General features: G+C 52.6%; 2 protein-coding genes across 2 annotated transcripts in view; both read right to left on the bottom strand.

Moving 5' to 3' along the window:
• Positions 1 to 54,002: 54,002 nt before the first annotated feature.
• Positions 54,003 to 196,518, bottom strand: LOC125428010 (nascent polypeptide-associated complex subunit alpha, muscle-specific form-like). The gene is made up of 4 exons (XM_048487585.1): positions 196,413 to 196,518; positions 190,543 to 190,953; positions 189,581 to 189,695; positions 54,003 to 54,069 (listed from the first exon to the last, which is right to left on the bottom strand). The coding sequence occupies exons 1-4, from the start codon at positions 196,516 to 196,518 to the stop codon at positions 54,018 to 54,020; spliced, it is 684 nt and encodes a 227-aa protein (XP_048343542.1). The 3' UTR covers positions 54,003 to 54,017.
• Positions 196,519 to 250,277: 53,759 nt separating this feature from the next.
• NCKAP1L (NCK associated protein 1 like) overlaps positions 250,278 to 275,198 on the bottom strand; it is a 640,546-nt gene continuing 615,625 nt past the window's right edge. The window contains exons 28-30 of the mRNA XM_048487583.1: positions 272,308 to 272,417; positions 263,059 to 263,148; positions 250,278 to 251,824 (exon numbers count right to left, since the gene is read on the bottom strand). Coding sequence (XP_048343540.1) covers positions 251,699 to 251,824; positions 263,059 to 263,148; positions 272,308 to 272,417 — 326 coding nt within the window. The 3' untranslated portion in view covers positions 250,278 to 251,698. The remainder of the gene's footprint in view (positions 251,825 to 263,058; positions 263,149 to 272,307; positions 272,418 to 275,198) is intronic.

The following is a 275,198-nucleotide window of genomic DNA, read 5'->3' as shown; positions in this document are numbered from 1 at the left end:
GTTAGTCTTCGCTGCTTTTATAAGTTTTAGTCAATTTATGATGGTTTTATGATTATATTTATTATATGCTGTACACCGCCCAGAGCCCTTCGGGGACGGGGCGGTATAGAAGCCCAAAGTATAAATAAATAAATACAGGTGGCACCCCTTCACCACTGCAGAGCAGAATCTATAGTGGAAAAGGAATGGGCTTTGGTTGATGCCAGGCTAGCTGCTTTTTGAGAAAGAACAGCCAGTAGATGGCAGCCGGAGAAGTATAGTTGATGCATGGGGACATCTGAGAGGAGAGGGTCTCTCAGATAGATGGCTCCAAGGCTGCGAAGGGCTTTGAAGGTCACAACTGGCACCTTGACTTGGACTCGAAAACAACCTGGAAGCCAATGTAGATGGTCAAGTTAGGACAAGATATGGCCAAGACGGGCAGGGTGTTTTTCCATCGGCCAGTCCCTGTCAATAATAGGGCAGCCACATTCTGAACCAGCTGCAGTTTCCAACCTGTCTTCAGAGACAGCCCAACATATAATTCACTACAAGAATATGACTGCAAGGTTACAAAAGCACTGATCAACATGGCCATGCTAGCTAAGTCTAAGAAAGGAGAGAGTTGGTGAGCGCTCTTAGCTACTGCGTCAACCTGCTTTTCAGACAGCAAGACTCAATCCATGAGCACCACCTTCTAGCTCTGCAAAAGTCAATGTTATTCCATCCAAGACAAGTAGAAACAACCCCTCTAAAACTGGGATCCCATCTGACACCCTCTGACACCTTTTGCTGGCATTCATCAAGTTTTTAAGAAGTGGGTGGGGCCAGGTAGGGCTTTTGCCCAGCAAGACTTTTGATTGACTGTTGGAGATTTGATTGGTTGTACAGATTTTTTTAAAAAATGTGACTTTGGCAGTAGTTGCCACCAAAGCACAAGGATCAGAACTGTGTTACTGAAGTTCAGCTGCGGCAATCATTTTGTGACTGGCTCTGCCTCCTGTGGCAGACATTTTCTGGCAGCCATTTTGTTGCTGCATCCATCAGGCCATGTCAGAATTCCAAACATGCCTGCACACTCAGAGGGGCTGGGGACCCCTGCTCTCAAATATCCGCCTTGCAAAATGCCACGCCGCTCCATTCAAGATAAGTGGAAACAATTCCTCTAAACAGCATCATCCTTCCTGACTGGCATCACTGACTCGTCTGAATTCAACTTCTCAAAGCCCTGGTTCAGAGCCAAGACAGACATATATGGAGACTTCAATAATGAAACACAGAGCTGAATGTCAACTGAACACTGATGACATTCAACACTGAAGGACCAAACGATCTCATTCAGCAGGTTTATGTAGATATTGGAGAGCATAAGCGAAAAAGCAGAACACTGTGGCTTTCTACAGGACATATCCCACCATGCTGATCTTGCTCAGTCTGTAGAAAATCTTTCTATCTCATCAGACAAAAAAGACTGAAGCCACTAAACAGTTACTTCCTGAGCAATAATGCCATATTCCAACCGATGGATAAGAATGGAGGGGCATACTGACAGCTCCAATATTATCAACAGAGATGACTACTACACACACTCTCACGGCATTCATTGAAAATGCTGGGGGGAAGAATTAGGACTAATAAAAGTCCCCCACCCCCCCCCCCCCCCACCCCCCCCCCCCCCCACCCCCCCCCCCCCCCACCCCCCCCCCCCCCCACCCCCCCCCCCCCCCACCCCCCCCCCCCCCCACCCCCCCCCCCCCCCACCCCCCCCCCCCCCCACCCCCCCCCCCCCCCACCCCCCCCCCCCCCCACCCCCCCCCCCCCCCACCCCCCCCCCCCCCCACCCCCCCCCCCCCCCACCCCCCCCCCCCCCCACCCCCCCCCCCCCCCACCCCCCCCCCCCCCCACCCCCCCCCCCCCCCACCCCCCCCCCCCCCCACCCCCCCCCCCCCCCACCCCCCCCCCCCCCCACCCCCCCCCCCCCCCACCCCCCCCCCCCCCCACCCCCCCCCCCCCCCACCCCCCCCCCCCCCCACCCCCCCCCCCCCCCACCCCCCCCCCCCCCCACCCCCCCCCCCCCCCACCCCCCCCCCCCCCCACCCCCCCCCCCCCCCACCCCCCCCCCCCCCCACCCCCCCCCCCCCCCACCCCCCCCCCCCCCCACCCCCCCCCCCCCCCACCCCCCCCCCCCCCCACCCCCCCCCCCCCCCACCCCCCCCCCCCCCCACCCCCCCCCCCCCCCACCCCCCCCCCCCCCCACCCCCCCCCCCCCCCACCCCCCCCCCCCCCCACCCCCCCCCCCCCCCACCCCCCCCCCCCCCCACCCCCCCCCCCCCCCACCCCCCCCCCCCCCCACCCCCCCCCCCCCCCACCCCCCCCCCCCCCCACCCCCCCCCCCCCCCACCCCCCCCCCCCCCCACCCCCCCCCCCCCCCACCCCCCCCCCCCCCCACCCCCCCCCCCCCCCACCCCCCCCCCCCCCCACCCCCCCCCCCCCCCACCCCCCCCCCCCCCCACCCCCCCCCCCCCCCACCCCCCCCCCCCCCCACCCCCCCCCCCCCCCACCCCCCCCCCCCCCCACCCCCCCCCCCCCCCACCCCCCCCCCCCCCCACCCCCCCCCCCCCCCACCCCCCCCCCCCCCCACCCCCCCCCCCCCCCACCCCCCCCCCCCCCCACCCCCCCCCCCCCCCACCCCCCCCCCCCCCCACCCCCCCCCCCCCCCACCCCCCCCCCCCCCCACCCCCCCCCCCCCCCACCCCCCCCCCCCCCCACCCCCCCCCCCCCCCACCCCCCCCCCCCCCCACCCCCCCCCCCCCCCACCCCCCCCCCCCCCCACCCCCCCCCCCCCCCACCCCCCCCCCCCCCCACCCCCCCCCCCCCCCACCCCCCCCCCCCCCCACCCCCCCCCCCCCCCACCCCCCCCCCCCCCCACCCCCCCCCCCCCCCACCCCCCCCCCCCCCCACCCCCCCCCCCCCCCACCCCCCCCCCCCCCCACCCCCCCCCCCCCCCACCCCCCCCCCCCCCCACCCCCCCCCCCCCCCACCCCCCCCCCCCCCCACCCCCCCCCCCCCCCACCCCCCCCCCCCCCCACCCCCCCCCCCCCCCACCCCCCCCCCCCCCCACCCCCCCCCCCCCCCACCCCCCCCCCCCCCCACCCCCCCCCCCCCCCACCCCCCCCCCCCCCCACCCCCCCCCCCCCCCACCCCCCCCCCCCCCCACCCCCCCCCCCCCCCACCCCCCCCCCCCCCCACCCCCCCCCCCCCCCACCCCCCCCCCCCCCCACCCCCCCCCCCCCCCACCCCCCCCCCCCCCCACCCCCCCCCCCCCCCACCCCCCCCCCCCCCCACCCCCCCCCCCCCCCACCCCCCCCCCCCCCCACCCCCCCCCCCCCCCACCCCCCCCCCCCCCCACCCCCCCCCCCCCCCACCCCCCCCCCCCCCCACCCCCCCCCCCCCCCACCCCCCCCCCCCCCCACCCCCCCCCCCCCCCACCCCCCCCCCCCCCCACCCCCCCCCCCCCCCACCCCCCCCCCCCCCCACCCCCCCCCCCCCCCACCCCCCCCCCCCCCCACCCCCCCCCCCCCCCACCCCCCCCCCCCCCCACCCCCCCCCCCCCCCACCCCCCCCCCCCCCCACCCCCCCCCCCCCCCACCCCCCCCCCCCCCCACCCCCCCCCCCCCCCACCCCCCCCCCCCCCCACCCCCCCCCCCCCCCACCCCCCCCCCCCCCCACCCCCCCCCCCCCCCACCCCCCCCCCCCCCCACCCCCCCCCCCCCCCACCCCCCCCCCCCCCCACCCCCCCCCCCCCCCACCCCCCCCCCCCCCCACCCCCCCCCCCCCCCACCCCCCCCCCCCCCCACCCCCCCCCCCCCCCACCCCCCCCCCCCCCCACCCCCCCCCCCCCCCACCCCCCCCCCCCCCCACCCCCCCCCCCCCCCACCCCCCCCCCCCCCCACCCCCCCCCCCCCCCACCCCCCCCCCCCCCCACCCCCCCCCCCCCCCACCCCCCCCCCCCCCCACCCCCCCCCCCCCCCACCCCCCCCCCCCCCCACCCCCCCCCCCCCCCACCCCCCCCCCCCCCCACCCCCCCCCCCCCCCACCCCCCCCCCCCCCCACCCCCCCCCCCCCCCACCCCCCCCCCCCCCCACCCCCCCCCCCCCCCACCCCCCCCCCCCCCCACCCCCCCCCCCCCCCACCCCCCCCCCCCCCCACCCCCCCCCCCCCCCACCCCCCCCCCCCCCCACCCCCCCCCCCCCCCACCCCCCCCCCCCCCCACCCCCCCCCCCCCCCACCCCCCCCCCCCCCCACCCCCCCCCCCCCCCACCCCCCCCCCCCCCCACCCCCCCCCCCCCCCACCCCCCCCCCCCCCCACCCCCCCCCCCCCCCACCCCCCCCCCCCCCCACCCCCCCCCCCCCCCACCCCCCCCCCCCCCCACCCCCCCCCCCCCCCACCCCCCCCCCCCCCCACCCCCCCCCCCCCCCACCCCCCCCCCCCCCCACCCCCCCCCCCCCCCACCCCCCCCCCCCCCCACCCCCCCCCCCCCCCACCCCCCCCCCCCCCCACCCCCCCCCCCCCCCACCCCCCCCCCCCCCCACCCCCCCCCCCCCCCACCCCCCCCCCCCCCCACCCCCCCCCCCCCCCACCCCCCCCCCCCCCCACCCCCCCCCCCCCCCACCCCCCCCCCCCCCCACCCCCCCCCCCCCCCACCCCCCCCCCCCCCCACCCCCCCCCCCCCCCACCCCCCCCCCCCCCCACCCCCCCCCCCCCCCACCCCCCCCCCCCCCCACCCCCCCCCCCCCCCACCCCCCCCCCCCCCCACCCCCCCCCCCCCCCACCCCCCCCCCCCCCCACCCCCCCCCCCCCCCACCCCCCCCCCCCCCCACCCCCCCCCCCCCCCACCCCCCCCCCCCCCCACCCCCCCCCCCCCCCACCCCCCCCCCCCCCCACCCCCCCCCCCCCCCACCCCCCCCCCCCCCCACCCCCCCCCCCCCCCACCCCCCCCCCCCCCCACCCCCCCCCCCCCCCACCCCCCCCCCCCCCCACCCCCCCCCCCCCCCACCCCCCCCCCCCCCCACCCCCCCCCCCCCCCACCCCCCCCCCCCCCCACCCCCCCCCCCCCCCACCCCCCCCCCCCCCCACCCCCCCCCCCCCCCACCCCCCCCCCCCCCCACCCCCCCCCCCCCCCACCCCCCCCCCCCCCCACCCCCCCCCCCCCCCACCCCCCCCCCCCCCCACCCCCCCCCCCCCCCACCCCCCCCCCCCCCCACCCCCCCCCCCCCCCACCCCCCCCCCCCCCCACCCCCCCCCCCCCCCACCCCCCCCCCCCCCCACCCCCCCCCCCCCCCACCCCCCCCCCCCCCCACCCCCCCCCCCCCCCACCCCCCCCCCCCCCCACCCCCCCCCCCCCCCACCCCCCCCCCCCCCCACCCCCCCCCCCCCCCACCCCCCCCCCCCCCCACCCCCCCCCCCCCCCACCCCCCCCCCCCCCCACCCCCCCCCCCCCCCACCCCCCCCCCCCCCCACCCCCCCCCCCCCCCACCCCCCCCCCCCCCCACCCCCCCCCCCCCCCACCCCCCCCCCCCCCCACCCCCCCCCCCCCCCACCCCCCCCCCCCCCCACCCCCCCCCCCCCCCACCCCCCCCCCCCCCCACCCCCCCCCCCCCCCACCCCCCCCCCCCCCCACCCCCCCCCCCCCCCACCCCCCCCCCCCCCCACCCCCCCCCCCCCCCACCCCCCCCCCCCCCCACCCCCCCCCCCCCCCACCCCCCCCCCCCCCCACCCCCCCCCCCCCCCACCCCCCCCCCCCCCCACCCCCCCCCCCCCCCACCCCCCCCCCCCCCCACCCCCCCCCCCCCCCACCCCCCCCCCCCCCCACCCCCCCCCCCCCCCACCCCCCCCCCCCCCCACCCCCCCCCCCCCCCACCCCCCCCCCCCCCCACCCCCCCCCCCCCCCACCCCCCCCCCCCCCCACCCCCCCCCCCCCCCACCCCCCCCCCCCCCCACCCCCCCCCCCCCCCACCCCCCCCCCCCCCCACCCCCCCCCCCCCCCACCCCCCCCCCCCCCCACCCCCCCCCCCCCCCACCCCCCCCCCCCCCCACCCCCCCCCCCCCCCACCCCCCCCCCCCCCCACCCCCCCCCCCCCCCACCCCCCCCCCCCCCCACCCCCCCCCCCCCCCACCCCCCCCCCCCCCCACCCCCCCCCCCCCCCACCCCCCCCCCCCCCCACCCCCCCCCCCCCCCACCCCCCCCCCCCCCCACCCCCCCCCCCCCCCACCCCCCCCCCCCCCCACCCCCCCCCCCCCCCACCCCCCCCCCCCCCCACCCCCCCCCCCCCCCACCCCCCCCCCCCCCCACCCCCCCCCCCCCCCACCCCCCCCCCCCCCCACCCCCCCCCCCCCCCACCCCCCCCCCCCCCCACCCCCCCCCCCCCCCACCCCCCCCCCCCCCCACCCCCCCCCCCCCCCACCCCCCCCCCCCCCCACCCCCCCCCCCCCCCACCCCCCCCCCCCCCCACCCCCCCCCCCCCCCACCCCCCCCCCCCCCCACCCCCCCCCCCCCCCACCCCCCCCCCCCCCCACCCCCCCCCCCCCCCACCCCCCCCCCCCCCCACCCCCCCCCCCCCCCACCCCCCCCCCCCCCCACCCCCCCCCCCCCCCACCCCCCCCCCCCCCCACCCCCCCCCCCCCCCACCCCCCCCCCCCCCCACCCCCCCCCCCCCCCACCCCCCCCCCCCCCCACCCCCCCCCCCCCCCACCCCCCCCCCCCCCCACCCCCCCCCCCCCCCACCCCCCCCCCCCCCCACCCCCCCCCCCCCCCACCCCCCCCCCCCCCCACCCCCCCCCCCCCCCACCCCCCCCCCCCCCCACCCCCCCCCCCCCCCACCCCCCCCCCCCCCCACCCCCCCCCCCCCCCACCCCCCCCCCCCCCCACCCCCCCCCCCCCCCACCCCCCCCCCCCCCCACCCCCCCCCCCCCCCACCCCCCCCCCCCCCCACCCCCCCCCCCCCCCACCCCCCCCCCCCCCCACCCCCCCCCCCCCCCACCCCCCCCCCCCCCCACCCCCCCCCCCCCCCACCCCCCCCCCCCCCCACCCCCCCCCCCCCCCACCCCCCCCCCCCCCCACCCCCCCCCCCCCCCACCCCCCCCCCCCCCCACCCCCCCCCCCCCCCACCCCCCCCCCCCCCCACCCCCCCCCCCCCCCACCCCCCCCCCCCCCCACCCCCCCCCCCCCCCACCCCCCCCCCCCCCCACCCCCCCCCCCCCCCACCCCCCCCCCCCCCCACCCCCCCCCCCCCCCACCCCCCCCCCCCCCCACCCCCCCCCCCCCCCACCCCCCCCCCCCCCCACCCCCCCCCCCCCCCACCCCCCCCCCCCCCCACCCCCCCCCCCCCCCACCCCCCCCCCCCCCCACCCCCCCCCCCCCCCACCCCCCCCCCCCCCCACCCCCCCCCCCCCCCACCCCCCCCCCCCCCCACCCCCCCCCCCCCCCACCCCCCCCCCCCCCCACCCCCCCCCCCCCCCACCCCCCCCCCCCCCCACCCCCCCCCCCCCCCACCCCCCCCCCCCCCCACCCCCCCCCCCCCCCACCCCCCCCCCCCCCCACCCCCCCCCCCCCCCACCCCCCCCCCCCCCCACCCCCCCCCCCCCCCACCCCCCCCCCCCCCCACCCCCCCCCCCCCCCACCCCCCCCCCCCCCCACCCCCCCCCCCCCCCACCCCCCCCCCCCCCCACCCCCCCCCCCCCCCACCCCCCCCCCCCCCCACCCCCCCCCCCCCCCACCCCCCCCCCCCCCCACCCCCCCCCCCCCCCACCCCCCCCCCCCCCCACCCCCCCCCCCCCCCACCCCCCCCCCCCCCCACCCCCCCCCCCCCCCACCCCCCCCCCCCCCCACCCCCCCCCCCCCCCACCCCCCCCCCCCCCCACCCCCCCCCCCCCCCACCCCCCCCCCCCCCCACCCCCCCCCCCCCCCACCCCCCCCCCCCCCCACCCCCCCCCCCCCCCACCCCCCCCCCCCCCCACCCCCCCCCCCCCCCACCCCCCCCCCCCCCCACCCCCCCCCCCCCCCACCCCCCCCCCCCCCCACCCCCCCCCCCCCCCACCCCCCCCCCCCCCCACCCCCCCCCCCCCCCACCCCCCCCCCCCCCCACCCCCCCCCCCCCCCACCCCCCCCCCCCCCCACCCCCCCCCCCCCCCACCCCCCCCCCCCCCCACCCCCCCCCCCCCCCACCCCCCCCCCCCCCCACCCCCCCCCCCCCCCACCCCCCCCCCCCCCCACCCCCCCCCCCCCCCACCCCCCCCCCCCCCCACCCCCCCCCCCCCCCACCCCCCCCCCCCCCCACCCCCCCCCCCCCCCACCCCCCCCCCCCCCCACCCCCCCCCCCCCCCACCCCCCCCCCCCCCCACCCCCCCCCCCCCCCACCCCCCCCCCCCCCCACCCCCCCCCCCCCCCACCCCCCCCCCCCCCCACCCCCCCCCCCCCCCACCCCCCCCCCCCCCCACCCCCCCCCCCCCCCACCCCCCCCCCCCCCCACCCCCCCCCCCCCCCACCCCCCCCCCCCCCCACCCCCCCCCCCCCCCACCCCCCCCCCCCCCCACCCCCCCCCCCCCCCACCCCCCCCCCCCCCCACCCCCCCCCCCCCCCACCCCCCCCCCCCCCCACCCCCCCCCCCCCCCACCCCCCCCCCCCCCCACCCCCCCCCCCCCCCACCCCCCCCCCCCCCCACCCCCCCCCCCCCCCACCCCCCCCCCCCCCCACCCCCCCCCCCCCCCACCCCCCCCCCCCCCCACCCCCCCCCCCCCCCACCCCCCCCCCCCCCCACCCCCCCCCCCCCCCACCCCCCCCCCCCCCCACCCCCCCCCCCCCCCACCCCCCCCCCCCCCCACCCCCCCCCCCCCCCACCCCCCCCCCCCCCCACCCCCCCCCCCCCCCACCCCCCCCCCCCCCCACCCCCCCCCCCCCCCACCCCCCCCCCCCCCCACCCCCCCCCCCCCCCACCCCCCCCCCCCCCCACCCCCCCCCCCCCCCACCCCCCCCCCCCCCCACCCCCCCCCCCCCCCACCCCCCCCCCCCCCCACCCCCCCCCCCCCCCACCCCCCCCCCCCCCCACCCCCCCCCCCCCCCACCCCCCCCCCCCCCCACCCCCCCCCCCCCCCACCCCCCCCCCCCCCCACCCCCCCCCCCCCCCACCCCCCCCCCCCCCCACCCCCCCCCCCCCCCACCCCCCCCCCCCCCCACCCCCCCCCCCCCCCACCCCCCCCCCCCCCCACCCCCCCCCCCCCCCACCCCCCCCCCCCCCCACCCCCCCCCCCCCCCACCCCCCCCCCCCCCCACCCCCCCCCCCCCCCACCCCCCCCCCCCCCCACCCCCCCCCCCCCCCACCCCCCCCCCCCCCCACCCCCCCCCCCCCCCACCCCCCCCCCCCCCCACCCCCCCCCCCCCCCACCCCCCCCCCCCCCCACCCCCCCCCCCCCCCACCCCCCCCCCCCCCCACCCCCCCCCCCCCCCACCCCCCCCCCCCCCCACCCCCCCCCCCCCCCACCCCCCCCCCCCCCCACCCCCCCCCCCCCCCACCCCCCCCCCCCCCCACCCCCCCCCCCCCCCACCCCCCCCCCCCCCCACCCCCCCCCCCCCCCACCCCCCCCCCCCCCCACCCCCCCCCCCCCCCACCCCCCCCCCCCCCCACCCCCCCCCCCCCCCACCCCCCCCCCCCCCCACCCCCCCCCCCCCCCACCCCCCCCCCCCCCCACCCCCCCCCCCCCCCACCCCCCCCCCCCCCCACCCCCCCCCCCCCCCACCCCCCCCCCCCCCCACCCCCCCCCCCCCCCACCCCCCCCCCCCCCCACCCCCCCCCCCCCCCACCCCCCCCCCCCCCCACCCCCCCCCCCCCCCACCCCCCCCCCCCCCCACCCCCCCCCCCCCCCACCCCCCCCCCCCCCCACCCCCCCCCCCCCCCACCCCCCCCCCCCCCCACCCCCCCCCCCCCCCACCCCCCCCCCCCCCCACCCCCCCCCCCCCCCACCCCCCCCCCCCCCCACCCCCCCCCCCCCCCACCCCCCCCCCCCCCCACCCCCCCCCCCCCCCACCCCCCCCCCCCCCCACCCCCCCCCCCCCCCACCCCCCCCCCCCCCCACCCCCCCCCCCCCCCACCCCCCCCCCCCCCCACCCCCCCCCCCCCCCACCCCCCCCCCCCCCCACCCCCCCCCCCCCCCACCCCCCCCCCCCCCCACCCCCCCCCCCCCCCACCCCCCCCCCCCCCCACCCCCCCCCCCCCCCACCCCCCCCCCCCCCCACCCCCCCCCCCCCCCACCCCCCCCCCCCCCCACCCCCCCCCCCCCCCACCCCCCCCCCCCCCCACCCCCCCCCCCCCCCACCCCCCCCCCCCCCCACCCCCCCCCCCCCCCACCCCCCCCCCCCCCCACCCCCCCCCCCCCCCACCCCCCCCCCCCCCCACCCCCCCCCCCCCCCACCCCCCCCCCCCCCCACCCCCCCCCCCCCCCACCCCCCCCCCCCCCCACCCCCCCCCCCCCCCACCCCCCCCCCCCCCCACCCCCCCCCCCCCCCACCCCCCCCCCCCCCCACCCCCCCCCCCCCCCACCCCCCCCCCCCCCCACCCCCCCCCCCCCCCACCCCCCCCCCCCCCCACCCCCCCCCCCCCCCACCCCCCCCCCCCCCCACCCCCCCCCCCCCCCACCCCCCCCCCCCCCCACCCCCCCCCCCCCCCACCCCCCCCCCCCCCCACCCCCCCCCCCCCCCACCCCCCCCCCCCCCCACCCCCCCCCCCCCCCACCCCCCCCCCCCCCCACCCCCCCCCCCCCCCACCCCCCCCCCCCCCCACCCCCCCCCCCCCCCACCCCCCCCCCCCCCCACCCCCCCCCCCCCCCACCCCCCCCCCCCCCCACCCCCCCCCCCCCCCACCCCCCCCCCCCCCCACCCCCCCCCCCCCCCACCCCCCCCCCCCCCCACCCCCCCCCCCCCCCACCCCCCCCCCCCCCCACCCCCCCCCCCCCCCACCCCCCCCCCCCCCCACCCCCCCCCCCCCCCACCCCCCCCCCCCCCCACCCCCCCCCCCCCCCACCCCCCCCCCCCCCCACCCCCCCCCCCCCCCACCCCCCCCCCCCCCCACCCCCCCCCCCCCCCACCCCCCCCCCCCCCCACCCCCCCCCCCCCCCACCCCCCCCCCCCCCCACCCCCCCCCCCCCCCACCCCCCCCCCCCCCCACCCCCCCCCCCCCCCACCCCCCCCCCCCCCCACCCCCCCCCCCCCCCACCCCCCCCCCCCCCCACCCCCCCCCCCCCCCACCCCCCCCCCCCCCCACCCCCCCCCCCCCCCACCCCCCCCCCCCCCCACCCCCCCCCCCCCCCACCCCCCCCCCCCCCCACCCCCCCCCCCCCCCACCCCCCCCCCCCCCCACCCCCCCCCCCCCCCACCCCCCCCCCCCCCCACCCCCCCCCCCCCCCACCCCCCCCCCCCCCCACCCCCCCCCCCCCCCACCCCCCCCCCCCCCCACCCCCCCCCCCCCCCACCCCCCCCCCCCCCCACCCCCCCCCCCCCCCACCCCCCCCCCCCCCCACCCCCCCCCCCCCCCACCCCCCCCCCCCCCCACCCCCCCCCCCCCCCACCCCCCCCCCCCCCCACCCCCCCCCCCCCCCACCCCCCCCCCCCCCCACCCCCCCCCCCCCCCACCCCCCCCCCCCCCCACCCCCCCCCCCCCCCACCCCCCCCCCCCCCCACCCCCCCCCCCCCCCACCCCCCCCCCCCCCCACCCCCCCCCCCCCCCACCCCCCCCCCCCCCCACCCCCCCCCCCCCCCACCCCCCCCCCCCCCCACCCCCCCCCCCCCCCACCCCCCCCCCCCCCCACCCCCCCCCCCCCCCACCCCCCCCCCCCCCCACCCCCCCCCCCCCCCACCCCCCCCCCCCCCCACCCCCCCCCCCCCCCACCCCCCCCCCCCCCCACCCCCCCCCCCCCCCACCCCCCCCCCCCCCCACCCCCCCCCCCCCCCACCCCCCCCCCCCCCCACCCCCCCCCCCCCCCACCCCCCCCCCCCCCCACCCCCCCCCCCCCCCACCCCCCCCCCCCCCCACCCCCCCCCCCCCCCACCCCCCCCCCCCCCCACCCCCCCCCCCCCCCACCCCCCCCCCCCCCCACCCCCCCCCCCCCCCACCCCCCCCCCCCCCCACCCCCCCCCCCCCCCACCCCCCCCCCCCCCCACCCCCCCCCCCCCCCACCCCCCCCCCCCCCCACCCCCCCCCCCCCCCACCCCCCCCCCCCCCCACCCCCCCCCCCCCCCACCCCCCCCCCCCCCCACCCCCCCCCCCCCCCACCCCCCCCCCCCCCCACCCCCCCCCCCCCCCACCCCCCCCCCCCCCCACCCCCCCCCCCCCCCACCCCCCCCCCCCCCCACCCCCCCCCCCCCCCACCCCCCCCCCCCCCCACCCCCCCCCCCCCCCACCCCCCCCCCCCCCCACCCCCCCCCCCCCCCACCCCCCCCCCCCCCCACCCCCCCCCCCCCCCACCCCCCCCCCCCCCCACCCCCCCCCCCCCCCACCCCCCCCCCCCCCCACCCCCCCCCCCCCCCACCCCCCCCCCCCCCCACCCCCCCCCCCCCCCACCCCCCCCCCCCCCCACCCCCCCCCCCCCCCACCCCCCCCCCCCCCCACCCCCCCCCCCCCCCACCCCCCCCCCCCCCCACCCCCCCCCCCCCCCACCCCCCCCCCCCCCCACCCCCCCCCCCCCCCACCCCCCCCCCCCCCCACCCCCCCCCCCCCCCACCCCCCCCCCCCCCCACCCCCCCCCCCCCCCACCCCCCCCCCCCCCCACCCCCCCCCCCCCCCACCCCCCCCCCCCCCCACCCCCCCCCCCCCCCACCCCCCCCCCCCCCCACCCCCCCCCCCCCCCACCCCCCCCCCCCCCCACCCCCCCCCCCCCCCACCCCCCCCCCCCCCCACCCCCCCCCCCCCCCACCCCCCCCCCCCCCCACCCCCCCCCCCCCCCACCCCCCCCCCCCCCCACCCCCCCCCCCCCCCACCCCCCCCCCCCCCCACCCCCCCCCCCCCCCACCCCCCCCCCCCCCCACCCCCCCCCCCCCCCACCCCCCCCCCCCCCCACCCCCCCCCCCCCCCACCCCCCCCCCCCCCCACCCCCCCCCCCCCCCACCCCCCCCCCCCCCCACCCCCCCCCCCCCCCACCCCCCCCCCCCCCCACCCCCCCCCCCCCCCACCCCCCCCCCCCCCCACCCCCCCCCCCCCCCACCCCCCCCCCCCCCCACCCCCCCCCCCCCCCACCCCCCCCCCCCCCCACCCCCCCCCCCCCCCACCCCCCCCCCCCCCCACCCCCCCCCCCCCCCACCCCCCCCCCCCCCCACCCCCCCCCCCCCCCACCCCCCCCCCCCCCCACCCCCCCCCCCCCCCACCCCCCCCCCCCCCCACCCCCCCCCCCCCCCACCCCCCCCCCCCCCCACCCCCCCCCCCCCCCACCCCCCCCCCCCCCCACCCCCCCCCCCCCCCACCCCCCCCCCCCCCCACCCCCCCCCCCCCCCACCCCCCCCCCCCCCCACCCCCCCCCCCCCCCACCCCCCCCCCCCCCCACCCCCCCCCCCCCCCACCCCCCCCCCCCCCCACCCCCCCCCCCCCCCACCCCCCCCCCCCCCCACCCCCCCCCCCCCCCACCCCCCCCCCCCCCCACCCCCCCCCCCCCCCACCCCCCCCCCCCCCCACCCCCCCCCCCCCCCACCCCCCCCCCCCCCCACCCCCCCCCCCCCCCACCCCCCCCCCCCCCCACCCCCCCCCCCCCCCACCCCCCCCCCCCCCCACCCCCCCCCCCCCCCACCCCCCCCCCCCCCCACCCCCCCCCCCCCCCACCCCCCCCCCCCCCCACCCCCCCCCCCCCCCACCCCCCCCCCCCCCCACCCCCCCCCCCCCCCACCCCCCCCCCCCCCCACCCCCCCCCCCCCCCACCCCCCCCCCCCCCCACCCCCCCCCCCCCCCACCCCCCCCCCCCCCCACCCCCCCCCCCCCCCACCCCCCCCCCCCCCCACCCCCCCCCCCCCCCACCCCCCCCCCCCCCCACCCCCCCCCCCCCCCACCCCCCCCCCCCCCCACCCCCCCCCCCCCCCACCCCCCCCCCCCCCCACCCCCCCCCCCCCCCACCCCCCCCCCCCCCCACCCCCCCCCCCCCCCACCCCCCCCCCCCCCCACCCCCCCCCCCCCCCACCCCCCCCCCCCCCCACCCCCCCCCCCCCCCACCCCCCCCCCCCCCCACCCCCCCCCCCCCCCACCCCCCCCCCCCCCCACCCCCCCCCCCCCCCACCCCCCCCCCCCCCCACCCCCCCCCCCCCCCACCCCCCCCCCCCCCCACCCCCCCCCCCCCCCACCCCCCCCCCCCCCCACCCCCCCCCCCCCCCACCCCCCCCCCCCCCCACCCCCCCCCCCCCCCACCCCCCCCCCCCCCCACCCCCCCCCCCCCCCACCCCCCCCCCCCCCCACCCCCCCCCCCCCCCACCCCCCCCCCCCCCCACCCCCCCCCCCCCCCACCCCCCCCCCCCCCCACCCCCCCCCCCCCCCACCCCCCCCCCCCCCCACCCCCCCCCCCCCCCACCCCCCCCCCCCCCCACCCCCCCCCCCCCCCACCCCCCCCCCCCCCCACCCCCCCCCCCCCCCACCCCCCCCCCCCCCCACCCCCCCCCCCCCCCACCCCCCCCCCCCCCCACCCCCCCCCCCCCCCACCCCCCCCCCCCCCCACCCCCCCCCCCCCCCACCCCCCCCCCCCCCCACCCCCCCCCCCCCCCACCCCCCCCCCCCCCCACCCCCCCCCCCCCCCACCCCCCCCCCCCCCCACCCCCCCCCCCCCCCACCCCCCCCCCCCCCCACCCCCCCCCCCCCCCACCCCCCCCCCCCCCCACCCCCCCCCCCCCCCACCCCCCCCCCCCCCCACCCCCCCCCCCCCCCACCCCCCCCCCCCCCCACCCCCCCCCCCCCCCACCCCCCCCCCCCCCCACCCCCCCCCCCCCCCACCCCCCCCCCCCCCCACCCCCCCCCCCCCCCACCCCCCCCCCCCCCCACCCCCCCCCCCCCCCACCCCCCCCCCCCCCCACCCCCCCCCCCCCCCACCCCCCCCCCCCCCCACCCCCCCCCCCCCCCACCCCCCCCCCCCCCCACCCCCCCCCCCCCCCACCCCCCCCCCCCCCCACCCCCCCCCCCCCCCACCCCCCCCCCCCCCCACCCCCCCCCCCCCCCACCCCCCCCCCCCCCCACCCCCCCCCCCCCCCACCCCCCCCCCCCCCCACCCCCCCCCCCCCCCACCCCCCCCCCCCCCCACCCCCCCCCCCCCCCACCCCCCCCCCCCCCCACCCCCCCCCCCCCCCACCCCCCCCCCCCCCCACCCCCCCCCCCCCCCACCCCCCCCCCCCCCCACCCCCCCCCCCCCCCACCCCCCCCCCCCCCCACCCCCCCCCCCCCCCACCCCCCCCCCCCCCCACCCCCCCCCCCCCCCACCCCCCCCCCCCCCCACCCCCCCCCCCCCCCACCCCCCCCCCCCCCCACCCCCCCCCCCCCCCACCCCCCCCCCCCCCCACCCCCCCCCCCCCCCACCCCCCCCCCCCCCCACCCCCCCCCCCCCCCACCCCCCCCCCCCCCCACCCCCCCCCCCCCCCACCCCCCCCCCCCCCCACCCCCCCCCCCCCCCACCCCCCCCCCCCCCCACCCCCCCCCCCCCCCACCCCCCCCCCCCCCCACCCCCCCCCCCCCCCACCCCCCCCCCCCCCCACCCCCCCCCCCCCCCACCCCCCCCCCCCCCCACCCCCCCCCCCCCCCACCCCCCCCCCCCCCCACCCCCCCCCCCCCCCACCCCCCCCCCCCCCCACCCCCCCCCCCCCCCACCCCCCCCCCCCCCCACCCCCCCCCCCCCCCACCCCCCCCCCCCCCCACCCCCCCCCCCCCCCACCCCCCCCCCCCCCCACCCCCCCCCCCCCCCACCCCCCCCCCCCCCCACCCCCCCCCCCCCCCACCCCCCCCCCCCCCCACCCCCCCCCCCCCCCACCCCCCCCCCCCCCCACCCCCCCCCCCCCCCACCCCCCCCCCCCCCCACCCCCCCCCCCCCCCACCCCCCCCCCCCCCCACCCCCCCCCCCCCCCACCCCCCCCCCCCCCCACCCCCCCCCCCCCCCACCCCCCCCCCCCCCCACCCCCCCCCCCCCCCACCCCCCCCCCCCCCCACCCCCCCCCCCCCCCACCCCCCCCCCCCCCCACCCCCCCCCCCCCCCACCCCCCCCCCCCCCCACCCCCCCCCCCCCCCACCCCCCCCCCCCCCCACCCCCCCCCCCCCCCACCCCCCCCCCCCCCCACCCCCCCCCCCCCCCACCCCCCCCCCCCCCCACCCCCCCCCCCCCCCACCCCCCCCCCCCCCCACCCCCCCCCCCCCCCACCCCCCCCCCCCCCCACCCCCCCCCCCCCCCACCCCCCCCCCCCCCCACCCCCCCCCCCCCCCACCCCCCCCCCCCCCCACCCCCCCCCCCCCCCACCCCCCCCCCCCCCCACCCCCCCCCCCCCCCACCCCCCCCCCCCCCCACCCCCCCCCCCCCCCACCCCCCCCCCCCCCCACCCCCCCCCCCCCCCACCCCCCCCCCCCCCCACCCCCCCCCCCCCCCACCCCCCCCCCCCCCCACCCCCCCCCCCCCCCACCCCCCCCCCCCCCCACCCCCCCCCCCCCCCACCCCCCCCCCCCCCCACCCCCCCCCCCCCCCACCCCCCCCCCCCCCCACCCCCCCCCCCCCCCACCCCCCCCCCCCCCCACCCCCCCCCCCCCCCACCCCCCCCCCCCCCCACCCCCCCCCCCCCCCACCCCCCCCCCCCCCCACCCCCCCCCCCCCCCACCCCCCCCCCCCCCCACCCCCCCCCCCCCCCACCCCCCCCCCCCCCCACCCCCCCCCCCCCCCACCCCCCCCCCCCCCCACCCCCCCCCCCCCCCACCCCCCCCCCCCCCCACCCCCCCCCCCCCCCACCCCCCCCCCCCCCCACCCCCCCCCCCCCCCACCCCCCCCCCCCCCCACCCCCCCCCCCCCCCACCCCCCCCCCCCCCCACCCCCCCCCCCCCCCACCCCCCCCCCCCCCCACCCCCCCCCCCCCCCACCCCCCCCCCCCCCCACCCCCCCCCCCCCCCACCCCCCCCCCCCCCCACCCCCCCCCCCCCCCACCCCCCCCCCCCCCCACCCCCCCCCCCCCCCACCCCCCCCCCCCCCCACCCCCCCCCCCCCCCACCCCCCCCCCCCCCCACCCCCCCCCCCCCCCACCCCCCCCCCCCCCCACCCCCCCCCCCCCCCACCCCCCCCCCCCCCCACCCCCCCCCCCCCCCACCCCCCCCCCCCCCCACCCCCCCCCCCCCCCACCCCCCCCCCCCCCCACCCCCCCCCCCCCCCACCCCCCCCCCCCCCCACCCCCCCCCCCCCCCACCCCCCCCCCCCCCCACCCCCCCCCCCCCCCACCCCCCCCCCCCCCCACCCCCCCCCCCCCCCACCCCCCCCCCCCCCCACCCCCCCCCCCCCCCACCCCCCCCCCCCCCCACCCCCCCCCCCCCCCACCCCCCCCCCCCCCCACCCCCCCCCCCCCCCACCCCCCCCCCCCCCCACCCCCCCCCCCCCCCACCCCCCCCCCCCCCCACCCCCCCCCCCCCCCACCCCCCCCCCCCCCCACCCCCCCCCCCCCCCACCCCCCCCCCCCCCCACCCCCCCCCCCCCCCACCCCCCCCCCCCCCCACCCCCCCCCCCCCCCACCCCCCCCCCCCCCCACCCCCCCCCCCCCCCACCCCCCCCCCCCCCCACCCCCCCCCCCCCCCACCCCCCCCCCCCCCCACCCCCCCCCCCCCCCACCCCCCCCCCCCCCCACCCCCCCCCCCCCCCACCCCCCCCCCCCCCCACCCCCCCCCCCCCCCACCCCCCCCCCCCCCCACCCCCCCCCCCCCCCACCCCCCCCCCCCCCCACCCCCCCCCCCCCCCACCCCCCCCCCCCCCCACCCCCCCCCCCCCCCACCCCCCCCCCCCCCCACCCCCCCCCCCCCCCACCCCCCCCCCCCCCCACCCCCCCCCCCCCCCACCCCCCCCCCCCCCCACCCCCCCCCCCCCCCACCCCCCCCCCCCCCCACCCCCCCCCCCCCCCACCCCCCCCCCCCCCCACCCCCCCCCCCCCCCACCCCCCCCCCCCCCCACCCCCCCCCCCCCCCACCCCCCCCCCCCCCCACCCCCCCCCCCCCCCACCCCCCCCCCCCCCCACCCCCCCCCCCCCCCACCCCCCCCCCCCCCCACCCCCCCCCCCCCCCACCCCCCCCCCCCCCCACCCCCCCCCCCCCCCACCCCCCCCCCCCCCCACCCCCCCCCCCCCCCACCCCCCCCCCCCCCCACCCCCCCCCCCCCCCACCCCCCCCCCCCCCCACCCCCCCCCCCCCCCACCCCCCCCCCCCCCCACCCCCCCCCCCCCCCACCCCCCCCCCCCCCCACCCCCCCCCCCCCCCACCCCCCCCCCCCCCCACCCCCCCCCCCCCCCACCCCCCCCCCCCCCCACCCCCCCCCCCCCCCACCCCCCCCCCCCCCCACCCCCCCCCCCCCCCACCCCCCCCCCCCCCCACCCCCCCCCCCCCCCACCCCCCCCCCCCCCCACCCCCCCCCCCCCCCACCCCCCCCCCCCCCCACCCCCCCCCCCCCCCACCCCCCCCCCCCCCCACCCCCCCCCCCCCCCACCCCCCCCCCCCCCCACCCCCCCCCCCCCCCACCCCCCCCCCCCCCCACCCCCCCCCCCCCCCACCCCCCCCCCCCCCCACCCCCCCCCCCCCCCACCCCCCCCCCCCCCCACCCCCCCCCCCCCCCACCCCCCCCCCCCCCCACCCCCCCCCCCCCCCACCCCCCCCCCCCCCCACCCCCCCCCCCCCCCACCCCCCCCCCCCCCCACCCCCCCCCCCCCCCACCCCCCCCCCCCCCCACCCCCCCCCCCCCCCACCCCCCCCCCCCCCCACCCCCCCCCCCCCCCACCCCCCCCCCCCCCCACCCCCCCCCCCCCCCACCCCCCCCCCCCCCCACCCCCCCCCCCCCCCACCCCCCCCCCCCCCCACCCCCCCCCCCCCCCACCCCCCCCCCCCCCCACCCCCCCCCCCCCCCACCCCCCCCCCCCCCCACCCCCCCCCCCCCCCACCCCCCCCCCCCCCCACCCCCCCCCCCCCCCACCCCCCCCCCCCCCCACCCCCCCCCCCCCCCACCCCCCCCCCCCCCCACCCCCCCCCCCCCCCACCCCCCCCCCCCCCCACCCCCCCCCCCCCCCACCCCCCCCCCCCCCCACCCCCCCCCCCCCCCACCCCCCCCCCCCCCCACCCCCCCCCCCCCCCACCCCCCCCCCCCCCCACCCCCCCCCCCCCCCACCCCCCCCCCCCCCCACCCCCCCCCCCCCCCACCCCCCCCCCCCCCCACCCCCCCCCCCCCCCACCCCCCCCCCCCCCCACCCCCCCCCCCCCCCACCCCCCCCCCCCCCCACCCCCCCCCCCCCCCACCCCCCCCCCCCCCCACCCCCCCCCCCCCCCACCCCCCCCCCCCCCCACCCCCCCCCCCCCCCACCCCCCCCCCCCCCCACCCCCCCCCCCCCCCACCCCCCCCCCCCCCCACCCCCCCCCCCCCCCACCCCCCCCCCCCCCCACCCCCCCCCCCCCCCACCCCCCCCCCCCCCCACCCCCCCCCCCCCCCACCCCCCCCCCCCCCCACCCCCCCCCCCCCCCACCCCCCCCCCCCCCCACCCCCCCCCCCCCCCACCCCCCCCCCCCCCCACCCCCCCCCCCCCCCACCCCCCCCCCCCCCCACCCCCCCCCCCCCCCACCCCCCCCCCCCCCCACCCCCCCCCCCCCCCACCCCCCCCCCCCCCCACCCCCCCCCCCCCCCACCCCCCCCCCCCCCCACCCCCCCCCCCCCCCACCCCCCCCCCCCCCCACCCCCCCCCCCCCCCACCCCCCCCCCCCCCCACCCCCCCCCCCCCCCACCCCCCCCCCCCCCCACCCCCCCCCCCCCCCACCCCCCCCCCCCCCCACCCCCCCCCCCCCCCACCCCCCCCCCCCCCCACCCCCCCCCCCCCCCACCCCCCCCCCCCCCCACCCCCCCCCCCCCCCACCCCCCCCCCCCCCCACCCCCCCCCCCCCCCACCCCCCCCCCCCCCCACCCCCCCCCCCCCCCACCCCCCCCCCCCCCCACCCCCCCCCCCCCCCACCCCCCCCCCCCCCCACCCCCCCCCCCCCCCACCCCCCCCCCCCCCCACCCCCCCCCCCCCCCACCCCCCCCCCCCCCCACCCCCCCCCCCCCCCACCCCCCCCCCCCCCCACCCCCCCCCCCCCCCACCCCCCCCCCCCCCCACCCCCCCCCCCCCCCACCCCCCCCCCCCCCCACCCCCCCCCCCCCCCACCCCCCCCCCCCCCCACCCCCCCCCCCCCCCACCCCCCCCCCCCCCCACCCCCCCCCCCCCCCACCCCCCCCCCCCCCCACCCCCCCCCCCCCCCACCCCCCCCCCCCCCCACCCCCCCCCCCCCCCACCCCCCCCCCCCCCCACCCCCCCCCCCCCCCACCCCCCCCCCCCCCCACCCCCCCCCCCCCCCACCCCCCCCCCCCCCCACCCCCCCCCCCCCCCACCCCCCCCCCCCCCCACCCCCCCCCCCCCCCACCCCCCCCCCCCCCCACCCCCCCCCCCCCCCACCCCCCCCCCCCCCCACCCCCCCCCCCCCCCACCCCCCCCCCCCCCCACCCCCCCCCCCCCCCACCCCCCCCCCCCCCCACCCCCCCCCCCCCCCACCCCCCCCCCCCCCCACCCCCCCCCCCCCCCACCCCCCCCCCCCCCCACCCCCCCCCCCCCCCACCCCCCCCCCCCCCCACCCCCCCCCCCCCCCACCCCCCCCCCCCCCCACCCCCCCCCCCCCCCACCCCCCCCCCCCCCCACCCCCCCCCCCCCCCACCCCCCCCCCCCCCCACCCCCCCCCCCCCCCACCCCCCCCCCCCCCCACCCCCCCCCCCCCCCACCCCCCCCCCCCCCCACCCCCCCCCCCCCCCACCCCCCCCCCCCCCCACCCCCCCCCCCCCCCACCCCCCCCCCCCCCCACCCCCCCCCCCCCCCACCCCCCCCCCCCCCCACCCCCCCCCCCCCCCACCCCCCCCCCCCCCCACCCCCCCCCCCCCCCACCCCCCCCCCCCCCCACCCCCCCCCCCCCCCACCCCCCCCCCCCCCCACCCCCCCCCCCCCCCACCCCCCCCCCCCCCCACCCCCCCCCCCCCCCACCCCCCCCCCCCCCCACCCCCCCCCCCCCCCACCCCCCCCCCCCCCCACCCCCCCCCCCCCCCACCCCCCCCCCCCCCCACCCCCCCCCCCCCCCACCCCCCCCCCCCCCCACCCCCCCCCCCCCCCACCCCCCCCCCCCCCCACCCCCCCCCCCCCCCACCCCCCCCCCCCCCCACCCCCCCCCCCCCCCACCCCCCCCCCCCCCCACCCCCCCCCCCCCCCACCCCCCCCCCCCCCCACCCCCCCCCCCCCCCACCCCCCCCCCCCCCCACCCCCCCCCCCCCCCACCCCCCCCCCCCCCCACCCCCCCCCCCCCCCACCCCCCCCCCCCCCCACCCCCCCCCCCCCCCACCCCCCCCCCCCCCCACCCCCCCCCCCCCCCACCCCCCCCCCCCCCCACCCCCCCCCCCCCCCACCCCCCCCCCCCCCCACCCCCCCCCCCCCCCACCCCCCCCCCCCCCCACCCCCCCCCCCCCCCACCCCCCCCCCCCCCCACCCCCCCCCCCCCCCACCCCCCCCCCCCCCCACCCCCCCCCCCCCCCACCCCCCCCCCCCCCCACCCCCCCCCCCCCCCACCCCCCCCCCCCCCCACCCCCCCCCCCCCCCACCCCCCCCCCCCCCCACCCCCCCCCCCCCCCACCCCCCCCCCCCCCCACCCCCCCCCCCCCCCACCCCCCCCCCCCCCCACCCCCCCCCCCCCCCACCCCCCCCCCCCCCCACCCCCCCCCCCCCCCACCCCCCCCCCCCCCCACCCCCCCCCCCCCCCACCCCCCCCCCCCCCCACCCCCCCCCCCCCCCACCCCCCCCCCCCCCCACCCCCCCCCCCCCCCACCCCCCCCCCCCCCCACCCCCCCCCCCCCCCACCCCCCCCCCCCCCCACCCCCCCCCCCCCCCACCCCCCCCCCCCCCCACCCCCCCCCCCCCCCACCCCCCCCCCCCCCCACCCCCCCCCCCCCCCACCCCCCCCCCCCCCCACCCCCCCCCCCCCCCACCCCCCCCCCCCCCCACCCCCCCCCCCCCCCACCCCCCCCCCCCCCCACCCCCCCCCCCCCCCACCCCCCCCCCCCCCCACCCCCCCCCCCCCCCACCCCCCCCCCCCCCCACCCCCCCCCCCCCCCACCCCCCCCCCCCCCCACCCCCCCCCCCCCCCACCCCCCCCCCCCCCCACCCCCCCCCCCCCCCACCCCCCCCCCCCCCCACCCCCCCCCCCCCCCACCCCCCCCCCCCCCCACCCCCCCCCCCCCCCACCCCCCCCCCCCCCCACCCCCCCCCCCCCCCACCCCCCCCCCCCCCCACCCCCCCCCCCCCCCACCCCCCCCCCCCCCCACCCCCCCCCCCCCCCACCCCCCCCCCCCCCCACCCCCCCCCCCCCCCACCCCCCCCCCCCCCCACCCCCCCCCCCCCCCACCCCCCCCCCCCCCCACCCCCCCCCCCCCCCACCCCCCCCCCCCCCCACCCCCCCCCCCCCCCACCCCCCCCCCCCCCCACCCCCCCCCCCCCCCACCCCCCCCCCCCCCCACCCCCCCCCCCCCCCACCCCCCCCCCCCCCCACCCCCCCCCCCCCCCACCCCCCCCCCCCCCCACCCCCCCCCCCCCCCACCCCCCCCCCCCCCCACCCCCCCCCCCCCCCACCCCCCCCCCCCCCCACCCCCCCCCCCCCCCACCCCCCCCCCCCCCCACCCCCCCCCCCCCCCACCCCCCCCCCCCCCCACCCCCCCCCCCCCCCACCCCCCCCCCCCCCCACCCCCCCCCCCCCCCACCCCCCCCCCCCCCCACCCCCCCCCCCCCCCACCCCCCCCCCCCCCCACCCCCCCCCCCCCCCACCCCCCCCCCCCCCCACCCCCCCCCCCCCCCACCCCCCCCCCCCCCCACCCCCCCCCCCCCCCACCCCCCCCCCCCCCCACCCCCCCCCCCCCCCACCCCCCCCCCCCCCCACCCCCCCCCCCCCCCACCCCCCCCCCCCCCCACCCCCCCCCCCCCCCACCCCCCCCCCCCCCCACCCCCCCCCCCCCCCACCCCCCCCCCCCCCCACCCCCCCCCCCCCCCACCCCCCCCCCCCCCCACCCCCCCCCCCCCCCACCCCCCCCCCCCCCCACCCCCCCCCCCCCCCACCCCCCCCCCCCCCCACCCCCCCCCCCCCCCACCCCCCCCCCCCCCCACCCCCCCCCCCCCCCACCCCCCCCCCCCCCCACCCCCCCCCCCCCCCACCCCCCCCCCCCCCCACCCCCCCCCCCCCCCACCCCCCCCCCCCCCCACCCCCCCCCCCCCCCACCCCCCCCCCCCCCCACCCCCCCCCCCCCCCACCCCCCCCCCCCCCCACCCCCCCCCCCCCCCACCCCCCCCCCCCCCCACCCCCCCCCCCCCCCACCCCCCCCCCCCCCCACCCCCCCCCCCCCCCACCCCCCCCCCCCCCCACCCCCCCCCCCCCCCACCCCCCCCCCCCCCCACCCCCCCCCCCCCCCACCCCCCCCCCCCCCCACCCCCCCCCCCCCCCACCCCCCCCCCCCCCCACCCCCCCCCCCCCCCACCCCCCCCCCCCCCCACCCCCCCCCCCCCCCACCCCCCCCCCCCCCCACCCCCCCCCCCCCCCACCCCCCCCCCCCCCCACCCCCCCCCCCCCCCACCCCCCCCCCCCCCCACCCCCCCCCCCCCCCACCCCCCCCCCCCCCCACCCCCCCCCCCCCCCACCCCCCCCCCCCCCCACCCCCCCCCCCCCCCACCCCCCCCCCCCCCCACCCCCCCCCCCCCCCACCCCCCCCCCCCCCCACCCCCCCCCCCCCCCACCCCCCCCCCCCCCCACCCCCCCCCCCCCCCACCCCCCCCCCCCCCCACCCCCCCCCCCCCCCACCCCCCCCCCCCCCCACCCCCCCCCCCCCCCACCCCCCCCCCCCCCCACCCCCCCCCCCCCCCACCCCCCCCCCCCCCCACCCCCCCCCCCCCCCACCCCCCCCCCCCCCCACCCCCCCCCCCCCCCACCCCCCCCCCCCCCCACCCCCCCCCCCCCCCACCCCCCCCCCCCCCCACCCCCCCCCCCCCCCACCCCCCCCCCCCCCCACCCCCCCCCCCCCCCACCCCCCCCCCCCCCCACCCCCCCCCCCCCCCACCCCCCCCCCCCCCCACCCCCCCCCCCCCCCACCCCCCCCCCCCCCCACCCCCCCCCCCCCCCACCCCCCCCCCCCCCCACCCCCCCCCCCCCCCACCCCCCCCCCCCCCCACCCCCCCCCCCCCCCACCCCCCCCCCCCCCCACCCCCCCCCCCCCCCACCCCCCCCCCCCCCCACCCCCCCCCCCCCCCACCCCCCCCCCCCCCCACCCCCCCCCCCCCCCACCCCCCCCCCCCCCCACCCCCCCCCCCCCCCACCCCCCCCCCCCCCCACCCCCCCCCCCCCCCACCCCCCCCCCCCCCCACCCCCCCCCCCCCCCACCCCCCCCCCCCCCCACCCCCCCCCCCCCCCACCCCCCCCCCCCCCCACCCCCCCCCCCCCCCACCCCCCCCCCCCCCCACCCCCCCCCCCCCCCACCCCCCCCCCCCCCCACCCCCCCCCCCCCCCACCCCCCCCCCCCCCCACCCCCCCCCCCCCCCACCCCCCCCCCCCCCCACCCCCCCCCCCCCCCACCCCCCCCCCCCCCCACCCCCCCCCCCCCCCACCCCCCCCCCCCCCCACCCCCCCCCCCCCCCACCCCCCCCCCCCCCCACCCCCCCCCCCCCCCACCCCCCCCCCCCCCCACCCCCCCCCCCCCCCACCCCCCCCCCCCCCCACCCCCCCCCCCCCCCACCCCCCCCCCCCCCCACCCCCCCCCCCCCCCACCCCCCCCCCCCCCCACCCCCCCCCCCCCCCACCCCCCCCCCCCCCCACCCCCCCCCCCCCCCACCCCCCCCCCCCCCCACCCCCCCCCCCCCCCACCCCCCCCCCCCCCCACCCCCCCCCCCCCCCACCCCCCCCCCCCCCCACCCCCCCCCCCCCCCACCCCCCCCCCCCCCCACCCCCCCCCCCCCCCACCCCCCCCCCCCCCCACCCCCCCCCCCCCCCACCCCCCCCCCCCCCCACCCCCCCCCCCCCCCACCCCCCCCCCCCCCCACCCCCCCCCCCCCCCACCCCCCCCCCCCCCCACCCCCCCCCCCCCCCACCCCCCCCCCCCCCCACCCCCCCCCCCCCCCACCCCCCCCCCCCCCCACCCCCCCCCCCCCCCACCCCCCCCCCCCCCCACCCCCCCCCCCCCCCACCCCCCCCCCCCCCCACCCCCCCCCCCCCCCACCCCCCCCCCCCCCCACCCCCCCCCCCCCCCACCCCCCCCCCCCCCCACCCCCCCCCCCCCCCACCCCCCCCCCCCCCCACCCCCCCCCCCCCCCACCCCCCCCCCCCCCCACCCCCCCCCCCCCCCACCCCCCCCCCCCCCCACCCCCCCCCCCCCCCACCCCCCCCCCCCCCCACCCCCCCCCCCCCCCACCCCCCCCCCCCCCCACCCCCCCCCCCCCCCACCCCCCCCCCCCCCCACCCCCCCCCCCCCCCACCCCCCCCCCCCCCCACCCCCCCCCCCCCCCACCCCCCCCCCCCCCCACCCCCCCCCCCCCCCACCCCCCCCCCCCCCCACCCCCCCCCCCCCCCACCCCCCCCCCCCCCCACCCCCCCCCCCCCCCACCCCCCCCCCCCCCCACCCCCCCCCCCCCCCACCCCCCCCCCCCCCCACCCCCCCCCCCCCCCACCCCCCCCCCCCCCCACCCCCCCCCCCCCCCACCCCCCCCCCCCCCCACCCCCCCCCCCCCCCACCCCCCCCCCCCCCCACCCCCCCCCCCCCCCACCCCCCCCCCCCCCCACCCCCCCCCCCCCCCACCCCCCCCCCCCCCCACCCCCCCCCCCCCCCACCCCCCCCCCCCCCCACCCCCCCCCCCCCCCACCCCCCCCCCCCCCCACCCCCCCCCCCCCCCACCCCCCCCCCCCCCCACCCCCCCCCCCCCCCACCCCCCCCCCCCCCCACCCCCCCCCCCCCCCACCCCCCCCCCCCCCCACCCCCCCCCCCCCCCACCCCCCCCCCCCCCCACCCCCCCCCCCCCCCACCCCCCCCCCCCCCCACCCCCCCCCCCCCCCACCCCCCCCCCCCCCCACCCCCCCCCCCCCCCACCCCCCCCCCCCCCCACCCCCCCCCCCCCCCACCCCCCCCCCCCCCCACCCCCCCCCCCCCCCACCCCCCCCCCCCCCCACCCCCCCCCCCCCCCACCCCCCCCCCCCCCCACCCCCCCCCCCCCCCACCCCCCCCCCCCCCCACCCCCCCCCCCCCCCACCCCCCCCCCCCCCCACCCCCCCCCCCCCCCACCCCCCCCCCCCCCCACCCCCCCCCCCCCCCACCCCCCCCCCCCCCCACCCCCCCCCCCCCCCACCCCCCCCCCCCCCCACCCCCCCCCCCCCCCACCCCCCCCCCCCCCCACCCCCCCCCCCCCCCACCCCCCCCCCCCCCCACCCCCCCCCCCCCCCACCCCCCCCCCCCCCCACCCCCCCCCCCCCCCACCCCCCCCCCCCCCCACCCCCCCCCCCCCCCACCCCCCCCCCCCCCCACCCCCCCCCCCCCCCACCCCCCCCCCCCCCCACCCCCCCCCCCCCCCACCCCCCCCCCCCCCCACCCCCCCCCCCCCCCACCCCCCCCCCCCCCCACCCCCCCCCCCCCCCACCCCCCCCCCCCCCCACCCCCCCCCCCCCCCACCCCCCCCCCCCCCCACCCCCCCCCCCCCCCACCCCCCCCCCCCCCCACCCCCCCCCCCCCCCACCCCCCCCCCCCCCCACCCCCCCCCCCCCCCACCCCCCCCCCCCCCCACCCCCCCCCCCCCCCACCCCCCCCCCCCCCCACCCCCCCCCCCCCCCACCCCCCCCCCCCCCCACCCCCCCCCCCCCCCACCCCCCCCCCCCCCCACCCCCCCCCCCCCCCACCCCCCCCCCCCCCCACCCCCCCCCCCCCCCACCCCCCCCCCCCCCCACCCCCCCCCCCCCCCACCCCCCCCCCCCCCCACCCCCCCCCCCCCCCACCCCCCCCCCCCCCCACCCCCCCCCCCCCCCACCCCCCCCCCCCCCCACCCCCCCCCCCCCCCACCCCCCCCCCCCCCCACCCCCCCCCCCCCCCACCCCCCCCCCCCCCCACCCCCCCCCCCCCCCACCCCCCCCCCCCCCCACCCCCCCCCCCCCCCACCCCCCCCCCCCCCCACCCCCCCCCCCCCCCACCCCCCCCCCCCCCCACCCCCCCCCCCCCCCACCCCCCCCCCCCCCCACCCCCCCCCCCCCCCACCCCCCCCCCCCCCCACCCCCCCCCCCCCCCACCCCCCCCCCCCCCCACCCCCCCCCCCCCCCACCCCCCCCCCCCCCCACCCCCCCCCCCCCCCACCCCCCCCCCCCCCCACCCCCCCCCCCCCCCACCCCCCCCCCCCCCCACCCCCCCCCCCCCCCACCCCCCCCCCCCCCCACCCCCCCCCCCCCCCACCCCCCCCCCCCCCCACCCCCCCCCCCCCCCACCCCCCCCCCCCCCCACCCCCCCCCCCCCCCACCCCCCCCCCCCCCCACCCCCCCCCCCCCCCACCCCCCCCCCCCCCCACCCCCCCCCCCCCCCACCCCCCCCCCCCCCCACCCCCCCCCCCCCCCACCCCCCCCCCCCCCCACCCCCCCCCCCCCCCACCCCCCCCCCCCCCCACCCCCCCCCCCCCCCACCCCCCCCCCCCCCCACCCCCCCCCCCCCCCACCCCCCCCCCCCCCCACCCCCCCCCCCCCCCACCCCCCCCCCCCCCCACCCCCCCCCCCCCCCACCCCCCCCCCCCCCCACCCCCCCCCCCCCCCACCCCCCCCCCCCCCCACCCCCCCCCCCCCCCACCCCCCCCCCCCCCCACCCCCCCCCCCCCCCACCCCCCCCCCCCCCCACCCCCCCCCCCCCCCACCCCCCCCCCCCCCCACCCCCCCCCCCCCCCACCCCCCCCCCCCCCCACCCCCCCCCCCCCCCACCCCCCCCCCCCCCCACCCCCCCCCCCCCCCACCCCCCCCCCCCCCCACCCCCCCCCCCCCCCACCCCCCCCCCCCCCCACCCCCCCCCCCCCCCACCCCCCCCCCCCCCCACCCCCCCCCCCCCCCACCCCCCCCCCCCCCCACCCCCCCCCCCCCCCACCCCCCCCCCCCCCCACCCCCCCCCCCCCCCACCCCCCCCCCCCCCCACCCCCCCCCCCCCCCACCCCCCCCCCCCCCCACCCCCCCCCCCCCCCACCCCCCCCCCCCCCCACCCCCCCCCCCCCCCACCCCCCCCCCCCCCCACCCCCCCCCCCCCCCACCCCCCCCCCCCCCCACCCCCCCCCCCCCCCACCCCCCCCCCCCCCCACCCCCCCCCCCCCCCACCCCCCCCCCCCCCCACCCCCCCCCCCCCCCACCCCCCCCCCCCCCCACCCCCCCCCCCCCCCACCCCCCCCCCCCCCCACCCCCCCCCCCCCCCACCCCCCCCCCCCCCCACCCCCCCCCCCCCCCACCCCCCCCCCCCCCCACCCCCCCCCCCCCCCACCCCCCCCCCCCCCCACCCCCCCCCCCCCCCACCCCCCCCCCCCCCCACCCCCCCCCCCCCCCACCCCCCCCCCCCCCCACCCCCCCCCCCCCCCACCCCCCCCCCCCCCCACCCCCCCCCCCCCCCACCCCCCCCCCCCCCCACCCCCCCCCCCCCCCACCCCCCCCCCCCCCCACCCCCCCCCCCCCCCACCCCCCCCCCCCCCCACCCCCCCCCCCCCCCACCCCCCCCCCCCCCCACCCCCCCCCCCCCCCACCCCCCCCCCCCCCCACCCCCCCCCCCCCCCACCCCCCCCCCCCCCCACCCCCCCCCCCCCCCACCCCCCCCCCCCCCCACCCCCCCCCCCCCCCACCCCCCCCCCCCCCCACCCCCCCCCCCCCCCACCCCCCCCCCCCCCCACCCCCCCCCCCCCCCACCCCCCCCCCCCCCCACCCCCCCCCCCCCCCACCCCCCCCCCCCCCCACCCCCCCCCCCCCCCACCCCCCCCCCCCCCCACCCCCCCCCCCCCCCACCCCCCCCCCCCCCCACCCCCCCCCCCCCCCACCCCCCCCCCCCCCCACCCCCCCCCCCCCCCACCCCCCCCCCCCCCCACCCCCCCCCCCCCCCACCCCCCCCCCCCCCCACCCCCCCCCCCCCCCACCCCCCCCCCCCCCCACCCCCCCCCCCCCCCACCCCCCCCCCCCCCCACCCCCCCCCCCCCCCACCCCCCCCCCCCCCCACCCCCCCCCCCCCCCACCCCCCCCCCCCCCCACCCCCCCCCCCCCCCACCCCCCCCCCCCCCCACCCCCCCCCCCCCCCACCCCCCCCCCCCCCCACCCCCCCCCCCCCCCACCCCCCCCCCCCCCCACCCCCCCCCCCCCCCACCCCCCCCCCCCCCCACCCCCCCCCCCCCCCACCCCCCCCCCCCCCCACCCCCCCCCCCCCCCACCCCCCCCCCCCCCCACCCCCCCCCCCCCCCACCCCCCCCCCCCCCCACCCCCCCCCCCCCCCACCCCCCCCCCCCCCCACCCCCCCCCCCCCCCACCCCCCCCCCCCCCCACCCCCCCCCCCCCCCACCCCCCCCCCCCCCCACCCCCCCCCCCCCCCACCCCCCCCCCCCCCCACCCCCCCCCCCCCCCACCCCCCCCCCCCCCCACCCCCCCCCCCCCCCACCCCCCCCCCCCCCCACCCCCCCCCCCCCCCACCCCCCCCCCCCCCCACCCCCCCCCCCCCCCACCCCCCCCCCCCCCCACCCCCCCCCCCCCCCACCCCCCCCCCCCCCCACCCCCCCCCCCCCCCACCCCCCCCCCCCCCCACCCCCCCCCCCCCCCACCCCCCCCCCCCCCCACCCCCCCCCCCCCCCACCCCCCCCCCCCCCCACCCCCCCCCCCCCCCACCCCCCCCCCCCCCCACCCCCCCCCCCCCCCACCCCCCCCCCCCCCCACCCCCCCCCCCCCCCACCCCCCCCCCCCCCCACCCCCCCCCCCCCCCACCCCCCCCCCCCCCCACCCCCCCCCCCCCCCACCCCCCCCCCCCCCCACCCCCCCCCCCCCCCACCCCCCCCCCCCCCCACCCCCCCCCCCCCCCACCCCCCCCCCCCCCCACCCCCCCCCCCCCCCACCCCCCCCCCCCCCCACCCCCCCCCCCCCCCACCCCCCCCCCCCCCCACCCCCCCCCCCCCCCACCCCCCCCCCCCCCCACCCCCCCCCCCCCCCACCCCCCCCCCCCCCCACCCCCCCCCCCCCCCACCCCCCCCCCCCCCCACCCCCCCCCCCCCCCACCCCCCCCCCCCCCCACCCCCCCCCCCCCCCACCCCCCCCCCCCCCCACCCCCCCCCCCCCCCACCCCCCCCCCCCCCCACCCCCCCCCCCCCCCACCCCCCCCCCCCCCCACCCCCCCCCCCCCCCACCCCCCCCCCCCCCCACCCCCCCCCCCCCCCACCCCCCCCCCCCCCCACCCCCCCCCCCCCCCACCCCCCCCCCCCCCCACCCCCCCCCCCCCCCACCCCCCCCCCCCCCCACCCCCCCCCCCCCCCACCCCCCCCCCCCCCCACCCCCCCCCCCCCCCACCCCCCCCCCCCCCCACCCCCCCCCCCCCCCACCCCCCCCCCCCCCCACCCCCCCCCCCCCCCACCCCCCCCCCCCCCCACCCCCCCCCCCCCCCACCCCCCCCCCCCCCCACCCCCCCCCCCCCCCACCCCCCCCCCCCCCCACCCCCCCCCCCCCCCACCCCCCCCCCCCCCCACCCCCCCCCCCCCCCACCCCCCCCCCCCCCCACCCCCCCCCCCCCCCACCCCCCCCCCCCCCCACCCCCCCCCCCCCCCACCCCCCCCCCCCCCCACCCCCCCCCCCCCCCACCCCCCCCCCCCCCCACCCCCCCCCCCCCCCACCCCCCCCCCCCCCCACCCCCCCCCCCCCCCACCCCCCCCCCCCCCCACCCCCCCCCCCCCCCACCCCCCCCCCCCCCCACCCCCCCCCCCCCCCACCCCCCCCCCCCCCCACCCCCCCCCCCCCCCACCCCCCCCCCCCCCCACCCCCCCCCCCCCCCACCCCCCCCCCCCCCCACCCCCCCCCCCCCCCACCCCCCCCCCCCCCCACCCCCCCCCCCCCCCACCCCCCCCCCCCCCCACCCCCCCCCCCCCCCACCCCCCCCCCCCCCCACCCCCCCCCCCCCCCACCCCCCCCCCCCCCCACCCCCCCCCCCCCCCACCCCCCCCCCCCCCCACCCCCCCCCCCCCCCACCCCCCCCCCCCCCCACCCCCCCCCCCCCCCACCCCCCCCCCCCCCCACCCCCCCCCCCCCCCACCCCCCCCCCCCCCCACCCCCCCCCCCCCCCACCCCCCCCCCCCCCCACCCCCCCCCCCCCCCACCCCCCCCCCCCCCCACCCCCCCCCCCCCCCACCCCCCCCCCCCCCCACCCCCCCCCCCCCCCACCCCCCCCCCCCCCCACCCCCCCCCCCCCCCACCCCCCCCCCCCCCCACCCCCCCCCCCCCCCACCCCCCCCCCCCCCCACCCCCCCCCCCCCCCACCCCCCCCCCCCCCCACCCCCCCCCCCCCCCACCCCCCCCCCCCCCCACCCCCCCCCCCCCCCACCCCCCCCCCCCCCCACCCCCCCCCCCCCCCACCCCCCCCCCCCCCCACCCCCCCCCCCCCCCACCCCCCCCCCCCCCCACCCCCCCCCCCCCCCACCCCCCCCCCCCCCCACCCCCCCCCCCCCCCACCCCCCCCCCCCCCCACCCCCCCCCCCCCCCACCCCCCCCCCCCCCCACCCCCCCCCCCCCCCACCCCCCCCCCCCCCCACCCCCCCCCCCCCCCACCCCCCCCCCCCCCCACCCCCCCCCCCCCCCACCCCCCCCCCCCCCCACCCCCCCCCCCCCCCACCCCCCCCCCCCCCCACCCCCCCCCCCCCCCACCCCCCCCCCCCCCCACCCCCCCCCCCCCCCACCCCCCCCCCCCCCCACCCCCCCCCCCCCCCACCCCCCCCCCCCCCCACCCCCCCCCCCCCCCACCCCCCCCCCCCCCCACCCCCCCCCCCCCCCACCCCCCCCCCCCCCCACCCCCCCCCCCCCCCACCCCCCCCCCCCCCCACCCCCCCCCCCCCCCACCCCCCCCCCCCCCCACCCCCCCCCCCCCCCACCCCCCCCCCCCCCCACCCCCCCCCCCCCCCACCCCCCCCCCCCCCCACCCCCCCCCCCCCCCACCCCCCCCCCCCCCCACCCCCCCCCCCCCCCACCCCCCCCCCCCCCCACCCCCCCCCCCCCCCACCCCCCCCCCCCCCCACCCCCCCCCCCCCCCACCCCCCCCCCCCCCCACCCCCCCCCCCCCCCACCCCCCCCCCCCCCCACCCCCCCCCCCCCCCACCCCCCCCCCCCCCCACCCCCCCCCCCCCCCACCCCCCCCCCCCCCCACCCCCCCCCCCCCCCACCCCCCCCCCCCCCCACCCCCCCCCCCCCCCACCCCCCCCCCCCCCCACCCCCCCCCCCCCCCACCCCCCCCCCCCCCCACCCCCCCCCCCCCCCACCCCCCCCCCCCCCCACCCCCCCCCCCCCCCACCCCCCCCCCCCCCCACCCCCCCCCCCCCCCACCCCCCCCCCCCCCCACCCCCCCCCCCCCCCACCCCCCCCCCCCCCCACCCCCCCCCCCCCCCACCCCCCCCCCCCCCCACCCCCCCCCCCCCCCACCCCCCCCCCCCCCCACCCCCCCCCCCCCCCACCCCCCCCCCCCCCCACCCCCCCCCCCCCCCACCCCCCCCCCCCCCCACCCCCCCCCCCCCCCACCCCCCCCCCCCCCCACCCCCCCCCCCCCCCACCCCCCCCCCCCCCCACCCCCCCCCCCCCCCACCCCCCCCCCCCCCCACCCCCCCCCCCCCCCACCCCCCCCCCCCCCCACCCCCCCCCCCCCCCACCCCCCCCCCCCCCCACCCCCCCCCCCCCCCACCCCCCCCCCCCCCCACCCCCCCCCCCCCCCACCCCCCCCCCCCCCCACCCCCCCCCCCCCCCACCCCCCCCCCCCCCCACCCCCCCCCCCCCCCACCCCCCCCCCCCCCCACCCCCCCCCCCCCCCACCCCCCCCCCCCCCCACCCCCCCCCCCCCCCACCCCCCCCCCCCCCCACCCCCCCCCCCCCCCACCCCCCCCCCCCCCCACCCCCCCCCCCCCCCACCCCCCCCCCCCCCCACCCCCCCCCCCCCCCACCCCCCCCCCCCCCCACCCCCCCCCCCCCCCACCCCCCCCCCCCCCCACCCCCCCCCCCCCCCACCCCCCCCCCCCCCCACCCCCCCCCCCCCCCACCCCCCCCCCCCCCCACCCCCCCCCCCCCCCACCCCCCCCCCCCCCCACCCCCCCCCCCCCCCACCCCCCCCCCCCCCCACCCCCCCCCCCCCCCACCCCCCCCCCCCCCCACCCCCCCCCCCCCCCACCCCCCCCCCCCCCCACCCCCCCCCCCCCCCACCCCCCCCCCCCCCCACCCCCCCCCCCCCCCACCCCCCCCCCCCCCCACCCCCCCCCCCCCCCACCCCCCCCCCCCCCCACCCCCCCCCCCCCCCACCCCCCCCCCCCCCCACCCCCCCCCCCCCCCACCCCCCCCCCCCCCCACCCCCCCCCCCCCCCACCCCCCCCCCCCCCCACCCCCCCCCCCCCCCACCCCCCCCCCCCCCCACCCCCCCCCCCCCCCACCCCCCCCCCCCCCCACCCCCCCCCCCCCCCACCCCCCCCCCCCCCCACCCCCCCCCCCCCCCACCCCCCCCCCCCCCCACCCCCCCCCCCCCCCACCCCCCCCCCCCCCCACCCCCCCCCCCCCCCACCCCCCCCCCCCCCCACCCCCCCCCCCCCCCACCCCCCCCCCCCCCCACCCCCCCCCCCCCCCACCCCCCCCCCCCCCCACCCCCCCCCCCCCCCACCCCCCCCCCCCCCCACCCCCCCCCCCCCCCACCCCCCCCCCCCCCCACCCCCCCCCCCCCCCACCCCCCCCCCCCCCCACCCCCCCCCCCCCCCACCCCCCCCCCCCCCCACCCCCCCCCCCCCCCACCCCCCCCCCCCCCCACCCCCCCCCCCCCCCACCCCCCCCCCCCCCCACCCCCCCCCCCCCCCACCCCCCCCCCCCCCCACCCCCCCCCCCCCCCACCCCCCCCCCCCCCCACCCCCCCCCCCCCCCACCCCCCCCCCCCCCCACCCCCCCCCCCCCCCACCCCCCCCCCCCCCCACCCCCCCCCCCCCCCACCCCCCCCCCCCCCCACCCCCCCCCCCCCCCACCCCCCCCCCCCCCCACCCCCCCCCCCCCCCACCCCCCCCCCCCCCCACCCCCCCCCCCCCCCACCCCCCCCCCCCCCCACCCCCCCCCCCCCCCACCCCCCCCCCCCCCCACCCCCCCCCCCCCCCACCCCCCCCCCCCCCCACCCCCCCCCCCCCCCACCCCCCCCCCCCCCCACCCCCCCCCCCCCCCACCCCCCCCCCCCCCCACCCCCCCCCCCCCCCACCCCCCCCCCCCCCCACCCCCCCCCCCCCCCACCCCCCCCCCCCCCCACCCCCCCCCCCCCCCACCCCCCCCCCCCCCCACCCCCCCCCCCCCCCACCCCCCCCCCCCCCCACCCCCCCCCCCCCCCACCCCCCCCCCCCCCCACCCCCCCCCCCCCCCACCCCCCCCCCCCCCCACCCCCCCCCCCCCCCACCCCCCCCCCCCCCCACCCCCCCCCCCCCCCACCCCCCCCCCCCCCCACCCCCCCCCCCCCCCACCCCCCCCCCCCCCCACCCCCCCCCCCCCCCACCCCCCCCCCCCCCCACCCCCCCCCCCCCCCACCCCCCCCCCCCCCCACCCCCCCCCCCCCCCACCCCCCCCCCCCCCCACCCCCCCCCCCCCCCACCCCCCCCCCCCCCCACCCCCCCCCCCCCCCACCCCCCCCCCCCCCCACCCCCCCCCCCCCCCACCCCCCCCCCCCCCCACCCCCCCCCCCCCCCACCCCCCCCCCCCCCCACCCCCCCCCCCCCCCACCCCCCCCCCCCCCCACCCCCCCCCCCCCCCACCCCCCCCCCCCCCCACCCCCCCCCCCCCCCACCCCCCCCCCCCCCCACCCCCCCCCCCCCCCACCCCCCCCCCCCCCCACCCCCCCCCCCCCCCACCCCCCCCCCCCCCCACCCCCCCCCCCCCCCACCCCCCCCCCCCCCCACCCCCCCCCCCCCCCACCCCCCCCCCCCCCCACCCCCCCCCCCCCCCACCCCCCCCCCCCCCCACCCCCCCCCCCCCCCACCCCCCCCCCCCCCCACCCCCCCCCCCCCCCACCCCCCCCCCCCCCCACCCCCCCCCCCCCCCACCCCCCCCCCCCCCCACCCCCCCCCCCCCCCACCCCCCCCCCCCCCCACCCCCCCCCCCCCCCACCCCCCCCCCCCCCCACCCCCCCCCCCCCCCACCCCCCCCCCCCCCCACCCCCCCCCCCCCCCACCCCCCCCCCCCCCCACCCCCCCCCCCCCCCACCCCCCCCCCCCCCCACCCCCCCCCCCCCCCACCCCCCCCCCCCCCCACCCCCCCCCCCCCCCACCCCCCCCCCCCCCCACCCCCCCCCCCCCCCACCCCCCCCCCCCCCCACCCCCCCCCCCCCCCACCCCCCCCCCCCCCCACCCCCCCCCCCCCCCACCCCCCCCCCCCCCCACCCCCCCCCCCCCCCACCCCCCCCCCCCCCCACCCCCCCCCCCCCCCACCCCCCCCCCCCCCCACCCCCCCCCCCCCCCACCCCCCCCCCCCCCCACCCCCCCCCCCCCCCACCCCCCCCCCCCCCCACCCCCCCCCCCCCCCACCCCCCCCCCCCCCCACCCCCCCCCCCCCCCACCCCCCCCCCCCCCCACCCCCCCCCCCCCCCACCCCCCCCCCCCCCCACCCCCCCCCCCCCCCACCCCCCCCCCCCCCCACCCCCCCCCCCCCCCACCCCCCCCCCCCCCCACCCCCCCCCCCCCCCACCCCCCCCCCCCCCCACCCCCCCCCCCCCCCACCCCCCCCCCCCCCCACCCCCCCCCCCCCCCACCCCCCCCCCCCCCCACCCCCCCCCCCCCCCACCCCCCCCCCCCCCCACCCCCCCCCCCCCCCACCCCCCCCCCCCCCCACCCCCCCCCCCCCCCACCCCCCCCCCCCCCCACCCCCCCCCCCCCCCACCCCCCCCCCCACCCACCCCCCACCCCCCCCCACCCCCCACCCCCCCCACCCCCCACCCCCACCCCCCCCCCCCCCCCCACACCCCTCCCCCCACCCCCCCCCCCACCCACCCCCCCCCCCCCCAACCCCCCACACAACCCCCCCCCCCCCCCACCCCCCCCCCCCCCCCCCCCCCACACCCCCCACCCCCCCCCCCCCCCACCCCCCCCCCACCCCACAGCAAAAATAGAAGAGCCCAACAGAATATGCAAAAGCCTGCAGTGGATCAAATATCGGTCTAACACCAGAAAAGAGCAGATGTGACTTACCATGTCTGCCATTGCCTGCCGGGGAAGGGCGGCAGCATGTGACTCTCCCCCTTCCCTTCCCTTCCCTTCCCTTCCCTTCCCTTCATCCAGGTGGGCAGGGAGGGCTTCAGGGGCCCTGGGGAGCATGCACGGTGGTGCACTCCTCGTTGGTGGGAGGTGGGGGTCAGGGCGAGTCGCCCTGACGTCACTGACCCAGGACTTATAAGGCAGAGCGGGTCAGAGCGAGGCCCTCTTGCTTCGCTGCTCCCAATTCGTTCCCCCCCCCCCCCCCCCCCCGCTCCCTGTTTGTCATGTTTAAGTACTGCATTGTCATAGTTAGATGGCAGGTTGCGCATGGGGAACTGATCCTTGGGTAGGGTAAGCAGTGTGCTAACTCTTTGGCGGAACCTTCTTAAGAGGTTTGGGGTGCAGCAAGCCTTCGGTCGGGACACCTAGGCATGGGCTGAGCAGGCTTGCGCCCCCAGCAGTGAGGAATCATCAGGCAGTGGCCCTCCGCCCATCTGGAACCCTCCTATGCTGCTGCAGTGATTTATGGTTTTTTCCTCAAACTGGTGGGTTTGAGGAAAGGGAGGCTGGGGGACAGCCTTCGGGCTGCCCAGCGCAAAGATCAGACCCCCATGCTGCACCTTACGTTAGATTTTTTGGTATCTGATAACAGTATTTTAACCTTTTCTTTCTTAGCCAAAGGAATGTTTGTCTGGTCAAAGGACAGAAGCATCCAACGTATCTCATCATAGTATGAGCATTCAAATAATATGTGTTCCGAGTTTTCAACACCTCCTATTTGACAACTGCAAATTCTGCCCTCAGTTGGTACTTTGTTATAAATCCCGTTGGTATAATTAGACGAAAGGGCGTTGTAACGGAGTAGGCTATAGGCTCTTCGATAGTTAACGTTAAACAAAGAAGTAAGATAAGGCATTATTAAAAGTTTATTCAGCATTATTTTGCTGAAAATTGGGTGTTTGAGCTGCACCTTACATTTTGTGTTCCTTGGGCCAACAATAAACCTAACTGCTATGGCCAAATTTTATACCACAGTTTTCATTCTCAATTGCTTAAGTTTTCCTCTTTATGGTGCTGCATTCCCTTCCATCTGCGGCAATATAAAATACCATCAAAGGCTCAGAATGAGGGCATAGGGAAACATGACATCCACTATGTTAACCATCCTGGCAATCACTTGCAAATAACTATCCAACGTTTCTCAAATTATAGACACCCCGAGGGTTCCACCTATAAAACTTTTAGCCATCCTCCTTTTAAGAGAGAAGAGGAATCAGAATTACAAGGGCCCTCAATACACTAAAGTGGTAGACCAAGGAAGGAACAGATCTGTCACACAACTCACCAGGGCTGCCAACCTCCAGATGGGGCCTACAGATCCCCAGAATTACAACAGATCTCCAGATGACAGCAATCAGTTCTCGTGGAGGAAATGGCAGCTTTGGATGGCGGCCTGTGTGGCATTATACCCTGTTGAAGTCCCTCCCACCCAGTGGTGGGATCCAAAAGTTTTAATAACAGGTTACGATGGTGGTGGGATTCAAACAGTGGCAGCGCCGCACACACGCACCTCCAGTCCCTATTGGGCAGGAAGGTTGCTTTAGTAACCCCTTCTCGGCACTCAGAAAAAAATTAGTAACCACTTCTCTAGAACTGGTTGGATCCCAACTCTGCTCCCACCTCCAAATGCTGCCCCCAAATTGCCAGGAATTTTCCAAGATGGAGCTGGCAACCCTACCACTGAGCCAAAATTGGGGGGGGGGAGTGGGAAAGAGTTAAAAGGCAGTGAAAATGTCAGCAGCGGAGTTACAGGGCCAGCCCCAACAACTGTCCAGGCCAACTGTTGAGCTTCTCATCTCAACCCCATCCAGCCTTCAGACTCTGGGCTATACAAAGGGGAAAACATTGCACATTCTAAATTAGCTGGAGCTCAATGATATCGTATAGAGACAAATGTGAATGCCACTATTCCCACAAGAGGATTCTGAGATGGAAAAAGAAATTAGAGAGGCCAACAAAAGCAAAAATGTCGTGGTAATGGGCGATTTTAACTATCCCCACATAAACTGGAAAAATGCATGTTCAGGTCATAGTAAGGAGAGAACATTCCTGGATATGCTAAATGACTGTGGCTTAGAGCAGATGGTTGTGGAACCAACCAGGGGAGAGGTGATCCTAGATCTAATTCTATGTGGGACCCAGGACCTGGTGCGGGAAGTCAGTGTTGTTGAGCCGATAGGGAACAGCGACCACAATGCTGTCAGATTCAGTATCTCTGCATGCGAACAAGTGACAACTACTAATGTAGTTACATTTGCCTTCAGAAAGGGAAATTTCTCAAAGATGAGGGGGATAGTGCGCAGGGAGCTGAAAGGGAAAATCAAGAGAGTCAAAACTGTCCAGGATGCTTGGAGGTTATTTAAAAACACAGTAATAAAAGCTCAGCTGGAATGTGTTCCACAGGTTAGAAAAGGCAGCACCCAGTCCAAAAGAAAGCCACCATGGTTAACAAGAGAGGTTGAGGAAATTATCAGAAAAAAGAAAATGTCTTTTAGAAAATGGAAGTCCAGTTTGACTGATGAAGAATATGAGAGGGAACACAAATGGTGGCAAAAGAGAAGCAAGTTAGCTGTAAGGGAGGCAAAAAAGGATTATGAGGAACGCATGGCTGCGAACATCAAGACCAGCAACAAACAGTTCTTCAAGTATATCAAAAGTAGGAAGCCAGCTAGGGAAGCGGTAGGCCCATTAGATGACAAAGGAACAAAAGGTGTGCTAAAAGATGACAGGGAGATTGCAGAGAAGCTGAATGAATTCTTTGCATCTGTCTTCACCCAAGAGGAGGTGAGGAAAATTCCTGCACCTGAACCAAGCTTCTTAGGAGGTGAATCCGAGGAACTAGCGAAGATAGTGGTAGACAAGGAAGAAGTTCTGGCAGCCATTGATAAACTAAATGCTACCAAATCCCCTGGCCCAGATTGCATTCATCCAAGAGTTCTTAAAGAGCTCAAGCATGAAATTGTTGATGTTCTCACATTAATATGCAACTTATCCCTGAAATCTGCCTCCATCCCTGAAGACTGGAAGATGGCCAATGTCACACCAATCTTTAAGAAAGGGTCTAGGGGGGACCCGGGAAATTACAGGCCAGTCAGTTTGACATCTGTTCCTGGTAAATTAGTAGAATCTATCATTAAAGATACAATTATAAAACATGTAGAAAAGCAAGAACTGCTGAGGAAGAGTCAGCATGGCTTTTGTAGAGGCAAGTCCTGTCTTACAAACTTACTAGAGTTCTTTGAGGGTGTAAACAGACATGTGGATAAGGGGGAACCAGTGGACATTGTCTACTTGGATTTCCAAAAGGCTTTTGACAAAGTTCCTCACCAGAGACTGTTGAGAAAACTCAGCAATGAAGGAATAAGAGGGGAAGTCCTCCTATGGATTAAAAACTGGTTGAGGAACAGGAAACAAAGGGTGGGTATAAATGGGAAGTTCTCACAATGGAGAGATGTAGGGAGTGGTGTCCCCCAAGGATCCGTATTGGGACCAGTGCTCTTTAACTTATTCATAAATGACCTGGAAGTAGGGGTGGGTAGCGTGGTGGCCAAGTTTGCAGATGATACCAAATTATGTAGGGTGGTGAGAACCACAAAGGATTGTGAAGAGCTCCAAGCGGACCTTGATAAATTAGGTGAGTGGGCTAAGAAATGGCAAATGCAGTTCAATGTAGCAAAATGTAAAGTGATGCACATAGGGGCAAAAAATCCAAACTTCACATACACGCTACAGGGGTCAGTGCTATCAGTCACAGACTAGGAAAGGTATTTGGGTGTCTTAGTTGATAGTTCCATGGGAATGTCAACTCAATGCATGGCAGCTGTGAAAAAGGCAAACTCTATGCTGGGGATAATTAGGAAAGGAGTTGATAATAAAACTGCAAGGATTGTCATGCCCTTATATAAAGCCGTGGTGCGACCGCACTTGGAGTACTGTGTTCAGTTCTGGTCGCCACATCTCAAAAAGGATATCGAAGAGATAGAAAAAGTGCAGAGAAGGGCAACGAGGATGATTGAAGGATTGGAGCACCTTCCTTATGAGGAGAGGCTGCAGCGTTTGGGACTCTTTAGTTTGGAGAGGAGACGTTTGAGGGGGGATATGATTGAAGTCTATAAAACTATGCATGGGGTAGAAAATGTTGACAGAGAGAAATTTTTCTCTCTTTCTCACAATACTAGAACCAGGGGGCATTCATTGAAAATGCTGGGGGGAAGAATTAGGACTAATAAAAGGAAACACTTCTTCACACAACGTGTGATTGGTGTTTGGAATATGCTGCCACAGGAGGTGGTTATGGCCACTAACCTGGATAGCTTTAAAAAGGGCTTGGACAGATTTATGGAGGAGAAGTCAATCTATGGCTACCAATCTTGATCCTCCTTGATCTGAGATTACAAATGCCTTAGTAGACCAGGTGCTCAGGAGCAGCAGCAGCAGCAGAAGGCCCTTGCTTTCACATCCTGCATGTGAGCTCCCAAAGGCACCTGGTAGGCCACTGCGAGAAGCAGAATGCTGGACTAGATGGACTCTGGTCTGATCCAGCAGGCCAGTTCTTATGTTCTTATGTTCTTATATATTAAAAAATAAAGAACAACAAAAGAAACAAGACAGCAAACCAGAATGGATAGGATGGCTGTTCACTTCCAAGTCAAAAGTTTTCACTCCCAATTATATGGTACAGTCTTTCCCACTCTACCCTTCAGCGATCAAACATCAGGAAAATAAAGCCTCAGGTGAATTCTTGGGTGTTCTAAGATGCTTTCTTTGGAAGAGCAAATGTTGTTTTATTTAATAGCCATATTGTTCAATTGATCAGGTTGACAGAACAAATAAAATAAATGAACGGCATAGCACCAGACAATTATTAAGGACTCGCAGAGCACCCATGCTTCGCTACGCATACTTCATCACAGCCTATGAATTTCGGGGCAACATTCAGCATACTTTTTTACAGCCTATTTGTGAACTTTGGGGTGACATGCAGCATATTTCCTCACAGCCTGTCTGTGGACTGACAGGTTTGTTTTCACATATTTTGCAGCAGCTTCCTGTAGTTGTCTTTTTCTAATGCAATGTGTTATTGCTCTCTTTCACCTGGTGGGCTCCAAAAGATGTCATTTGGAAGCAGCCGTTGTATTTTCAGGATGCAGAAAGGAAGTGTTCTGCCATTGGATGCTGATGAGTGAGAAGGCTGTGAAGAGGTTCAGGGTAGGGTTGAAGGGCAGGGAGCTGGACTGTACCGCCACTGCAGCACATTCCTGGGGACTCATCCCGCCACTTCAGAGCACGACACCAAGCACAGGGTGATCAGAGGCCGAGAGCAATAAACTTGTCTCCACAGTAATCAATCTGATGTCCATATGCAAAACCCAACAAATGTTTAGTAGTCCAAGGTGATAGTGTGGTTTGTAATCTATTTTGATAGTATTTGGCTGTAGCGGTGTTGTTAACGTGAGGGTGGGTGGAGGAGTACTTTTTCACAGCCTTTCTGTTAACTTCGGGGTGACATTCAGCATACTTCTTTGCAGCCTGTTTGTGAACTTTGGGGTGACATGCAGCATATTTCCTCACAGCCTGTCTGTGGACTGAGGGGTTGGTTTGCGCATATGTTGCAGCAGCTTCCTGTAGTTGTCTTTTTCTAATGCAGTGTGTAAAGCGCTTTCTGCGTTTAATTCCTCTTCTCCCTGTAGCGGTTTCAGCAGAAGGGATAGGTTCGCATGCGTTGTGGAGGGCGGTGTTAGAGTGCAGTTGGCGCACCATGGTGAAGGACATGAAGCTGGTGGTGTTTAACTGTCACCCTTAGAATGTTCGTGCAGCATGTCTGTGGACTGAGGGGTTGGTTTGCCCTTAGAATGTTCGCGCAGATGGCCAGAGATGAGCAGTGAAAACAGTAAATAGGTAATAAATCGAGTGGAAGTGAATATTTTGGGAAATCCTTTCTTAGTGAGCACCTGGAGTATGTAAGGAACAGGTGTGCCAAATTTCATGTGTGTGGCTTCGGTGGTTTTTGAGTTCTGTGGATGAGTCAGTCAGTGAGTGGTATTTCGCATTTATAGATATAGATCAGTGGTTCTCAACCTTCCTAATGTCGCAACCCTTTAATACAATTCCTCATGTTGTGGTGACCCCCAACTCTAACATTTATCCATTTTACAGATGGAGAACACTGATGAAGAGTCTTAGGCGACCCTTGTGAAAGGGTTGTTCGACCCCCAAAGGGGTCCCGACCCACAGGTTGAGAACTACTGATATAGATGATGCCTTCATCCCTTCTTACCCTCCCATTGCACCCCACGTCCCCTCCTCCCTCAATTAACCCAAATTCAAGTCTTCACTGCTTCTGGAAAACTTTTAGATAGATGATTCTTCTGCTGACGGTCACTCTGCAATTCAAAAGAAACAACTGAGGATCGGTCTCTACAACCTGTCACACACTGCAAAACACACCTATTTCTTGGGGCCTTACAACCTGTAACACAGGCTCTGTGGTATACAATTTCAGACTGCAGATAGAATGTTCAAATATACCAGGGGCAGAGGTGGGATCCAGCAGGTTCTCACAGGTTCCCGAGAGTAGGTTATTAATTATTTGTGTGTGCCGAGAGGGGGTTACTAATTGGTGATTTTGCCACGTGATCTTTGCCTTAGTTACGCCCCTCCTCTCAGCAGTAGTGCGCAGAACTTGAAGCAGTCTAGCAGGAGGTGCACCAGCGTGCGTGGCAGCCTGCGCTTGCGTGCATTCGTTTCCCGCCCAAGGACCGGCACAGCGGCTGCGTCCTTGCCACAGCCCCGCCCAGGAATGCCCCACCCCTGGAATGCCCGGCCACGCCCCCGTCGTGCCCCGCCCAGCCCCATTGGCACTACGCCACAGTTTGAATCCCACCACCATGGGAACCTGTTACTAAAAGTTTTGGCTCCCACCACTGACCAGGGGTTCCTGCCATGGTGCTCACAGGTGCCAAGGTACCCACTGACACCTTTCCTGGCACCTGCCATCTATTTTTAGAATATGGGCAGGGCCAGGTGAAGCTTTTGCTGACCAAGGGTTCTGGTTGGCCATCAGCTGTTTGATTGACTTTACAAATTTCTAAAAACATTGTCTTGGCAAAGACTGCCACCAGAGCACAAGGATCTTTGCTGGGTGAGTGAAGATAACCTATGGCGGCCATTTTATGGCTGGCTCTGCCACTTGGAGCCATTTTATAGCAGTCGCTCTGTGGCCACACCCACCATGCTGTGTCAAAATTGCCCGCAGGCTTAAAAATGGGATTGCCAACCTCCAGGTGGTGGCTGGAGATCACCTCCTATTACAACTGATTTCTAGGTGACAAAGATCCATTCATCTGGAGAAAATGGTCGCTTTGGAGGATGACTCTATGGCAGGGGTAGGGAACCTGCGGCTCTCCAGATGTTCAGGAACTACAATTCCCATCAGCCCCTACCAGCATGGCCAATTGGCCATGCTGACAGAGGCTGATGGGAATTGTAGTTCCTGAACATCTGGAGAGCCGCAGGTTCCCTACCCCTGAGTTAGACTATTTATGCAGATAAAATCTGTAGAGGTGGAGCACTGGACTGGACCACTTCAGAATGCAAGCAGAGAATCAGCGATGATCACATTTCAAAATATTCCTCTATGTTCAAAACCCCCTGCAAATAGAAAAAAGGAGTCCCTGCTGAGCTAGCTTTCCATTTGTGTGGATCAAAGCAAAACAAACATTCAGAACCAGAATCCTCCCCCTTACAGTGTTCATTCCATCTTCTTAACACTCTTGTCATATGTGTTCCTCACTTAAGAGGGAAGGGGGGAAACAGCTAGAGAGGAAGAAGAACCAATTGGCCTGCTTGAGTTTACAGTCCTGAAGGAAAAGATTTGAGACACAGTAGTGGAAGAGCATTTTCCCGATATATCTATTTCCCTCCCTTTCAATTCCTTGCAAACCCCAAGCTTATAACAAGGCCATGGGCCTTATTTCATTGATTTCTCCAACCCTACTTGTACATGCAAAGCACAACGACATTCGTGACATGAAATCACACATCCACCCATTCGTATTTGATGCAAATAACCACTTTGTCCAAACTTGGTCAGGTGGCCGGTGCAGGAGCTTGTCAAGGGCTGCACTTCCCAGCTTTGTGACGGATTCATTGGCTTGAGCGTCTCCCTCGCTCCGGCTGTCAAGACAACCTCCCAGCCCCAAGCAATTTACACAGCAAGGCTGTAATCTGGGCCTGCTATCTTTTCAATTAGCCAGAAAGGTGGCGAGCGAGCAGCAGCGCCATTGAGGAGGAGAGAAAAACCCGAATGAGTGGTTAAAGTGCTTCGGAGTCGACAGCAAGGGCAAAGTCAAGGAGATGTCTGTCACAGGTGCACAGTTCTGCCCTGCCGAACCACAGCCCACCCAATTCTGACCAGCAGATCGCTGCTGACATACAGGGATGCCAGCCTGAAGGAGAGACCTGGGGATTCTCTGGAATTGCAGCTCAATCTCCAGACTACAGAGATCAGTTTCCCTGGAGAAAATGGATGCTTTGGAGAGCAGGATCAAAGCAAAACAAACATTCAGAACCAGAATCCTCCCCCTTACAGTGTTCATTCCATCTTCTTAACACTCTGTCATATGTGTTCCTCACTAATTTATGCCTAATAAAGGTTTACTGTACTGTACTGTACTGTGTTCCTCACTTAAGAGGGAAGGGGGGAAACAGCTAGAGAGGAAGAAGAACCAATTGGCCTGCTTGAGTTTGGCCCTCTGAGGTTCCTGTCCTCCCGGCTCCATCCCCAAATCTCCAGAAATTTCTTAACCAGGATCTAGCAACCCTACACCCTCCCCCCCCCTCCTCACATCTCCCATAGGAGACTGGGGAGGACCTGGCAACCCGAACCCACACAATAGGTGGCTCTTGATCAGGACCATATTCAGCCATCAGTCACTCTGATTCAGTCTACAAGCTGACCTGCAAAGTAAACTGCAGAACAGTAGGCCTTAGGCCGCATCCGCACAGCAACTGTACAACAGGTTGCAGTCGGGATCTTCTTCTTTATCTTTATTAACCTTTAATAGGCATAGATAGATCAAGATTTACACAGACACATTCTGCAGTCTCAAGTATAGTTCGGTAGCAAGGAAATAGTCCACATAACTTGACGGTTGGCTTCGAGGGGTTCAAATCACTTCAGATTTTAAAAAAAGAAAAGAAATAGCCAAAGCAAATGACAGTAAATACCCCTACACATCAATGTAAAAATACAATCTAATATAAAATTGCAATAAAAATAGATCTGTTTAGCTAGTTAAAAGCAAAATAATCCAGCAACAGGTATCCTACCATGCCGAACACCAGACAGATTGGAGAAGATACCTATCCTCCACAAGAAGTTCTACGTTTGTTTTATGTGTCACATTTGATATTTAAAAATTTGATATATATATATATATATATATATATATATATATATATATATTTTAAAATTCAGTTAAAAGTAATAAAATGGGAATAAATTAGCACTTTAAAATGGTTTGTCAAAGTATAAAAGCTACCTATACGTGTTGTATAGAAGCATTGTAATCTCCAAGAAGAAAAAAGAAGCGTCATATGGCAACAACAGGGTTAGAAATTTTCCTACTTCACTAATAAAGGGTGCAGAATTAATCTGAGACGCCAAGCATCTGCATTTCTATATTTGGCACCTCCTAGGAGGGACATGGGTAAGAGAGTCAATGGAAGCCACAGTGACGAGGTGTTCCTTTGTTGTTTTGGAATTTGGTGATACCTTCCATTGGTAGAGGCTGAAGGAAGACTGTTGAATCTGGCTAACATAAATGCCCGATGGTGGGCAACCGGTAAAGTAGCTGCTAGGTAATTGGCTATAACTCCGTACTTGGGAAGGATGCCCAAAGCTCGAGGAGAATGGACTGGAATTTTTGATGAATAGAAAGCCTGGCGTTCATGGTCTTTCAGTCTGCCTTTGATTTGGCAGAAGATAAAGGAACCCATTTTCCTGTTTTCGTCCCTCCACAAACTTTGCCCCGTAGGCTCCACCCACAAATCTCAGAAATGTCCCAGCCCACTGTTGGCAACCTTAGCCAACATGTAGACTCCCCAGGAGCCAGATTCTTTAGTTGATCTAAGTTTTTTTTTAAAAAAAACTGGAAAAGGAATGCTACCCAAATTTCTCTCCCAAACCCAGATCAGAACAGGAGTTGTGCACACCAGCGGAAAATAGCACGACAAGGTGTAAGGATTTGCAGGGTAGGGATGCCTGCACAGAAAGTGAGTTATGTATATGTTACACCCCAATCAGGGAGAAAGGCAAGGATGTGAAGAAAAGGGGTGGTTTTTATTTCTTAAGGAAGAAGAAGAAGAGTTTGGATTTATATCCCCCCTTTCTCTCCTGCAGGAGAAAGGGGGGATATAAATCCAAACTCCTCCTCCTCCTCCTCCTCCTCAAGAAATAAAAACCACCCCTTTTCTTCACATCCTTGCCTTTCTCCCTGATTGGGGTGTAACAACAAACATTTAAAAACTTTCATAACCAAATCGCTTCAGCACTGCTAACTGCCATCTTAATTGCTCCCAGAAAAGTTTCAGCCTTAGAGGGGCAGTAGCATATATGATAAACAATCAAATATAAAACTTACATCAACTGTTACTCCCTGCCACACATACCTCCCTCTCAGTCTTCACATCTACCAGCTACCTGGAAAGAAGGAGAGGGGGGTCTGAATTTGGGATTACAAGATGGCATACCCTCTGGAATGTACACCCTTGGAGGTCAGATCCTTCTCCTACCCCACAAAGATCCTTTTTGAGAGAGGATGAACATCCTTTCATCACTGAAATATTAGAGGGAAGAGGGTTGGGCTTCAAGGTGCCCCTTCTACTCTATTCCTCCGGTTTTCGGAGCCCCCCTGTCATCTAGGGAACCCACTTTTGTTACTGTCTTGTTCCCCCTTTTTGGGGAGGGTTTAATCTGGGGTATTGCTGACGCCATTTTACTGAATTACTGCTGCGTTTTAAATATTTAAACTTTTAAACTTACATTTTAATTTAATGGGGTTTTGTTTATATACTGTATATGGAATCCATGTTGTACACCGCCCAGAGCCCTTTGGGGTTGGGAGGTATAGAAATCCCATAAATAAATAAATAAATAATAAGGGCTCAGCTTCAGGTATCTTTCAATTCGTCAGGAGCACAGGTATGGAAAAGAGAAGGTCACCCCAACATAGCTCAAGGTCCCAAGCTTGAATCGTTGCTATGACAATTTGAAATTCCCTCCCCACAGTGTTACTAGGTAACCAAGAAAGCTGGCTTTCAGCTTAGTCCAACAAACATATTTTGCAAATGGCAGAGAGAGTTCTCTTTTGTGTATGAAATGAGGTATTTGTTCCTCCCCGCGCCCACCAGGGTCTCTGTACTTGTTACACTTGGGTGGCAGTCACCTTGTGTGGGCGTCAGCCACAAACACCACCAGCTATCTTGTTCTTGAAATGCTAAGGAAACTTCTGTGAGCTGCTGCCTCTCCAACTCCTCTGACTGCAGAGAAGAAATCAGTATTGGCATCCCATTCAGATTTCCACAGGAGAAGATTGAAGTTTCCAAACAAGAATTCTCATCCAGATCCACCCTAACTATCTGGTCAAAATCTCTATTGCCTCCTGGGCCCACACACACTGTGTTGGTATGGACAACTTCACAACAGTACACTAACCAAGCAAGAGATTGTAGTCGTCGTGTTGGTCCATAGCTACATCTAGAGCAGTGTTTTCCAACCTTTTCAACATCACGGTACCCTTGACCTCACTCTTCATACCTCACAGTACCCCTGCCTTCCCCCCCTCCTTCCCCTGCCAGGGTGAAGGGAAGCACTTGGGCGGGGCAGGGGGGGGAATTGGCTGCGGGAATTGGCTGCTGACCTTGCGGCAGGCCCTGCCTCCTGGGCAGGCCCTGCCTCCATGTCCTTGCTGGCGCTGGCTGTGAGCATGTCCCAGGGCTACCGCGGCAATGCCACAAAAGTGAGGGGGGGGCAGTAGCGTTGCCGCGGTAGCCCTGGGACATGCTCATGACACCCCAGGGTACCATGGAACCCTGGTTGGGAATCACTGATCTAGAGACAAAAGCCATGTAATAATCTTTAAAACAAACCGAAATGACAAAAAATAGCACACGAGCTTTCAAGTTATTCAGAACCCTTCATTTTATTGCATTCATTTACAGTGTTTTTAATTGTTCTTATGATATTCATTGTATTTTTATTGTAAACCGAAAGGCATTTTATTCATTTTTGTTAGCTACTCTGAGCCCCACTTCGGGGTGGGAAGATGGGATATAAACAAACAAAAACATGAACAAAAGGAAAGGGCAAGAGAAAAAAGATTGCCTGAGTTGCCAAGCTCAAGGCCCCTTGTCTGCAGCCTGGGTAAAATATCAGGTAAGTCTGAAGTGATAAAATAGTGCTGGGTGGAGCTGATATCAGGCTGTCCCTTTTGACTTCAGGAAAAAAAGAAGCAAAAATAGAAGAGCCCAACAGAATATGCAAAAGCCTGCAGTGGATTTATTTTATTTATTTTATTTTATTTTATTAAACTTATAGGCCGCCTTATCCCCGAAGGCGGATCAAATATCTGTCTAACACCAGAAAAGAGCAGATGTGACTTACCATGTCTGCCATTGCCTGCCGGGGAAGGGCGGCAGCGTGTGACTCTCCCCCTTCCCTTCCCTTCATCCAGGTGGGCAGGGAGGGCTTCAGGGGCCCTGGGGAGCATGCACAGTGGTGCACTCCTCATTGGTGGGAGGTGGGGGTCAGGGCGAGTCGCCCTCACGTCACTGACCCAGGACTTATAAGGCAGAGCCGGTCAGAGCGAGGCCCTCTTGCCTCGCTGCTCCCAGTTCGTTCCTCACACACACACACACACACACACCCCCGCTCCCTGCATTGTCATAGTTAGATGGCGGGTTGCGCATGGGGAACTGATCCTTGGGTAGGGTAAGTGTAACCTCAGCTTGTGGGTTCTGTGGGGCAGTACTTGGAATGAGTTGCAACAACAATTTTTAAACAACAATATGGTTTACTTCTCTTTACAATTAACATTAAACATCAACATTTAACGTTACAATTCAAGGTCCTGTTCAGGTTGCATTTCAAGTCCTTCTATTTACAGTCTACTGATATTGCCAAGTCCAATTTCTTCTTTGCAAGTTGGCTGGCTCCTGAAGACTCCAAGGGCTTGATGAACAGGTTGCAACATGATGAAGGTTTCCAGGAGAACTCTCACCCATTACAACCACAAAAGAAACCCTGAAACAATAAACTCCAACATTTACAACATAGCAAAAACAACAACTACCTTCCCAGTAGTTCCCAACAATATTGCGAATTACCTTGTAACAAGGAATTGATTTAAGGAGAAACGCTATATAGAAATCAAGGTCCGAGTCCTGAAGTAGCCTTGCGCTTTACTTCTGCAAAAGAGCTCTTGCAGCCTCTCTGCTGCTCCGAGTCTCCACCCCCTTACTGGGTCAACCCATTCTGGGCCAACCCATTCTGGGCATGGGGGTTACATAAGCAGTGTGCTAACTCTTTGGCGGAACCTTCTTAAGAGGTTTGGGGTGCAGCAAGCCTTCGGTCGGGACACCTAGGCATGGGCTGAGCAGGCTTGCGCCCCCAGCAGTGAGGAATCATCAGGCAGTGGCCCTCCGCCCATCGGGAACCCTCCTATGCTGCTGCAGTGATTTATGGTTTTTTTCCTCAAACTGGCGGGTTTGAGGAAAGGGAGGCTGGGGGACAGCCTTCGGGCTGCCCGGCGCAAAGATCAGACCCCCATTCTGCACCTTACATTTTGTGTTCCTCGGGCCAACAATAAACCTAACTGCTATGGCCAAATTTTATACCAGAGTTTTCTTTCTCAATTGCATAAGTTATCTTCTTTATGGTGCTGCATTCCCTTCCATCTGCGGCAATATAAAATACCATCAAAGGCTCAGAATGAGGGCATAGGGAAACATGACATCCACTACATTAACCATCCTGGCAATTACTTGCAAATAACTATCTAACATTTCTCAAATTACAGACACCCCGAGGGTTCCACCTATAAAACTTTTAGCCATCCTCCTTTTAAGAGAGAAGAGGAATCAGAATGACAAGGGCCCTCAATACACTAAAGTGGTAGACCAAGGAAGGAACAGATCTGTAACACAACTCACCAGGGCTGCCAACCTCCAGATGGGGCCTGCAGATCCCCAGAATTACCACAGATCTCCAGATGACAGCAATCAGTTCTCGTGGAGGAAATGGCAGCTTTGGATGGCGGCCTGTGTGGCATTATACCCTGCTGAAGTCCCTCCCACCCAGTGGTGGGATCCAAAAATTTTAATAACAGGTTCCGATGGTGGTGGGATTCAAACAGTGGCGCCACCGCACACACCTCCAGTCCCTATTGGGCAGGGAGGTTGCTTTAGTAACCCCTTCTCGGCACTCAGAAAAAATTAGTAACCACTTCTAGAGAAGTGGTGAGAACTGGTTGGATCCCACCTCTGCTCCCACCTCCAAATGCCGCCACCAAATTGCCAGGAATTTTCCAAGATGGAGCTGGCAACCCTACCACTGAGCCAAAATGGGGGGGGGGGGGGAAGAGTTGAAAGGCAGTGAAAATGTCAGCAGCAGAGTTACAGGGCCAGCCCCAACAACTATCCAGGCAACTGTTGAGCTTCTTATCCCAACTCCATCCAGCCTTCAGACTCTGGGCTATACAAGGGGGGGGGGGGGGTTTGCACATTCTAAATTAGCTGGAGCTCAATGATATCGTATAGAGACAAATGTGAATGTCACTATTCCCAGGAAGAAGAAATATATTAAAAAATAAAGAACAACAAAAGAAACAAAAGACAAAAGAAACAAGACAGCAAACCAGACGATACGGTGTATGTCCGCAATTATGGAGCAGGTCCGTGTTGGGTCCCAGCAGTTGTGAGGCAGCCAACAGGGCCCTTGTCTTATAGGGTGGAAACTGAAGAGGGGCGGGTGATCCGCAGACATGTTGACCAAGTAAGAAAGAGAGTGCCAGGTCCAATAGTAGCTCAGGAACCCCAGGTCCTCGAGGAATCTAGGGCGTTAAGGGCGCAGATGGAGCTGCAGGATGAGGAAGCAGTAAATAGTCCAATTGTCCCCGAGGAATCTGGGGCGTTAAGGGCGCAGATGGAGATGCAGGATAAGGAAACAGCAAATGGTCCAATTGTTTTGCAGAACCAGGAACAAACACAGACTCAGCAGCCAGAGCGGGAGCTGAGACGATCTCAGCGGAAGAGAATCCCACCAGATTATTACAGGAGTTAGGGGGAAGGGGTGTAATGTATTGTATTGATTGTGAGGTACTGTAATGTTTTAAGAGTCTGCAGCTGTTGCACTGGAATTGGTAATCAGTAGGTGTGTTATATTGAGCACAGCTGCAGAGTGATTTTAGGCTTTGTGTGTGGAGCAGCTATGAAATAAAGTACCATGTTTTGTTCCTCCGACTCCTGATTCCTGAGACATAACATATAGGATGGCTGTTCACTTCCAAGTCAAATGTATTCACTCCCAATTATATGGTACAGTCTTTCCCACTCTACCCTTCAGCGATCAAACATCAGGAAAATGAAGCCTCGGGTGAATTCTTGGGTGTTCTAAGATGCTTTCTTTGGAAGAGCAGATGTTGTTTTATTTAATAGCCATATTGTTCAATTGATCAGGTTTACAGAACAAATGAAATAAATGAACTTGCGAGGCATAGCACCAGACAATTATTAAGGACTAGCAGGGTACCCTGAATGAATGAATTTTGGGGCGACATTCAGCTACCTTTTTACAGCCTGTTTGTGAACTTTGGGGTGACATGCAGCATATTTCCTCACAGCCTGTCTGTGGACTGACGGGTTTGTTTTCGCATATTTTGCAGCAGCTTCCTGTAGTTGTCTTTTTCTAATGCAATGTGTTATCGCTCTTTCACCTGGTGGGCTCCAAAAGACGTCATTTGGAAGCAGCCGTTGTATTTTCAGGGTGCAGAAAGGAAGTGTTCTGCCATTGGATGCTGATGAGTAGAGAAAGGCTGTGTGAAGAGAGTTCAGGAGTAGGGGTTTGAAGGAGACGGGGAGCTTCAGACTGAAGCACATTCCTGGGGACTCATCCCGCCACTTCAGAGCAGGACACCAAGCACAGGGTGATCAGAGGCCAAGAGCAACAAACTTGTCTCCACAGCAATCAATCTGATGTCCATATGCAAGCCCGACAAATTTTTAGTAGTCCAAGGTGATGGTGTGGTTTGTAATCTATTTTGATAGTATTTGGCTGTAGCAGTGTTGTTAACGTGAGGGTGGGTGGAGGAGTACTTTTTCACAGCCGTTCTGTTAACTTCGGGGTGACATTCAGCGTAATTTTTTGCAGCCTGTTTGTGAATATTGGGGTGACATGCAGCATATTTCCTCACAGCCTGTCTGTGGACTGAGGGGTTGGTTTGCGCATATGTTGCAGCAACATCCTGTAGTTGTCTTTTTCTAATGCAGTGTGTAAAGCGCTTTCTGAGTTTAATTCCTCTTCTCCCTGTAGCGGTTTCAGCAGAAGGGATAGGTTCGCATGCGTTGTGGAGAAGCGGTGTTAGAGTGCAGTTGGCGCACCATGAGGTGGCAAGGACCTTGTATGAAGCTGGTGGTGTTTAACTGTCACCCTTAGAATGTTCATGCAGCATATCTGTGGACGGAGGGATTGGTTTGCCCTTAGAATCGATACAGCGCAGATGGCCAGAAGATGAGAAGTAGAAAACAGTAAATGGAGGTAATAAATGTCAAGTGGAAAGTGAATATTTTTGGGAAATCCTTTCTTAGTGAGCACCTGGAGTACGTAAGGAACAGGTGTGCCAAATTTCATGTGTGTGGCTTCGGTTTTTGAGTTCTGTTGATGAGTCAGTCAGTGAGTGAAATTTCGCGTTTATAGATATAGATCAGTGGTTCTCAACCTTCCTAATGTTGTGACCCTTTAATACAGTTCCTCATGTTGGGGTGATCCCCAACTCTAACATTTATCCATTTTACAGATGGAGAACACTGATGAAGAGTCTTAGGCGACCCCTGTGAAAGGGTCATTCGACCCCCAAAGGGGTCCCGACCCACAGGTTGAGAACCACTGATATAGATGATGCCTTCATCCCTTCTTACCCTCCCATTGCACCCCACGTCCCCTCCCCCCTCAATTAACCCAAATTCAAGACTTCACTGCTTCTGGAAAACTTTCAGATAGATGATTCTTCTGCTGACGGTCACTCTGCAATTCAAAAGAAACAACTGAGGATTGGTCTCTACAACCTGTTACACACTGCAAAACACACCTATTTCTTGTGGCCTTACAACCTGTAACACAGGCTCTGTGGTATACAATTTCAGACTGCAGATAGAATGTTCAAATATACCAGGGGCAGAGGTGGGATCCAGCAGGTTCTCACAGGTTCCCGAGAGTAGGTTACTAATTATTTGTGTGTGCCGAGAGCGGGTTACTAATTGGTGATTTTGCCACGTGATTTTTGCCTTAGTTACGCCCCTCCTCTCAGCAGTAGCGCACAGAACTTGAAGCAGACTAGCAGGAGGTGCACCGGCATGCGTGGCAGCCTGCAGCTGTGTGCATTCCTTTCCCGCCCAAGGACCGGCACAGCGGCTGCGTCCTTGCCACAGCCCCGCCCAGGAATGCCCCACCCCTGGAATGCCCCCCCACGCCCCAGTCGTGCCCCGCCCAGCCCCATTGGCGCTACGCCACAGTTTGAATCCCACCACCATGGGAACCTGTTACTAAAATTTGTGGATCCCACACTGACCAGGGGTTCCTGACGTGGTGCTCACAGGTGCCAAGGTACCCACTGACACCTTTCCTGGCACCTGCCATCTATTTTTAGAATATGGGCAAGGCCAGGTGAGGCTTTTGCTGACCAAGGGTTCTGGTTGGCCATCAACTGTTTGATTGACTTTACACATTTCTAAAAACATTGTCTTGGCACAGACTGCCACCAGAGCACAAGGATCTTTGCTGGGTGAGTGAAGATAACCCATGGCAGCCATTTTATGGCTGGCTCTGCCACTTGGAGCCATTTTATAGCAGTCGCTCTGTGGCCACACCCACCATGCTGTGTCAAAATTGCCCGCAGGCTTAAAAATGGGATTGCCAACCTCCAGGTGGTGGCTGGAGATCACCTGCTATTACAACTGATTTCTAGGTGACAAAGATCAATTCATCTGGAGAAAATGGTCGCTTTGGAGGATGACTCTATGGGATTATACCCCACTGAAGTCCCTCCTCTCCTCAAACTCCACCCTCCTCAGACTCCACCCCCAAAATCTCCAGATATTTCTTAACCTAGAGCTGGTAACCTTACTGGAAAACATTGGACTCATAAAATAAACTCCTAACATTTTCTGGCATATAAAACTAGTCTGTAGGGGGAAAATCACCCAGAATCTCCTTGAATCTAGCTTACTAAGTACAGTACTCTCTGTTTTTTTAAACATGGAAGAGCATCCCATTATGTAGAACACCACCTGCAGTCTGACCTAGAATAGTCCTGTTGCCCTTCTGATTACATGATTTGCTGGTTGTGTTAAACTAGCCCCAAGGTTGCTTCACTGTCTCAATCTTAACTAGGCACACAGAGGTTAACAGGGCACCCTCAGTCAAAACTAAGAGCCTGCAATGGGGCATAGATGTGAAAGCCAGTCTCATGGACATCGAGGACATTACAGATCACAACTGAGCTATATAGACCAAAGTGGAGTGCGAGATAATATGATCCTGGCAACTCATCTCCGCCTATCAAGAGACTTAACTACACTGCAAAGGACAGACGACACAGTAAATAATTTGCTCTCCATAACGTAATCATAATCTTTGCTGAATGCCTCAGAATCACAATCAAATTAATTAAATTCCAGTTCAGTGGCTGTCTCTCACCAGCTAATATATTTTTATCATATCCTTCTTCCAAGGAGCTCAGAGTGGTGTGCACAGTTCTCCCTTCATCATTTTCTCCTTACAATAGCCCTGTGAGGTAGATGAGACAGATCAGTCCAAAGGCACCACACAAGCTCCAAAGCAGAGTGGGAATTTGAACCCAGGGTGATTAAAACTGTGATTAAAACTGAGATGGTCATATTTTGGTCACAGAATGAGAAGACAAGGCTCACTGGAAAAGACAATAATGCTAGGAAAAGTTGATGACAGCAGGAAAAGGGGAAGACTTAACATGAGATGGATTGACTCCATAAAGGAAGCCCCATTTTGCAAGATCTGAGCAAGGCTGTAAATGATAGGACATTTTTGAGGACACTGATTCATAGGGCCACTATGAGTTGGAAGTGACCCAAGAGCACTTTAACAGACACACCCACACTACCATATCCTAGTCCAGTACTCTAACCACTAGACTCTGGGTCTCCATGTAAATCCTCCAGTTGCAAGCTGTTCTTTGATAACACTAAATATAGCATTATTATCACCCCTTCTAATAGCAAACTGGATGGTTCCTCAGCAAGCAGCAGGGAATAGACACAGGGCTGTCTGGAGACTGGTTAAGATGTTCCACATGCTCAGGGGAGACCCCAGTCTTGGATATTAGTTTGCAATTGAGAAAGAGTTTCCCTCCAGAAACGGCCCCAGAAATATTGAGCAAGACTTTGAATGTGAACAGCAGTTGAGAATTAGTTTAATGAGATAAGTAAACCAACACAAGCCTCTAAAAGCTTCGAGTCCTGGAGAGGAAGGTTTTGGTCAGAAAAGGGATTTCTTAATTGTTCATCTCCCCCACCCCAATTCCTTGCAGGACCTCATTTTGTGCCTTCTAATAGCAAACTCCATGGTTGACTCCTGAAAGCAAAAGAGTCTAACTATCAGAAGAGGTCAGGGTTTTCATCAAACCGCTTACATTCAAAACAATCCTGAATGGTGTGGATTGCTATTGGAAATATCATCCATAGATTGTAGCGAGCTTTTAAGACCTTAATATGTTGAAGATAAGAGGCCAATGGAGGGGGGATTAATTAGGGTCAAGGAAAGTGTTTCCTACGGTTAATTACCTGCCTAAGAACTCTTTTCGATGCCAAAGGCTAAAGTTCTACCATTTGAAAACATTCTGGAACCGGGGAGGAAAATACCATTGCCTCAACCCCAGCTCTTCTCTACTTCCAAATACTCCCATACCACATAGAAGGAACTGAAACTTCCTGCTTAAGCTCAGAGCTAGAGAAGCGGCTTCCCCTTTCCTAGCCCAAGACTCAGCACCAAGCTCTAAAATAGGACAGATAAGACAGAAGGCAGATTACTTCCAATTACTAGGAAGAAGAAAAAGAAATCAAACTAAACATTAGTGCGTGGTTGAGAATGTTCACACAAACATGTGTCTTGAGATCTATATGGAATGTCCAGGTCCTATGAAATTTGAGGCCAGTCCAATTCGCTGCATTCTCAAGGGATCTAACTGCACAATCCATTGTCTCTGGTTTTTACCACCGCAGTCTGGAGACTGTTAAGCAAACCTTCCCCCAGGGATTTATAACATGGAAATTGATTCCCAGGGTTATGTGTTGTTTTCCCAACTTGAAGAAACATATGCGTAACCCATTGTTACTCATATTAGCAAGGGGGGGGGCACTTGAAGTCCTTCTCCCCACATGCTGGACTCTTAGTGCAAATTGGGGCCCATGCTCAGTGGTGGGATTCAGCAGGTTCGCACCACTTCGGCAGAACCGGTTGTTAAAATGGCGCTTGTATAAAACCAGTTGTTAAATTATGTGAATCCTCCCACTGGAACCGGTTGTTAAATTATTTGAATCCCACCACTGCCCATGCTCCTAAGAATCAAGTTTCACCCAGAAATTCTCATATCTGATTGTTTGCAGAGTCGACTGAGGAACAACATATCATGTCCTTAGTCCTCAGTCAGACACATTTTGGAATTCATGTTGTTCATGCCCTCATTCAGCATCCTCCAGTATTCTGGTAGCGTGGGAATGTGCTACTGAAGTAGTGTGCGTACAAGCGCAAATGGAAACACTAAACGAATATGCCAGCTCAGGTTCATACCTTTTGCTGGCTGCGTTGCGGCAGTTTGTCCAAGGACTGATCATAGAAACAAGGCTCTACAAGCCAGAGGCCTCTTTCTTGAATTAATGTCTGTCCTCATGTCTATCATAAAAGAACTAGAACAATTTTGAGATCAATGACCCAAATCCTACAGGAAGCAAGCCTTGCGGAGGAAATAGAAGAATGTTGGCACAATCACCACAGAAGAAAGGTAAAAAACAGAACTCTTCAGCGCTGCTAAATACTAATTCTGTTCTAGCCAGTTGCATAGAGAATTCACATTTGGAGGATTTATTGATAAGATTCACACCTTTAAAAAAAAACTCCGCTCCTTTCTTTTTTACACAGAGAATTTACTTTTGAAGGGCTTCTGCCAGGTTTGTTTGGATTATACAAGCAAGAGTTAACTGATAAAGTCTCATGCCTAGAATCACACGAGCTTCTGGAAAGACCTCTCCTTTCTTCTTCCAGAAAAAGAAGAGAGGCAGACCCAAGTACGGATATAGACAGAACAGACACCCAGACTTGCATAAATAGAGTTTGCTGTTCCTATATTTACTGTAAATTCATTTGTTATCTAATAAAGTTCTACAAAACAACTCATGTGCATCTCTCTGCCCTATTATTTACTCGGCTAATTCACTGCAATAGAACAAGATTTCCCACCAACCCTAGTGCTGATTGGAGAGGCCTAGCAGATGATTAACAAGGCTGGATCCTTTTTGTACCACCATGGCTATATGCCCGCTACCTTTTGGTAAGTGAGGGCCAGGACATGCGCACCATCATCTGACCATAAACTCTTTCCACTCCATCAGCCCAGGTTCAGATGCTGTACGACTCTGAGGACTGATCCCTTTGAAGCAAAGGGATTCTGACAGAAGAATTAAGTACAATCAGAGGAAACATACTTCCTCTGCTTTTAATCACATATACCCACTCTCCAGAACTCTTTATTCTGTGAAATGGGCAGAGTGTGTAACAGATGATAATATCCTCCAATTAGGGGGCAGGTGAAATTAGTGTTTGGATATATACCATGAGGTATGTGAATTCCCCAACTGCAATCTCTCCCCCATTCTCCAACACCTCTTTCTTACAGCTCACTGATGTCCCACTCACAAGCATTAACCACCCATGCAATCGTATCACACTGCTAAACTGCCAAGGGTCACGGCTACCCACAGAGCAAAATCTTCTCACTCTATGGTGTAAGAGGAAAAGGAGCTGACTGACAGGTTATCCCCACTTTCTATGATTCCTTGCAGACAAACAGCTTGCACTCATATCAGAGGTAACAAATTATACAGTAAGCCATGCAATGCTATTGTTTCACATATAACTTAATGAGCGTAACCATGTAGTTTACTTGACGATTCTCTATAATGGATCATCCAACGACTTCCATTTATTCTGGGTTTTCTTGTTTATTTAAATATGCCTTCCCTATTAGTGTTGCCAGCCCTGTGGCTGCAACCCTTGAGAGTTTAGTGTTGCAAAGATTAGACCACAGAGATTGGGGGTAAAAACCATAGCGACCTAGGGATCTCCAAGCACACTGCAGACACGGTGATGTCACTTCTGCATCAAAGCCCAGAAGTGATGTCACAGCATTTGCTACTGTCCCCCCGTCTCATTTTTTTCCTGCTGTTCAATACATCAAGCACAGGTGATAAGGAATGGGGAAGGGAGGTTGCTTCCATAGACAACCGAGTGGCAAGCCTACCACCTATTCTTAACACTTTATAATATATATTTTAAGTGTACTTTAGAAAAATTATACAGCATAGCAATTTGTATGTCATCTATTAATAAAAGGCTCTCATCATAAATTTCATCACAAATTGGCAGCAACGTCTGTCAATTCTCTAGAGATGCTAGAGACCATCTGGCAACCAATGGAGATGGGGAGGGGAGTCTTACAAGGAGCAAAATGAGGCCAAGGCCTTGATGTCATAATGACAACCCTTTCAGAAATGATGTCATCGTGTTAGCAATGTCAAGCTCTAGGGCTCATTTTGTGACTGGTAAGATGGCCACTGGCTAGCTGAACAGCACTGGGAGGAGGGGACCCAAAGTGGGGAGAGTTTGGCAGGGTCTGGCAACTCTACAATCCCACCCTCATGCTCTCCTGCTTGTTGCTTCTGAGGAGTTTCCTTTTTTCCAAGGAGCAGTATTCAGGAGATTATTTTGGGCTGCCGCACCAAAAGACACACAAAGGAAGTCTTGTTCCACTGTTAGGAATCTCTTCCATCAGCAGAGATTGATTGCAGGTTTCAAGCCAATGTACAATTTCACACAATATACAATTTCACAACTTTGACAATACTGTTTCTCCATAACACTTCCCCTTCCAATATTCCAGATATTTTATTTCAGTTCTACAGTAAAGTAACATCCACCAAACAGATTGCATTACTAATACCAACAACGAATAGTCTGCACTTGATTCACAAGCAATTTCTGTCTCCTAGAATAATGCCCAACAATGCATTTTTAAGAATTGAGAACAGTTCATCTACGGATGAATGAAGCTGACATTCCAGGCCTAGGTTCTGCCACGAGTGCTGCTAAGATACAATACTCAGGAATGTCCACATTAACACTGCCCCCAGTAAAGTCCGCACAGCGGTACAGCAAAGTGCCATCAAGTTGCAGCTGACTCATGGCAACCCCATAGAGAAGAGGTGTCCAACTCCGGTCCTCCAGATGTTCATGAACTAGGATTCCCGTCAGCCCCTGCCAGTTTAGTCCAGGAACATCTGGAGGACCAGAGTAGGACACCCCTACCATTGAGTTTTCAAGGCAAGAGGAATTCAGAGGTGGCTTGCCACTGTCTATCTCTGGACTTCCTGGCTGGTCTCCTATCCAAGTACTAACCAGGGATGCTGTTGCTTAACTTCTGAGATCTGATGAGCTCAGATTAGGCTGGCCTATACGCTGACTGTACCCTTATCCACCAAAAGATCTAAGCGCGGTCAGTCATGGTGGAAGTATAAGTTTCCACAGGTGAAAATAGTCCTGAATCTCTATGAGCCTTAAATAGTCATTTTTAAGCACAGCCTTCATCAAAACCACCATTCTGTGCCCTATTAAACATGGTAGTTTGATGAAGAGTATTTATATTGCTTCCAACGACTGTTGGCAAAACTTGCCTTTTTCAAACTGAGACATTTATCTCCGTTGAAAACAATGGTGCAGCAGTGGGCTTTTCTAATTCTGCAGAGAACTCTCCTTGCTGTTATTTCAAATGGAATTGTTTCGTGTGCCTCTGCCTGGCCTAATCCTCAATCTCCTACCAAGTGGTAAGGGTGGTTTTTTTTTAATTGACACAGTAAAGGGGGGGGGGGGAACAAGGCAGGCACTAGGACCCCCACAGAGCATTTTGCTACAAATAAGATCTAGGAAGAAGTGGCAGATCAATTTACAATTCTACTTAGATCTTTTGGTGGAAAGGAGTAAAGTAAATTCCTCCCCAGCGGGAGAGCTGCAGCTGCTACCACAAGGTAACGCTTGCGTTCACTGTAGCTGCCAATGCCAAGGCATACACGCTGATGATGCAGCTTCCCCATGTAGACCTTTTTTGAACTCTTTCTACACCTTTTCTCCATCTTTCCTCAACCTCTAAGATCCACACTGGCTGTCAGGAAGTGGCCATCATGGCTACCATGGCAGCACATGACACTTTTTTGTTCCTTTCTCATACATGCAATATAGCAACTGTAAAATTTCAAATGGGTAACCACGATGGATGAAGATAGCAATTACTTCTTTTTTAAATACTCTCAAAGGCCTTCTGCTGGTCTGGAAGGAAAAAGGAGCTGAGAAAATGGCACCTGTGAGGAACTGGCAATGTGAAAATCCACACCTAGGTGGCATAAAGCAAGGTTGAAGAAGAATGCAGGGACAATTACAGCACAATGTTGTGGTGGCGAACAGCACAAACATACACAACAACCCCAGTTTGAAGAAGAAGAGTTTGGATTTATATCCCACCTTTCTCTTCTGTAAAGAGACTCAAGGTGGCTTCCAAGCTCCTTTTCCTTTCCTCTCCCCACAACAGACACCTTGTGAGGTAGGTGGGGCTGAGAAAGTTCCGAAGAACTGTGACTAGCCCAAGGTCACCCAGCAGGAATTAGGTTCACCAGATAAGCCTCTGCCACTCAAGTGGAGGAGTGGGGAATCAAACCCGGTTCTCCGGATCAGAATCCACCTGCTCTTAACCACTACACCACGCTGGAAGTCCAGGTGGAGAAAAACCTCACGTGGAAGCAGCCTGTGTTGGCCCTAGTCTACACATACAACAGGATGAGATGGCAGTGGGAAGTCACTGTGGTGAGATGGGAAAATGGACTGGGCCACTGTAGACTGCAGGGAATGAGTTGTGTTTTTCGAAGCTTCCGAACATTAGAACATCATGCAAAGAGCCAGGCTACCATCTCTCTCCCTGATGTGCTTTAAAAAAATAAAAGTTGCAAGGAGTTTTTACATGGGAGAACTACAGGAGGATTATGGGGAGAAACAATGTCCCTGTGAATCTGGACAATAAAAACAATAGAATATGTGTCTCTCCAATGTCAGTATTATAAAAGCACGCATATTAGTTTTATTTTGCCACCGCTGCACAGATTTCCAGGTCACACAGGACAATATTTTACTCCCTTGCTGTTTACAGATATCAATCCTGACATAACATATGGTGTTGCCAGGTTTTGTGCAACAGCACTTGAAATACTTCATATGATGGTCTTGTGCTATAAATCAGGCTTTAAGAATATTAACACTGCCTTAGTAGAGCATACTGGGATTTGATTGTTATAGTCTTTTATCTGCCAATTTCATTGTTCTGTCTATCCCCCTTTTTTAGTTTTTAAGCTTTTTGTTTCCTTTTAATATTTACATTCTTATCCCACTTCCTTTCTTGCATTCCCACTTTTTTCCCCAGTAGATTCTTTTAGACATATATTTATTGTTTTAATATATATCTTTTTAATTGTTCATAGCTTATGTACTTATGCTGGCCTATAACTGTAATAAAGATTGACGGATTGACTGATACATGAGAGATTCTAACACTTTGTTCTATCTGTATACACTATTCCCTGGGCTGTTTGAAACATGGGACTTTGAAACTTTTCATGGCATGGAGATAAAATAACATCACGTTACCATTAAGTTCAAATTTGGTCTCATTTCCTTACTTCATTTATACTTCACGTTTCTTCCCGGTGGGGACCCCAAAGCAGTTTGCATTGTTCTCATCTCAATTTTATCCACACCACTACCCTGTGAGGTATGTTTGGCTGAGAGTATTTGACTGGCCCAGGGCAGAGGCGGGATTTGAACTTGGGTCTTCTAGATCCAAGTCCAGTGCTTTAACCACTAGAACACACTAGCTCTCTTCTTAGCCCCAAGATTCCAACTGATTTATGGCAGCATAAAGCTTCTGTGAATTATTAGTAACATGGACACCTGTGGTTTATTTCATTTAACACCTTCACATATTAAAAACTTTGAAAGTAACAGTTTAAAATGTTTGAACTGACTCCCACAGAGATAAGAGAATTTGTGATGTTACCGCAGAATATTCTCTCAGTCTCCTTGGAACATGCCGCTCGTCAGTTAAGGGGGTCTGAAATCATCCTGGCCAAGGGCCTTTCCATTGGGATATCAGATGATGTAATGATCACCACTTCCCTCACACCTGAAACGTCTGGCATACTGACATATATGCATCAAATTGCCTATGTCAAAACTGATTACGTGATTGGCACTCTGAAGGGCTCTGGGTGTTTTAACACGTCAAGGCATATTGTGTGTTCCGGTGACACTCTAAATAAGCTCTGTCATGTTACCATTTACTACATTTCTTGTGTCTCATTTCTGCTCAGTAAACATGAACCTCTTCAGGGTTCCCCCTACTACCTTTTTCTCCACAATAAATCAATTTCTGCTACAAGACTTCTGCTGTTCTATTCTGTTAAAATGAGCAAATAAGCCTTGGACATACTTGCTGTGCTTTCTCATCTCTTTAGGCAGTTCTGCTATAAACTACATGTATTCCTTCAGATACTCTCCTCCACACAGAAGTAGTTGTCCATTAGATTACCTTTCTTTATGATCAGATCCTGATCTGATGATCAGATCCTCTGAAGATGCCAGCCACAGATGCAGGCGAAACGTCAGGAGAGAATGCTGCTAGAACATGGCCATACAGCCCGGAAACCACACAGCACCCCAGTGATCCTGGCCGTGAAAGCCTTCGACGGTTCTTTAAATGTGTGTGCGTGCGTGTGTATGTACGCACAAGCATGTATGTTAAGTGCTGTCAAGTCACTTCTGAATCCAGACACCCTGAATGAATTAATGTCGCCCAAACCATCCTATCAATAACAGCCTTGCTCAGGTTTTGCAAATCATGGCTTCCTTGGCTGAGTCAATCCATCTCCTCTTGGGTCTTCCTCTTTTCCTGGTACCTGCAAGTTTTCCTAGCATTATTGTCTTTTCCACTGGTCTTACATATATATTTTTCTTTGTGACCTATAAATTTGCTAAATTCCTGAGCATTCCTTTTTTGTCAACATATACATGGCTGTGAAGCTCTGCCCCTGATAGGATTTCAGTTTCAGCATTCCTTTTCCAACTCTGTAATAACACATTCAGGGAGCCCACCGACCTCATCTAACAAGACTGCATCAAACCCCATACCCCACTGTGAAATGGGAACATGCATGAATGTAAATACTGGGAATGTGTGAACGCAAACCCTGAAAAATCCACACATACTGAAGCTGTACAAAAATTGCACATACATGCATGGTCCCCTTTCACACAAGGAAACTGCTCAGCTCAAGAAGACCGCTGACAACACATGCTTTCGTTACTTATGGGCTTCTGGTATGTGGGATTTTAACTTCTGAGAAGGTCTATTCATATCCTTCATTTCTGCTAAAGTTCCTACAATTTATTTACTAGCTTTAAACAACTGCTCCTCTCAAAATGTTGACATCTTATCTACGGTTTTCTGTCAGGAGCTTTATTTTCCTCCTTTTTCACTTTCACCTCAGAGCACATCCATTTTCATCCTTTTTGTATGAAAAAAATTGTCCCCTCTTTTTCTCTGCTTGCCTTTTTTAGCTTTCCCAATAGATTAACTGGTGACCTTTTGGTTTAGTTTATAACCCCTATTTCCCTCACAAAGTCTCAAATAGCTCAATGAGTTTCCTGCAGTTTTTCACGCCAACTGTCATTCTCAGCTGTAACCGACTACCTCCCAACGGCCAATTCTGCAACCACACACCTTCCTTTTGTTACTGTCAGGACTTTCCAGCATCTCTAAAAATCCAGTGGTGATGAGGTAAATTTTCAGACGATAACCTTAATGCTCTTTCGATCACAATGCATGCTTCAAATACAAAGCAATAGCCTGCTTTTGCAGAATATGTGCCCTAAAAGTTCACCGCAAAGTCCACCCCTGATGGGATCAAAGCTAAAAATCATGTTAATAACAAGGCTTGGAAGGAAGGGTCCCTTCTGCCGCCCCTCCCCCAAAAAAACCCTACATGGAATAGTCATTTTTCTGCATGTCTTAGAAGTTCTCCCAAGTAGGTAGAAACCCCTACTATAGGGATGTTCTTCTTCTACAGTCCCAAGTTTACTGTTAGAGGGGATAATATTTCGCAGTTGTATATGTACAATGGCATGTACCAATTGGGGCTTCTTTGTGGTGTATCCACTGATCCGAAGTACCAGCACCGAGGGAGGTTCTGCAAACTCCTGAATGGGAATTCGTTGAAACTGGCCTAACCTTATATATGAATACTGACACCTCCTTTTTGACAAAAAAGCACTGCATCCAACCATACAGTTCTATGATGGAACATTTTTGTTTGCAGAAGAGGGGGTGGCGATTTCCACCAATTCTCTTCTCTCGTTGCAGACCCCAATTTGCCCCTATACTGTCCCTGAGGGCCTACTGAACCCCAGATACAAGATTTTGATGAACAGTGGGCTTCAGCAGGATGGGGAAGCTGGAAAATTTCAGTCCATCAAGTCTACGACGACTGGATACATGCTATTATTCTGCTGTTACCTATTCAACAACCCTTTAAGGTAGGCCAGTGGGGTGTAGTGGTTAAGAGTGGTGGTCTCTAATCTAGAGAACCAGGTTTGAGTCCCCACTCTTCCACACGGATCCTGGTGGATGACCTTGGGCTGGTCACAGTTTTTTCCCAAACTCTCTGAGCCCCATCTACCTCACAAAGTATCTGCTGTGGGTGGGTAAGGAAGGCAATAGTAAGAGCCCAATCTGGAGGGGGTGGGGGTGGACCCAATCTGGAGGGGGTGGGGGTAAAGTCCACAGGTGCGTACCTCACTGGCGCAAGGGGCAAATGCACCAGTGAAGAGGCCAGGAACTGTCCTCACCCTGGAAAGCTGTCACCATTTCCTGGCCCGTTGGCGCAAGATGAGGCACCAGTGTGGCTGGGAGTGTTCCAGAGGCATGGCCTCTGTGGACTTTAGAGGCCATGCTTCTGGAATCTGGCACTGCCATCCAGAATGCTGCACCTGGGGCATGAGCTCCAATAGAGGGCTTTTTTGGCAGCAGGGAGAGGTTTTTGTATTCTGCCTACCTGCCCACTGAAAAGGCCTCTGTAGGCAGCGGGGTGTTGTGCAGTAGAGCCATTCCTGACTGCTTCAGGTCTCTGGATTGGGCTGTTAGACTCCTTAAAGGCAGACAGCCCTTGAAGATAGAGAAAAGCTGCCTAGAATGACCAACTCTTATTCTTCAGTATTATCATTTCCCATATTGCAGATAGGGAAGGGGGAACAGAGATTAAGAAAACAGCATCTAGGGCTCCTGGCAGAGCCAAGACCCAAACCAGAGACTGATATATAGCCGAGTCTCTTCATTGAAAGCACTACAAGAAACATGAACAATTACTTTAAAGAGTGATTGATAATTACCACTGGTTAAAAAAAAGTCAGATACTGACATAAGAAGCTGACATAAGAAGTTTAGGCACTCTCAATGAAAGCATACTCCCAGCATAATCTGTCGTGGGAGAAAAAACACATAAAACACACATAAAAAAACATAAAAACACATAAAACACACAAGCCTGGCCTGAAATCAAACCTAGATATAGAAACCATGGGGGGTATAAAACCAGGTCGAAAGATGTGGTTTCACCAGGCTGAGCAAGGAAATGAGAAACTTGGAAGTTGGAATCTTACCTTACAATGGGCTCACACATGTGAGCCCTCTGGACTTGAAGTACTTCTGCCATGAGCAGAGAGGCATGGGAGGAGTTCAGTGTCCACAGAACGCATCAGGATTCATCTCTGAGTCCACAAAGGGTCCAGAGCCATTAGCCACGGCCTAATCGACCAGTCTTCTAGCGACATGGCTGTTTCTTTTTGACAGCAGCAAAGAAGTTTCACTTCTTCAAAAGTTCTCCGCAGAGCATTTGCAGCAGCAGGCTCTATCAGCTTTCGAGCAGTCGTGGGAACGGAAGAGAAAGACCCACAGCAGCCAGATCGGAAGGGGGGAACCCACAGGTATCACGAAAAGGACTGCTGAGGGGAAAGATAGGAGCTTCAAAAAAACAGAGGCAGCCACCAACTGCCAACACTGCAGCCCCACCAGACGCACTGCCGTGGGCAACTTTCGTTTGTAAAAGGCAATTGACTGTTTATTTCTCGGAAGTTATTTACTGGTGTCACGCAAGAGGCCAAGGGGATTGGACAAACAGGTCTCGGGGGAAGAGACAGAGAGGAGTTCTTAGAAATGGCCTGTTTGTTTTGGACAGGAGAAAGGGAAAATGTTTCAAAAAGCCTTGTATAAAATGACTTGAGAAAGCCAGCCTCCCTTTAAAACATGATGAAATGAGAGTGGATTCCCGTCACATTGCACGGCAGCCTTACTATATTGCGAAAACTGAAAATAAGGAGTCTGGAGATAAGATGTCTTTGGTGCTTTTATGGTTACTTCTGAATTTTGTCATGAGGCATTTTTTAAAGGTTCAAGGGAAAGACATGATCACAGGGGAACACTTCTTGAATAGCACCTAGTTTCTTTCCCAAAGGAAAAATACTCTGAACCATGCTCACTGTGCTCTGAGGTTGTTTTATGTATTGTTATTATTTGTTTTATTTACTTCATTCATGTCCTACCTTTCTCCCCAATGAGGATCCAAAGAGGCTTTAATTCTCTCTTCCTTTTATCCTCACAATGGCCCTGTGAGGTAGGTTTGGCTGAGAATGTATGACTGGCCCAAGGTCACCCAGTGAGTTTCCATGGCAGAGTAAGGATTCGAACTTGGGTCTCCCAGATCTTAGTATGACACTCTAACCACTACAAGACAGTGAATTTCGGAACAGAACCCGGAGAATCCCTTGCAATCCGGTGCAGCTGAGCCTAGGGCGAGCAAGCTGCACCAAGCCCCTTGCTGCTGAGACTCTAAACTATCTAAAAACTGCTTTATTAATTGGAAAAAACCTAAACTGGCTGCAAGCCAGTGAAAGACCTGCTCTCTCTGCGTAGGCAGGAAAACTTCTGGGAAACAAAGATGGAGGCCAGTGACGTAACAGTAAGTGGAAAAAATCAACATCCTGCCTCTCTGGAGAAGGGTTGGAAATCACCCATCCAAGATGCCCTTAGTCGCCTCCAGGAGAATAGGGTGGGAATGAGGAAATATAACCATGACATTGTAGAACAGACAACCACTTTAGACTACAAAGAGAGAATCAAAGTTAGGAATCCCCCTCAGAATTATAAACTCCATACAAAGAGGGAATCAGCACTGCATGCAACAAGAACAGGGAGAAAATGCCCCACTGGGCCATTTGCAAAGACAGTCTGCACATGATCACAGGGGAACACTTCTTGCTTTTCAGCACAAGGGAACATTCAAAAATGGAATTTACTACCTGAAGTCTAGAGTAGCCTGGTCATATCCTGAAAACCCCAGCAGCATTTCAGGGGCAGGGTCAAGGACACCAGTAGGATGCCAACGCACTTCTGGCAAAAATCATAAGTAACATCCTGATAGTTCAGGAGACGCTCAGTCCTAGTCCAAAGCTCTAATCAGTATTATGTTATGTTATGTGAACATCAGCTGTTATGTGAAAATCAGCAAGAATTCACTGAAGAGGTTATTCTAGCCCAGGGGTAGGGAACCTGCGGCTCGAGAGCCGCATGCAGCTCTTCTGCCCTTGCACTGCAGCTCCACGAGCCGAGCTGCTGGCCCCATCCTTGCCTGCCCTGCAGGCAGGCACCAACTGTCCGCAGCCGGCTGGGCTGCACCGTGGGCTTCCCCTCTCGCCTGCCCAGTTAGAGCGGGGCGGGCGCTTTCCTGGCGGCCGGTGAGGCCGAGCCGCTGGCCCCATCCTTGCCCACCCTGCAGGCAGCAGGGCGGACGCATCCATGTGCTTCTCAGAATGAGCAGAGTAAAAGGTAAAAAAACCCAATATATACAGTGTTATCTTTATTTTAAATGTCAAAAATTATTTGCGGCTCCAAGTGTTTTCTTTTCCCATGGAAAACGGGTCCAAATGGCTCTTTGAGTGTTAAAGGTTCCCTACCCCTGTTCTAGCCTCTTGCCTTTCTTGCCATCCTTTCTCTATGCAACTTTCAATTATGGAGCATCACATCACCAATCAGCAAGCAAGATAGACCTTCCTTTCATTGATAGGACGGAGAACCCCAGGTTGAGAAACATCTAGAGATTTTGGGGGTGGGGCCTGAGGAGGGTGGGGTAGGACCTCAGTGTCACAGAGTCCACCTTCAAAAGCAGCCATTGGCTCCTGGTGAACTGATCTCTGTTGTCTGGAGCTCAGTTGTAATACCAAGAGATATCCAGCTCTCACCTGAAGGTTGGCAACGGCCAGTGGTGGTGAACCTTTGGCACTCCAGATGTTATGGACTACAATTCCCATCAGCCCCTGCCAGCACGGCCAATTGATCATGCTGGCAGGGGCTGATGGGGAGGTTCGCCACCACGGGACTAGGCTGTGTGAAACTGGCTGACAGATCTCCATATGACACATGAATTTGAACCTACAGCTTAAGCCTCAATACATCCGACCATGCCCTGTATAGAAGGCTTGAGACATGGATGCTGGGAACCAAATGCACCAGCGCTAAGCAACATGAGGGAATTCCCAACAGATTCCAGTTTCTCTTTCTTGGGAAATATTGAGATGCAGAAGCCGCAATGCTTGTGAGTCAATGAAGAGGTCAGTGAAGCCGCCTTTACCCTATCGCTGCATTTTCCCAGGAGCAGAAGAATCAAGCTCTGTTTCAGATCCATTCAAGGACAGACTTACCGTAATGCACAACATGCAGACACTGTCAACGTATGCGAATCCCGAAAGGAAGTACCCCGTATAAGGAGCCTGATATAACAGGGTTCTCATACATATTTTTAAAAGAATTAAAACAATAATGTGATGCCAAGGAGGCAACTCTTCAACCTGAATATGCAAACTGAGAAAATGTGCACAACTCTGTATTTTTAGGCCAGCCACAGATAAGCGCAAGGAGTTAGCCAGAGTGATGAAACATTCCCTCTATGCCCCATACCATTCAGTTCGGCTACCAACATCCAAATGGGACTTGGAGTTCTCCCAGAATTACAACTGATCTCCAGACTACAGAAATCAGTTCCGCTGGAGGAAACGGCAACTTCAGAGAGAGAAACAGAAATCCTAAGGTGATATTTTATTCCCACTGAGCTCCCTTCCCATCTCTAAATTCCACCCTCCCAGAGCACTGCCACAAAATCTATTATTATTATTATAAAACAGTTATACACAGCAAACAAGATCAATATGCTGGATTTTGTATTACATCACACGTCGGACACTTCCCAAGCATCTAGGACTGTGTGATGTATCGACGAATACTGCGTGCAGAGCCGAGTAGGGTGGCCTTTTGCTACTGACATATGGTGATTTTGTCAGCGCCAATTGTTTTTAAATGCCGTCCAAGATCTTTAGGCACTGCACCCAGTGTGCCGATCACCACTGGGACCACCTGTACTGGTTTGTGCCAGAGTCTTTGTAGTTCAATCCTTAAATCCTCGTATCGTGTAAGTTTTTCCAGTTGCTTCTCATCAATCCTGCTATCACCAGGAATTGCAACATCAACTATCCACACTTTCTTTTTTTCCACAATCGTGAGGTCAGGAGTATTGTGTTCCAAAACTTTGTCAGTCTGAATTCGGAAGTCCCAGAGTAGTTTTACGTGTTCATTTTCAGTGACCTTTTCAGGTTTGTGATTCCACCAGTTCTTTGTCACAGGCAGATGGTAGTTGTGGCACAAGTTCCAGTGAATCATCTGAGCAACAGTATTATGCCTCTGCTTGTAGTCCGTCTGCGCGATCTTCTTGCAGCAGCTAAGTATGTGATCTATTGTTGTTGTTGTTGTTGTTGTTGTTATTATTATTATTATTATTATTATTATTATTATTATTATTATTATTATTATTATTATTACTACTACTACTACTATTATTTATTTATTTATTTATTTAATTTATTATACCGCCCTATCCCCGAAGGGCTCAGGGCGGTGAACAATATAATACCATATATAAAACATACAGTTGAATTAAAATAAGCATATTCTAAAAACAGTATCCCACAAAAACCCGCATACAATCCGGCCAGAAATCACAGTGGGTCCCAAAGATGTTAGGGGCCCCTATATGGCAGGCGGGGAGGGGGGGTCTCAGCGGCTGGTCTCTCCAAAGGCCCGGTGGAACAATTCAGTCTGGCAAGCCCTGCGGAACTCTCCAAGGTCCCGCAGGGCCCGGACAGCTGGTGGTAAAGTGTTCCACCAGGCTGGGGCAAGAGCCATAAAGGCCCTGGCCTGAGTGGAGGCCAGCCGCATCATGGAGGGGCCAGGGATCTCCAGTAGATTGGCCTCTGCAGAACGCAGAGGTCGATTTGGGACATATGGGGTAATGCGGTCCCGAAGGTACGAGGGTCCCAGGCCGCGTAAGGCCTTAAAGGTCAATACCCACACCTTGAAGATGATTCGGAATTCTACCGGTAACCAGTGCAGGCGGCGCAACACAGGGTAGATATGTTCTCGGAAGGCGCCCCCTGTGAGCAAATGAGCCGCCGCATGCTGGACCAGCTTCTACAAGAAATTTCTCAAGCCAGAGTTGCTGAAAAGCTTCATTCAACCCCACCCTGGCATGTAAGATTTTGTCAGATGTGTATGTTTATTATTTCATTTTTACACTGCTTCTTTTCATCTCATCTTAAAGAAGTTTTACCACAATTAAAAATATACAACAATTAAATTACAACAATTAAAACATGTATCAATTATATTGATTCAAATAAAGATAAAATAGATTGAATATCCAATAATATAGAGTCCTATACAATCATATTATTATATCCATAAAACCAATCTTATCCCCAACCTAAAAGCACGAATCCCTGCAAACACCATCAAAAATTACCCATGTCAACTATATTTCACAATAAGGAGGTATTATGAAAAAGTACGTTAAATTAATTCCGCCTTGCAGAATCTCCAAAACTTCATCAAGTCCTATTGCACTTGGATGTCTTCTGACAGTGTATTCCAGAGGGAGGGTGCTACAATCGTGAAGGCCCTTCCCCACTGAAAGAAGGTAATGTTGGCCTGGGACCATCAGGAAACTCCATGAAGATGGATGAAGAGAGTGAAAGGGAACAAAACAAGATAGGGAGTCCCATAGGTATGAGGGCCCCAGATCATTAAGGGCTTTAAAGGTAAGTACGAACACCTGAAATTGGCTCTGGAAACTAACTGGTTGCCAGTGCAGCTGCTTCAAGATTGGTGTTATATGAACCGACCGCAGGGGCGTAACGAGGCAAACTGTAGCCCTGGGCAAAACCTGAGTTGGATGCCCCGCCCCCCCCTGGGCGGCCACTCCACTACGACCAATTTTTTTTTGGCACCAGGACATTGGTGCCTGCAGGGGGTGAATGTTTAGACATATCAGCACCAGACTTTCAGCGTATCATCAGGAGACTGTCCTTATGCTACCCCCCAGGTTTGGTGAGGTTTGGTTCAAGGAGTCCAAAGTTATGGACTCCCAAAGGGGGTGCCCCATCCCCCATTGTTTCCAATGGGAGCTAATAGGAGATGGGGGCTACAGTTTTGAGGGTCGATAACTTTGGCCCCCCTGAACCAAACTACACCAAACCTGGGGGGTAGCATAAGGATAGTCTCCTGATGACACTCTGAAATTTTGGTGCCACTAGCCTAAAAACTGCACCCCCTGTAGGCCAAAAATGGAAAACCACTAAAATACCCAAAAACGAACCCTGCATTTTGATGCCCCCATCAAGGTGGTGCCCTGGGCAGCTACCCACCTTACCCAATGGGCATTACGCCCCTGACCGACCGTGATGACTCTGGTCAGCAACTTAGTAGCTGTGACAAGCCTTGTGTTGAAACACAGGAAAAACAACACTTCATTTAAGGCTGAATTCATTGAACTTGCTTTGAAACGACTGGTGAATTTTAGCACAATTTATCCTGCTTGCTCCGTCTGAGTTTCTCCCACATGCAAGGTTGAGTTTTCTTCTGAAGTGAAAACCAGTATCCCGTAACATCGAATGCAGAAGTCAGGCGCGTAACTTCAGCTGTGTCTCACCATGCTGCAATTAGCAGAATGGAGGAAGACATTTATTCTGCCTGTGCTTCTATAACATGGTGCTTCAAGCAGCTGAGGGCCCAGCTGTCCCAACTGAAAACAGGCAGAAATAATCCCAAAGATGGACAGATTTATGCTTTTTGCTCTCAGTTTAATGAAGAATACTGGGTATTTACAGGGAGATTGTTAAACAACATACGTAAGCAGCATTTAAGCATAATGCAAGTAAAGCTCAAATGTGTTTTCCCCCTAAGGAGTAAAGATTGCTGGAACTGAGTAGGTGGCATTCCTGGACACCAATCAACTTCTGAAAAATGTTGCATGAAAATAGCTATTTCCCTTCACATGGGAACGTTCTCCCACACCAAGTGAAAAAAGAAGCAGCAACATTTTTTTCAGGCATGCTGGAGAAAGCAGTTTTCAAACTGGGACACATCCATCTAATTTAAGCCAGGGCTCAAGTTAGGTTGCCAACTCTGGGTTGGAAATTTCCTGGAGAAGTTGGGGGAGGAGCTTGGGAAAAGCAGGGTTTGCAGAGGAGGAGGAACCTCAGCAGGGAGTAATGCCATAGAGCCCACCCTCCAAAGTAGCCATACACTCCGGAGATCCAGACTGTGTAGTCTGGAGATCAGTTGTAATCCCAGGAGATCTCCAGGTCCTTTTTGGAGGCTGGCAACTCTAGTTTAACTACAAAACCTACCCAAAGCCATTGTCAGTGCCCCTGATTAACCTTTGACTGCTCCCACTCCCCAACCTCAAATCAATACGTTCAAATACAAAATTGACAGGATAAAACTATGCCTTCAGCCCAGTTTTATGCAGATAAATTTCACTCGTCCTCACCCTTTCTTATGCAAGACTATAAACTAGGGGTCTCCAACATGTAGGCCGTGGGTGGGAAAAATGGCACCTGTCAAGTATTTTTTGACAGACCTTTTGCCCAGCAAGGATATTGACTTCCTGGAGATTTGATTGTCAGTGCAGATGTTTTTATTTGTTGCTTTGGCAGCAGCTCCCAAAACAGAACAAGGACCTGCACTGTATTATTACAGTTAAGCTGTCCAAAGATTTTGTGGCATGTTCTGTTTCCTGTGGTAGTTATCTTGTGGCAGCCATTTCGTTGCTGCACCCACCACGGCAGGTCAGAATTCCAAATGTGCCCACAGGCTCAAGAAGATTGGGAAGACCTGCTGTAAACCAAGGAAGCAGAAGTTCTAGCAGCGAAGCTCTGGTGCTGAGCCCCTCCCACACTCACAAGACTTTCTGGTCTTCTCTCCACATCAATTGCTTTTCCATCCAGCCAAAACATCCAGACTCACATTTCCTTTCTTCTAGAACTTGAAAAGTGACAGTGGGGTGGGGAGTGAGACAGCCATTGGGGAAACTGCAAAGCAAGACCAGCAGGCAAGGAAGAAGTTACACTCTATGAGGAGTTGCCCTTGAAGGTGGTTTGGAAAATCCAATTCACTCAAAATACAGGAAAAAGTTTAAGGGGGTCAGGACACCTGCGACAGAGCACATAGAATCGGGGGTAAATCCTAGAGCATCATCCCATGATGACATCAATTCCACTTTTGTGCCAGAACAGACGTTGTGCAGCAGCACAATGTAGAAATCATTGTCTCTGTCCCGTTAGTGCTTCTGCTGGCAAGAATATTAGATGGGGTAGATGAAAGGCAGCTCATTACCAATAGTTCACTGCTTGGGTGCTGTGTGGTTTCCGGGCTGTATGGCCGTGTTCTAGCAGCATTCTCTCCTGACGTTTCGCCTGCATCTGTGGCTGGCATCTTCAGAGGATCATCCGGGGATCGGGCGGTATAAAAGCCGAAATAATAAATAAAATAAAAAAATAAATAGAACACGGCCATACAGCCCGGAAACCACACAGCACCCAAGTGATTCCGGCCGTGAAAGCCTTCGACAATACAGTTCACTGCTTGCTTGTTCTTTTCTAGCCCCAAATCCAGGTGTTGTTTTTTAATATATCTGTAAAGTCTTACACCCCCTACAAACATGCTATTTGTTCTCTTGCATTGCAAGTTACATGAGGGTGAAAGGAAGCTGTTGATCCAACCATTGTTAACTCGTCATGTATATCCATTCATAGATAACTCAGATACGAATTCTGTAAGAATATTATTAGAAGATCGTGTTTCTGCCATTTCACAGAAGGTAGCTAAATTTTGTATACTGGTGCACAACAAGTGTAGTTCCTTATTAAAACAAAGAGCCGCACTGTGTGATGAGGACTGTAATAATGCCTGAAGCTAATGTTATTTATTAATAGATTTTATAATGGATTTTAATTTATATTATATTTTTGTATAAGTGGAGTGCTATGTATTCACATGTACTCTGATTTTAAACTATTGGCTGGCCAAAAGGCCGTAAGAATAAATATCTATCATGCTATTTGTTCTCATCTGCCTCTGCCAGAGTGTAATATTCTGAAATCTATTCCGTGCTTCATTCCAGTGTACAGGAATATGAAGCCACTTCTGACTAGGTTTCATCTGTGGTGGCTCTGGATATACTGGATCTAGGCAAGCTGCTATAAAAGGCCTTTGATTGGCCTCATTCTCCATTCTTTGTTTTACACTGTTTATTCTAAAATTCTTACCCTATATAATTGCCTAACGTTGCAATGACAAACTCTCAGCCAATGGGTGTGCAGGCGAGTCTGAGGGTGCATGATCGCGTTCAAAAGGGTCTGGTGGAAAAACGGTCACCCTCCTGCCGGGCCTCCCGCCCACCTCCCCATTCTTTCCCTCCACCAGGCCATCCTGGCTGGTGGAGAAGGGGCGCCTTGGCCCAGCAAGGCCATCCCGCCTGCCCCCACCCCAAGCATCCCCACCAGTGGCTGGGGGACCTGACAACGACAGAATTGTTGCACAACAGTAAGGGTGGCAAGAACCGTATGCGACACCCTGAGCTTCTTGGAATAAGGGGGCAGGATAAAAATGGACAGATTCCCCACTGAATAAACCCTAAATGTACCAAACTGCATTTGTTTACATCCATTCTTTTTTTACCATTCCCCTCTTTCTCCCTTCCCAGTGTCTAAAATTAGATTTTAAGCTCCTGGGGAAAGGAACTAATTTAATGTTGCTTCCACTGCTGCAGAGAGGGCACACAGATGCTGGATAAAAAGAGTAAAAGAGCCTTCAGTGCCACTGTCCTCCACTCATTATATGGCTCCTATAGCTCTCACTCCCTCCCACAACTGGGTTTTGGGGATCTCCACAGTCGGTCATTTCATGGTCTCTGCCAAGCACAGGAGGTTTCTAGGGCATATTTGTACAGTTGCTGTGCTGCTGGAATTTAAACAGGCAGCCTCCTTATGTCTGTTTTATGAGGGCAGCAACCCTCTTGCACCAGAGGGCAATTTAATTGCATCTTGTCAATCACTCACTTCCCATCCGCAGCTGGCACGGAAAGGAACCAGATACAAATAAAAGGGTTGGTGAAATTAAGGGAAGGAAGGATGATTTCTCTCAGATACAGCTGGTTTGTTATAGGGAGTTAGAACAGAGATCCCCAGCACGGTACCCCCGGGCGTCATGATGCCCACCAGCACCTTTCCTGTTTTTAGAAACTGAGTGAGCTGAAGCACTTGTTGGTTGGTTTTATTCGCTCTCTTGGGCTTCTTCTTTGTGTGTGTCTCTGCCACCTTCAGTGGCCATTTTGTGGTTGCACCCACTAGTCCAGTGGTGGCGAACCTTTGGCACTCCAGATGTTATGGACTACAATTCCCATCAGCCCCTGCCAGCATGGCCAATTGCCCAGCAAGGCCATCCCGTTCTGTCAGCTAAATCTCTCTCAAAGGGATGTTATGAGGGGAAAATGTAAGGAAGGAGGAAGAAACTGTAGATTGAACTGAGAAACGTGGAAGAAAGGAAGCATAAAATCAGAACAGCTTCTGAGGAACATATACCATTCTCCACAGAGTTACCAATATAGTTAATTTAAACCAGCCTCCAAGAAAGTGATGAGTAGCCCAACTGGGGGCGGGGGGGCGAATCCCCCTCTGGAGCCAACATGACCCCTGTGCCAGTGTGAGTGCCCATTCCACAGGGGCAGGGGCAAATGCACTGGCAGAGGGGACTGACCAGGAAGCTGCCTCTGTTGCCCAAACCCACTGATACAAAACACTGCACTGGTGTGGCTGGGGGCGGGCTCAACCTTAGTTGGCTTCCAGTGCCCAGCCGGTCTCCACGTGGAGCCGCCAGTGGAGATACACCATGATTTTTGTGTCGTATCTCTGCTCTCCCTTATGGGAGAGTTCTGGGGATATTTGTTTGTTCTTTTTAACATTCTTGGGCTTCCCACACTGTGGGAAAGCCCTTTGTCGGGGGCAGGATGGCACCGGAGCAGCACTGTCCTCGCCCTCCAGCCCATTTTGGATTGGGCTGTTAGACACAGACAAAACCCTGAAGTGGTAGGGGAAGAGAGAAGACGAATTGGAGAAAAAGTTTAAGCCACATCCTTCTGCCCAAAGTTTCTAAACTAGAAACCAGATGTATCACTTTATATGATTCTATATTATTAGATATTTATATATTGCTTTTGTATTTATTTTAATTGATATAACTGATCTACTTATTTTAATTGATGTAACTGTTCACAGTTGTAAACCACTCTGAGCCCACTTTGAGAAGAGAAGCAGCAAATAAATAAATCTTCCCAGGCCAGCATCAACCAGAAGAAACAACAGGCAAGCTTTTAAGGTGAAAGACTGAACTGATACAAGTCACTCCCGCCCTAAAGCAACGAAGTGGTGGAAAGTACTGTCAAGTGACAGCTGAGTTATGATGACCTTGCAGAGTTTTCAAGGCAAGAGACTTACAGAGATGGTCTGATATTGCCTGCCTCTGTGAAGTAACCCTGGACTTATTTGGCGAAGTAACCCTGGACCATCCAAATACAAACCACAGTTGACCCTGCTTCGCTTCTGAGATGGGATGAGACTGAGCTAGCCTGGGTCATCCAGGTCAGCACAAGCAATGAAGAACCATGCAGTTTCTATGTTCTGGTACATGGTAGATTCCCCCTTTCTTTGTAAAACAAAAAACACTACCCATGCTCACAAGTTACCCATACCCATTTTTTTCCCTCACACATGGGGGTGAGTAATTTCCACATTACGTTCAATGCCTGGAGAGCTGATTCTGTGATTTAAGTCCCCCATTTCTCTCAGAACTGGTCCCTGGTTTCATTTGTAAAGTTAATAAAGGTTGGCTCTGTTGTGAATGAGACCAAGGGAAACCACCTGCATCTTCGAAAGGGCTGACATTTACAGCCATGAACTGATGGGACAGAGATGGTTAAACTGGGAAAATCTAATCGGCCCTGAATCAATATGTTTTCACAACACAGGTTGAAAAATAATTGAATCCTGCTGGTGTGAGTAGCATCAGTCCACAGGCTGCTATGTTCTATCTTCTCTCTGCCACACCCCCTCCATGTGTATGACAGGCAGGTAGGCAGGCAGGCAGGCAGATCGGGAGTTTCTGCCAGCCCATGGTGTGGTGATGGGGGGCAGGGAAGCAAATGCCAAATATTTCCAGTTTTCAAGATAAGTTAGAAATTTCTGTTTTACTTTATTTCTTTAAATGTTCCCCCTAATACTGTAGCCTTATACCTTCAGAGATGGTCATGGTAGAATGACACCTTGTCTTGTTTATAGAATTTTTTAAAAACTGTCTTGATTCCTACCCACAAGCCATGCCATGATCACATTACCAAAAAGCAGTTTGATTTTCCTCTTGGCATCAGGTTGGTGAGGGGGGAGTGAATCAGGGAGAACTGCTGGAGAACAGGGTATCCTACAGCTCCTAAGAGCATTGGGGAGAAGTGAGGGATTCTCACAGGGAAAGTTACGTTTCCCTCAGACAAAACAAATCCTCTCTAGCCTCTGGGGGGATTGCCTGTTTGCTGGCTAGTGGCAAGTGCGCGCACATACACACAGAGTGAGTGAGTGAGTGAGTGAGTGAGTGAGTGAGTGAGTGAGTGAGTGAGTGAGTGAGTGAGTGAGTGAGTGAGAGAGAGAGAGAGAGAGAGAGAGAGAGAGAGAGAGAGAGAGAGAGAGAGAGGCTCATTCCGCACATGCAGAATAATGCACTTTCAAACTGCTTTCAGTGCTCTTTGAAGCTGTGTGGAATGGCAAAATCCACTTGCAAACAGTTGTGAAAGTGGTTTAAAAACGCATTATTTTGCGTGTGCGGAAGGGGCCAGAGAGAGAGAGAGAGACTGGTGTGGGATTGTTACAGCTATACTGTACATTACGGTTGCTAACCTCTAAGTGGGGCCTGGAGATCTCCTGGAATTACAACAGATCTCCAGACTACAGAGATCAGTTCTTCTGGAGAAAATGGCTGCCTTCCCCAGGCTCTGCTTCTGCTTCTGCTTCCAAATCCCCCATCCTGGAGTTGGTAATCCTAAATGCATGCAGGCTGTATGTGCTTTCACTGTAACATGTGAACAGGACTACTGTAAATCAGGAGAGGGAACACAAAGGTGGCCATCTGAAATTATACACAGACATGGGGTGAAAATTACAAATGCAAAAATTAAGACATCTACAAATTGAGATCGGCATGCAAGCAAGCCTTGATTGGCATAATACATAAAAAGAAAAAGAAAAGTATACAAAACCAGCAGCAAATCTTAATATCTTAATATATCAAAAAAGTGACAAGAAAGAGTATATTATTTAGACATTATCTCTAACAAAACGTTTGCTAACGTTTCATTAAACAGAGCATCAGAGTGGAATTACAAATAAAAGATCTCTATCAGTTTGTAACAGTGGAATGCTCATGAAAAAATTTTTAAATTTAGATGACATGAATAATTCTTTCCCTTGGTGCCCTTAATTGGCCCCTTTAATCTAGAAGTGGGGGGGGGCATTCTTGGATCTTCCATTTAACAGTATGGGGGCACTAGGCTCTTTGCTCACCAAGGGACCCCAGCCTAATCCTCACCTTGCAGTTCTCAGCCAGCCCTGGATACAGCTATGTGTTTGGCTTCTTTAAGTCTCCAGAGAAGAACAGAAAAAACGAAATGAAATGGCTTCTTGGTGTCGGGTCATTAGCCCCACCTATGCTCTGCTCAAAGGTTCCAGATTCAAACGCCAGCATCTCCAATTACAAATTTACTTCAGGCACAGAGTTAGGAATAGAAATGCAAGTGGGGAGGGGGAATCCTCTCCTCCTTTAGTCACAAGAGTTTAGTGTCGCATCCCTCCCTGGTTTGGACATGTGTCTTCTGTAAACAGAAAGGCAATTCAGTTCGCTCACTATTTAGTCGGCCACTCCAAGACAGAGACAAAATAGTACCCAAGGGGGAAAAAGCCACTTTTTGTGAAACCTTTAAACCTCATGGCCGTACATCTGATGTCAATACTGCATACTTTTGTTCCACGTTACTTTCATGGCTGGCTGGGGGAATCTCAGAGATCTGCTGAAAGCCAGAGTCCACATAACTGGGCTAAACAGATCCACTGCCTGACAACTCATATGACATCGCCTTATATTCTTCTCTTCAGTCCTTATCAGTACATTGTTTAAAAATGGGCATATACAAGCGGCTCAAACCAACTACATATCAATGAAAATCTTAAAGTATATGGCAACATTTCTGTACAAGGTGGGGAACTGCTATATACTCAGGCGATTATCCAAGGTATGAAAGAATATATGATTTTAAAAAATAAACCCCACCCCCAATTAAAACAAGGGCTGATAATGCTCCAAGAAGCACAGACGGCTGGCGGCAGTTAAGAGTGGGTTCAAGAAAACAGGAAGATGAGGAAAATAGTCTGCTCAAGTTTGCAGTAGCCCGAAGTGGGAGATTTCAGTAAGGATGAAGGGATTACAAATCTTTTATCATCCCACAAACACCCTGGGGATGTCTCACGGTCCCCAAACTTGTTTCTTCTAAATAGCAAACTTTGTGTTCAAGTGTTTACCTCAAAGGCAGCAAAGGCAGTGGTGGGATTCAGCAGATTTGCACCACTTCGGCAGAACCAGTTGTTAAAATGGTGCTTGTAAACAACCAATTGTTAAATTATTTGAATCCCACCACCGGAACCGGTTGTTAAATTATTTGAATCTCACCACTGAGCAAAGGGGTTTCCTCACAGACAAGGCCAGGGTCAGCGGAGCATCAATTTAGAGAAAAATGAAGAAAATGGAATGGAATGGGGAAATTGGCCTGCATAGGCCTTTATCAGTTTACACTGTCCAGGAAGGGGGAGATTTCTTAATGTCTCCTTGGAGGCCTTCACAATATTTATATGAATCAAGATGTGCAAGTAGCCCTCGATGATAGACCATAAACAAGCTAGGAGCTGCCAAGTGAAAATTGTCAACACCAAGTCTTCCCACTCCAATTTCCCCCCAAAACTGCAAAATCTTTATCATACACTGATTTACGGATATAAATATTTATATCCTTCTCACTGACTCTGAAAAGAGCAAAAATTTGCTTCCTCCAAATATTTACCACTCTCGATGAAGTACAGAACACAGATACCATAACTTAGTTGAGTCTGTGGGAACGTCTGGAAGTCTTAGAACGATAGGGGTGCCACCACAAAATGGCTGCCATGGAAAGCAAGAGTAATCACAAATCATAGGTAGGATCCATGGCATGTACCTTTCTACAGTGAAAGCAACAAGTTCCAAGCAGACCCTCCCCGAATATACAAAAATGATACTGGGGAGGAGGGGGGGGTCACCATTCCATTTTCCAACAAATGGAGAGCGCTTGTTGCCGAGCCCAGAGAATCAGTGCCTATGTAGTAGGTAGGTAGGTAGGTAGGTAGGTAGGTAGGTAGGTAGGTAGGTAGGTAGGTAGGTAGGTAGGTAGGTAGGTAGGTAGGTAGGTAGGTAGGTAGGTAGGTAGGTAGGTAGGTAGGTAGGTAGGTAGGTAGGTAGGTAGGTAGGTAGGTAGGTAGGTAGGTAGGTAGGTAGGTAGATAGATAGATAGATAGATAGATAGATAGATAGATAGATAGATAGATAGATAGATAGATAGATAGATAGATAGATAGATAGATAGATAGATAGATAGATAGATAGATAGATAGATAGATAGATAGATAGATAGATAGATAGATAGATAGATAGATAAACCTTTATTAGGCATAGAATCCATATAACATTGTCCAAACAAGTATCCCATACATGAGAACCATCGCAGGTAATCATTTCAAAGTTTCTATAAGGAACCTAGCTACAAAAGTTAAAATCTCAGAGGCAGAATTGTTTAGTAGAAACATAATCTTCCTAGATCCCTCGTATTTGGGGCAGTCAAGCAATATATGTTCCATAGTTTGTATGGCTGTGATACAATGAGGACATTTCCGCTCTTGCAGGTCGATTTTTCGGAACCTTCCTTGTAGCATAGAGCAAGGGAAGGAGTTACAACGAGCCCTAGTGATTATCCATCTATGCTTGGGTTCCTGAAGTAGACTCAAATAATCTGCCATGAGATTGATTTTAAATTTGATGTTAAAAAAGAGGCGGGAGCAATTGCTTCTTGCCTTGTCCTGCAGAACTTGAAACTCTTGATCTAGCAGTCGCCTTTTTAATTGAGAGAAGACTTCAGAAGCTGGCAGCATTTGCAAGGCTTCCCAGGAAAATCCCAGGGAAAGTATTTTAGTTTCCACTGTCCGCTACCACTTGGATTCATGAAGCGCCTATGTAGTAGCCAAAGGTTCGTAAGTGTGATGCATCTGCTCAGGATGAGCTTTTAGTCAGCCAGCTAGCAGGGAGCAGCCAAAAGCCTCCTAGTTTTGTTTGGGGGGTGAGGGGGTTCTGTTCTGTTCTTATGACATTTCAGATTTTATCCTAAAGACTCAAGAAACATGGCTGCACCAGGACAAACCCTGACAAATGCCATATTGGGAAATATTAGGTTAGAAAGCCTTAAGTGCAGAAGTATAAAATGAGGCAACTTGCTACTCAACATTTTCAAACAAGACTTAAATAGCTTTAAAATATAAATTGGGGGTGGGGCCTGACAGAATACGGCATTGGTTGGCTTATTGGATTCTTTTACTAGTTGCCTAACAGAACATGGCCCCACTGGCCAGCATTGTAAAATACTAGTGGGGTAGCATTTGTACCAAGGATGGGGGAATTGTAAGACTCCTCAGACTCCCCGCACCCACACCACTCTAATACCATGGATCATGTCATGTAATCAGACTATTTCTGAGCACAAGCAGAATGCCTTCCCATCATGCATAACCACAGATCACACATACAGTGAGATGTGGGATGTTTCCAGGGCATAGGAAGGAAGGAAGGAAGGAAGGAAGGAAGGAAGGAAGGAAGGAAGGAAGGAAGGAAGGAAGGAAGGAAGGAAGGAAGGAAGGAAGGAAGGAAGGAAGGAAGGAAGGAAGGAAGGAAGGAAGGAAGGAAGGAAGGAAGGAAGGAAGGAAGGAAGGAAGGAAGGAAGGAAGGAAGGAAGGAAGGAAGGAAGGATCTGCAGTGCCTCTTGCTTTAGAAACTGGAGTTTGGCGCATCCCAGTAACATTGGGGTTACAGTCCACAGAACTGGGTAACTGAATGCCCCTCAGCAGTATCTGGCTCATCTGCACCAGGAAAGTGAGAAGGGCTTTTGTTGCTGTTCAGTAATGCAGACTCCGCAATTAAAATCAAGCCTTCTTGTCCCACAGGAACAGATTCCAGCTGTCGGAAGTAGGCCAAAGGGGACTCGTCCATCAGGATGTTTCACTGCTCGGATCTGGGCTCCAGCGGCTGGTGCTTCCGCATCATAACAGCTGTGCAGAGAAGTCTGTGCCAGACCCTCCCTGTTGCTGAGCATTCAAGGCAGTTCTCACGGACTGGGGTGACTTTGATACCCAGAGAAAAGGAATCAAGACTACTAGACTGGGAAGCAGGATGCAGAAGTGAAAACCAGGGGCGGTGGGATGATTCTGCTGAGCCCGACACAGGAGAAAGTTGCTTGCAATGCCATGCCAAGCATATTGAGAAGAAGAAAAAGCAACTCCTCCCCCCAAGTGCTGTGGTTTTCAGACTCACAACTGCTTTTTAAAATCAGCGCTTTGTTGCTTAAGCGCATGCATTTCTGTAGATGCAGCAAGATTTTAACAAAAAGAAGGTGCACATCTCAAATCCATGAAAGCACAGAAAGGGCTTGGACCATTACACTGGGCACAAGACCTGGCATTCTGTGTCCCTTACCTTTCACTTACATTATTTCTATTCCTTGTGGTTGTGCTGATTGTCCCCATACTTGCAAGTCTATGGCTTGGGAACTCGTAGAAGCCAGAGCGGCCACTGGATGAGAGTTCCAAGGGACCAAAGACCCTTCAGTTCCCTGCACTGTACATTGCCCATATTTACTATATTTTTATCCTACTCTTCCACCCAGGTGCTCAGGGAGATGTGCTTGGTTTTCTCCAGCACCCCCTTATGGCCAAGCGGGGAATCTGAACCTTGTTCTCCTGGGCTCAGTCCAACATCCTGACCATTACACGGCACTGGCTCTCTCAATAACTAAGAGGAAACCAATGATGGAAATTAGGAATAAAATACAGACTTCTGTCCAATATCAGAAATCATTAAAATTGATTTAACAGACATTATTTATACACATCACAGAATCTGGATTACTTGGATGTATTTTTAAAGGGTTTTTTCCTTTTTACAATTTTACATATTTAGACATCTATACCCCACTTTTGTGCCCAGGGGGGACCAGAGATGGTTTACTACAACACTCTCCCCTCCTATCTTTTATCTTCACAACAAGCCTGTGAGGTAGGTTAGGCTGACAGAGAGAAAAGTATAAACAGATTTCTTCAGCCCTGTGGCGAAGAACCTTCTTACACCTTGCGTTCCCACCTATGGCCAGACGTATTGTTTGTTACTGCCCACCTACGGGTCTGAAGCAGCCTTAAATATGTCTTTTTGAATTCACAGCTGTATCAAGGCATGATTTTGTATCTAACTCCATCAGGGCTGGCCAAAAGGTTTCCCCACACCTAGAAGTGATACGATCAAATTGGGCTGACATTCTATGATCCCACTAAAACAGAACCATAGAGTTTTAGTAGAATCCTACATGGAGACTCCACACAATGATGTCACTTCTGGATCCACACCAGAAGTGATGACACAACATCAGGGTGATGGAAATGGGCATTTTCCTGACTCCCACCCCCAGCAGCCACTTGTTCAGATCTGTTCTGGATGGTGTTCCACCCCTCAAAGGTGCCATGGATGCAGAGGTGGTATCCATTAACCAAAGTGTCTGGGGTTTCACGTCAACATTGATCCACATTCCAACTTTGATTACCAGATCTATTTTTCCTTCCTGGAGAGAAATGCTTTTGCCATGGTTATTGATTCTCTGGTAATATCTGACAGTTGATTAATGGCAGTGTCAGAGACGGGAGTGGAGGGGTTTTCCTCAAAAGAGCATTTGGAAAACTAACTGGTGCTGTGTTGACTACTACCAGTTGCCCACACATTTAAAGTGTGGCCATAAAGTTCAGAGGTGGTTTGTCATTGCCGACTGCTGCATGGCGACCCTGGACTTCTGCGATGGTCTCCCATCCAAGCACTAACCAGGGCTAACCTCGCTTAGCTTCTGAGTTCTGAGCCAGGTCAGAGCATAAAGGTCCATTATTGAAGTGCTGGCTTAAAATGCTAGTTTGAACTTCCAAATGGCGTAGAACATATGCCTCACAGACCACTTCCTTCCACAACAAATGACTCTTTGTTTCAGACATTCTTCAAGGTCATCTCTTGGGTACCCCCACTTTTGCGGCTACCAAAGAGAGCACTTCTTCAGGGGAGGGGACACCAACTATGGAACTCTCACCCTAGATCTGTTTGTCTGGTGCCATCTGGTGCCATTCAGAACCTCTGTTGCAATTGCTTTTTAATTTTTTTAAAAAGGTATTGATTTTTAAATTGTTTTGTATTGATGCTGTAAACTGCCTTAAGAAAATTTCAAAATGGAAAGGCCACAACTTGCTGTGCTTTTTTAAAAAAACTGTTATTCCGGAACTGCCAGCTAGTAATTATCTAGCCCAAAGCAATTCCATTTAGATAAAGCCAAGAATTTAAAGCAGAGAGTTCCTTTCTGGTCTGAGCTCAGACACTGATATCAGGAATAAGAGGTCAGAGCTTAAGAAGCAGCCTGCAGTTCAGCTTTCCTGCACAGAATGTGGGCGAGGAATTGCATCTTTGAATCCTTCCCTGCCCTCTGTGTTTTAAAACTCTACACTTACAGTGAAATCCAATGCAGTTACTTCATTCTAGGAACACTGGTTTCAAAGTTCTTGCTGTGGAGTAATTCTGCATACGAAGAAGAGTTGTGGTTTCTAACCTTGCATCTACCATAGTCTCAACGGGACTTATAATTACCTCCTCCTCCCTCAACAGGCACCTTAATGGGGCTAAGAGAATTCTGAGAGAACTGTGATTGGCCCAAGATCACCCAGCAGACTTCATGTGGAGGAGTGAGGAATTGGACCAAGGAGCTGGATTTGTTTTTCCACTCCTCAACATGAAGCCTGCTGGGTAACCTTCAGCTAATCAGAGTTCTCTCAGAACTCTCTCAGCCCCACAAGGTGTCTGATGTGAGGAGAGGAAGGGAAGGATTTTGTACGCTGCTTCGAGACTCCTAACAGGAGGAGAAGGTGGGGTATAAATCCAAACTCTTCTCTTCTTCTGCTCCAGACCAAAGTCCGCTGTTCATGTGCAGGAGTGGGGGATCAAACCTGGTCCTCCAAATTACAAGTCCACGACTCATGTGGAAGAGTGGGTTCTCCAGATCAGAATCTGCCACTCTTAACCACTATATCACAGTGGATTTCAAATAGGACTGCCTTGTTGTCAAAACGAGCTTGTGAGAACACATCTGTATATATATGGGCAGGAAATGTTTTCATTAGGAGAGCATTCATGCCTCTCCCCCCTCCCCCCACACACCATCACAAAACTGAAATCCAAAAACAGTCACATGACATGATGTTTCCGAGCACACAAGTTAGCTTTTTCCATGAAGTCCTTACTGGGTACACATAAGTGGACTGTGTATCCTGCTTTGAGGCCAGATGCTTGTCATCTATGCGTCTGGAAGGAAATAATTCAGAAGCATTTTCCTTTTCGGCCAAAGCCCCCGGCAGACATACCCTGTTGCTCATCAGCAACACCGTTACACAGAAACATTTCAATCCTAATGAAGAGGTTTTTAGAAAATAAAGAGCGTTTTTTTTCTGAAGGCAACTTCCTGCCAGCTCTTCTGGGCTACCGCTCCCTGGCACGGCTCCTCCCTATTAGCACTAATCAGAATTGTCAGTCGCATGCAATAAACTTCCCAATGCTATTTAGTTAACTGCATCTCGGGCCCAACTGAGAGTTAACAGCATAACGCAGCGGAAAACAAGCACGGCGCCAGAGCCAGATGTGTGATTCAGTTGAACACGCTCGACTTCAGCAGCTGGAGTTCTTCAGGGCACAAGTCTGATCAGAAGAAGAAGAAGAAGAAGAAGAAGAAGAAGAAGAAGAAGAAGAAGAAGAAGAAGAAGAAGAAGAAGAAGAAGAAGAAGAAGAAGAAGAAGAAGAAGAAGAAGAAGAAGAAGAAGAAGAAGAAGGAGGAGGAGGAGAAAAAGAAAAAGAAAAAGAAGAAGGAGGAGGAGGAGGAGGAGGAGGAGGAGGAGTTTGGATTTATATCCCCCTTTCTCTCCTGCAGGAGACTCAAAGGGGCTGACAATCTCCTTGCCCTTCCCCCCTCACAACAAACACCCTGTGAGGTAGGTGGGGCTGAGAGAGCTCCGAGAAGCTGTGACTAGCCCAAGGTCACCCAGCTGGCATGTGTGGGAGTGCACAGGCTAATCTGAATTCCCCAGATAAGCCTCCACAGCTCAGGCGGCAGAGCTGGGAATCAAACCCCGTTCCTCCAGATTAGATACACAAGCTCTTAACTTCCTACGCCACTGCTGTTCACAATTATGCACCAATGGACCCCTAGTCCTGTACTGTACTGCAGCAAACAGAATTCTGCTGGATCATGCGTCCATTGTTCAAATTCTGCAAATTTGCCATGAGTTCAATAATACATTGGGTTTCAGCCAACCCTGTTCAGAGGGTCAAACCGCTGTGAAAGTCTTGTTCCTGAGCACCAAATATCCTACTCAACTTGAACACAGACATGAACACATGGAACTGCCCAGAGGTGGGATCCAGCAGGTTCTCACCAGTTCCCGAGAGTGGGTTACTAATTATTTGTGTGTGCCGAGAGGGGGTTACTAATTGGGTCTGCTTTTCCGTTAGAAATTCCATTAGGTCCAAAAATCATAAAGTCCTGTTGTTTCCTATGTGGCTGGTTGGCGAAGGTAGAAAACAGGATAATTCTCCCTGTTGGGCTGTTTTAAAAACCTGTTTTAGAAATATGGTAAAGTTCCTTGTTTAAGGAAAGTATCCTTCTTTTGATTTCTAGAAACAAAATTAAGTATTTGAAAGTATTACGTATTTGACAGGCAGTCAATTAGAGGAGAAGTAGTTGTTTCTGTTGGCAGTAGACGATAGGACTTGCTATAATGAGTTTAAATTATGCACAGAAAGATACCAGCTGGAAATTAGGAACTTTTTTTTTACAGTGAGAATTTTTTTCAGTAACAGAGAAAGTATTAATGCCCCGCCCCTGGAATGCCCGGCCACGCCTCCGTTGTGCCCCCCCCCAGCCCCATTGGCGCTACGCCACTGTTTGAATCCCACCACCATGGGAACCTGTTACTAACATTTTTGGATCCCACCACTGGAACTGCCTTACACACCACTGGCCCATCAAGGTCAGTATTTACTTCAACTGGCAGCGGCTGACCAGGATCACAGGTAGAAGTTTTTTACATCTCCTGATACGTGATCCTTTCCACTAGAGGTGCCAAGGATTGAGCCTGCGACTTTCTGCATCCCAAGCAGGTGCCTCTGCTAATGAGCCACAGCCCCTCGACCTCTATCCATCCAGACAGTTCCAGAGGGTAGCCAGGTTGGCCTGCACTAGAACAGCCAGAGGAGTCCAGTAGGACCTTGGGGACCAACAAGATTTTTGAAGTATAAGCTTTCAAGAGCTCATGCGTCAGAAATCTTGTTGGTCTCTAAGGTGCTACCAGTGGTGTATCTAGGGGGGGAAGGGGGGTCATTTCACCCAGGCGCCATTCGCCTGAGTCACGTGGGGGTGCATTTTGGCCCCCTCTGCCCCACCCACCTCAGGCAAGGCCCAGTGGGACGAGGCAGCCCAAACATCTGGTAAGTCAGGGAGAAAGTGAGGGGGAGGCCGTGCCTCTTGCTTGCCTGTTCTACAGAGTGCAGCCTCGGGCCTGGGAGCAGTGGCAGGAGGAAGTTGGGGGGAGGCTGCCCCACACCACTTGCTTGACTTGTGCTTCAGAGCACTGCCCAGAGGGCAGCAGAAGGAAGCTGGTGAGAAAGCTGGGAGGAGGCTGTGCCGCACTGAGCCGCTTGCTCGCCCGCCCACCCTGCAGAGCGCAACCTTGGACCCTGGGGCAGTGGCAGGAGGATGCCGGGAAGGAAGTGGGGGGAGGCAGCACTGCACCACCTGCTCATCCATGCACCCGCCCTGAAGAGTGCAGTGTCAAACCCGGGGGGCGGCAATGGGGCTGTGGGGGGAGGGGGGAGCAGGGGAAAATTCAGTTGGGGTCTGGGCACCTACCTGGCGCTTGCCTTGGGGGCTGTTTTGTGGAAATGGGTGCCACTGGACTCAAATTTAGCTGTTTGATTCATCTGATTTCTAAGTTTCCACCAGGTATTGCCATACACTTAAAAGTCTAAGAAATGTAAGCACCAGAACAGAGATGTGTGACCTGTGGCTCAGTACAAAAATCAAACATTGCTCCTTAAAAAGAGAAACTTAAATCTTAACGTTAGGGTGTGTTGGACGGGTAGGTGGAAAGATAACAGAAACATGGGATCACAGAAACTTGGCAAGCCAAGTTTTTCATGGACTGGAGAGCTTCTTAAAGAAGCTTTACAGAGGAGGGAGATGATAGAGGAGAATCCTTTCCCGGAATCTAAGTGTAAGCCATGAGTTGTTTTATGGCAATGCACTAAAATAATCCAACGTAGTGCTCTTTCTGCATCTTTATTACTCAATCGTTATTCTTCAATGTGCCACGTCCTCATAAAGGATTCGCAAAACCACCGTTTGAGCTTGTAAAATGTCTTGGGTTATCAATCAATAAGTCAGTCATCATTAATGTTAAGTTGTACTGTTTTCAGCAACGCAAACAGACTCTCACGTACAGGCTCTTTGTTGATACGTTGCTGTGCATCTGTATCGTTTGGCTCTTTAATTATAAAAGCTTGCTGACTCCAGGCTAGAAACACGCAAACATAAATGTTTAGACTATCAATATTTTGAGTTCTGCTGCCATTACTAATTCTTCTGACTAACGTACAGTGATGCACAGAACCGTGATGTACATAAGGCTACGCAGCCAGTGATCAGTCCAAGCCGGGGGTAAGCATTGGAACTGAGATGCCGATACCTAGGTTCAAACTTAGAATTTAAGAAACCCTACCGTATAGGTTCCAGAAAACTCCAGCCTTTAAAGTCTTGCATGGCCAGACCCAGAAAGCCAGCATAGTATAGTGGTTAAAAACAGTAGGTTTTAATCTGGAGGACCAGATGTGATTCCCCACTCCCACCCATGATGCCTGCTGGGTGACTTTGGGCCTGTCACAGTTCTCTCAGAACTCTCTCTAACTCACCTACCTCACAAGACATCTGTTGTGGGAGGAGGAAGGGATTGTGAAAATAAGCTGCTTTGAGACTCCCTTAAGGTAAAGAAAAGTGGGCTATAAAAACCAACTCATCTTCTTTCTCCTCACTAGAATCCTCCAGGGCATAGGTATCAAACTCACGGCCCTCCAGATGTTATGGACGACAGTTCCCATCATCCCCTGCCAGCATCATGCTGGCAGGGGATGATGGGAACTGTAGTCCATAACATCTGGAGGGCTGCAAGTTTGACACCTGTGCTCTAAGCCAAGTACGCTCAAGAATGTGAAAGGACTAGCCAGGTCTCCTGCAATTATCCTGTTCTAATGCTTGCACATCACTTTATCAGAGGCATTGTTCAGTCCCTAAACTATTAGCCAGTTCAACCCCAGAACATGAGTGGTAGCAATGAACTGTAGTAACAGAACACCACATTTCCCCAAACGTTTATCCAGGCTTTTTATTGCCCAACTCATAAACTGTTCAGACTGGGATTCTGTGCTGAAGTAGATCCCCAGTTCTTTCAGGCTATGATTCCAGCTGAATCAGGAGAAGCAGTACTACCATCTGGCCACCTGCAGCGGTGGTGCTACAGAGCAGCAGGAAGTAGGTCCCCAGATCCTACTTCCAGCAAGCCAATTCAAAATGTATGACGCCAAAGTAAAAACAGCAGCTGTTAAAATCTATTTGTCCTGTTCAATAGTCTGGTGAAAGGCAGAAGATGTCCTGAACTGGCATCCCAAGGCAGAAAAGGGCGGATTAAAGACCAATAAACACATGTTAGAAAAGACTGAGATGTTGTCAATAACAGAGCTAACTAGGGAATGAAAAGAAAGCCTTTGAAGTTGAGAACTTCTCCCTTGGGATGATGGAGCTCTGAAAAAATCCTATTATATTTTCTCTTTTTGTTTTTAATGAGAAAATCCTCATATTACCTTACAAAACATTTCACCCAAGTGTACAAGTCTGAGGACTTCCCCCCAATGGGAAAAATTTGGAGTGCCAAACCCCTCCCCCATTCTACTGTAGTTGTGTTAGTCTGTTATAACAAAATAAAACAAAACTCCAGGAGCACCTGAAAGACACAACAATTATTTGAACAGGAACTTTCATGAGTCACAGCTGACATCAGAGGAAGTAAGCAGTGACTCACAATAGCTTATATTAAATTTTGTTAGTCGTTAAGGTGCCACTGGACTTTTATTTCCCTTAGCAGAGCCAGAGTAAATAGAGATGGGAGAGTTTACATGTCACTAAGAGCAACAAGCAGATTTCAGTTTCTGGAACAATTCCACTTCCACAAGCCCAGCTGAAACAAATGACATCTTGCAATAGAGAAGTATAGGTCCATCAGGACAGCTAAAGGAACCTCCATTGTTAGAGAGTCTGAACCTGTGAATGCAAACAGTACAAGGTACCTCCATGCCCTGGGTTGACACCCCAGGACAACTGGTTAATCACCATATGAAACAGAATGGTGGTCTCAATAAACCATTGGTCCGACAGAACAATGCTCTTTTGATGTTCTTGTTAGCACCACAGTGATGCTCTTCCACAAGCACTTTGTTCATCTGCACAAGCGGAAGTCACTGTGGAATAGGTTCCCGTGTTCATTAGCAAGGAGTTGTTATTTGGGATTTGGACGATGTACTAAAGGTGTTGCAGTTAATCTAGGGCTGCCAACTTCAATTTGAGAAATTCCAGGAAAGTGTAGGGGTGAAGCCTGGGGAGGACTGGATTTGGGAAGGGGATGGAGCTCAGCAGGGTATTGCCATAGACTGTGACTCTAAAGCAGCCATTTTCTCCAGGGAAACTGATCTATGTAGTTTGAAGGTATATTGAACTAGCAGGCCCGGCCACGCGTTGCTGTGGCTCAGTCTGGTGAAGTGGAAAAGAAAGAAAAGGGGAAGCGAACGGTTCAAACATGTGTCATTGCACAATGCTTGCAAGGGAGGGGAGGGGCAAGGGGCCCCTCGCTCCCCTCCCTCTCTCCCATTCCTTTGCATGGCACCCCGCCCCGTCCCTCCCTAACATTCCCCTTCCTCCGCTAGGGTGGGTGGGCCATGTCCAGATGGCGGACCCAATCCCTTTCATTCCAGATGGCAGTGGTTTACAAGGAAGGCATGGTTGTTTCTCTTGTATCAGAGGGTGTTGCTTTGACGGCCAGCAGATGGCGCTGTTGTGGAACAGAACTGTGGTTCCAACTGTCACAGTTGTGGCCTGTACACAATAACTGTATGTAAAAACCAAGAATCGCGTCACACACCTTGCTGTATTGTTCTATGTACACAATAACTGTCACAGTTGTGACATGTACACAACAGGAGGTGTGGAAACAGTATGGAAACCTGGCCACACGCGAATGCGACGTTGTGTGAAAATTTCAAAGCAATCGGTCCAGTAGTTTGGGAGATTACCTGTCAGCAGAAAAACGCACCAATAGATTTTTATATATATAGATTCCAGGAGATCTCCAGAGCAACCAGGATGTTGGTAACCCTCTCAACCCTATATGAGGCTGACCGGTCACCAGACCCTCTTTCAAAGCACCTTCCTGACTGGCAGGGGCGGAGCGAGGGGGAACTGCGCCTGGGGCATGTGTGCTCCCTGCGCCCCTGCCACACACACACCTGCCCCATAACGCCCCTGCCATGCCCCCGCACAGGCACATGCCCAGAGCGACTCCGCCGCACCCCATTGGCGCTACGCCACTGCTGACTGGTCACCAGACTCTCTTTCAAAGCAGCTTCCTGACAAGGCTTCTGCACAGTACAAAATAGATACTCCAGACGAACACAGAAGGCAGTGCAATCGCTTTCCTACAGAGATCTGGGGGGGGCTGACTTTGCTTTCACAAAGATTTTCATTCAGATTTATGGGCCATCCTCTTACTCAAGACAGGTCACAATTCTTTAGCCATCACAGATGTCAGAAAGTCCCCTGCAGATTGGGCCACTGTTATTCCCATGACTCAGTGAAAACCAAGCCTGTTAAAAAGAGCACCCTCAATGACCTACTATAGAGTCAAGCCAGGCAAAGTGAGGGGAGTTCTACAAGTGACACACCAAGCACTTTTTTAAAATTAATAGGCACAGGGGGAGGGGGACACTCCAATTCTGATTAGGACTGTACCACGAAGGATGGAGGAAATTAAGCCCTGACTCCTGTGCTGATTTGAACTGCCCGCCAGGAAGCTGTTGTTGATTTCCAGCAGAAATCATAAGACTGTTTGTATTCATAGACATACATTTCCCAACTTGGCAAACTAGCAGGCCACTTCAGGTCAAGAAAAAAGCACGAAGGAGCAAGGCTTAGCCCCGCCCCCTCCATTAACCATGGTCCCCCATGCACCTAATATCATTTTTTTAAAAGTCTGGGAGGTCAAAGCATAGAATATTAGGATGACTATCTCTCTCTCTCACACACACACACACACACACACACACACACACAGAGAGAGAGAGAGAGAGAGAGAGAGAGAGCAGATAGGATGAACCTGTTATAATACTCCCTGCACCCAACAGGAGCATCCCTGATTCAGGAGTTTCAGGGCAAGAAGCAACCTGAAACTTTTCACAAAGCACAATAAGGAGGCCTGCTCCCTTGGCTCAGAGGCTACCAAAGCCCATAAGAGGAGGTGATAAAGTGATTCTGACGCTCAGGAGTCGAACACAACCTGTTTTATAGGAAGAAGGACTGTGATTGAACGTCAAAGCGGAAGCATCAACTGTAAAACTGTCCTTGTATATTTTTTCCATTCAAGAGGTAGAAGGACCAGCTGTGTCAGGGATATAATTATGTCTCCAAAATGGGGCTGGGGTGGGGGGGGAGAATGCACCAGCAAGACATTAAGCGCTGGACCATGCGCACATGCTCATTGCCCAATAACTGAGGCATCAGCCACACTCATGTTTTATGAATGAACAAATTAAAGCACCACAGAAGCAATTTGAATATTCTTCATTGCCGCTTCTTTCAGTGTGGTTTCCAGTGGGGTCAGCATGTGGAGACCAATCCTAAGTGGGATCAGGAAGAGTGTGCCCCCCTCAGCAACCGCTAGAACCTTCCCAGTACAGACTGTCTCATTCTTGGAAATCAGTTGCTGCATCACTTTTTAGACACGCTCAGAACCATTCCCATTTGTCTCACTAAAACCACCAATGATGCATGAGACTTTCACAGGCGACACTAATTTGTTACTTAATTTTTACCCCACTCTTCCTCCCAAGAGTTCAGGGGCCCTCTCCTTTTATCCTCACAACAACCATGCAGGGTAGACTGCACTAAGAAGATATGACTGGCTCAAGGCTCACAGCTGCGGGGGATGGAGCTGCCACAGCACAGCCACGTCGCTTTCAAAGGGGTTTCAGGCAGTGTGGGGAACAAAAACTACAGAGAAATCCCCAGCCTCCCCAAAAACACCATAGAGCCCAATGGGCTATGATGCCATACTTTTTGGTGCATAAGTCAGTGGCCAGTGGTAGGGGCTGAAAGCTCTTTCAAAGATGTCTAAAGTTGGTTCCAACCACAGGAACACCCCCGGACCACCCACACCCCATACGGGCTCCTGTGTCAGAGGAGCAGGGGCGGAGTGACAGGAAAGTGCGCCTGGGGCGTGGGCGTTCACTGCGCCCCTGCCACAGCACTGCCCACCCAGCCCCAAAACGCCCCTGAAATGACCCAGCCATGTCTGCACCACAGCTCTGCCCAGGGCGTTGTACTCCCCATTCCCTTTGGTGCTACGCCACTGCAGAGGAGTGCCGGCACAGCAACAGCTTCCAGTCGGGTGCCGCAGAGCTGCGCAGTGCCCTGCCACCAACATATTCACCCTCCTCACCCCTTGCCAGCATATTTGACCCTAATGCCAGCAGGAGGGGCATCAGCATACCCTCAAACTGTTTCCAGAAGTCCATTCACTATCACCACTGTCTCTGATGTTCCATTTTTACAACCTTGTGGCCACAGTTAAAGGCAGCGTGTAGGAAACGCCACTTTAAATTTGGTGAACCAGATTCGGGTCCAGCAGCAATTTAGGAACAAACAAGACCTTCAGGGTATACACTTTTTAAGATTGAAAGCTCCCTTCACCAGCTCCCTTCATGCTCTACCTTCAGCTACGCGGGCCCTGCGGGATCTTAACGAATTTCGCAGGGCCTGCAAGACGGAGCTGTTCCACCGGGCTTTTGGGGAGTCCGGCCGCTGATGCCCCCCCCCTCCTCTCTCCTCTCTTATAACATCTGTGGACCCTGCCGTTCCCCCCTCCCTTCTCCTCCCCTTTTTCTTTTTAGGGGATTGCTAGTAGGTCGCCATCGTTAATTTTTGATATTAGGATGCTGCATTTTAATGGGGTTAATTTTAGCATATAGAGCTATATTTAACTTTGATTTTATTTGTGCTCTATTTGTTTGTCCTGTTCGCCGCCCTGAGCCCTTTGGGGGAGGGCGGTTTATAAATACAATTAATAATAATAATAATAATAATAATAATAATAATAATAATAATAATAATAATAAGAAGAAGAAGAAGAAGAAGAAGAAGAAGAAGAAGAAGAAGAAGAAGAAGGAGAAGAAGAAGAAGAAGAAGAAGAAGAAGAAGAAGAAGAAGAAGAAGAAGAAGAAGAAGAAGAAGAAGAAGAAGAAGAAGAAGAAGAAGAAGAAGAAGAAGAAGAAGAAGAAGAAGAAGAAGAAGAAGAAGGAGAAGAAGGAGAAGAAGAAGAAGAAGAAGAAGAAGAAGAAGAAGAAGAAGAAGAAGAAGAAGAAGAAGAAGAAGAAGAAGAAGAAGAAGAAGAAGAAGAAGAAGAAGAAGAAGAAGAAGAAGAAGAAGAAGAAGAAGAAGAAGAAGGAGGAGGAGGAGGAGGAGAAGGAGGAGGAGGAGGAGGAGGAGGAGGAGGAGGAGGAGGAGGAGGAGGAGGAGAAGAAGAAGAAGAAGAAGAAGAAGAAGAAGAAGAAGAAGAAGAAGAAGAAGAAGAAGAAGAAGAAGAAGAAGAAGAAGAAGAAGAAGAAGAAGAAGAAGAAGAAGAAGAAGAAGAAGAAGAAGATCTGAAAAGGGAGCTTTTACTCTCAAAAGTTTGAACCCCCCCAAATCTTGCTCATCTCTTCAGGTGCTACTGGACTTGAATCTAGTTCTCCTCTCACAGACCCTCTATAATCATCTTTAAATTTGGTCTTGCCTGAGAAATGTGATGTTTAGTTAAAACAGATGCTGTTCTAAAGATGGGACTTACCAGGAGCCGTCGCCATCAAGAACCGAACCATCTGCCTGCTTGAAGGCATGGCCTTATTTTGTACCGTGGTTGTGGTTTGCAACGGCACCAAACACGTTGCATGAGTAACACAGACCACTGTGATGTCACTGTGACATTGGTGGACACACGGTCAGAAACAGTCCCTTGCAAAAGCCAGCTGAAAATCACATCTCTGCCCACTGCAGTAAAACTGGCACTGTGGTCCAAAGAGGTAGAGGAAGGATGGAGAGGAACAGTTGGCAGAGCAGATGGCAGCAACGATCGGATCCTCCCTGTCCCAGCTGGTTCTTGAGAGAGACACATGAAACTCATAGGAAAAGACGACAGGGAGATTATTCAGATTAGTAACCGAGACACGGGTTGCTGTGCAAGATGCAAACCTGCGCTACATCATAGTTTCATGAGCAGCGATTCCACCTTAACTGGACCAGGGGCAAAGGGCATGCTCTCGTGAATTCTCGTGGCAAGTTTCTTAGAACTTCCTATGGTGCCTCCTCCATTGGCCTTTTCCTCATCCATCAACAGCAGTTTTCTCTCCCCCATTCTCACTGACTTCGCATTCAGGGTTGATTCAGATTCTGGCCTGGAAATACCAAAGCCTCAAAAGGCTTATCTGAAACTTGCCCCATAATTAGGACAGCTGCCCTCCAGATAAGGCCTGGCAATTTCCCAGAACCACAACTGGTTTCCAGATGATAGAGATCAGTTCCTCCAGGGCATAGGTGTCAAACTTGCGCCCCTCCAGATGTTATGGACTACAGTTCCCATCATCCCCTGCCAGCATGATGCTGGCAGGGGGTGATGGGAACTGTAGTCCATAACATCTGGAAGGCCGCAAGTTTGACACCTGTGTTCCAGGGGAAATGGCTGCTCTGGAGGCACTTTATGACCCAGCTGAGGTCCCTCCCCTTCCCAAATCCCAACCTCCCCAGGCTTCCCCCCCCCACCCCAATCTCCAGGGATTTCCCAACCCTATCCATAATTAAGGGATAAATATTGGAAGGGAATTCGAAAGTATTCCTAAGGCCACAAGAGGCAGGGAGGAAGTGGCAGTATGTACTGGGCTTGCAACATTGGGGAAAGGGAAGTTAAATCTTACCCTAACACCATTTCCTTGATAAGAAAATAGCTCCTCTCCCTGGTTGCTTTTCAACCAGGCACCACATTGGGGACCGTTGGATTAGATGCATTTGTGAAAAGGTAAATGTATCAAAGGTTATTAGAACTGTGCAAGGTACATAGAACCTCCAAGCAGTGTACCAGTGAACACTAAGAGCTACTGACATACAATAGGAAGGCAGCATCTTGCTTTTATGAGCTTTCCAGAGGCTGGTAGCTAGTAGTCACTAAGATGCTGAAGCAAATGGACCCTCAGTCTGACTCTGTAGCCTCTTCTTACATTTCCGTCTGCAATTCTGACTCCTCCTTTCCATCACTGGCTCCAACCGAACTACATCCTTACTACTGCATAAAAACCTCCTGATCCCTTCTGGACTTGCATTTATCTCCTTGATCCTGCAGTCAAAGTAGCTGCTTATCTCATGACAGACGTATCACTCTCGCCGCCTATGCGTTTTTCCCCTCACGTGCCCACGCTGGCACTGCCTGTCCTAGTCCACAGTCTGCACACCTGTCTGCAGAAAACGATTTGCAGTGAAACCCACTCAGTCGGAGAACAAATAAATAATGGCCTGCCTAGGCCAATTTCTTAAGCTATTTGATTTACTGATATGTATCACATGCGAGGGGGGATGTTAAAGGTGGCCAAAAAATGGTGGGGGACATAATCCATCCTCTGTGTGTGTGTGTGTGTGTGTGTGTGTGTGTGTGTGTGTGTGTGTGTGTGTGTGTGTGTGTGTGTGTGTGTGTGTGTGTGTGTGTGTGTGTGTGTTGATGATCAAAGTTGATGATCAACAAGCAAAGAACATTCATTAAAAAATCCATTCGAATCTAGGGATTGCTCAAATTCGTGGCATGAACATTTTTTTCATTTAGGACAACTACACACCATTAGATAATATAAGAATACTTTCAGCAACAATTAGTATGCTAACATGTTTGATGATTAATACATTATTAGAGTTTTCAGTTTTATAAAAGGTTTAACAGAACATCCAAATATCCAGCTGGTCCTACTATGACAATGAATATTTCGTGTTTACTGGATTTAGAAGGGTGTAACTCAGTTTCAGATGGCACTATTCTCTAATTTCAGCATTTGTTATTCTTACCTGTCAGGTGTCAAAAATTAAGGTTCATGTGCAAAAGTAGCAAAGGATTGAGCAATTTGCAACCCCCTCTAAAATACATGGTGAAGTTGTAATTTTGCTTGTAGAAAACTAAGGCATTCAGATTTTTAAATTCCATAAATATTCTAGTTGTTACAAATGATGCATTTTTATGTTACCAAAGCAGTAAAACAAGTTTAGGTTTGTTAAGGGAGAAAATATTGCATATCTTTCCATTATTCCCCAAATTTCCATTTTTCTGAGGGAGGGGGAACTGAAGGGGAACTGGGAACACATTCTTTTATCCCCAACTTTCCAAAAATGTTGTTTCTCTAGGAAGAAGTGGTTTGGTTCCACTCATACTCAAGTCAAATCTTCGCTGTGGGTTCTCTAGAGTCTCTAGACCATATATAATCAGACAGATTTGGGTTGAAAACTTACGTTCTCCAACATTTATAATGGACTGGCTGTATTTGTTCATTGGATAAACAGTTATTCTGACATCTCTGCATAAGGATCACAGTTCCCTCATTCTACTTCATCCATTGTATCTGGAGCCCAGAAATAAGGCTGATCTTGCTATTTAATGCCTAACTACATACAATAGGTTCTATAGGTCTGTGACCATGACGTGCTTTCTCAGCTCCCCATAGACCCCATCACAACTTCCACTAACAGTGACCAAGTTGATTTTAGCAATTTCATGGGTTGCCAGTTAAACAATTTTAACAAATCTGTGCTGAATTATGCATTGCTAGGCCAATTTCTGTCGAGGAAGCCTGGGGAGGTAGAACAGGAATCTGAGGTAATTTCTACTACTTCTCCCATCCTGGAGTAATTCTTATCCACATCTTTTCACAACACAAATAAGTTTTCTCTTCTTTGGTTTTTCTTTTTTAGAAGGGCAGTTTGTTTTATATAGCAAGGAACGTAGTGAGTTTTAAATTATTCACAGCACCGGACAGCAGAACTCTGCTTTAAACCAGTTCAATCTTCACACAACCAGTTTTGCTAAACAGGGTGTTTCTGTCAGAGCCAAAGACAGGATGATTTCATTTGGAATTCCTTCTTAAACCCAAGAATCTCAGCCTATTTGAACAGGGTTACCTTAGAATATTTCCTTCAATCCCCTCACGAGTCCCTTATCAACTATTTCCTTAATGTAATCCCCCCCCCCCCCGCTGCAGCTGACAGCTCCTCTGAAAAAAGCCCCTGCTGCAGCTGATAGCTCGCCTGAGAAAGGGTTAATGGAGCCTTGCAAAGAGAAGCCAGCTGAACCGGTAGAGCCTGAACCCACTGGCTCAGAACTAATCAGTAGGGCTAAAGACGATGCTAGCAGCTCTGAGTCTCCAGATGCAAGCCTGAGGTGCAGGGAGAGATGCCGCTCAGCAAGACTACAGGCTTGGCATCACCCAGAGCCTTTGCAGGAGCAGTCCCAGGCAAGTAGCTCTGAGGAATGAAAAGACTTGGGCAGGAACTACAATCGTGGCTGCAAAGTGGATTCTACCTGGCCTTGTCTGCACACCATTGCTGTCTTCAGACATAACTGACAACAGACCAGCTTTTGTCCTTGATTCTTAGATTCTCCTGGTTGTGGTATGCATTCCTGGCATTTGACTCCTGGCCTGGTTATCTTTGGTGCCACGGACTTGGTAACCTTGGATTTTATCCTTTGCTAAACTGCCAGCAGCCCAGGCCCAGCTCTGAGCCTCTTCAGTACTGTGTGCTGTTGTGGCAGCACACCAGCCCTGCCCAGACTGCCCTTAAGTAACAGAGGAAACCTGTTCTATTCCTGTCTCTTCACTGGCCCCTGATTCCTATATGTATATATTACAGATTTCTGAGTTATTTTCCATCACCGGGCAAAGCTTAACCACCTAACAAATCTCTTTATAGTTTTCCCTGTTTCTCTGTGGCTTCCCCAAGCCCTTTCTGAGGTGACAACAGACCTTCCCTCCACTTGACCCTCCTCCCTCTTTCCAAGAGGTTGCATTTTCCAACATCCACAGCTTAGTATCTGCCTATTCCCCTGTAGGCATGGATTTGCTGGATGCCAGGAGGACAGAACTAGAGACCATCTGTCATAGGGTCCACTCTAGGTCCCATCAAGCAGGCATGCTCTGAGTGTTCGCAGCTGAAACTCAGACTGTCAGGCAGTAGCAGGCAATTTTGACTGAGAGGGCTTCAGCCTTCCCCTGTGCTGCTGTCTTGACCTGATTCCCCACTCCTCCACATGAGCAGAAGAGTCTTATCTGATGAACTGGATTTGTTTCCTCTCAGCTACACATGCGGCCTGCTGGGTGGCCTTGGGCTAGCCGCAGTTCTTTCAGAACTCTTTCAGCCCCACCTGCCTCACAAGTTGTCTATTGTGGGGAGAGGAAGGAAGGAGTTAGTAAGCCACTTTGAGCCTCCTTACAGTTGAGAAAAGGGGGGAATAATTCCAAACTCTTCTTCTACCTCCGGGTAGTGATGTAACCACACTGAGTAATGCTCCCTCTGTCTCTAACCCTCTTCCCCCAAAAACCTCCTGGGATTAACTAATATATATATAACATGGATGCACTCCCACAGAGAACCGTTCCTTTAGTTACAATAACTGTAAAGGCACTCCAGTACTTGAATGATGCCCGTCGGCCTATATAGCTTACAACTATGGAAGGCGTCGGTGGAAGTAAAATCATTCTAATTTTACCACATAATTTCACTATATCTTATTTCTAAACATTCACCTTTCCATCTAGAAGAGTTATTTACATGTGTTCATATACATTTCACAAACATCCACTGGCGTAATGCCCATTGGGCAAGGTGGGCAGCTGCCCAGGGCATCACCTGGGGGGGGGGCATCAAAATGCTGGGTTCGTTTTTGGGTATTTTAGTGGTTTTCCATTTTTGGCCTGCAGGGGGCGCAGTTTTTAGGCTAGCGGCACCACAATTTCAGCGTATCATCAGGAGACTGTCCTTATGCTACCTCCCAAGTTTGGTGAGGTTTGGTTCAGGGAGTCCAAAGTTATGGACTCCCAAAGGGGGTGCCCCTATCCCCCATTGTTTCCAATGGGAGCTAATAGGAGATGGGGGCTACAGTTTTGAGGGTCCATAACTTTGGCCCCCCTGTACCAAAGCGCACCAAACTTGGGGGGTATCATTAGGGCAGTCTCCTGATGAGACCCTGAAAGTTTTGAGACTGTGCCTTCAGAAATGTGCCCCCCACAGCCTGCAACCCCCATTGACAGCAATGCAGAAAACTCAATGCAGAACAAAGATTCTTGGGCAAATTTCTAGGATGTTCCTGCAGGGGGTGCATTTTTGGATGTATCAGCACCAAAATTTCAGGGTATCATCTGGAGATGATGGCACCCCCCAAGTTTGGTGCAGTTTGGTTCAGGGGGGGCCAAAGTTATGGACCCTCAAAACTGGAGCCCCCATCTCCTATTAGCTCCCATTGGAAACAATGGGGGATGGGGCACCCCCTTTGGGAGTCCATAACTTTGGACTCCTTTAACCAAACCTCACCAAACTTGGAGAGTAGCATAAGGACAGTCCCCTGATGATATGCTGAAGTTTTGGTGCTGATATGTCTAATAATGCACCCCCTGCAGGCACCGATGTCCTGGTGCAAAAAAAAATTTGGTCATGGTGGAGTGGCTGCCCATGGGGGGGGGGGGGGGCATCCAACTCAGGTTTTGCCCAGGGCTACAGTTTTCCCAGGGCTCGTTACGCCCCTGCAAACATCACACAGGATTTTAGGGCTGTCTTATTGTGGACTCTGCCCTTTGCAGAAACAACCACTGCAACTGCTCAACAACCTTTCTGGCTAGCCTGACAGTGTGTTGCTGAAGAATGTGAAAATGTTCACCCTCTTTCCTCCACAAATTCTGTCGAGAAAAGATTTCATCTTTTTTCTTTCTTTCTGGCTCTAACTCTGCAACAACTCTATCTCCTTATTCTCTACAGCATTTACAACATCCTGCTGTTCTCTTTTAGGCCTATATTAGATATTCAGCACTCATTCTCCCTGCAAGCTTGTGGCTGATTGTAGCACTAATAGGTTTATAATATCATAGACATCAGGGAAAGTGATCCAATTAAGAGAGAAAATAAGCATGCTTTTATTTAGGCGACTGCAACCCTCTCACGGGTTCAGTCTCCGATTTCATGTTTTTCTACCTTGGTTGACTTAATTTCCCTGTGTTTTGTTTTTTTAAAACACTACCCCCAAGGGCTGACAAACATTTCAGAAGATAACACCATCACTGTTAAAAACGTGTCACCAAGCTGTTAAAGCAGGAGAAACTCTACTTTAACTCCAAACCTGCACTGAATACATGAAATCGCTTTATACAGAGTCAGATCTTTAGAAGAAGAAGAAGAGTTTGGATTTCTATCCCCCTTTTCTCTCCTGCAGGAGACTCAAAGGGGCTGACAATCTCCTTGCCCTTCCCCCCTCACAACAAACACCCTGTGAGGTGGGTGGGGCTGAGAGAGCTCCGAGAAGCTGTGACGAGCCCAAGGTCACCCAGCTGGCGTGTGTGGGAGTGTACAGGCTAATCTGAATTCCCCAGATAAGCCTCCACAGCTCAGGCGGCAGAGCTGGGAATCAAACCCGGTTCCTCCAGATTAGATACATAAGCTCTTAACCTCCTCCGCCACTGCTGCTCCTTTACTCTATCAAGCGCAGTATTATCTACTCTGACTGGCTCTCCAGGGGCTCAAGTGGAGGTTTTTCCCATTATCTACCTGATCCTTTCAACTGGAGATGCTGGGGGTTGAATCTGAGACCTTCTGCCTGCAAAACAGATTGTACTACCATTAAACCATGGCCCCACGCTTTCTGTTTGCCCTCTTTTTCGTATCCAGACCTTGACTCCTACCCCCATCTGTGCCAGATAAATTATTGTAAACCTTTCAGTATTCTGGCCTTTTCTCTCCAAAAAAAAAGTCACAACAGACCTTGCTGGGTGCATTAGAAAAACAGGGTGCATTAGAAAAACACCCCCACTTCCGAAGGGAATGGTATTCCAGCCCAGAGTTCAACAACTCTCAAAATTCCTCACTATACCTAGTGGGGTTGCCAGCCCCGGCTTGGAACCACTGGGACACAGAGAGAGGCAGGGATATGAGGGGCAGCAATCAGCAACAATATGACATAACTTCCTGGAAAACCTGAAAATGACACCATGTCTCACTAGGAATCACCAGAAACTCTATGGTAAAATGGTTTTTCTGGAAGTGATATCACACCATCACCAATGGAGATTTCAAAAGATATTTTTCCCCACCAGCAACTCTATTATCTAACTAACTTCATTTTTATTCTGCCCTCCCTTTTAAGGAGCTCAGGTACTACCGATGATACTCTGTGACTTCGTTGTACCTTCCTAACACCGCTGTACAGTAGTTCAGGCTAAGAGGAAATGACTGGCCATGGGCACACAGTGAGTCTCCTGGCTAAGCAGAGACTTGAACCTGCATTTCCCAGATTATCTTCTAACACTGCACCACGCCAGCTCACCATGCAACAGCAAGTCCACTGAATCTGGAGGTTAAGATATAGGTAAAAGGAACGTGGAAGAAGCATACTGTGGAGAAGAATAAAAAGGGCTTCCAGGTGACATCTCTGGAGCTAATACCTTCCCAGCATGCTAACCCAAAGGGGAGCAGGTTCTTTTGCCAGTCCTCAACACGTGCCTAATTCTGTCAAAATCATTGGTTTCCTGCAACTTTTTCATTTTGTTTCAGTTCAGTTTTCACCAATGCCCTTGGTAGCTGAACAATATTCCACAAGCCTGTTTAGAAGCTGTCTCCTTTCAACTGGAAGTCTACCCCCTAAACCCCAAGATCACTGGAGACAATGCCAAGATCATGATAATAGACTTTGCATACAGTCTAAGGAACTCTCCTATGTATTGTCAAAGGCTTTCACGGCCGGAATCACTTGGGTGCTGTGTGGTTTCCTTGAAAAAACAGAAATTCTGGACCACTCTGAAAGCCACTACGTCAGACTACACAGAGAAGCAATTGAAATCCATAAGCACATGGACAATTTTAACAGGAAGGAAGAAACTATGAAAATGAACAGAACTTGGCTGCCAGTGTTGAAAAATACTAGAGCTTCAAGGACAGTGCTCTAACCAGCTCCACTAACAAACACAGGATGACCTTCATATATGCATCGTAAACAAAAAAAGAAACAAAAGGCCAGGATACTTCTATTCAGATGCTCCCACCAGTGACCTTGCTATCTCCAGTGTTACGCCCAGGCTATAGTCTTCATTGTTACTCATACTTCTATTCAGATGCCCTTTTCAACTATTGACCTGGTTGCAGCTTCTCTTTTGTTACTCACAGACAAGGTTTCTCCACCCACCCTGGACACTCCAACAGATATATACTCCACTTGCTTTCCCAACATCAGATCCTCTGAAGATGCCAGCCACAGATGCAGGCGAAACGTCAGGAGAGAATGCTGCTAGAACACGGCCATACAGCCCGGAAACCACACAGCACCCGAACTCTCCTATGTTAATCTGCTTGTTCTGGGGCTGAGTCCCAGCCCTGAAACAGTTCCTGGGACTGTGAGCCTTGAAGCCCTTCCTATTCTGTTTTTTACCCAGCTGCAGATGCCCCTTCCATTGTCTCAAGGCAATGCAGAATTGCTTGCACCCCAGACAATGGAGCAAGCCCCTGTCCACCAACCAGAGGCGTATCCAGGGAAAATGTGGCCTGGTGCAAAATCTGAGTTTTCCACCCCCTGCCCATAAAGGCAGCCACCCTACCCCAGCCCGACCAAACAACTTTTTTTGCACCAGGTCTTGAAGTCAGTGTATGGACCCAGGGGGAAGGAGGAGGGGTGTGGGGGTGATTTTCCACCTCCCATGTGACTAAATGGCTGCAGACCAGGGACATTTGACCCCATGTGTCCCGCTGGGCGGTACACCCCTGCCACCAACTCCACTACCAGCAGCCTGGACATAAGCAGCAAGTCCCTTTGTCTGAGCAAAGCAAGCAAGCACCGGCTGTCATGCTAAGTCACCTGGCAACACTGTCCTGCTGATAGGCATCGATTAAAGAGCATCTGAAGTTAGTCGGGCAGCTATTTGGAAATAGCAATTGATCAAAAAGGTTAAGGGTGACTTGGCGCAGAGGCAGCCGCAGATCAAAATGGTATGAAAAAAGTATTCTTGAAAGAAACCTTGCAGATTTCTACTGTTGCCCCCCCCCCCCCCCCATTGGGAACATTCCAAACAAGGGGTGCAAGAAGCCAAGTGGGCATACTGAGATTTGGGTAAGTAATCATCATCATCTTATATTCTAATAGCAAAGTCTGCCAAAGCTGAGAATATTTAGATCTGGTGATTGGAGCTGTGAACGGGCAAGACAGATCTTTCTACAAACCTGAACAATGCCCCCAAATGCTGCAAAAACCTCTGAAATCTTTTTTAAAATCACACGGTGCACCTGTAAGATTAAAAATTTGTTTCCCGGAGTGGCTGTTGCTAGGCAACTACAGTATTCCAAAGCTTGGCTTCTGTGACTAAAAGGCAGGGGAGGGGGCAGTTTCTTTCCAGGACAGTTTTAGTCTTTGACAGAAGAATCCTCAGACCCAGGTCTGAAATCACCCACTGGGTGAGTAGATACCACCCAATTTGCATGACTCACCTACATCTGGCTGCTTACCACCCTATGAAAACCCAGTGTGGTGCAGTGGTTCAGAGCTTCACAGTAGGGTCTGCACAGACTCACTGGATGATTTGGGGCCAGTAACATACTTTCAGCCTAACTCACCTTGAAAGGGTTAATGAGAAGAGAAAAAAAGGAGAGGAACATAAGAACATAAGAAAGAGCCTGCTGGATCAGACCAGAGTCCATCTAGTCCAGCATTCTGCTACTCGCAGTGGCCCACCAGGTGCCTTTGGGAGCTCACATACAGGATGTGAAAGCAATGGCCTTCTGCTGCTGCTGCTCCCGATCACCTGGTCTGCTAAGGCATTTGCAATCTGAGATCAAGGAGGATCAAGATTGGGAGCCATAGATCGACTTCTCCTCCATAAATCTGTCCAAGCTCCTTTTAAAGCTATCCAGGTGAGTGGCCATCACCACCTCCTGTGGCAGTATATTCCAAACACCAATCACACGTTGCGTGAAGAAGTGTTTCCTTTTATTAGTCCTAATTCTTCCCCCCAGCATTTTCAATGAATGCCCCCTGGTTCTAGTATTGTGAGAAAGAGAGAAAAATTCCTCTTTGTCAACATTTTCTACCCCATGCATAATTTTATAGACTTCAATCATATCCCCCAGTCAAGGAGAATAATACAAGCAGCTTTGGTCACACTGTAGAAAAAAAAATGAGGTCTAAAGGAAGTAATTAAATGATAAATATAGGTGAAAATGGGAGGCCAATAAAAGGTAGGTTGTTGAATGGCTGAAAAAGGTAAGAAAGAAGCATGGAAAGAGAAGACATGGAAGTTGACAGGAGGAGAGAAAGAGAAAATAGTGTGAGGAGGAGGATACCTGGAAAAGTGAGGCGTCCGCCCTGAGAGTTTCCTACCATGCCATTTGTCAGGACTAAGTTTCCTTTCTCCGAATCCCCTGGCTCCCACTGCTACAAAGGACTGCCCAATCGCACACCCCATATATACTGGAACTGAGGGCAAGAACCCTCAGTTCCAGCGCCTGTAGCTAGGGCGACACAGTTCAATAAAGTTTGTTCCTTTTTTACAAAGTCGACTTCGTTTTGAGTGTGTTCAGCCTTACACATTTGGGCATGGCCCAGTGGCCAGCACCGCACAACTGAGCCATAGTTTTCCTAGGTAGAAAGTACAGGGCAGGAGCAGGAAACCTGAAGACTGAAGGGCAGATAAAGGTAGGTCTGATGTTGAGTGGGAAGGTAAGAATGAAGCAGGAGAAGGGGAGAGGTTATGGGGATTTCAAATAATGGAAAGAGGAGATAGCAGGAGAGCAGGAAATGAGATGCCTTTCGCAAGTCCTTGTGGGTTTCCGCTTGTCTGAATACACTTTCAAAAGCATATCAACATAGGAAGTCATTTTATACAGTCCAGACTGCTGGGCAATCTAGCATAGAACTGCCCACTTTGACAGTCAAGGATTCTTGAACCAAAGGGCTTTTTAAGCCCTGTTATGCGAGATCTTTTCAGCTAGAGATGTCACTGATGGGATTTGGGACCTCATGCGTGCAAAGCTTTTCCCTGTTCCATGGATGCATAATTTGTTTATCATTCAGCACATTTCTACCTGACCATTTCTCCAAGGAGCTGAAAGTAATATCCATTAGTCTTCCCTCCTCTATTTATCCTCAGAACAGCCCTGCAAGGTAGGTTAAGCTGAGTGAGAGTGTGACTGGCCCAAGATCACCCAGCCAGCTTCACAGTAAAATGCAGATTTGAATTTGTGTCTGCCAGATCCAAGTCTGACACTCTAACTCAGGGGTCCCCAAACTACGGCCCGGGGGCCAAATCAGGCCCCCGGAAGACATTTATCCGGCCCGCTGGGCAGAAGCGGATCTCCCCCTTCTCTATCTCCTTTTCCCCAGGTTTACATGCAAGCAGCATTGGCATGCGACTCGCTGCTCATTCCAAGCCGCTTGGAGTGGACCGTGCTAATGCAGCAAGGGGGGAGAGAGAAAGCGTTAGGCAGAGCTGCCTTTCTCCTCCCTCCCCCGCTGCGCGTCAAGATAGAATGGCTACCACGAGTTGTAAACCGCTTGAGGTTGAATGTGGGGCCCAAACTCAAACTCCAGGCGCCCCCCTGGAGCTTGGCACCCCGATTCCCAGGTTTACAAACAGTCTGCTGGGCTTTAATTCACCTCCCGATTCCCAGGTTTACAAACAGCCGCCGGACATTGGCCACGGCTGCGATTCCAAAGGCCGAGGGAGAAGAGAAAGCCCGAGAGCTTCAGGGCCGGATTGAAGGACATCGCTGGGCGCGGAGCGGCTTTCGGCCTGATTGGAATGGTCGAGGGCAGCCCTGGATGGCGTGAAGTCGTGAGGGCAGATGGATTTGAAACCCTCCCGTGGCTGACACTTCTGGTCCGGGGCCCCCCCGGCTGGGCTCTGGCCATGCGTGAACTGGCCCCCTGTTTAAAAAGTTTGGGGACCCCTGCTCTAACTGCTGCATCTATTTGATGACATCCAACTGCTCATTCTTAGGCCTGTTGTGGCTTCCAATACAGAGCAATAGCAAAGGGTTTTCCCCCATGGCTGGTTTCCCTGCAAGTTTCCTGCCCCAATCCTTGAACAGTAGCTAGCTACACTGCACTTGATGGATGGCCATTCTCCCAAACTTGGTTCATGTACTATTCCTTTACTATTGTATGTGGATGATCCTGGTCTCCTCTCACACACACTAAAAAGCCTTCAATGCCTTCTTCACCAATTTCTATCTTTGCAAATGTACGGTAATCAGTTACAGTAAACTTTGAGAAATGTAAGATTGTAGGTTTTTGGAGGATATCAGAACATCTTAAATGGTGCATTAAAGGAAATAACATTGATCAAGTTAGACAGTTAAAATATATGGGAGTTTATTTCCAATACAATGCAGGTTGGGTAACACAGTGAAATCAAATCATTCAATTAGCTAATTGGAGCATGTTGGCAATCTCATGGGTTTTTTTTACTCCAAGGGGAACCAGTACCAGCAGTGATTTAGGTCTGTAATGCCAAATTAGTTTCCCAGCTACTTTATGCCATTCCTATAAGGATTAACTCACCTAACAATAGTCCAGGGACTATTTCTTCGACGGATTCCAGGAGAGCCCAATTGCGTGCCCTACACGCTTTATACCTTGAGACAAACCAAACACTGCTAGACAACAGAGCTTGGTTAATAACCTTCAAGTTCTGGTCAAGTCTGCATTTTACATCTGATGCTATCTGCTATGTGACTCTTATACTTTCCAAGGAGTCAGTTTCTGCCTACGCTTGACTGACCATAAAATTAAATCAATAGGCATTTCTTACGATTCCCTTTTAATGGTATCAGAGTCGTATGCCTTTGAGACCTAAAAACACAGACTTCTAGATATAGGAATACAGAACCTCTGCTCTGCAACTAGGAAATCCTATTTGCTACTAAATTTTGGAATTATCCCAAGGCAGGAGTTTATAGCTTCGTATTTATATCACTTAACTTCTCCACAGTTCGGACGTGTCTTTTTGTTGGCTAGACTTACAGTACAATCCTAAGCTTTTCGCAAAGTTACTCCAGTTACTCAATGGGCTTAGACTGGTGTAACTCTGTTTTGGATTGTGCTGTTGATGTGTTCCCCACAGCTGTCTTTCAGGAAGATTCCAGAAAGTCCCCTACCAGGAAAGATGTTATTCTTGTAATAACAGGAACAATCGTATTGATTCTATTTCTCATGTTTTCTTTAAATGTGTTTTTACACTAATTTTCTTGATTCCTTTATCAGCCCCTTTTCCTTCATAAACTGAGAGGGCTCCCTACTGAAAAATGAGTATCTTTTTTTTTGTCTGACCAGAATCCACATATAACCAGTTGCTAGATTTCTCCTCATAGCCATGAGGCTCCCAGGCCATAGGTCAGAAAATTTTTATGAATGTTATCTGGCATATTAGCATGTCTCTCATGCAAACTCTATGCTGGGGATAATTAGGAAAGGGGTTGATAATAAAACTGCAAGGATTGTCATGCCCTTATATAAAGCTGTGGTGTGACCACACTTGGAGTACTGTGTTCAGTTCTGGTCGCCACATCTCAAAAAGGATATCGAAGAGATAGAAAAAGTGCAGAGAAGGGCAACGAGGATGATTGAAGGATTGGAGCACCTTCCTTATGAGGAGAGGCTGCAGCGTTTGGGACTCTTTAGTTTGGAGAGGAGACGGCTGAAGGGGGATATGATTGAAGTCTATAAAATTATGCATGGAGTAGAAAATGTTGACAGAGAGAAATTTTTCTCTCTTTCTCACAATACTAGGACCTAGGCATTCATTGAAAATGCTGGGGAGAATTAGGGACTAATAAAAAAAGGAAACACTTCTTCACACAACGTGTGATTGGTGTTTGGAATATGCTGCCACAGGAGGTGGTGATGGCCACTAACCTGGATAGCTTTAAAAAGGGCTTGGACAGATTTATGGAGGAGAAGTCGATCTATGGCTCCCGATCTTGATCCTCCTTGATCTCAGATTGCAAATGCCTTATGCAGACCAGGTGCTCTCAGGAGCAGGAGCAGCAGAAGGCCATTGCTTTCACATCCTGCATGTGAGCTCCCAAAGGCACCTGGTGGGCCACTGCGAGTAGCAAAGTGCTGGACTAAATGGACTCTGGTCTGATCCAGCAGGCTAGTTCTTATGTTCTTATGTCTCTTAATTCTTTGCACTTGATTTATGCCAATAATGATTGTCTGACTAACTGACAATGGCTACATCTCAGCCACTGGGGCTTTTGCAATCTTTTTTTTTTAACTCAACAGTAGAATATATTTATATTGCTATATCAATGTAACAACAGATGCAAGCAGCTTTATGAATTTCCAGCTTCCAATTTTAAAAAATCTTACACTGCTTCTGATGAGAAGATATGCCTTTCCCTTATATCTCCACAAGGAATTGGGTTACAGGCATTTTTAAAAAATGAAAACTAGCAACAGAGATTCTGGTACACTCAATATAATGATAATTTTAAAAGCCCCTCAGTGGGACGGAGAGGAAATGGCCATTGTGTGAACCAAGTCAGGGAAAATGGCTGCTACGTAGCTGGGGAAACCTGAACTTCTCCACCCACAAAGCAGCTTTACTGCAATCTTCCCTAACATTTTGCAGCAACACAGGATTGAACATGATGCTGCAGGTAAGCAAAAGGGGGAACCCTACTTTCTAAAAGCATCAAATCTGGGGCAAATAATCCACATGGAAGTGACCTTGTAGGTTTGCCCACTTCCGGTTGAGAAATTTCTGGAGATTTGAGTGTGGAGACGGATCAGAATGTCTATAATTTGTATTTGATTAAGAAATATGGAAATTCAAAGGAGATTTAGAATAAAAGATGATTGTATAATAATTCAATGGTTAAAACTCCACGAAACATCACAAGGGAAAATTATAGGAGCAGTATAGCTGCAAGCATTATGTGAAATTTAGAGGGATAAAAGAATTTATGCTTAGAACTTTAAATCAAAAATGGGAGAAAGAAAATATCTTAGCTGTTGAAAAAATAGAAAGAATCATGGAGAGCATGAAGAAGGTAAAGATAGAAAAATATGTAGAACTAGAAAGAAAGATTTTACTTAAATGGTAAAGAACCCCAATACAACTAGCCTATATGATAAAAGGACTAAGCCCAAAATGTTGGCATTGTGGAGAAAAAGGAGCATATTATACTCATATGTGGATAGAATGTAAACTGGTGAAAAAGTTTTGGGAAAATATAATGAAATATGTAGAACAGTTAGTAAAAGTAAAAATTGACATAAATAATGAATTATTAATTGTGGGGATAATGGATGATAAAAGAGTGAATAGAAGTTTTGAACCAATGTATAAAATAATGATAAGAGCAGCACACGCAGTGTTGGCGTTGGGCTGGAAAGATGATAAAAAATGGACAGTGTCAAAATGGTTGGAATACATATGGGAACAAATACAGTTAGAGATTTTTGAGAAACTGACAAAAAATAAACTATGGGAAGAAAAGATGGAAGATATAATGAAATTATGGACAGTGTATGAAACATGGATGGAAGAAGCCGGATTTAACAAAGAACTATGGAATAAGAGAATAAGAAGAATGAATCTCCTACTGCTTGCATAAAACAATTAATAGAAAGGGGGGGAGGGGGGGGGAATGAAAAAAATGAAGAGATGAAATGAAGAGATTGAATGTAACAAATGCATAACTATTCTATACAATAAAAATCTATTTAAAAAAAGAAATATGGAAATTCAAATGAACCAAAGATCCTAAGAATCAAAATGGGTGCTTCTGTATAAGTGACTAGAAGCCTGTATGTTTTGCAGCAGGTCAAAGGAATGTTACAAACTTGCTAGTGACTATGCAGGCAAGCAAAGATAACATCTTTAGGATCTTGTCACTGAGGGTCAACGTGACAGCAGACATATGCATTTTATGACTTTGTTTTCAGAACTAGCTATAGAATGTGATTAGTTGAATAAGGAAAAAGTGTTTTTCTATATAGTTCAGGGGTAGGGAACCTGCGGCTCTCCAGATGTTCAGGAACTACAATTCCCATCAGCCTCTGTCAGCATGGCCAATTGGCCATGCTGGTAGGGGCTGATGGGAATTGTAGTTCCTGAACATCTGGAGAGCCGCAGGTTCCCTACCCCTGATATAGTTAAATGAATACAGAAATGATAATGAGAGTGGTTCACATTTACTTGTATTTGATCATAATTCTATTGTCTTAGAATCGAAGGTATAATTGTTGTTAGAATCAATATTTGCAAAATCATTTGAAGTTAAATCATTTCTAACTGGTAAAGAAAAGTTTTATGATCCTAAAGTATGTCAAGCCTGCATTGCCTGAAGGGGAAATATCTCTCTGGGAGCAAACGTAGAAAACTAAGAAAACAAGTTTTTCTTGGAGACAACAAGCTAGTTTTATTGCAGCCCTTTGCATATGGGCAGAGAGGGCACGCGCTAATAGCATGAGCTAAGGAATGTAACACTTAGAATAAGAGGCTGTCTTACTGTGACCAGGAGACATCTATCCAATGGGATTTTTTAAGGTACATGCTTATAGCACGTGAAAGAGGTATGGATTATGTACGTAAATCTTATGATGATGATTGTGACACGTCTGTATTTTGTGTCTATAAAAATTGGTCCCTTTGTATGAAGGGGGTGTGCCTCTTACCCTTAAGAGGACACCCTGGTCAGATACTTATGCTGTCCAGTAAATTTATCTTCTGTTTCAAAACTGTTTCTTGGGTGTTTTCTAACTTTAAGTTTTTCTTAAACTAATTCAGCTGTGTAGCACCAGAGACGCGGTCCTGGCCCCACATGAGGATAGAGTCGGGGGGGGGGGGTGTGTCAGGACCTCAGCAAAGGTATAGTACCGTAGAGTTCGCCCTCTAGTACTGCCATTTTCTTCAGGAGAACTAATATCTGCAAATCAGTTTCAATTCTGGTAGATTTCCAGGCCCCCCTGGAAGTTGGCAACCCTAGTACAGAAAGGAGTTCTTAGAAAAATAAACAAAGCTTTTTAAAGCAGACAACACTAAACCTGCATTCAGGCATCCTAATGTGGTGTCAAGAGGCAGAAAGACTAATGGGCACAAAGTAGATTTATCGACAAGCAGATTTCCAAAATTCCTGCTCTTCCTCAAAGGAAGACCACTCACTGCAAATTATTAGGTGAATATCCTGATCCAGCCCTTTTCTCCAGCTTACTTCAAACTGACACATTTGTCCATCCATTATACAGATGTAGGAAAGGGGTGAGGGAGAGAATCCAACTTCCTATCCAAGGTTTTTTGACGCTGAAGAGACTGTTCTCGCTCAGCTAGGCAAAGAGGCTGCATTAGAGTCTCAGCCTGTTCGCACAATTTAATTGCCAAGCTGTTTCCCCCCAAGGAAGAACATCTATGTTCGAAATGCACTGGGAAATTTGGAAAATAATGCCGCTATAAATCTTTACATGTGGATGTTTTTCAACCACCCTTCTGCCTTATGTTGCCATCGTCCATCTGGCTGCGATGTTAAGCTAGTAAATATAAACCACAGAAAGCATGGATGTCTTTCTGAGACCTACGCCGAATACTTTCACCATCTAAGAAATAGTTAAGACATGATTTTAAAGGATGTATTGAAAAGTGAAACACGTACTGCAGCAAGTCAATAGCCAGTACAATGGAGTGGATCAAGTGTTGGATTCAGGACCCAGGAAATTCAGGTGTGAATCCCCCCTCTGACTTGGAAGCTGGCTGGGTGACTTTGGACCAGCTGCACACACTCAGCCTAACCTACCTCAGAGGGTTGTTGTGAAAATAAAATGGAGAGAGCAAGATAAGCTGCTAAGGGTTCCCTCCAGGGAGAAAGACGGCATATTAACGAAGCAAACAAACAAATGAAGATTCATGCCCTGGCCCTCTAACTTTTTCATTTATGCAACCACCAAAATGTACTTGGGAGTATACTAGATCTCTGTCAGCCACTGATCTACACCTTTAGAAAGAAAATAAGCATAAGCATAAGATAAGCATAAGCATAAGCATTTTATTGTCATTGTGCACGCACAACAAAATTTACAGCAGCATTCCTCGATGCACACAATTTCAGACTCATACATCATACTCATACAATTTCATACAATACATCATACTCATACACTTTCAGACTCATACATCATCCTCACTTCCCCCTTCCTCCGCCCATCCCTACACAGCCCCAAACACATCAAATGTTTAATAAAGATAACGTGTCAAAGGCTGACGAGTAGCATTTTACAGAACTGTGTTTTTTATTATTGTAACGCAGGGTATATGTTTCACTCGATCCTTCTATTATAGAGCTCAGGATGGCCTTCTCTTCCGTTTCATTCTCACAACAACCCAGTAACATAGACTAAGATGAGAAAGTATGACTGGCCAAAGATGAATGTCAGGGTAGAGAGGGTTATTTGAATGCATCCCTAGACCTTGTGTCCAGTGTTCTAACCACTATACCACATTTTTTTAATCATTTGGCCAAGCATCATTTATCATTTGGACAAGAAGTCGGTCTATGGCTACCAATCCTGATCCTCCTTGATCTCAGATTGCAAATGCCTTAGCAGACCAGGTGCTCAGGAGCAGCAGCAGCAGCAGGCCATTGCTTTCACATCCTGCCTGTGAGCTCCCAAAGGCACCTGGTGGGCCACTGCAAGTAGCAGAATGCTGGACTAGATGGACTCTGGTCTGATCCAGAAGGCTCTTTCTTATATTCTTATGTTCTTAAGATGACTGAAATTTAATCTCCCAACTGCTACTCGCACTTTGGAAATTTCTGAAGTAATTCCCTGCATTTTCAAGCTTCTCTTTGCATCCATCAGAACTAGGAACTTGTTCATTCATTTTTTAAACAAGGGCATGGGTGTGAATCCCCCCTTTTAAGTTTTGGCTGCGTCTTTGTTTCTGCACTGACCCTAACAGTTTGTCCCAGTTAGAAATGAGAGAGCTTCAGCTTTCGAAATGGTGGCTACATATTGAAAAAAAGATCTTTTCTTTGGGCTTCTCTTGGGAGGCCCTACAAATGCTCACCGCTCTGGAGATTTACCATCGCTTGAAGACTAGATTATTTGATCAAGAGTACCAATTTCTCCTCAGCAAAGCGCAAAGCTCTTGCTCTCCAACATTCTTTGGGATTATCCCTCAGAAATCTAACCCTGCTATATACCTGCAACAACTTATTAATTACAATTGCAGATGGGACATGACTAGAGCAAGGTGTAACTCTTTTCCATCAGTACATCTTCAAGGTCGCTTCTCTGGTATTCCACAAAATGAGCGTCGCTGTCGATTTTGTCCTGATACAACTGATACACTTTCTCATATTCTGCTTCATTGTCCAAAGTACAACAACATCAGAACTGATTTGAGAACTGTGTTACCAACAGGATTTATGCTCCTTTCTTATAAAACAAAAATGGCTAAGCTTCTAAATAACTCTAATGTTGAAATCTCTGAAGCTGTTGCTATGTTTTTGCTCTGTGTACTGCAAGTTGAGCGATAATGATCGTTTTATTGTATTTGAAATTCTTGGCACTGGTTTTATGCCTAATAAAGGTTTTGGATTTGGATTTGAGTCCAACCCATCATTTTTTAAAACTGGAGAGACTGTCATAAAATTGAATCAGGGATAGATGGGAGGTGAGGCAGAAAGTATTCAGGGTCCCTCTCTTCATTGTCACCCCCAATGTCACCTCTTCCCACAGACCTGATCATCCACCTGTGTGGCTTTTCACCACTGCCCAACTACATGTGCCCATCTCTACCTACCACCTGTACCCCCAAATACATGCATCACCTGCATGCCCTTTCCTCAGTGGTGCTGGGAAACATGTGCAGCCAGGTGACAAGGAAGGTGGTAGCTGCCAACCTTCAGGTGGTCACTTGAGATCTCCTGGGATTATGACTGATATCCAGGCAACAGAGATCAGTTCACCTGGACCAATTGGCCATGCTGGCAGAGGCTGATGGGAATTGTAGTCCGTGAGCATCTGGAGAGCCGCAGGTTGCAGACCCCTGACCTGGACAAAACGGCTGCTTTGGAAGGTGAACGCCACAGCATTATACCCCATTGAAGTCCCTCCCCTCCCCAAACTCTGCTCTCCTCAAGCTCCATCCCAAAAACCTCCAACTGTTAGGTCAGGGCCTTGGCAGCCCTGAGCTGAATGTTTCATCCAGGCCCACATTGCGTGAGCTGTCTGCCCTGCATAATCCAAGCAGATTCATAGGCCCATGATGCACCAGGTGTCTGCTGAGCAGCAGGGGCAAATGCCCATTGCAGCAAGATTTCTTGTACTGTATTTCCCCAAGCCCCACTTTCAATTTCCATTCTCCCTGAGCCAAGCAACACTAAGCAAATTTTAAACATGATTTTTTTTCCTTTGTTGCCAGGAGCAGGGGAGATTTGCCAGTCGGCCCAGCTTCACCTTGGACATCTTCCCTCCGCCCACTGCCAGCCCCTCCCACTCCCTCGCATTTCCATGCACAGATGTATTTCCTTTCCGCTCTTCAGATTTGTCATTACTTCAATGTTTCTTATTTATTATATTGATACATCAGTGTAAATAGAGACACACTGCAAAATCACTGTCTTATTGCATCTGAAGACCAGGAAATATGTGTGTGTGTGTGTGTGTGTGGAGTGGGGGAGACATATCAGTTCTCGGACTTGTTTCCCTTCTTCAGCCACATGCGGTTCAGGAAATTGCTTTGCCTATTTCTTCTGTGGGGGTTATTTTTGGAACAGGGCTACAATATCGATATAACTGCAATCACAGGGATACAACTGCAACTTAAAGGGCTTAAACCAGCGGTTCTCAACCTGTGGGTCGCGACCCCTTTGGGGGTCGAAAGACCCTTTCACAGGGTTTGCCTAAGACCATCGGAAAACACATATTTCCGATGGTCTTAGGAACCGAGACACAAATAACTTTATGCTTGGGGGTCACCACAACATGAGGAACTGGATTAAAGGGTCACGGCATTAGGAAGGTTGAGAACCACTGGCTTAAACAAAGCCCGTCACCATGCAACTACCAGGTGTGATGTGAACTGTGCCTTTAATAAAGAGCAGATGGGGGGAGTTCAGAAAACCAGGGAAAGCAGAGGCCCACGGAGACTTCAGCAAGCAGCTGTGGGGCAGGCCATGAATGCCTCCTCATGTATAAACAGAGAAACATGAAGAGACCCTACTACAGCCTCATTGCACAGCTAAGAGCCCTGAGGTAAGAGTTCCATACATAATGGGCCACAGCTCAGCATATACATCAGATCGAAATAAAATATTCATCAATATTTTGGGCTGGCAGAAAACTGGCGCAGCCATGCAGCTGCAAGCAATTAACAACTGTGTGCCAGCCCAACAAAGGAGGCGAGGAGACTGATGAATAAGGAATCACATCTACACTTTAATTTCTGCCCCAGCTTTTCAAGCACAGGTGCTCTCAGCTGAGCCAAGGCCTTGACCGGGAAGTCAGTTCGGTCGCTTTGACATTAGCAAGCAGGCCTTATCTCCTGCCTCAGCCAGAGCGACAGCAAATCCAAAGGGAAGAGCCGCTGTCAGAATACAAGTCAGGCAGAGGAACGCGTGGAGCCGCATGCATCTTGGCACCCACAGGAGCCCTTCCGCTGGGCGCATTCCTTTTTAATTACTTGGCCAGAGCCTTGTGATTAAAGAACTGTTCCGCTATGGCTGGAGCAGCCAGGGGCCGCCTGTTCTCTTAACTAGAGATAAGAAGCTCTGCCAAGCTATTCTGCTCCCCTTTTGACATAGATGCAGCTCCTGAAAGTGTACAGAGAAGCCAGCTGAAGTGCAGTGCCACCGGAAGGAAGGAGATGAGGAGCTTGCACAGAGGTGATGTAATTGTGCCTCTCTGTTCTGCATTGGTTAGACCTCACCTGGAATATTGTGTACAGTTCTGGGCACTGCAATTCAAGAAGGATATTGACAAGCTGGAACGGGTCCAGAGGAGGGCAACCAAAATGGTAAAAGGTCTGGAATCCATGCCCTATGAAGAGAGACTTTGGGAGCTGGGTATGTTAAGTTTGGTGAAGAGAAGGTTAAGAGGTGACATGATAGCCATGTTTGGATATTTGAAGTGATGTCATGTTGGTGAGGGAGCAAGCTTGCTTTCTGCAGTTCCAGAGACTAGGACCAGGAGTAATGGCTTCAAGGTGAAGGAAAACAGATTCCACCTAAACATCAGGAAAATTTTCCTGACAGTAAGGGCTGTTGGACAGTGGAATGCACTACCTCGGAGTGTAGCGGAGTCTCCTTCTTTGGAGGTTTTTAAAGAGAGGCTGGATGAACATATGTCAGGAGTGCTTTGATTGTGTGTTCTTGCATTGCAGGGGGTTGGACTTGATGGCCCTTGGGGTCTCTTCCAACTGTATGATCCTATGATTCCTCTTCATGAGACTACCACTTCCTTAGGAAGGGGGAATTCTAGCTGTCTGCTCCCTGCTTTTGTACCTGTATGCATTTTCAGAATAGTTGCAAATAGTTCAATACTTATTGTCCAATAAAAGTGAGTGGTTTGCAGCCTCGTTCAGCATTCCTGCTTTTCCACACAATACCATGGTATCATCAGTGGTCATGCCAACAAAACAAATCTGCAAAATTTAACACTCAACCTGATATAAACAGCTCTGGTGGACTTCAGGTCTTCAGTTTGTCTAAATGGGAAATTCTAGCTAAGCAGTGAGTTTGGAAAGATTTTCACTTCTCTGCCCCACCCACACCATGCAACACACACACATGAGTTTTCTGACTCCCCACTCATGTTGCTCCTACATTGTCCCTGTCCCCAAAGAACATTTGAAGGGTCATTTTGAGCTGCAAAAGGAGGGGGATGTGATGAATTCATGTTCCACTGACAGGAATTCCTTCTGTCAGAACTGAAGGGCCAAACTAGATATGATTTCTGCCTCAAGTCACAGCAGATTTTTGCCATGAGTTTGACTCAAAGGTGCTTTCCGCACGGGCCAAATACAGCGTCCCGGGGACACTAAAAACAACTAAAAACCTGAGCTAGGTTTTTTGGACACAGCGGCTTCCAACCGCTGCCATGCGAACGGCAGCGGCTGGAAGGCGCCATTCCCCCCCCCTTTCCCGAATGCCGTACCATCCCTCCGGCCTTCCGGAGCTTCGCACAGGCCAGGGGACACACACCCCGCCCTGCGATGCGCCAGAAGGCCAGAGGGACAGTACAGTGTTCAGGGAACAGTGCAGCCTCTGCGCAGGCAGCGCCGTCTTCCCCACCCCTACCGGGACCGTCTGTGCGAACGGTCCCAGGGGGGTGCGTCGGCGTCGTTTACGCCGACACTCCCCCACAGCGTGGCCGTGCAGAAACGGCCACAGATAGGTGATCTGGACTGCAGTTTGGCTCAGGGGCACAGCATGAGGAGGAATCATAGAACCATAGAGTTGGAAGAGACCTCAAGGGCCATCAAGTTCAACCCCCTGCAATGCTGGAACACATAATCAAAGCACTCCTGTCAGATGGCCATTTAGCCTCTCTTTAAAAACCTCCAAAGAAGGAGACTCCGCTACACTCCGAGGTAGTGCATTCCACTGTCCAACAGCCCTTACTGTCAGGAAGTTTTTCCTGATGCTTAGGTGGAATCTCTTTTCCTTCACCTTGAACCCATTACTCCTGGTCCCAGTCTCTGGAGCAGCAGAAAGCAAGCTTGCTCCCTCACCAACATGACATCCCTTCAAATATCTAAACATGGCTATCATGTCACCTCTTAACCTTCTCTTCACCAAACTAAACATACCCAGCTCCCTAAGCCTCCTGCCCACCCCCTCCATGCCACTGTCTCAAGTTCAATGTCCATGGGGGCCCCATTTGTCCTGTTGTGGGGCTCCATATGCTACAAGTAATGAACATGCAGTGCCACGTCAGAGCAAAGAAGACTCCCTCTGTTGCTCTTTTAGCTCACAGAAACAGAATGGGGGAAAGGCTGAAGCCCCTTCACCCCCACCATGCCAAACTTCTGAGATGACCTGCATACCCAAGTGCATGGGAATGTGGAAGACATCACATTTTGTGTAGCTCTTAATATAGGTGAGTCCCTTACCTCTTTCAATACCCCTATATCAAAACAGGATGGCTCCCTATTTGTATTTTTTGACTAACCCAATGCAGAGAAGAGCCCTCACACTTGCTCGCTTCAATGTTTTCCCCTCCGCTTTATTGCGTGGTAGATTTAACAACTTGGAAATGAGCGAAAGGGTATGCTCTTGTGGTGAACAACAAATTGAAACATTGGCACATCAACTACTTTGCTGCCCTAAATCTGCTAATATCAGATCAAAATATTCCAATATTCTTTCTAGGATACCTAGTGAAATGGGAGAATCAGGTAGACTTCCTTTCCTTCTGGACAATTCTGACAATGAACTTGCGAATTAGTAGCACGATTTTTACTGGAGGTGATGCACAATCAATAATTTATATTCTTTGCTGTAGATGGTGAGACTCCCTCGCTCAATAAGTACACCACAACGACAGGCTGGAAAGGAATGGGCCGCAGCCCATTTATTAAACAACAAACATATAAACAAGAACTATATACATCAGAGCTGGGCGGCAAACGGGTCGCACATCACATCCCAATGAATGGGAAACTGGTGGGAAGGGAAGCCCAGAGATCATACTCCTGAATGCTTCCACACTTCCCGCCCCTGCTGAGGAGACGGGCACCGGCTGAGCCCCAAGGCCGCCCCCAGCCCGTCTTCCTCCCGTGCTTGCTGGGGTGTCGGGCACCGGCTAAGCCCATGGCCGCCTAACGGCCCAACCCAACCCCACTCCCTGGGGTGTCGGGCAGCGGCCCGGCCTGCCGGCCTGCCAGCCTGCCCGCCCCACCCCCCGGCCCTCAGAGGGCGCAAGCCTGGGAGCCCCAGCCGGAAGGCTCGTTCTCTCCCCAGATGTGCGACACCGTTGCAAACCCGCCACGAGCTGCCCACCCTTGCAGCTCACCGCCCAAGCTCCTCAAGCCTGAGCCTGTCTCTATCTAACCACCGACGAAGGGTAAACTGAACTGACTGAAGCCACAAGTCCATGCCCCATTGGGACAGGCAGACGCCATCCGGCTGAAAAAGGTCCATGACGTCCCGGGTGATTTCGGAGTGTTCTGCCACCGCTCCCCCGAGGGAAAGCACCACCTTGGCGGGCGTCGCCGCCTTATTGACTTTTCTGCAGGCCCTGTCCACTGCAGGAGGGATCCAACGCTCCGCTCCAATGAGCCCGCTGCACCATCTCCGGACCAAACCAAGGTCATATTAGGCTGGTGCCTGCAGCAAAGCTCCTGATGCGTGGCGGCCACCGCAAGAAAAGCGCCAGGTCAAAGGCCCGACCTGGCAGGGAGATCTTCACTCCCCAAAGGTGGATGACCAGGAGGTCCGGTGTAGCCGAAGCTGAAAAAAATGTATTCCAATGACAGCTTTGGGCTCCTAGCTCATGCCAAAGAGCATGTGCCCCTGCCCCAACCAGGAAATTCCCATTACGATGCGCCCGAGTCCGAGGATGTCGGCCCCATTCCTCGACTTTGGCAGGCGATAGTCCCCGACTCTGTCGACGAGGCTGTGCCCCATCGCACTCCATTAATTCCTGCGATAGAATAGTCTCGCGCGCGTCCCTGGAGGCACTGAGAGTGGAAATCAAAAAAAACAAGTCAGGTTATTGAGGCCAGAGATGTACGCCCGAAAGGCCCCCGACCGCCACCTGCCCAACAACTCGCGGATATCCTCCGGGGCCCTGCCTTCTGCTGCAGCGGCCGTGGCGGCCCCTATTCCTGAACGAGTGCAGGCCGAACTCTCGCAGGCGGTAGCCCGGCTTGAGCCAAGCTAACGTGCCCTGGAACACCGCCAGCATTTGGAACCTGGTGAGGGGGGACCCATCCTCGTGCACCAAGAGCATGCCACCCACCCGAGGCCTGTGCCAGTAGCCACTCAATAAGGGGGGGGAGGGGGCAGGTGGCAGTCGCCCGGTAGAAATGCCGGCAACATGGTGACCCAAGCCCCACGGCCCTCTTGGTCGGTTTTTGAATGGAGCCAGCCGAAGGCGGTAGACCATGTCCCCGACAGGACGAGGGTGTTCCCGCTTTGCAGCCAGCCGGTGGTGGAAAGAGTCGTATCCCTGGTAGGGGCGACCAGTTCCCCAGGCCAGAAAGCCACGTGGTGTGCCAGGTGGAAATGGCGTGGCTGAAAAGCAAAGCTCATAGCTGGCGAAGCTTAATAATTCCTGCCCTAGAACCCCAGTGACCGCCCTCAGCACTTCAGCTTTGGTGACTGGTAGCCTAAAGGTCCCTCTGTCTGAAGATTTGCCCACCACGCCAGCCACCCAGCCACTTAAGGCGGCGGACTACAAACGCCTTTGGTGACGCTTTCAGGAGAACCAGGAAACCTTTGCAGTAAAGCGATGCTCGCCATGGAATTTTGCACCCCCATGGTGCGGCGGGTGCATCCCCTGCCCAGTGGAGCTGGACCAAATACTTTCGAGGAGGAGGCCGGTGTCCACCCCACCGCAGGACCGAGGCCCGTGAGGGCCGCCTTGAAATGGCTCAGAAGAAATCAGCGCCTTTTCGCTCCGTCAGGTATTGCCTGCACGTGGTCGGGTGCCAACGGAAGTTCACCAAAACACCTGTGATGACGTCTCGTTGCCAAGGCTCCAGAGGAACGCCCGGCATATCTGTCGCCGGGAACGGCTCGCCCCGGGGGCCAGGCGCCGGAAGCGATCCACCTGCTAGCGCGAGGATAAAAGCATCAGCAATCTCATTCTGCAAACCTGGAACGAAAGCAGCTTTGGAAAGAGATGTTATGGCGGAGTGAGGCAGGTAAGAACTAAATTACCCAGAATCCAGAAGCGCATGACTCCGAGCCGATTTGCTTTCGACTGTCTGTTTACTTCACCACGCACCACTGCCTGGTTGTGCGCACCAGGAAAAGCACCCGTTTGTTTTGCCAGAGAGTGCCGTGCCAAATGTGCACCGCCACCAGGATGGGGAACAGCTCCAGAAGAAGTGAGATCCCTGGTGATGCCCTGCGGCCGTGCCACTCTGCAGGAATAAAGGCCCTGCCCCACTGACTCTTCGGAAGAACAACACCGGAGAACCAAAAGCCCCAGAGGCATCAGAGTGCGGCCTGCAGCTCCAGGCCAAGTTCCAAAGCTGATCGCTGCCACAGAGAGATGCCGTTGAAAGTTTCGGATGAAGAGGACAACCAGATCTACAGGTCTTCTTTTCATGCCCGGGGAGACCCTGATGTGATGGTCAGGACCGGACTTACAGCCCAACAAGGACCTGCCGCCAGTCGGGAGCAGAAAGCTCTGCTCCGAGGCCACCAATTCCCTGCAAGCGTAAATTAAGGTGGCCGAGTAATGCGACTGGACCAAGTGCGACCCTGCATTTTGCCGGAGGAGAAAAACGGACTGGAGCAGGGGCTGAAAGGGCTGTAAAGCTTGTCAGCAGCGGGAGTATGACGACGATGCCTAGAACCCGTGTCCAGGTGAATTTCACCAGGAGTAGCTGAGGAGCAGTGGCGGGCCCCTCCGGCATCTTGTTGGGAGCCAAAGGGGACCCCAGCTTCGGGCGTTGGTGTGACCTGCATATAAGCCTGAAGGACCGTAAAAGCTCCACACTCCCGGGTGCCCTGCCTGCCGATAAACAAAGGAAATCATCAAGGTAATGGGACACCAGACACGGAGGGGCACCCGCTGCCTGAAAAGCCCATTCAAGAGAGAAAGTGCTGAAAGTCTCAAAGGCGGCGCAGGCAAAAGAGCAGCCCATGGGCCAGCGCCTTGTCCAGACATACCATAATTCGCTCAGGAAGTGGATGCCAGCAGCTCGAAGTCCAAGGGGGAAATGCCGCGGCGGAAGCCGGTAGGACTGAATGTCAACACTTTGCCAGGGATGCCCCCAGACCCCGGCCTCGCTCTTTTGATGCAGAGGGATACCGGCTTCGTCCAGGGTGGTAACGGACCGAACAAACCTCTGGGTCAATGAAGAAAAATGATTCTGCGGAGTCGCCCCGGGGGTAGGAGAGGTGTTGAATTGAAAAAAAAAACTTCCCCGGGGCTTTCTTAGACGCGACGCCAATTCGGGAGACTCCTGAAGGTTGGGGAAGAGAGGAGGGTGACTGAAAGCGGAGGCCAGCAATGCGCCGGCCTGGATTTCCTTGTTGAGCTAATATCAGCCACCACTCCAGGGAGATGCAGGCTGGACAGAATTTTTGGTAGATTGCTGGCATGGTAGAAAGCCCTCCTGGGGAGCCTGTGGTATGGGATGCGGAAGCCAGAAGAGAAAACCATCCTGTTATCCCCAGCAGGCGCGCAGCCCCTCTGTCTGGATAAAGAAGCTGCAGTCACTCCAACGCTTTTATAGCAGGCCCACTTGAACGGGGGTAGGAGCAGAGACTGCAGCCGCAGCAAGTATCTCAGGGGTTTGCGGGGCCGGGAAGCACTTTCACCTGGCCAATCGGGCAACTTTAGAGGGCCCGGCGCCAGGCCAATCGGCCTGCCGAAAGGGGAGAGGGCGTCCCATGGCTTGGGACAGCCTGATCCTGCTGTTAAAGCTGCGGAACAAAAGGAGCAAGTAGTGCTCCAGATCTACATTTTCGCCGCTGTGCAAGCACCTTTGTTGAATTCCCAACACAAACTCAGTTGGCCCCCACCCGCCCCGGGTAGGCTCTGCCGAGGTTTTGTAAGAACAGGAGGATCCGGGCCGCTCCCATGGCGGGCTGGACCACCACCATCCTCAGGTTTACAGTCGCGTGGATGAGGTCCCCAACGGAAAAGAGCACTTTGTCGCGAAGCGTTCTTCGCGGATGGCCTCGTCGTAAGCGATGGCGTCAGCAGTTTCCCCAGCCAAGCGCCCGAGCCATTCGCAGCACATGGGCCATGTACGCGAGCTGCCATAGAGATGCCAGGCTTCGCCCAGGGGTTACGCAGCTGCGATGAGGAGCCAGGGAATTACGGTCGAAGCCCTGCAGCCAGTTGCAGCAAAATTCCCACTCGGCGGCGCCTGCCGGGTCCTTTTTTCCGTTTTTTGTCCGCCTTCCGCTTCCGACAAACCCAACTCCCCCTCCCGCCAGTAGGAATCCTTAAAGATGTCCCGCGTAATGGGTCACCCCATCCAGCGCCCGGCTCCCGGAGCTTCCTGGGAGGTGGGACCCGAGCGAAGCGTTGCATGATGTCGCTCCTGAGCGGGCCAGCATTTGGATGGCGCCGCTTCGCCGCCCGAAACGCTTCTGCGCTATAAACTGCAAAACCACGGTGGGAGAGCAGGCACCCTCTCCCCCCGCATCTAAAATTCCCCAGTAGCCTGCATCACGCTATCATCCCTCCGTGGAACTCACCCGAATACCTAAGGAGCTGGGGGTGGATCGCCTGGAGCAACGGGAACGCCCTCGACGACCGCTTTGCCTCCTCACGCCCTCTCAGCGAGGTGTGAATCGGACGCATCCCACCCGATGTGGCAGCGCTAACCGGTGAAAGGTGCAGCCTCATCCACGTATCGCTTCAGCCTTCGAGGCCCCATGCCAGCGCCGCGCCGGCTTACGCCATCGGCAGCGGTGGAGAAATCAGGGAACTTGACCTCCGAATTGGGGCCCGGACTTCATGCCAGCCGCTTCCGCCGGAGGACTTTGTAGAAAGATGCAACAGGGAATTGTCCGCCAGGTTGCGGACCAAGAGCAGAGATCGGTGCCCATATGGTCGGCATTTGTTCGGGCCGGGAAGATGCGCCGGGTCCGGCGCCCCCCGGGACCGCGGGGAGGCCCCTTTCCTAAGGAGACTGTACGCCATGCTCGACCGGCCGTCCCCTGCCGATGGGAGATTAAGCCTCGAGCCAGCGGCCGCCTTCGCCGCTGCTCCGATATCGCCTTCAACCTTTCACCGAGACGTCAGTCCAGCGTCCCCGGCTTGCCAGTCTGGGGTTCCCGGACCCTGTTCACAGCAGAGCACGCAGCTCTGCCCTCGATGGCACCGCCGCCTCTGGCAGCAGGCTGCCTGCTCTTGTCCGCCTATTTCCGGCCCCTATATGGCGTACGCGAGACCGGCCCAGAAGAGTGTGAAAAGAAAGAAAGAGGTTGAAAGCGAGAGAAGCGAAGGGAGGGGCCAGGAAGGAAGAAGGCTGGTAAAATCAGCTAAGAAAGTAGGAAAAGGAAAAGAGGTAAGGCCAGTCTCCTTTCCAGGCCTTACGCGAGACGCCAACACACGACCACGCCTTGCTGGTTCTCGCCGCCGGGAAGGGCACGGACCGGGGAAGGCGTCTAGATATACCCAGGCTCCTCCCGCCTTTTTCGGGGGGAGCCAATCATTGCACCCGGTTCTGCAGCTTGCCACCAGGCCATGCATGCCCCTTATCTTGCTGCGTTGCTCCCCACGGCAGCAATGGCTGCCCCTGGTTATTCAGGTGCATCTTATATCTTAAACCTTTGTATTTGTATACCTTTTATCTCAGGTTTTTTATTGTGTTATGATTATTGTTATGCCAAATAAAGGCTTATAATTATAATATAGGTGAGTAATTAGAGACATGGTCATCTTTCAGACCCATTAACAGGTATAGGTGTACTGTCAAGTCACAACTGACTTCTGGTGACCCCTTAAGGTTTTCAAGTTAAGAGACATTTGGAGGAGGTTTTGCCGCTGATTGCCTTCACTCGGGCTGAGAGAGTCCGGAAGGAACTGTGACTGGTCCAAGGTCTCCCAGAAGGCTTTGTGTGGAAGAGCGGGGAAGAGAACTCAGTTCTCCAGATTAGAGTAAGTTGTTCTTAGCCACTCCACCACACTGGCTCTTTCAACAGGCATAACTGTGGGGAAAGTTGGACCGCCATATTGGTCCACACAAAATTCAATAAAACAAGAACAAAATCTGCATAATACCTTTTGTGTTAGGACCAACCAAGCTGAAGGATGGAAAGCCGTTTGCAATTAATGAATCTCCCACTCTTATGGATGGAGCGAGACAGCGTCTGGGTCTCAAAAATTAAGATTTAAGGCACCATCTGTTAGTTTAGTTAGTTCTTACTACCACTGCGATGAACAGAATCACAAAGTTGAATCTACAACTCTTTGCCCCCACAAGTCTAAAAAAGAGAGGGATGGAGGTGTCAATACAGACTGTACCTCTGCAATCTGGAATGGTGTTGCACAGGAAACCCAGCACTAATCATGCTCCTAGCAGAACAAAAGCTGTGACTACACTGGTGTGGGCTTGCAAATTGCAACCGGTCTAATGTTTCACAATGGAATACATTCCATGCACATCAGCGTACATTCCCGGCACAAGCAAGTCCAAGTTCAGTGCTAGGCCTGACAGATCTGAGGCTGGAACAGCATAATAACGTTGGTGCGCAGCTGCCTAAATCAACAACCCTATGTCTTCTGTTCCTGCTGTCTCCCTGTGACTTTTAATAATGCAGAATGTCAATGTGATGTTATTATCGCATTATGAATGTCCCCCTGCCTCTGCTGCACTGGAAGCCACTTGCAAGTGTGTGTAAATGTGTGGCATAATGACTTCATGCCATTAGTAAGAACGGGTGGTGGATTGGAAGAGGACATGGGGGCTGATGCTTTTACTGCTAGCCACCCATCAGACAAAAAATGTCTAGTGCAGAGTCAGGCAAGACACAAAGAACGTCACACTGTTTTCCTTCACTTAAAGGGACCAGTTATCCCACCTAACAAACCAGGCAAGTCCCTGAGGGTCTGGGCAGCATGGGAGAACCCAACTGACGCGGCTTATGCCCATCACCACAACCTCCCAGATATGTGCATTCACAAACCAGGTCCAATATGAACCCCAGAAGTAAGCAAGTGTTACTGGAACTCAGCTTGCCCGCAAGTTTCTGGTCAAGTACATTCCTCTCTCTTGCCCCACACCTCTGTCTGATAGCACAGAAACATGTTCAATGACAGAGAAAGCAATTGGGAGGGACTCAGACCAAATAGGATGCCAGGTGCTCGATGTTCATTTCAATAAAGGCTTTTGACTGATGAAATCCAGAGTCTTGTTGCTGAGTGGGGTCCTAGACCTGATGTTGACCAATTGGCTGCCCCTGCTGGGTCTTCTCATTTCTTTGCCTGCTGGGCATTGCTAATCCCAACAAATACAGCTTACTGGATCTTTGCGGACTATGCACTGACACTACTTGTGAGTTCTGGAAGTGAAGAAGAAACCACTCATCTCCCCCAAGCCCTGTTCCCATGATGCTCGTGGCCGTCACCCATTCCGCCATGCAGAGGGGGTTCTCCGGTCACGCCAGCTGCTGTTCTTCCAGCATCTCAGGCAGCAGTTTGGCTAGTCTGAGCACACAGCAAGTGCCTCTAATAGACTCTGGCTTGTTTCCCCTGCACTCTTCTCAGGCGCTCAGCAGGTGACTGCTCAGCATGTATTAAATTACAGCCAAGAAGAGCTGTTTTCTTGAAAGGAAATTAGACTCGAGAAAGAGAGAGCGATGCTCATAGAACCATACTCAAAAGAATAGGTGCTGGGGGAAGGGGACGGAGCAAAGAAAGCCAATAGTCCACTGGAGTCCTGTGGAATTAAAACACGTGATACGTGAAAAGATCATGTTTTTCAGGGAAAGGAAGGAAGACCATGTATTTCCCTTCCTGTCCAGTATTATTTAGTAAGACGTTTTTATAAAATCTCACTCACAGAATGCAGGCTTTGTTTGCTTCCGTTGCATTCCTTTACTCTGCTAAAATATGATTATGATGATTAATATTGCATATTTGGTCACTGACTGTAAATAAAGTCTTCTTCTATTAATATTGCTTCTGTGTAAAAGGTCTTCAGAGAGGCATCAATCTCTTTGCTTTAGCCTGACACCATGGAAGCAAGAATGGAAATCCTGAAGCCCTAGGTCCTTCTGGACAGTTCACACAGAGCCCCGGGAACCCAGCTGCCTCTGCCATTGCGAGAAAACCATATCAGTAGGAATCTCAGACCCAGAATGTCAGTGTCATGAGAATGACAAAGTTTGTTCCAACATGCATGACCCACAGATTTGACAGCCTGCTGAACATGTGAAATGATTCCGTTAAAAAACAACAACACTGCACTGGAGCTGGTGCAAAGAGATTAAAAGTTCAACATGGAGTAGTTAGAGCAGAGGTGGGTCCATCCACATATGCAAATCAAGAAGGGCTTGACCACTGCGTGAAAACGAATGCTCTCCCTCCATTTTGAGGCACATGATGAAGACCAACCCAAAAGCACAGATAATGCACTTGAAGAGCTCAGCTGATGTAGTGGTTAAAAATGGTGGGCACTAACCTGGAGAACAAGGTTCGATTCCCCACTCCTCCACACACAGCCTGCTGGGTGACCTTGGGCCAATTATAGTCCTCTCAGACCTCTCTCAGCCCCATCTTCCTCACAAGGAACCTATTGTGTGTGTGTGTGTGTGTGTGTGCGCGCGCGTGCGCGCGCGGAGGGGGAAGGCAATTTTATTTATTTTATTTATTTATTTTATTTGATATACCGCCCCATCCCCAGAGGGCTCTGGGTGGTGTACAACACAAAACGGTATACATAAAATCATTAAAACATAATTATCATAAATGTCATTTAAAAACAGCGAATATTTCCTAACCTAGGCATCCCACGAAAGCCAGTGCTTATCCATAAACTAAATCTCTCCCAGGAAAAGAGGAGAGAGGGGAGATGGTAAAAAACCCTCGATGAGTTATAGAGCAGATAAATAGGGAATCCACCTCATCAGTTTGCCGCGTGGCTAATTGGCTACATGCTAGAAATAGATGGGAATTGTGTCTCGAACATCTGAGAGCCGCGAGGTTCTACCCCTGTATTAGGGCAGGGGTAGAGACCTGCGCGGCTCTCCAGATGTTCAGGAGCTGATTCCCATCTTAGCCTCTGTCAGCATAGCCCATTGGCCATGCTGGTAGAAACTGATAGAGGAATGCTATTCGGCAGCCTGGGTCCCCCCTGTCAAGACTCACATGGAACAAAGACCCATATGGAATGGGGGGGGGGGCAATTGTCAGCCACTTTGAAACTCCATATGGTAGAGGAAAGTGGGGTATAAAAACCAGCTCTTCTTCAGTCAAGCAATATGTGGTGGGGTGCTGAAGAAATGGAAAACTCCTTCAGGAACACATAAAGTCCTTTTTCTTCAGCAGACACTGGGGCCACCACACAGAACCACCAGCCACCCAGTTCTTGCTAAATATTCGGGGCAGGGGGGCGGATATAAGTAGGAAGAGAAGAAGGCTAAAGAGCAAAAAAGATATGGATACTCTTTTAACATTGCATAAACACCACCCAAGTGATGGATGGCGGCTCTCTAGCAATACAAAAGGAGATCAAAAAAGCTGTCTTCAGCATCCCCTACAAGGGACCAGGCACCTACAGACCCAGCTGGATCCAGACCAGAACCTCTAATTTGCTCTAAGCTGTAACTCATTATGATGAATCTCTGCTAATGGCCACTCGATGCATTTAACCTCCTGGCCTCAATTACCGCCACACACACACACACACCCCCAACAGCTGCAACCTTTTAACAGTAAAACCCTGCTCGGCCTGAAACCTTCTTGATGCTCATTGGCAAGCCGTGGTCATTCATCTCGACTTCTTTTTTAAAAAATCTAGCACCATCTTCATTGAGCCAAATGTCACTTTTTAGGTTTTAACGCTGTTCAGTTACAAAAAATTAGCCCTTTAAAAAAGATTTATTAGGCAATTAGCAAGCTTGAGGAGATAATCATTGATCATCAAAAGCAAGATTGACTTCCCTCTTTTGGAAAACAAGCAATGTTGGGTCAGGGATGCTACAGTTGAAAAACTCTCCTCTCCTTTTCTGTCTCCGGGCAAATTAGAAAGGTTTTTGCAAGCTGTGTGTTGCATCGTTAAAATAAAAAAAAATAGTAATTATCTCCGGGGTGCTTCCCACGTTGAGTTTTTTTTTCTTCCTGCACAAGTATGAACACTGGCTCACTGCTACATTAGACATTCATACTCACAACTCCCAGTGGCGTATCTGCCTAGGGATAAGGGGTACCCCTTGTCCCCGGGCACCACTCTTCTGGTCACATGGGGGGCACAAAATCGGCCCCCCACGTGACCAGGAAGTCCTGCTGTCTCGTCGTTTTCGTGTGCCTCGACCCCCTCCAAGTCACGCAAAAATTACGAGACAGCAGGACTTCCTGCTGCCTTCAAGCGCCCTCAACCCTGCCCTGGACTCCTCCCTCCCTTCCCCCCCTGCCGGCTGGGCTCCCAGCTGGCAGTCGGCAGTCTCTTCTGACCTCCACTCTGGGCCAGAAGAGACTGCAGTTCTGGCCTCGGAGACCTTCTTTTATAAGCACTGAGGGTGGGGCTTGGGGAGCAGGAAGGGGTGGGACTGCCAAAGGGGAGGTCAGAAGAGACTGCCAGCTGGGAGCCCAGCCGGCAGGGGAGTCTGGGGGGGGGGGAGGTGGGCACCCTAAACCTTGCCCATGTCCATGGTGACATGGGTGGGGTCGAGGGCAGTGGAGGTGGAGCCGGGGTGGGCGGGGTGGGGGCAGAGCCTGGGGGGCGTCCTGGAGACAATTTGTCTCCGGGCGCCATTTACCCTGTTACGCCTCTGACAGCTCCCCTCTGGTCAGCTCTTCCGCCCTTCTGATTACAAAACCCTGAAGAATGCAACCCAAGAGCAGTCCAGAGCCCAAGCTTTGCTGAGACCCCCTGTCTTCCTAGCTCCATCCTTGACGCTTGGGCTCCAGGAGCAGCTAAGGCCCCAGAAGAAACGCATTTCCAAATCTGTCACACACATACCAGGATTTCCTGTCTCTTCAACAACCCTGGGTGAGTTTTGACCGTGGGAGTGGTGCATGATGGCCCTGGGGTGAGAAAGCAGAGGCTTAGTGGATACGTGCAGATGGAGGTAGATTTGCTCCACATGCATGCGAGGTATCTTGCAGGTATTTTGACAGACATTAAAGGGACAGATGAGAACAAAGTTAATTATCTTCTGGCGGATGTGTTCCGATAGTCACGCTAGAAGTGGCCACCTTCATCTTTTTATCACTGTTAATAAAGAAGAAAACGGCCCTAATGACTCTGAACAAAGCCAAATTGTAGCCCATTCCCCTTTGGTGTTCAAATATATCAGGCTATGTCAACTGCATTGCTTGTCGTATTTTGTGTTGGGATATTTCACTTTGTGCTTTTACATTCCCCATTGATACGTTGACATAGGCAATTGGCAGTGGCGTATTTGCCTAGGAACATGGGGTACCCTATGTCCCCAGGCGCTCCCAGTGGAGGGCGCAAAAATTTCAGGTTCGTTTGTGTGTTCTTTGTATTTTTAAGTGTTTTTTTTTCAGTTTTCGGCCTGCAGGGGCACAGTTTTTAGCAGCACCACAATTTCAGGGATTTTTCAGGAGACCCTCCTGATGATACCACCCAGGTTTGGTGAGGTTTGGTTGAGGGGGTCCAAAGTTATGGACTCCCAAAAGGGGTGCCCCATCCCCCATTGTTTCCAATGGGAGCTAACAGAAGACGGGAGCTACACCTTTGAGGGTCCATAACTTTGGACCCCCTGAACCAAACTTCACCAAACCTGGGTGGTATCATCAGGAGAGTCTCCTAAAGATACCCTAAAAGTTTGGGGCTACTTGCATAACAATTGCACCCCTGACAGCAAGCACCCTCCAAATTTCCCCAGATTTTCCTTTTAAATCCACCCCCTTCGGTATGGCCTTAAAAGGGAGAATGTGAGGTCCCCAGTTTAAACATTGAAAGTGATGCTGTTTCAGGGTGGGGGAGAATCCACCCCAAAACAGCATCATTTTCAATGTTGTTTTAACTGGGGACCCCAGATTCTCCCTTTAAGGTGGATTTAAAAGAATAATCTGGGCTCCCTAGTTTAAACACCATTGAAAGTGATGCTGTTTGGGGGTGGATTCCAGCAGAGGTGTTTTGTGAGAGATGATGCTGACATTTGTTTGGTAAATGTTTTGCTGGGGGTGATTTGTGAGAGGTTTACATGCTTAATACCCACTTGCACTGGCTTGGAGCTGTTTCTCAGGCTAACAACCTACCTCATAGGGTTGGTGTGAGGACAAAATTAGGAAACAGACTTGGTGGGAAGAAAGCCAAGTATGTTTTGCTGGGGATGGGAGGTGTTTTTTGTGAGCTGGTGCAAAAAATCATTGTTTGGTCGTGGTGGGGTATGGCTGCCCATATGGGGGGGGTGGGGTGCGTCAAACTCAGGTTTTATCTCCGGGCTCCAGTTTGCATAGATACGCCTCTGGCATTGGTAATGCGATATGCTTATTGTATCACACAATATTAACCAGAAATAATAGTTTCGGTTTCATTCTGGACAATTTTAATTCAGAAGATTTTATCCTTGATATGTAGTTTATTTGTAGTTACGGTACATGTCTTTATATATTGATTGTGACGATCTATGGCTAATGCAATAACTACTACTACTACTACTACATGCATGCATGCATGCATCAGGCTATGATAGTCAGCTAATGACGGTTGTCACTTCCATCTATATATATGCTTCTGTGCTGTTGAGTTGGGGGGAAAGAAGTTGACATTGTGTATGAGAGCCTTTTGGTTTAGTTTTTGGGTGCCAGTGGTCAAAGAGAAAGGCCACTTGGCTGAAACTCATCTGGTTGGCCAAGATCAAAAATTGTCTAGCTGTACCTATTTGTGCTATATGTGTGAGCAAATATTTATAATGTAGGCTATTGTGGACCTTTAACAGATATTGACGGTTTTAATTTGTAAGAAATATGTTTTTCGACAATTTTATAATTTTGTAATTAGTCGCCCTTCAATTGTATTGTCTTGACATTCAGGTACTTAGTTCATTATTGAGTGCCAGAGCTGATTTTGGGCATTGAAAAGTCTTCAAGCACTAATTCTGGCAAAAATCCCAGCCTGCTTCAATACCATTAAGAAAATGTTTATTGTGAAACTCAGCTATGGCAGAATCCACAACATGATCAAAGAGGGCCTCTGAAGTAATATTCTTCAGGGGAGCTAATTAAAGAGACTTTCTCTCAGCTGCATGCTCAGGATCATCCTGGACAACAGGAAGTAATTAACACAATATTTAATAGCATGGTGATTAAGAATTTTGTGAGTGTCCTTGGAAAATCACTCACTGCAGTCCCTCAATATTTTCCATCTGAGCAAGGGGACAAGATGCTCAGTAGATCCATGTATCCTGTAATCTCAGTGTGTCAATTGTGCTTATAAAATGGGGGCAATAGTGCATGAACAAAGTACTGTTACTTCAAGGCATATTCCAGGAATGGAATCAACAGAGTGGCCTTGGACTGTAAATCCAGACAGATGTCCTCCAAAATACACTAACTATATATGGCTGTTGTGGGCTTTACAGGTTGTGTGGTTGAAGACTGGTAATTTTTGCTCCTAACATTTCACCTGCATCTTTGAGGCATGTCACAGTAAGACGTACTTCTCTTTGTGAGCCTATATAGGGAGGAGCGGTATACAGAACTAATAGATCCATGAAACTTATGCTTTGGATTCCCACTGGAGAGAAAGGGAAAGTATACATGAAGTAGATCAATAAACTTTAAATAGGGAAGTCATGTCTCAGAAATGGGCTGATGCAGGTACCCTCCAGTTTCCTCTGAAAACATCATTCATTGAGCATAAGCACTGGCCAAAAGAGAGAAAACAGATCCAGGACTGGAAGTGGTGAGTCTAATAGATAAGAAGGAAGGATAGTTTGAAGTCTGCGGACAGTTTCACACCAGAAAAGACAACCTTTCAGACTTGAGGACCCAAGTTTGTATAAGGCTTTAAAAGTCATAAAAAGCACCTTGAATGTGATTTGGAAGGGCACAGGTAATCAACAGAAAGGAGCCTTAGAAGCAGAGTGCTGTGCTTGTACATGCAGGTGCTGTATGACAGACATACGACTGTACTCTGTACCAACTGCAGGTTCCAGCAAGGGCAGACCAGAGGCAGAGAGATTTGTTTGTTTGTTTGTTTGTTTGCATACTGCCCTCCCCCGAAGGGCTCAGGGTGGTGTACAGAAGGAACATAGAAGCAGAGAAGTTAAAACTAATACAAATATAATATAAGCTCTGTAATTACTAAAACCATTAAAACAGCATTACAACATTACAATATACAAGCCCAGAATCTGAGAATTAAAACTAAACCCTCCTAGGGAACCTAAAAAGGCCCCTCACTAGAATGGGCCACGTAATTAAAAGACAAAAAACAGGGGGAAGGGGGTAGGAGGCAGGGGGCACCCTCAGCAGCTGGCCCCCTCAAAAGCCCAGCGGAACAGTTCAGTCTTACAGGCCTTGCGAAACTCACCAAGGTCCCACAGGGCCAGGACTGATGGAGAAAGGCTGTTCCACCAGGCAGGGGCCAGGGTCATAAAAGCCCTGGCCCTAGTGGAGGCCAGCTGCATCATAGAGGGGCCAGGGACAACCAGTAGATTGGCCTCTGCCGAGCGAGAGACCGAGCTGGGACATGCGGGGTAAGGCGGTCCCGGAAGTATGAAGGTCCCAAGCCACGTAAAGCCTTGAAGGTTAGCACCAACACCTTGAAGATGACTCGGAACTCAACTGGAAGCCAATGCAAGCTACGCAACACAGGCAAGATATGGTCTCTGAAGGCACCTCCTGTGAGCAAACGAGCTGCCGCGTTTTGGACCAGTTTCAATTTCCGAATCAGGCGCAAGGGAAGGCCCACGTACAGCGAGATGCTACCATATTGCACACATTTTGGCTCCTAGGACATTTTTTAAAATGTTGAATCCTCTCCTGAGGCTGCCAAAGAGAACCAACCATTTAAGGGGCTTTTGGGGTACTATTGGACAATAGCATTATAGCCAAGAATGAATAGTGTGGGTTTTCTTTAATATAGTGGAAACAGAAGAACCAATGGAAGACTTATTACTATAAGCTTGAAAGAACAAGAACTATTCAAAGTACAGAGAACAGTTAGCAAGAAGGAGAACATGTACCCCTTAAGGAAAGGAATAGGGCCAAAAGGCGGGGGGGGGGGATGATTGGAGAGGAAGAGAGAACTGTGCAGAGAAAAGGGGGATATTATAAGAAAGAAAGGTGAGGTTTTGGAAAGAGTCTGCATTGGCATGAATCAAGAGAATATGGGAGGAGGGGGAAGTTATCCAGCAGGCTTCATGTGGAGGAGTGGGAGATCTAACCTGGTTTTCTAGATTAGAGTGCACAGCTCATGAGGAGGAGCCAGGAATCAAACCCACTTCTCCAGATTGCAGTCCACCACTACACATGCTAGCATTTTACCATACTGGCTGTCTTAAGAAAAGGGTCCATTGAATACTTACTGTGAAGGGTCTTTCTACTGTAGGTAAGGGGGACATCTCAGATGGGTGTCTTCTCCACCAATAGCAAGGAGGCAGGAAATCGTCATCAAATTAGCCGTGTCACTTCCTGTCTTCCAAGGCCATATTTGTTCAGTATCCTTATGACCTAGCAGTCCGTGTAACCATTTCGAAGTGACCTGACTATGACATTACTAAACAATCCAAAAAGTTGACTGGATAAATGAAATAAGTATCAGAGGCTCCCCCGTGTGCTAATCAACAATCAAACTATGTACAAGGCATCGGGGTTTAATAAGGACCAGGGGGGGTCGAGATGTCCCCCTTACCTACAGTAGAAAGACCCTTCACAGTAAGTATTCAATGGACCCTTCTACTGTAGGTGGGGGACATCTCAGATGGGACCTCCCCAAGCAGTGTCCCCTATTAGGGTGGGTCCATCAATCCCCGATGATATGTTCTAGCACTCTGCGGCCAAAGGCCATCTCAGTTGCTGCCAGAGAATTCATTTTATAATGTCTGATAAAGGATGAGCTGGATGACCATGTGGCAGTCTTGCAGATCTGCTCCACTGATGCTTTATTGCGGAAGGCCGCATTGGTTGTCGCGCTGCATATGGAGTGCGCAGTCACCAGAGGTATTGGTAACGAGGCCGATTTAAATGCTTCGATGATTGTAGCTTTCAGAGTTGTGCTAAAGGCCGCTGTTGACATTGGAGCGCCCACATTGGGGCTAACATTAATGGATAGAGCTTCCGTTTTGCGGATATATTCTGTCCTGATTATGAAGGCTTTTAGCCTTCTGGACGCCCAGAGTATGCCAGGCCCGCTCTTGGGGTGAGAGGGATTAGGCATGAATTTTGGCACTATGATTTCTTGTTGAAGATGGAATTTGGAATATACCTTTAGGAGGATGAATGACGGGTCCAAGAGTAATCCTCGACTCTGTCTTTAAAGACTGTGGATGAACTTGGCATTGGACTGGGATAACGCTTTTAATACCCGGTGACCCTGGGCGTGCCGGATGTGATAGCAAGTAGGAATAGAGTTTTCATATTGCACCATCGCAATGGGATGGTTTTAGGATCAGTTCAAATGACGTGATTTGGTTAGTGATGTTAATAATGCCGTGCAGCCGCCATATGTGGGGAACCCGGTGTATTACTGGCGGTTGGGAGAGTTTACTCCTCTCAAAAAGAATTTGTCTTTTAAGTGTGGCACATCGAAGTCCCCTATCCAAAACCCTTTGGAAAGTAGTAAAATCTAGGATGTTACCTATAGAGAGGGAGCTTCCGGGCCCATTCCTCGTGCTTGACAATTCATCTAACTAATGTCCTCCAGGATGCATTATAGATGTTGCACTCGGTGGAGCATCTGTGTGCTGCCATAATGGTCCTCGTAATACTCATTGAGTAAGCCTCTTTTGTTCTCAGTTTTCTCCGTTCCCACTCCACGCCTTGGTCAAACCTGAGCCATCCTGGGTCTGATGATGGGCTTAAGGGGCCCTGTGTTAATAGGTCTGGAACTATCGGGCGGAGTCATGGGTTGACGGGTGGACATTTCTGAAGTAAAATTCACTGGAGGTACCACGGACTTCGGGGCTATTGTGGCGCTTGATAAGAATTGACCTTGGAAAACTTTCTCCACTCCGATGGTAAGAGGTAAGCGGAATCAGCGTGAGATTATAGTGAAGGCGTGAAGCAGTTGGCGTGGGCCAAGGCGCTGTGATGGCAACCTCCTTGTGTTATTTGTGAATTTTGGGTAGCTGAGTGTTGTCCACCTGAGGCTAACAGATCCCCTTTTAAATGGGCTGAAGCTGAATTGTAGGCAGATGTCCTGGAAAAGCTATTGCCAGTTGGATTGAGTCTCCATTCAACCGAAGTTGTATCGTTGCTGGGTTCTGCTCAATCCAGTCCGCTTCTTGTCGCTTGTTTATTCCCCTAATGTACTGGGCTTGGGGACGCCACAATAGGTGTATTTTCGACCAGTTGAGAACTTTTAGGGCTTCTTTGTGTAATCTTGGGGATCTTGAACCCCCCCTGATTTCGTTTATATATGGGCCATCTTAATGGTTTGAGATGTTGTCTGTCCCAGGATTATCAGGGTGTTGATGTTTGCACTTCTGTGTGGAAGTGTTGTAAGGCCAGGAACACTCGCCCGCTTAAGCCTGCACATTACTGACGGGAAGTAAGGTTTCTTTCTTTCTTTCTTTCTTTCTTTCTTTTTTTTTTTTTTTTTGTCCAGGTGCCTTGGACGCAATTCTTCTGCTTTAAACGCCCAGCGCCCCCAACCTGAGCAGACTTGTTTCGTGAAGATCTGAGTAAGGTCTGTTGCTCAGTAGCATTTTCTCCTTCTTTAGGTTGTTTATGTTAGTCCACCATTTGGAGGCTTTCTCTGACCTAAGGGTTAGGTAAAGCTTTTCGTCTTTTTTTCAGAATGATACTCTATGCTGGAACGGGTCCATTAAGAACAATGCTCGTAGTGGTCTGGCTATGTAGTCAGTGCCCATTGGTTGAGGTCTTATGACTGGAGATGAGCAGGCCTGGAGAGGCCTCACCAACTGTAAATAGAGTTACCGGGCGGTGACTAGATTCTTTGCCTTGACAGTGTTTGTATTTTGAGAATTTTTACCAGTGGAAATTGGATAGGCAATTTTACTGGTGGTGTGACCTATAATCGCCTCCTAGATGTTCTAGTCTCTGAGTTGGATGTATTTGGGAGCTTCTTCTCCCAATGTGTTAAGAGCCCGTAGGTTCAGCAAGTATCTTTGTTGTACTCTGACAACGCCTTTCGGAGATCCTTGGTTCCATCCTGGAGACCTGATTAGCAGGTCAGCTAAGCTAAGGTGATGTATCTGGGTCCCTTCCTCCTGAGTTGGATAATGGGGCCCAGGAGTACCTTTGAGATTGTTCTGTGGGCCGTGGCTAGTCCGAACAGCAAGGTTCCCTGTGCACTGGTAGTGGGCATTCCCTACTGTGGAAACCTCGAGGAATTTCAAAAAATGCCGGACGATGGGGATGCGCAGGTAGGCTTCAGGTCCAACGAAGTGAGGAACTCCTCTGTGTCTCGAGGAAGCTATCGTGATGGACCGAGGGAGTCCTCATTTTGGAATTTTGGTAGCCGGATAAACTTTGTTGACAAACCGGAGGTTTAAATACACTGCTCGGATTCCCTCATTTCCCGCTTTGGGAGTCAGTAAAAGAAAAGTGAGAATAGGGTCCCTATATGATTTTCCTGGGGAGGAACCGCTCTTACCGCCTGGATCTCCAGAAGATGTGAAAACTGCTTCTAATGAGTTTTTGGCTTTTAAAGGGTTTATGAGGATAGCTGTGAGGGAACAAACAGTGGACGGGAATTCTAAAGAATTCTATTACGTGAATCTCCAATCTCTATCGTACAACTCTTCTTTGTCCACCTGATCTATGTGGACTCCTTGCCAGGCTGCTGCAAAATTTTGGTAAGCGTTGCCTTCCACCGGGAGTCGCCGGTAGTCATTGTTTAGCTTTGTCGGGCTTAGGGCCCTTCCCTTGTTTTGAAAGGTGCGGAATGAGCTTCCTTTGGTCATGAAAGGAAGACTGGTTCTGCCATGACATTGCAGTTGTTATCCCTAGTATAAATTCAGAGCGCGTATTTACGTGTGTTCCCTGAATGTGGCTGCGTGAGCCCACCTTGCCGGTTGACGCATCGATCTTGCCTTAACCGGATTTTGGCATTGCTTTCCTGATCTCTGGTTTGGATGAGATACCTGTTCTTGGAAATTTGCACGGAGGCTTGGTCTCCATAATAAGAATAGGCTGCCATGCCGCAATCTTGGCTTCGGGGTCAAAATCCGCCAGCCATGGGCGGAGAGCCAGGTGTTGCTGGCTGAAGATAGCATATTTTCGGGACCTTTTTTCATGGTTCTAGCTGTCATGGCAATTGCATCAAGTGTGGATGTCCAATCGAAGGCGTTAGCAATGAGCACCCGCTTTAATGCCTTCTCTTTACATTGTGCAGTGTTCTCTACCGGATCGCATGTACCTTCAAATTCTCCTTAGTCCAGGCTATAGTGGCCTCCGGCCACCGTAGATGCTGGGAAAGTGGTGCCTTTAATCGCCATGGCCAGCCAATCGTGGGACTCCGTGAAGAAGAGCCGCCTCAGATCTCCCTGGGTTCAGCGGTTCCTTAATAATATTTTCCCCTTCTTTGCTACCACCGCTCCAGAGTGAGTAATCTGCGTAAATAGGGGCTTCCACCAAGGGGATCTTTCAACATAGTATAGCGGAATCGCTGTGGCAAAGGTAAACTTTTTGTAAGTTGTGGGAAGTCCTTTCCTACCCGCGGTGCCATCTCGCTGCTGAATGGCGCTTTGACAAAGTATTTTGGGAACTGGAAAAACAGTTTGAGTGTTCCAGCATCTTGGGGAAAATAATCTGACTTGCCCTAGGGGAGACCTTAGATGGGTTTGGCAGTGATTGGTAATGTCCTCCAGTTAGGAATAAACCAACCGGGGATAATTCTGGCTTCTTCGAACGAAGTCGGTTCTTTTCAGTGTCTGAGAACTCTGGCCCTCATCCCTCTTCCCCTTCTATCTCCTCTTTCTCGTCTCTCTTGTAAGGCATGGGGTTTCTATAGTGAGCCAAGCAGTTTCAGCGGTTCCCGTGAGAGCAGGTTGGTATGGCTCTGGTAGGGAAGCGAAGAGGTTTTACTTAAAGCAGCCCGCTGCTCTCTATCGCCCAGCCGCTTTGTTTCAGTTTGTTCTCTGAGCATTTGGCGTGAATGCAGAGGGGCGCTGCCGGTGAATGAAATGTCGCTGTTGAAGCTTATTTCACCTGAGATTGGCTGCAAGCGCATCCGCTGTTCTCCGGATCGCTTCCTCCCCACTGTTTCCGTCTCGGCCCCGGTACCTGCAATTGTTGCGAAGAGTCGTACCGCCACTTCAGCCGCCGCCTGGGGTGGGGTGTTCGGTGGGCTTGATTACAGCACTCCGGATCCCTAACGGGTAGGAGGAACTGGTCTGGGGAGCCGCCGGCCAATGGCCGCGCCCTGGGAAGCGCGTCCAGCTCCCCGCAGCTTTTTTCTTTGCTTTTTTTTGCCGGGCGTGAGGGCCCTCCGCGCGTCCTGCGTTTCGCCTTTTCAGGTTTTCTTTGGGGCTGTGCGCCCCTCAGGTCCAGTGAGGGCCCGGCCGTAGGAAGCGGCACGGGTGGGCTGGCGCAAGGCCAAATTGCCCGGCCAGCCCCGCCGTGCTGACGCGGTTCCTCGGCCTCCCCGCTGCTGAGAGGGGGCCGGGTCTCGCCGAGTGGCGTGTTTGCGCTTCTTCCTTGAAGCCGCTGCGTGGTTCCTTCCAGTCCGTCGATCTGGCTTAAGTCCTGGCGCCTGGGAGGAGATGGCAAAGAGCCTGACGCCATCTTGGCTCTGGCTGGCTGGCCAAAAAGGCGGGAAAACGAACGCTGCTTTTTAACGCTGGCTCGCTGGGTTCGCCAGTGCTTACCTGTCCAGGCTTTGCGTGAAGGCTGTTGTTATTTCCTTCCGTTAGAATGTATTAAGCTGCGCCAAACACCACCGCGATGTAATGGGCCAACTAATAAATAATAATAAATAATATCGTTATCTACCAAGGAGCCTCTCCTAAACACTAGCACTCCCTGCTAGGCAGGAAAAAATACTGAACAAATATGGCCTTGGAAGACAGGAAGTGACACGGCTAATTTGATGACGATTTCCTGCCTCCTTGCTATTGGTGGAGAAGACACCCATCTGAGATGTCCCCCACCTACAGTAGAAAGAAAAGGTCATAAAGGGGAAGTTAATACTGGATGATTTCTGTAAAGAACTTGCATCTTGTTTATTCTTTGCAATGATATAACACCTTATAAGTAATCTATTTTTTCCTCTTGGCCATATAAATATTGAACTGCTCTGAGATGCAAACCTAAATATGTTATTAAAATAAAATCCATGGGCAAAAGAAAGAATAATTTCCAACTTCCTTGTTCCAGTCCCTGGAGAAAACAGGAGAAATGTCCTTCATTGGCTGAAAGCAAAAAAAACCCCAGCCAGTCCCATCTACAAAATTGACCCCGAGCCATTGAGGGCTTCTTCCATGAGAAAAGCTGGCAGGGAACAGATCAGCCCCTCTTCAGTACCCTGGACAGCTCCATAACTCTCTGCCACGTGAAGCCTGGCTTTTTCGTGAAATTGCCACCAGGTTGCAGAGTTTGACAGCCATTCTACCCAGTGCATTGAGCATCCAATGAATCTGTTTGTACAGATGGCTCATAACCCCACAACTGAGTCAGCAGTGGGATGCAGATACTAAAGGTCACTCATTACGAGGAGAAGCAGCAAACCAGAACCAGGTCACCAGGAGTCTAAAGAATTCAAAATGTGTACACAGTCCACCAAGCCAGCTTCCAACACTTGTGGGAAAGTCAAGAGTCAAGAAGACAATTTGGCATAGATTCTCTGATCTAGGTCCAGAGAGAACCCAGGTTTATTTATCTACTTCTTTTATAGCCCACCTTTCTCTCCAGTGGAGGCCCCATGTAACTGAAAAAACTCTCCACTTTATCTTCACAATAATCTTCTGATGTAGATTAGGCTGAGTGTGTGTGACTAGGTCAAGATCACCTGGCAAGCTTACATAAAGGAGTAGGGAATAGACCTGTATCTCCCAGACCCTAGTCTGACACTCCACAGGTGTCAAACTCACGGCCCTCCAGATGTTATGGGAACTGTAGTCCATATCATCTGGAGGGCTGTGAGTTTGACACCTATGCGAGTGGCAGTCATATCCACACAACCAGCAAACTTGCTTGATGACTGAGGGCCAATTTATCCTTCCCCACCTAGCCTACTTCAGATAAAATGGAGAATGAAGAAGATCGATGTTAGTCACCTTAAGCTCCACAGAAGAACAGTGAGGTAAAATGTAAAATGTAACAGACTGAATAGCATGAGCCTTTAGTTGTGTCATAACTTTAAAAAAAAACCCTCCAATGTAATGTTAAAAATGGTAACTGTATTGTTTTTAGAATGGTATGTCGATGGTGTCTGGGTCTACAATGACGCTCAAAGTTAATTCCTACAGAGTGTTACAACCTTACTCATGCACTGTTTCCTTCACCCCAAAACCTCGTGGAGGTACAAACAAAAGGACAAAATAGTACTTCATTGTAAATGTGGTATCAACATAAAATAGCTATTGTGTTGCTAAACACAAGTTTTCACTATGTCAGGGTCACCTAGATGCCCAATAACAGGGAGGTGAAATAATTAGCTTTTCCTCCTTTGCTGATTTCACTGTGCTTTTACTGAAATCTCCAAAATGAAAAACACAATTGGAAGCTAAACGAAAATCGAAGAATTGAAGAAAATCAACTCTCCATCATACCAGAAGACACTGAGGACAGAGCAGAGCAAATGTTTTACACAATTTAACAACATTTTATTCAGTTCTGACCTACAAAGTTTTATTTTTTTAATCTTAGTAAAACCTCTGTTGGGTAAACAATCAATGGGCACTTACAACTGGCTCAATAAAAGCTCACGAGCTAAAATCTCAGTTGATCCAGCCACTATGATCCACTGGGTGACCGTCATGCCTCACAACAGCTTTTGCCAAATTGACACAGGCAAGAAAAAGGGTTGGAAAATCTATTCCACAGCTGTTCAATGCCACTGCCTTGCGAAAAGTGTGCTTGGTTTACCATGAGCACTCTATGGCATGAACACACATTCAAGATGGAATGAGACCTTTAAGGCCTTACGCGGTCTGGGACCCTCGTACCTTCGAGACCGTCTGGCCCCATATGTCCCAAGTCGGTCTCTGCGCTCAGCAGAGGCCAATCTGCTGGTGATCCCCGCCCCCTCTATGATGCGGCTGGCCTCCACTAGGGCCAGGGCGTTTACGGCCCTGGCCCCTGCCTGGTGGAATGCTCTCCCTCCAGTTGTCCGGGCCCTGGCGGACCTTAACAAATCTCGCGAGGGCCTGGTAAGATCGAAGTTATTCCTCACGGCCTTTGGAGGAGCCCAGTCTCGCTGATAAGGTGCCTGGAACAACCAGGCCCGGCTGTCCCTCTTGGAGGAGCTTTTAATAGTTGGACACCATCTGTCTTAATTGGTTATCGATATTGAACGCTGCTTTTAAAAAATTTTATATGTTTTATGTGTCCACTTGCTTTGTTATTGTTGTAAACCGCCCTGAGCCCTCCGGGGGAGGGCGGTATAAAAGTGGAACAATAAAATAAAATAAAATAAATAAAATACTTCCCTTGCTTGGCTGAAATCTGTGGCTTATTAGTGTGCTGCATGCTCTGTTGCTAGCTCTACCTTCCACCCCAGGAACAATTCACACAGCTAACCAGATCCTCCGGGGGTGGAGATTTGAGACTTCAGATGGGCACAGGGTCTTTGAAATCAGCAAGGGTTCGAGGCAAACTGCAGAGTTCAAAACCAACTTGATGGAAGGGCACGCCACATTCTTAGGCTCAAAGCCTTCATGATGCACACCTGTGCATGCCTTGCTTGCTTTCTGTTCTTATAACGAAGTCTTGAACAATAGAACATGTGTGTAGAAAAACATGCGTATAGCAAGCACATGGGCATGGGATTCAGCATCCTAGAAAACTCTACTTCTTTTTCTTTTGTATTTAAAACAAGAAGGTTCCAGCTTCGAAGTCTTGAAAAGCCTCTGGAGGAGTGTCTGAGCAGTTCCACCCACTGCAAAGCAGAACAAAATCAGATGCCTGCCGTCCAGCTCTGACCTATTTATGAACATCTCCTTTAAGGAATAAGACCCTCTCTCCCCTTCTAAGCAAGGTGACTTCCCCCACCTGGTGGACTCCATACATACAGCTGGCCAATTTGACCAAACACACTTTCCCACCTTTGACAAAAGTTATCCCACAATGGTCTTGCTCAGTGGTTCTCAACCTGGGGGTCGGGACCCCTTTGGGGGTCGAACAACCCTTTCACGGGGGTCGCCTAAGACTCTATGCATCAGTTTTCTCTATCTGTACAATGGATAAATGTTAGGGTTGGGGGTCACCACAACATGAGGAACTGTATTAAAGGGTCGCAGCATTAGGAAGGTTGAGAACCACTGGGACTCTTGCGTGTGTACTGTGCCCCAACCCACTGTGCAACAAAGCCTTCTAGCCCCTTTCCCAGGGACACCCCCCCCCACTAAGGAGTGATACAGACTCCCACTGTACAAGCAGAAGGTGAAGTCTGATGCTATGTAGTGAGCCACTATTATCACTCCTCATAGTGCAGATGAACACTCATGAAGCCTCCTTATACTGAATCAGACCCTTGGTCCATCAAGGTCAGCATTGTCTGAACAGGAGGCAGCAGCTCTCTAAGATCTCAGGCAGAGGTCTTTTGCATTGGGAGCCAGCGTGGTGTAGTGGTTAAGAGCAGGTGGATTCTAACCGGGTTTGATTCCCCGCTGCTCCACCTGAGTGGCAGAGGCTTATCTGGTGAACCAGATGTGTTTCCGCACTCCTGCATGCCTGCTGGGCTAGACACAGTTCTATGAGAACTCTCTCAGCCCCACCTACCTCACAAGGTGTCTGTTGTGGGGAGGAGAAGGAAAAGGAGCTTGTAAGCCACCTTGAGACTCCTCACAGGAGAAAAAGGCAGGACATGAATCCAAACTCTTCTTCTTCATCATTTACTGCTTGGTCTTTTTGACTAGATATACAATATAGATATATAGATCCCTACCACAAGCACCCGTGATTACAGGGTACGCTTGATATAATTTCCGGAGAGTAACAAGGACTGGCCTTCCATATCACCCTGCAGGATGCAAGTGGAGGAGTGGGGATTCAAACCCAGTTCCCCAGATTAGAGTCTGCTGCTCAAAAAGCAAGGTCAAAACAGTAATTGTGGACCTCTTTGGCTGGGGGGCATGGTTATGGAGTCCCCCCCATCAGCTTCGTGTGGGACCCTCGTACTTGCAAAAACGACACCCTACCGTATCTCTTTGCAGCTGTCAAGCAACTAATTCAGGCTCCCGTCTTCGGTAATGTGTCCGTCTCCCACAATCATGAATCCTCTCCTTCCTACGCTGGCAGTGAGCCCAGATCTGTCAAGGACCATCAGCCGCACAGTCCTCTTTCAGTAGAGGACAGCAACCCCCATAAACTGGGGTGGCCCATAAAAAAGGGAAGAGATTCTTAAGCATTTCCATACAGTTGTTCTCCTGTAAAAGCTTTCCACTTTCCATAAAGCGACTGGCCCCAATTCCCTTCAGGTCACACTGCAATGACTCTGGCTGCACGTTGAGAGCATTTAATGCCAAAGTGAGTCAACAAATCCTTTATGGGATCCCCATCTGGATAGGGGCATGGAGCAGAGAGGTTGAAAGGGTCCAGTCATACTTTCTGTATAAAATCCTTGGCTTGCCCCATTCTATTCCCTATGCGGCCCTGTGCTTAGAAACAGGCCAGAATCGGCTGGAAACTCTGGCCTGGTGCCGTACATTCAAGTTTTGGGCCAGGATTTGTTTTAATCGAGATGAACTGGACTATACATCCCAGGGACGCTCCATCCTCCACACAACCCAGTGGTGGGTTAAAATCGAAGCCAAACTTAATGAGTTAGGCATTTCCTTGGAGGACCTGCTAATGCTAACAGAGCAGGAGGTCTATGGGGCTATCAAGAAGAGACTTTTTGACAGAGAGTTTCAACAGATGCTAGAGGAAGCTAATAAAACCTGTTCCCCAATCTCTCTGGGAATACCTGTGGATAGATTAATTGTAGCCCAGTACCTTTATCTCCTGGTTGAGGGTTGAGGACCCCCCAGCACTGAAAAACCCAGCAGAGCCAGAGACACGTGCCAGTCCCGCAGCACCACTCCAACACAGGTCAGCGTATCCATGCTGAAATCCCACTGAAGGGTCCTCCTTATTTCCCAAACCTCTGGTTTCCTGCACTTCAAAATTTCAAATGCCACTACAGGGGAAGCTAAGCTGTTTGCGTTCATTGCAAGCCCATTAAAAACGATGCACAAGGATATGAAGCTTCTGGCTCGGGATGGTCTCCAGCAGGGCTCACTGGTGGGGAAAAATGATTTCTCTGTCTGTTCTGGGGATGGTCTTGCAAAAGAAAGGAAGCCAGGTCATATTAATGGGAAATGGGCAGTTAAATGTGGCCAATACAGACAATATTCCAGATGCCACATACACACGCAAAAGGTTTTGTCCTTGCAGTTCTGGTAATGCTGAAGACGTGCACCATAATATTCTAGTAATTTCTCCGCTTCCCTTAGGAAGGCATTTCTGGAATCATTTCTTTACACTGTAAACTTATTTACTGGCTGTAAGCAAATGTGTCACACATACAGTTACCCAACATGCTGCTAATGGTTTATTCCCTATCCACAAGGATATGTTGAATTGTTAAGGGGAAAATGAGCTATTGGTTAGTTGTTTTACTTCATACCCTACCTTCCCCCGCCCCCCCAATAAAGACCCAAAGTTATATACAATGTTTTCCCCTTCTCCATTTCAGTCTCATACAACAATCCTGGGAAGTAGAACAGGCTGGGAGTGTGAGATTGGCCCTAGGTCACCCAACAGGTTTCCATGGCAGAGTGGGGATTCGAACCTGGGTCTTCCCATACCCAGATCTGAAATTGGTCATGTGGGGGGCACGTTTGGGCTGCTCACCTCCTCCCCCCCCCCCTCGGAAGCAGCCTCTGGCTTAGACCTTGCCAGCCTCCGCCTCCCGTCACCACTCACTCTGTTACTGCCACAGTGAGTCGGGATCTCAGTGGAACGGGCAGGGCTGGGGAGGGGGGATGGCGGTGGCCTGTTCCTGGTCCTTGCATAGCCCCTTTCCAGCTGGAGGAGGAGGAGAAAGTGCCCCCACCTCCAGAGTGGGCACCGCACACTCATAAGCAGAGCCAACCTAGCAGGAAGGGGCCAAGCTGGCAGTTCGAATACCCAGGGCATGAGCAGACTGACTGGAGCAAAGACACTGGCCCGGCCCAGCTCTTGCATGTGGTGCAGGCCTATCTCCACCATGTGGAAGAGAAGCCTGGCTGCCAGCACGCATGTCTGAGCACCGAAAGCTCACCCAGAACTTCTGCTGCCCAAGGACATAAGGGGTGGGGAGAGAAAGAAGGCAAGTGGTTAAGGCGCCTGCTGGCCAGAAGCATAACAGCCTGAGGCAGCTGCCACCGGTACAGCCAGCCCAGGAGCAGCTGGGACTTTAAGGGAGGTGGGGAGGGGGCGAGGGAGGCTCCTGCCCCCCTTCCAGCTTGTGACACTGGGATGGAGCTCAGGTTGCCTCCATGGGGCTGCTGCCATGGCCCAGGGCTCAGCAGGGGTGGGGGCAGGCTCCTTTCTCACTCCGGCTTCCTCCCAACCCCCCGCCTGCCTTGGACCCCCATGGGGATTTCAGTGGCAGTGGGGACAGCCCGTCTTTGCTGCGCACTAAGTCCCTAATTCTCTCTCCCCCCGCCCTTCATCACCAGCGAGGAAACAGCCAACATCTCCTGCAGCCTGGAGACCAAAGAATTCTGGAGCAAATTCCATCAGTTGGGTACCAAAATGGGAGGAAAGACCTTGGCCTGTCTGAAGGATCCTTCAGAATAATAAGGACAGTGAACAACTTTTTATTTCATGGTTGCCCTTGGACAGTTGGAAAAGGTGAAACCATTTATTTTTGAGTACTTTTAATTCTCCCTCTCCTCCCCAGGAATTCAAGATAATCCCTTCACCCACCCATCCCCGCTCCATTTTATCCTCACAACAATCCTGTGGGGTAGGCTAGGTGTAGAGAGGATGACTGGCTTGAGGTCACCCAGTTTATTTACTGATGAGAGCGAGAATAGGATCTGGTAGGAAGAAGTGGACATAGTTTGGGAATGGAGAATAACTACCATCCTACCACCCTGCTTTAAGAAGAAGAGAATAGGAGTTTGGAATTATACTCTGCTTTTCTCTCCTGCAAGGAGACTCAAAATGGCTTGCAAGCTCCTTTCCCTTCCTCTCCCTTGTGAGGGAGGTGGGGCCGAGAGAGCTCTGAAGAACTGTGACCAGCCCAACAGGTCAAAATGAAACAAAATAAAAAACAATGCACAGCATAATCACTCTGTAAGAGCAATCATTTTCACAGTCCTCTAAAGAGCGCTCAGCACGCCGCCATCAAAAATGCCCTGTCACTTCATTTGTCTTTGCCACGCTAACTGCAATAGATGAGCACAAGCTGCTAGACCTCCCTTAAAAACCCATGAGGATGTGAAGAATTGCTGGGGTACACACTTCCACATAAGCAGGGACCAAGCCATTTAGGACTATGAAGGGCAAAAGCAACCCCTTGAACTGGCTGGATATAAAGGTCCAATAGTCTTGGAATAAGGAAGCATTATTCTGGCTGTTGTGAGTTTTCTGGGCGGGTAGTTTTTGCTCCTAATGTTTTGCCCACATCTGTGGCTGGCATGTCACAGGGACATGCCTCTGAAGATGCCAGCCATAGATGTGGGTGAAAAACTGAAGGAGCAAAAACTACCAGACCATGGCCAAACAGTCCAGAAAACCCACAACAGCCAGTTGATTCTGGCAGAGAAAACCATCAACAATACATTGAGCAGCATTCTCTCCGCAACCAGACCAAGATAACAAATATAGCCCCCAATTGCAACTATGTTTGAGGAGTTGGTTTTTACATGCTTATGAACATGTGGGGAAATGCCTTTTCCCCCTGACCACTGAGGAATTACAGCTTACCAATGCCTGGTATTGGCATTGGTAAGCTTCAAGAATGATAGATAGATAGATATTTATTATTACGGCCTTTTGGCCAGCCAATAGTTTAAAATCAGAGTACATGTGAATCCACAGCACTCCACTTATACAAAAATATAATATAAATTAAAATCCATTATAAAATCTATTAATAAATAACATTAGCTTCAGGCATTATTACAGTCCTCATCACACAGTGAGGCTCTTTGTTTTAATAAGGAACTATGCTTGTTGTGTACCAATATGCAAAATTTAGCTACCTTCTGTGAGATGGCAGAAACACGATCTTCTAATAATATTCTTACAGAATTCGTATCCGAGTTATCTATGAATGGATATACATGACGAGTTAACAATGGTTGGATCAACAGCTTCCTTTCACCTTTGCACCCCCGCCACCTCCCCAATTAGAAATCAACCACGTCACCTTCTGGCAAAGAGAGAAACCTGGAGAACGTTCTCTCAGCGCTGTGAAAACAGGTCACTGACTACGACAGCACACACACACACACTCAACAACATATCAGGACAAAACAGATTTTTTAAGAAAAAGATACATAAAAGGAACAAACAAAAACATTCCACAAGAAACAGCATCACAGTGAAGAGGGAGACTTGTGTACTACTTTACATTGGTTTCGCATCTTTAAGAATGCGACAGAGTGAACCCGACTCCCTATACACACCAACACAAGGGCAGATAATGTAAATAATTAGCTCTGTTGAGACATAGATGCCTCTTTTTCCTCTCCCTTTCTGAAACGTTAAGTTGCAAAAATCTTTGCCCCGTCTGCTCTCCTCTCTGAGGAAGTTCCTAATAGAAATCTAAATAATTTGATTACCCCCCCTCCCAGCCCAGTTCTTATCTTTGGTTCTTGTTTCGACCCTCACAGAAGGACAGAGTACACATTTAAAAGGTAAGGAGAGGAATTAAATATTGTCTAAAAGTGTCAGCATCAACATTTTAAAATAACAGGCTTTTTAAAAAAGAGCAATATTAAAAGTGTGAGGCAATTGTCTTTTTCCCACCCCCAACACTGCCTTCTGTTCTGAAAAAACTGCAAGGGAAATACGATTCTTTTTTTTCCTCCCCAAATCAGCTGCAGTTTAATTGAGTTTAGAAGCATCCCTTATAATATTCTGTCTCCCCCAAAATATCCTCCGTTGGCAGCTATGTGGGAGGCAGCACACTCATTCCCCGAATCCCATTAGATAAAGGTTTTTTAAAAATCAATCAGATACATTTAGTTTAACAGCTGGGTTGGAATCCATAGGAAGAGAGACAGGGGAGAGTAAGAAGAAAGAAGACGTTGGCATTACTAGCCGCAAACTTGTAATTTCATTTTCTCCACCGAGATTCTTTTGGGTAGAGCAGGAGTAGGGAACCTGCGGCTCTCCAGATGTTCAGGAACTACAATTCCCATCAGCCCCTGCCAGCATGGCCAATTGGCCATGCTGATGAAAACTGATATGGATTCTAACTCTGGAAAACACAGATTCTACCTGAGAATAGAGCCAAAACACAAAGATCTTCCACAGTGGAAGAAAAGATCCCACGAGCTGTTCTCAAGAGAGGCAGGAGTGATCAACTAGGTTTCACAGATGCAGGGAGCCCACCAAGGAAGACTCTGCACAGGAAGATAATGGCAAACCACCTTTGCTTCTCACTTGCCTTGAAAGCCCCTTGCTTGGATCACCATAATTCAGCTGCAACTTGACTGCCTAATATCCATACCAATCGAGCACACAGGAAAAGGAAGCGAAATCCTTCCTACTTCCCCTTCCCTTACGTCTATTCTCCTCAAGAACCACCCCTGTGGTTTGTAACATAACACAACTGCCAAGGCTGACGTTGCAAAAAGTGTGCATTGATGTCCCTACAAGCGAAATCAAAGAACTCCCCTCTTTTAAAAGGGAAAAAATAAAACTGAGAGGAATCAATGCCTATATCTTTAAAAAGAGAATTTTGGGGAAAGTATTTCACCCTTCCCATAACAATGCTACATCTGGTCTAGTTGGGCCCTCTGAAAGAATGGACACTTACTGAGTGCTGTCCAAGGTGCTGAAGAACTGAGATTTTCAAAGCAAGACCAAAGGTGAATCAGCATGGTGGAAACTACTACCAAGCTGCAGCCAGCTAATGTGGACCCCTCATGGAGTTTTCAAGGAAACAGATGAACAGAGGACGACTGCTATGGCCTGTCTCGATGGATTTCCTTTGGTGGCTCTTCTATCCAAGTACTGACCTCGGCTACCCTTGCTTAGCTTTCAAGATCTGACCTGATCGGGTTGGTCGGGGCTACATTAGTGAACACTGAATTCCCCTTTGAGCCAAGTAGAACAAGAAGGGGGAGGACAATCAGTCACCGCCTTCAATAAGATCCTGCCTCCATCCATTTGTTGATTTCTGTAGCAAAACACCTATCATTATGATGAAGCAAGGAAATGCCTTTCAATCAACATATATGTCTGAAAACCATTGGAAAGATAATCTACCCTGACACATACCACCATATCACCACTGCCACCCCTCCCAGGATGCAGCCAATTTATTTCCCAAGCCTCACATTATGAACCGAGCCAGTCCCTCTCTACGTGCACCAGACCGAACATGCTGGAACTTCATCAAATAAGAGAGAACCCAAAAATGTTTTTTGGGGGGGACCCTACTGTACAAAACTTCATTTGGCATCTTGTGCCTTACGCAGATTTCAGCTTCCGTGGAAGCAGGATGCATCAGACAGGTGGAGGGTTTTAGCACACTGGAGTGTTAACTGAACTTTACCGCAAGCAACCGGGAGAACCTTTATTGCCTTCCTGCTGTCATCAGCAACATCTGACCATGCCCATGGACTGCTAAAGTCTGACAGGTCTGAAGTCCATACTGGGCAGTGATATGTTACTGTCTCCCAGTTCCCCCAGCTGCGCAGTGACTCAGCTTGTCAATCAAACATTCAAGTCCTTTGCATCCCCGGCCCACAGCACAGGGAGACTTACAACTTACCTGCTTTCCAGTCCCTGCAGTATCTCTAGGTGGCCACCACAGACAAGGTCTACTAAATTATCACTTAAATTATGAGATGCAGAATTGAATAGCGAAGCTTGCTGAGTGACCTTGGGCTAAGTCACACACCTGCAGCCTAACTAACTTCATAAGGTTGTTGTGAGGATAACGTGAAGCAAAGGAGAACAACATATGCCACTTGTTGTGGAATGGAAGCTTGTTGTGAGATCTTGGGCAAGACAGATGCTCTCTGCCTAATCCACATCGCAGGGCTGTTTTGAGGATAAAATGAAGGGGGAATGCAGAACAAAGTAATCTGCTTTGAATCCCCACTGGGGAGAAATGAGTGTATGAAAGGAGGTAAATTACATAATGCATCTTATATTGTTTCGGCAGTTAAAATTAGTTTCGACAAGAAGACCATTTTCTCCATGGGTTCAAAATTTCCGGAAATTTTATATCTTGGTGGAGGAGGGCAGAAAATAAATAAAATGTTGGTTGTGGTGGGTTTTCTACCAGACCATGGCCACACAGCCCGGACAACCCACCACAACCAGTTGAATCCGGCCATGAAAGCCTTTGACAATACAAATCAAATGTTGTTGTTGTTGTTACCTCCTTCAGTGCCCCCCACCCTACCTGCAACTTGCTACAAGCAGAGATCAGGAATCCAGCCAGCTTCCCTGATCATTCTTAGTCGAAAACCCCGTCCTCTTCATTAAACAGCTGCCAGTGTGTTCCAATAGGCTGGCAAGTTAAGCTGTGCTGGTTAATAAAACAGATTCATCATTTATAAGTAAGACTGTTAATCGGCTTAATTAAAAAGAAAATTCCTAACGGGTGCACTGAAAGCTCAACTCTCCAGCTGAAAAGAACACTGGCCCTTTGAGAATAGCTTTGGCTGCCTTTAATGGAGAGCAGGGTGTATACACAGAAGGGGAAATCTATATTTTATCTTGAGTAGTATTGCCAGTTGCCAACGGTAATGCCACACGTTTGTTATCTCTCCTCTGCATACTGCGGTATGATGTAGCTTTGTGATTCACGGAGGTTCTTTAGTGCTGGATTTCTGCAGCTTAATAAAATCTCCAGCCTCCTCCGTGGTCTTGAAGGACCCTCTGTCTTCCTCTCTTTCTCACCTCCTATTGATTCCTGCTATCAAGCCAGAGGAAATGCTCCAAAGGAGCCAGAAGTGTGCATGTGGGGGAAGATAAGTGGGAATCTCCACACCTTCTGGCCAAGGACTGAATGAAAATACTGATCACAGGTCCTATGGGAGGGGGTGGAATTCCAATGGAATGAAGGATAATCTGCATCATCACCCAAAAGAGCTATTTATTACATTTCTTTTTTCCAATAGGAGAAATGGTAAGAGCCTTTGGAACAGATCTAGGTGCAACTGAAGAGTGGTGGAAAGCGCCATCAAGACTCAGATGACCTATGGCAACCAGTTACAGGGTTTTCAAGCAAGAGACATTCAGAGGTGGTTTACCACTATGTGCTTCTGCATTTCAACCTCATGCTTCCATGGTGGTCTTCCATCCAAATGCTAACCATGACCTATCCCACTTAGTTTCTGAAACATGGCAAGACAAGTGCCATCAAGGTACAGACAACTTATGGCAACCCAAGAAGGTTTTCAAGGCAAGAGTCTAAAAGAGGTGGTTTTCCATTGCCTGCCTTTGTGTAGCGATCCTGTGCTTCCTAAGTGGTTTCCCATCCAACCACCAACTAGGGCGAACCTTGCTCAGCTCATGAGATCAGGCAACCCTGGACATCTAGGGTGGGATGGAACTGAATAGGTAATTGCTCTTCTCACTGGTCCATGTGCCTGGCCAGCCCTGAGCAGGTTTGTTCTGCAAACAGGCAGCTAAACCAGCTATTCTAAATCTACCTTTGTCAGGGTGATGCTCGTTTGGTTAAGATGAATGTAATCCAAGACCACGTGTCTGTCATGTAACTAGCTTTGATATTTAACCAAATGCTTTATTTGATATATGTAACCAGCCCAGCTATATGTAACCACTGCCATCTATGCATTCTTTCCTTGGCCTGAGTTTTCTGGCTTTGCACGCTTGTTAGAGAAGTAGGCCTCCCCTGACATGCCTGTCATATGAGAAAAGAGTTATGACTGTTATCTTGTCATGGGCAGGAAGCCAAGTGGCTCCAATGCTGTTGGCCGCTGACCTCGGGGCCCGTCACACCCATCGTCTAGGCACCAGATGCTTTCTCTGGGAATCTGGGAGGGGGTACTCAAGGGGAATATGTGGGACCTACCTAAGCTGCCAGTTCCATTTGAAATGGCTTTGCCAAATTATGACTGGTCTACCTCAACAACAAACACTGCTGAATATTATTACAGAGACTGTTTATTAAGTCAAGATCCAATCAAGAACAATCTTCTGTTGTTCCCAGGGTCCAATATTGGAACCATAAGGTGGGCCAAGATTTGCCACATCTGAATTGACACAACCAGGTATTGTTCAATGTTTTAGTTTCAACCTGTGAACCTCTAAAAACAGTGGCAATTCTTTTCTGCTGGGAACTCATTTCCCACTAAAGACTCCCTTAGGCCTGAGCATGCTCTGAAAGCGCTTCCTTCCCATTTTGGCTGGCTGTCCCTTAGACACGGAGTGAATAGTTTACATTGCAAGATGCACTTTAGCTCCTGGTTACATTAGATTGTGGTAAGCTACTGCAAGCAGCTGGGAGAGCACGGGTGAGAAATTTCCTGAAAATTAAAAGTGAATTATGGCCAGCTGAGCAGAGACTTCTCCATCGTGCAGCCAAATCAATTGCCCACATGCAGGTAACGAAGCGCGTGAAAATTGCTGTTTGCCTCATGTGCCAATCATCCTGAACAAAGGAGCAGGAGCCAGAGGGTCTGTAACACCACAAATCCTATGCAGCAAAGGCTGTGATTTTGTACCTTAAACCAAGTATAAAACATGAATCCCCAACCTTTCTGAGCCTGCAGGCATGTCTGGAATTTTGGCATAGCATGGTGGGTACAGCTACAAAATGGCTGCCAGATAACAACTTCCACAGAAGGCAGAGCAAGTCACAGAATGGCGGCCACCATTCATCTTTAGTCACATGGTGAAATGCTTGTGTTGCTGCCAAAGCAACATTTTTAAGTACCGGTGAAGCCAATCAAATCTCCAATGGCCAATCAGAAGCCTTGCTGGACAAGAGCCCCACCAGGCCCCACCCACTTTCTACAAACACTTAGCAGATGCCAGAAAAGGTGTCAGTAGGTATCTTGGTGCCCACAGGAACCATATTGCACATCCCTGGTATACAGAATAAGTCCCAACCCACTTGGAGGGTTTATGGATCATTATCAAGGGCATTTTATTTCTGAAGTGTCCTTTTTATTCTACTGCAAGGAGGAAACGGGGACAGCTCAGCCCAACTCTATGATCCTCGTGCTCAATTGATGGTTTTAGCTCAAGGAAAGAGCAGGGCCACCGCTTGACTGTGTGACCAGCTGCATGAGACTCCAAAGCAAAGCAGTCAAAATTCCACCCGACGATGACCAAATTCTGCGCAAAAAAAGCAAATTAAAACACATCTGCTTTCATTGCTTTATTGTGCAGTATCAGAGAGACAAAATCATGCAGAAAATTGAAATGCTAATTTGGCAGCTAAAAAGTAATTTCTGTATCATATCTTTCTCACCTTCACTTCCCTTCTGAGTTGGCCCTAGATAAGCAAATACTACGTTCAGAACCAGTAACATGCTTTTTAAAAAGGCAAAAAAAAAATCTGCTCAAGAACTCTGCGCCAGTTCCTTGCAATAACCCAGTTTCCCCGAAAATAAGACCTATCCTGAAAATAAGCCCTATAATTATTTTTTGGGGATTTTTGGAGGATGCTTGAAATATAGGCCCTGTTCCAAAATAAGCCCTAGTTACAGATTCCCCGACGCAGCTGATCTGGTCGTGGGGGGGGGGGGATGCAAAATCATGGAAAAAATAAGACATCCCCTGAAAATAAGCCCTAACACATCTTTTGGAGCAAAAATTAATATAAGACCCTGTCTTATTTTCAGGGAAACACAGTACATCCAACCAACCCCCCACTCATGACTGAAGATTGTTTCTAGAAAAAACAATACGCAATTTATCTCTTGCAAATAAAAAAAATCATTAGTATTGGTCAGTACAGAATCAGGGAGATCCAGGATCCAATCCCCACTCATGCCATGGAAGTTCACTGGGTGACCTTAGGCCAGTCACTCTCTCTCAGCCCCACCAACCTCACAGGGTTGGTTTTTGCAAAGTTAAAATGGAGGAGGGGAAAAAGAGATTGCAAGCCAGTTTGGGATCCTAGTGGGAAAAGATGCAAGGCATTACTATCAAACAAGGATGCAGTGATGGCCACAGGCATAGACAGCTTTACAAATTGGTTGGATAGATTCATGGAGGACATTATAAGTGGCTACTAGCCATTTTGAGATAGAGGAAACCTTTGACTCTCGGTGCCAGGAGGCAACTTCAGGGAAAGCTTCCGCCTGAATGCCCCTCCATAGGAATTGGTTGCCCACTGTGTGAGATGGGATGCTGGGCTAGGTGGACCACCAGTCTGATCTAACAGGGTTCTTCTGATATTCTTAATAATAAATGTTGATCACTTAACACATCAATCCCACCTCACTACTGCACCCCAAGATGGATGTTACCTTTGCTACCCAGAATCACCATCATCTCTTGCCTGTTGTCACTATGGAGGCCTCAGGGGAGCAATGGAGGAAGAAAGCATCCAACCGTTGCCAAGCAACCAATGAACTTCTTTCTCCTTTCATGAAAGCTTCACCCAGCCTTCCCTCGAGGATCTGGGGTCGGCACACATCTACGCTATTTTATCTTCACATCAACACCACAAAGTAGGTTACATCAAGAGAGAGTTTAGCACAGAGCAAGCTCTGCGAACCTATCTTTATGAAGGCTTAGGCTGAAGCCAGTCACTTACCCACCCTGGTTCTCCAACCAAAAATGATTCCCCACCACAATCAATGAACTGGGAGAGGGTTCAGGAAGCAGATGAAGCCAGCAACCCAGAGGACTGCTTAAGCAAGCAGAATAGCCTCTCATCTCCCATCTGTAACCTTCCCTGAACCATTAGTTAGTGACACCATAACTACAGCCCTGTGTCATTACTAGTACTACCAATTAGAGTGTAATTAGCCACCATGGTTAGCTCAACCTCTGATCTGGGAAGCTGGAGTCGATAGGCCTCTTATTCAGTGGCTTCATCAGCGTACACCCACAGCAGTGCCATAGTGGTTAAGAGCAGGTGCACTCTAATTTGGAGGAACTGGGTTTGATTCCCTGCTCTGCCGCTTTGGAGGCTTATCTGGGGAATTCAGATTAGCCTGTGCACTCCTACACATGCCAGATGGGTGACCTTGGGCTAGTCACAGTTCTTTGGAGCTCTCTCAGCCCCACCCACCTCACAGGGTGTTTGTTGTGAGGGGGGAAGGGCAAGGAGATTGTAACCCCCTTTGAGTCTCCTACAGGAGAGAAAGGGGGGATATAAATCCAACTCTTCTTCTTCTTCAAGTCCGCCAGCCTCCCCCACTCAAACCCATGATTTGGAAACAGGGTCAAAGTGCAGTCGAGCTGGCCCTCAGCCCTATCGACCATCTGGGAGGCTCCACCGTCTGGAATTGGATAGCAAAACGTTTAACCAGCGAGTCTAGCCAGGCACTGTGCTGACTTGCCTCGGCCAGCTGGACATCTTCCAGCCACATGCATTTTTAAAACAGCAACTCGAGGGCAGCTATCGAGGAATGCAAGAGTTCAGCCCAGAAAAAAGGAGCCAGGAGCGGGCTGGTGACCCTGCACTCTATGATGTGCACTGGAGGCGGAAATATCAAACTTGCAACCTTTCAGAGAGCCCAGCAGTTTTCATATCGTGTTTAGAGATCCCAGGGGTTCCTCAGAAGCTGATCGAGGCACCGACACCTTAATAAGGAGGAGGATGTTTCTTTAAAAGACATGAAACATCTATCCCCCCATGCAATGTGCAGCCACAAATTAAAAATGCACCCTCTGTTTGTGCAGAGCAACCACAGAGATCAGAAAAATAACTAGGGAGTAACTCTCATGATTAAAATGAAAAGTGCAATCAGACGCCACACTCTATGGACAGAACTAAACCAGAGAATCCTCAGCTCTCACTCTTCCCTACAATACCCTACCAGCTAGGTCCATATTTGTATTAAGTATGTCAGTCTGTTTTGTTACTTCATTTATCCACCTCTTGTCTCCCAAAAGGAGACCAAAGTGGCTCACGTCATTCTCCTCTCCTCCATTTTGTCCTCACAACAATCCTGTAAGGTAGGTTAGGTTCAGAGTCTACAACTGATCCCAGGCAACCCAGTGAGCTTCCACGGTAGATGGGGATTTGAACCTGGAGTCTCTGAGGTGCCGGCCTGCAACTCAAACCACTACGCTACATGGATGCTCAATACTTCTTTCATAAAACTTATTTGGAGGATCAGGAATTCAGGCTAACTCCATTCACTGTCAGGAATGTGGCAAAGGTATGGCCAGGCTGGCTCTAGCTGCACGCCCCAGTCAGCAACCAACTCATCATCCCCCTCCAAGGCTTCCAGAGCTGAACCAGGTAGACAGCAATGAAGGAGAGCTTCTCCCGCTCTGCGCTTCGCTGCCCAAAATGTTCTCCTGGGCCCTGACAAGCTCTGTAAGTTTAAAGAGCTTTTTTTCTCTTGGGAGGCTAAGAGAACAGAAGGGGAGTTTGAAGACACTGCCGCGCTTTTAAGCAACCCCACCCCCAGCCCTCTTCCAAGACAATAAGAATGTCCTTGCCGTCTGTCTGTCTGTCTGTCTGTCTCTCTCCTCCCCTCTTCCCTTTCAGTTTCTCTGCAATCAAGAGCTTTGCATTCTCAAAGGTGCATGCCTCCAGGCCCCAGAGAAACTCTGGAAGGTATTTGAGGAACGGATCCAAAGCGGAGTGTCAATGTGATACTACCACCATGACCTATGAAGGTTTCCCCTGCCTGCACACAAATGCATGCACACTCCTGGAAGAAACAAGAGCATGGTCTGTTAAGGAGGCAAAATCATGCACTGTGTAGGAAGTGTTCTAGATTCTAGAGCAGATGCACATTGTGTAGGTCGCTCTTCAGCTGATAATGAAGAAGATCGTCTGAACAGTTATGACGGCTCATTATTATCAAGCCATCAAGCATCTTCAGGGCTAGAGCACAATCAGAGGGGGGGTGGGAATCAAGGGTCTCCCAGACCCAGCCAACAGAGCAAATGGTGAGGGTGAGAGATGCAGCATGAAATGCAGAAGCAAAAGGCATTCCCCCATTGACCAAGCCAGGTCAAAAAGGGACAACTCTCAGGATTAACTATCCTGTTCCCAAATTTTGTGCACACCCATAAATCTTCAGGTTCCCAAATTATCTGATGGAAGAACAAGCAGGTGGCACTGCCGACCAGCAAGACATCACATCTGTCCCAGTGGCATCCTTGCAAACACATGGGGGAGAACCAGAGGCCTCGGTACACCTGGGTGGCAGAGAGCCAACCCATTAAAACAGCACATCCTGTCTTCTTAATCAACACTACACAGACCAGGGCCAGCATAACACGATGCACAGGGCTGCAAACATCCCACAATTCCAGGACTGTGACTAGAATGAAGAAGGGTGTTAGGGACTAGGCACTTTACAGTTAAAATAACAATTTTCTTGGACTCAAGAATGCTGGGGCAGAATGGAAATCATGCAGTCAACGATGAGCAAAATCAGAAGGAGCTGGGTAGGGTGCTGAACTGCACGTCCACCTTTATCACTACGCAGAGGCCATCCCACTTCATAGCTAGCAATTATGTAAATGTGCACAAGGTTCCAAAAATTAAAGTTTTCTTGCTACAGAAACTGAGTTTCTTCACGTCAGTATTACATCGGAAATCTCATAATATATCACGGGAAGGGGAACCACACCAAATTTGCTCCAGCTTCAAGAATCAGGACTAATACTTGAACCAGGGGGCATTCAATGAAAATGCTGAAGGAAGAATTAGAACTAATAAAAGGAAACACTTCTTCACGCAATGTGTGATTGGTGTTTGGAATATGCTGCCACAGGAGGTGGTGATGGCCACTAACCTGGATAGGTTTAAAAGGGGCTTGAACAGATTTATGGAGAAAAAGTCGATTTATGGCTACCAATCTTGATCCTCCTTGATCTGAGATTGCAAATGCCTTAACAGACCAGGTGATCGGGAGCAACAGCCGCAGCAGGCCATTGCTTTCACATCCTGCATGTGAGCTCCCAATGGCACCTGGTGGGCCACTGCGAGTAGCAGAGAGCTGGACTAGATGGACTTTGGTCTGATCCAGTTGGCTTGTTCTTATGTTCTTATGTTCTTATGACCAATAAAGAGACGATCGGGACTCAAACATTTCCTCCCAATATACTGTGACTATGTGAATATTCAACTTTTCTTCCTCTGGCTGCTGCTTCTGCATTGCCGCTCTCCCCCGGGTCTTGTACCTCTCACCTTCCCATCCCGTGGGGGAGCCCAGCTGACTGGCAAGCACGCAGTGAATGCAGTAAGGTCATTTTCTGCAGAGCCATTCAAGTTCTGGCATGTGATGACATCACTCAAGGCAAAAGAAGCCAATTGAGAGCAAGAAACATAAAATGAAGAGGACATTTACACCATATGAAGAGGGGTGGTGGTATTTTGACATGGCAAATATCTTTACCCAAACACTTGTGAGTATCTTTGGCTCATCACAGATTAAACACCAAAGGTATGGACCCTACAAAGAATTTATAGGACATAAACTTCTACTGATTCCTCCTTCATAAGGTAAACACTCCCTCATGCTATTTGGAGAATCTCCGTAGCACAGAGAGTATATGGGATTGCTGTAGGAGCGGGAAGTCAGAGAAGTCCTGGACTCTTTCTGGATAGAAATCGCTTTTGTCCATGGAACTCTTCAGTTAATCAATCCAGAGGCACAATATGGAATATCTGCCCCTAAACAAACTATGTGCAGAACAGCTAGTCTTGACCCACAGAAGAGGATGCCCATTGTCTTAGGAAACAGAGCTGCAAGGAATACATTTTCCTGACCACTGCTAGAAATTTCAAGGAAGAAAAAAGTCTGTGGACTTTTCAAGCTGAAAGGATTTTTTAGAATGGCCAAACAGAGGAAAGAGACCAGGGAGCTGTCAAGACCAGCAGCCGGGGAGCAGTTGGCACATCAGAGAATGACAGCCAGGAAGTCGGAGGCTTCGGGGATTGGGGGGGGTGGAATGCTGAGGAGTGCCAAGGAACGCCAAGGCCCTGAACGGCCCTAATGCTGAGTTCCCTTCGCAGGCTTGATTTATCGAAATCAGCTGGGAGGGGAAAGAAAAAGAGACTCAACGCCACACCACGCTGCAAACCAGCGTGCTTTCAGCACGGCTTCTCCTCAGTGCAGACAGTTCGAATTCATGATGTCCACTTCTTCAGATCCTTTGCCAGATGGGATTCTGTGGGCAGACTGCAGGGAGGCGGGAAAGAGGAGGTCGTTCTCCGGAGCGCAAGGAGGAGATATCTTCAGAAAGAAGGCAGGGAGCCGAACAGCCCGCCACATCAGCTCCTTCACACTCAATTCTGCCAGAGCCATTTCAGATTCTGGGATCGACAGACACAACACGAGAGTCGCAAACACAAGCAAAAGAACCCAGCAGACGGTTTTTCCACCCACCCACTCAGAATCCACCTGCTTGCCTTTCTGACCAACACTGAACCCTGCTGCACCATGTGGGAAATTCTAACATAGTGCTTTCAAGCATGTGCAAAGTGGATTTCTCTCCTTGTTACTCTTGTATAACAAGCAATTTAAAATGCTTTTAAAAAGCAATTTAAAATGCTTTTTAAATTTAAGTCCCTCTAAGATCCTTTTTTTAAAAAAAAAAATCATGATTTATATCCTAATGTGTAATCAGAATAAAAAGTTTCTGAGCATGGGCAAAATTTCCCTCCAGCAATAAATCAGCCCAAACGCATCTGGGGATTAGGCCAGGCTTCCAGAAAGAAGGATGCTCCATCCAGTGAAGATTAAATCCCGCCCCACCTCATGCTGGAAACCGGCCATCAGCGGTACATCTCCCCTGAAGAGCAGCACAGCATTCAATAATGTACAGTTGCCTTGCATGGTTTTTAAATATATAACTTCCTCCCACCAGGAGTGCTGGGGGGGGGGGAGCTGATTCCTACATCTCCCCCCCCCCACACCCCCCCTGTACTTAGCGGAGAATTAGTAGGCAGAAAGTGTCAAAGCACAATCAAGAATTCTCCTCTCGTTTCAAAGACAACAGCACATCTTGGGTGCACATCACGAGCCCATGCATTCAGGCACAGATTAAAGGAGGGGAAATCAGTCGCTTCTCAACCTCCTGTGCATGATTCTGTTAACTTTTAATGCCTCCATTTTTTTAAAGAAAATGTGTACAGTTTGATGCCAATTGGAATTTTATGCCTCAAGCAGGAACTGTGCAGGAACATCATAAAAGCTTTTCTCAAAGGTGGGTCCATTAACGGGGACGGGAGAACAGTGGGGAGGAGGTGTGGGGGAGATAAAGGTTGCATAACGGACACACGGCAGGGGCACCACAGCCTCTGGGCAGATGTCACTTGGTGCAGGCTGAAGATTCATCCAAGTGGAAACGGGTTTACCAATATCAAGCCACACAACAGCCACACAAACGGTCCAGTGCAGACATTAAGTCCCAATCCCTTCCAACCCCTGAACCAGGGGGCATTTTCAAAACCAATAACATTTAGGCGCTTTTGCAAGTCAGACTTTGCTTCATCGTATGCATTGGAGCATACCTCCGTAGCACTGTGTCAGTATCCAAAGAGCAGAGCTGGATCTGGTTCCCTCCAAAGCTGGGACTCTCTAATTATCAGTAGACATCACGCTGTTGGGAACTGATTTCCTGAACAGGTAGGATCACAATATGGATTAGGACTGCAGCATAGCAGAAGAAGGGTTTTCAGCCTCCCTTGCTTGCAGGCCATTCTCCCCAAACCAAAGCAACACTAAGGGGCTTTCCCCACTGACAGAGTTGTACTGGTTTCTACCTAGGTTCGCCTCAGTGAATCCCCACTGCCACCGAGCTCAACATTGTTTTGTCTCAGTTCTCCCCCCCCCTCAGAACTGCGACATCCTTGTCGCAGTTATGAACTCCACTTTTCTGCCAGAACAAGGTCGATACCGCTTCGAAGCTTCGAAGTGGGGAAGCATCGAAACGACACCTCATCCGTTCAACCAATCACAAGCCGCTTTTGTTGCATGCGCAGAGTCGTGGCGGGCAGAAAGTGCATGTAACTGTAAACTGTAAACTGTAAAAACTGTAAAAAAAGAAAAGAACACTTCCGGTTCCCGCCGTAACACAAGCGCCAATCACGATCGAGGAGCGAAACAGGCACCAAGATGATCCCGCCCACTTAGCTCGGTTCCAGGGGGCCAACTCAGTTGCTGTGGGGACAGCCTGGAATCGCACTCCACTGAAGGGAACCGAGTCGACCTTAGCTCCCTTCTGTAGTGGGGAAAGCCCCTAAGGGTTGTTAATTTGCTCTGTTGGGAAGGGGGGCCCATTCAGTCCATTAGTACACATGGAGCTCCCCAAAAAAGCAAACAGCCTCCCCGGGGCCATTTTGGGTCACAAAAATGCCACAAGGGGAGGCTTAACACTTTCTTCCCTGTAATACAGGACCAATCCAGATTGGAGCCCCATATGACACACAGCTGAAGGTACAAGAGTCGGGGGTGGGGGGGAGGACTTAGAACCAACCCTCAAAAAGCTGTTTCATGCAGTTTGCACCGAACACGATTACCTACCTGGAACTATCTTCTGCAAACCACAATTCCCCGATCAAGACCCTGCCTTGTGAACTCACACTCCGTCCTCCTCTCCGCAGAAACAATTCTACTCTTTCCTCACCTGCACCAATCATGGCTTAGCACGACACATTTGCAAGGTTTAACTCTGCTCAGAGCTGCCATCTAAACCAATTGGGCATGCAAACCACAGTTGACAGGGCACCTGGCTGGGTTAGCACATGAGTTATAGGAAACTTTGGTGGATGTCTGGAATCATAGGTACAGAGTAGTTGCTTGCTACACTCTGTCAGGAGATGGAGGAAGGTGGATACTTAACCTTAGGGGGAGCAGCAATAATCATTGCAATGTGATGACATTACTTCTGGTCTGGTAATACTCCAATACTCACCCAAAAAACTCTATAGAAACCATACGCACTATGGTTAGTACTTTCTGTAAACAGAGGCTTGCTTTTTCTTTTTAATTTTTTCTGCATGTACACACACTGCATGTACAACTGGACAACTGCATGTACACACACACCTGGCCCGTTTCTACCTGCCATTGACGGTCAAGGGCTGCAACTCCTGGAGCTCTCCTGCCAGAAGGGGGTCGATGGGAACCCTCGATGTTGAAGGTTACACTGACGACAACTAATGAAAGATGACTTTGACACTTGGAGCAGGGATTGAATGCAGAGTGTGGAAAGGCAAAGAGAGAAACATGAGACAGAAACCTTGGGTTCCAGATTGACTTTGGCAGTTTCTCTCTTTCTCTGTTCTTCACAAGAGTGATAATACAGTAAAGGGCCAGCCACAATAGCAGGCACACACTACACACCAAATCACACAAGTGCCCTGCCGTGTCCTACGTCAGGGGTCCCCAATCTTTTTGAGCATGCAGACACATCTGAAATTCTGATGCAGCATGATGGGAGAAGCAGCAAAATGGCTGCCTTGAGAGACAGAACCAGTCATAAAAATGATTGACAGTTTTCAAGTTCAGTGTCACAGTGCTGATCCTCTTGCTGCGCTGGGCAGCAGCCTTGCCGGGCAAAAGCCTTACCTGGCCCTACTCTAAAAACATGTGTAGGTGCAAGAAAAGGTGTTGATGGATGCGATGGCTGGATTGGGGACTCCTGCCCTGGCTGATGCTATGCTTACACTGGGAAAGGAAGGGCAAACTTAGCACGTGAGAACTGCATGTGAGGCTGACACCAGTGGTGGGATTCAGCAGGTTTACACCACCAGCAGAACCAGTTGTTAAAATGGTGCTTGTAAACAACCAGTTGTCAAATTATTTGAATCCCACCACTGGCTTACACCCAGGTTCTGCACTGAGCTTACACTATGTTTATTCCTTGTTAACAAGCCAACAGATTCCTACATATGGAGGACAGGTCAGGTGCAAAATTCACTGAAGAAACTGTACTGTGCAAAATTCAATTATACATGCAGACTACTGATGGGTCTGTTCCGCTGAGATCATTCAATGTCAGACACCAGACAACGGGCAGTTGACAAGTCGTAAATCTCCACAACCCAACTGTGTTAGAAAAACATGCATACACCACAAGCCACATTCCTGATGCACATTAAATTATCTGTAAGGCTAACTTGTTAATAAACCTAGCTCTAGCACTGTAAATTAAGAGTCTAGAGGGCTATACCACTTCAAGAGGCCAAATGCAGGGCAGGAATTCGCTTGCTCCTCAATACACAAAGAAAACTAGTATGCCAGGGATAAGTCTCAGAGTGGTATAGTGGTTAAGAGCAGGTGGATTCTAATCTGGAGAACTGGGTTTGATTTCTCACTCCTCCACCTGAGTGGCAAAGGCTTATCTGGTGAACCAGACGTGTTTCCGCACTCCTACATTCCTGCTGGGTGACCTTTGGGCCAGTCACAGTTGTCTCAGAACTCTCTCAGCCCCACCTACCTCACAAGGTGTCTGTTGTGGGGAGAGGAAGGGAAAGGAGCTTGTAAGCCACCTTGAGTCTCCTTACAGGAGAGAAAGGTAGGGTATAAATCCAAACTCTTCTTCTTCTTAAAACTCTTCTCAGCATCTTTCAGGATAAAAGGAGAAAGCAAGCAGGTACGAGAATATTCAAGTGGATGAGGCCCCACCGCTAAGTACAGAGACACATTTACAGCCTCAGGAAGAATTAGGCCTACATATGCACTGTGGTCTGTAAAGTCCACCTAGGTCAGTGGTGGCGAACCTTTGGCACTCCAGATGTTATGGACTACAATTCCCATCAGCCCCTGCCAGCATGGTCAATTGGCAGGGGCTGGTGGGAATTGTAGTCCATAACATCTGGAGTGCCAAAGGTTCGTCACCACTGACCTAGGACTACCAAATTGGGAAATTCCTAGAGATTTAGGGGTAGAGCCTGGAGAGGGTGGGACTTGGGGAGGGGAGGGGAAGGAGCTCAGCAGATTATAACGCCCCTGAAGTCCACCTTCCAAAGCAGCCATTTTCTTCAGGAGAGCTGATCTCTGTACCCTGTAATTCCAGAGCTCCAAGATACACCTGGAGGTTGGTAACCAGCAACCCTCCTGAATTTCAGGCCTCGTCCTGAAGATCCATTATTACATTTTTTTTGTGATCAGAGAGGTCACAAGAAAACAGTGGCAGAATACACCTCTACAAAGGGATACGGACACTACCTGAATAGTGGCCATGAGCTCCCCACCATCACCAACTCTCCACGACCAACTGGATTGAGGTATCTTTGTCCAAACACGGAGTGAAGTAAACATTGATTAAAATCACACTAAACTGATTCCCCTTTAAAAGCATGGCTTGGGCAAAGTTTTAGCAAACTGTCAGAGAAGCTTCCAGAACCTAATCAATTAAGATGGCGAGGCCCGATCAGCATCTTCCCGAGGGATTCAATTAAAAAGCTGGAAGACATGAGGACTTAATGCCTGGGACAGAGAAATGGGATGAGGCTCACATCTCTTGAAGAAAGGCAATGCTGTAATCCCTAAGAAAGTAAACAAACTCTGGGTTGGCCTTTTTGTCCTTCCAGCCGACAATGTTCCAGGAAATTATTTTTATGGGATGCAACACATTTTTTTGGTAAAGCCTGATGTCATTCGAGTTCGAGAAGATGATCCAGTGACTTGTTCGTGTCGTGAAAAATGCAGCAATTTTCCAAGACTGGAGTTTTCTTGTTTGTCAGGTGCCCCTCCCTTGGGTAGACCTCCAGCAGGTAATGGTGAAGATGGGATATCTTTCGTTGCTTTTGCCTCGCCTAACTCTGAGCTCTAAGGTCCTCCAGCTCTTGAGCCCATGACTTTCCAACTAAGGTACTCACAGAGTTTTAATTAAGAACCTTCCATTCATAGTCATTCAGTGGGTCAGAGCAGTGTGCATGGATAGATAGCGTATGGTAGTTGTCGTTAGGTTTGGAGGGGATAGATGGGAAAAGAATCAACTGGAAACCCAGCACCAGCTGCTGGATTTTGTCCTGGCTGGGAGAGGAAAGCCAAAGTATGCAGACAGAAACCTCTTCTTTCAGAGTCCGTAGACATTTGAATGCCATTGCTAGGAGGCAGCCTCAGGGGAAGGCCTTGGCCTCGCGGGCCTGTTTGTTGGCCCTCCATGGCTACTGGGTGAATCCGGTTGCAGGACTTGATGGACCACTGGCCTGATCCAGCACGGTTCTTCTCAGGGCTGGTTCCAAGTTGGGGGGGGGCCCTGGGCAGACAGTTTGGCATCCCATTGCCCACTGCCAGAGTCCCCTCATACCTTCCTCTTCACCCCTTCTCCTGTGCATCCCCCCTTGCTCATGTACCCTTCTCCCACTTGCAAGCTCTTTTATCGCCCATGCTCAGCTGCCTGCACCACTTGCACCCCTTTTCTCCATCAGCGCTGGCCAGCAAGTGCTGCTGGAAGCGATGCTGCTGCTGCCGCCACCAGGAGTGCTACTACTGTGCACCACCGACATGCCCTTCCTTAATGGCTAGGGCAGCTGGGGGCATGCATGCGGACAGGCGGCAGGGATGTCTGTGGGTAACCGTCTTCAGCAGTGGACCTCACAAGAAGTCTTGGCCTGCTGTAGGTCTGCTGACGCCAGCCCCGCCTTTTCTGATATTGTCCTAAATATTGTCTCCCTGCCACACAAAATCCAAAGCAGCAGATGCAGATTCAGAGATCAGCTGCATGACACACGTCTCCCCACCAGCCCAGGAGAAGGGTGCCAACCTCTGACGACCGGTGGCTCTGCAGAGCTCACCAATGCTGCCACCTACAGGCATCGCTACTACATAGCCTAGAAAACACAGGCCATACGTTTCCACGGTCAGAGAAATAACAGAATTCCCTTTAGGACTCTGCTTACACACAGGACACTCCAAGCGGGATCAGTACAGGACCCCTGGATAGGATACAGGGCTTTTAGCACCAGATGCATCCCCAAGGACAGAGAAAAACAATACACACCACATGGCAGAGGTTCATAAAATTTGCCAAACACAATTATCAGACATATTCCCCCATGCTGGGACATACCCTGTTTCCCCGAATATAAGACATCCCCGGAAAATAAGACGTAGTAGAGGTTTTGCTGAAGGGCGAAATATAAGGCATCCCCAAAAAGTAAGACGTAGCAAAGTTTTTGTTTGGAAGCATGCCCGTCGAACAGAACACCAGAGCATGCAGCTATGGAGCGGAAAAATAAGACATCCCCTGAAAATAAGACATAGCGCATCGTTGGGAGCAAAAATTAATATAAGACACTGTCTTATATTCGGGGAAACACGGTACCAAGACAACAGAGTCATATGCAAATCACAAACATGTCCATCTTCTAGCACAGGGGCCTGCAACCTGCAGCTCTCAAGATGTTCATGGACTACAATTCCCATCAGCCCCAATTGGCCATGCTTTCATGACTTGGTTTTGATAACCCAGTTATCAAAAAAAATACTTTCATGACTTGGTTTTGATAACCCAGTTATCAAAAAAATCAGCAGCCCCTGCCTGTGAAGACATACCCCTGCCTGGGATGACACAGGCCTGCTGGTAAACCAAAGGGGAAGAGCCAATGGTTGTTATTTGGCCAGGTGCAACAGAAGCATGTTCATCCCCTGTGGTGAATACAGTGCCTCTGTCCCTTGGGAAGACAGCCAGTTTGGCATTCTAAGAAAAGCATTCCAGCATGCCACCCTTCAGAATGCAAGCTGTCAATTCCTTCTTAACTTGTGATATAATACAGACCTACCCCTAGAGGTCTGCTACCACTGCAAGAAAATATCACTCTCTGGCCCAGATCATGGGCTGCCAATTCGTCGAAACAAAAATTCAGATATGTGCAAATGCTGTCCAGTACTCACCAAGAGAGCTGGTCCATCCACCTTAATACCACCCAGTCTGTCCAGGAGCATCAACTTTGGAGGCAGAGAAGCCCCTACCCCAAACCCTTCAAGTGAACTCGCCAAAGCTCAGATCCGGGGTCTTCAGCAGACAGAGTACCTGTTCCACCCCTGAAGGACCTGGACGCTGGAAAAGAACTGGTTTTTAACGAGACTTGTTCCTAACTGCTGTAAGGCTGAGGTCACTTCAAGCCATTTACCCTAGATCAGGGGTCTGCAAACTACGGTTCTCCTGATGTTCATGGACTACAATTCCCATCAGCCCCTGCCAGCATGGCCAAGTGACAGGGCTGAGGGGAATTGTAGTCCATGAACATCTGGAGTGCCATAGTTTGCAGACCCCCCTCCCTGCCCTAGTGGAAGCCTCGCCAATTTCATCATGAGTTGGCTTCCCTTGCAGAGCCAAGCCAGAAGCATCCAGGTCAAGGTGCAAATTCTTATAGTTATTAGGACCAGGAATGAATCTCATTCAGTCTGCCAAGACAGTCAGTGCAAGCTTTGCCAAGAGTCCACTGCAGCCAGCCAACACTTTCAGCTATAACTATTATGGTTTCACAACCTTGTTCAAGGCCTCATTTTTGGCTCGCAGTCAATCTGTGGCATTTTTATCCCGCCCTTCTCACAAAGAATTCAGGGTGACACACGGGTCTCACTCCCCTCCCTCTCAGCCTCCCTCTCATCTTTGAGGGAGGTCTCACTGAGAGTCTGCGACCAGCCCAAGGTCACCCAGTTAAGCTTTACAGCTGAGTGGGGATCTCAACCCAGGCCTTCCCAGTCCTAATCCAACATTTAGCCACAGCACCATTCCTCCAGCAGAACCACAGCAGGACTTCTGACAGCATAAACAACATTGATTAAAGTCCACTGATTCTTGTTCAAAAGTCATTCCAGTTCAAAATTCAAAAAGAACTATGACTTCTACTGTACAGCCAACCATGATCAAGAAATGTAACCTGTGGGGTATGACACCAATAAGGCTTACTGTCATTTGGAATGGAGTTCCAGGTCATCAGGGGCAGGTTTGACCCCACTGCTATGACATCATAATCCCTTCTATTGACTCCCATATTGGGGTGCCGTGTGGTTTCCGGGCTGTATGGCCGTGTTCTAGCTGGGAGACACGCGCTCAGACACGAATCAAAGAACACGAAAGGCACTGCAGACTATTTCAGCCAGAAAAATCAGCAATAGCAGAACACATAATAAACCAACCTGGACACAGAATATTATTTGAAAACACAGAAAATCTGGACCACTCTGACAACCACTATGTCAGACTACACAGAGAAGCCATTGAAATCTACAAGCACATGGACAATTTCAACAGAAAGGAAGAAACCATGAAAATGAACAGAATTTGGCTGCCAGTGTTGAAAAACACTAGAGTCAAGACAGTGACTAATCAGCTCCAAACAGACACAGGATGACTATAGACAATCAAAGGGAACAAAGGCCAGACTACTTCTATTCAGATGCCTCACCTATTGACCTTGCCTTTACTTTACAACAGTCTGTAAGGTAGGTTAAATTAAGCAAGGACAACTAGCCCAAGGTCAACCAGTGAACTTCATATTTTACCGAGTCTCTATGGTACTAGATTAATGTCCTAACCCAATGATCTCCAAAGTAGTGCCCAGGAGTAACATGGCACTCACTTGTTTTTAGACTCTTGGTGATAAAATCCGAAGTGTCTTGAATGGATTAGGTCACTTCCTACTACCTGATGGACTGGAATCACTCCAGACAGGTACATCGCAGTCATGCACCCTTGCTGAAGCCAATATAAGTATCCCTCTCCCTGTAGCTATGCAGAGAGCAAAGCCTCCCCTTTCTTAGGAAACTGAAGGCAAACAACTTCTCTAAAACAAACAGCCAGTTTCAGCCTTCCTCCCTCTCTTTGCTGTGCAAGCTGTTTCAGAACCTAGAAGGGCTTACCATTGCATGCTCAAGCACAATCAATCAGAAGCAGCAGTCTCTAGCAAAAGAGAGCCCTTGGTTCAGAACCACACAAAAATGTGTCATTGCCTCGCTCCTTGGCTGCCATGTTGTGGTGATGCACTTGACCCTTTCTTTAAATTCCCAAAGTGGCCATAGGTTCAGCAAGGCTAGAGCACAAACAAAGAAGAACTTAACCCTATAACACTAGAATTAAGTACCCAAAAGGACAAGAAAATGCATGCAGGGCCACTAATTATAAAAATATAGAATATATGTGTGTGAATGTATATGTGTGTGAATGTATATGTGTGTGTATGTATTTCTGATTAAAATAATCAGAATATGTTAAGGGCACATAATAGGTTACATTACAAATGTTGTGTTGCACATATCTAACATCCAGGGATTGATGTACCGAGCCAATATGTGCCCAATTCTTATAATATTGGCTCCAGACTGAAGAAGGCTATCGTATGAATGAGATAAAGTAAGACTTCGGACATATTGGGCACATATTCGCACAGCATATCAATCCTTTTTTGAAGATTTGAATTTTGTGGAATACCCAGGTGCCATTCGAGGTTATTTTTGCACCAATCCACCTCAGTCATAAAGAGTGTAATAACAAATGATTTTTGCTTGATGTTACATAAATCATCTTTGACAACTGAGAAAGGCTGTTTAACCAAAACACATCTGGCTGTCAAGGGTTAAAAATTGTCTTGTGGGATCCATTTGTATGAGTACTAAAATAAATTTTTTAATTGTTTATTGTTTCTTATAATCTGATAATTATATGCGTTTTTGAGACCTTTCTGGTACTTAATTTCAGCATGACTAACGACCATCCTGCTGTAACTGCTACACCCCACCAGCTCCACAAGCCAGCACGGTGGCTGTATCAGACGGTCTGCTTCTACTGTGTGGTCCAGCCTCCACCACCGCAAAGAGACCAGAGAAACCCCAACCTAATGCTCAAAGCCACAGTCAAAAAACCTCATAGCTAGAGTAATATATTTCACAATATTTCACCGCCACATACAATATGAGAGCAGTCAGAATGGCAACATGCCCAACAGTGTTTCACAGTGCATTTCTAAAAGACAACGGCTTTGTGGCACAGTTGCTTTCATTAAAAAAAGATGTGCAATCACAAGAAAACCATCAGTTGTAAGGAATTCACTGCAATCTCGTGTTGGTTGTCACAATGTGCATGCGTTAAAAAAGTTTCCTGGGTCATACCCCAGATTCAACGAGAACGCAGAGGGAAAAACGCAAGGCATCTCTATGTGCACAACGCACATCACAACCTTTGGGAATAAACACGCACCACTTCTCCACTTGGGCCCCACACATCATAACAAAGAGGCATTTTGTAAGCAGATTCTAATTGATGGATCCTCCTTGATCCCTCATTCACTGCAAAACATAACATGGCATCAAAACTCACGTTTTATTAAGACAAAAATAGGCCTGCCTCCAACTACCCCTGAGCCAAGAAATGAAGGGCATTAAAGTGTTCCATAAGTCAGAGCCTGCACATAGAAACATGACTTCATGTCAACAGTGCATTTCAGAGGCCCTCTGAACACAGCCAAGTTGCACGTTAATTGGTTCCTTATTCATGCAGCAAGAGCATTCATAAATTCGTCTCCCGCTAATGGATGAGTCGGGAAAGCGACAGCACACAGCTTCTCTGCACAACCTGATTTATCAAAGATGTCGTCAGTGCAACCATCCATGGGTCAATCTTGACTCAAGCAAAAGGTCTGCCTCGTCAGTGGTTGCCCATCATCATAGGATTGGGGATCGGAGGAATTCGCCATCTTGCCATCTCCCAATCCTGCAACCAGGACTGAAGTTACAGTGCCCTCCTCAGCAGGGTTAAACCCTTCAAAACCCACTGACTTCAACTGACTTGGAATTGGGTGATCTAATGAACGAGCTTAACACTCAGACTTGAGTTCAAATCCCACCCCACCCTCCCAACCCCGAGCTCTTCAGGTGACCATGGGGCAGCCATTAGCCTCTCATTTATTATCACAAGGCAAGAGCGAGGGTAAAATCACAGGGGAGGACCATCGTGTTCACTAGTTTGAGCTCTGTGGAGAATGTCTAAAGTCTAGCATTAATAAATTATAGCCTGGAATGTTTGTCTTTTCATTTGAAAAATTGCTTTAAAACCAATGGATAAATGATAGATAATCCTGTGGACAGATAATTGTCTGTGGACTGAAACAATCTCTACCACAGCTCAGAATGTAAGTTCCACAGGGCCAGGGATGGAAGAAAAGCAAGGCTACTGAAAATACACAGATAACAGTGTACCAGGAGCCAAATTCAGGGGCACAAGGGAGAGACTCAGGTTGCCAGGTCATCAGCATCAAGTGCGACATGATGTCACTTAAAGTGATATCATGTCACTCTTGGAATCACCAAAGACTCTATGGTTTTATTATTATTATTTTATTTATTATGCTTCATAGACCGCTCAACCCCTGGAGGGCTCTGAGCGGTGTACGGGGCCCATAAACAAGGCCAATAAAACAATAACTATAAACATTAACATTAAAACCCTTAAAGTTTACACAGCAGCATCCACATAAAATTGAGTTGAAATGACATTATTGATTTATCTATTTATTTATGGCGCCCAGTCCCAAGGCTGGGAGGGGGCCAGCAGCGCCGAAAATGATTTACCACATGTCTTCCAGTGATTCCTAGAGTGACATGACATCACGTTCTAACATTGGCACCCCGCCATGTCCCTGCCCTCTCCCCATCAGCTGGCAACCCTAAGAAAAACAGACTTTAGAATGGCCCTTTCCACAGGATCCCTAAACCTCTTTTCTATTACAGCCTCTCTCACGTTTATTGGAGGGCCTATTAACATATACTCCCAGTGTAACCTCAGCTTGTGGGTTCTGTGGGGCAGTACTTGGAAGGAGTTGCAAAGAACCAAATTTAAACAAAACAGTTTACTTCTCTTTACAAATAACATTAAACATCAACATTTAACATTACAATTCAAGGTCCTGTTCAGGTTGCATTTCAAGTCCTTCTAGTTACAGTCTACTGATACTGCCAAGTCCAATTCTTCTTTGCAAGTGGGTTGGCTCCTGAAGACTCCAAGGGCTTGATGAACAGGATGCAACATGATGAAGGTTTCCAGGAGAACTCTCACCCATGACAACCACAAAAGAAACCCTGAAACAATAAACTCCAACATTTACAACATAGCAAAAAATAAACAACTACCTTCCCAGTAGTTCCCAACAATATTGTAGTTTACCTTAACAAGGTGTTAAGGGCTTATAGAAATCAAGGTCCGAGTCTGGTAGCCTTGTAGCCTTGTCTCCTTGAAGAGAGCTCTGCAGTGCTGCTGCTGCTCTGAGTCTCCACCCCCTTACTGGTTCAACCCATTCTGGGCATGGGGGTTACACCAGCAGCATGGGGCCTCTTCCCGTGGTATGCTGTGGAAAGTGCAAATATCAGAGCTGTGCAAGACTAGCTGCTAAGACCTTCTATGCCCCATCTCTGTCCTCCCATAACTTACATTTCTGACCAGTATTGTCCCTCCGGGAAGGAAGGAGGCTAAGGACAGAAGCTAAGAGGTACCACGTTGCCCACTTCCTTACCAGTACTTCACACCAGCCCATACCTTTGTCTCCCTCCCAGCTGGGGGAGGCATGAAAGAAGGACTGCGCCATTTATTGACATTTTTGAGAAAAAAAGGAAATCATTCTTTAAAAGCAAATCATTTAAATTTGATGTGGATTAAGAGACAAATTGCTCACATAATGTTTGGCCTATCGTCACCAGCAACCAACGGGAGACCAAATGGCATACAGACCTGAGGGCAACTGTCAGTGACAGCATGACATAACTTCTGAGGAAATCCAAAAGGGACAGCACTCCTCTCTAGGAATCACCACAAACTCTTCAAAATCAACCACAATGGCTTCCTTCATTCCACTCCTTGCCACAACGTCAGGAACCGCTCTTCCGCTAGCCTTGCCTACCTCTTCAAATGGCCCAAAGTTGTCCCAATTTCCATTCATGAGAGGGCCTCATGTTAGGCCTACATCATGATGCCAATGATATGTGTTCAGGCAAACACTGTCAGTCAACAAGAGCGCAGAAGGAGTAGGAGATCACAGCCCGGTCTATGCTAGCCCTTCTCACACTCTACACTGGAAGTACTTTTTCTTCTTGTTGCACTTCCCCGTTGCACTTCCCCATTGCCAAATTTCTTCCAGCCACCGAGTAGGAGACAGAAAGCACCAGGAGAGGCCTATGCCTCAGAAATGTTTAAGCTGGGTGGGGAGGGCGTCAAGACAAAATACAGGCTTAGAGGGAAACCAAAATGGATATAATACTTACTTTCTTACCCAGATGAAACTGATGCTATTGCTTTAATACCACAAACTGCAACCTTTGTAACTGAATTAAAATATAGAACTATATTGCGTTGTTCATGAAACACAGAAGTTCCTTGCAAGGTTGTTACAAGAACAAAACAGAAGTGGAAAGAACACTCTGTGCTACCTGGAATCCTTGGAGGAAACAATAGAATACAAAGCGAGAGCAGACAGGGACAGGATAAGCACCTTTCTCTGCCTCTGAAAACCGTCTCGGCTATCCCCACGTTAGAGTTGCAAGAGGTAACACTTGATTGGTAACCTGGCAATTTCACTGGAACAGGACAAGGAAGGCAAAGCTCCAGTTCCAGGCCTTCCCTTCCCCTATTTCCATCTCCCCCAACAAACAAGGGATCACGCCAACCCTTCAGCACCTAGCACTTTTTGATAACTAAATGCAACACAGTGGCTATTTTATGTCAATGTAGCCCCAATGTGCAGATTTAAGTATCTGCAGATTCGGCCACAGTTTACTATTCGATATATCGTTCTATATAAATATGACAGCCAAATGGAACTTTCGCTATCGGGAACATAATTCCAGGTGAGGCATATAAATGGACGATTGCATTCCTATCCTCCTTGCAAATGTCTCTGAAGAATCTCCAGGGCATGCACTGGACTCAGTGGACCCGGGGGAGGGGGGGTGTCAAATGCCAGGCACACCGGCAGAGGGGTGCAAAATTGCCCCACGCTCCCTCCTCCCCCGCATCGACCTGCACGGGAGGAGAGGTGCCTATAGACAGAGCCAGTCTGCTACCAGGGGCCGGCCTGCTGCCGCAGCACCCATCCAAACCACCTTCGAGCCCCTGTAAAGTCCCTTCTGAATCAGCCTACTGTTTTCTTTATCACATGATCCTCAGTGCAAATCCTTCTCCTTCTTCTCCAGTACAATCTCAGGTCTCTACAGTCCTAAATATGTAATTCCAAATTGTCCCATTACACTTGTAAGCACCCACAGAGTCCTAGGAGTTGCGCAACGGTCATAATCTGCTTTGAGAAAGTCAGACTACATTTGCACCAAGCAAATTAAAACTGTAACAGACATGGGGAATGTAGTATAAATCCTCCCAATCCTAAAAATTAACCCAGACTTCTTATTCTGAATCACCTGTTCCCAATACTAAATTAAAATTCATTTTTCTCTTTAGCGAGTGTTCTTTAAATAATTTGTACCCCCATCTTTCAGCTTATTAATCAAAGCAGCCAACGACAGAATTAAAACAGCACACTCTATCATTAGACCAAGGAAAGGAATGGGGTGGAGGGGCCTTCCCAGGAGCAGCAGAATGAAAGCATGAGAGGCGCAGGTTTCAGGCTAATCTGTGTCTCTGGACTGGTATGTTTCTCCAGTGGGGTCTCCTAAAATCACTATGCAAGAGAGTCAAGAAGATTTAAATCAAGGTCTGCCTACTATTACCTACTCTGACTGGCAGCTGCTCTCTAGAGCACTGAAATGAGGTTTTTTTCACATCACCTCCTAACCAAAGCTTTAAACAGGAGTTACCAGGGATCAACCCTGGGCCGTTCTGCATGCCAGGAAGATACTCTACCACGTGAGCTGTGGCTGCTCTCTGAACAGTGTATGCTGATAACAACATGATGTTTCCTTCAGAGTCAGAAACCTGATTTATTGGGGGTGAGGGGAGTGGAGAAAAGAGCTCTCCCTCTTTAGAATAGCAATTCTAGTGAGTTACAGAAAAAAAAACCTCGACCTACGATAGACCAAAGCTCAACATTTATTCAAGATCAGCATCATAAAGTCAAGAGTTTGCCCATGCATGTCTTCCAGCCTGTTTCAATGTACGCACCACCTGTGCCAGTGTGTGCACATGTATTGTTCACAAGCCAGCAATCTGCGACCTGAGCAGATGCATCACTGGCATGGTAACAGTGCTCACAGATGCAATGGCACACATGGTGCACATTGAAAATGAGCTGGGAGTTATTTGGATCCATTCCATGCTTTAGCCGTGGTTCATATTTAGATCAGGCCTCAAAGATTGGGGGTGTTTACTGCATTAACAAGGCAATCTCTCCCACCTGCCCAGGAGGCTCCATGGCGGATTATGCAATCCTGTAACTGAACAAATGGTAAACATGAATTTCCAGTTCTGCACAACAAACTACATTTAAAGAATCACAATTTCTTTGGGGAGGGGGGCGAGAGAGAGAGGAAGCTAAAGCTACAGCATTTTGCTATGTTCGTTCACTGCAAAATAATCCCCCAACAATTGCAGCAACCCCAAAATAACGCACACCATGGCAACTTGAATCCTGCTGCTCTTCAAAACAGTCACAAATTTTCCTTCCATTTGACTAGCTGTCGGAAATGTCACTGAGACGTGACAGCTCATCAGCTGTCAACAGAAATCAAGCTGATGGGGTCAGGTTTGGAAAATGGAAAGGCAGGGAGCGCAGTGCCACTGGAAAACGACTCTATTATGCACCCTTTCAGAATAGCTAACCGCCTCGATTACCGCACCGGGTGCTAAGGATGCTTTGGAGTCACTTGAAGCAGCAGGATCACATTGGGCTTTGCAGGTTCACCCACAGGGAACAATTTCCCATTCCTGCGAAACAAAACCCACAACACCACTGACACAGCCGTCATCTCAAAGATATTCAAGGGGCTACTCAACAGCTATTCCCTGCCCACCTCTGCACCATTTCCAGAAGAGGCCAATCTTATTCTTACTGTTTGCTTTGCATATCAATTATCCGAGGCTACATTCCCCAAAGGCCCCCTAGTGAAAAAAAAACCACTTAGCCTACTTGAGAATCACAATGCCAATACAACATTCACTAGCATGCACTCTTTTTTATACATTTCCTGAGTCTCAGCATGTTACAGTGGTTGCAACATCAGATTATGACTACAGAGACTTAAATTCAAGCCCCCACTCTGTCTTGAAGGCTTCTAGATGTTCTTAAGCCAATCACTCTCTCTCCGCCTAACCTACATTACAAGAATGTTGTGAGGAATAAATGGAAGAAGGGAAAGGAACTACATATACCAGTGAGAGTTCCATAAAGAAAGGTCTGGATAAAAACATAACTACATGGTTTTTTACCAGGAGGGCCTCACTCTATCCTCCCCTACTCTCTAGCAAAGCCATTCTCAACCAGGGTTCCCAGGTACTCTGGGGTGCCGTGAGCATGTCCCAGGGGTACCGCGGCAACACTACCACCCGCCCCCCTCATTTTTGTGGTGTCTCCCACCAGCGCCAGCAAGGACATGGAGCTGGCCCATGGGGCAGGGCCAGCCACAAGGTCAGCAGCCATCACCACCCCCAGTGCTACCCTTCACCCTGGGAGGGGAAGGTGGGGGGTGTGGCAAGCAGGGGCAATGGGAGGGGAAGGTGGAGGGTGGCGGCAGGGGTACCATGAGATATGAAGAGTGAGGTCAAGGGTACCCTGACCTCGAAAAGGTTGGGAAACACTGCTCTAGCATCTACCCTCTAAGGAACCCAGGGCACCAGATACACATCATCCTTCCTTATCATGTCCATAATCACACCCATGGCAGCTACAGATCTGCCCCAAGATCCAGGTTTATCTTCCCTGACTACACAGTTTTGCCACGCCAATGTTCTTCTCCAACCCTCCTCCTCCTCTAGGTTCTTACCCTGTCCTCGCTTAATTTTGGGGCACAGTCAGTATAATCCAGTAGTGGCTAGAATGTTAGTCTAGCGCCGTGATAGTCTAGCGCCAATTGGCCATGCTGGCAGGGGCTGATGGGAACTGTAGTCCATAACATCTGGAGTGCCAAAGGTTCGCCACCACTGGAAGAGGTTTTGTGACTTTAAAAATAGGTCAATTACAAGCAAAGGACACATCCATGTTATGTATGGAAGTGAAACTGGCTAGGGGTTCGCCAGATTTTCTACCTCAGATGCACAAAAAGTTGTACCATAGCAATGTCGCTCTCTGAACATGTGCATGCTGATGTTGGGGAGTTCTGGCCCAACCTGGGTTAATACAAGTTCAAAGACACAGGGTCTGCTGGGCTTTAGCCATTCACCACTGCAGACAAGAGCAAAGCCGCTATTCAGAGCCTGATACTCAGGGACGTAACGTGCCTGGAGTTCCCAGCAGGTTTGGAGAAAAGGGCCCTGTCCCTTTGAGAGATCCTTAATGTGTAGAAATGGGCAGGTGAAGTTTTTTTCATGGTAAAGAAGTAAATAACATCACCTCGAAGAAGCTTCTGTTAAAACAGACAGGATGCTCTGTTGCCAAGCACTTAGCCACCCTAGCTGTACTATTTAGGAGTCCAGTTAGATATGATGCAGGAGAATCAAAAAGAGCCACTCTGTGGGTTTCCCCCCCTCTCACTGCATAGTTGCCTCACCTCCTCCAGGCTTCTTTTCTCCCCTAAAACAACAGGCCCATATATATATTTTCCTCGTAGGGAGAAAAGCAGCTAGGGGGATACTTTGACCAGGAAAACACTCTGGAGAAAGGGTTTAGCACCTCCATTCCAAGTCAGAGCCTTCTGCAGCGGCAACAAGAAAAACCACCACGGGAAGGGATCTTCCATGCCTCTCCAATATTTCCTCCAATTTGGCTCTCACAAGACCACAAGCAAAGCTCACGAGCTTGAACATTCCTCTGTTTGCTTTGCAATGGCAAAACCCCTCACGCAAAAACCTACTTTGCAAGGGACGATGCTACACTAGACCCTTTTTCTCTGAGATGCCATATCCCACACCAAAGGCTGGTTTTCCAAGTGGGGATGGAATACACAAGTCTGCAGTGTGAAAAAAACGCAGGCTTATGGGCATCAATGAGCTTGACTTGCAAACTGGGCAAGAGAAAGCTTAACAGCGGAGTAACCAAATCCCTGACGGGCACAGCCATGCAACACCTTCGTCCTGCTCCCTTAATATTTTCAAGCCTACACCTTTGGGCCAAATCTCTGTAACTCCAATTCCACAGTTCTGAAGTACCAATAAACAGTGACCTTCTTCCCCAGGGGTTGCTTTGCAGATGGCAACATCACCGCTTGCCTTGAGAACAGGGAGCGACGGGCAATTTAATGCTGATCTCAACTATTTGTGTGCTACCGCAAGGCATAGAACCAGACTACAAATGTATTCGCAAACATAACCGGGCATCAAATGGGGAGAAAGTTGATCCAGACCATCTGCCTTCTTTTCCCAGCTGAACCAGTCCACAAGGATGAATCAACAGGGAAGCTGGCTAAAAAGAGAAAGTCGCTTGCCCTCTGCAACAACTTCCAACTGGACACACTGCAAGCAACGCTAAGAGGACCGTTCCCTCCCACCTTGAAACACCTCCAGATTAATTAAGCCCAGGCCTGCTGAGCTGCTGGCAGATGAACACACTTTGCCTTGTTCAGTCCTTTGCGGGTGTTAGAAATTCACCGCTCGATATTAATCTGCACCTCATTTGTTAAAACCAGCTTCTTGACATCACACCTCTGAATCCATGGGATGGTGTCCCAGAATGATTCCTGTGGCACTTATTTGCAAATGACCCCAAATGGATTCTTCAAGAATTGGTGTTCAGAGGAGGGAGGGAGGGAGGGAGGGAGGGGTGGGGAAATGTCATGGCCTGACCATGTATTTGATCTGCCATAATTGTAGTTAAGTACATCAGCGTGCTTTCTATCACATGTTTATCACATTATTTCCCAAGAATCCCGAGTGGGGTACATAGCTCTCCTCTCCTCCATTTTATCCAAACAATGACCCTGTGCTAGGTTACGAACAGAGACAGTGTGAGGGAGTGGACCAGCATCCGGAATGTATGCATGAGGCCTCCTGTTGCTGAGACAGACCCTGGGTGCATCAAAGTCAGTACTGTCTACTCTGATTGGCAGCAACGCTCCAGGATCTCAGGTGGAGCACCTTCTCATCACCTGCCACCTGAGCCTTTTTGACTGGAGATGCTTGGAATTGAAACTGGGACCTGAATCATAGAGTTGGAAGGGGGCATGCAGGCCATCTAATCCAACCCCCTGCTCAGTGCAGGATCAAGCCTTACAGCAACTCTGACAAGTGTTTGTTTAGCCGCTGCTTGAAGACTGCCAGCGAAAGGGGGCTCACCACCTCCCCAGGCAGCTGATTCCATTGTTACACAACTCTTACCGTAAAAACGTTTTCCTAATACCCTGTCAGAACCTTTCTCTCCATAAGTTATACCCATCACTGCGCGTTCTATCTTCTGCGGCCAATAAGAACAGCTCCCTGCCCTCCTTTAAGTGACAGCCCTTCAAATACTTAAAGAGTGCGATCATGACCACTCTCAAGCTCCTCTTTTCCAGACTAAACAGTCCCAAGTCCCTCAGCCTTTCCTCACATGGCTTGGTTTCCAGGACCCTGATCCTGGTTTCCAGGATCCTTGTTGCTCTCCTCTGTACCTGCTCCACTCTGTCCATATGCTTTTTGAAGTGAGGCCTCCACAACTGCACACGGAACTCCAGGTGAGGCCTGACCAATGTAGTATACAGTGGGACTATTCAGTGGTGGCGAACCTTTGGGACTTCAGATGTTATGGACTACAATTCCCATCAGCCCCTGCCAGCATGGCCAATTGACCATGCTGGCAGGGGCTGATGGGAACTGTAGTCCATAACATCTGGAGTGCCAAAGGTTCGCCACCACGGGGCTATGTCATCTTGTGATTTGGATATTAAGCCTCTGTCGATACATCCCAAGATCACATTAGCCTTTTTTGTCACTGCATCACACTGGCGGCTCATATTTAACTTTCAGTCCACCTGTATCCCAAGATCTTGTTCATACATTTTTACCCAGAAGTATGTCCCCCAGCCACTATGTGTATGTCTCATTTTTGTTACCCAGGTGAAGAGCCTGGCACGTATCCTTGTTGAATTGCATCTTGTTCACATCCACCCACTTTTACAACATCTTTAGATCACATTGGATTCTATCTCTACCTTCTGGCGTTTTTGCAACGCTTCCCAATTTGGTGTCATCGGCAAATTTAATGAGTAGTCCCTCCATCCCTTTGTCCAGTTCATTTATAAAAATATTGAAAAGTACCGGTCTCAGAACTAAGCCCTTGAGGCACCCCGCAAGACACCTCTCTCCATTCCGATGTTCCAATTACTCGCTGAGTGCAGATCTTCAACCATTTCCCTATCCTCCTAACACAATCCTCCAGTTTACCCATCAGAACATCATGGGGAACCCTGTCAAATGCTGTACTGGAATCCAGGTAAACAACATCAACAGCATCCCCTCGATCCAGTAAGCTCGTCATTCGATCAAAGAAGGAAACGGGGTTCTGCAAACAACTCAGCTATTGGTTCTGGTGGGCTTTCCGGGTTGTGTGGCCGTGGTCTGGTGGATTTTGTTCCTAATGTTTCGCCTGCATCTGTGGCTGGCATCTTCAGAGGTGTATCACAGAGAAAAGTCTGTTTCACACTGTGTCTAAGTGAGAAGGGAAAGTTTAGTGTAGTATATTGTCCATGAAATTCTGGACAATTCAGAAGCTTACTATGTCAGACTGCACAGGGAGGCCATTGAAATTCACAAACATCAGGACAACTTCAATAAGAAAGAAGAGACATTAAAAATTAGCAAAGCCTGGCTCCCAGTACTTAAAAAATGGACTGATAACCCCACCCGCAATACAATGCACCTTTGCATAGCAAGTTCCACCCAAACACTTAAGGATTGGTTCCCCACCCTGGGACATGGACAATATACCACACTAAACTTTCCCTTCTCACTTAGACACAGTGTGAAACAGACTTCTCTCTGTGATACACCTCTGAAGATGCCAGCCACAGATGCAGGCGAAACGTTAGGAACAAGGCAAAAAATCCAAACTTCACATACAGGCTACAAGGGTCAGTGCTATCAGTCACAGACCAGGAAAGGGATTTGGGCGTCTTAGTGGATAGTTCCATGGGAATGTCAACTCAATGCATGGCAGCTGTGAAAAAGGCAAACTCTATGCTGGGGATCATTAGGAAAGGAGTTGATAATAAAACTGCAAGGATTGTCTTGCCCTTATATAAAGCAGTGGTGCGACCACACTTGGAGTCCTGTGTCCAGTTCTGGTCGCCACATCTCAAAAAGGATATCGAAGAGATAGAAAAAGTGCAGAGAAGGGCAACGAGGATGATTGAAGGATTGGAGCACCTTCCTTATGAGGAGAGGCTGCAGCGTTTGGGACTCTTTAGTTTGGAGAGGAGACATCTGAGGGGTGATATGATTGAAGTCTATAAAATTATGCATGGGGTAGAGAATGTTGACAGAGAAATTTTTCTCTCTTTCTCACAATACTAGAACCAGGGGGCATTCATTGAAAATGCTGGGGGGAAGAATTAGGACTAATAAAAGGAAACACTTCTTCACGCAACGTGTGATTGGTGTTTGGAATATGCTGCCACAGGAGGTGGTGATGGCCACTAACCTGGATAGCTTTAAAAGGGGCTTGGACAGATTTATGGAGGAGAAGTCAATCTATGGCTACCAATCTTGATCCTCCTTGATCTCAGATTGCAAATGCCTTAGCAGACCAGGTGCTCAGGAGCAGCAGCAGCAGGCCATTGCTTTCACCTCCTGCATGTGAGCTCCCAAAGGCACCTGGTGGGCCACTGCGAGTAGCAGAATGCTGGACTAGATGGACTCTGGTCTGATCCAGCAGGCTAGTTCTTATGTTCTTATGTTCTTAAGATCCACCAGACCACGGCCACACAGCCCGGAAAACCCACCACAACCAGTTGAATCCGGCCGTGAAATCCTTCGACAACTCAGCTGTTCTTCCACTGAACTACACTTCCACCCCTCAGTAATGAAAACAGGAAGCTGCTTTATTTACTGAGGTCATTCTTGTCTACCCTGACTGGCAGCAGCTCCTGAAGGGCTCAGGTGGCCGTCCAGTCATCACCGCCTGCGCCTTTTAACTGGGAATATCAGGGATGAACCTGGGACCTTCTTCATGCAAAGATGCTCTGCCGCTGAGCCGCAGCCATTTCCCCACTCAGAAATCTTCATGGCTGCGTGAGGATTTGGACCCAGGTATCTAGGACTAGATCCACATCATTGTTCAGACAGGACAACCCAGGAGGTGCAGAGTTACAACAGCATGATCACCTAGGACACGCGAACACCATTTTGTCCTGCGATCACTACATTAACATTCTTGCTTTTTATTTATGGCATCCCGAAGGCAGAATGGCTGAAATTTGAGGGGAGTGAGAAAAGGGTCCCCACAGCCCAAAGGGCGGGAGATTAAATGATGCACGTTGGGATGCATTCAACCCTTGCAATTTTGCAGTTCCGACAAGATGTATACAATAGATACATGACACAGGAAATGTTACGCTGGTGCGCAGGGACTGTCTGCTAGGGATGATTCCTTCAGCCTTCGGAAGGCACAGACCTCTTTCCAAACACTGTCTTAAGGCAAGAAGTCTCAATAAGCCCCACAGATAACAGACGCTGCACAGGGATTATAGCCAGAAGCCACAACATGGTTTTCAACCTGAACAACTGTAGCCCAAACCTCCAACGTGCAAACACCTGCACGTCACACTGTACCACATCACACTGTCAATCTATGGCTACCAATCTTGATCCTCCTTGATCTCAGATTGCAAATGCCTTAGCAGACCAGGTGTTCAGGAGCAGCAGCAGCAGCAGGCCATTGCTTTCCCATCCTGCATGTGAGCTCCCAAAGGCACCTGGTGGGCCACTGCGAGTAGCAGAATGCTGGACTAGATGGACTCTGGTCTGATCCAGCAGGCTAGTTCTTATGTTCTTACCAGCAGATATATACTTTTTGACCTCTTAAGTGTCAGGTGAACTGATTCAGGGTACTGAATACCCACAAAGGAACTCTGCTGCTCTCTGGACATTACCAGAAGCGAGCAATAATGCTTTACGGTGTTCCAAAGCTTCATGTATGTTATTTTGCCCCAAGCCTTATTTATTCAATAACTCTGTCAAGGTAGGTCTGTATCACAACCATTTTCCTTCCAGTAAATAGGTCAGAGAGAATGGCCTCTTGAAGGCCATCTAGCAAGTTCACAGCAAAAGAACTAGCTGGAGTTACTTTCTTCTTTGCAATAGCCACAGCGCCGGAACCCTCCTCTTGCCCCAAGGAGGCGAGAAATACATGACATGCCGCTGCAGAACACTACTTGGAAGTTAACACTGGCACAGCAATTCTGTGTTACTCCAGTCAAAGCCCACAGACATCAATGGACTTAGATTGGAGCAATTCAGCCCAGTGTTACACCATAAATCCGGCAAGCGGTAGGGCAGGACAAATATTTCCCAAGTTTCTAGACCTCACAGCCACAGAAAACTCCAATTGTTAAAAGGTGTGCTGCTCCACAGATAGAGGACTTGATCTCACACTAACTGCCGCCACCATATCAACAAGCACAGCCGGGCAGGAGAGGGGGGTCACGCCAAATCATCTCAAGACGGTTACTGGAACGCTATTAATTGCTGCGGCAAAAAATTAGCCTCCCGGCAGCAGCCGGCAACAGATGACAACAACACAGTCTCATGAACTTGCTTGGGTGATTGGGGGGTGGGGGGGGGGATGAGAGGGAGGTGGGGAGAGAGATGCTGAGCCCGGCTAGCCAGTGGATACAAACAACCCTGAGCAGAGCGGGCAGGTAAGAGAGTGGACGCCACACTCCCAAACACAGACCTTCGCCCTCTGAGATGCATATTTGTATCCCCTGATCCCATTGCTCCTGAATCCAGCTGCAAGTACACACACACACTCACACACACACTACAAGAGCTAATTGGGCTGCCAGAAACTGACAAATGTGGGAATGCAGGAAACACCAAAAAGGGAAGAAGGGGTGAAAAGGAGAAGTCAAGCCTGGGGTGGAAAGAAAGCTTCCCTCATTGGAAGGGAAGGGAAGGGAAGGGAAGGGAGGGAGATAAGGTTACTCACAGTGCCCGGAGCTTGACCCACATCTTCTTACTGGGGGCGGATTTCAGCTCCAGGGGGGAAGGGCATCCCTCCGGGGACACCAGGAGGTCCAGGTGCGGCGTGTCCATGGTTGGTTCTGGTGGGAGGGAGAAAGAGACTCTGTAACCCCTCCAAGGCAGGAAGTCCGCCCCCCCACCCCGCCGCCGCCTTCCGACCTCTGAATTCCCACAAGGGGGGAGATGCCTCTGCTCCCTCACCTTCCCTGCTCCCCACAGCGAACCCGTCCCGCCCCCGCCCCCGCCCCCCAACCCTGTCGCGCCATCTCCTGCCCCCCCCCCCCACGCCGTCTCCATCGGCACGCGCGTTACCCCGCGCTCCACGCTCGCCTCTGTGCTCAGCCCTGCCTCGGGGACTCGCCGGTGTTTGTGTGAAAGCAGGGGAGGGGCTGGCAAGGGAGGCGAGGGGGGGGGGAGAGGCGAGATCGGGCTGAAAACGAGTCGCCTGAATCACCCCCGCCGTTGCGAGCCGCCTGAGCCGATCCAACCCCCCCCCCCCCGCCCCAAAGCCAAGCCAGCCAGCCGGGCATGGCGCGCTCCAGCCCCGCGGCGCCCACGGAACGGCCTCCCCGAAGAGGGGGCGGCGGCAGCAGGCGCGCCCCCCCCTCCCGCTCCCGCTCCGGCGGGGCTGCCCACCCCCCCCTCCTCGCCAGCGCCCACGCGCGCCTCTGCAGGGGGCCCCGGGAAAAACCCTGCCCCCGCGGAGGCAGGGAGGGGGGGGGGCGCGTCGGCTCTGGCTCTGGCTCCAAAAACGCGGCCGGCTCTGCAGGCGCCCCAAAGCGGCCTTGGGGCGGCGGGGCTCGCCTCAGATGGGCCAGCAACACCCCCGCCCCCCCCCCAGCCCGGTTGCTGGCCGCTCGCTTTCTGGATGCGGGCCCGGCCTTGCAGCAGGCAACGCGGGCGGGCGGGCGAGGGGCTCCCCATTACCCGGCTCCAGTCGCCCTTTCTGCCTGGGCAGAGCCCTCGGGGGCGGGGGCGCCGTCCCAGCGTGAGGCGAGCCTGCCTGGCCGGGCGCTGCTGGGGCCGCGGCTTCCTCGGAGCGCATCCGGAGTCCGCCAGCCAGCGTCGGGGGGGGCGCGCAACTTTCGCCCAGTGGCCGGCGTGTGCGGCGAGTGCGGCTGCGGCGCTGTCTGGTGCGCGCGGGCGGCGAGGGGGCTGGCCGGAGCGGCGGCGGCGGCAGAGCACGACGAGCACCGCGCTTCTTGGGTATCTGGGCAGCGGCTCTCGGAGAGCCCCGCGACCGGTCCCTGCAAGCCAAGGGCCTGCCCTGATCACGGCGCCCCTGAGCAGGTGCAGACGGCTGCCAAACGCAGAGGCCTCTTCTTGAGGGCACCCCGGCTGCCAAGGCAAGTTTGCCAGCCGGGAGTCGTGGTTAAGAGCAGGTGGATTCTAATCTGGAGGACTGGGTTTGATTCCCCACTCCTCCACCGGAGGGAGGGCGGTTTGTCTGGTGAACCAGATGCGTTTCCACACTCCTACATCCCTGCTGGGTGACCTTGGGCTTGTCACAGTTCTCTCCGAACTCTCTCGGCCCCACCTACCTCACAAGGTGTCTGTTGGGGAGAGAGGAAGAGGAAGGAGCTTGTAAGCCGCCTTGAGTTTCCTCACAGGAGAGAAAGGTGGGATATAAATTCAAATGCTTCTTCTTAAGCCAAGTGCCTAGACAGTGGTGGCGAACCTTTGGCACTCCAGATGTTATGGACTACAATTCCCATCAGCCCCTACCAGCATGGCCAATTGGCCATGCTGGCAGGGGCTGATGGGAATTGTAGTCCATAACATCTGGAGTGCCAAAGGTTCGCCACCACATGGCCAATTGGCCATGCTGGCAGGGGCTGATGGGAATTGTAGTCCATAACATCTGGAGTGCCAAAGGTTCGCACCACATGGCCAATTGGCCATGCTGGCAGGGGCTGATGGGAATTGTAGTCCATAACATCTGGAGTGCCAAAGGTTCGCCACCACATGGCCAATTGGCCATGCTGGCAGGGGCTGATGGGAATTGTAGTCCATAACATCTGGAGTGCCAAAGGTTCGCCACCACATGGCCAATTGGCCATGCTGGCAGGGGCTGATGGGAATTGTAGTCCATAACATCTGGAGTGCCAAAGGTTCGCCACCACATGGCCAATTGGCCATGCTGGCAGGGGCTGATGGGAATTGTAGTCCATAACATCTGGAGTGCCAAAGGTTCGCCACCACGGCCCTAGGACCTGTCTTCACTTGGTTGCTATTCACGTAAAGGCCTTTGCACCACAGGGAAAGTCCTAAGGTGGTTATGGTGGTGGTGGCAAGTCACAGCTGACTTATGGAGACCCTGTAAGGTTTTCAAGGCACGAGACATTCAGGGGTGGTTTGCTGTTGCCTTCCTCCGTGTGGACTGAGAGAATTCTGAAAGAACTGTGACTAGCCCAAGGTCACCCAGCAGGCTTCATGTGGAGGAGTGAGGAAACCAATCCTGTTCACCAGATCAGAGTCCACCACTCTTTACCACTACCATAACTGGCTCCCGGCATGGTTATAGGAATAGGGAACAGCTGTGTGCATCAGAAAAACTTTTAGTGATACAGCTGTTGAAGCTTCCGTACCCTGTGGGGAATAAAATAAACAGTAGCCACATGGCATCTAAAGTCTAAAAAAATTGTATTCTGGTATCAGCTTTCATAAGCTATAGCTCATTCAGAGGCACTGAACGGATCTTCAAAACAGCTCATGAATTTTTAGAGAAATCTGGACTCCCACCCATTGCAGGTGAATGGCCTTTTAACTGGTCTAATAATTGGATTTAAAATTTACATTTAATCTTGTGCTTCTTGTATTTCAGAGCTTCTTGACTCTGCACATAGGCAAACTGATTCTCAGACACCTGCATTAAGATGACTATAGAATGAGGGTCCATACTGAAGGACAGTATAGCCTGAAATCCTCCGACCTCGGAAGCTAAGCAGGGTCAGTCCTTGGGTGGGAGACTGCCAAGAAAAACTCTGCTGAGGCAGGCAATGGTAAAAACCATCTCTGCTTCTTGCTTGCCTTACAAGCCCCTTGCTGGGATCGCCATAAGTCAGATGCAACTTGATGACACTCACATATGTGTAATGAGGGGCGACTCACTGTGTATCTGGAGAAGGGGACTTAGTCCATGTTTATGGTGGAATAAAGTTTTGCTAGTGGTTAAGGGCAGCCTTAGCTGTCTTTTTGCCTGCAAGTACACAAGCCCTTATGATTTTTCTGATAAGCCACTCAGGTATATAATAATACTGAATGGTTCAACAATAACAACCATGACAATAACAACCATAACATATGGTTAACAACAATAACAACCATAACAACCTCCCAAGAGGGAGCTAGCTTGTTTTCTGCTGCCTCAGAGACTAGGACACAGAGTAATGGATTCAAGGTGCAGGAAAAGAGATTCCACCTACACATTAGGAAGAACTTCCTGACCATCAGGCCTGTTCAACCGTGGAATTCACTGCCTCGGAGAGTGGTGGGGTCTCCTTCTTTGGAGGTTTTTAAACAAAGGCTGGATTAACGTATGTCAGGAATGCTTTGATTGTGAGTTCCTGCATTGCAGGGGGTTGGACTTAATGGTCCTTGGGGGTCTCTTCCAACTCTGTGATTCTATGACAACACCCTATGTGCAATTTAACAATACTCTCTGTTTTTAGTTTCTTTATATTCCAAGCATCCTCTAAAAAGGTCAGAATATAGTCCTCCTCTGCCACTCACATTTTATGCTCACAATAATGCTTTGAGGTGTAGTGAGCAGAGGCTGCCAAGAGGATCAGGAGAGAGTGGTAAGTACCTGGTCAGTGCGTAGTTCCATTTCCCCTTCAGCCTTACCATGACTCTTACCATGAGCTTCTTTTATAAAGAAAAGGCTTCAGGGAGCTGGACTTTTCCTTGAGGGGAGATTAGTGTTCAGGAATGAAGCCCACCTACCCTTTCAGCAGAGTCCCAGTGGCTGGACTATACAGATAATACTAAGCTAAACAGACCCGTGTCCAGATTCTGAATAAAGCAGCTTCATGTATTCAGCATGGTTCCACCCAGTTTGTTTGCAAAGCAAAGAGGTGAGAAAATTGGGCTGCCCAGATATCAGCCAGGTCTGTTCAACTTGCAGAGAGAATGCCACCAGGTGATAACGGAACGTTTCTCTTGCAAAAGCTTTCCAGCTGTGCAAACCGTCCGCCTAGCCAACCAGCACAATATTCTCATGTCGGTTTCTTGATCCTCTGTGAATTTTTGCCATGGATCCAGCAGGACAGGAATTCACCGGGGGTGGGGGTGGGGGTGTTGCATTCTATTCTGCTTCCAGGAATGAACCTGTTAGGAGGCTCCCAGTCAGTTTCCATGGGGGTGAATCCACAGTTCTTCCCTTCTGTGATTTTCTCTGGGTCTGGGGTTTATGTAACTTGTTTATGTAACAGAGGGGGGGCTGGCTGGCTGCGTTGCCTCACATCGCAATTGTGCTGTAGCTAGAGTGGCTTTATCCTGGCTACATCGTCTCAGCCAGTCACGAACATTAATTGGTCCTTCTCCCCTTCCCCCCGCAAAAAAAATCAGTGGTTTATTTGATTTTTTTTTCAAAAGAAGAATACAAAACTATTTCAAAATAGGGTACGCTATTGACAGGGTGTGTTTTTTTTAAATTAAAGTTACCTCACAACCTGGCAAGTCTCTCTTTCATCTTCACATCAGCTGCTGAAATGGAACAGGAAGCAGATTTAATTTCCCTCCCTGGTCAGGTCATCCACTTTCCATTCTTTTGCTTTTTTTAAAAAAAGAAAGATTTTTGTACGTTTCTTTCTGCTAATGGGGCCAGGCCCTAACCTGGACAGCCCAGGGTGTTAGATATAGCAATGTCTAATGTGCAAAGGAACTGAGAAAATGGCCCTGCAGAGGGTGGGCGAGTGGTCAGCTGGAGAGAGCTGGAAAGGTAGTGACCTCTCCATCCTTTTGTGTCACTTCCTGTCTGTCCTTAGACTGATACTCTCGGGCCTAATATCCTGGTTCTCCTTGAAAGTTAGTTGCAGAGATTCTTCCTAGCTAGCAAGATAACGGCATGCTATCTTTTTCTCCTTCCCATCCAAAATGTAATTCCTAATAAACGTTTACCTTTTACCCTTTTAATCAGTGTGTTCGCCACTTCTATGTGCGGTAAACTCCAACACAGGGTAGCCCATGTGGTAAACTCCAACACAGGGTAGATCTTGGAGGCTGAGCAGCATCAGTCCTGGCTAGTATTGGATGGGAGACCTCCAAGAATACCAGGGTGGCCATGCAAGGGCAGGCAATGGCAAACCACCTCCAAATGCTTCACGTCTCGAAAACCTCTTGGTGTCATCATAAGTCAGCTGTGATTTGACAGCAAAGGGGGGGCAGAGCTCACTTGGTTGGTGGCCAGAATTTCCTTCCATACCCAAGCAGCAAAAAGCAATCCATCTATGGACTTTCCAGAGAGGTTGAAGGAGGCCAAGGTGGGACCCCTCTTGAAAAAATCATCTCTGAACCTTTGTGATCCATCAAACTATTGCCCAGTATGGAATCTTTCATTCCTGCATAAGATAGTTGATAGAGCAGTGGCAGAACAACTCCGAGTCTTTCTGGAAGATTTTGACCCTAGACTTATTCCAATCTGACTTCTGCCTCATCAAGGATCAGATTCTGTGTTGGTCACTCTCACAGATTATCTCTGGAGACAACTGGATGGGGCAAATCAGCTCTTCCATTATCATTAGATCTTACAACAGTATTTGACATGGTATTCTGACCTACTGTCTTGCTGTTTCTGGAGAATATATGGGGCAGAATGTGCCTGGTCTCATTACTCCACGATCAGGGACAGAGGATAGCCCTAGGGAAGAGAGGGTGACCACATCACACCCTTGGGTGCGTGGAGTCTGTCAGGGGGCGATCCTCTCCCTAATGTAATTTATCATTTACATGCGACCTCTCACCCAGCTGGCCCAGAATTTCAGGCCGAGTTATCATTAACATGCAAATGACGCCCAACTGTATCTATTGATGGAGGGCTGGCTGGACAATTATCCTAGATACATCGGCCAGGTGTTTGGAGGCTGTAGTGAAGTGGTTGAAACAGAGCCAACTGAAACTTAATCCATCAAAGATGGAGGTCCTGTGGTGGGTTGTGGTGACTCAAGTTTGGGCCTATGGCTGCCAAATTTAGGTGAGGTGAAATTCACCATCAAAAGCCTGGGTGTGATTCCATTTATAATGGAAGCCACCTGTCTTGCCTGGCCCTAGCTACTGTGATACATGTGGCAGTCATCTCTCGTTTAGAGTGCTGTGACTCCTTCTGCATGGGGCTACCCTTGAGATTGCTTCAGAAACTTTCAACAGTCCAGAATGCAGCAGAAATATCCTTCAAGATCCCTTATTCAGGCTGTGCTTTGCCAGCTGCATTGGCTTCCAGTGGAACACTGGGTCAAGTTCAAGGTTTTGGTGTTACCCTTTAAAGCCCTAAACGGTGGGGAACCATTGCATCTGCAGGACCAACTCTCCTAATATAATGCCCAGAGGGCCCTGCGTTCTAATGGAAGCAATCTGCTGGTGCTCCCTGGCCAGGTAGAACTTCCAAAAAGTTATTGCACTCCATTTGGCCCTAACTTTCTCTCCAGTGGGGACTCAAACGGTCTTAAATCATTCTTCTTCAACTTATCCTCACAATCCTGTACAGTTGGTTAGACTGAGGCCAATTATACACTGGTGCTCTGCCCTGCAGTGCAGGAACATCTCCTTCAGGGCAGAGTTTGGATCACGGAGGCACTCACACTTGCAGTGCTGCAGATCTCGGAAGCTCCACAGTTCCTGGGAGCAGGCAAACCCTGATGTTTTCCCTGACTTTGGGGTTTCCTCTCCTTCTGGTCTCTGCCCCATGCCCCGTGCACTCCTCAGCCAGCATGGTGTAGTGATTAAGAGCAGGTGTACTCTAATCTGGAGGAACCGGGTTTGATTCCCCGCTCTGCCACTCGAGCTGTGGAGGCTTATCTGGTGAACTAGATTAGCCTGTGCACTCCAACACACACCACCTGGGTGACCTTGGGCTAGTCACATTTTTTCAGAGCTCTCTCAGCCCCACCTACCTCACAGGGTGTTTGTTATGAGGGGGGAAGGGCAAGGAGATTGTCAGCCCCTTTGACTCTCCTTACAAACACTTCTCTTCTTTTTCTTCTTCTTCCTTGCTGGCATTTCTGGGGAACTGGCCAGCTTTCTGGCCAGCTTTTCAAAAAAAAAAACTATCCCCAGAATCAATAGTGACAAAACTTTGCAATAGCAATATGAAGAATATTGATATAAAAAAATTAAGAGGTTTTTTTTAAAGCCAGCAATCTTGTAACTGACCAGGAGTGACCTGGCAGTGGGCGCAGGCAAGCTGCAGGCAGTGTGGCACTTCCTTGTGATTAAACAGAGAAATGCAAGGAGACCCCACTATGACCCGACTGCGGAGCGAAGAGCCCTCAGGGAAACACACCGTGCATAATGGGCCTGAGGGTGATTGAACTGAGTTCACCCAGCAAAGTTCCATGGCAGAGCAGGGATTCAAACCTAGGTCTCCCAGAGCCTAGTCTGATACTGCCACCACTATACAAGACCGCCTCTCCCCACCATACTGGTTGAAGTCTTGCAATAATGTGAACTTGGTCATTTCCAGTTCTGTCTCCAACCCATATGATTGCCAACTTTGTTACCAGACATCACCAGCCATCTTTCACAGCAGCCTTCTCCACACCCATTGGTAGTGTAGGGATGAGCCCCGCGAACCCAGCAGAACCTCAGAAAGAGCGCATGGAATGCCTGTGCCATCTGTGTCCTTCTGGGCGCACACGCTCGCCTGTCCCCCAAGCCCCCGTGAGTCACAGGTCATGAGATGCCTGACTCACGGTCACCAGGTGTCCCAGACAAAGGGACAAAGGGGCGCTTGCCCCCAGGTATGGATTAGACCCAGACGTGAACGTTTCCTCCCGCACGTAGGCCACCCCATGATGTCATTGCTATACTGTATTCTCCCGCTCTTCCGCCTCCGTTTCCGCCCACATTGCCGCCCCTATTGTAAACCCTAATAAAAGGTGCCAGGGACTAGTGCACAGCAGAGTTGCCGGATCCACGGATCACGCTTCCTGCTGCTGGCTCTCTCCACCGGATGATATCACCGCGTCTCGCCTCTTCCTCGCGACCCTCGCGGGCCGACTTCAGGTAGGTGATAAGCTTTCCTTCCTGCAGAAAATTCACTAGTTAATTAGACTGCTGCAGATGGCACAAGAGCCAGTCGGACCAATCTTCCCCAGGTGAGTTGACAGAGCTCCCTACCCTCTAACTCCTGCTCCATCACAGCTCTCAAGAACTTCTAATAATATTTTAAAGCGTACTTCGGCCTTAGGCTATAAGGAAATCTAGATTCTTAAGAGAAATGATTGGCGTGTCATTTTTCTGTTTTGCTGATATCCCCAGGTGAGAAAGAGGAACCGAAATCTAAAAACCATTTCCTCCATTTGTCAGGTACATTAGCTCCTGGTGCTATTTGGTGCTACTTCCTAACAGAGCTTGAAATTAGCAGTTTCTCTCACCTGGATATTCTTAGTTATTGTAAAAAAAACATCTCTGGGGAATAACTGCCTCGATTAATGCAGTCCACCCCCTCCCACTTCTGCAGGGGACGAAGACAAACCAACCGAGCTCAGTGTCAACAGCAGGCAGTCTTTCCGTTGTTATTTATTAATAGTTGGTGGCAGAAATACTTAAAAAGTGTTCTATGGAGATCCAAGGAACAGCTCAGCAGAGGCAAAAGGAATGCCAGCCAGCCCCAAGTTCCTGTGCGGCTGAAGAAAGATCTAGGAGAGATCATAGGGTAGATTTCATCGCCCCGGTTAGAAATAGCCAGGGGCTTTAAACTACGATTTACTTTTCACACAAAGAACTGGCAGCCGAAGTTTAAACGGGGCTCTTGGGTATCCTCCGTTCCACTCAAGAGTTCAGGCAGTCAGAAAACTGGCATAGAACTGAAATAATGTTTCTTCAAGAGTTGGAACCAGAAAAAACTGTGCACAGTGGAGCCAAAGCACAGACTCTGCTTAGCAGGGATATACCCTGTTTGTTGGTCCCTGTGAAACCACTCTTTTGTCTTTGGAGAAGATTTTTGGGGGCACGTTTTTTTAAAAAAGTGGTCAATTTGGACCGATTATTATTATGTATTTACAGCACTATTGCTCCATGGAGCTTGAGTGGTGCACCTAAGGTCTTGCCTTCCTTCATTTTATCCTTCTGACAGCTGTGTGAGGTAGGCTAGATGAAGAGCATGCGACTGGCCCATGATTACCCAGAGAAACATCATGGAAGTCATGAAATACATTTCCTAAATTAATGTAAACAAAGTGGCACGCAGGATCCCACCAAGCAGTAAGAAGAATTTTGCTGCTCCCTGGTTTCTCAATCTTTGTCTGGTCAGGTGCAGGTGCAGGTGTTACCCAAAATGTTGGGGTCTGCCCCTTTTAGAGCAGGGGAATTAGCTAGACCAGGGGTAGGGAACCTGCGGCTCGAGAGCCGCATGAGGCTCTTCTGCCCTTGCACTGTGGCTCCACGAGGAGCACCGCCGGCCCCATCCTTGCCTGCCCTGCAGGTAGCAGGGCGGGTGCACCAACTGCCCACGGTCGGCCGCGCCGCACTGTGGGCTTCCCCTCTCGCCCGCCCCGTTGGAGCGGGGCAGGCGCTTTCCCGGCGGCCAGCAAGGCCGAGCCGCCGGCTTCATCCTTGCCCGCCCTACAGGCAGCAGGGCGGGCGCATCCATGCACTTCTCAGAATGAGCGGAGTAAAAGGTTAAAAAAAACCTATATATATATAGTGTTATCTTTATTTTAAATGTCAAAAATTATTTGCGGCTCCAAGTGTTTTCTTTTCCCGTGGAAAACGGGTCCAAATGGCTCTTTGAGTGTTAAAGGTTCCCTACCCCTGAGCTAGACAATACTGAATACAAATGAAGGTGGTCTTTGGGAGAGGTTAGTCAGAGATTAGAAAACTAGGATTAGTGTTTCCGGCAGAAACTCCTTGATGAGGGTCCATTAGCACGTTCTTTGATTCATGAAGGGCTGGAGATGGGAACCAGCTTTCCCAAGCTAGAGTGTTGTCTCTTCCTAATCTCTTCTGGAAGGGAGAAACTAGTTGAATTTGCAATGCTGATGTTGGTGAGGGCAAATCCAGGCAGGTTTTACTGTCCCTCTTGGGTGACACTGAGCTAATGCAGAGGATGGCATCAGTGGTGGGATTCAGTCTATTCACACCAGTTTGGTAGAACTGGTAGCTAATCAGTTGTCTAGTTCAGAGAACTGGTTGGAATCTCACCACTGAGTCATTTCGGAACCAGTTGTTAAATTATTTGAATCCCACCACTGGTTGGCACCCATCTTGGCACTGCATCACTAGGGCAAAAGCCCTTACTTATCTTGCTAGCTAGGAAGAATCTCTGCAACTAACTTTCACCCTTACCTCTTTCAATACCCCTATATCAAAACAGGATGGCTCCCTATTTGTATTTTTTGACTAATCCAATGCAGAGAAGAGCCCTCACACTTGCTCGCTTCAATGTTTTCCCCTCCGCTTTATTGCGTGGTAGATTTAACAACTTGGAAATGAGTGAAAGGGTATGCTCTTGTGGTGAACAACAAATTGAAACATGGGCACATCAACTGCTTTGCTGCCCTAAATCTGCTAATATCAGATCAAAATATTCCAATATTCTTTCTAGGATACCTAGTGAAATGGGAGAATCAGGTAGACTTCCTTTCCTTCTGGACAATTCTGACAATGAAACTTGTGAATTGGTAGCACAATTTTTACTGGAGGTGATGCACAATCAATAATTTATATTCTATCTTAAACCTTTGTATTTGTATACCTTTTATCTCAGGTTTTTTATTGTGTTATGATTATTGTTATGCCAAATAAAGGCTTATTATTATTATACTTTGAAAGCAGAGTCCCCCCCCCCTCACACACACACCAAAGTTTGCCTAGTAACAGGTGTGCGTTCTTGATGAAGGCAATGGAAAGACAAGTGGGGATAAGAGGATTTAAGAGATGTATATTTGGAAGACTATATATTTGGGCACCATGGACAATCCTTGACAGGAGAATAATGTTGCAAGCCCGAGGAACTTTCTTAACGGCAAGCCAATAAGGCAAGAGGGACTTACTTCTGAGCAGCACGATTTTGGAATGGCTCCTGTAGTGTTGCAATTCCGTAAATGCCCCTGCGGAATGCTGGGGGGAAGGGGGCATTCTCTTGATTCCACGATGCTTGTTCAGCCGCACTTTATTTTGTCTGCGCAGTTATATTTTTTTACAATGAGCAGTTCAAGTTTGTTGACCAAAACACTCTAGCAAATTAAACCGTCAAGCCAAGGCTGTCCTCCTTCGGGCATTTGCCAGTCTTCGTGAACAATGCGAACGACCGACATGCGCCGCCTCATTGGCACTCCATTCCCGAATCTTCCTCTCTGTTCTTCAACTGCGTTTGAGGGCAGCAGCGAGGCACAGAGGATCAGTGGTTTCGTGTTTTTGAGACATTGCAAGCATACCAACTATAATTGGTGTGTGTGTTTGGTAATATATAATCATGTCGCCAAATGGAAAGCACAAGTTCTGGGATCAAAAACTTCAAAATGAGACATAACTGTAGAGCCCGACGCCTGTTCTACAGAAGCCTTTGGAAGCTGCCATCTCCTGAAAGGATGACTATTCTGTCCATGGGACTGTAATATTTTCTACAAAGAGACAGTTGGCTTGAGTAAGGCACAGTTGCCAATTGTACGCAAAGCAGATTGCTAAATCTCGTATGTTTTCATTCTTTTGTGGGCCAAAGCTCTGAACTGGTATTACTTACCGTTGCAGATTATTTTTTAATTTTTTTAAGTAAACTGGTTCTGGTGGGTTTTCTGGGCCGTGTGGCCACGGTCTGGTGGATCTTGTTCCTAATGTTTCACCTGCATCTGTGGCTGGCATCTGATGTGCACACCTCTTCCTGCTTCGCATTCTATTGGCTGCCACGAAAAGTTGGCCCTGAGCTCAATTCGCCGTTAATCCGCACATTGCCGAGTTCGTCTCTCCTTACCCGAGCTCAGTGGGCGGGGTCGACTCTGTGCGTCATCCACCCCTCTGCCCCGATTGGTTCCCTTTCCCATGGTGGGAAATGTGAAATGTTTTTCCTTTTCAAAAAAAGTTGATGAGGATTAAGGGCGAGGGGGAGAGATGGAGAAGGGGCAGCAGCAGGAACCGGCTTTCTCGACTGCAGCCAGCAAAAATCCGGCAAGGCACTGCGCACCAGTCACCAGCTCCAGCAGACTGACTGCCCCGAGCTAGGCTGCAGCCGAGCAAAGAGGGCGGTCCCGGCAGGCAGTTTGCAGACAACTGCCTCTGCGCACTTGTCGCCTTCTGGCTGGGCAGGGACAGCGCCAGCCTGCTGTCAAAGAGTGATTATGATTGGCTGGCCGAAAACGCGCCGTGATTGGTTAAAGGGAAACTAAGCCCTGATTGGGCAGAGACAGAACGGCAGCGGTGGCTGGAGGGCAAGTCGAAATTCTAACAGACGGATTTGTACAAGTGTGAGCTCAACATGAGTTCACCAAAAAGTACTCCCTCTGAACAGGGATTGAGAAGATCCGGCTCAGGCGGGTCAAAGGAGAGTTGGACTTGTGTCGAAATCTGTGGCTGTGCGGACTACCCGGGCCAAACACAAGTCAAGCCCTGCGGAATCACCCTTGGTCACTCACATATTAATCTCTTTGGGGCGGCAGCTTCCAAATTCCTCTAACAGACCTACTGGTCCCCAAAGGGATAGGAGACAGTGGGCCCCACTGTGGTCCTCTGTGCATGTGTTATGAAAGATGGTTTTCTTCACTGGATCACTGAGTTCCTGAGATCACATGGTTGGGCTGTTTCCCCTTACAAAAGATTCTATTTGTCCGCCAGCTAGGCCTGTAACCTGGTTCAATGCAGGGTTCTTCAGAATAATTAGACTGGGTTTTTTCAGGGATCTGAGATCAGCTTTGGGGTCCAGATTAACAAAGCCCTGCTTAGGAACTCCCAAAGGTATTCATCCCAGCTGGGATAGAGAGACCTTCAGAGTGATCTAGCAGGGCTCTCCGTACATTTTTATAGTTAATTTTCAACTAGTGTGGAAAGCACGACCCAGACTGCAACAAAGGAGTGTAACTGTAGCCAGCGTGTTCCCCTGTGTTTGGCATTTCCATGTTTCTAATTTGCAGGTCTGCATGAGTTCTGTAGTAGAGCCGGGACTGCGTTTCCCTATTGTGTTCACAGTTTCCTTTTGTATTAACAATTTTCCCCCTTCTGCTTGTAGAGGAGCCGGCGCAATTAATTTACTTGTCAAAACCCTCGAGAGCAACCAAAGTTGTTGGATGATCCTGTTTGTTTCCCTCGCCCGCTATTTATGAAGTGGGTGGCATTCAATGGTTGCTGTCTTTCCCCGCACCCTTTACGTTTGATTTAACCATCTGATTTTAGAGACAGCTGTCAATCACGGCTTTGTGGCTGCCCCCCACTCCTCCATTTCCCACTATTATTGCTGTTACTCCCCCTCCCCTCATTCCCACATGGTTTCTTGTGTTTAAAATTCAAGACCGTGTTTCCATCTACTTGGCAATTAAAATGTCTAAGGTGTTCGGGCCCCAGGTTGGCCTACTGGAGGTTCCTTTGTGGCCCACACCAGTGACAAAATTTGAGCAAAGCAGAAGTGCTTCCCGCTTCTCTTCTCACGATCTTCCTTTGTATATTGCAAAGTTGGATATCTTTCAGCTGTTCTGCGTGGGAGGGGGTGTTGGAACGTTTGATTCCTGCCTTTGACATCAAAAAGAGACTTTTTCTGTTGATGCCTGACTGCGTTTGAAAGATGATGTACATAAAAGAGATATAAGTGGGCATCAACTGTATGTTACCTCCTTTTATAATGCTCTGGACCAAGCTGAGAATAGGGAAAAGGCAACATCGTCTTATTGTCTGTCAAGATAATGTAACTGAAGCAAGAAACAATGAATTGCATCCACAGAATGTGTAGGTGTAAGAAGAATGCACAAGAGGATCTTGCCTGCCTTTCCTGATAGTGTAATGCAGTGATGGCAAACCTTTTCGAGACCAAGTGCCCAAATTGCAACCCAAAACCCACTTATTTATTGCAAAGTGCCAACACAGCAATTTAACCTGAATACTGAGGTTTTAGTTAAGAAAAAAGGGTTGGCTCTGAGGCGCACGTTACTCAGGAGTAAGCTTGGTGAAGCAACCGTGCAACACTTCAAATGGGTGAATCACGACCCTAGGAGGGTTTACTCAGAAGCAAGCCCCATTGCCAGCAACCGAGCTTACTCCCAGGTAAAGGATCGTGCCTAGGCCAGCCTAGATATTATTAGCGTGTGGGGGTGATTTTCCACCCCCCACATGATGAACTCTGTGCACGTGTGCCCACGAAAAGGCTCTGAGTGGCACCCGTGCCATAGGTTCGCCACAGCTAGTGTAATGTAACCCCCATGCCCAGAATGGGTTGAACCAGTAAGGGGGTGGAGACTCAGAGCAGCAGAAAGGCTGCAGAGCTCTTTGGAGGGCTCTGGGCTACCAGACTCGGACCTTGGTTGTATAAGCCCTTGACACCTTGTTAAGGGTTTCTTTTTGTGGTTGTAATGGGTGAGAGTTCTCCTGGAAACCTTCATCATGTTGCATCCTGTTCATCAAGCCCTTGGAGTCTTCAGGAGCCAACCCACTTGCAAAGAAGAATTGGACTTGGCAGTATCAGTAGACTGTAACTAGAAGGACTTGAAATGCAACCTGAACAGGACCTTGAATTGTAATGTTAAATGTTGATGTTTAATGTTATTTGTAAAGAGAAGTAAACTGTTTTGTTTAAATTTGGTTCTTTGCAACTCCTTCCAAGTACTGTCCCACAGAACCCACAGAAAGAGGTTACATAATGTGTCCCCCAAAATCCTCTGCAGAACCTCTTGAACAACATGCCCTAGGGCAGAAGTCTCCAACTGGCACCCACCCACCCTGGCACCATGGCACCCACCCACACCTTTCCTGTCACTTCCAAGTGAATTTAGATTGTGGCCAAGGCCAGGTGAGGCTTTTGCGCCGCAACGCTTCTGACTGGCCTTTAAATCCTGGATGAGTTGCGCAGATTTTTTAAAATGTTGCTTCAGGAGCGGCTGCTATGTTGGTGGGATGATTTCAGATATCCTACAGCACTAGGATTTCATTATGCAACTTAAGGTAAGCGGAGTCAGCCATTTTGTGGTTAGCTCTGCCTCCTGTGGCAGCCATTTTGTAGCTACACCCACCATACTGTGTCAGAATTCCAAAGGTGCCCAGAGGCTGAAAAGGATTAGCGACCCCTGCCCAAGGGTGTTTATGAAGCAGGAGAACCAAGCCAAATCAAACTGTTTTGTTCATGCACAAGCCTCAAGAAAGGTTTGTAGCACTTAGGTAAGAGTAAGAGGGATGAGTTGGGCCAATTTTTCATTCTCCACAGATACTACATGGCACTTTGTTCACAAAGATCCACATGATATGTACACATATATAGTTTATAGTGTTTTAAGCCATATAGACACATGTAGGTAGCCTTAAAAGTTAGCCTGCACAAAGAGTGACGCATGTTATATAAAATCATCTTAGCTAACATCCCTGATGAGGCTTGGAATTGAGTTTGCTAAAGATCTGGTAAACACGAAGGAATGTGAAAGGGGTTGAATTAAAAGGCCATCGAGAAATGAAACTCAGGGAGCAGCCTGACACAGGCTCGGCTCTGAGTTGAAAGAAATGGGGCCTCTCAGCAGAGATAAGGGAGCTAGCAATAGATAAGGATTAGCAGAAGACTTGATTGCTATAGAAACTTTATACATGAGGTGTTTTAGACTCAAGTTACATTAAAAATATAAGAAGGAAAGGTGTGGTAAGAGGTGGGATAAGATGACCAGGTCTGTACGTCTACTTGACTCAACCCAATGAGCAAGGAGCGGGGAGGTATGTTTTTTGTAACTATAAATTATGTTACACAGGCGGCAGCGCTTCGAACCGGCTCCCTGTCTGATTTTTTTTTGCGGAGAGTCTGGATTCCCTCTTCTGCGCAGAATTGAAACAATAAAACTCTGAACACTGAAGAAGCTTATGGATGGTTATTTGTGAGTAACCGGACAGAGCCTTAGCTCTGAGTACAGGGCTTCTGCCCTGTGCCTAACACACAGATCCTCCATAGAGGATTTAGAGCTGAGGTCCCCAAACTACAGCCCGCGAGCCAGATCAGGCCCCCTGAAGACATTTATCCAGTCCGCGGGGGATGGCAGCGCTGGCTCCATTCATGTGCAGCAGGGGCTCGAGGGAGAGGAGGAACCGGCCCCAACGGCCGTTGATGTGGGGCGCGGGTCTAACTAATTTCTATGCATCTCTCCCCTCCTAATTTCTATGCATCTCTCCCCTCTGAGACATATCCTAATCTCAGGAACCATGCACTCAAAATGGCAACCATCTTTGGCAGCACTTATGTCTGTGAACAGACTTTTTCCAGAATGAAACATCTGAAATCTCCAACCAGATCTAGACTAAGTGATGCACACTTGCATCACTTGTTATGACTAGCAGTGACAAATAGGGAGCCGGACACTGACCATCTCATTAGCCCAAAGCAGGCCCATAGTTCCCATTGAAATACTGTTAAGTTTGTTGATTTAACTTTACTTGTTCTTTAGTTTAATATATTGCATTTGTTCCCGTTTTGTTTTTTTACTTCAAAATAAAATATGTGCAGTGTGCATAGGAATTTGTTCATAGTTTTTTTGAGTCCGGCCCTCCACCAGTCTGAGGGACAGTGAACTGGCCCCCTGTTTAAAAAGTTTGGAGACCCCTGATTTAGAGAATGCTCAGGGGGCTGCTGGTGGAAGGTGGGGACGCTCTTGTATGAATTCCTTCCGCTTGTGCATTTGCTGAATCCGACTCAGGTGTAAACATACAGGACCTGCATTACTACTAGGCAGACCTTGGCCACTGCAGATTTGAAGGACAGCAGATTTGAGAGGTGCCAGAAAGGCAAAAGAAGCTTCCTGTACTGGTTTGATGAGAAACTTTGCATTAACTGGCTGCCAGAATCTCCACATCTCTTGACTCTGGTGTTCAGTGCTGCCATGATGGAATGTGGAAGGTCTCTGACGAGCTGGATTATTTTTTATTTATGTTCATTTTGAATGCCCAGTCAGTCAAATGCCCATTCTAGATGTTTCACTTTTGTATCTATTGAACTAGGAGTGGGGGCAAATTAACATTTTGCCTAGGGCTCCAAAACTCCTCGGGCTGGCCTTGTATGTTTTACACAACCACACCCCACGGTCTCTTTCTTCTCAGCTGAACAGTAAGAGGAAAAGGCATGGGGAATGGGAGAGCCATAATCATATTGCTGGCAACACTTGACCAAAACTCTGTAGTAACCACGGAATGCTAGATAGCCGCTGGCAGTGTGATGACTTCACTTCCCACTATGCAGGAAGTGATGACATTGCACAACAGGCAACATAATTATGTCATCAGCAAGTCTCTCTTCCCCCAACTAATGACTCTCCCACTGCTTGCCAGCCTTTTTCTAAAAAAAAACAGATAAAAGACAGCCTATACTTAAAACATCAATGAACCACACAGTGTAATGCCACATTTAAAAGACCTCAACTCAAGAGCAATTGCTATATTTCATAATGAACCATCAGAAATTTGTTCATATTGTGCTTCGGTTCATACACAAGGGTCGAATCCCCACTACTGTCTTAGCCAGGTTTCAGAACACAAAGTAACCAGGTTTGAGGGACGACCTCCCCATGGCTTGCATGGCAGATTCCGTTTCTGGTGCTCGTTCTCCCCATTAATCCGCGTTCCGGCAGGACCTGGTTGCAAGTGGCAGAGACCCCATCAACACGGTTCAGAGCTGATCCGAGGGGAGGGATGAGGGTTGAAACCCTGACTCATTTCCCGCCCTGGAGTGTGATGTGGAATTCGGGCAACCAATCAGCGCACGCAGCCTTTCCTTGGTTTCGTTTCCACTTTTGTGATCAGCCAGCAGAAGGGGACGCAAACGTTAAACAGTCAAATGTGTAACTTTGAATCGTTAATGGTTCACACAGGTAACGATTAACTGTTTGCACAGTTAAATAGTTAAACGTTAAACGTTTACACGCTGGGGTTTTTTTTATCGCGCCCCTACAATGTACGTTTCCACAGTGGGAAAAGGTCCCGCCCCATCAAGGCTCGCCAGCCAATCAGGGGAGACCGGTGAGCGAGCTTGCCTGGTAGTGGGGATTGCTAAAAGTTCTGCAACCGGGTGTGTCTGCCGTGTGCTCGCTGCGGTGGGGAGGGAGAAACTCCGATGAAGAGGACACGGTTTCACAACAAACAGGTTTGGATCTGTGTGCAAATTTCAAGTGGGGATTCGACCAAGATCACTTCCTGGCAGAGGTGTGTGGGTGGGGGGGATGGCATCTGGGGCAACACCTGTTCCAGTCACCCCTCAGTCCAGCCTTGCTAGGCTGCACTTTCAGCCAGCGGAGCCTCTGCCGGCTGAGGAAGCAGCCTGGTGGGGCGGGCCCGAGGGGATTCTCTGTGCCCCCCATGTGACCAGCTGGCATGCGCTTGGGAACATGTGACCCCCACAAGTCCCTGTGAGCATTCCGCCTCTGCTTCCTGGTGCTTTGTGTTGCTTAGGCCTATTTTATTTATTTATTTATTTATTTATTGTTTAAACTTTTATACCGCCCCATCCCCTAGGGCAGGGGTAGGGAACCTGCAGCTCTCCAGATGTTCAGGAACTACAATTCCCATCAGCCCCTACCAGCATGGCCAATTGGCCATGCTGACAGAGACTGATAGGTGTCAGGCTGAACATCTGAGCCGATTCTACCCTAGAAACTAAACTACACTTCACAATGTGTAGTGTGTTATAGAATTCCCCCAACCTAACTTTTATACTGATGGTCAGATATCAGAAAGGAACTTAATTTTTTGCCCAAGGGGCCTGATGTTGATCAGTCCTATGGCACAGGGAGAGAAGGGGCTTCAGCCATTCCCTCTGTACCATTTCCCCCAACCCAAAATGGCTCCAGGGGAGCATTATTTGTCCCTACTGGAGGATTACGCTGTGCCAGTGTTGCAACAACATGTTACCCTGGTCGCATTTAGTGTCGTCTCATGCGCTAGAAACGTAACACTTGAAAGGGCCTCCTGACTGATTCAACCTTCCAAAGAAGTGATATGTACACATATATAGTTTATAGCAGGGGTAGGGAACCTGCGGCTCTCAGATGTTCAGGAACTACAATTCCCATCAGCCTCTGTCAGCATGGCCAATTGGCCATGCTGGTAGAAAACTGATAAGTGTGAACCCTGGCTAACCACTGAGTTCTGGTTTATAGTGTTTTAAGCCATATAGACACATATAGGTAGCCTTAAAAGTTAGCCTGCACAAAGAGTGAAGCACGTTATATATAAAATCATCTTAGCTAACATCCCTGGTGAGGCTTGGAATTGAGTTTGCTGAAGATTTGGTAAACACGAAGGAATGCGAAAGGGGTGAATTAAAGGGAAGCGAGAAACGAAACTCAGGGAGCAGCCTGACACTGGCCTTGAGTTGAAAGACACAGGGCCCCACCAAGGAGATAAGAATTAGCAGAAGACTGGATTGCTATAGAAACCAGTAGTTGTTATAGAAATTTTTATACATGAGATGTTTTAGACTCAAGTTACATTAGAAATGTGGGAAGGAAAGGTGTGGTAAGAGGTGGGATAAGATGACCAGGTCTGTACGTCTACTTGACTCAACCCAATGAGCAAGAAGCGGGGAGGTATGTTTTTGTAACTATAAATTATGTTACACAGGCGGCAGCGCTTCGAACCAGCTCCCTGTCTGATTTTTAACGGAGAGTCTGAGTTCCCCTGCTCTAAGGGTATTTAATGCCAAGGTGTCCCAACAACTTCTCTATGGGGTTTCCCTATGGATCGAAGCCTGGCATATATCCTTGGAGCGAATACAATCTAAATTTTTTTATATAAAGCTTTGGGGTCCCCCATTTGGTAGCACCCTACGCCCTCTGCCACCGAGGGCAGGATTACACCTCTTGGAAACAAAAGCATGGTGGGCCACCTTTAAATTTTGGATTCGGTTATGTTTCCTTAACAACCCTAACAGTCTCATTTATTGCACCCTCCACGAACTTCAATCTTCTACCTGGTGGGCTCATATCAAATCAAAGATTTCCTCCCTGGGTCTTTCTTGGGACCAGCTCCTTATGCTTTCTCCTAGCGAGATACAACGTTGTATCAGGTACTGACTATTAGACCAGAACACCAACATCTAGTTAGTAAAACAAGGAGCTTGTTCTCTCCCCTCCATTTTAACATCATGCCGGAAATGCAAGACAGCTGCATATTTAAACATCTTGTTTGACCCTAAGCTGAGGTGGCTATTGACCAGGCGAGAACCAACACATTTCCACTAACCTTTTCCCCAGAGAGAGATTCGAGGTACCTTCACAGCAAAAGCGTTACCTGTGAATACTGTCAAACCTCTGAGAAGTCATTGGAGCACATTTTATTAGTTTGTCCAAAATTTAACGATTTTAGACCAAACCTGTTTTTAGGGGATCCCTTACTGGTCCATCCAAGCCTTTTAATCTTAGAATTGAACTATCTTCTGAATACAGAGAATCCCAAGCAACTGGACATAGTGGCCAAATTCTTGCTCACTATTACGAAATAATTTCCTGGTCTCCTCTTTCGCTCTGATGTATGCATTTTTGAAACAGGAGTACCTGTTTTATCTTGTAAAACTGTATTTGGATTACTTAGTTCTGCTATGTTTTAATGCCTAATAAAGGTCTTTGAACTTGAACTTGAGTCTGAGTTCCCTCTTCTGCGCAGAATTGAAACAATAAAACTCTGAACACTGAAGAAGCTTATGGATGGTTATTTGTGAGTAACCGGACAGAGCCTTAGCTCTGAGTACAGGGCTTTTGCCCTGTGCAGAAGGGGTTCAACTAATGCAGGGAATCCCCTGGGGCTCTCCAGATAGTTCCACTTTTGCTTTAAAGCGTCCACGTAAGTTGGAGGTCGGGGGTGGGGGGAGGGGGAGAGTGGACTGGAGAAATGGCTCTGAGAGAGGGAAGATTAATCCTCCCTCTTTTAAATCTCTCTCTCACCAACAGATAGCTGCTCTTTGCCTCCAATGTGAGGCTAAGAGCTCTGGGAAGGATCAGGAGAATCATGCAGGGTAATGGATTAATGTCTTCCGGCTCCTCCTGACCACTAACGGCTTCAATCGTACTCACAGCCACCAACATCTGTTGTAAAGTAAAAAAACACACACATACACACACGCACTGGAAAAATGTTGAGAGATCCCATTATGTATTTTTTTTTCATCTGGTTTCGTTTCCCCACAGGGGTCGGCAACCTACGGCTCTCCAGATGTTCATGGACTACAATTTCCATCAGCCCCTGCCAGCATGGCCATGCTGGCAGGGGCTGATAAGTATGTCCATGGCTATCTGGCTCTGGGTCCGAACCCTACCCCCAAAGCTAAAAGGGAGCATGAACCAGATGGGCATTTATTACCATCTATAAAAAGGACAGACATCCTTGCAACATTGCAGCTGAGGGCCAGGGGCGGGAGTCCTGAATGTGAAACAGTTAGAGGGCAGGATCATGAGCTAAGGTTGCCAGCTCCTAGTTGGGAAATTCATGGAGATTTGGGGGTAGATCTTGGGAGAGGACAGGGTAAGAGGGCGGACCCTAAAGGGAGCATAATGCCATGCAGCCAGGGGCGTAATGAGGCAGCCCTGGGCAAACTGTAGCCCTGGGCAAAACCTGAGTTGGATGCCCCCCCCCCCCATGGGCGGCCACTCCACCACGACCAATTTTTTTTTTGCACCAGGACATTGGTGCCTGCAGGGGGTGCATTTTTAGACATATCAGCACCAAAATTTCAGCATATCATGAAATTTTGGTGCCAATACATCCCAAAATGCACCCCCTGCAGGAACATCCTAGAAATTTGCCCAAGAATCTTTGTTCTGGATTGAGTTTTCTGCATTGCTGTCAATGGGGGTTGCATGCTGGGGAGGCACATTTCTGAAGGCACACTCTCAAAACTTTCATGGTCTCATCAGGAGACTTCCCTGATGATACCCCCCAGGTTTGGTGTAGTTTGGTTCAGGGGGGCCAAAGTTATGGACCCTCAAAACTGTAGCCCCCATCTCCTATTAGCTCCCATTGGAAACAATGGGGGATTGGGCACCTTTGGGAGTCCATAACTTTGGACTCTTTGAGCCATACCTCACCAGACTTGGGGGGGTAGCATAAGGACAGTATTCTGATGATACGCTGAAATTTGGTGCCACTAGTCTAAAACTGCGCCCATGAAAAAAATGGAAAACCACTAAAAATACCCAAAAACGAACCCAGCATTTTGATGCCCCCCACAAGTTGATGCCCTGGGCAGCTGGCCACTTTGCCCAATGGGCATTACACCCCTGCATGCAGCTCATTCTCTAAAGCAGCCATTTCACCCAGAGGAGCTGACCTCTCCAGAATGAAAGGTTAGTTGTAATTCTCGGAAATCTCTGGGCCCCATTATGAGCCAGTGCAGATTTCAAGTCGTCCTTAGGAATACATGCATCAAACATTTTCATTTTGGGTAGAGATTTTTTTTTTTTTTTGCCTGCCAAGTCACATAGACAGCTGTGAATCACCACGGGCTGCAGTTGCCACTCGGGGTGGGTAAGTGGAGCTGAGCTGGCTGCTACTGCCCAGGTAAGGGCAGAAGCAGAGCCCTTACCCGAGCCTTCAAGGACCAAGCCCTCCTTTGTGTAGGCCATGTGCTTCGGCCGGCCAACAAAGTGTTGTGTGGTTATTGGGAGAGGATCCACTCAGGAGGTCCCCACCCTCGGACGGCAACTGACTTATGGCAACCCTGTTGGCCTTCTAAGAAACCGGACCGAAAAAATATACAAGACTCACGTATGCTGCTATAGTGGCTTCAATGTATTATACGCTCATATTTCTCAACATACATAAAATGCAATATACACAATGCTTATTAATATTTCTATTCTCAATAGACTCCCTCGGAAGGAGCGTTGTAATCGCTCCTTATGTGCTAAACACAATTTGCACCCGGCTCAGTCCAGCGATATCATGAAAATGAACAATCTTGCTCTTCATATGTCCATATCCAAATTAATGGTATTCTCCTTATATTTGCAAGGTTCTTATCCTTCAGCGTGTATTACTGTTTTGGATATGTGGCTGAATTCTTACGTGATCTCCTTCCGTAGTCCATCAAAGGGAGCCCTAGTCCCCAGCGAGGAGAAACAATCGAAAGCAAGCAGGAAGCTAATGCGTGTAAGTACAACTAAAAGCTTTTCGATGCCTTTTTCAGTGCTCCATATCTATCATTGTCCTTGTCTTTCTGGATCTCATCATGCTCTGCATTGATGTGGTTTGCCATTGCCTGCCTCCACATCATACTGGTATTCCTTGGATATCTCCCATCCCAATACTAGCCAGGGTGATCAGGGCCGGAGCGAGGGGGAACTGAGCCCAGGGCACGTGTATGCCCTGTACCCCTGGCATGCCCCATGCCACCCCGCGCCACGCCCCCGCACTGGCACCCATCTGGTGCGTCATGCCCCCGCCCCCTTGGCACTACGCCACTGAGGGTGAGGACTGAGAATTTGTGTGTGCCCCAAGGTCACCTAGCAAACTTCCATGGCAAAAGTGGGGATTCGAATTCAGATCTCAAGGAAAGGCCCTCCTGACTGTCCCTCCAATCAAAGAAGCCCATCTGGCGGGTACACAAGAGGAGAGACGCTTCTCAGTGGCAACCAGCTCCAGCACAGAGCGACCTCCCCTAAGGGAGGGTGTAGCACCAACCCCCCTCATTTGTAATCTTCAGCAAGAAGCGGAAGACAGCTTTCTTTAGCACTGCATTTGACTAATTTAGTTTTTATTTATTGGCAGTCCTCATTGAAATTGGGATCTTTTGTCTGTTTTTTTGTGGTTCTTGGGTTCCACCATGTAGAAAGGTGGCTAATGAATGGTGTTTTTTTTTTAAAAAAAGACTTCATCCAGAAGGCGGTTTCACAAAATGGGAACAGTTGATAGCGGGGCCAGAAGTAAATTCGTTCCACTTCTGGACTTTTGTTTGACTAAGGATTAAACTATGTTTTATTTTTGTGTTAGGTAGGTAGAAGCCAACTGTATTAGGTAGAAAATAGGACTTATGACTTTCTCTGTATCTGTGACTGTATGGAACCTCCTTGGCTCAAGGCAGGAGTCCACCTCAGCCCCACCTGAGCTCGTCCTTTCATGTGTAAAGGCCCCTGATGGATGCACACAAAAGAAGATCTTTCGGGGAGAGCCTCCCACCTGCAGAATTACCTGTCAGCGGGCAGATAAAGAGGGGCCAATCGTCATCAAGCTCCGTTCCTGACCCCGAACACCTGGAGGAGGACCCTTTGTATTGATTACTCCGCCAGGGCATGCATACGTCATCGCCTAAGCCCTACTCTGTGCCTTGAGCCCAAGAAGGAGATGCCCTATCAGGAACTCTGATTGGTTCCTGCATGTACATAAATGCATGATTGAAGTTGTTTTGAATTCCTGTTATTAATGAATGAGGTGGTGGAGCTGTCTTGGGCTCTCCCGGACTCCCGGCGGAGAAAAGGGGTATTTAAGAGCGTTGTGAAGCTGCTACAGAGCCGAATCGCGGTGGCCTTGATGGAGGCGGAGGAGGTGCTGACACCCAGGTCAGCATCTCCAATAAACACCTTCTCTTTTATTATACTCTCGCCGTGTCGGGTCTTGCTTGGGTTCCTGGGCGCTGCCGAGAGCTGGGTACCTCGGAGTTTGTAAAAGTTACCAAGAGCAGTGCGGTAACACAGTCACAGAGAACGAGCATCAACAGGCAATTGCTGATCTTGCCCATTTGCCAGGTGGCACCTTCAGAAAGCTTTGCTCAGACGAGAGAAACAATTATGGCACAGCATGGCAGTGAGGAAGGGTGATGATGATTCTGTAGGGAAGCAGGTCCAAGGTCGTGAAGGGCTTTGTAGGGGACAACCAGTACCTTGATTTGAACTCACTAACTGACAGGCAATCAATCACATGAATACATAATGGGTGTGATAATCTAGCTCTGGCTAGTATCCCAGCTGCAGTGTTCTCTACCCACTGGAGTTTCCAAGCTGGCTTTTAGAGCAGACCCACATAGAGTGCAGGGCCACAGACTAGCCTCAAGATAACCATAGCATAGCAGAGTCAAAGGTTTGGTTTAAACAGGAGAAGGGAGAGCGCAAATAACTGAGCGAGGGGTTCCACTGCCCTGCTCAAAACTGAGAGCCACTAAGGCTGGATTCAGCAGTGAGAAACTTCTTGAAGACTGGCTTGGGTCTTAAGTATCCCTGCAAGGAGGCCAGGGTGCAAGCCCCTACCCTTCTCCAACTCACTACTGGCCCTTAGAGGTGCTGCTGTGGTTTTGGCAATAAGGATTTCAGAGGAGCTAGAGCCCTTTGTGGCCACAGGATCTTGAGAAGTTCACTGAGGAGTGGGAGGCCGGGGAGGCAAGGGGTTACAAAGCCAAAGGCCTGCTGCTGCTTTCCAGAGTGAGAAAGCTGACCCACAATCCCTTGGGGTTCCTCCTGGATGTCAGGGAGGGGGCCTGCTGGAGGTATCCCAGATATGGTTTCTGGGATTTCAGTTTCCTCCTCACCAAAGTCTTCAGCTTCTTGTCCCAGTGAGGAAGGGCCAGGACTCTAGTCCAGGACTGTAATCACATCGCAAACCATGCGGACAAATTTCACGCAAGAACACCAATATATATTATACTGCAATCATGGTGGAAAGTGTTGTCGAGTTGCAGCTGACTTACAGCAACGACATTACAGGAATGACATGCAGAATGGCAGACATGCCTGCTGTGCATTCCAACATCGCTGCATGTTCAGAGGTGATAAATGTGCACTGATGGCTCCAAACAAAAATCAAAACTACTGTACAGATGGATACCTAAAGAGGCTGCCAGTCCATCCCATTCTCCAGATGGTGAGAAGGAAAACCTTTGCTGCCTGTCCAGATTGCTTGCGCACTCTCTCCCGAAGACCTTCTTTGTTGAGCAAATTCAGAGAGGAGGAGTCGCGCAAAAGCTAATGCGGTTAATGAATGGGATGTGGTACCCGGCTGACTTGGAGTGCGTGGAAGCTTACTATTGCTTCATTGATTGAGGAGCTCAAAAATCGAAAGTGCATGAATCTGGAATAATGAAGTGCTTTGCAGCCCGAATTCCAGTTTGCTGTTGATCTTGCTTGGCTGCACTTTTATCTTCACCAATGGGAAGAAAGGCTCGAACCTTTCGCTTTTCTCATCGTCGGCTACCTGCAAACTATTCAGCATTTCTTATATTTAAAAAAAAACACATCTGATTTATGATACCGGAGCTCTCTTTGCTCCTCTCCCTTCACCTTCTGTAATTCTCTGCCTGAAAATGAGACAAATGATTTCCTTTCTTTTATTGCATCTCTGAGGAAGTGGGCTCTCCCTCAAAAAAAGGCAAGGTTGGAATAAATAGGATTAGTCTTGAAGGTGCTACTAGTTGACTGAGGTGCATTCTTGACTCCGTGCCTGAGCTACATAAATATAAAGAGGTGTCATTATCTGGGGCGTTTCGCGTAGCGAGGAAAGCGACTGAAGATCGCTTCTGGCGCCAGCGAACCCGGCGGCTGGGAGCGGTCGCTTTCGGGCGGTCCGGAAAGGCGGGCAGCGGCGCCGTGAGCGCCCAGCGCCCATATGACGCAACTTGTCCCACAATCCTGGGCCTCCAGCGTGTCGCCCGAGGCCCTGGACCACTAAGCTGGCAGCCTGCTTTCGGCGAGCGCGGGGCGAAGTGTATGTCCCCGAACCTCCAGCGGCAATCACCCGGAGCCAAAGAATTAAAATGAATGTCACCCGAGTCGAGAGGCGCCCGATAAAGCAGCTGCCGTTATTTCCGGCAGCGGCTTCGGCGTAATTAAAAAACGCTTCTTAAGCGTTCACCGAGGAATATCCGCCGACTGCCGAATAACCCGAGGCGTATGAAGAGCGGCCGTGGCGCTACTAACTATTGCCGCCCGTCTGAATAGCAGCCTGGAGGCAAGTTTTTACCGTCTCAGGCGTCCTTCCGCCCGTGAAACGCGGCCATAATGACTGAAGATACTCCCCATTCCTGTCAATGTGGTCCTGCTTTTAGATATTATTATTATTATTGTATTGTATTATTATTATTATTATTATTATTATTATTGTGTGTATTATTATTTATTATTATTATTATTATTATTGTTATTAATTATTGTATTGTTATTGTTATTAATTAATGTAATTAATTAATTAATCAATCAATCAACCAATCAATCCAATTAGGTAATTAATTAATTATACGCTATCGAGAAGGAACTCAGGCCGATTGAACAATACTAATACCATATATAAAACATACAGTTGAATTAAAATAAGCATATTCTAAAGAACGGTATCCCACGAAAGCCGCGCGTACAACCCGCCCAGAAAGCTACAGTGGGTCCCAAAGATGTTAAGGCCCCTAGCGGGGGGGGGGGGGTCTCCAGCTTGGCTGAATGATTCTCTCCAAAGGCCCGGTGGAACAATTCAGTCTTGCAGGCCCTGCGGAACTCTCCAAGGTCCCGCAGGGCCCGGACAGCTGGTGGTAGAGTGTTCTACCAGGCTGGGGCCAGAGCAGTAAGGAGGCCCTGGCCCGAGTGGAAGCCAGCCGTGTCATGGAGGGGCCAGGGATCTCCAGTAGATTGGCCTCTGCAGAACGCAGAGGTCGATTTGGGACATATGGGGTAATGCGGTCCCGAAGGTACGAGGGTCCCAGGCCGCGTAAGGCCTTAAAGGTCAATACCCACACCTTGAAGATGATTCGGAATTCTACCGGTAACCAGTGCAGGCGGCGCAACACGGGGTAGATATGTTCTCGGATATGCATATATATGATGTGCCTGCTGTATGTTACCACTGCGATAATGGAACATTCTTGCTTTCATGTTTTCACACTCTTGGTAGATATTCTTTACTCCCATGGGAAACGGGATGTTTCTGTTGGCCCGTGGGGGTGAGAGTCCAGGTGGCTTTATCTCTGTCTGTTGCTGACCTTGGGGCCGTTAAGGCTCCATTGTAACTCTTTCTCACATTCTTTGGGAAACTGGGAGTGGGGGCAGTGGTGGGATCCAAAAATTTTAGTAACAGGTTCCCATGGTGGTGGGATTCAAACTGTGGCGTAGCGCCAATGGGGCTGGGCGGGGCACAACGGGGGCATGGTCGGGCATTCTGGGGGCGGGGCATTCCTGGGCAGGGCTGTGGCAAGGTCACAGCCGCTGCGCCGGTCCTTGGGCGGGAAATGAATGCCAGCGGCTGCCCACGCACACCGGCGCACCTCCTGCTAGACTGCTTCAAGTTCTGCGCGCTACTGATGAGAGGAGGGGCGTAACTAAGGCAAAAATCACGTGGCAAAATCACCAATTAGTAACCCCCTCTCGGCACACACAAATAATTAGTAGCCTACTCTCGGGAACCTGTGAGAACCTGCTGGATCCCACCTCTGAGTGGGGGGGACCTGTTCCTGCATTAAGGGGGTTGCTAAAGCCAGGTCTGGCAGAATGGGCTTTTACATGCTGGGTGTTTTGCTGCCTTCCAATAAACACTACTGATCAACAGATCCAGAGTTTATTGGTTCGAGACATGACACAGGGCTACCCCTCTGCAATAGAAAAGCCACTTTAAAGAAAAAGGAAAGGAAAAAGGCCCTGCTGTGGCACAAGAGGAAAACAAAGTGGAGAACATGGCCCTTGTAAGAAGTTGACTGTAGGAAAATGGCACCAATGTGAACAAGAGCTTTGTGACAGGGAAATACACTCCCTCCCTTCCACATAACATGTCAATGCCCTTGGACGCTGAGTTCTTTAAAAAAGAAAACTTGGAAAGAGGCCTATGAGAGCATTGTTGTCAGGCTGATGCTCCAAAAACTCAACCTGCTCCAGTTTGGAATCCATAGCAGGGGCAAAAACCTCCACGTGGAAGCAGCCTAGATTTGCCCCAAATCTCTTGGAAGTCCCTGTTTCCAATCTAATTTCTCCCCTGGTCTCTTTAGTTCACCTCGGACAAGTTGCAGTCCAAAGCTGCAATGTTTTAAAGACCTCGATACTAACGTACAATAAAAGCACTATAACAATTGTGGTGGAACCCACCCTGTTTGATCTGCAGGCCCTATTCCACGCAGTCCTCTCCCAAGGGTCCCCAGCTTCTCCTGGAAGGGGCTTCCTCGCTCTCTAGAGCAGTGGTTCTCAACCTTCCTAATGCTGCGACCCTTTCATACAGTTCCTCATGTGGTGGTGACCCCCCAACCATAAAATTATTTGTGTCTCGGTTCCTAAGACCATTGGAAATATGTGTTTTCCAATGGTCTTAGGTGACCCCTGTGAAAGGGTCGTTCAATCCCCAAAGGGGTCGCGACCCACAGGTTGAGAACCGCTGCTCTAGAGCAGTGGTGGCGAACCTATGCACGGGTGCCAGAGGTGGCACTTGGAGCCCTCTCTGTGGGCACGCGTACACAGAGTTCGTCATGTGATAATAGTGTACGGTAATTATTTCAGGGAGATTATTAGCATTAAACCTAAGACCTAGTTTTGGGGAAACAGTGTAGGTAACCCTGTTAAGCGCTGTTAAACCCTACTGATTTTCATGGGAAAAACGAAAGCATGATCCTTTACCTGGGAGTAAGCTCGGTTGCTGGCAATGGGGTTTGCTTCTGAGTAAACCCTCCTAGGGTCGTGATTCACCCGTTCGAAGCGTTGCACAGTTGCTTCAAAGTAAAGCCACCGACTACCACCAAGCTTACTCCTGAGTAACGCACGCCTCGGAGCCAACCGTTTTTTCTATACTAAAATCTCAGTATTCAGGTTAAATTGCCATGTTGGCACTTTGCAATAAATAAGTGGGTTTTGGGTTGCAGTTTGGGCACTCGGTCTCGAAAAGGTTCGCCATCACTGCTCTAGAGTAATGGCTGCTACCACCTGACCTTTGTAGGAATTTCCCACTGGGGAGGGTCAGGGCCCCCCAGCTTCCTTTCCAATTCTGAGGCTTTGCCTCTGAGTTTCCTGCTTCCCCATTCCTGGGCACCACAGGGATGGTTTACAGCCTGGTGAACCATAGCGGTTCACCAACTGCCAGCCCCTGGCATAATGGTGGCATTCAAATAATTCAATAACCGGTTGGGGTGGTGGAATTCAAGTAATTTAACAATGAATAGTTTACAAGCACCATTTTAACAACTGGTTCTGCCAAAGTGGTGCACACCTGCTGAATCCCACCGCTGCCCCGGCACCCTCCTTTTAAAATAGCATGTTCAAGACAGCAGAGGTCTATGTGGTACAGAGAACTTCTACCAGCATCCAATGTGACAAAGTATTTATTAAGAAAGAAAATGTTTACAAACATAGGCGGTTTCTGCACGGGCTGAAAGCAACGGCTTCAGCCCGGTAAAACACCGTTTTGGCGGGGACCCTTCGCACAGGCGCCGCTGCCAAATCGATGCAGCAGCCCTCTGTGCCCGCCCAAACGGTGTATTCAAAACTCGGTTGGGGAGCGAGTTTTCCTGCAAACGCCGGCTTCCATCCGCTGCCATGCGAACGGCAGTGGTGGAAGCCGGTGTTTTCCCCTCCCCGGCCCGAAACGCCTCGTTACCTTCTGCTGGCAGCCGCGTCGCTCTATCGTCGCTCTGAGGAGGGAAGGGGGCACGCCCCCTGGTCTCTGGTGCTTCAGCCGTCATTGTGGCCATGGGGGCGTGTCCCCTTCCCTCCTCAGAGCGACAATAGAGCGACGCGGCTGCCAGCAGAAGGTAACAAGGCGTTTGGGGCTGGGGAGGGGAATACATGGCTGTGCAGAGCTTGCTCCCACAGCTGCGCATCCCATGGGGCCGTTTGTGCGAACGGCCCCAGAGCCTGCATCGGAATGATTAATGCCGATGCAGGGTCTCTCCCTTGGCTGTGCGGAAACCGCCATAGTTTTAGCACAGTATCAGATTGAGCAAAAGGATTAAAAAGAAATGAGGGATTGATGCAATTCCTCTGTCCCTTCATTTGTACATACCCTATCAATTGTTAAAACAGGGCAGGCTCTTAAGCTTAGGATATTTCAGCTGCCTGCAGATTCTCCATTAACTGGAAGATGTCTTTCAGCTCCTTGGGCAAGCACAAGGTCAAAATGGCTGCCCCCTCCAGACTTCTAACCAGAGCTCTGTCCCCTTCAATGGTCACAGCTAGAGGAGTCCTTCTTCCTTGATCCCAAGAGTTATATCAATTCCCAGTTCCCATCTCCTTGACCTGGTCAGTCTGGGTCAAGGAAACCTTTCCTGCTGGCTCCAGGTATCCTCTTCCTGAAGCCCTTCTTTCCTTTTTAAGACCTTTGATACCTGCTTGGAGAAGAGAGGGGGGACTTAACCCATCTTATTGTCTCTCACCACCTGTATTAGCATTTCTAAGGTGATCGGGTGAGGCTGGAAGCTTCCTGTTCACAGAAACAAATGCTTAAAGTTCCCTTCAGACCTCAAGGGATGGGGGGGGGGGAGCCATTTCTTCGCAGCAATACTGAACATTGTTACAGAAGATCATCTTTTTATAAAGGGCATTCATGCCAGCAGCAGTCTCGGCATCCTAAGGTGGTTGATTCAAACAGCTGAATTGACAGTAACAATGTGCAGCACATAATGGTATTTATTTGTAGCCGCACGTCCGAATTGCATATACAGAAGGCAAAATCATTCCTGAAGTCAGGCAGCGCTTTATTCTTTCCCTGCTACTAGGTGGAAAGGTCACTGCCGGACGGTGCTGTCAAGCCAACCGTACACCTGCTCTGCAATGTGACAGAGGGAATCAGAACGCTGGTTCCGCTTCAGGAGAGAGATGCAGAAAGCGGGGGGCTGCCCCTGCGACTTGGAAATGGCAAGCTCACATTTCACTGTGTGTGGACCCCAGACTCTGGCACGGAGTCATGTGCTGAGATACAGAAGGCAGGAAAAAGGGAAATGCCAATTATCACCTTTTCCTCCTGCCAGAATCTTGGGACCAGCAAAGGAAATCAGGGAAGCATCTAAGCAACACGCTTTGTAAGCAGTCAAACCCCTCTTTTCACTAAGGGGCAACATAAAGGCACGGGGACCAAAGACTGGCATTAAGAGCAAGGCTCTGGTCCACACAAAATGGCCTCTCTGCCAGGGGGATGTGTTTTGGGGTGATTATTTCCTCATTCTATGTAACTGGTTGAAATAACAACCCAATGCTGCTCTGAGAAATATGTAACCAGCCTGCTATATGTAACCACTGCCATCTGTGCATTCTTTCCGTGATCTTGACTTTATGGCTTCGCATGCTTTGTAGAAAACAAGGCTTCCCTAAGAACATAAGAACATAAGAACTAGCCTGCTGGATCAGACCAGAGTCCATCTAGTCCAGCATTCTGCTACTCGCAGTGGCCCACCAGGTGCCTTTGGGGGAGACTCACAAAATGCTTGGGAGGTGAAAGCAAATGGCCTCTCTGCTGCTGCTGCCGCCCTGAGGCACCCTGGTTCATATGCTAAAGGCATTTGCAATCTCAGATCAACGAGGATCAAGATTGGTAGCCATAGATTGACTTCTCCTCCATAAATCTGTCCAAGCCCTTTTTAAAGCTATCCAGGTTAGTGGCCATCACCACCTCCTGGGGCAGCATATTCCAAACACCAATCACACGTTGCGTGAAGAAGTGTTTCCTTTTATTAGTCCTAATAATTAGTCCTGAGGTTCCCTCAGCACCTCTACTCCATGAGAAAAGAATTACATCCGTTATCTCATAGGGACAGGAAGCCATATGGCTCTCTTGCTATCTGCTGCCAACCACCTTGCCCAGGGTCAATGTCTCGGCTCCAAAGATCTGTTTCTACTCTGGAATTCCTTGGGAATCGCAGGGGGGGGCTTCTTTAGCTGGGGATTTGAAGGGGACGTGGAGAATGTCCGCGTTTGCCAGAACTAACTTGATCCCCAGTTACCGGTATGGTGCTTCAATCCTTCATCAATAAATGCTGCTGATTGATACTTCAGAGTCTGTTTATTGGCTTGAGGTTCCGAGACTTAATACTGTCAGAGAATCTGGGGATCCATCCTGTGTGTCAAGTCTGGGCAGGAAGGTAGTTGGCAGTTGAACTTTCCCCCCGCCCATAAAGTGGGCCTGGCTGGACAATGGGGCTAGCGAAGCTCCATTGTGTTACCCTAAGGTGATTAATCAGTGCTCCGAGCAGACCATTACTTCCCCTAGCTGTACCCTTCCCAGCTATCAATCAGGATTCAAGAGAATAGTTCAGGCATTCTCTTGAGTTTTGACAACTCATCAAGCCTCTCCCATCATTGTTGGAACAACAGAAAAAGCAAGCAATTCTTTGCCTCTGGCTTTCCTGCCAGCTGAACTCATACTGCCTCAGGATCCATTCTGGGTTATAAACATTGGTCCTTTGGCCATTCATAGTCCTTTGGCCAACATAGAAAATGTTGACAGAGAGAAATTTTTCTCTCTTTCTCACAATACTAGAACCAGGGGGCATTCATTGAAAATGCTGGGGGGAAGAATTAGGACTAATAAAAGGAAACACTTCTTCACGCAACGTGTGATTGGTGTTTGGAATATGCTGCCACAGGAGGGGGTGATGGCCACTAACCTGGATAGCTTTAAAAGGGGCTTGGACAGATTTATGGAGAAGAAGTCGATTTATGGCTACCAATCTTGATCCTCCTTGATCTGAGTTTGCAAATACCTGAGCAGACCAGGTGATCGGGAGCAGCAGCCGCAGCAGGCCATTGCTTTCACATCCTGCATGTGAGCTCCCAAAGGCACCTGGTGGGCCACTGCGAGTAGCAGAGAGCTGGACTAGATGGACTCTGGTGTGATCCAGCTGGCTTGTTCTTATGTTCTTATGTTCTTATAGTATGCATGTTCTGGATCCATGTGTGTACCCCCACCTGTGTGTGAGCTCTTTCCTTTCCTCCTGGCGTAGGAGGTTAAGAGCTCATGTATCTAATCTGGAGGAACCGGGTTTGATTCCCAGCTCTGCAGCCTGAGCTGTGGAGGCTTATCTGGGGAATTCAGATTAGCCTGTACACTCCCACACATGCCAGCTGGGTGACCTTGGGCTAGTCACAGCTTCTCAGAGCTCTCTCAGCCCCACCTACCTCACAGGGTGTTTGTTGTGTGGGGGGAAGGGCAAGGAGATTGTAAGCCCCTTTGAGTCTCCTACAGGAGAGAAAGGGGGGATATAAATCCAAACTCTTCTTCTTCTTCTTCTTCTCCTGGGCATGCTGGTTGTTTTGCACTTCAGAGCTGCTTTCACTGGACATCCCTTCAACACTGGTAACTATCACCCATTCCTGAAACCCTATTCAACTTCCACTTAGCCAGACCTTGGTGCTTGGTGTGTGGGTGGGTGCGTGCGTGCACTCGCTGCCTAAAATACATCCCTTGTTTTCAAATTTATGCCAATAAAGGCTTGCTAACAGCTAACCTTGTTTTCAATAATAATTATTTTTTTAAAAAAAACACTGGTTAACTGGACAATTGCACATTCGTTTGAGAGTTTTCACCAGAATTATCCTAGTATACACAGGCTTTCAATCACAGTTGCCCCCTCATGATCTGTCTCTGCAGCTAATTCACCCTATTTAATTGGAGACTGCTTTCCTAGGATAACGGCTTTACCCTGGTGGTGCTGTTCCAATCGGTAACACCAGATCCAGCTTCAAAGGAGAACTGCCCAGGAAACGGGAAGATGCAAACAGAAGACAAGTGTGTCCACGCCAGCTGGGGAGATCTACATTTTTCCTCTCTTCCCTGGGGGTTAGTTACCAAGTCACCCTGTTCTAAGAACCACAGAAGCTGTAGTGACGCAGTACAGAGCAAGAGACCCCGTGCACCTAGCCAGAGACAATCTTTTTTTCCAAGCAACCTGCAGGTTCATTTTTAAAAAATGATTCTTGCATCCCACAGTAAATACTGGTATTCTCCCTGGCTTAATGCCGTCAGTCCCTTGGGAATTTTCCCCCTGCTGGATTAATGGCAGAATCCTGTTATTATCTCTGTTGAGCTTACTTACTGTCTTACTTGCTAGTGTTCCGTGTAAAGCATTGTGGCTTTTATCTGCTCTTATCGCCTTCTCTTTCACTGGTGCTTTTAACAGTAATTGCCATCTTTATGCTTCTGTTTGTTTGTTTTGTAAACTATCACTATTTTCAGAAACATGTAAGCAACCTCACAAACAGCTTTAATGAAAGTGCAGGTTACAAGTAATGTAAATACATGAGCAATTTAAAGAAAATAGCTTCTACTATTCATGGTTGCAGTGCCCAGATTCTCTGTATTCTACCAGGCGGCTGAGCCAGGTTGCAGATTTTATTCCTGTCAATGGCCCTTTCCGCACGGGCCAAAAACAGTGCCCTGGGGACAGCAAAAACGCCGTCCCCAGGGAGCTGTTCGCAAGGGGGGGGTGCAACTGCTTCACAGCTGCGCTGCCCTCGCTCCTCCCCAGCGGCACGAAGCCGCTGTTTCCCAATCTTGCTCCCCAAGCGAGGTTTTTGGGAAACAGCAGCTTCCAACCGCTGCCGTGCGAACGGCAGCAGCTGGAAGGCGCCATCCCTTCCCCTTTTCCCAATCGACCTACCTTCCCTGCAACCGTCCGGCGCGTCGCCGAGGCCTGGGGACACGCTTCCCTGCCCTGCCCTGCTAATCTTCGAGCAGTTGCGCAGGGGGCAGGGGCGGTCCCCCCCTGGCTCCTGGCGATGCGCTGGACGGTTGCAGGGAAGGTAGGTTGATCGGGCAATGGCGCAGCGCGGCGCCGTCTTCCCGGTAGTTTCCGGGACTGTTCATGCGAACAGTCCCGGGGGGGGTTGGGTCGGCGTCATGTACACCGACCCAACCCCTAGCCTGGCCGTGCGGAAACGGCCAAAGTGTCTCTTTCAACAAGTAAAACAGCCTTTTAAGGAAGATTTCAGACTCAGGTAAGATCCAAACGACACAAAATGTTTTTAATGTGTAGAGGGGTCCAGAGGGAGAGGATATGGAGGAGTGCCAGCAGGTAATGATGTTAAGTCATTTCCAGGAAAAAAATCCAGAAGTGATATCATGCCTCTCTAGCAATCTCCAAACATTCTCTGGTAAAACCACAGAGTTTCTAGCAATTCCTAGAGTGGTGACATACTGTCAAGCAATGGGATCAGGAGATATCCTACCCCCAGCAGGCACATGGCAATCTTGTTACTGAGTCATTCTGGGGTCCCTGGCCCCAACTTGCTTTCTTCACAGTCACATTGCAGCAGTGGAGAACATCATTTTAAAAGTCTGTGGGCACCTAATTTGGCTCTGGGCCCTGGGGGATGGGCTCTTACCTCTCTCTCTTGCACTATTTTCTCAAGTCAAAATGTAGGAAATATCAGATTGTCAGGCAAATTGCCAGGGGGTAAGGGTCAGTGTCTAAAAGGAACAGAGACAAGACTCAAGTGAAAGCTGTTATGTCCGAATTGTTGATGCGATCATGTTTTGGACGAACGAATGTACGACCTGAGAAAACACAGAGTGTGTGACATGATTCTGATGTTCTGCCCTGCGACAGGCTCTGCTGAATCATAGCTGGGTCTACTGAACTAGCTGCAAACAGACTCTTTGCTCTATAGTTGAGACCATCTTTTGGAAATTAACCATCAGATACTGGCTTAAAGTGCTTTCCTGTCCCCAGGGATTAATGCCTTCATTATTGGCAGCAACACCCTACCCTGGATGGCTAGAAAAGATTATATCAAAACTTAGACAGTGTGGTCTTGATCCAATGCAACTTTTGGAGATTGGAAGTAGCAGAGCAATGGGTATGGTCCACCAACGTCTTACTGACATTGAGATGCAAACAGATTTTCCCCGGCTACCTGTTCTATATAAGCCACTAAAATCATGGATAGGTATTTCAGCTGCACCTTATCTATCTGTAATAACATCAGCAAGAAGCCGATGGGCTTTTTCTAGGGCTCGCTTCGATGCCTTCCCGTCAGCTAATCTGACGGGACGATTCCAAAATATTCCAAGGCACAGGAGAACCTGTGTGTGCGGCTCAGGGGAAGTAGACTCAGTGTCACATATCTTACTGCACTGCAAGTTACATGAAGGTGAAAGGAAGCTGTTGATCCAACCATTGTTAACTCGTCATGTATATCTATTCATAGATAACTCAGATACGAATTCTGTAAGAATATTATTAGAAGATCGTGTTTCTGCCATTTCACAGAAGGTAGCTAAATTTTGTATATTGGTGCACAACAAGCGTAGTTCCTTATTAAAACAAAGAGCCGCACTGTGTGATGAGGACTGTAATAATGCCTGAAGCTAATGTTATTTATTAATAGATTTTATAATGGATTTTAATTTATATTATATTTTTGTATAAGTGGAGTGCTATGGATTCACATGTACTCTGATTTTAAACTATTGGCTGGCCAAAAGGCCGTAATAATAAATATCTATCTATTATATCTTTGCTCTATAGGATAATGGGGGGTTCCACACTGCAGTTGGCCCAGGCTATGGTCAATGCTGCCACAAGATCACTCTCCAGCAATTGGGTGATGGCAAAATGTAACCAATTAGGGTTTTTTTGCAAAGTTAACTGCTTGCTTGGAAAACTGTATAAAAATTGCTCTTTGAAATGTATTCTTTGGACATTGTTTTGGCCGATTACAGCCCATTGTCCTGCTATTACTGCAATAAAAGCTTATTAGCTTCATTGAACCAATCCACGTGTCTCTGTATTACTGAGAGACTATTGGAATTTTTCCAACAAAAACAGTCCTAAGGAGGAATTATTTGCCCCATTTTGGACCCGCCCGTGCAGTGACATCGCGTGTAGTTTGGCTGCCAGTGGTGATAGGATACAGGCTGATCACAAAAGTATTTGCCAATCATTAGTAAAACTATTCATAGCACAAATTCATCTGGAGACATGTAGGAGTCAAAGTAAGCTGGTATAGGATGGTATGGAATGCTGATAAGAATGCAGCAGAAATTATTCTGAGCTCCCCTCTCTCTCCAAGACAGAAAGAGCACAAGTAAGAAATTTAAGTTACTTTCACCTCTCCAATCATACCTAGCTCTGTTGGGTAAAATATGGTTAATCAAGATCCAACATCTTTTCTCTTTGTAACAGTAAGACAGACAATGGCACAAAACTGGAAAACAGAACCTGTTTTCACTTTTCAGTCAAAACATTTGGCGCTTAACAGTATGGCAGCTAATCCTAATGTGAAAAGGAACATTTCAGAACCAGAGGTGGGATCCAGCAGGTTCTCACAGGTTACCGAGAGTAGGTTACTAATTATTTGTGTGTGCCGAGAGGGGGTTACTAATTGGTGATTTTGCCACGTGATTTGTGCCTTAGTTACGCCCCTCCTCTCAGCAGTAGCGTGCAGAACTTGAAGCAGTCTAGCAGGAGGTGCACCGGCGTGCGTGGCAGCCTGCGCCTGCGTGCATTCGTTTCCTGCCCAGGAATGCCCCGCCCCAGGAATGCCCCGCCATGCCCCCGTCATGCCTTGCCCAGCCCCATTGGCGCTACGCCACAGTTTGAATCCCACCACCATGGGAACCTGTTACTAAATTTTTTGGATCCCACCACTGTTCAGAACCCCAAATCAAGTTGGACCAGGCAAATTTTTCAGAACTCGGGGTCTGTTGTTAGCATAAGATAATCACGATCTCCATGTCAGCATGCCGCAGTGAAGCAAATCCTTCTTGAGATAAATACTTTAAGGAACATAACTGTACCAGCAGTATATTTATAGATCTCTTGCTATCATATGCAGAAAGCATTAATAACAGAGTTCTTTACTGTTATATATGAGGATCAATCAATCAAACCGTTATTACAGTCCTAGACCATCCTAAGATAAATGGAAAAAGTATAATACACTAAGTATAAAACATGTTTAAACAGTAAGCATAAGTACTAAAAGGGGTAACAATGTAGAGGATCGATATACTAAAATTGACACTAAAATTGCCTCTAAAATTGTTAAATGGAGGAATCTACACACTTCCTGAAAATATCTGTTGGGCACCAGGAAAAGTATCTGTGGGAATCATGGCACCATGTTGGGGATCTCTGCCTTACTTCATTACTTTGGTGACTTATAGCCCATGCAAGTCTGGAATTTCCGACCTTTCTCTTCATCCATTATGTGTAACAACCAAACCTTATCCAGAGAATCAACACTGGCGAAATTCATGATAGGACTCACACCAAGCTTTTCTCAGATCCTCCCTTCTGTAATTTTCCATATAAAAATCCCCAAAATTATCTCACTCGCAAAAGCTCCTTCTAAAATAAACGTTGGTTTTAAAGTTGCCACTCCGCTAGACTTCTGTTTTATTTCACTACAACAGACTAAGATGGCTACTTCTTTGCAGCAATCAGATTCAGCCTAACCTACCTCGGGGAGCCGTTGTGAGGGAAAACTTGGCTGGGGAAAGGAGAAATAACCCACGTAGACCACTCTGAGCCCCTTGGAAGAAGGGAAGAAGAATGGACATGGGCAGGATGAAAAAAAAGAACAGATTGGATCATGGCCTCAAAGTGATAGCGGAGCCAGAAGAGAATTTGTCCCACTTCTGGACTGTGTCTGAATTAAAGATTAAACCCTGTTTTATTTCTGTGTGAGTTAGGTAGAAACCAACTGTATTAGATAGAAAATAGGACTTGTAAGTTTCTCTGTATTTGTGACTGCATGGAACCTCCTTGGCCCAAGGCAGGAATCCATCTTGGCTTCACCCGAGCCCTTTTCACGTGCAAAGGTCCCTGATGGACGCGAACAAAGGAAGATCTCGGAGGAAGCGCCTCGCCCTGCCTAATCCCTTCAGCAGGCAGATACGGGGGCTATCGTCATCAAGCTCTGCTTCCTGACCCCGGACACCTGGGGAAACCTTTGTGTTTTCCCGCCAGTGGACACGTCATCGCCTCGCCCTACTCCGGCGCGAAATCCAAGAAGGGGATGCCTATCGAACTCTGATTGGTTCCTGTATGTTGCAAATGCATGATTGGTTACTTTGAATTTTGCTAATGAATGGTGGTGGGCTGTCTTGTATTCTCCTGGGCTCCTGACGGGAGAAAGTGTATTTAAGATGTTGTAAGGCTGCTAGGCAGCGCAGAGTCCTTGTGGAACGGAGGCGCTGACACTTAGGTCGGCATCTCAATAAAACCTTTCTTTTATTATACTCGTCGTGTCGGGTCCTGTTTGGGTTCCTGGGCGCTGCCGAGAGCTGGGTACCTTGGAGCCTGTAGAAAGTTACCTGAGCAGCGCGGTAACAAAAGTGCTTTGTGCTAAATCACCATTATGAAGTCTCCATCCCATGCATACAAGTGGCAGGGACAAAACACCTACGATCATTTCTTGATAGGAAAGTGATAAATCTGTAAGCGATGTGGGGGGTGCATAGCTGTAGACAAGGCCCATGTTTTAACACATGACAGAAGAGGGTGGACAGCAGGACATCTGTTGAATATTTTTCTCGTTGTGAATAGCATGAGTGCGCGTAGGGAAGAGATGCCTACTGCGAGGACCCCAGTGGGTGCAGAGCATCCATGCTGGCAATGCATGTATAGAAATAATCTGTGTCCCTGAAGGCTGGGCTGCTTGGTATCAGGCTGTGAGACAGCCACATCGATGTTGTTCTCGAGCACAGCATGTTATTTACTGTGCAAAATGATACATGGCAGCCATTTTGTAACATGGGAGATGGCACAAGGGCAGAGGCGTAGTGCCAAGGGGACCGGGGTGTGTGAGACGCACTGGGCAGGCACCCCTGCGGAGGCGTTCTGGGGGCGGGACAGGGCATTCCAGGGGCTTGGAGGGGCACATGGCGCGCATCGGGCACACTTTCCCCTCGCTCTGTCCCTGTAAAAGGGTGCACAGAACCACTCGGTTCTGGGCCATACTCACTCCCTGTGGATCCCAACCATTAAGAACTGAGCTTGTTCCTAGTTCAGGGGTAGGGAACCTGCGGCTCTCCAGATGTTCAGGAACTACAATTCCCATCAGCCCCTACCAGCATGGCCAATTGGCCATGCTGACAGAGGCTGATGGGAATTGTAGTTCCTGAACATCTGGAGAGCCGCAGGTTCCCTAGTTGCACAGGCTCCCCCTGGAGGTGTGACAGAGTATCAGGAACTATTCCATGCCAGAGTGCAATAGACTATTTGGAAGCGGAATGGAATTCTGAGCACCAGTTTTATGCCAGCTCCATGATGCTGGACATGTGCGAAAAGTGTTAAGTAAGGGGTGTCAGTCCTGTGCACCCTGGGAGTTGTTTGTGGGTTGGGCCTGGGAGGGGAAAGCATCACTGCTGCTTTTATGTCACTTCCAAATGAAGACCCAGAAGTAAAGTCACTGGTCTCACCATTCTAGAACTCCTCAAAGCTCTATGGTAAATATCATAGAGATTTAGCCAATCGAATGTCTGGAGGTAGGTATATTGCTGTCAGTTCCAGGCCTTTGCCTGGGAATGCAGTCAAAACATTAGCAGCTTTCTCCCCACCCCCAATTTCCCTCCCACTGATCTCAGCAGCAAGGCAATGGAGGACAGGATGAGAGTTGCCCTCAGTGGGTATCTGGCAACACTATTAAATGAAGCCCCTTGGAGTTGGCTATGTGTCATGCACACACACAGGCAACACAGGCTATGTGTCATGCACACACACAGGCAACACTCTGTAGTCTGGTTCGGTTCCAAAGGTCATGCTCACAGGCAACAAATCCAGTAGGACAGTGCAGCCGATACAACTCCAAAGGTACAATTTAAGATCAGGATGGAGTAGTCAATAGGAAAGCTCACCCAGCCAAGTCAGAGGTGAGCAGACATGATGCTTCCACACTGCCTCCCCTTTCCCAGGCTGTCGCAAGTCAGTATGCTCAGCTATCACAGACTGCCACAAATATCAGCCTGCTTGCAGGCAAAGCTAAGAACGTGCTCAAATCAGAGTACTGCAACCTTTAACCGCTTGCCACCATGTCACAAGACCAGGGATGTGGGGTCCTTGTCTGTCTTATAAATCCTGGGTTCTTTTTTCCAGATACTCAAAAAACACTGAGTTTTCCAAAGATTTTATTGAAAAAAAACAGAAAATAAGAAATGTTTTTACAGAGATTTTTCAGCTAAACCATTTACAGAAATTTCTCAGCTGGCATCATTCCAGGCAGGTTTTGTTTCAGACCTGGGATCAGAAGCTACTTTCTCCTGCCCAGCCTGAATCAGAATTTCCCATTTCCTGGCCCCCTTGTAAACCAACCTCTTCGATATACAACCGTTTGGCCACTAGCTTCCTATCCGGAGTTCAAAGTTTCCTGTCAGGCTAGTGTGAATCTGCCTGATACTGTAACCGGAACAACCTCTTCACAGTAGTCAGTAGGGAAGCTCACCCAGCCAGGTCAGAGGTGAGTAGGCATGATGCTTCCACACTGCCTCCCCCTTCCCAGCCTCTTTTAAACAGGATGCCATTCAGTCACCTAGAGATGCCATCATGCACCTGACCTTCCCATCAGCCCTCCTCCTATAAGCACTCCTCTTTATTGTTAAGGCTGGTACACTGCAGCACTGCCAAGTACATGCTACCCCTCCTGCCCTGGAGGTCACTGCGCAGCTGTCTTCTGTGATGTTCACGGAGCCCGGTAGACATGCCGGGGGGGGGGGCAAACAGGGCTCCCTGCAATTGGCCTGGAGTCAGGGGGCTGAGGAGCTTCTGCGCTGGTTCCTGGTTGTGGCACTGGGTCCAGTCCCACAGAGCCCGCCTCCTCCTGCGGTGCCTCTGGTGCAAGTTGGGGATGCCATGCTGCCCTCCAACTCCTCATCTGAGCAGTCCTTGGGGTACCTTGGCTTAGCTGAGCTTGGCTGGGTCAGGATACCATCAAACACTTCTTGATAAGTTTGGTGTTAGTTGTATCTTACTGAGAGGCAGCAATTAAAATGGATAGCCCTTCAGGTGGTAGGGGTATTTATCAACCTTCGAACAATAAGTTGTCACGAATGGCTTCTGGTCAGGGAATAATAAATAATCAAATGGTTTTAATAACAGCTGGCTGGGTATCAGTATAATGGAATTTGTTTAATAAATGAATAATTTGGCAATAATAGAATAATAATAATGGACAGTAACCCTTCTGCTGTCAATAACTATAAATGGGAAGATGCAGAATGGGGGATCACAGGACTCAATACTTCTCATTTTTAAAAATGAACACCTTGCACCTAGAAAGCTAGAGTATCAGGGTTCAGTGGTGACCATTAACTACTTTAATTCTGTCAAGCCCATGGTTGAGGGCAGTTTGATCCATCTTGGCTGGCCTCTTTTCCCCTCCCTTTCTGTTCTGGGCTTGTTTGGTATGGATGTTGGGAGGAATGTTTTACATTTTAAATTGTTCCACCCTTATCATGCACCTCACAGCCTGGAAAACCCACCAGAACCTGTTCCACCCTTGATTGGGTTTTTAGGTGTCACAACGAATTGTATATGCTTTTATTGAAACAATGTTGGAAGCAACTGTGAGTCTGCTGTGTCAGAGAAAGCTGGATAAAAATCTACCGTATATACTCACATATAAGCTGAGTTTTTCAGCCCTGTTTAAAGGCTGAAAAAAGCCCCCTCGTAGACAAGTCACCATTTTCTATAAATCACAAGGAGGCTGGGGGCGGGGGCAGGACAACCTCCCTGCCTCCGGGAAGCTTGTTGCTGCTCTCCTGGAGGGTGAAGGGGGAACCCCGAGGCACCTTGGCTGGGTGCCTGGCTGAGCTTCTCAAACCCCAGGAGGCAAAGGGAGCTGCTTATTTGGGCAGTGATATCAGGGGGAGTGACTGCCCAAATAAGGAGCTCCCTCTGCCTCCCGGCTTCCCACCCTCAGCTTATACCCCAGTCAATAAGTTTTCCCAGGTTTGGGCAGTAACATTAGGTGCCTCGGCTTATACACGGGTGAGCTTATACATGAGTATATACGGTAATAATCAAATAAAGGAGCAGCAGTGGCGTAGGAGGTTAAGAGCTTGTGTATCTAATCTGGAGGAACCCGGTTTGATTCCCTGCTCTGCCACCTGAGCTGTGGAGGCTTATCTGGGGAATTCAGATTAGCCTGTACACTCCCACACACGCCAGCTGGGTGACCTTGGGCCAGTCACAGCTTCTCGGAGCTCTCTCCTCTCAGCCCCACCTCCACCGCATTGCAGGGCATTTGGTGTGAGGGGGGAAGGGCAAGGAGATTGTAAGCCCCTTTGAGTCTCCTGCAGGAGAGAAAGGGGGGATATAAATCCAAACTCTTCTTCTTCTAAATAGGCGTTTTTGTCAAATTTTTTTGCAGATAGATTTGATTTATAAACACCGTCACCCATTCTGTGTCCAATATATGTAGCAAAGCGGAATGTTCAGTTGGGCTCAGGACAAGGTATATGGATTGCACAACTATAAAATACAGTTCTCAAAAAATAGACTTTTCATCTAAAAGTGCAGTTTTCAGCCTTCCTCCTCTCCATCTCCACAGTGGCATCCCTCGATCACAAAGGAAAATTTGGAAACCAGGGCTCTTGGCAACATCCCAGAACAAGACCACTTCAAAAGAGAAATACTAACAAAATGCCAAAATGCCACCAAGTTTGCAGAAGGGCGTCTAGTGAACTTGTGACATTTTTCTTCCCCTGAAGGCTGGATCAAAGGTTAATGGACTTGTGCAGACACAACAAGGACCTCTTGGGTTTTCCGACAGGCTCGTTTTGACTTGACAGGCTTCTGTCAGGGCACAGAACTGCAGGGGACCAGGTAGGAAGGTCTAAACAAATGTCAGGACAAGCATTTGGCAGCATGGGGTGTGCATCGGGCAGGAAAAGACTGAATCGGTCTTGAAGGCAGGGAAGTCACAGCAAGATCAGCTTCGCCTCTGGGCCAAGTGGGAGCGACCTCCTCAAAGAGAGAGATGAGGGAGTCACGCTGGGACAGAGGCGTCCCTCCACTGTTCAAAGAGGTAAGTATCTTCACAACCATAAATGGGGCTGAATGTCTCTGTAGGCCCCACTGCAACTCCAAGGCTTCACATTATGGCACAAAGAAAAACCTCCTAGGTTCCTCATTATGGCACGAAGAGAGTTCATGTTTTCAGATATTCGGATTACCATATAGCCTCCCTGCTAGAGACACCCACAACCTATGCTTATCAGGTGTCTGTTAATGGTAGGCAAACTCCCAGTAATTCTTTCCAACGGTTGCTCACCACCCTTGTCCTTAGGGCCTCAGAAACAATGTAGGAGGAGAACACGTAGGATCCTACAGCAAAGGCATACGGACCCAGGGACATGTTGTTCGAGGCCTATGGGTGGGCCATGCCCCTGAGCTCCACTCCTGAGTGGGGGGAGGGGCGTGCGCCGGGAGACCTAGTTGTCTCTGGGCGCCATTTGCCCATGGTACGCCTCTGTCCTACAGGACTGGAGGCAAAGTGTGACTCTGGCAGTCCAGCACAAGCCCAGCATGCAAGAAGAAGAAGAAGAGGAGTTTGAATTTATACCCCCCTTTCTCTCCTGCAGGAGACTCAAAGGGGCTGACAATCTCCTTGCCCTTCCCCCCTCACAACAAACATCCTGTGAGGTGGGTGGGGCTGAGAGAGCTCCGAGAAGCCGTGACTGGCCCAAGGTCACCCAGCTGGCGTGTGTGGGAGTGTACAGGCTAATCTGAATTCCCCAGATAAGCCTCCACAGCTCAGGCGGCAGAGCTGGGAATCAAACCCCGTTCCTCCAGATTAGATTCACAAGCTCTTAACCTCCTACGCCACTGCTGAATAAGTGTTTGCAGGAGTACGTCTGAGGCAGTTAAGACTAGTGTGGTGTTTAGAAGCAGCTGGAAAGGGCATAGCTGTGTGGAAGCAACTTACCGGTATCTAATTACTATTAACCTTGTGGCTCCTGCCTGAATCGTCTGCTCCATCTGGACCTTGGCTTAAATCTCTGGACTAGTGTTCAGATTACCTTGGGAGTCACCATTGTGAACAACAACAACAACAACAACAACAACAACAACCTTTATTAGGCATTTAAAATAGGCTCTAGAGCAGGGGTAGGGAACCTGCGGCTCTCCAGATGTTCAGGAACTACAATTCCCATCAGCCCCTACCAGCATGGCCAATTGGCCATGCTGGTAGGGGCTGATGGGAATTGTAGTTCCTGAACATCTGGAGAGCCGCAGGTTCCCTACCCCTGCTCTAGAGCGTTATGAGACATTTATGAGGTACAAATCAAGAGTACATTCAAAACGCACGCAGAAAGACTATATATAGCAGTATACATTACTTAGAAAGTTCTGTCACTTGTAAAAGAAATTTTGCTACTTTTCCCAAGAGCACGACATCCGTATTGTTTAACAGAAGCTGCACAACAGAACTGTCAGAGTCTCTTTCAGATTTGTCTAGGGCCAGCCTGGGAGAGAAATTCCTAATGCCCACATACCTCAGACAGTCGAGTATAATGTCAGCAAGAGTCTCCACTTGGTTTTGACAGTGTGGACAAACCTGATCCTGAAGAGGGATGGAAAACTTTTGGCGCTCAACCCTTGCAACTGAACTTTGACAGCTGAAACTGGACTGTATTCGTATGCGTACCAGAGAAACATGACACAAGGTGCTCTTAACAACACAACAGCAAGGGCCAGTAAAAAAAAGAACAAAAAACCCTTGGCAACTGTATCTACAAGAGATCCCCTACCCCATTTAGATAGTTAAACCGGGTGCTAGTGAGACTTGCCCCTTCCCAGTCCTCCTCCTACTGCATATTAGAGAAATCAAGAGAGAAATTTTAAGAGTTTGGTCTTGAAATCTGTGTGTCAATTAAAAGCACCAAAGTGGCAGTAGCAGCAGCTCCATGAATTTTCATTGACTTTTGAGTCCCCCCAGATGACTAACTTATATATGCAGTGCTTTGATATAGGAACTGTTCCACCAGCTTCTCCTTCCAGATGCTATTCCCATCATGGCTCTCATTTGCACATGGAGAAAAGCCCAGATGCCATAATGCGTTCCTGAGGGATGAGGCGCAGTCGACTGCATGCAAGCACCATTTGCATGCGAGTGCGGCCCATCTGGCTTAGGACAATGGCAGAGCTCAGAGTTCCAGCTGTTTCCCAGCTGCCTCCCAGACAGCTTTGTGTCTGATGAAGCTTCTGTATACTCACACCCCAGCGTCAGTGTGCAAACTGCATGGGCTTCATCCTCCATGGACCTCCTGTGCAGACCTTGCCTAAGATACTGTTTCATGGTTCTCAGTTCCCTGCCATTACACATTCTAGAAGGGTAACCACATTACTCTGTTGCAATGCAAAGCACAGCAGGGGTGTAGACTTCTCAATTTCCTGGGGCAGGGCGTGGGGGGGGGGTTTGAACCTAGTCATATTTATTCAATTATTTCTATACTAGCAGTAAAGCCAGTGGTGGGATCCAAAATTTTTAATAACAGGTTCCGATGGTGGTGGGATTCAAACAGTGGCGCCGCCGCACACACGCACCTCCAGTCCCTATTGGGCAGGGAGGTTGCTTTAGTAACCCCTTCTCGGCACTCAGAAAAAAATAGTAACCACTTCTAGAGAAGTGGTGAGAAGTGGTTGGATCCCACCTCTGAGTAAAACCCATTTCAGGTGAGGGAGGGTTGGAAGATGTGACTTGGGGTGGGGGAGGGTTGGAAGATGTGGCTTGGAGTGGGGAGGGTGGAATGGGGAAGCTTGGGGTTGGGGAGGGTGGAGTGGGGAGGCTTGGGGTGCAGAAGGGTTGGAAGATGTGATGGGGGAAGGTTGGAACTTGGAAGGTATTGGGGTGGGTGAAATGGGGAGGCTTGGGGTGAGGGAGAGTTGGAAGGTGGGATGGGAAGGATTGTAAGGTGTGGCTTGGGGGAGAATTGGAAGGTGAATATTCAGGTGGGAGAGGGTGGGAAGGTCAGGGTTGCAGTGGAGGAGGGTGGAATGGGTATGCTCGGAATGTGTGCGGGGTGGAAGGGCTTTGCTGGGCCAGTGGAGCAGTATGTGGCCAGGTGCTGCTGTTTCATCAACCAAGATGGCCACTTGGAGGTGGGAAAACATGAGAAGGCTTTGTAGGGTGTGTGCCCAGGCACTGCTTCTCTGCCATCCAGGATGGTCTCTTGGGGGTGGGGAGAGGTGGGAGGGCTTTGTGGGGCTGACAGAGCAGTGTGTGCCTTGGTGCTGCTGCTCTGCCAGGTTGGATTGGGAGAAGGAACACAGGGGAGGGGATAGAATATCACCCATTGATGGGCGAGCAGGACTTACTTGGTGAGTCCTGGTCGCCCACTGGTGGAGGGTCCATCGTCACGACATTCCATCGCTTAGCCATTTATTTAAATTTCCAAAAACCATGCCATCCACAATTAACTGTGTGGTTTTAAACAAGTAATTTTTTTTCACTCAAAATAGTCCGAATCTCAGTCAAGGAAAGAAGACTGAGGAGAGGGAAGGTGTCATGAACTCCTTCAGTGAGACAATCTGAGTAAATATTTCATCTGTATACAAAAGAACATATTGCTTCCCTGCGAGCAGAGGAAACCTCCATGGGAAACCTTCAACCAATGGAGGCAGGGATGGAGTATCTCTGCAGCACAAAATGGCAGGCCAACAAAATGAAACTGACAAGCTTCAGCCAGCTAGTGGAGGCGGAGGGGCTCTAAAAAGAACCACTTTCTGTAGCAATGCTCTTTTTGTCCATGCCACACGGACTAAAAAAGCCAAAACATTTTAAAAAAAACATCTACAAGACATTTTATTTGTGCCGTGCAAAAACGGCCGGAGTAAAAATAAGTCTAAATATAAATTTAAATATGCTGTGCATTGTCACTTTAACTTCTATTTTTTTCACTACTTATTTTCTGTCCCAACAGAAGCCAGTTTCCCCTTGTTTTGCCCAGTGGCTTATTCAAGGGGCTTTATGTATTCAAATACACAAAAGCCAAATTAATGCATACGTCGAATATTCAATATCAAATCTATTATTATTTGACAGAAATGCATCTTGTGTTCTTACTTGTAATGTCTGCTTATTTCATCTCTGATTTATATTTCCATGTGAAGAGCACAGTTCGTCTGGGCACAATAACAAATAATGATTTATACCACTATAAACAGCTAATTGTAATTATTTTAAAAAATAATGTCAAAATAATTATTTTTACCTTGTTTGTAATCAATGCTTACAATCCTGTATTTGACATTTAGAATAGTATTTCCATACAGTCATAATATGTGGTCTGAATATATTAAGAATAAAATTACAAAGTTATTTATCCATAAATACTCCCCAAATACCTTGTCTGGACACCAGCTGTCCAGAGATAAAACAGTCATCTCCCTGCAGTCTAAATGAAACTTTCAAATCTGATTGAGCATTTAGCCCTCCTGGGGCAACTGTTTTCAATTTGTGTATGTAAGGTTTACAATGCACCTTACTACAGATAGAGGCTCATTACATACACAAATTGAAAACAATTGCCCCAGGAGGGCTAAATGCCCAATTAGACTTGACACATTTCATTTAGATTGCCTTCAGCTGCAACACACCCAAAAGAATGGAAACCCTATGGTACCAAATCTGAGTAACTAAGTATAGCACTGAGAAAACTATTGTGTCTTTAGACAGCTGGATCCCAAACAAGGCATGTGGGGATAGAAATATGCTTTATATCAATGTTACGTAATGTATTAGATTAATTATACAGACTATTTATGGACAAATAACTTTTTAATTTTATTCTTATTATATTCAGACTGCATGTTATCGATGAATGGAAATGCTAATCTAAGGATCAGATAGAGGATTATAAGCATTGATTACAAACAAGATAAAAAGAATTATTTGGGCATTGTTTTTTTGAAAATAATTTTTGTGAAAATATTGCAATTAGCAATTTATAGCAGTATTAATCATTATATGTTATCGTGCCCAGATCTTCACATTGAAATATAAGTCGCAGAGATTACAAGTAAGAAAACAAGATGCATTTCTGTTCAATAGTAACTGATTTGATAGTGAATATATGATGTATGTATTAATTTGGTTTTTATGTATTTGAATACATAAAGTCCCTCGAATAAGCCACTGGGCAAAACAAGGGGAAGCAGGCTTCTGTCGGGGCAGGAAAAAAGTAGGAAAAAATAGAAGTTAAAGTGACAACACCTAGTATACTTACACTTATATTTAGACTTGTTTACTCTAACAATAATGTAAAAATGTGTTCCTTTGGTAACTTTACTATATGAATAAACACTGCTCTGATGAATAATAATTGACTGTTGAAACACATGCCCATTTGTATATAACCTCAATAATATAGCATATACGCTTTGGGTTGCGCCTCTTCCCTTTTTTCCTTGAACCTCAGGGGTCAGGGCTGGAGATCTCCCAGAATTACAATGACAGAATTCTCTTCCCCTGGAGAAACTTGTTGCTTTGGAAGGTGGGCTCTCTGGCATCACACACCACTGATCTTCCTGCCCTCCCTAAACCCCTCTTCCATCAGCTGCCACCCTCCCAAAATCCCAAGGATTTCCCCACCCCAGAACAGGCAACCGTATTCTTGGCCCTTTAACTGACCTCACAAAACAACACTGTCCCCTTCTGATGATGTCGTCCATCTTTTCATTTTCTATTTCCCTTTCTTTCGATATTTATCCCTTGCTTTTCTTTCCAGTGGGGATCTAAAGCGACTTACTCCCTTCCTTTCCATTTTATTCTCACGCACAGAACCTTGTGAACCATGGGTCGAATCCCCACTACCGTCTTAGCCAGGTTTCAGAGCACAAACTAACCAGGTTTGAGGGACGACCTCCCCATTGCTTGCGTGGCAGATTCCGTTTCTGGCGCTTGTTCTCCCTGTTAATCCGCATTCTGGCAGGACCTGGTTGCAAGTGGCATAGACCCCATTAACACGGTTCAGAGCTGATCCGAGGGGAGGGATGAGGGTTGAAACCCTGACTCGTTTCCCACCCTGGAGTGTGACGCGGAATTCGAGCAACCAATCAGCACTGCGATGCGCGTGCAGTCTTTCCTTGGTTTCATTTCCGCTTTTGCCATCGGCCAGCAGAAGGGGACGCAAACATTAAACAGTCAAATGTGTAACTTTAAATCGTTAATGGTTTACACAGGTAATGATTAACTGTTTGCACAGTTAAACAGTTAAACGTTAAACTTTTACATGCTGGTTTTTTTAATCATGCCCCTACAATGTACGTTTCTGCAGTGGGAAAAGGTCCCGCCCCATCAAGGCACGCCAGCCAATCAGGGGAGACCGGCGAAGCGAGCTCGCCTGGTAGTGGGGATTGCTAAGAGTTCTGCAACTGGGTGTGTCTGCTGTGTGCTTGCTGTGGTGGGGAGGGAGAAACTCCAATGAAGAGGACACAGTTTCACAACGAACAGGTTTGGATCGCGTGCAAATTTCAAGTGGGGATTCGACCTATGTCAACCTGAAAGTGTGCGAATAACCCAAAGGTCACCCACACCCAATGAACTCCCGTGGCAGAGCGGGGATTTGAACCTGGGCCTCCCAAATCCTAATCTGACACTCGAGCACACGTGTGGCTGGGCTTGCTCACATGGACGTCTTGCGTTGCTCCCTGCTTCCTCCCCACTCCCTCAACATTTAAATATGTCATTTCTTTGCAGCGAAAGCCCTGTCTTTTGCTAATATGTCACTTCATAAAGCACAGTTTGCCCTCAAACGTTTCGTCTTGCTATCACCTCTTTTGACTCGTTCACCCCGTACTTGTTCTTTTCCTGCTTTCATCCCAGCCGTTCCTGTCATTTCAAATTCACCCATCTTGGTACTCTCTTTTATCTGCCTGTGCTGATATCCATCACCGTGGGATCAGATCTTCATAGATGTTATTCTAATAGGAACAGCAGCTGCGGATGGACCATCACTGTCTGGTCATGCTTTGCACCCTGATCCTTTCTGACTTTTCTATAAGGAAGGCCTGCAGTCAGGATGGAGCCGGTGGCTAAACTGTCCCACTCGGAGAATCAGTTTTGTCACACCTGAGTTTTTTAAATGGGAGTTTTGTCTGGAGTTAGGTCAAAACTCCTTGGAATCAGCCGCTTGGCTGAGGACTTTTAGATTCTGGCTGCGAATACACTTTCTCTCGGACTGTAATTCCCTGGTCCACCGTCTGCTCTCTGACACCCATTCCAACCCCTGGTTTTCCATAATTGAAGAAAAAATTGCCTCCATTGGACTGTCAGTGGATTCACTTTGCCCTTTGTCCTATTCAGAAGCTTATAGGAAATTAAAAGGTCAACTATTGGATAGAGAGTTCTCTACCCTACTCACCGCAGCCAAGAAAACGTGCTCCCCCGTGTACTTTTCTCTTCCATTTGAACGGGGCCACTTGGCACACTACCTGTATTGCTTAATAAACCCTGTTCAAAGGAGAGCCATAATGCTCGCCAGGTTTAATGTAATGCCTTCTGCCTTGTTACATGGCAGATTTAATAAGCAAGAAAAGGCGAAAAGGTTGTGCCCATGTAACGATGGCTCAGTTGAATCTCTGGCCCACCAATTACTTCACTGTCTCAGATTCAAGGAAATCAGATCCAAGTATGTGAATCTCACTCCCTTACATTTACCCTTTCTCCCCGATTTAATTAGATTACACTACTTGTTCACAAGCCTTTATTGGCATAAAATAAACATACAAAATCAGCATACAAAATTTGCCCATTATTGCTCACAATTATAGACACTGGTACTAAAATACTAAATACTAAAATATATACTAAATACACTACTTGTTGAACAACCCTGATCCTTCTCTCTGTGTGATAGTGGCAGACTTTCTTCTGGAAATTACTAAATGCCAGTAGATTTCCTTCGTCCTATCATGTATATCCTGTATTGTATATGCTTTTTAATCTGTTTTTATTATTGTTGTACTGCTTTATGCCAATAAAGGCTTGCTATCAAACAATGGGAGTTTTTTGATTGGTAGCACTTCATTTTTTTTAATATAGCATATTTTTACTCCACTCTTCTTTCAAGGAGTTTCTCCATTTAGCCCTCACAACAACCCTGCGAGGTGGGTTAGATTGAGACAGAGTGACTGGCCCAAAGTGATCTAACAAACTTCCAGTGATGCTTCAAGCCTGTGTCCCAGATCCCAATATTCTGACCTCCAGACCCAGTATATGTGCGTGCGTGCGTGCGTGTGTGCGTGGTGCAGTCAAGTTGTAGCCAATGTATGGTGACTCAGGCTCATTCCGTACATGCAGAATAATGCACTCTCAAACTGCTTTCAGTGCTCTTTGAAGCTGTGCGGAATAGCAAAATCCACTTGCAAACAGTTGTGAAAGTGGTTTGAAAACGCATTATTTTGTGTGTGCGGAAGAGGCCTCAGAAGTGTTTTCAAGGCAAGATACTAACAGAGGTGGTCTTTAAAATGTTAAAAATAACTGGTAAATGTCAACATCATCCAAAAAAATCTAGCCTTCAACATAACATACAGGCAAGCATATTTCAAAGGTCCTCACTCTGTTATACAAAATATCCTCCTTTAAATGACCTCTCTTGGACTTTTCTGGACCTTAAGGTGAATCTGTGTACCAATTTCAATTAGACCAGCAGTTCCCTTTTGCAGTCATTTCATGGTAGCTGTCATCAGCTAGTGCAATATGTTCAAGCTTTCCCCATTTTTGGAAGAAGCTTCCAGGGACCACTCAGAAGACACCATCCTTTTCAGCTATTCAGAAAACCGGCAGGGCTGTTCTGTATGAAAGGGCTTTCTCCGAGAGCTCAATTTGTTTCATTCAGAGCTACATATTGTGATTGAGAGCAGAGAATTGTAATCCGGAGAACTGGGTTCAATTCACCGCTCCTCCGCATGAAGAAGATTTGGATTTATACCCCACCTTTCTCTCCTGTGAAGAGACTCAAGGCGGCTTACAAGCTCCTTTTCCTTCCTCTCCCCACATCAGACACCTGGTGAGGTAGGTGGGGCTGGGAGAGTTCCGAAAAACTGTGACCAGCCCAGCGTCACCCAACAGGAATATAGGAGTGTGAAAACACATCTGGTTCAGCAGATAAGCCTCTGCCACTCAGGTGGAGCAGTGGGGAATCAAATCTGGTTCTCCAGATTAGAAACTGTTAACCACTACCCCATATCTGCTGGTTAATGTTGGGACAGTCACAGTTCTCTCCTAACTCTTTCAGGCCATGCAGAAGCAGGCAACGGCGAGTCATCCCCCAACATCTCTTGCCTTGAAAACTCTACAGGGTCATCAAAAGTCACTTGTGACTTGACAGCATCTCCCACCGCCATGTTTAGTTGGCAAAGTTTTGCGGTTAGCAATTTGTAAACTCTATCTTACAGAGAACCGCCGTGATTTTTAAACTTTTGATTAATAAATAAACAGAGGCAAAACATAGCATCGATCTGCATGGATATATGTTGAGGCGGGATCCAACCCCCCTCTGAGCTCAGATGGGATACGATAAAGGAATACCTTCCGTAATTAAAGCCATCCATCGTTCCTGGCCTTGGTTCGTTCTCATCTTGATCACAGCAGTTTCCGCTCGGAGTACGACGACGACGAAATATCATCCGGCCCACTGTTCCATTTTTGTATGGGCCCCTTTTGAATATTTAATTTTATGTGCGTCAAGTTAATCGTTCTTTGTAAATGGGATTGTACATCACAAAACTAAACAAGAAGAACGGTCTAAAATCTGCCTTGAGGCTTAGCAACAGGGCTGGCTAGAAGTCTAATGAGGAGATAGATGGATTCCATTGCTTTGCCACAACACCCATTTTTAAATGCTGTTCTCTGCATGATACTTCGCACTTGTAGCATATATAAACTGAGCTGCATTTACTGAAAATTATATTTCCATCTGATGAGACCATCTAGACCAGGGGTGTCCAACTCTGCCGCTTCAGATGTTTGTGGACTACAATTCCCATCAGCCATGCCAGCAGGGGCTGATGGGAATTGTAGTCCATGAACATCTGAAGCACCAGAGTTGGACACCCCTGATCTAGACAGCACAAAGATCAAGGAAACACCAGACTCCTGGCTACCAACTAGTTTTCCAAGAGGATTTTACCTTTTAGGAGGGGGACTTGTAGTCGCACCGTGAATTTTGCCATGAGTACCTTTGACTGTTGCACTTACCATGGTTGAAGGCAGGCACCAAATATGAGCTCATCGCTCGTCTGTTTGGCTCACGCCAAGCAGCCAACAATACCTGCCAAATTGGTTTGCAATGGCTTTTCCCAGCACTGAGCACACAGAAAAAGGCTGCGGACTGAAAGTGATCAGCTGCCGTTAGGGTCCCAGAGTCAACCCCTCAGCATCTCCACCTAGAAGGATCACGTAGCAGACGACGTGAAAGACCTTTGCTCGAGACCCTGGGGGGCTGCTGCCAATCAGAGAAAAACAACACAACGTTTGATAGAATAAAACTGTCATTCTAAGCAAAGTTGGCGGTAGGAAGTGCCGTTGAGTCACAGCCGACTTAAGGCCACTCTGTAGGGTTTTCAAAGCAAGAGATGTTCAGAGGTGGTTTGCCACTGCCTGCCTCTGAGCAGCAACCCTGCATCTCCTTGGTGGTCTTCCATCCAAGTACTAACCAGGGCCAAACCTGCACAGCTTCTGAGATGTGATGAGACTGGGCTAGCATCAGCCGTCCAGGTCAGGGGCAGTAGGGTTACGCCTCTTTCAGTTCCTTAAAGTGACTCAGTTTAAGACAGCTTTACGTGTCCAAGCTCTGCTCGTGTACTTAGAAATGATCACTTACAAGAAGCATCTCTGCATGGATATTAAACTTACTTTGCTTGTGTTGATCACTTTTTCCTTGGCCCACCATGATGTTAACTCAGTATGAACAATGGAAAAACTGCGTAGCACACTGGCTGGCTGGTAGTAAATGAAACCCAACAAAAAATTATATTTATGATATTTCTTATATTCATCTTAAACCTAGATACATATAACAATTCTTACTGACATAAGTTCCTAACCTCTAAGTCTACTAATAATATATATACATATGTTACAATTCTTAGATGGCAGTATACGGCTAGTACATCATAGTTCATCAGTCCAAAGAGGTACAATCTGTGCGATGCTATGTTTCTTTAACGGGCACCAAGCAAACCGCAAAGACACGTAACAGAGAAACATGGGTAATGCGGCGCTTGCGGTTGCTGTATCGTGCTCAAAAGTTCAAGCGCTGCTCCGCCGCTGCGAAATTCAAGCGTCACTATCTGTAAAACAAGATCTGAATGCTGCTCCGCTGCGGCGAAATGCAAGCCTCGAATTGTAATGCCATAAACCAGAACTCAATTAATCCAATTCAAACGCAGTCGCGTATTTGCGTTTTCAATCATCCTTCTTCAGGAATACAATCGTTTAAGCAAATTATTTGAGCCAACCGGCTGTAATCTAAAAATAAATATGATAACGTATAAAGTAACATTTATACTAGCAAATTTCATGACAACATATTCATGACAACACAGAATACACCTGTGAATGATTAGAAAGAACATATAATTATTGTCAAATGGCTATAGCAGACAGATAACATGTGAAAAGCTATAGGCTGAGGTTGAAGACATCTATTGTAAGTAGGTGGAACAGTAGATTCTTTGATGCTATAAAATATGTTGTCATGAAATTTGCTAGTATAAATGTTACTTTTTAGATATTCATCTCATTACCCTGGCTGTTCACATCATATTTTGGAAGCTAAGCAGGGACACAATACTAGAACCAGGGGGCATTCATTGAAAATGCTGGGGGGAAGAATTAGGACTAATAAAAGGAAACACTTCTTCACGCAACGTGTGATTGGTGTTTGGAATATGCTGCCACAGGAGGTGGTGATGGCCACTCACCTGGATAGCTTTAAAAAGGGCTTGGACAGATTTATGGAGGAGAAGTCAATCTATGGCTACCAATCTTGATCCTCCTTGATCTGAGATTGCAAATGCCTTAGCAGACCAGGTGCTCAGGAGCAGCAGCAGCAGCAGAAGGCCATTGCTTTCACATCCTGCATGTGAGCTCCCAAAGGCACCTGGTGGGCCACTGCGAGTAGCAGAATGCTAGACTAGATGGACTCTGGTCTGATCCAGCAGGCTAGTTCTTTATGTTCTTATGTTCTTGGACGGGAGACTACCAAGGAATACCAGGGTCACGATGCAGAGGCAATGACAAACCACTTCTGAACATTTCTGGCAAACTACTTCTGAACAATGTATTGTCGAAGGCTTTCGCTGCCGGATTCAACTGACTGTGGTGGGTTTTCCAGGCTGTGTGGCCGTGGTCTGGTGGATCTTATTCCTAACGTTTCGCCTGCATCTGTGGCTGGCCTCTTCAGAGGTACTTCTGAACATTTCTTACCTTGAAAACCCTATGCAGTTGCCATGAGTCCGTTGCGACTTGACCACACTTTCCAGTACCAATCCCAGTTGCAAGGGAGGGGGGGTGCGACAATGCACCTCCAGGAAGTGGTACCCGGGGCTCTAGCTCCCTTGTGCCCCCCTCACTATGCCAGTGAATACTCGAGCATCTAAACACACGCAGAGTGCCTCACTGCCTAAAAAAGCATCACTGGAAGGAAAGGTCAGGCAGGAAAAGGCAGAAGCCATGTTTTCAATCCTTCACCCAGTACAACCTGCAGTATGTTCCCCAGATTTTCTAAACCTACCCATCCTACATGGGAAGATAGCAAAATACTTCTATAGTCTCGACAGTCCATCTCATCGCAGAGCATTTATGCTTGCCAGAGTAAACGCCTTTCCTTCTAAAGTTACAATCGGGAGATTTCAAGGTGTTTCATTCGCTGACAGACTATGCCCATGCTCTGTTAATGCCGTGGATACAATACAGCATATCCTCCTAGAATGTCAGCTACACTCTGCATTACGTAGTCACTATATAACACCGATTATTAAAGCTAAAACAAATCTGCCTTCGGCTTATGTAGTGAAGTATTTACTTAGTGATGCATCTTCTGAGATAACCTTTAGGGTCGCTACATATCTAGCGGAAGTAATATCCCAAAGACGGTACTAAAATGTGTCCCTCAATGTATCAAATCATCTAAATTACATTGGCCCCTTCCGCACACGCAAAATAATGCGTTTTCAAACCACTTTCACAACTGTTTGCAAGTGGATTTTGCCATTCCGCACAGCTTCAAAGAGCACTGAAAGCAGTTTGAAAGTGCATTATTCTGCATGTGCGGAATGAGCCATTGATTTGATGGCTGAGGCTCAGGTCATTGTGGTGAACATGGGAAGTCATTCAAATCAGTTTTGATTAACATATGGATGTCGCGGTGTGTCTCCGGAGAGTTTGTGTATGATTTGTCCTAACTTGGTGTACTGGATTCCTCGTTGTATTGCTGTTTATCATACAAACATACTGCATGCAGAATTATTTATGCCTAATAAAGGTTTACTGTACTGTACTGTACTGTTTTCAATCCAGAGCATCTCTTCTAAGAGCTTTGAGCGTTGGCTTGTAATTAGCATTTATGGGGCATTCACAGGGCTGGGCACAAATCCCGAGGCTGCCACCAAAACCTGCTTGCGATCCCAAACCCTCACTGTCTGTGTACATCAGGTCTGTCTCCGCATGACTGCCTGGAGCTTTTCAGGCATGAGTCAGTTTTGGAATAGGCAAGATGACAATTCATCTTCAAGAGCTCATTTCTGGCTTGGCCACTCTGATCCCTGGAAATATGGCTGCTTCACTGCAGCAAGAACCACTCTCTTTCTCAGCGGATGGCCCCATGGAGTTGTGGCCCTGCCACTGCCCCGCCCCGGTCTCTTAAAAGCACATTGCTGGAGGCCTGTAGATGCTTTTTCCAGAGCTTTTGGTAGACTAGTAGCTGGGCTCCAGGGACCCGGGTGGGAGGGAAGCTCCCCTCCCCCTCAGCATCCTTGGAGGCTGGCTCCTGGGTGTGTGGGGCACCGGCCATGGGCGCATGCCTGTCAGTCACTGCGGGGGATGCCTCCGGCGCCCATGTGACTGAAAGGTGTGCTCCTGGGGAGATGGGTACCCCTAGGACCCTACGCCTCTGCCCACCAGCCTCTGCCCACCAACCCACCAGCACGGCCATCTCAGAATTTTTAGAGTTTTTCCCCCAACCCTTTTTTTGGGGATGCATTTTTCCCATGCATTTTTCCTTCACATTTATATACTGACTATCATGTAGGCTACTTTGAGGAAATTCCTGGAGGTTTTAGAGAGGTGCTTTGGGCAGGCATAATTTGAAAAAGGAAGGGAAGTCAGCGGGGATGTGATACAAGTAGGTTCTGCCCTCGGAAACTGCTATTTCCTCCAAGGGAACCGTTCCCTGTCATCTGGACTCAGCTGTAATTCCTGGGGAACTCCAACCCCCCCTCCCCCGGAGGTTGGCAACCTAATTACCGTGTTTTCTCCACCAATTGTCTTCTTGCTAAGATGAAACCACCAACTAGGGAGCAAGTGGTAAACATTTCAGTGTGACTATATTGGGAACATACGAAATTGGGAACCCTTGTGAGTATTTTTAATCACTCCCTCTTTTTTGATTTGTGACTTTCTTTTTGCATTTAGGGTATTGCTTTTTATGTCATTTAATAAGTTTTAATTTAAAAACATTATTCTAAAGGAAAAAGATAAAACTTCCAAGTGCTGAAGGCTCTTTACAGGGAAAGTTATCCTTTGCCATTGGTCTGTACCTCTCCTCATATGACAATATATCCTTCCTGGAAAGGAAGAGACCAGAACTGAACAGAGGGCCTTTCCCCACTCTCGTCGTTCCCCTCTATGCCTCGCGCTGCTCTCAGCGCGCAGCATCCCAGGCGCATGCCCGGCCGTCCCCATCAAAAGGCGCCGTTAAGAAGAGCGCCTGGGATGCTGCGCACTGAGGGGCGCGACAGCAGCAGCTTCAGGGCGGCTGAGCTGTCGCCGCCCCTCTCAGTGGGGAGTGCCGAGGGACCCCATGCTACTCTCCTCGAGTAGCGCGGGGCTTAAGGTAAGTGGGGAAAGGCCCAGAGGCTTCCAAAGGATGTTTGTGGTTTCATTTTCTGTCTTGGAGGCTGAACTAGTTCTTACCCATACAGCCAAAGAAGGAATAAAATTGGGCAGGATGCCAGGTTTCTGCTCAGATGCTGGTGCCCTCTTGCTTGCTCCAAATGCTCCAAATGAAGTTCAATGTACACAATGCTGGGAATTCCAGGACCAGCAGTGGGGAAAGCACTGTTTGAAGAACCTTGGAGTGCAGAGTCAAAGCAAACAGGGAGATACTACCCTGGTTTTGAGGGGTGGGTGGGTTTGGGGTTACACAAGCAAGTCTGTGCACATGTACAAATATCCTCCACTCCCTACAGTCACCCAGAGGGATTCATTACATGCATGGACGTATAAAGTAGAGCTTCGATCTCACTGAAGACAAAATAAAGGAGATAATGCTTTTTATTAAATCAAATGCCCTGTTCACAGAATTACTTGAAGTGCCTTTTCAAACACAGGACGTTTTTTTCAAGTCTACATCAAAAATACGAAAAACAAACAGGTGAGCAGGTCTGTGGTACACACACCTGTGAAAAGCCAAAAAGAACCAGAGAAAGCATGCTCGCGTACCGCAAGTGACGTGGCACAAACATTACACAGTGCAAATTGTGAAGGGGAAAGGAGTACTAAAACATTGTAACAAGGTTCAGGATGATTCGCTCAGTTTGCCTCTTCATCAGCTCTGTGTGTGTGTGTGTATATATGCTTGTATATAAAATAAATGTATCCCGAATAATATTTCAATATTGTGGGAAGGAACTGAAACCCAATCTGGCCACAGGAGAATAGCCTCAAGAGGATGAAGTCCTGCAGGCCGGTTTCATCCTCAAATGGGTAAATTGGCATTTAAACTCTGCCATTGAGGTCACCAGAAAGAACAATTCCATCCACTTTTTATTTGACCAAATGGCCTGTTTGTAAATGACTCAAAGCAAAGCTCATTTTCAGATGACAAAGAATATTTCTTCTTGCCTATTGATAGGCATTCTGGCTGATGTTAATCCAGCAGCGTTTAGGGCTCTTTAAGGACAGTGGGGAAGAAAAGTGATTGTTTGTGTGTGGGCAGGGCGGACTTTGTTAGTTCAGTTTTGCTATAGCCTATTTTTGCTCAAAGGAACCAGTTTATGCTTACAAGCACGCAAGTGCATGAACACAGCGTTTATTACCGTTAGATTTACAGAGCTTGGTGTTTGTGAGGTCATTTTTAAAAATAACTGTGACAAATGCAAGCACTGAGAGAATGAGAGTGGATAGGATTGTGGGCTATACTAATTACAGTTTTATTATTGGTTTAGTGCTTCTGTGGTTCAGTACTGCCCTGTTAAAAAACGATAGATCCTTGCTGTAAGGGGCATACTGCCCAAAAACAGAGGAAAGATGGATGTAAGGGTAGCAAGGGAAGAGTATAGATAAACACAGCCACATATATTTTGCCTTGATTTCTGATATGGTGGAGACTAAGGGTTAAGCCACAATGGAGTTTGGATGGCAAACTTTCCAAAGAGATTACAGAAAAGCAGCTTCATGGAAGAATTTACTGATCAGGGAAAAGACCCTGGGAACAAGGCATTTAAGGCACAAAGTTGCCCGGAAGCTCCAGAGAAATGTTGTTTGGAAGCCAAGGAGGAGGCAAAAAACCCCCAAAAACCCCTGTATGGAAGCGGAGTGAGAAAAAAAGGGAACCCTGTCGCAACTACCTGTCACCCTACTGATCCCCCTGCAAAGGGTGGAGGGAAGTTCTGCATTTGTGCTCTGGGCAAATAAGCCAACCCTTGCCTTTGGGCTTTAGATGTGAAGAGCGGTACTCAGTGTGTGGGAAGACGGCTCAAGACAGAAGCCCGAGAGACTTCGCGGTAAGCATTACGCAGCAACACATAAGGGAAGCAGGTCTCCAGCATGTCGGTGGTCAGGAAGGATGACTCATCCACGAGCTAAGAAAGAAAGAGACACAGGAGAGGGTGTTAAACAGGGGCTTGGAGCAGGGGTCCCCAAACTACAGCCCGGGGGCCAAATGTGGCCCCCTGAAGGCATTTATCCGGCCCGCCAGGCATGGCAGCGATGGCTCCATTCATGTGCAGTGGGGGCTCGAGGGAGAGGAGGAACCGGCCCCAACGGCCGTTGATTGCAGTTACATGATGTCACCCCCAAATCTCCATGAATTTTCTGACCCAGAGTTGGAAACCTTACACGTGGCAACTCCTGCTCCGCCCTTCCCTCTCGGCTACTCCATGTGTTGCTCTCAGGCTTTCTGTTCCGCCACTTCCCATTTGGCATCAAAGAAGCCAGGCTGGCGAATCGCCTCGCTGGCTGCTAGGGAGAGAAAGAACACAGGAAAATACCTGATCATGAGATAGATGGAATGCTTAATTGGGAAAGTGATGCTTTTTTTTTTTTTTTACAGGAAGGTAATTCCACAGCCTCCCCAACAATATTTGGAGCCCACCCTGTACTTGACATACTTTGGTCACTGTTCTAAAAATAGACCATGACAGAAAGGCTGAAAGGTGAAATCAAACATTTTACAATCATTTGTGCATAGGGATTTGTTCATAGTTTTTTTTAGTCCGGCCCTCCAACAGTCTGAGGGACAGTGAACTGGCCCCCTGTTTAAAAAGTTTGGGGACCCCTGGCTTGGAGGAAGGGTGTGTCTGACCCGTAACCGGCATTGTCAGCAGGCTTGTCTGTTGGAACTGGCGCTGTGATACGATGAGAATATCCAGATTCTGCGCCTATGTGAATTCCGCACCCTTTCTGGGGAAATATCTTTCTGAGAGATGAAAACTGTTTCAGAGAGGATGGCCGCGTATGTACATGGTTGCCTCTGGTAAACAGGCTTTGCAGGTTTTTGGACTGTTGTACAAACCTGCAGAGCCTGTTAGCGGGGGGGGGGGGGGGGAAATGTATGAATACTAGGATTGGGAATTCCAAGTAGGGAAGTTCCTGGAGACTTGAGGACAGGGCCTGTGGACTGTGGTTTTGGGGTGGGGAGGGACTTCAGCAGCACATTATGCCCTTCAAAGTTCTCCATGGAAACTGACCTCTGTCATCAGGAGATCAGCTGCAATTCTGGATGATCCCCAAGCCCTGTTTGGAGGTTGGCAACCACAGTGTGTATACATAAATGAAAGTGAAACTTATCTCAAACCAGGGAACCCCCCATGGCTCAGATCCAAGCGAGCATTTCCATGGACAGACAACTTGTTCACATACCCCAGGTCCAGTGGTGGGATCCAAAAATTTTAGTAACAGGTCCCCATGGTGGTGGGATTCAAACAGTGGCGTAGCGCCAATGGGGCTGGGTGGGGCACGACGGGGGCGTTGCCGGGCATTCCGGGGGCGGGGCATTAATGATTTCTCTGTTACTGTAAAAAACTCTTACTGTAAAAAAAAAAAGTTCCTAATTTCCAGCTGGTATCTTTCTGTCCATAATTTAAACTCATTATAGCAAGTCCTAGCGTCTGCTGCCAACAGAAACAACTACTTCTCCTCTAATTGACTGCCTGTCAAATACTTAATACTTTCAAATACTTAATTTTGTTTCTAGAAATCAAAAGAAGGATACTTTCCTTAAACAAGGAATTTTACCATATTACTAAAACATGTTTTTAAAATAGCCCAACAGGGAGAATTATCCCGTTTTCTACCTTTGCTAACCAGCCACATAGGAAACAACAGGACTTTATGATTTTTGGACCTAATGGAATTTCTAACGGAAAAGCAGACTCAATTAGTAACCCCCTCTCGGCACACACAAATAATTATTAACCCCCTCTCGGGAACTGGTGAGAACCTGCTGGATCCCACCTCTGCCCAGGTCACTGCCATCCAAAACGCTACTTGAAATGCTGCTCCTGTTCCAAGCAACATTTTTTTTTTTGGGGGGGGGGGGGGGATTTGAGGCTGAAGTGAGAGGGAGAGGATAAGAAAGTCACACTGTAGGGGCAGGAGTTTTTCTGTCTGCAGAAATACTGCTATCGTATGTTCTGTAGTCTCTCGGATTGTAAAATCTGTTGCAGTTTCTGAGATAATTCCAAAATGACAAAACAACATCAACCACACACATACACGCACGCATGTACATAAACACACACTCTGGCAACAGCTAGGGCTGTGGAGAGTGTACAGCGTAATACCCCACCAAGAGACAGAAAATACCTTGGGAAGACCACATTGTTCAGAATCCCTTGTTTTTGGGATTGTTGGGATGGGCCAGCAATACACCAAACCTTGGAGTATGAGTCCTCATACCGCCGTCTTAGTAACTGCCACCAGCCCCTTTTCATTACTGAAACAGTCAGAAGCCAAGGTGCAAGCTTCCATCCTTCCTGAGATTAAAATCAAGAAAGGCACCCCTGCAAGGTAGACCATTTGCAGTGTGAGTTTCACTAAACAATTAACCTGGTAGACATAGCCACATAGGCCTAGGTGCTGGAATTAGATTGAAGCCACATCTAGACAAAACACCACAAGATGTAACTAAAGTGAATTATTAAAATTGTGCAAGAATATTACAAAATCCAAGGGTCCAAAAGATCAGTGAGCCATAAATAAGGCACCAAGAGCACATACAACTAGACTTAAAATACTAAACTTTATGGCCAAGGGTCTGAGCTGACCTGAGCGCCTTTGACCAATCAGATCAATGGAGGTGTCAATTAGTCACATAACCCTATTCCTTGCCATGTGATGGGGGTGTGTGTCAGATGGAGGGATGGGGACTTAAGGAGCAACAGCGGCATAGTGGTTAAGAGCAGGTACATTGTAATCCGGAGGAACCAGATTTGATTCCCCACTCTGCCTCTTGAGCTGTGGAGGTTTATCTGGGGAATTCAGATTCGCCTGTGCACTCCAGCGCATGCCAGCTGGGTGACCTTGGGCTAGTCACAGCTTTTCGGAGCTCTCTCAGCCCCACCCACCTCACAGGGTGTTTGCGGTGAGAGGGGAAGGGAAACGAGATTGTAAGCCCATTTGAGTCTCCTACAGGATTGAAACGGGGGATATAAATCCAAACTCTTCTTCTTCTCTTCTTATTGGCTATTAAGCCCACTCAGTTCTCACAGGTATCAATGCTCATGATCTCTTCCCTGCTAACTGAATGGAATGTGGCTGCACCGTTCTCGGCCTTGGAAACTAGTTCAGACAGAAACTGCCTCCTCTCTGCACCTGGGTTCTTATCTCAGTTGCAGAAGGTCACTATTTTCTGACTCTCAAGCAGCAGAAAGTTATTTTCCAACTTAAGCTTTTTCTCTTGTAGGCCTGAAGCCGGAACCAATGTGTAAGAGAACAAGAAACGGCATTAAGGGACTCAAGTTTCTTGACATTCATAAATGCAATTTGCTGGTACTTTGACTCAAGAACGGTTGAGTGGGTAGCACACAATAGATTTCCTGGCCACATTTGTTCCTGGTCTGCCTCAGTTATCAGCAGGAGCTGTGCAAAGCAGTTGCCTCCTCCTATCACGGGACCAGCCTCTTTCCATTAACAGCAGCTAGTACTCAAAAGGTGTGTGCATGTGGAGGTCATACCACAAAACGGTAGCTACAAAACTACTGTACCCCTTTGATTGGGGCAAGCAAATGTGCGCCATGCTGGCTCGCTGGCATGCTCCGGGATGGAACATTTGCATTTAAATTGCTTTGCTACACAAGCTGTTCGCCCAGCGAATATCAATCCCGCACAGGGAAATCCAGGCCCTCCCCAGCTCAGCCGTCTCCTCCCATCAGCAGAAGAATCAATAACCATCTCCTGTTGCCAAGGGTGCTCTTAATGGAGATGTATCGCCAGCGCCGTTTCTGTCCCTGACGTGTACGGTCTTCACGGCTGCATTTCCCATTGGGCAGAACGTCCAAGCCAAAAGGCAAGTGGCGAATGATCTTGGAGCTGTTTGGGCAACCACGGGGACCCCAATAGAGTGGGTCTGGATTGTTAGTGACTCACGTTTCCTTTCACAGCTGGGTTCCCAGAAAGGGACCAACCCAGGAATGGTCCATCTGCCACAAAACTGTCTTCGTGAAATTAGCATGGGGCTCATCCCCGTGTTCTCCACACACCAAGGTTCTTGAGCACCTTCCACCTACCCTACATTTCCCTCAGTCGTGAAGTTTGACTCACTGACTTGAGCTATGTGAAGTTTTCTAGAGTTGCCATCCTCCATGGATGACAACTGATTTCCAGGCAACACAGGTGAGTTCACCTGGAGAAAATGGCTGCTTTGGAAAGTAGACTGCATGTCATTATATACCCCATTGAAGTCCCTCTCTTCCCTAAACCTTGTGCTCCTCAGGCTCCACTGCCCAAAATCTCCAGGTATTTCCAAAGCCAGAGCTGGTAACCCTTATCTCTACTAGAGTGTTGATGAGCTGGCATGGTACAGTGCTGAAACAAGATATAGCACACCTGGGTTCAAGGCCTCAGTGTGCCATGAAGCTCAATGGGTGACTTTGGGCCAATGAGTCTGACCTTTCCCATAAACTTCTGGAGATGAAATGGTGGTGGTGGGGAGCTATATGGCACCCAGAGCTTGTTGGAGGGAGGGTGGAAGCAAAATACAGAGACAGTGTTTCCAGTGTCTTGAATATTCAACCCCAATCTTTAACCCTTATCACAGTGTCCCTTTTTTGCAGCCATCTTAACTCGTCCCCTCAGCAGAATCTGACTTCCCTTGTCCAGTATGGTACTTATGACATGCCTGCTCATTCACTTCCTACCTAGCACTGGTTTCCTAGGGGCCCTGGTGTTAGGTGCGCAAACAAATGAGCAACCATTTTGGTACCTACAAAGTGGCGCTTCTTAGTCTTAGTGAGTTTTGGATTTATACCCCACCTTTCTCTTCTGTAAGGAGACTCAAGGTGGCTGACAAGCTCCTTTCCCTTCCTCTCCCCACAACAGATACCTTGTGAAGTAGGTGGGGCTGAGAGAGTTCCAAAGGACTGTGACTGGCCCAAGGTCACCCAGCAGGAATGTCAGAGTGTGGAAACACATCTGGTTCACCCGATAAGCCTCTGCCACTCAGGTGGAGGAATCATACCCAGTTCTCCAGATTAGAATCCACTGACTACACCATGCTGGCTCTCATTTAGTTAGTCCACCACATCATTTGTTTGGTATTCTCAAGCAGCATTTTTTTTTAATTTGTAATTTTAAATGTGCAAAAAAGGAAAAGAAAATTAATACAAGCTGCCTCAAGTTGGGGAGGGGATTATAAATATTTCAACCAGAATGAGAAAATACAGGGTGTGTGTTTGTATATAGCCCTGGCCAGTTGGCCCAGGGTAGTCTGATCTTATCAGATCTCAGAAGCTAAGCAGCGTTGGCCCTGGTTAATATTTAGAGGGGAGACCTCCAAGGATACAAGAGCGGTTCGGTTCTATGCAGAGGAAGGCAATGGCAAACCCCCTCTGTTTGTCTCTTGCCTTGAAAACTCTACTGGGCTGCTGTAAGTCAGTTGCGACTTCATGGCACTTCACACACACGTTTGTATATTGTGCATATGAGTGTGTGTATCGTGTAAGTGTAGCAGTTTGACTTTTGGACTACTATGTAGGGGACCTTGTTTTTTTTCAAGCTCAACCCAGCCACGTTCCATGAAGTGGCCTTCCAAACCCACTTATCCGCCACTAGTCACTTGTACAAATCAGGGGAGGAGTCTTGGGACTTCGGCCCAGCATCTGTCAACCTCAAGTCTGAACTTGGGAGGATGGTTTGTTGTACCCTTGGACCGGCGTGGAGTTCATGACTGGAGAGAGGCTGTGTGGTTCTTGGGACTCTAATGTGTTGCATAGCTGGCTCTTCCAGACCCTCCATATCAGACTCAAGGAGATGAATGGGGAAACGAGGTATAGAATCTGTAGGCTTGTCATTTACTACTCTCAGGATTGGTTCGTTTAATTCCCTTAGTTCCTGGACCCAGGACTTCCCATTACCACTTAGATCCTGTTCCTTTTGAAGAGCGTTGGTTATTCTATAATCGATGTCTATGTCATTAACCTACAGTTCTGTCATGGAGGGTGAAAGTTTTGACTCCTCCTCTAAATCGATTAGGTCATAATTATTTCTTGCCGATTCAGCCAACACCTGGTGGCACTCTTCATTATTTTTACTGGCATCCTTAATAGGATCATTTGTATGACCCTCTGCAAGATATGATCGTTCTTTATTTGAACTACTAATTTGTAAAATCAATTCCTCAGCCGGCAGCTGGAGATGTTTAGTCTGGACCAAGGAAGACTCAAAGAGACCAAGGTTCAAGTCCCCACTCTGTATCTGGTCATGCATCCTCCTTGAGAACTGCATAATTAGCCTTTTGTTTTGTTCTCATTGAGGACTTTGCGAGAAGCATGAGTGTAGCAAGCAGAGCACAGTCCCTTATTACAACAGCTGTGTTTCTTAGTATTTTTCAGTTTGTAAGTATAAATATTTTGCCATTGGAACAGGGTTTGCCTGATGGACTTTTCTATTTATCTATTCATTTGTTTTTGTATTTTTTTTACAGAATAAGCCTTGAAGTCTATTTACGAGGTCGGCATTGAATCTAGAGTACCGACTAGCTTATTATTGTATAAATAGCTGATTGGTGACATGCTTGCATACTTAATGCTTTGTCATTTGAAATGTAATAGAAACGTAAAAGAATTATATAGCGCAATAAGTTCTTTTTTTGCATTCCAGATGGATTTTACACAAGCTCGGCCTAGCCTACCTCATAGGGTTGTTGTGATGATAAAACAGAGGACAAGAAAATGATGTACCATATATCTATCTATATATAAATCTAAACGTGTGTTTGTCCCTGATGGTCTCCCTCAGAAGCTGCTGGACAGATCACCCCCAAATTGTCACATGACATCCCTCCCTGTTGCGGGCAGGTAATTGGACCTTCAAATCGCCGAAAGTCCATACCTGAGCCAGGTAAAACGTCTTTTTCCTGGCGCACCAGGCCATGAAGCTGGCTGTGTTCACCTGTCACCCTTAGAATGTTCGTGCAGCATGTCTGTGGCCTGAGGGCTTGGTCTGCCCTTAGAATGTTCGCGCAGATGGCCAGAGATGAGCAGTGAAAACAGTAAATAGGTAATACTGTTAGGTAATACGAGTGGAAGTGAAACACATACACACTTTGCCATGTGAGACGTCAGGTGGGGTTCCCCCCCTCACACGCTGCTAACTTTCACTCTTTGTGCCTCATCCACTGCTACCACACAACACACATACACATCCAGCTCATCCTCACACACGTCACTCTGCCCTCCCTCACATCCAACCACCACTTACCCACTTCCTCACCCATATTCGCCACAGCTCTCTTTTACTAAAAGCGAGCTGGAGTTTGCCTTTTTCTTCTAAGAAAATCCGCGGGGTGGGGGCAAACCAACACTACCGGCTCTGCTTCTTTTGCACGTGGCCCTTTAAGAACCCAGGGAGCTGGCCTCGATCTGTGCGCCTCACCACCCTGCCTCTGCTGCCTGACTGGGATAGCCTCCTTGCCCCAGTTCTGCCTTACCCAAGCCAGGACTGTGCGTGTCAACCAGCCTCATGGACAGTGGGATTCGCATTCTGGGCAGTTCCGTTGTGGAATGGAAAGGTTATACTAACAGAACAAGACAGCACCATATAACGATGTGCATTGAAAAGGGAAAGAGGGATTCCATTTGACCACCCCAAAAGGCTATGCTGCGGATCATTGGACCTGCATGGACATCTTTGTGGGTTGCGGCTGTGATGAGAAGGACAATTGCCACAGCAACGCGTGGCTGGGCCCGCTAGTACTAGTATACTCTTATACTCAAGTATATACAGTAAGCCTCTTCGGGTGTCCAGTGGGGAGAAAAGTAGGGTATAAATGAAGTAAATAAACAAACAGATTAAAAAATGTTTGGTGGATTCTAGGAGTAAAAGGAAACGATGGCTAAGAAGTTCCATGCAATATGGCCATATATGCTTACAAAAAAGCGATTGGAGCCAGATGGGCAAGTTAGCTAGGTAAGAAGCAGGAGAGATGCATTTGGAATTGGAGGGTATTTAGGGAATGGGCAGAAATTCAAAGTGGGGGGATATGCTTAAGAGCTTCAATTTATGTCCCCTCCCAAAACATGTTATGTCAATGTTTTAATAAACTAGTGGTGTGTGATATGTGAGAGTGGGTGGTCCCAAAATATTCAGTGCTTCCCAAAACTTTGGATTCTAGATACAAACGAAAGGGTGTCCTTGCCAGCCTCCCAGATCACTGGCCAGTAGCTTCAATCCGCAGTCTCATCACAGAGTTGTTCTTTTACAAATGTCTTGGACGGCAGCCCAAAGGACTGTCTGATTTTTCTACTGCAGCATTTATCAACTCTGATGATTCCCCGCAGCCCGGCAAAATAGATTTGGCAGAGGGGGAAAAAAAAAGTAAATATGGATCTTCATGACTCTCCAGGATAAAGTCAGACTATAGAAGACAATCCTTCAGCTTTGGGTCAGCTCCAGCTTTTTTACTGAAACGTCAGGCATACCAGCATGTTCCAGGAAAGCCTGTTGTGTTTTAAGATGCAAAAGTGGGTGCAGTGGGGCGGGGGGAAATCTGTACATCAGTGGGGCAGCATATCTGAATGAAACAACTCTTGGGTCCGCTGCTTTGTTGCCATTTTGGTCTTTTGCTCTATCTTTGGCGCGTCCCTCTTTTTCAGTCTGATTTAATATGCCATATCTGTTTACTGGTCACCTTTTACTCATTTAAAAAAATTAATAATATTTTTAAAGGTGCATCTAGGAAAATTCTTGATAAGCCCGCAGCAGTGGCAGAACCTTTTGGTTCAGCTTGCAAAGCTCTGCTTAAGTCTGCAGAGTGGAAGGTACAACAGCTCCGTTACTTTAAAAACATATGCTGTGCGCAAGCAACACTATATAAATGTTAGTAGCAGTCCACACATTTTCCAATCTTTGGAAACTGGGGTGAAGCCATATCACTGTTAGACTGATATCTGCAGGCAGAAAATCCATAGGTGTGGTTCAAGGAGCAGCAGTGGCGTAGTGGTTAACAGCAGGTGTACTCTAATCTGGAAGAACCAGGTTTGATTCCCCACTCTGCTGCTTGAGCTGTGGAGGCTTATCTGGGGAATTCAGATTAGCCTGTGCACTCCAACACACACTTAGTTGGGTGATCTTGGGTTAGTCACAATTCTTTGGAGCTCTCTCAGCCCCACCTACCTCACAAGGTCTTTGTTGTGTGGGAGAGGAGGGGAAGGGAAAGGAGATTGTAAGCCCCTTTGACTCTCCTTGCAGGAGAGAAACAGGGGGATATAAATCCAACTCTTCTTCTTTAAAGAAAAAACTCGGATGTCAGGGCAATCTGGCTCCGACATCTGTCACCCCATTGATCGCCAGGGTTGATTTGGCTAAAGAAAAAACTCTTTGGCTCATTCTTCCTTACAGCATGTAATGATTTGGTCTCTTTTGTCCCATGTTACAGACAGAGAAAGAGAGGAGGAGGAGTAGCAATCTGCAGTCTATGGAAAACTGACTGCCAAACTGAAATTAGACCCAGTTCTTGTTCATCTCAACAGCACACACAGAGAGATGTACATGCACATATACTGACACTTCATTCAGTGTCTGGGGGAAAACATTTGAAGAAACACCATGAAGTTCACACACAGTTCATCACGTACAACTACTGCATCACATGCAATCACACACACACTCACACACACACATATATATATATTGCAGAAATTGCAGAAATTAAAATATGAGCCACTTTTTTATATAGCAAGCAGCTGAGTTGCCACATATAATCTTATCGAAGCAATTTCATTCTACCACTTTCTTTGGCCTGTGCAACCTCTGGTGGGCCCATGGCAGCAAAACTGTTGAGAATTACAAGTGTGTGTCATGACCAGTCATGAAAGTGTTAACCATCTGTATGCAAACAAGATGATGAAGGCATATTCTAATGAGCTGGTCTGTTGATTAGTCATTGTCTAGTATAGCTACCAATGATTATATGCCGATAAGTGCATTTGCCCAAGGGTATAAAGTTGCCTTAATTTCTTTGTTCTGTGCTGTTCAGCTCAGATTAGTATAACAGTGTAGTCAGTGTAGCATAGTTTATTGGGAGGGGGGGTTCCATGTTTACCCTCTCATTCAGCTGGTAAACTTATTAAATTAAAAACCCACTGGTATTTGGGTCACTTTTGGCCTATGTTATTCTCTGCATCAACAAAAACGCAGATGCGTGATCATTTCGTGAAACTATCTACCTGCGGACCATGATCATTCCAACATGGAGAACTGTCAGAACCTGGAATTACTGAGGGTGGTAGTTCTAAACCTGAAGCATCAGAGATATCTGGTAGGGACCCAACATGTGTGCAACCACCAAACTCTGGCCTCAGGATGTAACTGCAAGGCAATCAGATGAGGAAACTTCTTTCCCGCAAGAGAATAAAGGTGATGCTTTATGGTAAGAATGGCTCAAGCGAGTGCAACCTCATCAGAACTCATCGGAACTAACCAGGATTGGCCCTGGGTTGAACTTGGATGGGAGATGACCAAAGAATTTCAGGGCCGCTATGCAGAGGAAGGCAACAGCAAATCACCTCAGTTAATCTCTTGACTTGAAAACCCTACTGAGTTACCATAAGTCATCTGTGATTTGACAGTACTACACAAACACACACACACACACACGCACACAAGATCTGAACCCTTTTCCATGAGCACAGTTTTGGTGCTGAAATCACATGTAAGAGGAGACTGTGCCACCTGCAATCTTCCCAGCATAGTCTCCATTTGTGGTGAATACAGGCATATTTTTCCAGCTGCCATCAGCCAATCCAGATTTGTTGTGAGTATGCATTTGTGCATACTAAAGCTGGGAAATATGTACGTTGCCTTGTTCACACACAAAATGACCAGCTTGCCTATCAGCAGGGTGGCGGGAAACACCATCTCCCGTATACGTGGTCTGAGCACTCAAAAATTGTCATAATCTAAAATGGCTTTTGCTGGTTGGCCTGAGCAAATGTCAGGACTCTACCCCTGTATTCAGATCCACCTCAGCTCAAATTTGACATGAACGACAAAGTGCTTTTTCTGTGGGAAGCATTCCAATGGGGTGAAGTGACCCTGGTTTTTAAGTGCTTTGGAGGTGAAATGCCTGCCCAAGATATTTCTCCAGGAGGTCACTCACCAAATGCATGAGCAGCGAGATGGACTCCTTGTTCTTTGTTTTCATCTTGTCAACATCTTGCCCCAGCTGCAAGAGGCTCACGGAGGCTAGCTGTAGGCAGAGAGAGAGAGAGAGAGAGAGAGAGAGAGAGAGAGAGAGAGAGAGATATTTCAGTCCATTTACTTGTGACTGACAACTGCCTGAGCATAAAATTTTGATCGATTAATTTTTGTCATTAAAATCAGGACTCAGGTTGCCGATAGAAAAAGCACCTAAGTTCCACTGGATTCAGAAAGTCACCATTTTTGCAGAACTGGCCCTTAAGGAGTGAAACTGTGTTTTAAGGAAAGAAGTACAGAGCCAAAAGGAAGACATCTCAGCGTGCTCCACACATGGCATATGCTGTAGCCCTCATTTAGAGACCAAACGAAAAGCAGCCACAGAAGGCTGCAGTCTTGAATGGATGGGAAACAAGGTACTTAACTCCTCAGAGCCATTTTCCCTTCCCCAAGCCCTTCTTCTCTCCATGGGGAAAAGATAAGGGTCCTTGTACCTTTTCTCCTGCAGGAAAAAATAAAACTGGGGGCTGATTTTGAAAAAAAAAATAACCCAGGAGGGAAAGATTAAGCAGCCTTCCCCTTTCTTTCCGATCTTCCATTCAAGATTTAGACTCCCAAGGCTACTTTTCATTTTTAAAAACGCTGGGGGGGAATATGTCCCATGTAATTTGGCCCTTGGCTATATCAGATCCGCAAGGATCAAGATGCTTGCAGCTCCCAGAGTTGTGGCCATGGACCAGCCTGGTACGTCTCTTCCTTCTGCCAGTGGCCCTTTCCCCACTTTCCTTAAGCCCCGCGCTACTCTCCTCAAGTAGCGCGGGGTCCAGCTGCCTTCCCCACTTCAGGGGCGGTGAGAACGCAGCCGCCCTGACGCTGCCTCTCTCCCACCCCCTCGACGCACGGAATTCCTGGCGCCTTTTGACGACCCCGCGCAGAGTGCGGGGTCGTGGGGAAGCCAGGGCGCGCGCCAGGAATTGCGCGCGCCGGGAATTGCCCGCAGCAACCCTCGGGCAAAGGTGAGTGGGGAAAGGGCCACTGTTAACTGGCCACTGTGCTTGAAATTGCTGCTCTAGAACACTAGCTGACTGCGAAAACAGAATCACAGCAGTATTCGCTCCAGTCGTTCTGGAAATCAGCATGTCAAACTTACAATCCTGAGAGGATCAGGTGCATTTGCCTGCTTCAACAAGTGTGATAGAAATAATAATAAGAATTGCTTCTTTCCTTTAAACAAAGAGCACTTAAGGGGGGAGAAGCAATTACTGAATGCTAAACAGAAACCTTTTTTCCTCTCAGAATCCTTGAAAAAGCACCTTCCCTTTTGTGTAATATGTAAATTTAATCAGATCTGTTAAAAGCTGAGGAATCTTTTAAATGATTTGCAATTAAACCAGACAGTGGGAGTGTACCTAATGCAACCCTCCAAAGCAACTAATTTTTGTTTAAAGATATTATTTGCTGCTTTTCGAGCACAACAAGGGCACTCAAAGTGGCTTTCACTTCACAGCTTGCAGCAACAATATCACCTAGGGTCGGGAAATATCAGGATATTTTGGGGGTGGAGCTGAGGAGGGTGGGGTTTGGGGGAGGGAAGGGGCTTCACTGGGTCATTGACAACACTATATGCAAAAGGGATCTGGGAGTCTTAGTAGACTATAAACTAAACATGTCACCAGTGTGATGCGGCAGCCAAAAAGGCCAATGCAATTTTGGGCTGTATCAATAGGAGTATAGTGTCAAGATCGAGGGATGTACCTCTCTATTCTGCATTGCTTAGACCTCACCTGGAATATTGTGTACAGTTCTGGGAACCACAATTCAAGAAGGATATTGACAAGCTGGAATGGGTCCAGAGAAGGGCAACAAAACTGGTAAAAGGTCTGGAATCCATGCCCTACGAGGAGAGACTTAGGGAGCTGGGGATGTTTAGAGGATCAAAGGTTAAGGGGGGACATGATAATTATATTTAAATATTTGAAGGGATGCCATGTCAAAGAGGGAGCAAGCTTTTTTTCTGCTGCAGCAGAGACTAAGACACAGAGTAATGGATTCAATGTGCAGGAAAAGAGATTCCCCCTAAACATTAGGAAGAATTTTCTGACTGTCAGGGCTGTTTGACAGTGGAATACACTTCCTCGGAGTGTAGTGGAGTCTCCTTCTTTGGAGGTTTTTAAACAGAGGCTGGATGAACATATGTCAGGAGTGCTTTGATTGTGTGTTCCTGCATGGCAGGGGGTTGGACTTGATGGCCCTTGGAGTCTCTTCCAACTCATGATTCTATGACTCTTGTAGTGCCACAAAGGCCACCTTTCAAAGTAGCCATTTTCTGCAGGGAAACTGATCTCTGTCATCTGGAGATCAGCTGCAAACGCAGAAGAACTCCAGCCACCACCTGGAGGTTGGCAACCTCAACATCATTCTTTCCATTTAGCAGCTGCTAGTGTTGTTCTGGCAGTAGGAATTCAGTGAAGAAACCCTTCTCCGTTCTTCCTTGGTGGGAGGGAAGCCAAACCGGTTGAATTCCTGCCTGCTAGGATGAAGAAGGGCGGCACAACATTCCTCTGATGGTCTCTGGCCTTGCCTGCTAAGCTCCTTCAGAGACATCCTCTGCCCTGAGCTGCAAGGAGGAACTGTTCCAACTGGTGTGATGACGGCAGGAATGTTAACTGCCACTTTCCTAACTGGCAGATCAATCACACCACAGGCCACAGGCCAGAAATAAGAAACACTTAGTGGTTCCTCTATCCATCATTCACAGCCAGCGGGATCAATTTTCCTCAGTGCCAATGACAGAGCAACAGTTTTGTGAGATACGGGAGCTGTCTGATACATCCACAAGGAGAAAACTATCCGGGAGTCGTGGGATTGTAGGCCTGGGGTTCTTTCTCCCACTTGAGCAGATGGGCACTTAAAAGTCCACACAAGACCCAGCGGCAAATTGCAGTCTCATCCAATCAGCCGGCTCAGGACTCCTGGGAGCACTGTCTGCCTCACCTGCCAATCCTCAAACATCCAAAGCAGATAATTCCATCACAGCCATGCATTCTTTGTTTGTTTGCCAAATAGAGCCAGATCTTTAGTCGTTCTCTGTTCCCGTTTAGAAGGGAGTGGATGTTTTAGAATGGGCTGTGATAAAACCCCGGCTTCTAAGGGTCAGCTTCTTCTCTGCAGCAGGAAGCAGGACAGGAGTCTGATCCACTTCCATTCACCAGCAAGATTTCAAGGAACATAAGAGCAAATTCTTAGCACCCTGTGGATCTTCAGTGCCAGCTATTGGGTCCGCAGTCCCTTGATGCCAGAGCCCAGAGGTGGAGCGCTCACAGGGACATGTGCGGTCATTTGGGCGCATGCCAGCTGATCACGTGGTGGGGTGGAGAACTGCCCCCCACACCCCTCCCCTCGGCAAGGCCCCACCAGGCTGCTCCTTCACCCAGTGGACCCTCCACTGGCTGAAGGAACAGACTGACTGGACACCCCTCGGCAAGGCCCCGCCACTGGACACCCCTCGGCAAGGCCCCGCCAGGCTGCTTAAGGGGTGGCCTGTGGCAGACTCCCCCTGGCTATGGAAAGTGGGGCGAGGGGGCAGAGGAGGTGGCTGGAGCAGGTGTTGCCCCGGGCACCATTTCCCCCCAGCTTCGCCTCTGCCAGAGCCAGAATGGATCTTTACTGGAAACACTTCAAGCTTCCCCCATGATCCAACCATGGAGGGCAGGAAGGGAATAATGAATCCTACAGTAGTGGTGAAAGTAGAGGAAGAGGTGCAGCTTTTTCTGCAGCGAAAAAGAGATGACTGGCTCTAGACAGCTGTGCCCCACTTCCCTCTCCTAGTCAGGAAAGGGGGAAGAGGGGAAATGTATAGGTTTGCCAGCTTGTTTCATTCAGAAACCCAGCTTGGAGGAACATAGCCTGCAAAACTAGACAACATTTCCCTGTGGAGGTTGGAGTCATCAGCTCTCAGAACAGAGGGTGGCTTATTCAAGAGGGTGCACTTGCCTCTGAGCCCCACTCGAGAGATCCCTTATTAGAGACAGAAAAGTTATCTTTTTTTTTAAGATCAGAAAGAATAACAAGCTCAGCAAGCGTGCAGAGAAACCTCGCTTCAAGTCCATGAGGCTGTCGAGCCCCTCAGCCTGGTGGAGTATGATCTCGGGTCCTCGCACCCCAAGAAGAGCTCTCCTGAGAGTCAAGACCCCAAGGGGTGAACAAACAGAAGTTGACTGGTTGTGGTGGGCTTTCCGGGCTGTGTGGCCATGGTCTGGCAGATCTTGTTCCTAACGTTTCACCTGCATCTGTGGCTGGCATCTTCAGAGGTGTACTATATCACAATAATTACGCTGCACTTCAGGCTCTAATTCTTATTTAAGTCATGTAAACAAACCTTCTAAGATAGCACATTTCACATTTCATTAAAGAAACAAGACTACATATTTCGTGTATTAAGGAACCAAAATCCAAGTTCATACAACCCTATATATATCCAATGTAGCCTTCACCATATCAACAGTCCAATAGTCCAAAGAACTTCTTGTTTATAATCCATACATAGATGGTAGCAATTGTAATCCATTCATAATAGGTTACGTTGGCAAGAACGCATCGCACGTAAACTGCGTTTTTCGTCTCCTTCAGTACCACAACCTTATGTGTAAATATATCATGGAGGAATCCAATGGTAATATACTGTCTGTTAACAGAGCTGAAAACATCCCACAGCATCCATTCCTACTTCTCTCTGTGATACACCTCTGAAGATGCCGGCCACAGATGCAGGCGAAATGTTAGGAACAAGATCTACCAGACCACGGCCACCCAGCCCGGAAAACCCACAACAACCAGTTGAATCTGGCCGTGAAAGCCTTTGACAAAACAGAAGTTGAGTTACCTAGACTGCTGCTTGAACTAGGGTTGCCAGCCATGTGTTGGAAAATTCATGGAGCTTTCAGTGGTGGAGACTGGGGGTGGGCGGTTTGGGCAGGAATGGAGCCCAGCAGAGTATAAACAGCCATTTCCTCCAGGGGAACCGATTGTGTCATCTGGAAATCATAATTCCGGGAAATCTCCTGTCCTCACCTGGATGTTGGCAACCTTAGCCCAAACTGTCACTTTGAATTGAATAGTGGCAATGACCACTGTCCTCTGTCATTGAAGGATACTCTCTGAATCAATGTAACATTTGCAAAGACCTCCGTTTAGCAGAGCCTTTACTATGTGCTATAGCAAAATACAAATGCTGAAACATTCAGGAGGATTTGGGTCCACCTGTGCTTCAACTCAGATACTGACAGTCTTATCTATCTTATCCTCCCCCAGCTTCATGAATCCAAGTGGTGGCGGACAGTGGAAACTAAAATACTTTCCCTGGGATTTTCCTGGGAAGCCTTGCAAATGCTGCCGGCTTCTGAAATCTTCTCTCAATTAAAAAGGCGACTGCTAGATCAAGAGTTTCAAGTTCTGCAGGACAAGGCAAGAAGCAATTGCTCCCCCCTCTTTTTTAACATCAAATTTAAAATCAATCACATGGCAGATTATTTGAGTTTACTTCAGGAACCCAAGCATAGATGGATAATCACTAGGACTCGTTGTAACTCCTTCCCTTGCTCTATGCTGCAAGGAAGGTTCCAAAGAAATCGACCTGCAAGAAAGGCGGAAATGTTCCTCATTGTATCACAGCACATACAAACTATGGAACATATATTGCTTGACTGCCCCAAATCACGAGGGATCTAGGACCAGACTTTTTGCTCTTTGTCCTGTAATCTTTAATGAATACTCTGCTGTGGGGAAGATTACGTTTCTACTAAACAATTCTGCCTCCAAGATTTTAACTTTTGTAGCTAGGTTCCTTATAGAAACTTTGAAATGATTACCTGCGATGGTTCTCATGTATGGGATACTTGTTTGGACAATGTTGGCTGTTATATGGATTCTATGCCTAATAAAGGTTTATCTATCTATCTACATTCAGGAGGATACCATGCACAAAACCAAAAGGGGGGAATTGTGTGAGCACGGTGGGTACAGACATCTTTGTTTACAGGTACAAGCAATACCATATTTCCCTCCCCACATTCCTGTGTGTACTACTGATAAAGAAATTATTTTTGTTAAAAAAAATTAACGACTAGCAAAATGGAAACAAACCTATAAAATAAAAATTAAAACAAGCACACGGCCTTACGACAGTCTATACCGCATGCCTGTCCACATGCATTTGTCACTGTCTTTCCCTCAACAAAAGAACATATATTCCTCAATAAACAATCTTGCCTCACTAGCAGATAAAAATTACATTTTCTGTAAAACAGCTGAGTAGTGAAAAAAGGAAGGTTCTGGGGGAAGGAACTGTCTTGCTCTTCTAAAATATGAAAAAAGAAAATGTAAGAATGCAATCTTCCACAGTGGCTGCTCCACAAATGCAATGGCTTTGCTCAGTGGTGGGATCCAAAAATTTTAGTAACAGGTTCCCATGGTGGTGGGATTCAAACAGTGGCATAGCGCCAATGGGGCTGGGTGGGGCACGACGGGGACGTGGCCGGGCATTCCGGGGGAGGGGCATTAATCATTTCTCTGTTACTGTAAAAAACTCTTACTGTAAAAAAAAGTTCCTAATTTCCAGCTGGTCTCTTTCTGTCCATAATTTAAACTCATTATGGCAAGTCCTATCGTCTGCTGCCAACTGAAACAACTACTTCTCCTCTAATTGACGGCCTGTCGAATACTTAATACTTTCAAATACTTAATTTTGTTTCTAGAAATCAAAAGAAGGAGACTTTCCTTAAACAAGGAACTTTACCGTATTTCTAAAACATGTTTTTAAAGCAGCCCAACAGGGAGAATGATCCCGTTTTCTACCTTCGCTAACTAGCCACATAGGAAACAATGGGACTTCATGATTTTTGGACCTAATGGGATTTCTAACGGAAAAGCAGACCCAATTAGTAACCCCCTCTCGGCACCCACAAATAATTAGTAACCCCCTCTCGGGAACTGGTGAGAACCTGCTGGATCCCACCTCTGGCTTTGGTCCTGTGTGATGTACCCCAAACAGAATGGCAGAAAATGTACTTCTTGGGACCTGAAGCTCATAAAGTCCCTGCACCAGAAGGAGATCAGACAAGTCGTGTTTAGCATGTAAGGCCAGGGGACAGTTTTTTACATTTCGTAAGAGAGAGGCTGATCTTGCAGTTCAAAGATAACCTTCCATGTGATTTTAGTCAATGTAGGATCCTAAACAGACTTGCTCAGAAGTGAATCCCATTTTATTCAGAGGGGCTTACTCCCAGGAAAATGTTATTGGAACTGTGGCCTGATTTAAGTCCCAATGAACCAAATCGGATTTATTTCTGAGTATACACACAGTGCTGTTCGGCTTGTAACAAATATTGTAATAACAAAATTGGGGACGTCTGTGTGGGTTGTAACCAGCTATGTTCTTAGTTCAGGGGTCCCCAATGCGGTATCTGTGAGTGCCATGGCACCCACTGAGTGTTGTTAGGAAGTGGGTGGAGCAGAGGCGTATCTAGGAAAAATATAGTCTGGTGCAAAATCTGGGTTTTTCGTCACCCGTCCCCATATGGGCAGCCACCCTCCCGCACCACGACCAAGCAACATTTTTTTGCACCAAATCTTGAAGTCAGTTTATGGACCCGGGGGGAAGAAGATGGGGGGCGATTTTCCACCCCCCCGTGTGACTAAATGGCCGTAGCCCAGGGACTTTTGGCCCCATATGTCCCCCTGGGTGGTACATCCCTGGGGTGGAGCCAGGTAGGTTTTCTACCCAGAAAGGATTCTGATTGGCTGTGCAGATTTTTAAAAACTTTGCTTTGGCTGCAGCTGTCCCAACTGAAGTTAAACTGTAGAAATCATTTTGCAGCTGGCTCCACCTCCTACGGCAGCCATTTTGTGGTGGCCATTTTTGTTGCTTAGCCCATCATGCTGTGTCAGTATTCCAAATGTGCCTGAAGGCTCAAAAAGGTTGGGGATCCCTGCCCAGCTGCTGGGCTTGTTGCATCTCCTTCTCCCTCAGGCCAGAGCCAGCATACTGGCAGGGGCTGATGGGAATTGTAGTCCATGAACATCTGGAGAGCCACAGGTTGCAGACCCCTGGTGTAGTGGTTAAAAGCAGCTGGTCTCTAATCTGGAGAACCAGACTTGTTTCCCCACTCCTACATTCCTGTTGGATGACCTTGGGCTAAGTCATGGTTTGTTCAGAACTCTCTCAGCCCCACCTACCTCCCATGGTCTCTGTTGTGGGGAGAGGAAGGGAAAGGAGTTTGTCCCTTTTGAGTCACAGGAAAGAAAGGGGAGTATGAATTCAAATGTTTCTTTTTCTTCCCTGCTCTGTTCTGCATTCAGCTCAAGGAGATGCCAGGCCTACCTGTGGAGAGGAGATTGGAATGCTGACAGTTAGTGCTCACACCTGTTGAGGTTTTAGGGCGTTTTCCCACTTACCAGTAGCTGCGCGCTACTGTAGGCAAGTAGTGCGGGGTCCCCCGGCACTCCCCACTACAGGGGCGGCGACAACGCAGCCGCCCCGACGCTGCCGCTGTCGCGCTCCCTCAGCGCGCATCATTCCTGGCGCTCTTCCAAATGGCGCCTTTTGATGACCCCGCGCAGAGCCCGGGTGCGCGCCAGAAATGACGCGCGTTGAGAGCAGCGCGCGGCATAGGGGGGTCGTGGCAAGTGGGGAAACGCCCTTAATGTTTCACTGTGTGTTATCTTTGCTTGGTGCTTTTCCCAGACTGGCTTGGCTTGTGAATCTGTCTGAGTGGGCTGGGCCAGAGTTCTCTTGAAGTCTTTCTGTATTCTGATAATCAGTTCTTACAAGGACTCTGAATGAATCTAGCCATATTAATAAAGATCTTTCTGTTTTCTAAGAAGATTCTATTGTGTGGACTCAGTTTGTTACACTACCATGGAAAAGGAGGGCAAATCAGGTTGTGACCAGGGTGCCAGAGGAAGAAGAATGTACAGCACCATCGCAGGCAGAGTTGTTTCCTTCTAATTCCAATGAAATCAATGGGTTTAGAAGGGTGTAACTCTGTGCCTAGAGGTAAGCTGGGTTGGTCTGCAGTAGAATGGCTAGATTCAAGTCCAATAGCACCTTAGAGACCAACAAGATTTTTGGGAGATGAGCTTTCAAGACTCCAAACTTGAAAAGTTCTGTGCACTGAATATATGAGATTCTGTATAGATCAACAGTTTTTCTCACCATAAGGAATTCCTTCAAGTGGCTCTCAATGTTCTTATTATAGATGGTGAAGAGGGCAGCTGATACTTGGATGATAGCTTTAGCCAGGCAGTGGATATTGTTGTTAAAGCCTACGGAGACAGAGAGAGAGATCTATGTTAGTAGGGAACATTTCTATAGCTTGTGGTTCTGAAACCTGACCAATGAAGCAAGGGAGGAAAAAAATCCATTTGACCTGAAAAGTGGAACCCAGTGATGGGCATCTGTGATTGCCAAAGGCTACCCAGTTAAATTCCTTCCTTGACATCTTCCAGTTCAACACTGATTATAAGGATTTGTTTATTTATTTGCTTCATTTACAGCCTGCCTTCCTAGCTGATTCAGAATGGATTGCAATTAAAAATAAGACCACAGAACCAGCAAAACTGTAGCACAATCCATTAAAACAACAGAATAATACAGACAATAAAGTACAATTACAACACTAGAGAACAATACAATGACGCATTATCGTACATACATAATAAACAGTAAAATAATAGTGCAGTAAGAAACGAGTATAACTAACATTAAGAAGACTGCCTTAAGAGGTCCCTTCTCTTACTGGTATGGCTAGGTCCCTAATTCTCCCTCCCTCCCTTACAAAGCTGGCTCCTAGAAACTCATGGTCAAGAGATCTCTAGCAGATTCTCTCAATAGCAGCAGTGGCCTAGTGGTTAAGGTGTACTCTGATCTGGAGGAACAGGGTTTAATTCCCCACTCTGCCACTTGAGTTGTTGAAGCTTATCTGGGGAATTCAGATTAGCTTGTGCACTCCAACACATGCCAGCTGGTGACCTTGGGCTAGTCACAGTTCTTTGGAGCTCTCTCAGCCGCACCCACCTCACAGGTTGTTTGTTGTTAGGGGGGGAAGGGAAAGGAGTTTGTAAGCCCCTTTGAGCCTCCTTACAGGAGAGAAAGGGGGGATATAAATCCAACTCTCCTCTTCCTCCTCCTCCTCTTCTTCTTTTTCTCCTTCTTCTTCAATAATATCAAGAAATTCTTCAATTCTTCTCCTTCTTCTTCAATAATATCAAGAAATCAGAACAGCAATTCCACTAGTCTGCCACATGGAGCCCAAAGCTTTGGGCTGATCTGTCATCAATATGCTGATGACACTCAACTCATTCTGTTGATGGAGGGGGGAGCGGTTGCCGCCCCTGCGGCTCTCCAGCATTGTTTGGAGGCGGTAGCTGGTTGGTTGCAGCAGAGCAGGTTGCAACTGAACCCATCGAAGACGGAGATCCTCTGGCTAGACCGCAGGGGTGAGGTTGGGGACTTCCAGCCGCCGGTGTGGGAGGGGGTCTCATTGGCGCCAACCTCCTCCGTTCGCAGTCTGGGGGTCCACCTGGATTCGTCTCTTTCAATGGAGACCCAGGTGGCCCATACAACCCGGACTGCTTTCTTCCATCTTCGCCAGGCCCGGCGGTTGGCTCCCTTCCTCTCCCAGGCGGATCTGGCCACTGTGATCCATGCAACGGTCACCTCCAGGCTGGACTATTGTAACTCGCTGTACGCCGGCCTTCCCTTGCGTTTGATTCGGAAGTTAAAACTGGTCCAACATGCGGCAGCACGCCTGCTCACAGGAGGCGCCTTCAGAGAACACATCCAGCCTGTGTTGCGGCAGCTGCATTGGCTTCCGGTTGAATTCCGAATCATCTTCAAGGTGTGGGTTTTGACCTTTAAGGCTTTGCACGGCCTGGGACCCTCGTACCTTCGGGACCGCATCACCCCATATGTTCCAATTTGGCCTCTGCGCTCTGCAGAGGCGAACTTACTGGTGGTCCCCGGCCCCTCTATGATGCGGCTGGCCTCCACGCGGGCCAGGACCTTTACGGCACTGGCCCCGGCCTGGTGGAACACCCTTCCTCCAGCTGTCCGGGCCCTGCGGGACTTAGGTGAGTTCCGCAGGGCCTGTAAGACTGTGTTGTTCCACCGGGCCTTTGGAGTGTCCAGCTGCTGATATGGTGCCCCCTCACTGCTCTGCGCCTGGAGCAGTTACATCAGTGTCCCCTCATATTGAGGGGCCCCCCCACCCCCTCCCCCGCATGGGGGTAGGTTTTAAATTGGGGTCGGACGCCTCTTGTTATTATGTATTATGGTTTTTCGCTGCTTTTATGAGTTTTAAGTTATTTTATGGGATGGAGCCTGTGTATTTATATTTGTATGATTGCTCCTATTGATGTTCAGATAGTGTTGTTCACTGCCCGGAGACCTTCGGGGATCGGGCGGTATATAAATTTAAGAAATAAAATAAATAAATAAATCTGTCAGGGAGCTAACATATACTACAACATATACTAAGACCCTGACCTGTTTGTGCAAAACTGTCAATTCAAAATCAGCTTACATCATATACTTTTTAGGCAATATTTAAGGATCCCACAATAACCAGTAAATGTATTCCTGGCCCGCATATTATAATGGGAAAGCCAAAAGTACCATGTTCTGCTTAAAGCTTTTCTCTAAATAATGAGGGGTGCAGAGAGAGATAACTGTTGTTCAAGTTGCCAGGCTGTGCAGTTCTATGCAGATTTACTCCCAAACAAGCCCATTGAAATCCATGGGCTTAGATTGGAGTAACTGCATAGGATAGTATTGTTAGGAGAGGGGGGAGAAGTAATCAGCTACAGCAAGGAAACTTTCAGAAATATTGAACTTTTGCTGGGAGTTATCAAGTCACAATTGACTTATGACAATCCCATGAGATTTTCAAGGCAAGAGATGTTCAAATGGGGTTTGCCATTGCCTGCCTCTGTGTAGCAACCCTGGACTTCCTCAGTGGTCTCCTATCTAAGTACTAACCAGGGCTGACTCTGTATAGCTTCCATGATCTGATGAGATTGGGCTAACTTGGCCTATCCGTATCAGTT

The sequence above is a fragment of the Sphaerodactylus townsendi genome, linkage group LG03, assembly GCF_021028975.2.
Source record: "Sphaerodactylus townsendi isolate TG3544 linkage group LG03, MPM_Stown_v2.3, whole genome shotgun sequence".
Taxonomy (NCBI): domain Eukaryota; kingdom Metazoa; phylum Chordata; class Lepidosauria; order Squamata; family Sphaerodactylidae; genus Sphaerodactylus; species Sphaerodactylus townsendi.
The sequence above is the reverse complement of the archived record's forward strand: the minus strand, read 5'-3'. Positions and strand labels throughout refer to the sequence as shown.

What these genes read in the sequence shown, in the direction of transcription:
- LOC125428010 (XM_048487585.1), bottom strand. Translation starts at nt 196,518, where the DNA reads ATGGGGCAGAGACCAGAAGGAGAGGAAACCCCAAAGTCAGGGAAAACA. An exon ending in AGATCTGCAGCACTGCAAGT is followed by an intron (nt 190,954 to 196,412) that starts GTGAGTGCCTCC and finishes TTGCCTTGGCAG; the next exon opens with CCGGGGTGCCCTCAAGAAGA. An exon ending in GAAAGGGCGACTGGAGCCGG is followed by an intron (nt 189,696 to 190,542) that starts GTAATGGGGAGC and finishes CCCTCCCACCAG; the next exon opens with AACCAACCATGGACACGCCG.